Genomic DNA, 288,358 nt, shown 5'->3' with positions numbered 1-288,358 from the left:
TGGTGACAGGCTCTTTGCAAAATTATCATTACTTTTCCCCAGATCCACAAAACACATGTGAACTGGATAACCAAATTCCCATGACTTCCTCGGTACCGCTGTGAGAGTTAAGATCTGATGCATTGCATCTTGGGACAAATCTCGTCCACTCTTGGCACCCTGATGCCAGGGAGTTTTTTTAACCACTTCCTCTGGGAGGACATGAATTAAGAAGAAATGCTCCTTCCAGCAATGAACAAAACCCTAATATTTATTAACAGGTCTTCCCTTAACCAAAGATCAAAACCAAAAAATTCCCATAGTATCTCTAAATTCTTCCAATACTTGAGGTATTTTATCTGAAACCACACAGTCCTGCTGCTCCACAGTACTTGCCTGGTGTTTCAGAAGTCCCCAGAAACAAACAAGCCCTCAAGACCTCTTCCTACAACTTTACAGCTACCATCAACAGTAACGTTCACCTATGGTTACTGCCTTGACAGACACCAATGACCTTTAGGCCACAGCTTCTGGAAGCCACGTCTGCAATGGAGATTCTGAAAATGGTCCATTCCTATTCCATGTCCCCAACCAAAAATGAGTAAAACTTTCCTCAATGGTGTGTTGAAGGTTTCTCAAACATGTTCCTTGGCAGATGATCCCAATCGACCATCCCCACTCGTTTGGATTTGATTGAGGTCCATCCAGCAGCCTCTTTCACTTCTAGATGCAACTCATCACCATTTCATAACTCTGCCCCCTCTACAGCCGGCTGTCTGAGACATAATGCCACAGGTCCGATAAACGATTATAAAATTACGGACCATTGGCCCGAAGTGGCCTGGTACAAATTACACTTACTTGACCACAGTATTTGTTATGGATATCTCACGTTTGACACAGAAATTCAAAATGAACCTTGTTGACTTTCAAATCTCTCTATTTTAACTAACCTATCTTCTGTATTAAACATTAATTAGAAAAGAAAATTACACTACTTATTTTAAATAATTCAAACAACAGATAAATAGAGTTTCATTTTTTTTGTCTAAAAGAAACAAAAATCTGTTTTGAGATATGTCAAGGTTGGACCATTCTTTAAATTTACAGTTACATTTAATGCCTACAACTGACACCAAGTCAACACTTAGTTTTCACTTTATTCTGTAGTGGCTGAAATAATTCTAGTTTTAAATAGGTCACTAATGTTTTAAAATATTAATGCATTTGATTAGTCATAAATGGAGCCACTCTAACTTGGCCTGGAGATTCAAGGTATATCACATTTCTTTACCCAGAATGTCAGTAATTAACATTAAGATTAAGAAGATTAAGCTCTGTCAGCATGTTCAAGAAAATAATTGCATCTATTGACGTCAACAGATTGTTCATGTGTTTTTTTTTCTTAATGGAGCAGCCCAGGTCTGTTTGGTACTATATCGCAATCTCTTTTAACTGTTTAATTTAAACCCCACTGCTGTATTTGTAATCTGTGCCTTTGTTAATTCTTTCTCTGTTCGGGTCAGAATCAACATGTGGCAAATGAGCTATGCCGAATGCTGAAATTAGTACATCAGATCATAACAGCTTAAATCATATAATAGGCTACAAAGGCTTTTGCCTTTTAAATTGTTTGCTGTTTTTGTAACAAGAGTTTAAATGCATCATAGAAAGATTCAGAAAGATTTTAGCAATCTGCTCTTATCTTTGCTGATTGTCTCTTTAAAGCATAGCTAAAAATTTGCTGGCACACAAGCAACTTTTCCCAATTACTTTTAGCTGAATAATGCAGAATGCAATTGTACGGAAGCTAAAGTAATTTTCGATTATTCAATTTTCTCTTCTTAATGATGACAGGTAAACAAGCCAAAAACTCAATTTCCCATCCTGTGTCTGATTTTATGAAAGGATTGTAGCAGAAATGCATCCTTCTTGCATCCCTCACAATTATGATGATCTGTTTAGCAGCAGGAAGACTGCCCAATGACTTCTTTATAATAGGAACAAAGTAATTCTACTCTTCACTTCACTGCTAATGAGATAGTGGATAAAGACTGTCCTTAATATCTTAACTTTCCACATAGTTGTTGTAAATGACTGTTTTGGCATTCACATTCATGCATTTGGATGTATTATTCATCCTGGACCGTCTGGATAATATTTTATGTGAACAGCAAGCCACAGACTTGCTGTTCAGATCATTATTAATGTGGCTTCCACTGCCCGCTCTAATAATTTGTATGCAATATGCAATACAACAATTATCATAGCACATACTACCTCCACCATAACACAACGGCATACTGTTCCATATTTTTCAGCCATTGCTGAACTATATCTGATTGAAGCGTTTTCATAATAGTTGTCATCTATTGACAGGGATGTAACAGAAACCCTTATTTGCTTACATGTTTGATTTAAACAGTGTTGGCTTCATCAGCATAACACACTGGAACTCTTTAATCATATATCAGTTTAAAGTAAGATTTAGACAGGTATCTGGACATTTTGTCATATTAAAAACATTAAGAAAAGATTTAATATCAAATTAAAGCTGCAAGCAGCATTGAAGGCCCTCGCAGCCAAGCGCCCCTCGCCCTGTGTAGCGACCGCGGGAGGCTGGCACCGCCTCCTCCATGCCACTGAGGAGCCTGCCACTCCATTCCACATGTTCCCACTAGGTGGGGCTGCGAGCCACCTTTCATACATTCTTTGGTCATGTTAAATTCTGCTCTGGCAAGAAATGTTCCAATTTTGGCCGAAATACAAGCTGCACTTACTTGTTAGTTAGTGGGCGTGGCTAAAATAATGTTGTCAATTGATTATGTCAACATGTCCAGCATTGATCCATGATGATGTACATTAAATTTCAAGTGGATCTAATGATGTATGAGGGACATATAGCCTTTGAAGTGTCCTCGGGGGTGCTATTGATCCAAATTTCAATGTAATCCAATAGAGCTGTTTGGGGGCCGACAAAGATAAACCATAATCAGTTTGGAGTGAATTGGACCATGCATGTGTAATTTAGAGCCAAAAATATGGCCGTGGCGTGAAATTAGACTTCGCCACTCCGCCACGGCCACACCCTCCAGCCAAACCTGTTAGTACTGGAGACCAAGTTAGACCGTCGTGTTATCTGTCATTGGAGACAGTTTTATGTTGATTAGTTGAAGGAAATCAAATATGGCCCACACTAAGTGAAACATGACACTTCCTGTTCTGAGGGGGCGGGGCTTTGATGATGTCAGCATCTGATCAGTGAATATTGTTAAGGCCCAGAGGCAGATCAATCCCAGAAGGTTTCATGTCTCTGTGACTTTCTTTGTAGAAACCATAAGAGTTTTGTGTTTCATGGCGAGAAGTCAGATTTTGAGGCTTAGTCACGCCCACATACTTTCATGTAGCAAAAAGTTTTTGATAACTTTTGATCCCCAGTGCCTTAAGACTATACTCATTGATTTCAAAGTCTGTAAGTCAAAAGCTGTAGGAGGAGTTTGCTCAGATTCGACATGTATAAACGATAGAAAATGGCGGCTTTGATCCAAAATGGCCGACTTACTGTGGGGTTTGGACAATGGGTCCAAGAGACTTTTTTGTAGGTCCTGAGAAGTTACATAGGTGTACTGAATTTCATAAACCTCGGACAAAACATGCCTTGGGGCTGGTTGTTTTAGTGCTTCTAGAGGGTGCTGTGGAGCAATTAGGCCACGCCCACCAATTATTTCACTGGATATCTGTAGGGGGCTGGACCAATATCAATTGTATTGAGTAAGGTGGGGATTGGCTTAGAAATGTGGAAATCAGAGGCAAACGTAAGGCCATGGCGTGACGTCTGTCCTCGCCACGCCGCCATGGCCACACCCTCCCGCATAAAGTCTGTGTGTTCCAAACTTACTTTAGACCATCTTGTTATCTGTCACTGGGGACAGTTTCGTGTTGATTAGGTGAAGGAGGTAAAATTTGGACCTTTCACAGTAAAACATGACACTTCCTGTTCTCAGGGGGCGGAGCTTAGATGATGTCAGGATTTGACCATTGAATATTGTTCGGGACCACATGTGGATCAATACCAGAAGGTTTTGTGTCTCTGCGACTTTCCTTGTAAGAACTATAACAATTTCAAATTGTTTGGCGAGTCGTCAACGTTTGAGGACAGGCTCCGCCCCCTCACCATGCTCAAAAAATCACAATTTTGATAACTTTAGATTCCCCATCGCTTCTGAGCAAACTGACCAAATTTCAAGCCGATCGATCAAAATCTGTAGGAGGAGTTCGATCAAATACGAAGGCTATAAACGGCAAAAACTGTGGTCCAAATCCAAACTTCAATCCAAGATGGCCGACTTCCTGTTTGGTGTAGGATGTGGGTGCAAGAGAGTTTTAGGTAGTTCTCGGGGAGTTCTACAAGTTTACCAAATTTCATAACTCTACGATAAAGTAAGGTCAATGCGGAGGCTTTTTTGAAAATTTCAGGGGGGCGCTGTTGAGCCATTTTTATTTAGACTTTTGTGAAACCCTTAAAATACCTAAATTTTCACCACGACTGATGGCTCCGCCAAATTTGCTGACTTTTTGAATATGTTAAAGCCGCGAAAAAGGCAATTCATTTATTGCCTGAATAATGATAATAAACGGAGCAATTACAATAGGCCTTCGAAGTGCTTTGCTGCTTGAGCATAGTACGGTTTTAACAAGTTCACATGACACAATTGTGTCTTTTCTTTCAAGCCAGCATCAAGATTAAATATTTTTTTATCATAAGTCCTTTTAATAACTGTATATGGACCAGTGAATTTAACTTAATAGGGAGAGGAAACGATAAGATCCAGGACTAACACTTGACTACCAGGCAAAACCAAGTGCACCTCAGAGCGCCGATCAAATAGTACTTTCAATTTTGCCTGTGGTGCAGTGATTCTCTCTTTAACCAGCTCCCTTGCTACATACAGACATCTTCTAAACCCATTCACATAGTGAACCAAGTTTTTCAGTGAATCAGACTCTTTCATACTGTCTGCCATGATGACCAAAAGACCCTTTACTGTGTGTGCAAAAACCAGTTCATTTGGGCAAAACCCTGTGCTCTCCTGGGTGACCTCCCGGGCAGACAACACCAGCCAAGGCAACCTGACTCAACAAAGGTGATGAATATTGGTGCCTTGGTCCAACTGTATCACTTTATAAATGCCAAAACCGAAATGAAAAGGGTAAGTGTGCACACCACTGCCCTAGCAATTATTGTGCATAAGGGATAGGCAGCTGGATACCGTGTAACTTGACACATCACTGTATGCAGATAGAATGACCCAGCCGTTGATCGGGCCCACATAGTCAATTATTAAGTCAAACAGCTCAGAAGCTGGCACAATTGGACTCAATGGGAATGCATCAAAACTTCATTTGGCTTGGCAGTGACCTGACAAACATGACACTTCTTAATGTATGAAAAAAATGTCTCAGGAACTGATCATATGTCTTCCCACCACCAAGGTGCCCAGACTCATCATGTGTAACGTTCAACATAGCAGTGAGGTTTACTGGGCACAATGAATTGAAACACAGGATCACCAACAACGCCAGCATGTGGCAACCATTTTCTCACCAACAGCAAATCCTGAATGAAGCACACACACACACACACACACACACACACACACACACACACAATCCAAAACTTCACTCGCTGGGCACACCTGATCAAAAAGGTCCTTTTAAGACAGGTAAGCTTGCAGCTCCGCCGCCAGTTCACTACTAGACAGAGATATGGGAAAATAAGACAAAGGCAAGTGAAAATTTTTCACATATTTCTCCTCCTTCCCACCCTGAGTGTGCATGATGGCACAAGTTATTGCACACGCTGCAAATACATTTGGGAACTTCTTGCTATTTTCATCTGTCCCCGAAATTAGATGTGACACTGGCTTCACCTCAACTTACACAGTTAACTAGGTAGCATCCGTCCACAAACGCGCACCTGCTAAACAGTTACATGAAATCACAGAGATGCCTTCAACTGGCATTGCAGGGCACACTGCCAACGATGTGTCACCATCAAACAATTCCCATTTAAGAGACACTTCATGCAATGGGACAAAAAGCACATTCATCCTCTTACCCTGGACCGGAACACACATGCCTGTCTCGGACTCATCGGACAGTGGTAACACATCGGCTCAAATAAAGGAGTGAAACACCCATGTGTCTCTCATTATCCTGACCCGCGTCTTTTCGTCACTGCCCACTAATGACAAATAACCCTCATGGATGAAAGGCAGATAGGAATCACGTCCCAAAAGAATCAACACCTTTCACCTCTTGTTTTACAGCATTACACATTGGCGCAGCTAAACCAACTCCTTTTGAATTATCCTTAAAAGTTTTGGCCTTGAATTTGAGCAAATGACAGTCTCCATCCCAAACCCAAACCTGATAACTGTCACGTAAAGCTGGGCCCTAACATCAAACTGTCTCACCCCATGTGGCTGACTTTTAAAAGTTTTGTAAAATTAGTCTAAGAATGATGCATCAATGGAGATCAGGAAATATGCTTCATATGTTTTGGTTTTAAAATAACTAATACTATCCAAGAGTCAGAACCACAGCAAAAAAAAAAAAAAAAGGTATCAACTAGGGAAAGTCTGATTGAAACAGCTTATTTGCTTTTTCAGACGGCTTATCATTATTACTTAATACCATCACAGCAAGTATCAATGCTTGCACTATTGAATTGAACTTTTCTTGTAATCTTTCAGATTTTGTTTGCAGGTTTGTATTTATTGTTACTGCTAAATGCTAGTTCTGTGGGTGGAAATTTGCTTATCTTCGCTTGACTATTCTTTCAGTTTTATTCACAGATTTTATGATTTTTTTAAACAAACATTTTTCCTTTTTGAAGTGTGTTTAGGATCATTAAGCGGTTTTGGAAACAATCCTTTCTACATCTTCATCTTTTTTCACAGATGGCTTAATGTTTGATTCCACTATTTGCTGGTATCACACTGGAAACAGTTTTTTTCCCCAACCAGTGAAGCAGTTGTATGGGCAGTGTGGACAGCATGTCTGCATTCAGGAAGAACAAAACTGAGTATCATTGCTGCCAAAGTATCACTTTGTAAAGCTGTTTCAGATCACAATAATTGTCATACATAAATAGAAAAATAGCAGCAACTGTTATTGCTTACATGTTCTACATGTTTAACAATGTTGGCTTCATCTGCAGAAAATATTAAGACTCAATTCATTTATCTGTTGAAAATCTGTTCTTTCATCCATTTTTTGTACCCTTTAGCCTTGCAAGGTCTGGTGCCTATCTCATTGAGAAAGAGGCAGGGTACACCCTGGACATGTCGCCAGTTTCTTACAGGGCAACACAGAAGCACACAGGACCAACGACCATGCACACCCACACTCAAACTAAAGGACAAGTTGGAGAGACAAATTACCCTAATAATCATGTTTGGACTGTTGGAGGAAGCCAGAGTACCCAGAGCAAAACCATGCATGCACAGGGAGAACATGCAAAATCTATGCCGATACAACCCCAGGCCAGAATTCAGACCCAGGACCTTCACGCTGCAGGGCAACAGTGCTACCAAATGTGTTATATGCAGCTATACACATCAAAACTCTTTAATCCCTAATCAGTTTAAATTGAGAAACAGACATTTGGCCAAATGTTTGGATTACAACATATTTTGAAAAGACAAAATATTATTGAATTAATGAATGTCTAAGCAATTAAAGCAGACTCTGTGTTTGTCAGACCTAGTGAGATAACATACTATGGACTGGAGGGTGAATCCAGTTGCGTGTTCAGTGCCGATTGCGTGTTTGCAATTAGGAGAAACAAGACTGATGTTAACAAGGATGTTTTGCATCTTCTGAGCCCAGAGAAATTAATAGGGCCCTACTTTTGACTGTCAAAGGTACTCCAATGTAATTTCTTGAACAGGCATCTCAACCATAAAAAGGCATTCTATCGAGGGCATGAATGGATCATGATTGCTTGTGTGGTTCGTTGCTCAATGGAACAAATTGTTCATTAACTGTGGGACTAATACTTGAACAAATATCTCAGGAACACTGAGGCAGTGTTCCACATAAGGACAGATTTACACTAATAAAATAAGCCTCCAGTCATGTCCTATCAGAAAGCTCCAAATTGCAGCAGATGTGTTCACGTCTCAAAATGTACATTTCATCTTTCTCAAGAGACAGGTAGGGTCCCACCTCCCTCACACTTCCTCCACCAATCCGTATGTGGTTCCTGGAGGTAAAAGATGAGAAAAAAAAAGGCTCCTGGATATGCTTTGAATTTGCAGAACATTTTCTGGAACTGCAGTAGCACACTTTCAATGAATGAGGGAGAGAAAATAAAGAGAATGACAGCAGGGAAAATATTTGCTGTTGTGGATAGAGCGCCTCTCGGATCCCAAAAATGAAGGCCGGGCATATTTGCTCAGCTGTCCTTCTCCCAAGTGCTGTTTCTGTGCCCGCTGGAGTCTATTTGTTTGTCAAAGTCACTATGTCTACGATCCGTAAGTTGTTTGTGCCTTTGGTTGTGTGTTACTCTATATATGTGTGCGAGTGTATGCATGTAATATGTATGGGTGTGAGTGTATGTGGACTGCGATTGAGGGTGTATCCGGGGAAAAGCAAATCCATCTGTTTTCCTCGGATAAAGATGCCAGAAACAAGGAAGAAGGAGGGATTCTGCTCCAAGAGAGGCCAGGGAGCGAGGAAGAGCCAAACACATGCAGCCATAACTCCTAACTTGTCTTCTTGTTGCCTTTCCTGCTTCCAGATGTTCAATAACTCGTCTACATTTTTATGTGGAGTTCTGGCCTACAGTCTCAAGAGTAAATTTATGCACCCCATGCAAATGGGTTGTTTTTCTAACATATTTCAAACTTCTATTCCCTGTAGCAAGAAGGAAGTTAAATGACTGGAATGCACAGATGTGGTGACAAAAACATGGCCAGCAATAACAGGAGAAAAACACAGAGAACGTATGGTCTCACACTTCCAAAAAGAATAAATTAATGTTATTAAACAGTGTGAATTATTCAATGCACACTAATAAACATTAGAGTGCATTATCAGTGTGTATACTAATAAATATTTTAAAACATTTAGTATCATAGTGGTTGTGCTGTACTGTAATAGCAGCCAGCTGCAACTAAATTATGTGTGCTTCCCCTGCGAACATCTTAGTTTCTGTTTGAATTGATTTTTGTCATGTAAATATTGATTTGTGCAGGCTCCCAACTGGACAGCAGGGTTTTGTGCCTCTAAAATTTTCATGTGGTAACTTGATGACCTGTTATCCAAAGCATATGAAACAGTGACAGAATCAGCTGATATTTGATCATCACACATCTTGTAAATGATGCACACTGAGGGTTGTGCTGTAAATTATGCATTGGGTGAATTCGAAACAGAGAAGGAAACACCTTAAAACATAGACTTTATATATGAATAATAAAGCTGTTTATGTTGTCTGTTTTCTATATAAGATTTAACTGTGAGGAATGTGGTTTGCTTTTAATTTACTGGTTGATCTAAATTTTGACTTTCAGCTATGGCCAGGAGATATGGCACATGACAGAAAGAAATTATGTCCCAGATACTAGTGGCTGGAATGAACATCCTTCGTAGGGTGGCATGGATCAGCCTTAGACAGTCTTAAAGCTATAGCATTTTGGAGATCGCTCCAAAAGGTTGGAGATCTCTCCAAAAGGATATAGCTATATAGACAAGCAGCAAGAATATAGCTGCTGCTGCTCCTCTGCATTGAAAGGAGGCTTTTGAGGCTGTTCATATGTCATCATTCTTATGGCACATTCTATTGTGGCTTTTTCAGATTCCACATGGATGAAACGCTCACTGGACTCAAATCTCACTGGATGGACTATATATACTGACCTGGGAAGACTTGGAATCCTCCAAAATAGCCTTAGATGGCATCAGTGAATAGAGGGATATCTTGGTTTCCTTCCTGGACTTGTTACCCATCCATTTTTCTATACTCACTTCTTCTGTACAGGGTTGCGGAACTGGTGCAATCCTGCAGCAGTCTGCAGGTGAGAGGAGGGGTAGACCCTGGACAAGTCGACATTCCATCACCGGGCAACACAGAGACACACAGGACAAACAACCTGTGTGTTACCAGTGCTACCAACTGCGCCACCATGCAACCTGGACTTGTTACCCTTGTTGTGTAATCTCAGATAAGTGAAAGTGAACAAACGCATATATAGAATTTGTTTATTTTGTTCTGGAAGAAAAAGCATAGAACCCGATCACCTGTCACTGATGTAAAGGCTGGAATTAGGCATTTAATTAAAACGAAAACAAAAAGCACTCAAATGTTCTTGGTAGGGTTGCTGTGCAAAAGCAATATCTATATTGTCGAGTTCTGAGGTTTAGGTTGACCAAAGCGCAGACAAGAGCTAGGCAGCAGCATGTTGTAGAAAATCTTACAAAACTTACAAAAGTAGGCTCTGCAGGAACATGGAAAACTCTGAACATAGTCGAGAGTAGAGAACGGGGTGGTGAACGGAGTTGTGAACGGAAGGAACCAGCATCGAACACATAAACCAGACTATCTAATATACTGAGGGATAACAAAGGGCAGGTAATCAAAGAAACAGGGAACAGGTGTGACATCGAAGCAGGGAGGCAGAGGGAGCAGGTGGACCTAATATGAAACTAAAGCATGAGGAAAGGGACTACTTAACAAGACAGTGAGCAGACCTAAACGAAACTATAGACCAAGATAAATAAAGCATACGAATCAAAACATGAACTAAAGGAAACTGAGAAACTGGAGGGAACAACAACCTAAGATCTAAGGACTAAGCAAAATAGAAACCACAAGGAAACCCTGACTACAAAAGTAAACAAACCTGAACCAACACTGATAGAACAAAACGAGGATGAAGCAGAGGAAACGAGGACTAGTACAAAAGTAAACCAAGATGTAAACAATAACTAAAGCTGACCTAACAGGAGGGAGAACTAGAACTATAGAAACTAAACATAAGGAACTATGCAAGAAAGAATAGAATAAAGGGAACTAACAGAATAGAATAAACCACAGAAAGGGAACCAAGAAGAGGAGGAACAGAGAAAATAAACTAGTAAACAAGAAGAGTGCAACGAGAACAAATACCAAACCATAAATAAACACAGAGATGCTAAATGAGAAACTAAACTAGAGAATACAAGGAAGACAAGGGAACTAGAATATTAACAAAAATAATAATAATCATAAGAAAACCATAAAAAGTAATAGGAAAGCAACCACTAAAGGAACTAGGAGCAAACTAAACAAACATGATACAAAACCCAAAAATAGAAACATCTAGACCAAAAGTAAACCAACACAAAAAGCCACAAAGTCCAAAATGTCACACCCCAGCATATGTTATTGTTAAACAATAAAACAAATATTTTTACAAACTATTTTTACTAATTCTTTTTTTTTACACAACTAGTCTACTAACTATGGAGGACCAATCCTGACAAAATTTAAAATAAAAGCAGAAATATATATATTTTGTTTTTCCTTTTCCTTACAAATGCGTTTTCATCAAGAAATGTAAATGTTTTGTTTTTCCTTTTCCTTACACATGCGTTTTCATCAAGAAATGTATATATATATTTTGTTTTTCCTTTTCCTTAAACATGCGTTTTCATCAAGAAATGTAAATGTTTTCTTTTTCCCTTTCCTTACACATGCCTTTGTTCTTTTTACATTTCCTCGTCTCTCTTTTTCCTTTGCCGTATGCATTTCTGCTTCATTATGCAAATGAGGAGGGCTGCCTTCTTCTCTCCAGCTCCTCTCCTATTGGTCAATATACAGGGACCGTTTGTGCAGACACATGCACATTTGTGGCCTGCTGGAGGTCATCTTGCAGGGCTCTGGCAGTGCTCCTCCTGTTCCTCCTTGCACAAAGGCGGAGGTAGTGGTCCTGCTGCTGGGTTGTTGCCCTCCTACGGCCTCCTCCACGTCTCCTGGTGTACTGGCCTGTCTCCTGGTAGTGCCTCCAGGCTCTGGACACTACGCTGACAGACACAGCAAACCTTCTTGCCACAGCTCACATTGATGTGCCATCCTGGATGAGCTGCACTACCTGAGCCACTTGTGTGGGTTGTAGAGTCCATCTCATGCTACCACAAGTGTGAAAGCAGCACCAACATTCAAAAGTGACCAAAACATCAGCCAGAAAGCATAGGTACTGAGAAGTGGTCTGTGGTCCCCACCTGCAGAACCACTCCTTTATAGAGTGTCTTGCTAATCACCAAAGATTTCCCCCTGTTGTCTGTTCCATTTGCACAACAGCATGTGAAATTGAGTGTCAAGCAGTGTTGCTTCCTATGTGGACAGTTTGATTTCACAGAAGTTTGATTTACTTGGAGTTATATTGTGTTGTTTAAGGGTTCCCTTTATTTTTTTCAGCAGTGTATATACACACCACCAGAACATGACTACTGTATGCAGGCAAGTATAATATTATAGATGTGATTAATGTTTGAGGGGTATAACTAATTGTCATATTTTGTGAGCACCATCTTCTAATTCTGCATATTTCTGATTACATCTTAGTGATGTGGTCCAGCCAGCCCTTTAAACTTGATGACGTGGACAGCGGAAAGAGGAATCACAAACATCTGCAGACCACCTGTGTGATGCTTCGCTCACCATCCAGAAAGACAAACCACAGGTCTCAGTTGCAGCATCCCATCCAAGTCTCTGACCTTGCGAGAGATTTAGCCACACCGCCAGAGACTTTCTGTTCAGAAAGACATCTGCCTCTTTGTTCTGTTGAAGAGGTGTTCCTGGAACCGGTCACTCAGGTTGATCCTGCTGTCGCCATTGTAAATATTTGTACATAGTTTTATTTTATGCCTTGTAATCTTGATCTGTTTGAATGTTATTTTTTTCCACATTCTGTTTAAAATGCTATTTGTAATTTTCAAAATAAACTGTTTAGAAATTTAAATGAAGTTGATGTATTGTTAGGTCAAATGAAAATAAAATACATTGGTGACAAAAAGTTTTTTGAAATTTATTAGAACAGCTTAAAACTTTAAGAAACTATCTGAACAAAACATATTTATTTCTTATATAGCACCTTATTTCGGTACCATTCTTTCTAAGATGGAAAACAGTCTGTCCATTCTCTGTAGCCTCATGTCCTCCCTGATCAACTCCATCATCTCTGTCGCTTTCTTTTCTGACCCCTTCCTGCTGGCTCACTGTCTTCCTTCTCCATCTGGTTGCCCACCGCTCCGCTTGGCCCTGGAGTGTCCTCAGGGATGGAGGCAATTAGGACAGGAGGTGTTGTGGAAGACCTCTGTCCCAACACCTCATCCATAAGGACAAACCAGGGCCAAGTAGCAGCAGTGGGCTTTTCACTGACTGCCTCTCCTGACCCTGGATACTTGCAATCCTAAAGTTAGAAGGAAGAAAAAAAGAGTTGACTAAACAGAGAAACCAACAAGACTTTTAGAAATATTTTTTATTTGTGTGTGACATGAGAAGTTCTGAACATACTTTATGTTTCTTTTTCATATTGTCCCACTATGTTTTGGGCCTGCAAGGGGGTGACCTTCCCCTGTTGGACCATCTTCTCCAGAATTGTCCTAAACAAACAAAAGGAAAGAGGGAAAACCAAAAGAAGTATGTTAATCACTGGATGGATATTTATGAAAGTTAGAAAGATAGGAGTTTTTGAAACGGGACAGAAACTGACTGCAAAGAATGTTGTTATTGTACCTCCAAGCCACAGTGGCTGAGTTTTTAACTCCAGTAAAAAGGTGGTGGTTCTCACCCCTGAGCTTAATAAACTGGCCCGTCTGCTGCTTTGTACCTAAACAACAAAAACAAAAACAAAAAACCCATCTTGCTTAATATCAGTGTAAAAAAATTCTTTTTTTTTATTTTACATTTGTCTTAATTTGCAGAACATATTAAAATATTTCTATGCAAATGCCTAAAACAAGCTCTTTCAAACTTTTCACTTCTTTACTGAGATTTGCTTGCATTTGAAAGTGTATTTCTCTTCAGCTGTACCTGGAATCACGAAATATAATGCTAGCTGAATTATAAATACACTTTTAAAAACACATATAGCACATTTCTTCATCAAAAATGAATATTTAAAAGCGTATTTATTCTCAATCACACTCTCCAGCAATACGGTAGGAATACATCAAATCGTCCATTTATTCAGGTTAACTTTAATATCGCCTGTAATGTCAAATTGACTTACATGAACAAATGACACAATACATTAAAATAATACTAACATAAACTGTTAGAAATCACTTGTGTTTAACGTTCACTGTGATGACTGCCAGCGGGAGCTCAGTGCCGATAGTCCGGTCAGATCTCTACCGGGTCTAGCTCGCCCCACCGCCGGTAGGGCTGGCGAGGCAAGCCGGCAGTTACTACGGTGGGAGAGGAAAACTCCGAACACGTCGGAGCACGTTTGAAATTAAGCGATGTCTTGATAAATCAAGCATATTTTTCACGTCTACACAGTTATATTCCCGCACTAAAAACATTGTAAAAGTTCATTTGTGTCACAGAAAGTGTAATTTTTCACAGTTTACTCACAGCTTTTGCCAGTGTGGTCCGCCATGGCTGCCCCTGTTTGACCAAACAGTTTCGACCTGCAATGAATCATGGGAAAAGATGGACCGCGAAGGATACTCACAACTCATCCTTCAAATCGGGCAAAAGAAGGACACATTTGTCGGCAGCATCTGACAGACCTTACGTGCCGCGCTGTGATGTGATCAGCCCACAAGTACGAACTTGGAAGGATCCAGCCCCTGAATGGGCTATTTGCACGTAGGGACGTGACGTAATTTCCGCTAAAAAATCAGGATGGTTGTTAACATCCGGTAGTCGCTGAAAGCGCCCGCTGTGCTAGCTAGTCACCGCTCTTGCAAATCTTTTTGTTATTTATATGTGAGTCTCTTCTACTCATCACCTGTCCATTTACATTTCCTAAACATGACATGCAAACAGGCAAAATTGTCGTTTCAACAACGTACGGACAGCAGGTCCAACCACCACTGCTGTGTGCCATTCTGCACTGCATCAACGAAGACCAATTCTTACCTGAGCTTCCACACCTTTCCAAAGGACTCCGTATTGCAGAAGCAATGGGCTGTTAAGATCAGGAGAGATCATTTTATCGTCACCAATACTTCCCGAGTGTGCTCACGACATTTTGTTACTGCTGATCTGATTGAGCCTCCCACTCCTGCTGGACATCGACGACTGCAACCTGGAGATGTTCCTGTGCCTTTTCATTGGAATAACTATAATATTCCAGCACCACGACTTGGAGTATAGGAAAGAACAGAGCGTCCACCGAACACCGATCTAACAGTGATGTAGACTGACCCTGATGAAGATGACCCAGGGTCCTGTCATGAACATGATTACTGCGCCAGTACTGAGCCTGCTGCCCTTCATCTCTCCCTCAATGAAAACGAAGAGCTACAGGAGGAGATATCAAAGCTCCGAAAACAGATAGAGGACTTGACCGTCAGCAGCAAGTTCTGTTTGGAGAGGTTTTCTGCGTCTGATGAGGACATACGATTCTTTACCAGGTAATTAAAATATCCACAGTGTGAGTTAGAACCATAGATCAGCAGAGCTATTACATTAAGAGCAGTAAAAATAACATTATCTGGGTGGACTATACTGACTAAAGTTCTTAAATGTCCTAGAGTTGGATAATAGAGATGACAATTAAGATCAAATGACTACATATTTACAAATCGGTGAGTATTGCTGGGAATTATGTCAAGCTTGTTTTGGTTATCAGAGATGATCTGATGAAACCCCTTTCAAGTTTACTCTGTGGCATTGTACTTGATGCTCTCACAATGCGACACACATCGTTAACGGTAAACTTCGGTAACTCCAAGAGGCACCTTGTGAACTTCGTAGACTCAGCCATAACAATGGCACTTCCGCATACCGACCGGAAACATCGTACCATCCTCACGCTAAATGAGGAAGTGATGCATTGGGACACACTCTCGGCCCGCACATGGATCCTCCTTCTTCCTGTATATTGACCAATAGGAGAGGACCTGGAGAGAAGAAGGCAGCCCTCCTCATTTGCATAATGAAGCAGAAATGCATACGGTAAAGGAAAAAGAGAGACGAGGAATTGTAAAAAGAACAAAGGCATGTGTAAGGAAAAGGAAAAAGAAAACATTTACATTTCTTGATGAAAATGCATGTGTAAGGAAAAGGAAAAACAAAATATATGTATTTCTGCTTTTATTTTTAATTTTGTCAGGATCGGTCCTCCATAACTAACTAGTTGGAAACTTACATATAACTTATATATTTCCTATAGAACAACTCACATAAAATTCACATGTCAGTAACAAGTAATATACACAGAAAATAAATCAGAACCAATTAAACATAAATTAAATTAGATGATATAAAGTGGAGTAAAACAGGGAATAAGTATTGAACAGATGAAGGAAAAAAGGCACACAAGGACAAAAAAATAGCTAAAGTTCTACATGATGGCCCATAAAAAGGTTTCCAAGGGTAACAGCAATCAGCTCTCTTGAGACATTCACAATTATTTTGCTGAAAAACACACTGATGACATATTTCTAAACTTGAGAATGTTTCTTTGAGTACTCTGGGACTATGATCTAGAAGTTGAAAGCACATCAGTTCACAATAACCAGGTGATCCTTGCAAGATTTGCTGAAGAAGAGTCAAAAGGAATCTGAACATTTGTCCAGGAGCCAAGGACCACTTGCAGAAAGCTTCAGAAAGATCTGAAATTAGCAGGTACAGTTTTTCAATAAAATCAATAACATGTTGCACTCAATCACTATGACCTCTATGCACATTGATGAAGAGTACTCCACTGCTGAAGAAAAAGTCACTAAAATACTGGAATAATAAAGTGATCAGATGAGGCCAAAACTGAATTATTTGGACTTGGCCACACATGCAATGTTTGAAGGAGGAATGGCACTGCACATCACCCCCAAAGTACCATACCAACAATTAGGTTTGGAGGGGAGAACATTAAGATTTGGGGAAATTTTTCAGCATATGGTACTAGCAGGGTTTCTATATTGAAATGAGTAGGGGCTTTTTTAAAATTTTGTGGCACTAATGGCTTTTATTTTGCAAGTAGACTGATAGGAAATGGGATGGAGAGAGAGAAAGGAAGACATGCAGCTAAAGTCAACGGGCTGGGATTCAAACTCCTGATGACTTTAGCCTCTATACATGGGTTGCATGCTTTACCCCTGTGTCACCGCCACACCCTGAGTTGCAACCTTCTTGATAGAAATTTAAAGATGAATAAGGATGTTTTTTTTTGTAGCACTACTGACCTTTATTTTTTCCAGTATTTTTTGACAGTAGGCAGACAGGAAATGGGTGGAGAGAGGGGAAGACATGAGGCAAACATCGCCAGGGCTTGTACCCAGGACCGCTGCCTTGAGAACCAAAGCCTCAGGACATGGACCGTGCGCTTAAACCCCTACACCAATAGCGCTGTGCCCATAAGGATGTTTTTTTTAGCTGTACAATGACCCAGGAAGTAACATAAGCTGCTAGAATTGTCCACTGATTTTTCACAAATTGAATACAACTGAAAATCCAAGTAAAAAACAGAAGATTACAATGAATAGAAGAGACAACCAGAACATTCAAGATTTGGAGACAGTTTGTGTAGAAAAATGGGTCAGAATCACACCTGAACAATATCTGTCTCTAGTTTCTTAATTCAGCAGAAACTGTAAAGCAGTCATAGCCAAAACAGTCACTTAATAAAACTTAGTAAGTATGTTCAGTACCTAGTCCTCATGCCATTGAAGTTTGTTTCACATTATTTATTGACTAATCTATTAGTGTGAGTCTGGTGTGAGTTTATTTCAATAGGATCATTTAAAATATATTTGTTGAGAAGAACACTGACATCACAAAACTTATTTTACCTTCTGTATTTGCTGCCGTTATCTTTGTTAACTATGTTCACCCATTTCCTATTTATACACTCTTTGATAAACTTTTCAGCAGTCATCAAGGAATACAGGATTAGCAGTGTCAGCAGTTGTGCCACATTTTTTTTTTCCCAAAAATCAATAAGGTAGAGTTAAGGAAGATCCTTGTCACAACCATCATTCTTAAGCCCACTTGACCAATCAGATACAGCTAGTCTTTTTGTTCAAAGCTACTGAGCTCAGTGATTTAGAGCTTGCTTTGTTTCCACCCTGCAAATACTGTTACAGAAACCTGACATTTCTATATCTAATTAACATGAATAAATTTGAACGACCAATTATGTCGTGTAACAACAAAAATATTTCTTTTTATGCTTCTTTTGTGACTTGAACTATACAGATCTACTGCTGTAGCAAGGCATGTGCTTGCTAAAGAACTTTAGTGTGACACTTAAATCATTACATGCCATCAGTTGATTTAAGCTTCAACATATATTTGCTACTTTTGATGTACATAAGCTGCGATTTTATATAATTTTCAAATTCACCTTGGAATGTATCTTCAAATGCTATACTTGGCATTCAACTTCATGTCTTTATTTTATACCCTAATATCACTGTGATTGTCTGTTTTGTATATTAACAACAACTTGTATCTTTCTAAGAAGATTGTGTTAAACGACTTTGGTCCCAACACATTGTTGCTTCTTTGATGAGTTTTAAAACTGGTGTTGGGACCCAGCCACGAGTTACAACATTTAAGGCCAGTAAGAACTTTTCTGGAACTTTCAAAATAAGTCACATTAACCTTCTTCCAGCACAGCCAGGAACAGGTACAAGAAGAGAATAACAGCGGACCTCCCATGACGTCACTGTTTAAATAAAAACCCCGCGTTCCAACAAACAGACCTCTTCCACGCAGGTCCCCAGTGGAACTGGAAGGAGAGACACAGCGTGCTAATGTCTCTTTGCTGGCAAACAGACATAACTCTTCAAACTCGATCCAAGAGTGTCATATGATCATGCGATCATATGCACTAAGTTAAGTAGGAAGGAATTGCTGTTTGTGTATCCAGTATTCATTCATAAACGGGGGTAATTAAGGTACAAGCGTTGCTTGACTTTTCTTTCTGAAGTCTACAGAAGCAAACTGTGTTCCAGAGAGTTCCCAGCAGAGACCCTGTCTCTACAATGCCAAGTGGAGCAGTTTTCCCGGTCTGAAAGAAGGACAAAGGTACCGCAACACAGCATGCCACTCTGCGTGCAGTTCGGCCCAAAACGGCAGAACTAGTCGCCCACAGCTTCGGAGGTTAGTTGCAAGTTAACCCTTTGTTTACTGTGGATGCTTTCCTCAACTTTGTTACCCAGGACAACTTCTCCACAACACGGTTCACATAAGAGGTAGTGTTTGGGCAGAGAAGATTAATTTAGAGGTAAATAATCTAAACAGTGTCAGTTTAATGACATTTGTTTTTGTTTGTGTTGAGAAACTCAGCTACAGTAAGTGCTAGCAGATTAGCACTCAGCTAAGGATATGTTCTGTGTTTTTTTTTTTTTAAGTTAAGACAAACTTTATTTAAAGTGTGGTTTTAAACACAGAAGATCGGCCATAACATGCTTATGAATTTCAACCCTTTTATTAGTGGTAGTTTAAAGGTATGTGTTTGATTCTGATGATAAGCTACAATTTTCTTTTGTTAGTCCAGCCGCTAACAGCTAAGAACATGTGCTTGACTACTTTATGAGTCAGCTGAAGACCATTTAACCAGAAAGATTGTTAATTTCCAATCTAGGAAATAATATTTCCCTAAATATTATTTTACTAAATGTGATAACTAATTAAACACCATTAAGACTTCTTTGATTCACTTGTTTATATTGTACATTGCCCATTGGTCTTCCTTATTCTTTCATTCTGCTTGGTAGTTTAGTTGGGTTGTTTTAGCATGGTAAAGCGTTTGTTGATTGAAATATGTTTGACTTGAGTTGACTTATTTTTGTTTATAAATTATTGTATTTTAAGAAATTGTGTGAATTAATTTTGTGTGCCCCTCCTTGAACCGCCACCTTAACGTGGTGGAGGGGTTTGAGTGCTCGAATGATCCTAGAGACTATGTTGTCTGGGGCTTAAATGCCCCTGGTAGGGTCTCCCATGGCAAACAGGCTCTAGGTGACGGGTCAGACAAAGAGCAGTTCGAGAATCCCTCATGATGACTACAGAATCGAGGCACGTGACGTCGCCCGGTACGGCGGAGCCGGGGTCCCACCCCAGAGCCAGGCCTGGGGTCGGGACTCGTCAGAGAGCGCCTGGTGGCCGGGTTGCTCCTCACGGAACCCGGCCGGGCCAAGCCCGAACGAGAGACGCGAGACCATCCCCCAGTGGGCCCACCACCTGCAGGGGGAACCGTGAAGGACTGGTGCAAAGAGGATTGGGCGGCGGACGAAGGTGAAGACCTCGGCGGCCCGATCCCCGGATGCTTAGGCTGGCTCTAGGGACGTGGAATGTCACCTCGCTGGGGGGGAAGGAGCCTGAGCTGGTGCAGGAGGTCAAGAGATATCAACTAGAAATAGTCGGGCTCACCTCCACGCACAGCGTGGGCTCTGGAACCCATCTCCTTGAGAGGGGCTGGACTCTCTTCTACTCTGGAGTGGCCCGCGGGGAGAGGCGGCGGGCTGGTGTGGGCTTGCTTGTTGCCCCCCAGCTCAGCCGTCTCGTGTTGGGGTTTACCCCAGTGGATGAGAGGGTCGCATCTCTGCGCCTTGGGGTTGGGGAGAGGACTCTGACTATCATTTCGGCCTACGGGCCGAGTGGTAGTGCGGAGTACCCGGCAATCTTGGCGTCCCTGTCGGGGGTGCTGGATAGTGCCCCTCCTGGGGATTCCACTATTCTGCTGGGGGACTTCAACGCCCACGTGGGAAACGACAGTGACACCTGGAGACGCGTGATTGCGAGGAATGGCCTCCCCGATCTGAATCCGAGTGGTGTTTCGTTATTGGACTTCTGTGCTAGTCACGGATTGTCCATAATGAACACCATGTTCAAACATAAGGGTGACCATCAGTGCACTTGGCACCAGGATACCCTAGGCAGGAGGTCAATGATCGACTTTGTTGTCGTATCATCAGACCTTCGACCACATATTTTGGACACTCGGGTGAAGAGAGGGGCTGAGCTGTCCACTGATCACCACCTGGTGGTGAGTTGGATCCGCTGGAGGAGGAGAAAGCCGGACAGACTTGGCAGGACCAAGCGCATAGTGAGGGTCTGCTGGGAACGTCTGGCAGAGCCCTCGGCCAGGGATGTATTCAACTCTCATCTCCGGGAGAGCTTTGACCAGATTCCGAGGGATGTTGGAGACATAGAGTCCGAATGGACCATGTTCTCCACATCTATTGTCGATGCTGCTGCCCGTAGCTGCGGCCGTAAGGTCTGCGGTGCCTGTCGCGGCGGCAATCCCCGAACCCGGTGGTGGACACCGGCAGTAAGGGACGCTGTCAAGCTGAAGAAGGAGTCCTATCGGCTGTGGTTGGCTTGTGGGACTCCTGAGGCGGCTGACCGGTACCGACGGGCCAAGCATGCCGCGGCCCGGACGGTGGCAGAAGCAAAAACTAAGACCTGGGAGGAGTTTGGTGAGGCCATGGAGAAGGACTACCGGTTGGCCCCGAAGCGATTCTGGCAAACCGTCCAGCGCCTCAGGAGGGGGAAGCAGTGCTTCGCCAACACTGTTTACAGTGGGGGTGGGGAGCTGCTGACCTCAACTGGGGACATTATCAGCCGGTGGAAGGAGTACTTCGAGGATCTCCTCAATCCTGCCATCACACATTCCCTGGTGGAAACAGAGGCTGGGGACTCGTGGTTGGACTCTTTCATCACCCAGGCTGAAGTCACTGAGGTGGTTAAAAAGCTCCGCGGTGGCAAGGCTTCGGGGTTGGATGAGATCCGCCCTGAGTACCTCAAGTCTTTGGATGATGTGGGGCTGTCATGGTTGACACGCCTCTTCAACATTGCGTGGCGGACGGGGACAGTGCCTTTGGATTGGCAGACTGGGGTGGTGGTCCCCCTTCATAAGAAGGGTGACCGGAGGGTGTGTTCCAACTACAGGGGGATCACACTCCTCAGCCTCCCTGGTAAGGCCTACGCCAGGGTATTGGAGAGGAGAGTCCGGCCGATAGTCGAACCCCGGCTTCAGGAGGAGCAGTGTGGTTTTCCTCCCGGCCGTGAGACACTGGACCAGCTCTATACCCTCTACAGTATACTCGAGGGTTCATGGGAGTTTGCCCAACCGGTCCACATGTGTTTTGTGGACCTGGAGAAAGCGTTCGACTGTGTCCCTCGTGATGCCCTGTGGGGGGTGCTCCGGGAGTATGGACTTGGTGGCTCTTTACTAGGGGCCATCCGGTCTCTGTACAAGTGGAGCAGGAGTTTGGTTCGCATTGCCGACACTAAGTCGGACCTGTTCCCGTTGCACGTTGGACTCCGGCAGGGCTGCCCTTTGTCACCGGTCCTGTTCATAACTTTTATGGACAGGATTTCTAGGCGCAGCCAAGGGCCGGAGGGGGTCTGGTTTGGGGACCAGAGGATTTCGTCTCTTCTTTTTGCAGATGACGTGGTCCTGCTGGCCCCATCTAGCCAAGACCGACAGCATGCACTGGGGCGGTTCGCAGCCGAGTGTGAAGCGGCTGGGATGAAGATCAGCTCCTCCAAGTCCGAGGTCATGGTTCTCGACTGGAATAGGGTGGCTTGTCCTCTTCAAGTTGGAGGGGAGTTCCTGCCTCAAGTGGAGGAATTTAAGTATCTCGGGGTCTTCTTCACGAGTGAGGGAAGATTGGAGCGGGAAATCGACAGACGGATCGGTGCGGCTGCCACAGTAATGGGGGCGCTGTGCCGGTCCGTTGTGGTGAAGAGAGACCTGAGCCGAAAGGCGAAGCTCTCGATTTACCGGTCGGTCTACGTTCCTACCCTCTCCTATGGCAATGAACTTTGGGTCATGACCGAAAGAACGAGATCCCGGATACAAGCTGCTGAAATGAGCTTCTTCCGTAGGGTGGCCGGACACTCCCTTAGAGATCGGGTGAGGAGCTCGGCCATCCGGGAGGGGCTCGGAGTAGAGCCTCAGCTTCTCCACATCGAGAGGAGCCAGTTGAGGTGGCTCGGGCATCTATACCGGATGACTCCTGGACGCCTTCCTCGGGAGGTGTTCCAGGCACGTCCCACCGGGAGGAGGCCCAGGGGACGGCCCAGGACACGCTGGAGGGACTATGTTTCTCGGCTGGCCTGGGAACGTCTTGGGCTCCACCCGGAGGAGCTGGAAGAGGTGTCTGGGGAGAGGGACGTCTGGGCGTCTCTGCTGAGTCTGCTGCCCCCGCGACCTGGTCCCGGATAAAGCGGAAGATGGCGAGTACAAGTACGAGTAATTCTGTGTGTGTACAGAGCTTTGCTGTTCAATAATGCCAGAGCTTGGCTCATCCCTTTCAATTTTGTCCTAATACCATCGCCTTATTGGGCTGGTATTCACAGGACAACCCTTAACAGACCAAAATGTTATTTAATAAAATATTAAAGTATTATTCTTAAATAATATATTCATAGTCATAATCACAACACTGGCCATTTTTTTTTAAATGAACGTTTTAAACTTAAAAAAGGGATTGAAAGAATGTGGTAGAAGCATCCACCACACACTCCCCCTCCTCTGAAGGCTCACCGACACAGCGGGACAGGTAGTCAGCAGTAATATTCTGCTTGCCAGGGATGTAATGCACCTCAAACTTGTAGGGTTGCATTGCCAGGTACCAGCGAGTTATTCGACTATTGGTGTCCTTCATCCTCTCCAGCCATTTTAAGGCTTTGTGATCAGTTTCCAGTACAAAATGTCTTCCCAGAAGATAATATCGAAGTGAATCCAGAGCCCACTTTATAGCCAGGCATTCCTTCTCAATAGTGGAATAACGGGTTTCTCTGGGAAAAAGCTTTAAGCTGATGAAGGCGATTGGATGGCGGTCATTTGGGGGGCCCTGCAACAACACAGCACCAAGACCTTTATCTGAAGCATCAGTTTGTAAAACAAACTCCTGCTGGAAATCAGGGCAATGGAGCACAGGATCTCGGCTTAGGGCCTGCTGAATGTCTTTAAATGCCGACTTAGCTTCATCAGACCACCGTAGAACGTTTGGGCCACGAAGACTGGTCATGTCTGTAAGAAGAGAAGCTCTGGCAGAGTAATTGGGAATAAATCTGTGGTACCAGCCAGACATACCCGAGAAGGATTTAAGTTGTTTCCTTGTCTGTGGAAGGGGGCAGGACTGGATTGCTTCAATTTTTGGAATTTGTGGCTTCACCAGTCCTCCTCCAATAACAAAACCCAGGTACTCCGTCTCCCTCTTTGCAATGGCACACTTTGCTGGATTCACTGTCAATCCTGCTTTCTGTAGACACTCAAAGACAACTTTTAGGTGTTGCAAGTGTTCATCCCAACAGTTACTGTAAACAATGATGTCATCCAGATATGCAGAGGCAAAATGTGAGAGGCCATTGAGTACCTTATCCATTAGGCGCTGGAATGTGGCAGGAGCCCCATGTAGTCCAAACGGCATCACTATAAAGTGGTAAAGGCCCCATGGTGTTCTAAAAGCCGTCATCTCTCTAGACCTAGAGGTGAGTGGTACCTGCCAATAGCCTTTGGAAAAGTCGATTGTGGTGAGATATTTTGCTTTACCAAGTTTCTCAATCAAATCATCGATACAAGGAGTTGGATAGGAATCAAACTTTGAGACTGAATTGAGGTAGCGGAAGTCAATGCAAAACCTAATTGTTCCATCCTTTTTAGGGACGAGGACAATTGGATTGCACCACTCGCTCTGTGATGCCTCAACAATTCCAAGAGAAAGCATTATCTCAATTTCCTTTTTGAGTGGTTCCAGAAGTCTTTCAGGAATGCGATAGCTCATTTGTTTTGGAACTGCGTCTTCTTTTAAGGCAACATCATGCATTATCACATCAGTATAACCTGGATTCTTCTGGAACACATTTAATGGACAGACAGCCCTCACCTCCAACTGCTGTTCCCTGGACAGATGATCCAAACTGGGCTGGGAGAGTGATGAAACAGGAAAATATTGCTCCTCAGGTTCCTCATCCCCTGTACTCTGGATGTAAAAAGAGGCAGATTTATCTGGGTCCTGGGACATCCACTCTTTAAGCAGGTTCACATGGAGAATCCGAGTGGAGCGGCTTTGACCTGGAACAGAGACTTTATATGTTGTTGGTCCCAATTTCCCCATTACCTCATAAGGCCCTTGCCACTTAGCAAGCAACTTGCTATCCTCTGAAGGCAGCATAACAAGCACTTTTTGGCCCAGTTTGATCCCCCTCTCCCGGGCTGCAGTGTCATACCAAGTCTTCTGTTTACGCTGTGAGGTCTTCATGTGCTCCTGGGATAATGTTGTCATCTTCTCCAGCTTCTCCCTCATCTGGAGCACATAAGATACAACATTTAGAAAATCTTTGTTAGTTGGTTTCCTCTCCCACAGTTCCTTTAGAACCGTCAAGGGTCCCCTCACTTCATAACCAAATACTAATTCAAATGGGGAAAACCCAGTAGAAGCCTGAGGAACGTCTCTGTATGCCAACAGAATACAGGTCCTTCTCAAAATATTAGCATATTGTGATAAAGTTCATTATTTTCCATAATGTCATGATGAAAATTTAACATTCATATATTTTAGATTCATTGCACACTAACTGAAATATTTCAGGTCTTTTATTGTCTTAATACGGATGATTTTGGCATACAACTCATGAAAACCCAAAATTCCTATCTCACAAAATTAGCATATTTCATCCGACCAATAAAAGAAAAGTGTTTTTAATACAAAAAACGTCAACCTTCAAATAATCATGTACAGTTATGCACTCAATACTTGGTCGGGAATCCTTTTGCAGAAATGACTGCTTCAATGCGGCGTGGCATGGAGGCAATCAGCCTGTGGCACTGCTGAGGTCTTATGGAGGCCCAGGATGCTTCGATAGCGGCCTTTAGCTCATCCAGAGTGTTGGGTCTTGAGTCTCTCAACGTTCTCTTCACAATATCCCACAGATTCTCTATGGGGTTCAGGTCAGGAGAGTTGGCAGGCCAATTGAGCACAGTGATACCATGGTCAGTAAACCATTTACCAGTGGTTTTGGCACTGTGAGCAGGTGCCAGGTCGTGCTGAAAAATGAAATCTTCATCTCCATAAAGCTTTTCAGCAGATGGAAGCATGAAGTGCTCCAAAATCTCCTGATAGCTAGCTGCATTGACCCTGCCCTTGATAAAACACAGTGGACCAACACCAGCAGCTGACACGGCACCCCAGACCATCACTGACTGTGGGTACTTGACACTGGACTTCTGGCATTTTGGCATTTCCTTCTCCCCAGTCTTCCTCCAGACTCTGGCACCTTGATTTCCGAATGACATGCAGAATTTGCTTTCATCCGAAAAAAGTACTGTGGACCACTGAGCAACAGTCCAGTGCTACTTCTCTGTAGCCCAGGTCAGGCACTTCTGCCGCTGTTTCTGGTTCAAAAGTGGCTTGACCTGGGGAATGCGGCACCTGTAGCCCATTTCCTGCACACGCCTGTGCACGGTGGCTCTGGATGTTTCTACTCCAGACTCAGTCCACTGCTTCCGCAGGTCCCCCAAGGTCTGGAATCGGCCCTTCTCCACAATCTTCCTCAGGGTCCGGTCACCTCTTCTCGTTGTGCAGCGTTTTCTGCCACACTTTTTCCTTCCCACAGACTTCCCACTGAGGTGCCTTGATACAGCACTCTGGGAACAGCCTATTCGTTCAGAAATGTCTTTCTGTGTCTTACCCTCTTGCTTGAGGGTGTCAATAGTGGCCTTCTGGACAGCAGTCAGGTCAGCAGTCTTACCCATGATTGGGGTTTTGAGTGATGAACCAGGCTGGGAGTTTTAAAGGCCTCAGGAATCTTTTGCTGGTGTTTAGAGTTAACTCGTTGATTCAGATGATTAGGTTCATAGCTCGTTTAGAGACCCTTTTAATGATATGCTAATTTTGTGAGATAGGAATTTTGGGTTTTCATGAGCTGTATGCCAAAATCATCCGTATTAAGACAATAAAAGACCTGAAATATTTCAGTTAGTGTGCAATGAATCTAAAATATATGAATGTTAAATTTTCATCATGACATTATGGAAAATAATGAACTTTATCACAATATGCTAATATTTTGAGAAGGACCTGTATATGGAAGCCATTTGTTCCAGTCAGAGCCAGTTTCATTCACAAATTTCCTTAGCATTTGTTTAAGGGTTTGATTAAAACTTTCAGTGAGTCCATCAGTTTGTGGATGATAAGGTGTTGTTCTCAGTCCTTTAATCCCTAGCAACTGATACACATCTTTAAGCAATTTTGACGTAAAATTGGTGCCCTGGTCAGTGAGTACCAAACAGAATGCAACATTCTTTGCTTTGACAACTTTCAGGGGGAACACTTCTGGATATTTAGTTGTGTAATCCACAATCACCAGCATAAACCGATTTCCAGGTTAACTCCTTTCCACTGGTCCATGTCCATGCCCAGTCGTTGAAATGGTGTACCCAGAACTGGAAGAGGTTGGAGAGGAGCTTTATTGGGCAGCCTGGCCGATGTAACTTGACATTCTGGACAGCTCCTGCAAAACTGCACAACATCTCTACGCAAGCCAGGCCAATAGAAACAGCGCTTTATACGGGCTAAGGTCTTATGCTTCCCCAGGTGGCCAGCCCAGGGAACAGAATGGCCCAACTTCAAAACAGTTTCTCTCACTGCTCTAGGAACTACAAGCTGTTTAATTGGTCCATTTTGTCTGTAGAGAATGTCATTCTGAATGACAAAATCATTTTTGTTGACTTTTGCCTCTTTAAAATACTTCACAAGATTTGAATCCTGGTGCTGCAGCTCCAATATATTACCAGGAATTTTAAACTCTTGGAGTACCTCAGGCTGTGGGGTGTCAGGAGGAACTACCACCGTCCCTTGAAACTTTTCCTTCCTCCGCAGGCCTTTAGACTTCCTGACTTTTATTTTTTCTGTGGAAAATTCCACATTGTGAAATGGCAAGGTACTAAGATCTGAAACAATTTCCTCAGGCTGCTTTGCTTGAGCCTGAGGTAGAGCGACATTACACTGAGGAGGGTGTAACAGGTCGATAAGCACTGGTAGGTCACTGCCGAGGATTACTGGAAATGGCAAGTTATCTACTACCCCAACATTAAGCAGGTAAGTTTGTCCCTTTATGGTCACATTGACATCTGCTGTTGGATACTTCCTTTCATCACCATGGATACAGTAGATTGGGATGGTCTCACTGGTGCAAACAGACTGAGGTGGAACATACCTTTGCTGGACCAAGGTCTGTGTACTCCCTGTATCAATCAGTGCTTTCAGTGCCTGACCATTGAGCTTCACATACGTCTCCATTAATGGCTGCGTTGATCCAGCATTTTGAGTCTCTTCCCTTGGCACAAAACACATCTGGGACAATTTAACAGCATTTTGAGGGCACATTGGTTTGTTGTGACCCTCCTGTCCACATAAGTAACAGACAGGCTTCTTCCCCTGACATTTGGTGTCAAATCTTTTCACAGGGGGCTTACCCACAGCTGAAACCTGTTGGGCTGATGATTGCTTGCAGCCATCCTTTTTCCAGCTTTGGAAAGCCCAAGACAGGTTCCTCCTCCTAGCAGCCACAAACACGTCAGCCAGTTCAGCAGCCTTCTTTGCAGTCTTTGGATTACATTCCTTTATCCACACCTGTAGCTCTGATGACAACATTCTTAAGTACTGCTCAAGAATAATTATTTCATTGATTTGTTCCATTGTTTTACCATTAGGTTGCACCCATTTACTATAAAGCTCCTTCAGCCTTATGTAGAGCTCTTTTGGAGTTTCTTCAGGCTCTACCTGAAGCAAGCGAAATCTTTGCCTGTAGGTTTCCCTGTTAATCTCATACTTCTGCAAAATAGCTAGTTTAACTTGGTCATAGATCATAGACAAATCAACATCCATATGCACAAAGGCAATTCTAGCCTTGCCTGTTAGCAGAGGTATTAAGTGAAAAGCCCAGTCAGTTCTCGGCCACCTGCAGGCAGAAGCCATTCTTTCAAAAGTAATGAGAAAGTGTTCAATGTCATCCTCTTCACTAAGTTTTTGTAATTTAGGTGCCGGAGAATGTGCATAGAGAAGGTCACCTGATAGACTGTGTTGCGGGGGAAGCTGCTACTCCAGGATCTGGTGGTTGTGTAGGCCGCACTGGGGAAGTGGTCTGAGATTGAATCTCACTTCTAAACAAGCAACTGATTTTCCAGTTCCTCAAATTTCTGTTCTTGCTTAGCAGCTTCTCTGGTCCAGTAGTCCTCCTTGACCTTCTGTTGTCCTAGATGGGCTCTGAGAAGACTAGCCAAATCTGAAAGTGTTGGTTCACTCCCCTTCTCTTCCATGTCAAACATTCGACCAACAGCTCCACCTTCCTCAACAGCACCTCTTTCATCTGGATCAGAGCTGGGTCCTCTTGTTCGTCCTCTTCCCCTTCCAGGTATTTCTTCCTCTCAGAAAAAAAAGGCAAGAGAGAAGAAAAAAAAAATCAGAGGTAGTTATTGCAAAAATGGTCAAAACCAGAAAAAAATAAAATACACCAATGTCCTTAACTGACTGATCCCACTCCTGACACCAACTGTGGTGGACCAGACTTAAGCAAGGACAAAAGGTGTTAAAAAATTGGAAAAACTTCAATTTAATACTGTCAAAAATAGTTAACAAAAAGGTAAACTTCAATACAAAAATAACTCAGATAATAAATGACATGAGTTTGGGCCCAACTCAGCTGAGGTCAACTGAACAACAACAAAACTCAAACAAAACTGACCTCCAGACCAAAAAACAAAAACTACTTAAATAGGGGTGGAATAACCTAGACTCAAATTGGGAAGGCACAACATAAGAACAAATGAGAAAAATACATACAAACTAATTAACAAACATAAATGACACAAATTAATCTTTAACTTAACACAAATAAGTGAATACTAAAGTGACAAAATAACTAACAACTTTAACAAGTTAAGAAGTTAAGTCCCCCCCTCAGTCTTTTGGAATAATGGTATGTTCCTGGCTTCCACCTCCAGCTGGTCTGCATTTGCAGAACCTCAAAGAAAAAAAAACAAGTATAAGTAAACCATTCAGACAAATCTTAAAGTGTGCACCCATTAGAAAATATCTGTCTAAATAAAATAACTTAAACTTATGTATAGTGTCATCTGAAACTAATAAATGTAAAACAATGAAACAATACTAACACTTTGTGGTGGTGGTAGAAGCATCCACCACAAAGAATAAAAACATAAAGGGAAAGAGCGTGCCAGTTTGTTTACGTTTACATCGTGGTCGATTGATGCAGAAATAAATATACCCTCGACTAGAACGGAGTCTTTTGATGATGAACTGCACGGCTGTCATTCCTTTTTCCCACTGAAGACAACCAGGCTGAGGAAACATTTTATGTTTCACCAAAAGCATAAGTGATGAAGACATGGTGGTGGATTTAATCATCAGACTTCAGTGCAGTGGAGGGTTGAGTCATGTGCAGGATTATTGTTAATTTTTATCCACTCAGACTGTGATTAGCTTCCGTTCTTAAAAAAATCCCTGACAAATTTAGACTGCTATGAAAAAGCTTTGGCTTTGCTGATGATGAGGAGGAAGAGGCAAGCAACAGATAAAAACTGTTGAGATTGGTGATATTCTTGGAGTTTTTAAAGTTCTGTCTCTTTCAAGCATGAAGACAGCTTCTGTGTCTGCCTTATACTCCGGAGGGAGCGGTTTAAAGGCCTGTTTGCACTTTTGGGATTTGAGTTACATCAAAGACTATTGATCAGATCAACAGAAGAGACAATGGCTTGCAGGAAGTGGTGCACAGAAAAACAATTTTACGTTTATTGTCACAGGGCACGGTGCTCAATTGTTAATGTTAAATTGAAATCACTCCCATAAAAGTCTTAATTTCCAAAAAAGCAAAGGGCAGAGAATGGGGAAAGTCACAAAGACTGTAAAATGACCTCCAAATATTTGCCTTACATGAAAAGATAGTTGAACACATTTTACTTGGTTTAACCAGGTTATAGTATGTTTTGTAAAGGAATGTCAGTTTTGTAGTGGCTTTTATTTTGCTGCAAACTTCCATTTCCACAGTTTCTGAATAATTGCTTTGGATCATTTTTGCAGCATACTCTTACTATGACTCACATCTCCCATTTATTTGGAGATGTTTTGAGTACTGTTTTCATATCTAGATGTCTTTTAAAGTAATGTCATTATCATTTGTTACAGCAGGTCAAAACCAACCTGGCACTGCAGCATTTGAAAAAGTAATCACACCCCATGTTACATAATGCATCAACTGTGGTTTATCACATATGTTGGAAATCTGAATTTGAAAAAGTATTTTAAGAATGTGTGGTTCTTGTTATATCAGGTTTAAAAATGAAGAGAATGATATGAACAGTCAAACATGGTAGCTGTGGAGTGATGGTCTTGGCCCGCTTTTCCAATTTTGGACCTGAACGACTTGTAGTAAATGATGAAACCATCAATTGTGCCCTTTACAAGAACCTCCTGAATGATAATGTCTGGCCATCAGTTCATGACTATACACTTAAGTGCACTTGAGTTAGGCACAAGACAAAGACCAAAAGCACACCTGCAAGTCCACCTCTGAGCAGCTCAAAACAAATTAAAGCGAAATGAAACAAAATCAAGGTTTTGCAGTGGCCGCATCATAGTATGGACATCTGATTGACATTCCTTCATTTTAACCATTTCACCAAACATAGTTTTGCAATATTTTAAGTCATTACCAGAACTAAGATATTTTTCTGATCTGCAAACAATAGAAATTGTATGTTGCTGGATATTTTACAAATTGTCCCAATACAGAATCATGATGAACCTCATGTTATATGTATTTGAACTATGATACTTTGTTAATAAACTGCACAAGCTGGATGCAAAGGTGGGAGAATGGGAGTATGTGTATGTTTGTTTGACAGGTGAAAATAGCTTGATAGCTCTCTTTAATATAATGCTTAATTCCTCTAAAGCTCTAGATGGCCTCTGCTCTTTATCTTAGTATGAAGAGTCTTCTACAAAAGAAAAAAGAAGACAAACAGTGCCAGAGGAGACAATTACAGTACTATGTAGCATCACTAATTGTATACACGGACAGACTTTGTGCTTGCATCATTAACTTCATGCTCTTCTCAGTTCATTACACCTGAGGACAAGACACATTCAAATGACATGCACATAGCCATTATATAGCAGTTGTAAATACTTACCTCTGAAAAAAATGGATATGCCCCATTAAGCAATTTTGAACTTAGAGGGCAAAGGACGAATGGGCATTCATATCAATATTGCAATGACTCTGTATCTAGCATTGACATTCTGTGTGTTTCTTTATTGATATTCTGCTGTGTTCACAGTAATGATAATAGGAAAACGTACAGATGAATGGAAATATGTCTTTTTGTGCACTAAAGAAAGCATTATTGGATAATAATTTGGTTCTGACATGCTTTAAAAATTCTTTATCCCTGCTTTATTTAGATGGCACAATTTTCATTCAAGGAGAGAGTCTATGCCCCTATGGTGAATACTAGCTGCATGCAAAAACATTCATACACTCACTCACAAATAGGAATTTCTAATTTCTTCTCTGTGGAAAATATATTTTATTTACACAGTTAAAATAGCTTGTCAAATACGCACAACCAGGCCTCTTATCTAAAACTCAATGTGTTTGTAATACTGCCTGCTACTGTCATCAATCACGTGTAATACTCTCCCATTCGTCTGTTCGCATTCATTTGCTTACTGCCTATGCTATTACCGCTGCCACTATTTTATACATTCTCCGACAGCTCTTGTTTGCATTATAAGTCATCGATTAGTGCAAAGAGATATAATTATTGTGACAAAGAGCCTAATGCAGGCCATAGAGATGAGGAATGGGTTTTGACGGCTGGTGCTTGGAGCTGTCACACGAAGTGGCGAATTCTCATGGATGGTCCCTTACTGCAGCACTCTGTAAAGACCTGACTGATTATAGAACTCCACATTTCAAGCTTGTTTTACATATTTTAGCTTGTACATGTATGCAACTGATTTCATGATCTATTGTGGAATAACATTAGATATGGAAAGACAAATATATTTTAATTGAGAATGTTTCTGTATATTTAGCTTCATTTATCACAAAGCAACAATTTTGGCCTGAACAGCACTGTGAAAATCTGATAATATGGGGCAATGAAAGTAATGCTAAGTTATGGTTTGTATCACGTTTTACTTGCCACTTTGTAATTTTTGTAATGTTTTAAGACCATGTGGACTCATTCATATTAGGTGGCTCTGCTTTTTATTTTATTGTGAGCTGTCCAACAGGGAGGAAATTGTTTTTCTTCACACAACAAGAATGGAATATATCCCTACTTTTATACTCTGTTAGGATGTTTGCAATAAACTGAACAAAACTTTTCAGGTTGAGGATTACAGTATTGATAAGCTCAAAGTATTCCTACTTTATGTCAACACCGCTGAAAAAATACAAAACACACACACACACACACACACACACACACACACACACACACACACACACACACACACACACACACACACACACACAATGGGAAAGTAAATTTAATTGTATCTAAATTTTTCTACTTTTTTGCTTATTTCCTAGGTTCAGGGAAGTTTAAATCACTACTTCTTTGTGAAAATATATCTAAATAAATAAATTCCACTGTAGATACATTTTACAATCTTCATAATCAGTTTCACTACGTTTTAAGGTGTTTATGAAGGTCTTTACAAAATCTGGTACTCTCACCCAAATACATGCCCTACACACATAGGCTGTTGCCCTTTAGCTGAATGTATTAATCATCTCCTCACCCCAATATTGTAAAACAAATTAAACAAACCTTTCTCTCATCCATGTTGATGCAACAATCATTTCAACTGTTTCCTGCTTGTGCAGCTTGTGCAGTTATTCAGTTGGGCTCGACACCGTCTTCATGATTCTTCATCATGAAGGTACTTGCAAGAGTTTACTTAAAAAAGGAGTAGCTTCTTTAGTGGCTTCATCTAGGAGAGAAACACAGCTAAGCAATTAAGCTCTGAGCCAGTTTTCAAGTCTATAGGATGAAAGAGAGCACATGCATTTAGTCACTGTAAAAACTCAGCCAATAGCTTTGTCTAAGAGAGACAAAGGGTGAAGCACGAAAAGACAGGGCCAAGTGTACAATCTATAGAAAGAAAACATAAAAATGTTGGAAGCAGTAGCCTAGCTGATGCCCCCCTCCAGGACGGTGTCACAGCTAAAAAGAACACCAGCCCAGATGTACAGTAGCTTCTGTTAAGATAAAAAACAGAGAAAGAACATCATGGTTAAAAGTTGAAATAACAGCAAACAATGCAAAGTTTAGTGGGAGAATGTAGCAGTAAGGGAAGGTGGTCCTTATGTCTACCAGCAGCCTTGAACAGGACAACTAGCTCAGGATAACCTAAGATACTCTAACTATAAGTTTTATCAAAAAGGGAAGTTTTTAACCTAGTCTTAAAAGTAGAAAGGGTGTCTGCTTCATGGACTAAAACTGGGAGCTGGTTCCATAGGGGAAGAGCCTGTTGAATGAAAGATCTGCCTCCCATTCATACTTAATAATTCATGCTAATGGATTCAAGCCAAACCATATTAAACCAACACTAGAATTCCACAGTGACTCAAAATTATTGTTATGAGCACTTTGTGTGAGTCTGCACATCTGCATTCCCATTGTATGACTTAACTGTATGATTTGTAATGTTTAAATGTTGCAGTTCTTGATATGATTTGTTCACATCTTTTGTTGAATTGCTAAAAGTAAGGTTCAGAAATGTCACAAACTGTTTTAATGTTTTTCAAAAGCCTGTATGTGGTGCTATTTAACCAAATAAAATAGGTGATACTTTATCTTCATTTGCTCAAGTCTTGTTTCAGATCAAGTAAGAATCTTTCATTTCTAAGGAAAACATCATTTTCACTATTTTTAGTTTTTTGAAAGTTAAAAAAGAAAGACAAAAGCAGTAGTAAGAAATGTACAATTTAAGTTTCAAAAATAATGTTTGTTTTGCCTTGAGTAAAGGGAGGAATAGTCATCAAATAAATTAGCGGCGGTTTTGTCAGTGCCCCGCTGAAATTTAGGTCAACGCAGTACACATGCAGCTTAGGGCAAGTTGTCACACATTACATCTAAACATAGGCACATAGCCTGTGCTCAGAAACAGTGCCTTGCAAAAATATTCTCACATTTTGTCACGTTAAAACTGCCATCCTCAATCCTTTTTTTTTTAGATTTTATGTTAAAAGAAAATTACACAAAGTTTTCAAAAACGTTTTGTGAACAAAAATTGGTCAAATGTGGTGTGCATTTGTATTTTTTGTCCCTTTAAGTCAATACTTAAAGTTAAACAACCTTTTGCTGCAATTACAGCTGCAAGTCTTTTAGCGAATCTATCAACTCTGCAAATCCAGTGACTAAAATCTTTGTTCGTTCATTCGTCTTCTATACCGCTTATTTCATAGTGAGTCACTGGGGGGCTGGTGCCTATCTCCAGCAGTCTACGGGCGAGAGGCAGGGTACACCTTGGACAGGTCGCCAATCCATCGCAGATGTAAAATCTTTGTCTAGTCCTTTATTGAAATGGCAAATGTAGGAAAATAAGCAGCTTCAATCAGGTTTTCTTCCAGCTGTTGCCTTGTAATTAGCTCTTATCTTTCTCCACAACATGAGACTGCCACCATGTTTCACAGTGGAGATAATTTGTAATATTTAGTTTTCTGCCACACATGATTTTGCATGTAGACCGAAAAATGTAATATTTGGCCTCATCTGACTTAAGCCTTTGTTTTCGCTTCAGCCTAGAAGTATGTACAACCTTGTGTTGATTTATCACATGAAGTTTAATGCTGTAACAAGACAAGATGTGAAACAGTTCCTCAGCTATGCATACTTTAACAAGGCATAGTTTCTGTTAAACAACACAGTACAGTTTGAAACGAGATGATGAACAGGAGGCAAATGCAAGAGTCGTAAACTGAATTTTTAGGAAATCAAGACAACCATATTAGAGGAAGTTACAATTATACATGGTTAAAGCATAGAGACAATCTGACACAATAAAACCATTTCAATTCTCTTCGCAGCCCTGTCTCCTTTGCTGACGCTACTGCGTGGTTTCTGTTTGCAGGTTTGACAAAGGTGCCCATGACGTTTTCAATTCATAGCAGGCATTTATGCAACATCAAATCCCTATTAAATTGACAGATTGTTGATGGTTTTTCCTGTTTTTATTCTGAATCATATTTTTTTGGTCAAGTGTGGAAATGCCAAACAATTAACCTGAGAGGTTTTCAGACATTGATGTGTAAGCTGGCAGACTGGAATTAATTCTCTACAGCTTTTTTTTAAAGATCTAAGGATTTAATGAAAAGGAAAAAGGTTTCTAAGACTCATTTCTCCAATTTGCTGTGACATTTATACAATTGCCATGTATTGATCTGGAGTGACAACAGATCCTGGATTCTCCTAATGAAGTGGTTAGTTGGTTAAGTTCCATTAGCTAAAAAGGAGACTTACATCATTTACTAAGTCAGCTACCACTCAGATCATGTGTGAAGAAAACCTTTTGCCAGAGCTTGAACTGCTGAAGCAGTTTTAGAGAGGTTTGTTTTGCTAAATCTAGGACAGAGTTTATGCTTACCTCATCAAACAGACAACTTTTCAACATAATCTTTGAGAAATGTTTGATTTGACAACTGGTCCTTTCTCTCAAATGCACTAACCTGGGATAAGATTGCCTTGCCTCGCATGGATTAATTCTTGGACCAAATTCACATCTACCCCTCCCTCTAATGCATCATCCTGCAACTATCTCATTTTATCTCCCTTGCTTAGCTGTGTCCTCTCTAGTTTCATTTTGCCTTATCCTGCCAATACCACGTCCTTGTTCTCCCTCTGCACAGTCCCACCTTCTCTCTCTCTTTCTCTCTTCTCCCTGTTGATCTCTCCCTTCTCTTCCCCGCTTCCCTCTTGTCTCTGTTGTGGAGGTCAGCTATAATGCAGAACCAGAAAGCTTGCCTTTAATTACATTAATGAAATACCCTGTGAGGTAGAATGACCTCGGACCCAACGACCCTCTCATCAACAATCATTTTCCCCTGCCTGTTGTTCTGAAGGTTCAGGTCGGCTAAGGCTCCCTGCAGGCCCAGTCCAATTGGTGCCAGGTTACATTTCATGGCTGATTGTGAGGTGTGTATTTCTCTCTCTCTAGTATTGGTTCCAACCTCAATCTCCAGCGGTTCCTGACATGCTTACTTCGCTGGAGGTCATGTCAGAAACTTCTCACTCTCCCTATCGAGCCTGCTGCAGTCGGAGGATGCTGAGGAGAGCATGCTGGCAAAATGAGAACTCTCTCCAAACAGCCGTAATGAGGGACATGCCCTTCTGGATGAGCTCTTCAGAGGTGTAAACAGTCCCAATCACTCTGATTCAGTCTTTGTTCAGAGGCAGGCTTTTTTGGCTGCTGTGATGATCCCACTGCATCTAACTGAGCTCACCAAAACATGCATTTAGAAAGGAAATACAGGTCCTTCTCAAAATATTAGCATATTGTGATAAAGTTCATTATTTTCCATAATGTCATGATGAAAATTTAACATTCATATATTTTAGATTCATTGCACACTAACTGAAATATTTCAGGTCTTTTATTGTCTTAATACGGATGATTTTGGCATACAGCTCATGAAAACCCAAAATTCCTATCTCACAAAATTAGCATATCATTAAAAGGGGTCTCTAAACGAGCTATGAACCTAATCATCTGAATCTCTAAACACCTGCAAAAGATTCCTGAGGCCTTTAAAACTCCCAGCCTGGTTCATCACTCAAAACCCCAATCATGGGTAAGACTGCCGACCTGACTGCTGTCCAGAAGGCCACTATTGACACCCTCAAGCAAGAGGGTAAGACACAGAAAGAAATTTCTGAACGAATAGGCTGTTCCCAGAGTGCTGTATCAAGGCACCTCAGTGGGAAGTCTGTGGGAAGGAAAAAGTGTGGCAGAAAACGCTGCACAACGAGAAGAGGTGACCGGACCCTGAGGAAGATTGTGGAGAAGGGCCGATTCCAGACCTTGGGAAGCAGTGGACTGAGTCTGGAGTAGAAACATCCAGAGCCACCGTGCACAGGCGTGTGCAGGAAATGTGATACAGGTGCCGCATTCCCCAGACCTGGGCTACAGAGAAGCAGCACTGGACTGTTGCTCAGTGGTCCAAAGTACTTTTTTCGGATGAAAGCAAATTCTTCATGTCATTCAGAAATCAAGATGCCAGAGTCTGGAGGAAGACTGGGAAGAAGGAAATGCCAAAATGCCAGAAGTCCAGTGTCAAGTACCCACAGTCAGTGATGGTCCGGGGTGCCGTGTCAGCTGCTGGTGTTGGTCCACTGTGTTTTATCAAGGGCAGGGTCAATGCAGCTAGCTTTCAGGAGATTTTGGAGCACTTCATGCTTCCATCTGCTGAAAAGCTTTTTGGAGATGAAGATTTCATTTTTCAGCACGACCTGGCACCTGCTCACAGTGCCAAAACCACTGGTAAATGGTTTACTGACCATGGTATCACTGTGCTCAATTGGCCTGCCAACTCTCCTGACCTGAACCCCATAGAGAATCTGTGGGATATTGTGAAGAGAACGTTGAGAGACTCAAGACCCAACACTCTGGATGAGCTAAAGGCCGCTATCAAAGCATCCTGGGCCTCCATAAGACCTCAGCAGTGCCACAGGCTGATTGCCTCCATGCCACGCCGCATTGAAGCAGTCATTTCTGCAAAAGGATTCCCGACCAAGTATTGAGTGCATAACTGTACATGATTATTTGAAGGTTGACGTTTTTTGTATAAAAAACACTTTTCTTTTATTGGTCGGATGAAATATGCTAATTTTGTGAGATAGGAATTTTGGGTTTTCATGAGCTGTATGCCAAAATCATCCGTATTAAGACAATAAAAGACCTGAAATATTTCAGTTAGTGTCCAATGAATCTAAAATATATGAATGTTAAATTTTCATCATGACATTATGGAAAATAATGAACTTTATCACAATATGCTAATATTTTGAGAAGGACCTGTAGAAGATTTTGTTTTACTTGATTCTGGTGGAAGCTCTCTGTTCAGTGCTGGAGCCACACAAATTCCCTCTGGGCTAGAGTAAAATGTTCTCGCACACAAGATTTATGGCAGAAAAGAGGTGGCAAATGACAAGAAGCAGTTACTAACTATTAAAGCCTGCAACCAATGATGTCAATTCCCTATGCAGCCAACAGGTTTGAGCAATGTAATATTCATTGGATTCATGCAAATGAGAAATGCCTAAATCATGTGTCAGACATACCGCAGGGTCTGGGTACAAATTCTGTATCTTTAATAATCAGTCTTGTTTCCATTCGTCCTTATTTTGGTTTATTACTAGTGTAGGTCTTGGGTCCAGACAGCTGGCACCTCCTATTAAGAACAACATAAAAATACTCAGCTCAGGTAGAAACATGAAAATTACCAGCTGGACCTGTGAGTGGTTTGTGGAGCAGCTGGAATCTAAACTCCTACTGCCTGTCGTCATGATTTCCATAAATTATCAATGGTCTTGCAATGAAAAGTGAATTATTCTGTTCAAGATCATTACATCTTAATGTAGACCTATAAATTGGATTTACTCTGAGGAGGGGATTACTAATTTTGTACAAAGGGCTGTGGTCTTTTGGTCATCCATTTTATTTTCTAGGTTTTTCCTTATATTGTTTTGTCATGGAATGCATTATTTGCATTATGTAGAGCCTTGAAAAAGTACTTTTTAAAACTTTCACATTTTGTAAAGTTCCAATCACAAACTTCATTGTATTTTGTTGGGTATTTAAATGATAAAACAACACAAAGTAGTGCATAGCTGTGAAGTAAAAGGAAATATTAGACATGGTTTTCCAAATGTTTGCAAATAAAAATGTGATAAAGCTTGATGCACATCTGTATTCAGCCTCCTTTTGTCTTCTACCCATATAAACTCAGTATAAATCCAGTTGTTATGTGAGGTCTAATAGGTTTGTTAGAGCACATTAGTGAATGAACAGCATCATAAAGACCAAGGAGCACAGCACAGAGGTCATGATAAAGTTGTAGAGAGGTTTAAGCATGATCACTTTATAAAGTAGTGTCCTAAAACCATGAACATCTGACAGACCACTGTTAAACCTATCATCTGCAAACAGAAAGAGAATTGGATAACTACAAACCTATAAAGACATGGCTATTCACCTAAACTGACAGGTAATGCAAAGAGAGCATTAATCAGATAAAAGCAAAGATGCATGAAACTTTGGAGGAGCTGCAGACATCTACAGTTCAGTTAATGTTATTAGAGAACTCATAATTAGGCGGGTTGACAGGTTGAGTGCAGGAATAACAAAATGTATTGATGAAAACTACACTTTAAAAACAAAGTCAACAATACACAAACATGGAGGAGCCAAAGAGAAACACAAGTAAACCCAGGCTCGTACACAAGGAGTTAATTACTCAAACAAACAACAAACAATACGCCAGAGATAAATCTTTAGAGGGGATTGATTATTGTGACATGAACTAGGTGACAGACTAATTTGCAGACTGACAACAGCTTAGAGAAACTTTTGAGGATAGAGACACTAAGGGAATCTAATGAAAGGAAATGCATGAACCCCGAGAAGCACAGAAACCAGAAAATTGTGGAAAACAGAAAATCTAAACCAACATGACAATGATTCAAAATTCAAACCTAAAAGGAGACATTGAAACTCAGAAACAAGAGGGAAATTCATATCAGTACATGAAGGAAGACACACTATCAAATTTAAGCAGAAATAAGGACTCCAATGTCATTATTTGGACACTCATGCTCATTCGAAGCCTGATAATCAGCCTTTACCGCTAGAATCAAACAAAATGTTAGTTTTCTTGTCCTCTGTGTCTTCCCAGATCAGCTCTGGAGAACATCTTAATTGATCAAACTCCATATTCCTCAAAACCTTGTTCACCTGAAAATCTCTGGTCCGAACGCACCTTCTCTCTGTTCCCAGTGTCCTCCGAACCAGGTTCAAGCGCTCCATAACCTTCTGGAAAAGCATGAGCTCCAGGTTGTCAACCGTATTTTCCCTAGGAACAACACCATCAGCACCTTACTTCCATGCCTACTGGACGCCCTCAACCATCCGCCAAGCCGTTGTCACTTCTCGAATCCGTAAGCCAGTTCCACTTATTGCTGTCAAACATTTGCTCCTCTGTTTTTACCACTACACTAACTTGTCTCTCTCCTCCTTTCAGATAAAATGTGGTTCCCAAAAACAAAGTCACATTTTGACCTAAGTGCAAAACACAAACTCAGAGAATAAATAAATCACACGTACTTTACATAACAATGATAAAATCTGTCGACAGGACAACTACTAGTGATGCACGCCACAGACCTAGCCTTTATCTGAGATTTTTCTGCAGTCAAAAAAATTATTTTTGGTCAGACATGTGTCAAAAGACAAAATAATGTACAAGTTTTAAGAAAATTTATGTTTTTATTTACAATTTAATAAAAACAAAATGCCAGTTGATTAAAGGATTCCAATATATCTTAACAGATAACTAAAATGTCTTGGCATTACAGCTATAAAATCCATAGAATTGCTGACCAGCCCTTTTATGTATTTCCACTGGTATTTTGCCAATTTATCTTTGGTGATGAGCTTTGAGGTCACATAGAAGGCCTCCTTGCCATCACTCTAATCTTGAGCACATTTTCTCTATCAGATTTAAGTCAGGACTCTGTCTAAGACACTTCAAAATGTTTATATGACTTACAGATAGAAGAAAAATGCTGCTAAAATCGGATTACTTAAGACTAAATCTGCCATCAGTTTAAATCATTTTTGGCTCAACTGTATAATTTTCCTCCCACTTCACTATCACACAATACTTTGTGTATGTCTATCGCTTAAAATCCCAGTAAAATACATTAACATTTGTAGCTATACCATGACAAATCTGAAATATGTTCAGTGGTTATGAATATGTCTGCAGGGTGCAGTGTTACCTAAAGCCAAACTTAAAGATACACTTTGGCAGCTTGATGATTTCAAAGTTAATGATTTCAGTTAAAAATGTATCTCATGTTGTAGGCATCTGACATCTTTTTAGTTTCTGCAACAATTTAAATCTGAGTAAGGAAACCAAGAGGAAAACCTGTTGTTCATGATAATTTGAACAAATCTTTAACTTGCTTCAGACCTATGTTTCACCATGGGCCAAAATGTGAACATTTCATGTCCTTCTGGGTCAAATAGTAAATCTCTTTCTATAAAGTAGCAGAACGCCTTTTTGGATTATTTCACTTTGCAAACCCTATTACTGTAAACATGTTTTATTCCATAAATAACACCCTCTTTAAAACATATGATATTTTTTAACATTACGTCTTATGGTTTTTAATTGTTGGTGTCTTAGTTTCTGTGAAACTTTAACAGCTTTAGAAAGAAATAACTGCTTATTATTACAATTTGTAAATTATCTGATGAGCACTGTCCTCCTCACTTTGTTCTACTCTATATGCAGTTCATTGTCTGCTTGTTATTTGTTTGGAAGGTTTTCATTAGATTCCCAGACCGGCAATTAGTGTTCTTCTCCAAAGCAAAAGCAGAGCGGTGGCGCTCAGTGCTCCGTCTCTTTATTGCATGGCTAAATACCCTTCAGACTCACATGGTTATTAATAACATCACTGCTAAAATGCACAAAAAATCAGTGGAGCTAACTAGGTTACCACACTGTTTGCTTTGCCTCAAAACATCAGGTTGAACAAATTTACCTTTTCCCTCTTTCACTCCCTGCCTCCCCTCTCACACAGCATCTCTTTCCCATTTTGGAAGTGGGCACAAAGAGAGGCAGAGAGGAAAGTTAATTAGATAGATGTCCAAGGAGAGGGTTAGGGGTGGGGGGAGACTTGGTAATGGAAAGGGCTGTATTGAAACAGATGGCCCAGAATTTATTAACTTGCAGGAGTGCTCCAAGGAAGGCACTGCGACCAGACATTAGGCCAGTCACTGTCTGGGTGAGGGCTAGCAGGCGACTGCATACAGGTAGAAGCTGTCAGAGCCCAAAAATAGAACACAGATTTATCTCTGGATTGTTGCAAATGATCCATCAGAGCAGAACAATGAATCCGACAAGGCTCATTGCCTGGTGCTTTTACTTAATGCCTTTACAGTAAGCTACTGCATGTAAGATATTAAGACATTTTCTTTTTCTAAGTAAGCACCTGCTCTGCCATGCCATTATCCACTGTTTTTCTTCAGTATTAGATGTTGGATTACTTCAGAACACAAAGGAAGGGTCTATAAATGTGCTCTTGATTCATAATGTACTGTAATTAATAAAAGGTACCAAAACTCAAAGTGTATAGTTGCCCAGATGCACCTATTTGTGTTTAGTATGCATATTAATATGGTATTACATTTCATAAAGGAGCAGAAGAGTGAAAAAAAAATATTAACAAAAAACAGGTAGTTTAAATTTGACTGCACTGTAGATACAAGAACTTGCACAACCACATGCAAAACAACCAGTGAATGATGATATTGTGTCCATTCAAGAAGCAAAAAACAACCCAATGTAATTTTAGCTGAAGGTTAATTTTTTACCAGTTGTTCAATGAAACCCAATTAAACAAATTGCCCCTACTTTATTACTTTAGCTACAAACTTGAAAATTGGAAAAATAAAACAATTCTGCAATGTTATGTACACTGAAAATGATACAGTTTTTTAAAGGATATTGTAGATAAAACATTTAAAGTGTAATTTCATTTTTATTCTGTCTCCCTGAGTCAACAAATTGTCGAACCATGTTCGACTGCAAGTACAGCTGCACTTCTGGAGGCTGGAGACAAAAACATTATGCCTATTCTTCTTGCAAACTATTTGAACCTAATGGATAGCACATGAGAAAACGTTTTTTTCAGAGTCTCAGTTGGATTTATGTCTAGATTTTCAGACTCAGGGTACTACTTGGACAATAACACTTGAATATGCTTTGATTAAAACCATTCATTTGTAGGTCTGGCTTTATGTTTAGGGTTGTCACGCTTGAGGAGGAACTTCCATTCCAGCCTGCAGTCACTTGCAGCTTATAACAGGTGTTTGTTTCCGTGATAGCATGATATGTAGCTCTCTCCAACTTCCTATCAACTCTGATCATCATTCCTGTGCCTGCTCAAGAAAGCATTCCCACAGCTTCATGATGCAACCACCATGGATGTGTTCAGGTTGATGTATTGAGTTAGTATTATGTCACACATGATTTTGCATGTAAACATACAGTTCTGTTTTAGTCTCATCTCACCAGAGCACATTTCTCCACAGGCCGTGTTCCCAACATGGCTTTGGCAGATTTTATGTGGAAGTTTCTTACTACTCCTTATTTTTTCTTTCAGCAGATTCTTTATCTACTGTCATAATGAAGTGGTATAGAAAAAAATATATTATTAGTAAATGCTATACCTATTGTAGTTTTGCCTCATGTTAAGTTTAGAAGGTTAGTTAATGAAACACCCAATGAAGCATTGTCCCCTATTTGCTGTTTAAACAAATGATTTAAAAATGTTGTCTAACAAAAATGTAATGTTCCATATTGTTCATTGGACTTGGACAGTAGTAAAATACAGAGAACAAGGTTTCACAAAGAGTAAAATACAGAAAACGTTAATGAGTTGAAACATCTGTATTTGGACCCCTAGATGTACTTAATGTACAGCCTTGAGAGCTTGGGGGCACAAAACACATCCTTCTGATGCCAAAACAAACGTGAACAGCTTTATATAGGATTGAAACACACTGCTGGGAATGGAACGTTCTTAGAAAATGAGTAGAAAATAACAATGAAATATTGAGCCCCCGAGGTCCTCAGATATCTTACAAAAGAAGGGGATCTTTTTTATTTCACACTCAGGCTGAATCCTTCAGAGATGCACATTCCCAGAAATGGACTTCAATATATGGACCTCAGTGATAAAATGGATCAAACAAAGGAGCAAGGACAGTTAGAGGTGCAAAAAAGTGAACATATTCTAAAACGTCATCTGTTTATATAACTAACACCCAATTTCCTAAATAATGATTACAATTTTCAGATAAATGATATGTTTCTATAATTTATTTTCTCCAAATGCATCCAATCTCTTGTTTCAAATACAAAAACAAAACCACCAAGGATGTTAAGAATTTAAAGGAAGAGCAGGAGTTTTGATATGTTCAGCCAAGGCTCAAAAGACAGCAAATCTGAAATCAAACAACCTCCTCAACAACATCCTAAAGCTAATGAAAAAAATAGCCTGTTACTTTTGTTCAGACTCTCCAAAAAAACAGGATGCCAGGCAACATGTGCGACAGAACAGCTTGTGAACTTGTTGTGTAGGCTCTGCAAAGTAGCGCTGCGTGTGAGTCAGCGGCGTGAGCTTCTAAATGCCACACCGTTGATCCTGTGAGGCTGCTGCCAAAATAAAAATAGACTGTGATGAGAACTCTGTGGTGTCATAAAGACGCCCATTAACAATGTGTGTTTCTGATGCTGCCGCGGGGACCCTATCCCACCTCAAGCTGTCAAAAAGGCATGTAGCAGAAAAACACCCGAAACCCACCTTGCTGCATTTACGATGAACAAAATTCGATTTGTAAGCAGGGGCTGAAGCAAGTCTAGCTACACAGCCATGCTGTGTGTCACATTTGATGAAAACATGTGCAGACTGTTGCTTCAAGAACTGAAATAGTGCCTGCCTAGAAATGAATGCCGTCTTATCTCCAGTGCGATTTGTCTGTTGACCAGCACAACTTGACGGTCCAACATGTGCTCATCTAACTTATTTAAATATAGGGTGAACCTCGTCTTATGTGTCAGTGTACAAACATATTTGTGCACATAAAAGTGCACAATGGTGGGGAAGATCCAGAGATGTACTAGATGTATTGGGGCAAGAACAGGGTCAGAAAGTCAGCTGGTAATGGGGTGTGGACACGTACTGAGATCTATAAAGGTCACAGAGGTATGTAAAATACACACAGAAGATACAACATGACAGCAGGGGAACTCAAAAAGGCAAATAAAGAGGGGTAAAAGAGATGATTAATGACCACAAAGAGACTTTAAAAGACAAAATGACCACAAAAAAACAGAAAATGGCTGAAAGGGGACACCAAATAATCTCAAGTACATACAAAAGGACCATCGAGAGAGAGAGAGAAAGATGACAAAAATATATGAATAAATAAAATAAAACAATAGGTATGATTTGGCTATTAGCAACCATTATTAAAAATAATTAATAACAAAGTTATTAATAAAGTTAGAATATGATATTTTTAATCAGACTAACAAATCAGAGCATCACTGCTGGGGAACAGTCATTGGTTTAACTATTGGCGACTATAAAAATTTATTGTTAACACTTAATTAATAACAGATTTATTAATAAAATTAGAATATACAATTTTTGTCAGACTTAGAAATTGGACCACCACCTGTTTAGGAATCATTAGCCAAACAACTTTCGGTCTTTCAGGTATTGTCCTGTGTATACTGTCCTATGGTATTTTAGAACAATAGATGAAAGAGGGGATTTGAGCCCTGCACACATATACAGAACAAACACAAATGATTTTCCAAAGTATAAGAATTTATTAACAAAAAAACAAACAAAAAAATGTATTTCAGTCAACAACTTATTATCTAGGATAGTAACACTCAACTACAAATACTAAGCAAGGTAGCCTGCAAGCACTCAAATAGTTTAGCTTTTAGCACCACAAACAAAGCAAAACACAATGAATCAAAAAATACTCAGATTGTTTTGTCCTTAACTAATTTTCTCTTTATGTGAACCGTTCTGGAGGAAAGAAAGTCCAAAGGCTGAAGAGTTGCGTCGAAAGTGATGGGCAAAGAGGCCGCGGAAGGGAAAACTTCTGCTCAGACTATGGTTTCGATGCCACTTTCTTCAGCCAGTGGGGAAAATCACTTCATTGTCTCTTCTAGGGTAATCTCTGTCTTAGAGTCCTTTTCTACAGAAGCTCAGAAATTAAGAGTAAACCAACTGGTCTTATTTTGGCCTTCCAACAGGGCTGTGTTTTTTACAATGATGGGATTCCAGCTATGGCTCCTCCTTCCTGGGGCTGTCCTAAAAGTAGGTTAATACTGTACAGTCTGGGATTCCGAATTTTACCAGTCTGTTGTTCTCTTTGTACAGTTTAGTCCATATGTCATTCCATGGCTGGGAACATAAACAGCAAAAAGTGACACCATATTAAAACATGTAAATTAATCAATAAGAGACTAAAATCACAGACTCTTTGTTGCATCTTTGAGTCACATGGACTGTTTGAGTGACAAATTAGTGTTATTTGCTGATACATGGTCATGTTCATTAGCAGTGTGGGTAAAAAAGTGAGTCAAGCTCAAAATAATTATGATAGCATTTTCTTACACACAATTGCATTAGGTACTACATGTTTTACAAAAAATAATAACTATAGAAAATGAAGACAAATTGACATAATTTCTTTATAAAATTGATAGAAAAGATTTAGCTTTCCTATTAATGGCTGAATTAATAGTTAGTTGAATCAAAGCTGCTTCGGATAACTGCTTCACATTTGATGCAAAAAGTACAACGATTGGAATAAATTCCACAATTACTCTACATCTGTTGTTTCCTTCGAGTACTTTGATATATTTCAACTCATCCAGGATCCCTACAATGGAATATATAAACCAGACCCCACAGTAAGAGATATATCCCTATAGTTTCATCAATACATAAAATGTAAATGTGTTACTGTAACCTCATCAGCTTTTGTATTTTTTTATTTGGGCACTTCGTTGATCCACTGGAATTGTGGTTTCTTTTTTGTCTTAATATACTTCTGGTATTTATTTAGATTTTAAAGCATTTCAGATAATTTTAGGTTAGTAGCCAATCATTTTTCACACTTATTTATATGATTTCCCATTTCCATCAACTTTTATTTAAAGTACACTTTTCTTCTGAAAAATGCCTGGAAACCATTTTACTCAGACTTCCAAAAAGAAATGCAGTATAACCAATATGTACATTTGCAGTTTTCATAGTTAAATACAACCAACCTTGCAACCAGACTGCTGGTCACAAAGAACCAGCAGTCTGCATGTCTTGACCATTGGTTTTCTGTTACTCTATTACACATACTAGTAAATTTTTTGTCAAGTAGAAATATAAACCAGTGACTGTCCTGGTTAGTATTGTTGGGACCCACAGCCATGGATTACAACATGAAGTCCAGTACAGACTTTTCTGGAACTTTCAAAATAAATTGCATTAACCTACTTCCGGCACAGCCAGGGAAAGGGGTACTTCCCATGATGCCACTGTCTGTATAAAAGCACCCCCTTTCCAAGGAATTGATCTCTTCACACTGCTCCCTTGTGGGACTGGACAGGAGAGACACAGCGCGCTAATGTCTCTTTGCAGGCAAACAGACACCACTCTTCAAGCTGGATCCAAGGGTGTCATAACATCACGCGATCATATGCACTAAGTTAACCACGAATGAATTACTGTTCGTGTATCCGGTAGATTCATTCATGAATGGGGTAATTAAGGTACACGCGTTGCTTGACTTTCTCTCTGAGGTCTACAGATCAAACTTTGTTTCCAGAGAGTTTCCCAGCAGAGACGCTGTCTCTACGATGCAGAGTGAGGCAGTTTCCCGGTCTGAAAGGAGGACAACAGGGACCACATCACCGTGGTTACCGTAGCAACTGTGCAGTTGGCCGGCCGACAGAACGAGCCGCCCAGCCACAGCTACGAAGGTTAGCTGTAGCTAACCTTTAATTCACAGAGCTTCTTCAAACTTCATCGTCGCCTGGACACCTTTCCTTAGCACGGTTCAAACGAGGTTAGGTTTGGGCAGAGAGAAGTGATTTAGGATGAAATAATCTAAACGTTTTTCATTTTATGAAGTTTGGTTTTGTTTGTGAAACTCTGCTATCTTAGTGCTAGCAGGCTATCTGCAGCACACATGCTCAGTTTTGTATTCTGTGTTTGTGTTTTTTTAAAGTTAAGACAAACTTTATTTAAAGGGTTATTTTAAACACAGAAGATTGGCCATAACGCGAGGTCCGCACTTATGCAATTTAACCCTTTTATTAACGGTATTTTAAAGGTGGGTGTTTGATTCTGGTGCTAAGCTATCAGCTTCTTTTGTTGGCTTTAACTGCTAACAGCTAAGAACACGTGCTTGCCTGCTAAAGAATATTTACCCAGAAAGGTTGTTAGTTTTTAATCCAGTAAATAATAGTTCCCTAAACATTGTTTTACTAAACTTGATAACTAAGTAAACACTATTAAGCCCCACACAAGGTGTGCGTTTTGATTCTGATGATAAGCTATAAGCGTCTTTTGTTAGCTTTAACTGCCCACAGCTAAGAACACATGTGCTTACAGCTAATCTGCTAAGATCATTTACCCAAAAAGGTTCCTAGTTTTCAATCCTGTAAAATATTTCCCTAAACATTGTTTTGCTAAACTTCATAACTAAGTAAACACCACTAAGCCCCATTTCTGCAGAAAGATTTGGTTCTTTTTCAAAATATTTCCTTAAATATTTTACTATTTCCTAAATAATATTTCTATTTCTTTAAATATTATTTTTAATAGGGCAGCTAATGAGACACCATTGAGAAATGGTCATCCAGAAGGTTGGTTTTATTCAGCAGATCATTCTTTAAAACATTATTTTATTAAAATAATATTTTATCTGATCTTGCATTGTGAATGGTAGTGAATGGTAATGTTGCATCACTCTTTTGGTCATGATTTCTAATCATCTTTAATCAACTTGTTTATATTGTACATAGCCCATTAATTAGTCTTCCCTATTCTCTAATTCTGCTTGGTAGTTTAGTTGGATTGTTTTAGTATGATAAAGAGTTTGTTGATTGGAATATGCTTGACTTTGAGTTGACTTATTTTTGTTAATAAACTATTGTATTTTAAGAAATTGTGTGTGCAGAGTTCTGCTGTTCAACAATGTCAGAGCTTGGCTCATCCTTTTTGATTTTGTCCTGATACCATCGCCTTACTGGGCTGGTATTCACAGGACAACCCTTAACAAACCGAAATATTATTTGATAAAATATTAAAGTATTAATATTAAATATTAAATAATATATTCAGATTCATAGTCACAACGGTGTATTGCATAATTTTTTGTTAAAACATTTAATTGTTTTAGTCATAACAATAAAGTAAAAATACCAAATCATATGTATCTCACACTTGTTTTCATTTCTGTTGCCTGAAGTATGTGACAAATTTTCATTATGTTGGCTGTGGTTTATTACTGCTACAAATGTGTATACATCCTTTCTTTTATCATCTTTTGCATTGTGTTTTAGATTATGTCCAGTTGTCCTTGTGACATTTTGGTTCAGTATGCATTGAAAAGTTAGTGATCATGCACCAATGTCACTGAGACAAATCTTTGTACATTTAGTTGCAGTACAGATCTTCCACTGAACTGAGAAATGCTGCCACCAGGGGAGACTTTTTTTTTTTTTACTTTTTATTAATCAAATTAAGAGGACAAACTCTTACTGGTGTTTCACTAAGTTTTAGTCAAGCGTCACAGTAAGATTTTTTTTATTGTGTTATGAACAGGTGTTACTCTTCAAAATCTTTGTTTGCCTTAAGTTTATATATCCAAAACATCAGACAGTGCATGCTACTGTAAATTGAAATATTTACTCTGATGTTTTCAGACACTGCTGACATTTTGCTGATGGTACTGCTGGTAATGGCAGGCTCAAAGAGCTGTTTATATTAAAGACACTTTTGACTATAGCTCTCAAATCTCCTGTTTCTGCAAGCTGCTAAAATAACAATAACCTTTAAACTCTTTAGTCATTATGTTGGCTTTGCCCAGTGTATAAATGAGAGGCATGTTGAATCATTGAGTGCCTTTTCATACAAATGAAGGACATTTACTTTGTGGTTACATGTAAAACTGGTTATTTTGGTTCAGGCTTTTTTAGTTAAATGCATTGGGATAACCGTGTTCTCCACGTGCATGCAGATAGCCAATTATCATTGTTTTTCTTTAGCAATAATAGTACCTAAAAGGTTCAGCTCCTTTACTGACTTTAAAGTTAAAACAATAAACTATCTTAATGGAATAAAGATTATTGCAAATTTCCTGAATTTCTGAACAAAACATATAATGTTCTTGCATACTCTAAAATAAGATGAGCTCTGATAAGTTTACTGTCTAGCTGATACCTCAGAGAGATGGATAATCAGTTTTCTTGATCTGTATAGCTAAAATCTTTAAGAAAAAATATATACTAGTTTTGAAATAAACGCCAATAACTGTTGTGCAATTAGGATGCTTATATTATTTAATATTTAATTAAATTACCATTCGGTGTGTCAAGTATTGTCCGGGGAATGCCAGCCTAATAAGGCCGTGGTATTAGATGATCATTATCATGATCATGTGTAATAGATGAAAGAGTGAATCGAGCTCTGGCATTACTGAACAGCTAAACACACATATAGAATACATTCACACAATTTGTTAAAATTTAAGAAATTATTAACAAAAATAATTCCACTCCAATGGCAAATTGATAATAAACATAATTTACAGGAGTACTGAATAAAGAATAAAACATTACAGAGCTCACCTTTCTTTGTTTTTGTGAGAAATACAGTACTGTGTAATAGTCTTGAGCCATTCAGACAGATTTTTTCAAAACCGTTTGTGTTTTTTTAAGCTTTAAAAAGATTTTTCAAAGTTTTTACGTTGATGACAGGATTTTTTATGGCTTTATTTCCCTTATGTGTGAGACAGTATTCTATTAAAATGGCATAACACTGCTCCATGAATCAATAAAGCTCGAAAACACTTCTAAACTCAAAGAATTAATCTGTGGCTTATCAACATCTGAAAAAAAGAAAAAAAACAATGCATGATAGATGAAAAGTCCTGAATTTATTTTTAGTAGCAACTTGTTGCAATTAACAGTTTTTCCCCATTTGACGCTTTGCCTTCCTCCTCATTACTAAACACAGTATTAGGGCTTTTTTCACAGCCTCAGTGATATATTTTGCATTTGAACTGCACCCTGGTTAACTCACAGCAATCCTTGGTGTTCGACCAACTTGCTCATGTGCGCAATTTGGAGGAGTAGGTGCCTCTTTTTCCCTATTACACAGGGGACCCAGTGCATAGTGATATACATGGGAAAGGGACCTGAGCATTGCATAGTTAGTTTTTCTGCTTTTGGGCATCATAGTTTTTTGTCTTCAGTTACTTGGTGCAATTCTTTTTATTGGAGCCAAAGGACTGTAGAGCCCAATGCCTCCAGTGGGCTTGGTGCCAAAAGGCATAAGATTGTAGCCATGACACAAGGCCACTGTGGCCACTCATCCTTTAAATTCTCAGACCACCATGTCAGGCAGGTGCCAGACATCAACAAGCTGCCACTGCTGCTACCAGGTTCCACCAGGATCTCACCATGAGGGTTTTTTGCATGTTCAAAAAAATGGTGGAACTCTCACACTAAAAGGAGCTGTGAATATTTGGAAGCAAAATAGAAACAAATAATCTAGGGACTTTTTGCACAGTATTGTATGTAGCTGGAATAAGTCCTTGTTAAACTAACAGGACAGGAAATGTATGAGGGTAAAAATATAATCTGGCTGATTTTCAGATATTTTTGGTTAATAAATATGACAACAAGGAAATAAAAAAATAAAAAACAGCCTGAAATCTTTCAGTGAAACCACAACATGTTTTATCTGATTTCCGCAGCAATTAAGCATTAAGACCAGATCGATGCAGGAGGAGAGAGACAAAGATTCTCTGTCCCTCCCTCTCTGCGGTTTAAGCTAAACTCATCTCATTCACTGCTTTAAAATGTACACTTCCATGTTTTTTGCAAATACAACAGTGCTATTGTTCTTTAGCTTTTTAGACCTTTTGGTATAAGAGGCATATTTTCTATTTTGGGGTTCTATTCTGAGGTTCTATAACACATTAATACAAACAGTCTCACAGAGTTTTTTTAATCCAAACAATTTTCACTCCTTCTGCCTTATCTTGAATCACTGGTTTAAAACTGTTCTCCAGAGGAATTTCAACAGCAGCCTGGAGAGTTAAATATGTTGTCTGCATCTTGAGTTTCATTTTCATCAAATTCAGCCATCAATTGACCACATCATCCCCATTCTACAGTCAGCTTTTCTCTCTCAAACAATGAAGAAAAAGTTTTATTGTGCTAACACTGAAGCTGCTTAAGCAATGTTGTGCCAGTGAAACTGAACTTAAACATGTTTTTGGGTCTGAAAGCACTTTTCAACAATAAAACAGCATTAATTCAAATGAGTATCTCTAATTTTCAAATTTAGAAAAAAATTTACATTTTTGCATGTTCAAAAGTGAGTTTTACATGAATGCATATGAGTATATAAAGGAGTTGTACAGACTTGTTACAGATTTTGCTCTCAAGCGGCCGCAGGTATTTTTTAATCCATATCGGAGAAATCTGGGTTGACAGAAAAGGGCCATCAGTTTTGCAACAACATCCTGAGGGAAGGGGAGTGAGAGGGAAGGCTGAATGTGCCCAGATTTACCCCCTGAACACCAAACTCAAAATAATACACATGCACCACACCAGCATTATTGAGTTGCACAACCTGCTGCAAATCATGCAAAATTTAACAAAGATTGAACATGAGTTTCACATGTGCAAAAAATCATATGTGAATCTAATTAAGGTCTCTGAAATTTCAAATACAGTGCCTTGCGAAAGTACTCGGGCCCCCTTGAACTGGTCAACTTCTTGCCACATTATAAGGCTTCAAACATAAAGATATAAAATTCAAATTTTCTGTGAAGAATCAACAACAAGTGGGACACAATCATGAAGTGGAATTAAATTTATTGTATGTGTCAAACTTTTTTAACAAATAAGAAACTGAAAAGTGGGGCGTGCAATAGTATTCGGCCCCCTTGCGTTAATACTTTGTAGCACCACCCTTTGCTGCAATTACAGCTGCAAGCCGCTTGGGGTATGTCTCTATCAGTTTTGCACATCAAGAGACTGACATTCTTGCCCATTCTTCCTTGCAAAACAGCTCGAGCTCAGTGAGGTTGGATGGAGAGCGTTTGTGAACAGCAGTCTTCGGCTCTTTCCACAGATTCTCGATTGGATTCAGGTCTGGACTTTGACTTGGCCATTCCAACACCTGTATATGTGTATTTGTGAACCATTCCATTGTAGATTTGGCTTTATGTTTTGGATCATTGTCTTGTTGGAAGATAAATCTCCATCCCAGTCTCATGTCTCTTGCAGACTCCAACAGGTTTTCTTCCAGAATGGTCCTGTATTTGGCCCCATCCATCTTCCCATCAATTTTGACCATCTTCCCTGTCCCTGCTGACGAAAAGCAGGCCCAAAACATGATGCTGCCACCACCATGTTTCACAGTGGGGATGGTGTGTTCAGGGTGATGAGCTGTGTTGTTTTTACGCCAAACATATCGTTTTGCGTTGTGGCCAAACAGTTCGATTTTGGTTTCATCTGACCAGAGCACCTTCTTCCACATGTTTGGTCTGTCTCCCAGGTGGCTTGTGGCAAACTTTAAGCAAGACTTTTTATGGATATCTTTGAGAAAGGGTTTTATTCTTCCCACTCTACCCTAAAGGCCAGATTTGTGCAGTGTACAACTGATTATTGTCCTATGGACAGACTCTCCAACCTCAGCTGTAGATCTCTGCAGTTCATCCAGAGTCATCATAGGCCTCTAGGCTGCATCTCTGATCAGTCTTCTCCTTGTTCGTGATGAAAGTTTAGAGGGACGGCCGGGTCTTGGTAGATTTGCAGTGGTCTGATACTCCTTCCATTTCAATATGATTGCTTGCACAGTGCTCCTTGGGATGTTTAATGCTTGGGAAATCTTTTTGTATCCAAATCTGGCTTTAAACCTCTCCACAACAGTATCTCAGACCTGCCTGGTGTGTTCTTTGGTCTTCATGATGCTCTCTGCGCTTTGAACAGAAACCTGAGGCTATCGCAGAGCAGGTGCATTTATACGGAGACTTGATTACACGCAGGTGGATTCTATTTATCATCATCAGTCATTTTGGACAACATTAGATCATTCAGAGAACCTCAATGAACTTCTGGAGGGAGTTTGCTGCACTGAAAGTAAAGGGGCTGAATAATATTGCACGCCACACTTTTCAGTTTTATATTTGTTAAAAATGTTTGACACATCCAATACAATTCATTCCACTTCACGATTGTGTCCACTTGTTGATTTTTCACAAATAATTAGAATTTTATATCTTTATGTTTGAAGCCTGAAATGTGGCAAGAGGTTGACCAGTTCAAGGGGGCCGAATACTTTCGCAAGGCACTGTATTATGTTATGAATTACCATGTAGAACACGTGTGGTAAAAAACGTCCACGTATGAATTATTTCCCCACAAGCATTTCAGATGTAGAAATGTATTTTGTGTAGTAACATCTGAAACAAATTTTGGAAAACCTTCAAAGTGTGCAGTGATTTTCCACAAGTAAGACATGTTTTTCAGTTACATATTTAACAATACATTACCTGTGCTTTATTGTATAATCGCAAATACTTGTCATCACAAAACATATGAAAATATGTAAGGTTCATACATTTGTTAATATACTTACCAAACTTTTGAAAAGTTCTGGTAGTAAATGATATTCACAGCCCACACATATTGAATATAAGGTGAAAATATTTAGAGTCTACACACCATAAGCAAAATGCTACATTTACATGTGGTAAGTAAAACTGGTAGGGCAGTACTCAAGGGAGGCCCACACAGAGGATTGCTGGATTCATTAGCTTTCAGAAAGCAGATGATTCACTGTGGTCTCCATGACCTCTTATTTGTTTTTCTCTTATTTATTCCACACTTTGTATCAGTGGTAAACTTAAACATGCAGCAAGGCACATGCTTATTGTTCCACAGCACACCAACATCAGTGCACATGAAACACAAACCATAAAGAGAATAAAAAACAAACATGTAATTTACCTTTATAAAATAAAAATGAGTACAATTTAATTTAACCAAAACAATGTTGGTATATCACTCCTACATTTTCCTTGTAACACTAAAGCAAATAAACTGGTGAGATATCGTATTTTTAAGAGAAAATGATGGCTTCTGATTGAATGGTTCTTTATCTTCCTGAGCGTGTGCCTCTGCGTGTGAGTGTCTTGGGGGGAACAAATGTACTCCTCCCTTAGGCAAAGACTGCAGTTGAGGTTTGAGACAGCTCCAGTATTTCCATATACACTCACAGATTTACAAAAATACTGTCGCACCTCAAGCTGGCTGTGCCGTGAATATCAATGCCTGCTCTCCTTTTGGACTTATGCTCTGAAAAACAGACAGGGAAAAATGTTCATGCATGACAACATTAAACTTGGCTGTCTCCATCTCTCTAGTTTTATGTGATAATGAACAGACAGCATAAAGAAATTGTGCATGAAGCCTTGCTGTTATTGCACAATGCATGACTTATGTCACTAATTGTGTTTTTCCAGGAACTATATGTTTTGAAGCAGATTCAAGTGATGTGTCTGTGACATTCCAACAAGTCACCTTGACAGTGGTGTAAAAAATTTGGGCAATAAAATCAGAAATGACACTCACTCAGGTGTGGAAAATTAGAGTTCTTCTATGTAAATTCCCCAGGGTAAATAATTTTTGCAATAGCCTGGAAATGATTTTTGACACATTTAACATGTTCACACCTTACTTCAGTTTCAGTCTCAGTTTGGATTGTGATTCCTGATGTGAAAATGTAGTTTTGATCATGAAATAATAGAAAGATAATTAAAATTATACGTGTTTCCAGGATTGCGAGATTCCTGATGTATTTCTTCCTCATCTATGTAGCTCTTCTTTCCAAGGGTGCCTCCACTTGACAAAAGCCTCAAATAATTCTGGCTACCCTTCTGTGGTAAAGAAGTGCAATCAGAAGATGTGTCCTGTGCGACCTCATCTAGGTGCTGAGGCTGGCACAGACAAGAAGAAAACCTTGTCAACAATTAAGATATGCTTGGCTGTGTGTGCACAAATGAGTTGCATACACATGGGCATAACTGGAGAGATCATGCAGTTCCTGCATTTCTTTTTGCTGGCAGTCCGCAGTCTGCACAGCTGTGCAGGCAAGCTATTTTGCAGAGAAAAGAGAGAAGCAGAACAACAAAAATCACAAAGCTAATAAACTGGCACTTAAGGTAAATTAGCAATGTGTTTCTGGGAAACAGTGGCCCTGATTGTTTTGCCAAGGGAGACCTGTTGTATTAAGAAGAAAAGCTGCATAATGTTTTTAAGGAGTACAAAGATTTGAACAAACAGGAAATAAATAAATATTTAGAACAAAGAAAATGCAATACCAGATGTTAGTCTTGCTCCACGAAAACAATCATCCCCAAAAGACCAGTTTGCTCTGACAAACATCAGAAATGAGCCCACACTCAAAAGTCCCGTGCAGCACACAGCCTGTAATCCATCAAAACATACTTCCCTACTGCCAAGTGACCAAATGAGGTCTTCAGGAACATTTTAACACCTGTCACTGCAATGATTCCTCTCACAATCTCACATATGTAAGCAGTTGTTCTTGTTATTTGATTTTCTTCGGAAACATTCCCAGCAAGTTTTGTTTCCAGATTGATAGCGATAGATAGATAGATAGATAGATAGATAGATAGATAGATAGATAGATAGATAGATAGATAGATAGATAGATAGATAGATAGATAGATAGATAGATAGATAGATAGATAGATAGATAGATAGATAGATAGATAGATAGATAGATAGATAGATAGATAGATAGATAGATAGATAGATAGATAGATAGATAGATAGATAGATAGATAGATAGATAGATAGATAGATAGATAGATAGATAGATAGATAGATAGATAGATAGATAGATAGATAGATAGATAGATAGATAGAGAGAGAGAGAGAGAGAGAGGGAGGGAGGGAGAGAGGGGCAGTGGGGAGTCAGGCAGACAGACAGATCATTATTTTACCTCGTCTGGAGGCTAACTTATTGCTGTTATTACCAGAGGTGGTGGAACAAACTGATCATTACTATTTAATTACATCTTTTGTATACCTAATTAGTTACAACCTAACAGAGGTTATGCCTGTTTTGTGAATGCACTTCAGTGAGCAAACATATTTTCTAATTTTTTTATGTAATCAGAAAACCTTTTTCACTTACCAAATTCCACATACAGATCGAAGGTCAGGCCCAGGTATAGCCCAGCACTGCTGAGATGTGATAGACACTCTCGAGCTCTCCAAAGGGCAGATTTAAGTATTCTAGACACTGAGAGGAGGCCGTGTTTTCACATGGTTATAGCAAACTTGCCACATACAAATCAATAATGGACACATAAAAAGATCCATAGAAACAACAGTCATTTCAAGCATGTTTATTATCACTGAAAGAAACTAGACTAGTCTAGTATTGATGTTGAATTCCCATCTGCATTAATTAAGGCTTTCTATGCATGGTGGGGATTAGAAGATACCAGTAGGCCACACGCTCCCTTGCATGAAAAAAAAAAAAACGAACAAAAAAAAAACCAAATCCACTATAAAGAGTGGTAATGCATCATTGTTTGATTGCGTGTGAGAAACAGAACAAAAATGTGCACAGCAGACCGATGGAGGGTATGAAGAATCTGCAAGGCAAACGTGTACAGTTGAGATTGTAGCTCAAAGAATCTATTTCACGGTCTATGAAAAGCAGTATGGCTTCAGCACCATGGACAGTGACAAACGGCAGCTCCAGGGTTTAAGCAGAAATAATTTCAAACTGTTGTATTTTACTTTGATTTCGAAACTTTTCAAGTCATGCAGAAAGAGAAATGTGCATTGATAATCAGTTTCTTTATACTTAAAAATCCTTAAATAATAAAAAATTAACAGGCACAAATCTCAACCCTTTAAAGGATTTTCTACGGGGATGCTTGAATACATGGATTTGATTCTTATCTGTAGTTTTTTTTTATGGTAAACTTAGTTGAGAGTGAATCAATGCTAGATTTTTAAGCCTTAACCACTTATCAAGTAATTTAAAATAAGAAAAACTACTTTGAATTTACATCAACATTAACATTTACCTATAGGACAATGCACCATTTTAGTGTGGCACCAAAACTTTTGTTCTTATTTCCATAAGTTTTATGTGTGATCCTGTCATCATGTATTAACATTGGGATGGTGTGGTCAGGATATAAAGTACTCTGTGAGATGTTCAATGCTTGGGATATTGTTTTATAAACTAACCCTTCTTTAAACTTGTCTACAACTGTAACCTGCAACTCTAACCTGACCTATCTGATTTGGGCCTTGATAAAGCTGTTTATTTCTATTGTCACCTAACATTTCTATGTGGCCTTCGATTGACAGCTCTATTTATAGTGTGAATATAAATCACACAAGCTTTGTCTTCTAATTACATGACTTCTGAAGGCAAATATATGCAATTACTTGTTAATGTGAATGAGTGAATGAGGCTGTGACAAATGCAAGCAATATTATCCTTCCTTCCTACCTTCCTTCCTTCCTTTGAGCCACTTTATGTTGGTCTCCTACATAGAAATGTAAATACACCGATATGTGTGGTAATGACATCACAAAATGTGGAAAACTTTCACAAAAGGTGAGCTGCTTTTGCAATGCACTCAAAATATCTGAAGGATTTTACTTTGTACAAATGTTTACATTCCAACGCTGCCTTTTGGGAGCCATGCACATGCATCCTCCGCTTCCATTCGTCTGAGCCATGATGTGAATCAACGAGGGGGCGTGGTCTGTCCATAAAACTATGAACTGATGTTACGGGACAAAGTAGCACTCTGTGAGCGTGTGTTGGTTGGGAGAGAAAGGGGTTGGGACGAGGCGAAAATAGAAATTCGTTTAAAGCACAAGATCAAATAAATACGACTAACTCCAAGGCAGCTCATAGGCTGTAAAAAAAGAGGAGAAGAAGCGAGACGAACCGGAGGAGGAGTGGGAAGCGAGGAAGATATAAGGGAGGGGAGGGGGTGTGCACAATGACACTGTGCAGTTGACTACACTGAGAAAGAGAGAGAGACACACACAAACAGAGAGAGATAGAGAGAGAGAGAGAGAGAGAGAGAGAGAGTGTAGCCCGTCGGCCCATTGAGGAAAGATGGCTACAGTCACTGCAAACGGAGTGCAGCAAGAGAATGGATTCAGCACCACGAACAGCGCCGGCAGGATGAACGGGCTTACCATCGGCCAGAACACCATTCCAATGAAGGACCACGACGCCATCAAGCTTTTCATCGGTCAGATACCCAGAAACCTGGAGGAAAAAGACCTGAAACCCCTGTTTGAGGAATTCGGAAAGATATATGAACTCACTGTACTGAAAGACAGGTTTACGGGAATGCATAAAGGTTGGTTGCCTTGCTCTCCTTACTTTTGTGATTCTGTGGAGAGATATAGCACACATAAGAGACAGAAAGAGTACAGAGACGATATACAGCGGAGAAACAAATTAAAAATAGCTCCGGCTGAGCAGTGGGGCAGAGGACTGGGAAAGTGTGTGTTTATATATATATATATATATATATATATATATATATATATATATATATATATATATATATATGTATACTCTCCGCTCTCCGCGGACGGCACGTGGAGAGTTAATTTTTACGGCGTCAAGCGAGTCCACGTGAATACTACAGCTGAAAACGCCTTTGTGTGTGTTTACATTGACTCTCATGTGCTGCACCTCCTGGTGAGGCCAGTGAAGGGGGCGGGACAGTGGACGGGCAAGTCTACGGGATGCTTCTATTTTGTAGCTGCATTTCTTTATAACTTAAGAAAAAAGGTGCATTTAGAGCCGATTCTCACAGATAAATAAATGCCTTCACGGGAGCGGAAAATGCAAACCACTATCAGACAATCAGCCTCTGGGATAAAGCTGGTGCTGGCATGCAGCTCTGACCTTTTAGTTTGCTGATAGGCTGCCTTACTTTTCGGATGTCATTAACTGTGTGAAAATACTATTTACGTGGCAGCTGTGTTGTAATGGTGCTGCGTGGGCGGCTTTGCAGTCAGGAAGTACAAAGCGGGATTATAGTGGAGGTTGAGATCCAGCGTGCATCATCTTCTGGCTTGCTCTGTTCCAATCCCCCCACCCTTTAAACCAACCCCTTTATTTTCCAAAACTATCGGGCTCTGTGCTCGCTCAGTAATTAGTCAGACAGGACAGGGATCGATCAATGATCTAATGATATGCTGGTGATAAAAATAAATGGTAGCGGGTCGGGTGTTTGGATAAAAAAAACGTGGTAGTCGTAATAAAAAACCTAAACACTATAAAAAAAAAACAAGAAAGTGCTAAAGTTCGCTTGAGCAAATGTCTGTTCATACATCTTGAATCACTCAAATTTCTCGTACATTTTTATTTAGCTCCGCAAACTAAAAGCATTCGTTTTGAAAACATAACAATAATAATAATAATAAAATTGTTTAATAAAACTAGTTTATATTTTATTGCTAAGAACAATAAGAACAATAATTTAAAAGAGCCATCCACTTTAATATTTAACTATGTCCTGCTAGATAAAACTCTTATCTCTGTCACACACTTACGCACACAGTTAAATGACCACTTCAAAGATCTAAATACATCGAAAAATGTATAATGAAAAATAAATGATCAGATCACTCTTGTCAATGTTATTTCACAAGCTTGTAAATGTATGTATGATGTAAGGCAGTGGATACAGGTTATGATCACATTGCTTAACACTATTTAAATGCCTTATGGAGGGAATGAGCTTGGGGCTAAGCCCTGCTGCTCTGTGTGTGCATCCCTGAAGACATCCATGCACCACCTGTTCCTCCAGCCATCAGCTGCTGCTGCTTGACTTGCTCCTCTTCATTCCACTGTTCCTCTCTGACACCCTTGATGATCGATTAAAACAATCTTCCTGATGTTCATATTATTTGCGCTCATCCTCAACCATCCCTGAATGTCAACACTCCTGAGGATAGTCACTACAGGAAGGGTAATCCGGTTCCAAAGCCAGACTGTGTGCATGTTCAAATCATCCTCCACCAAGGCCACTCTGATGTATACGATATGTCTGCTCCATCCTGCGTGACATTAAAAGTTACTTGGGGAACATAGACAGATACTTTTTATAAGATGTCACCCATGCATTATATGAATGAGTTTTTGTTAGTGGCCATTCATCTAAACCATATACATGCCTCCTGATCTTTCAATGTATGATAAATCAGGAGAGAAGCACAGTGGTTCTTAACTTTTAAGCTTGATTCTTAATTAATCGAAAGAAAGAAAGAAAGAAAGAAAGAAAGAAAGAAAGAAAGAAAGAAAGAAAGAAAGAAAGAAAGAAATTAAATACATAGAGAAGGTTCAGACCATTGGAACATTTTATCAACTTTGGACAATGTAAAATGGAACCCTGAAAGAGTTGCAAATAATTCATGCTTTAGACACAAAGCATAGCACCCCGCACTTCTTTTGTTTTCTCCCATTTGGATTATGGCTTAACCAGCATTATGAGCTCCCCTGGGTTCTATTGTGTTTATTCAGCCACCAGAAATGTGCCTAAACATAACATAACATAACATAACATAACATAACATAACATAACATAACATAACATAACATAACATCCTATTTTTTATCTATACAGTAAATAAAAAGTCTAATTTTGTTTTAGAATGGCTCCATACACACACACACACACACACACACACACACACACACACACACACACACACACACACACACACACACACACACACACTCTTGTTTTGGTATATGTAGTGAGGACCATGTGTTGACTCCCATTGACTTCCATTGATTTTCAGTCATTTTCAACCCTTTCTATGCCCTAACCCTGACAATAACCCTAAACCTAACCATTACCAGTGCTTACCTAACCCTAACCTTAACCTAAACTCAATTCACATCTTAGTCCTAAACCTAACCGTTGGCAAAATAGGTCGTGAGGACCAGCAAAATGTCCTCACTTTGGTACAAACGGTCCTCAATTTGATGGTGAAATCGGGAAAATGGTTCTCACTGTGATGCCAAGACAGGAACACACACACACTCACATATATATATAAATATATAACTGAAATTGAATTGAATATATACATAAATATATGTAGAATAGAAATAAATCAAAATAAAACATCATCAACGACAAAGACCAAACAAACGATATGTCTTAAAAACAAACACAGCTATAATGAATTGTTTCAATTATTTTCAGTAGATTTATTTATTTTTTTTTCATTTCTACCTTTTATGCTGTCCAGTAATAATTTGTATTTAGGTACACATACATGCTTATTTTAAAGCTTCTGTTTTGCATTAAATTGCAATTGACTTGCAGAAAATAAACTCTTTGCAGATTATCATTGAAACCTCCCCACTTAAACCACTGTACTGCATGTTTAAAAGATTAGACATATGTCAGATCTAACTACACAGAATCCTCTGAAATAGTCTTAAATTTTCCCATATGAATTAGTGAAAGTTGTAACTTCAGTGTTATGGTGTCTATTGTAGTAGATATTGACATAATATGCTAAAGTCAGAGCAATAGAGTACTAAATTGGGTAAGTGATTTATTTTTGTGACATCTAAAATTCTAAACTTCATAGTGATTTTGCTTTCTGTATTTAGAAACCTACCTTGAAATTGCAATGTGTGGTTAAGAAAGCTTTGACTTCATTTCAAGTGAGTGATGGGTATGACTTCAGGTGTCAGTTAGTAAACCGTACCCAATAAGTGATTTGTGGCTCTACTCTTGTTCACAGCCTGTGTCCTGTGACACGAAACTGCACCATAATTTTGGATTTAAGGACAGATTGGAATATTCCATGTTTCCTTATAACTAATACATGTGGCTTGTACAAGCAACAATCTGAACAGATGTTCTGTGCTGTGCAAATTCTTACTCTGGCTCTGTAGGGAATCTCCGAGGACTCATGAGAATCTATGGGGAATTCAAGATTTTATCCTGGACATCTAAGCAGATATGCCTAACAGATTTATTTAAAAGATCATCCTCTTCTGCTGCAGTTGCTACACTGTTCCCTCTTAAGTTTATTTGATAGTTTGCGTGCCTTTGGGGAGCCTTATGCAGTGCGTGGGATGACTTGGCACTATCGGCGTGCATGGTGCTCATCAGTGCGTGGTGCAGCCAGGTCGAGCTGTTTAACATCTATCATTTTGCTGAGCCATACATTATCATAATACTTAGTGTCACTGCCAGAGTGCATGCATTGTTCCGACATGCTGAATGTTAGTAGGGGGCAAATCTTTTGCTTGAGTAGCATTATCTATCAATCCCTCTCTGATGCTGAGAGGTGGGGGGGGGGTGAGAGCTGTGCCACACAGCCAGGAGTAAGAGATACAAAGAGTTCTTAAATATCCTCATCCATTCTCCTCTCCTTGGTTGGTCTATGCAGTGTAATTGACTAAAAATACCCAGTTAAACTGCTGGAAAGCAGGCATTTTGGGGAACAAATTTACAAAATTAAACCACAGCAGAAATATGATTTGGAAACAAATATTTTAAAGTGTGTCTTCAGCTCTTGTGGTTTGCTTTGAATTTTAGGAATAAACTCTAATTCAATAAATACAGCTGAGTTACAGCACGATGCTTGAAGGGGGCATTATCTACAACAGACGAAGTGCTGGTAAATGACTGACAGACCGCGTAAGCTGAGTGACAGGTGCAGCTTAAATCTACAGATGACCTCTTTGATCATTAGAAAGGAGGCTGGGAGAGAAGCAGACAAATAACGACTGTGAACAGGCTGCTTCAAAAGTCGATAGAGGGAACAACGGAGAGATGGAGAGGTGCTTGGCTGGTTATAGTGAGGCCAAGTCAGATGCGGGTAGTGCTGGACGAACTCGGAAATTTTAGTCTGTTTGCCTGTGACATTCCACAACATCCACTTGTTTATTCTTTATCATTTTGTATGCCATTTCTTTATATTAATTTCTGTTCTTCTTCCACCTTGTGCAACATATTTGATCAGACATTGATAAAAACTAAGTTATGTATTATGTAGAAAGTCCCTGTTGGTGAATTGAAATTGTTACCAAATTTGTCAAGAAGTTATTTAAATTAGTACATGAAGGTTAAAATAAATGAATACATAAATTCAGTTTTAATTCCAGGACTCATGCAGTTGTTAATACAAGCTAATTTCTATTTCAAGACAAATAGTTGAAAAAAAGGCATTACAGGCAAAGATCGTTTTTAAAGTGATTACCCAAAATGTGTCTTGCAAGTGCAGAGACTAATTTCACCTCTCTTGCTTTTCCTTTGAATCAGTTCACAGGGTTTACTTTCCCAATTCCCCTACATACAATTGGTTGAACTTTTGTCCCTTGCTTAAATTATAGTGTGGTAAATTGTATTTGATTACCAAAGTATTATTTTCACCCCACTTAACCTGCTCATCACATGAAGTTAGAAGCCCGTCTGCCGAACCATCACTAGACTTTAGCCTTAATTTCAGAACCTCATCTATGAAATCCCCTTCTTGTATTTCTTTTCCCCAATTCATTCAGCAAACTTATTTATATGATCTTTGGTCAATGTTTGCCTAATTTGAGTTTTGCAAAGCATGGTTCAAACGTTTTTGATGGTGTCAACTTAAAGAAGAGCAATGTGGAGCACCAGTCTTTGTTTTATTACTTGAAGACTATGATATGATTTTGGTTTTAGTTTCTGTATTTTATTAATGCATAGGTACACTAGTATTTAAACATTTGAATTTACAAATATGATCCTGAGCCAGTTAGTCATCTTCTAATTTTAAATTGACAGGCTAACCTGCTTCCAGCTATCTTCACTCAAAAATCATTGTTTTAGTAATCATCTTCTCCATGCTTCTCATCTATTTAACATCTGGCTTTCAAAGTGACTGACTCCTTTAGACCTCAGATGTCCCCTGAACCATCACTCAGATAAATAAAAAAACATTTTCTAAAGTCCTGGAGTGATTCCAGTACAACGAGGAAGAAGAGGAAAGCATACAGTTGGTCACCAGCTCAACAAGTCACAAAGACTGTGAAGAAAAAAGGCATCTTTCTAAAAGGAATGTAATGCGTTTCACTGTGATGGAATTTCATTATCTCTGATTTTATTTGGTTTATGAAAAAATCGAAATCTGAAAAAGTCATGCTGATACCATTTAGTTGTAACAAAATTATAATATATACAGGTACATCTTAACAAATAAAAAAATGCAATTTTCTTCAGCAACGTAATTCAAAAAGGGAAAAATATTGATTTTGTACATTCAATACACAGAGAGTGATATATTTTAGGCATTTATTTTCAGGCATTTCTTTCTTTTAATGTTTCTGTTAACGTCTTACGGCTGATTAAACCCAAAAATCTTTCTCAAATAATAACAATTAATAATAACAATTAATAACAATTTCAGATTAGACCAAGAAATATTTCTTTAGGACAGAAATTTTGGCCTATGTTTATGCATTAAAAGCACTCAGTTCTTGGTCAGGGGTCTTTTGCATGATTTAATGTAACAAACAACTGCATGGAGGTGATTAGCCTGTAGCACTACTGATGTATTACGGAAGCCTAAAATTGTTTAATGGCATCGTTCTGCTCATTTGCTTTGTTAAATCTGGAATATTTACTCTTCCTCTAGACAAAACATTTTCTACGAGGTTCAGGTCATTCAAGCTTGCGGTACACACATCTCCCACACTTTCGTCTGCCACTCAACTTTCCAGTAGTATGCTCGTATCTAACAATCACTGCTAATTGATCTTTCATATGAATAGTTGCTAATAACATGACATCATTACTGAGATATATAATTTTGGTTTTTATTAGCAGTAAGCCATAAATGTCAAAATCAACATCCAACCTGCCCCGTTAACTAACACACCAAATTAAAATAACTTTATGAAAAAAGAGATCGATAAGCTTAACTGAATCAGTTTAGTAACAGTATTTATATTTAACTGAGTTTAAGGTTATATACTTTGTTTTCATTTAGTTATCATGAATGAATTATGTTGCAGTAGTTATGACTGTAACTCTCCCTTTTTTGTAAATCTACATGAGGTTTAGCTTTTCTTTTTTGCGGCTGAATGAATGAGTTAGTTATACCCAACACATATTTGTTATCTTTTGACAGACTCAATGACTCAAATTTAAAATGTTTTATTTTTCTTGAGCAAAACCATGACAGTAAAAATCTAACAAAAAAGAAACACAGCAGACTACAATGTTACACAATACAGACAAATAACCATTCAATGTGTGATCAATCAACATTTAGGGTGCTCAATTAGCAAAGCTACAGTATATTACGGTAAAACTCATTATTGATATCTCAGCAAATTATGGTTTAACAAAATAGATAAATGTTATTGGCTTATGCGCAATATAACCCAATAACATTTGTTGTTTACTAAGAAAATCTTAAAATTATTTAAAAGCAAAATGAGATGAGTGTCACCTTTAGCCTACAATTCCCATGAGTCTCTTTTGGGACTCGTCCCCTGGACTTTCTCAGTTCATGCTCAACAGTTTTGTAATGTCACACAAGGGATGAGGAGTGTTTCCTCAGGCTCCCAAACTTTTCTGCTCTGCTGTGTGCCGTGCTGGTTCGTCAGTGTCATTTAGGTGTTTTTTTCTCTTGAGCAACTGCCTAGTAGTGGAGGTGGGTGAAGGTTGTTGTGAAACGCAGCTCTCTTGGCCAGGTGCCAGACTCTGTTGCTGGCGTTTTGGGGATGATGCTTGCTAGGCATGCAGGGTATCATCAGAATGTGTGATGGTGTGGGCTTGCTTGTGTGTAGTCCCCATGGGAATCCTTGGCAGTAGGTGTGACATATAGTAATGGGAAATTATGCTGCACAGTGCAAAACCTCTTCTGAACAGGGTCACCCATTGTCAGCTCTGCCAAGCACGTAACAGAGCAACAACTCAACCTTTAATGAATGCTGTCACTTTTTTGTCAGAGACATATTTGCCATAAACTATGTATTTACATTCTGCCTCCTGAATTTTCTGACTTCAAAGAGCAGCCCCTGGAGATGTGTGGGGGTACAGTTTCAGCTCATCATCGTGCATACTGATTTGTGGCTCAATAACTGTGACAGTAATCATTTGTCAAAAAGCAGTTGGTGTAATTTCTTTCACAAATAGGAAAGAAAAAATTCTACCAGTCGGGCCTGACTAAGCATTTTCATCACTTCTTTGGTTTAAATTAAACAAACTTCAGGGTTTTATAGCTGTAAGTCAGACTTTACAGTTAGTTTTGCTTGGTCTCTTTTACATGAGATTGATACAAGCACTTTAACATTTATCAGAATATATGCATGCATTAACAAGATCTAATCTGAACTGTTGCTACAATAAAAAAATAAAAAAATCTTATTTCATAAGCTGCATGTTATTTTCTCTGAGGATGTGAGCTATTAACTTCAGAAAGCCACATTCTTCTTGATGGGTTTTATGAATTTCAGTGGCTTGTAAAACTGCAGTGGGGCTTGTATTTTGGCCATGTATGGAAAGGAATGGCATCAATGCAATTATAACTCTCTTTCCCCTTTTGACAGGTTACACTGTTTTAAATATGCTCAACCTTTCAAGCAACTGTGAAGGGCTGTATGGCTCACTTCACTTCTCAAAATCTGAGCTTGTTCTGGATCAACTAAATTAAAATTAAATATTTGCAGTGCATTTTTTTGTAAATAGTGAAATGGATTTAGGTAAATATGTACTATGCTTTTTTTTTCAGGTATATCTACCTCTGCTTGATGGTCCTAAATAGGCATGGGCTGGATTGAGATTCTTCTAGCATGATAATATTGACTAAAAATATCACATTTTCATAGAATCTACAGGGTCACCTCCAGAAAGTTTTGTATGGGTTGGCCAAATAGGGACACTAATAACCTTGTGGTGTTTTATTAGGTATACTGTTACAATTGAACTTTAATATTTAGGTCTAAAGAAACTGTTCATCTTTAGGATCGTTTTAAGCAACCTAGTGCTCAGCAGATTCCGGTTTTTAAGTGTCCCTGAGCAGAATATTATACTTTTTCCTTGTATGCTCTTCATGATGTAATACAAAAATAGCAAGTGTGACCAAAAAGATGTCTAAGAAGCCAAATTTGTTTATCTTGTAAACGAGGGATGGGTGTAGAAACCTTTCCTCATCCAACTGATTGGCAGTTCACAGCAACAGGTCGGGGAGGAACAACACTGTGTTTCATGTAGCTCAAAAAAGCCTGTGCTGTGCTTTGATCAAAGTTAACATTTCTGGAACTTGAATTGGGTGCACTGTGATCAAGGTTTGCACAGCCAGTAGAGACAGGGTAAGTATCACATATCTCATGAAAACAGCTTCTACTAAAGCCCTTCACTGATCTTTGGTTCATAGTGTCTCATAACAATTTTCCATCCCTGTTGCTTCTCTTTCTCTCTGTCCCACTATAGCAGGGGCAGTTCTGCTGTTAATTTTAGCTTTAGAAAAATACATAATTAAATAATAATAATAATAATCATAATCATCTTTATTGGTCATTGCACACGTACATTACAACGAAATTTGTCCTCTGCATTTAACCCATCCCTTATAGGGAGCAGTGGGCTGCCATTGTGCGGCGCCCGGGGAGCATTCTGGGGCTAAGGGTCTTGCTCAGGGACCCAGAGTGGCAATCTGTGGGATTGGAACCTGGACCATAACCATGTTCTGTTATTCTGTTATTTTGAAACCTTACTCTCTGCTACGTACAGCTGGAAAAAAACCCGATGACTCCAAGTTTTTTTCTGACATTCTTTTAAAAGGACTTTAACTGGAATGGTGAAAGTGCTTTTTAAACTGGAACATCTTAATTCTTTGGTATAGTTGATAAAGGTACCTGGTCAATGCCTTGTACTAAATAATAAAATCCTGTCAATATTATATTGATAATCTTTTGAATGTCAGCTTTTTGCATTCTTCTTTAAATGTGCTCCGGAAGGAAAAATACACATATTGTCCTCTTTCTGATCAAATAAAACTTCTCTCTTTCCATTCTTCTACAGGATGTGCCTTTCTAACATACTGTGCCAGAGAGTCAGCACTGAAGGCCCAGAGCGCCCTCCATGAACAGAAGACGCTGCCAGGGGTAAGTACCCCCAATCTGCCCTCTGTCATGGGCTAAAACTGACAGACTACTTGTAGTGCCTACATTCACCTAGAGATCATTTCACTCTCAGCCACATAAATGGCTCACAAGTCCACAGTAGATATTTAGATTCACATTCAAGCTCAGGCGCACAGATATAAAAACAGATGGACAGACTCAATCATTTTTGTTTTCACTGCCGCTGATTCTTGCACATTCAAGCACAGATTACCTCTCACACACTATTACAGACACACACACAGTCAAACTAAAATACCGTGAGTGGCCTTGCAGTGTCTTATTACACTAATCACCACGCCAGAGATATTTGATAAGCGCTCCTTCATAACAGCCTGTGCTGCCCTTCCCCTGTCCTCTCGCAATATGGCCGCTGCTGAGACTAATTGCCTTGAGGAATCCCGTTCTTATTATCACATATAATCAAACAGTAAGTATAAACAATCATTTTTACCATGCATATTGCCATCTGGTGTTTTTGTTTTATTACCTATCCTTGTTTTTCTTTCCTTTTTTTTCATCCACTTGCCTGTGGCAACAGGTAACTTTTTCAATTAAAGTAATGGCTTCTTAAAATGACACAGGTAAAACATACCCTGTAGTAGGTTCTTAAGCCCACCCAGGAGGGGGTCCTCGATCTGGGATGAACATGAGCCTCTGCTGTCTATCGGTCCTCATTGTGTTGGAAGGAGATTCATTTCTCACATGGGGGGGAATTATCGGGGTGTGATTAAATTACTGTCTGAAGTACCCTAAGGAGGAGAACATTCTCTTGTGCTTGGACTTCTCATCAGGAACCTCTGCCCCTCTCCTTTCCTTTTACCACCAGGACAACTTCCCAGGTTGGGGCTTTAGTTACAGCCTGAGGACACCCTTATGCATCTCCAAGGAGTGGAGCAGCAGAGAGGCAGAGTGAGACATGAGACAGGTAGTTAAAGAGGATGTAGTTATACATATAGGTTGGTTTATAGATGTAAGCAGAGGTAGTTGGTACATTTGTGGAGCTTCATAATGTTCAGAACTGTTGGCTAGATCAGTTATTTTCACTTTGCTGCATTGTAGACACTTCACTGAATGTTAGGCACACTGGTACACTGAAGAGAAAGTATCCCCAGGAGACACGGCTTCCTGGCTCCTTACTGCCTCCCGCAGATTCATAATGAGATGATTGCCATGATGGTCCTTGCTGTGCCTGTCTTTATTGCACTCATGGAGGGACATTCTTGTTTGTCTTCTATCTGGAAAGAGGTTAATGGCATGTTCTGTGGGGTTTGAGTAAACATTTCCCCTGTACAGCTCACAGCGAGGGGTCAGTCCTGCAATCTCTGGCTGAGCACAGCCCGCATACAGACGACTAATAAAGATGTTGTGTCTATGTGTGAGGGTGTGAGTCTGAAATCATGGAGAGAATGAGACAGAGGAAGGGAAGGAGAGGAGAGGAAAGTAGGGGGAGCTGAAGAAAGGCAGAGAAAGACAAAGACTGAGAGAGGTGACACTTCTGGACAAGTCTCATTGTCACTGTCATGGCCTAATGGTTTGAGCTGCTCAGTTGCATAATACTGCCATTTTGGTGACTTGTCCCCCCAGTGTTGCAGACATGATTGTGTAGTCCACTTGTGGCTGTGTGATTGTCAGGCAACCAAATGCAAATTTTGTTTCAATAAGACGTGTGGCATTTAAATAAAAGCTTGGCTCTCTCTCTCAAGAGGACAGATGATTCAAAACTAACACAAACATTGCCAAAAATATATATTTTTCCAGAAGTTAATTGTATTTGCAGTTGGAGTATCGTTGTGTAGCTAAATGTTTCAGTATTATAAAGTAAGCTATGTCAGAGTAATTTTGTTGCATCTTTTCTCTATTTGTAGGAGAAATTACAGCCAGCGATAGCCTGTTGAAATAGAAATTACAATCACTGAATATTCACCTTTAAGGCTTGAATTATTGTTCTAGCTAGATCGCTGCAAACCCTATGGAGTAATCAAGATAAATAGCCACTGCAGTTTGATAATTTATTTACCCAAAATAAGAGAGTCTCATTTCTGTAACTCAAAACTACAAAATTATTTGGAAAATCCAAAAATTGGAAAATCCAAGCTGCAACTCAAAGCTGCAAACATTAATTGTACAGTGCAGAGATAATTCTTCAAGTAATTCTTAGTTAAAACCCATAGGTCAAGGACAAAACTGTTTCTTTGATAACCTTTAAGTAAAGCAAATAAACTGGACATTAGCTTCATCATCAACACCAGTTGCACATAGGTCCTCAATATTTCTTCATTGAACAGTTGTTTCTATTATGTTTTGGTTGCTGTATACATTTTGTTTTATCATGATTTCAAAAACATGCATATGTGGTTAGGCCTCCAAAGTTCTAGCTTGTTGTAGGGTTTCTATTATAACTTGTGTGACAGCTTTCTTTCAAGTCCAATTAACGGCAACTTAAAACCTAGTAGTGGAGAAAGTGTGGCCAAATTAATAACCCAGTGAATTCCTATATAGAGACTATGAAATTGAGGGCTAAAAGCAACTAAGACCGATTGCTGCTTGTTGTATAACATTGCGACTGAAGTTATTACAATTAGAGTATTTTATACTGTACAATAATCCATTAAAGCACACATAAATATCGTATTTATGTTTTCTGCTGTGTTTTGCTGGTTAGAAACACAGGCTAATCAAAAAAAAAAAAAAAGAAAAAACAAAGTTGAGATATTTAGCGTTTTTCATTAGTAGTGGGACCAACTATTTCCCAAAATTGAAAAAGTGTTTTGTGTTATGTAGCACCGAAATGCAGAGCATTGCGGTGGAGTCTTTTTTCATACATAATAATGAAGGGGGTGTTTAATCTGAGCAACAGTTGTGTATCCAGTACATATAGGGTATTCTAGTACATGAAAATGCTTTGATCTAAACTATGTTATTGTTGCTCTGACTGTCTGTTTTGGGTCATTGTCCTAATAGAACGTAATCCTCTTCCCCAATGTCACATCTCTTTCGGCCCCTAGCTTTCTTCCAGTATTGCCATGTATTTAGTTCCACCCATCTTCCCATTAACTTTGACCAGTTTCTCTGTCCCTACTCAAGAAAGGCATGCTTACATAACACACAACACACCATGTGTTACTGCTACTACCATGTTTCAACTCTGGGATGAGCAGTTTTAGTTGTTTAACACATAGCATTTAGCATGTAGTCAAAAAGGTCAAAGTTTTTATTCCAATCTGACTAAATTGCATGGCTATTAAAGTAGTTGGCCTGTCAACAGATTCTCCCACCTTAGCTGTGGATCTTTGCAGTTCTCCAGATTTGGGCCTCAGAAGCCAAGTTTTTTTTGAGTCAAAATGATAGAAATCGAGATTATTGCTTGGCCTTACCAGATGGTGGTCTTTATAATTGTTATTCACATTTCCTTTATTTCCTACATTTTCAAACATTGTTTGGTACTTCGTTTGCTTACAGGGAATTTTAGGTCAGATAAGTGCATCTTTTAATGCATTTCATTAAGTTCTTATTGATATGTTGGGTATTTGCATACACATTTAGAGATCAATTGATTAAATCATTACCACTTATTTTTTACGAGACAATTGTGCAAACATGCAAGTTGTTGATCAAAGAAAAAAAATCTGATGACCAGCTGCTTTTCTTTGATAGCCCGTAAACTTTATTGCAGCTCTATTTTCTTGTTTGCAATGCCATCTGGCAATAAAGAGTGCAAGAAAGTAAAATAATAATATTTGCAAATGCAGCTGCATGATGTTATTTACAACCATTTGCCAAATAGCCTCCCAACATGGCACTATTGGAGCTACAGATCTTCAAATGAATTCTTATCTCTCCTTTCAGGGATTCGCTGCTTACTCCCTCACAGACCAATTAGTTCTTTGTGTTTGCATGTAACCGGCATGCTAATTGGGTGCTACAGTGGCCCAAAAGCCGATTAAACATTTTTAGAAAAAAAAGCAAATATATTAATAAATAAAACATTCTTTGTCTCTCATTCACTTCAGTGCCTTTCTAACCTTCCTCCAAGCTCTTCCTTTGCCTCACAATATCCCCATGTAGTGCTCATCTTGTATTCTTGCATTTACATAAAGGTGTCTGTTGATGGATCCACATTTTTGGTTTCTGAGAACAAGGATTGACAATGCTTCACCCCAGTATTGATGAAGAGGCACTCAGAAGATAAGCAATGTAGAAACTTATTAAATCTATTTTTCTGAAGTGCTTCTCTTCAGTGTTAAAAGGATAACCTTGACAGCTTGAATTTTGACCAAACTGGTTGACAAAATGCTTTGCTTTCAAACATTTGTTTCTGTCTAAGCTTTAAAAGTGCAAACAAATGACTTCAGTGTGTGCTGCCCCAAAAGTGGGACGGAGGAAGATTGCGCAATACCAGTATTATGTATCACTAAGCACCGGCAATGGGGGCCATGGATCAGTGCATTCATGCTGCTGATGCTCTCTCCCTTCATCACACCGCAAACGGAGACACTGTGTTTGCCTCAATGCGCGTTGAAAATAAGAGACCAGCATTTTTACTCGTATTACTTCAAATCTAGAATGGCTCAGTCAGGGAGGTGTGTGACTATAGCAAAGAAGACAACAACAAATAACCCCCCCCAAAAAACAGAATTTAAACTTTTGAGCTTTTACAAATAGAGTACAACTTTATTTTAGTTCATACAATGCAAAACCTTACTCTGCTGCAAAGAGATTTCTTGTTAAAACAATGCAAGTTAGAACTATACAAAACACTTTACTTGGAAGCAGGTTTATATTATAGAACAAGATCTCAGAATTTCTAACTTACAATGAGCAATGTTAAAACAATTATACAAAAATAAAGTATAGCACAGCAGCAAACTTACAAATGGGAGGAAGAAGGCGCTCTGGCGAAAGGAGATCAAAATATAATTTTTTGCTCTACATGCAAATTCCTATGTGTGGGAGAAAGCTAACATTGCACATTACCCTGAGCACTTCTCCATTGTAAAACATAGCGGTAGCAGCATAATGGTGTGAGGATACTTTGCTTTAGCAAGGACAGGGAGGCTGGTCAGAGTTGAAAAATGGGTGGAGCTAAATACAGGGCAATCCTACAAAAAAAAAAAAAACATGATTAAAGCTGCAAAAGGATTTTGTTAGAACTGCCTTTTCAAAGTTCCGACTTATATACAATTTAGAATATGTAACAACACTTCACAGACGCTCTCCAACCAATCTGACCGAGCTTAAGCTATTTTGCAAAAAATAATTGGATGAACTTCAGTCTCTATGTAAAGGTGGTGGAGACATACCCTGAAAGACCTGGAGATGCAAGGAGTAGTTTTGCAAGGCACTGTAATCAACATGACAATGACTGTTAATCCCTGACATCCAAACTTTTTAAACGTTTCTGCCGGATGAAAATTTGTTTCTCTTTTTTGCAAAATTACATGTTATCAGAGGGCACAGAAAGTCCCTATTGAACAGGTCTATGAGTAGACCTGTTCAAAAGGGTAGAGCATTTACCCATTTTTCAAGGAGAGAAATAATCCTTGATGCGGGTTTGTAAAACCCTGAGTCCTGAGTCATAGCCATTACAAAGAGAAAAGTGAAAAAAGGTCTGTGCACTGGATGCGCCACTACTTCCAAGGCTGCCCTGCTTTCCTCATCATCAATTACGTCTATATCATTTTCTTTCTGCTGCTCGCTTTAAAAAAGAAATTAAAAAGGGCCATTGTTTTTCTTATCCCCTGTGGGCTGAAAGCTTTCATTATGCTACCGGACCGTGCTTGGCCATTCTGCCGATTAAGGAGTGAATAGAATTGTGATCGAGGGATGCGCTCAACATTGTCTTCCATTGTTTTACTGGTAGCTCTTAATTTCATACAAAAATTTATTTTGCTTCATCTGATTGCATTTTTCAACCTCCCAGAAAGCAAAGTGTTAGTCCTTACAGGCAAGGCGGATGTTTTACCAGTGAATGTAGAGAGAGCACAAATGTTGCTGATTGTTTTAACCAGCCCATAAATATGGCAGGCCATACTCGCTGGACAGATGAGAAAGAGAAATAGTGATTTTTAAAGACTGTGGGGACCTAGACGTTTATTGCTCAGAGGCTAGTAACAACCAGACCTATTTTGTGATCCTGAATGCCTATCAAAAAAAAAAAAAAAAAAAAATATATATATATATATATATATATCTAAGAGCAATCGTATACAGACAGATAACTTAGAGTAGAGCAGTGATGAAAACAACAGATATAATGGCAGAAATCTACTCCTTAATATGTTTTAGTGCCTTATAATGGTATTCAAACTCTTTTAATTGAATAGTTTATGTTCTGTCTTGTAACGCCCCAAAACCTATTTGTTATGTTTTTTTCTGATAGACCAACACAAAGTAGTGCATAATTTAATTCAATTTTAGGTCTGGATTTGATTGGGCAACATGAATCTAAACCATTTGATTGCAGTGTTCCGTGTTGTAGTCCTGCTGGAAGCTAAAACTCTTCTCCAGTCTTTTGCAGCTTCTAACAGGTTTTCCTCCTGGATTGCCTTGTATTTAGCTCCATCCATCTTCCCAATCAACTCTGACCAGCTTTCCTGTCCTCACTAAAGAAAATTCTTCCCCACAGCATGACACTGCCATCACAACATTTCACGTTAGTGATAGTGTGCTCAGGGTGATATACAATGTTAGTTTCCCACTACACATAGTATTTAGCATGTAGGCCAAAATGTTAAATTTTGTTCTCATTTGACGAGAGCACCTTCTTCCTAATGTTAGTTGTGTCTACATGGATTGTTGCAAACTGCGAACGAGACTACTTATAGCTTTCTTTAACAATCACTTTTTAACCAGTGTTTCATGAAGGAAAGACTAGTAGATAGCACAACTAATTGTTGTCATATCAACAGATTTTTCCACCTGATCTATGAATATCTGCAGCTCCTCCTGATTTACTGAAGTCTATTGGTTGCCCCTGGATTAATGCTCATCTTGCCCAAGAGGTCAGTTTGGTTCACGTTTTGTTGGTTTGCTGTTGAGCCACAGTCTTTCCATTTCCTGGTTATGGATTGAACAGTGCTCCCTGAAATGTTCAAAGCTTAGGATATTATTTTATAAACTAAATCTGCTTTAAACCTCCCGACAGCTTTATTGCTGAAGTGTCTGCTGTGTTCCTTGTTCTTCGTGATGCTGTTTATTCACTAATGTTCTCTAACAAACCTCTGAGGCCTTCACAGGACAGCTGTATTAACACCGAAATCAAATCACACACATGTTGACTCTATTTACCACTTGGGTGACTTCTGATAGGAATTGGTTTTATAGGATTTTATGTTGGGGCATCTGTGCAGAGAGATGAAATACATATTCATGCCACACTTTTCAGATATTAAGTTGTAGTAAATTTTGGAAAGCATTTGTCTTTTTCGTTCTTGTGCTGTTCTGTTGTAAATAAATCCCTAAAAACTATAAAAATTTGTGCTTGCAAGAAGACAAAATGTGAGAATGCAAGGGATGAAGACTTTTGTAAGAAAAAAGGAGCTTTCTTAATGAGTGGATTCTCACAAAAAATGTGTTGAAGGTTGAGCAGTTCTTTCCACACCCCCCCACCTCTGTTTCAACATGTTCACTATCTCTCCCGGTGGCTGACAGGTGGAGTCGGACTCTGCCGTGCATACTCTGCACTAATTTATCCACTTCTTTGGCTGTAATGAGGCAGAACTGGTAAATGTGGGGACAGCATTGTTAACATTGCTGCTTCACTGGGAAAGAGAAGAAGGATGATAAATATTGGAGAAGGATGGAAATAAGGCCCTGGTGCTGTCACATCTTCAGAGATGATGCTCTGAGACTTTTACTTAGGCTGAACTGCTGTCTCATAGTGAAGCTGCTTGCTGGAAAAAAACAAAAACAAAAAACATTTCCTCAAGCAATTAGGTATCAAAGTTTTTCGCTGCATCAAAACTGGATTGTTTCGCTGCAAAAGTAAGAAAGAAAAAAAATATATAATAATAATATTTGTTTTTTTGAAGCTCATAAAAATAGTCAAAATAGTATAGATAGACTTAATTAACTGGAATTCCCCTCAGAATAAGATGACCAGGGGCATAGAGAAGTTTTGAGTTAGTCAAAATATCTCAGTCTAGTTTCACAGCATCAGAAACAAGTGTTGACACGGCTCTGCAGTGACAGCTCAACTGTAACTCGGCCGTTTTTCATTTTCACTTTTCTTTCAAATTCCTCTTCTTTTCCAATTTATTTCTTTCCCTTCCCTTTCCAGAGGAGGAAACAGAAAACCTGATGATGCATCCAGAGATAGTGAGACAGTGAGGGCAGAAGCATTCCTGCATAATTACCACTCAAGCATTAACCAGACAAACTTTTCGTTCAGTGTATCCAAAGGATTAACTGCACCAATGTTGTCTTATCTCCCCCCGTTTCAGTTAAGAAAGAAAATAACCTTGTGCTTGTTTACATGCTGATAAAGACAGGAGGGAATGGAGAAAACAGAAAGTCAAATAGCAATCAGAAGAGATTTTTTTTAGCTGAAGTATTTTTGGTTGCTGGCTCTCAGTGGATACAGAGAATTGGAGCCAGACCGTGTCATGGTAAAAACAACCCCACTTATGTAGCAACTAACAAGCAATGGGTGGGCTGGCAGAACGTGGAAGGTGTGTGTGTTTGCACGTGTTTCTGAATGTGGTGTGTGATAAAAAAATGTTTGGTGTGTGGGTGGTTCTATTAGTTAGTCTGCCTGTTTCATCGCTCTCAGAATAGCTCCTGCTCCTGGACTCCTGTGAGTCAGTACATATACAGTACGATGCATCTGTGTGTGATGTGAATAGAAGAGCTTTTTAGCTCACATCTTGCAGGAACCAGTTTGAATTTCAAAACATAAAATAAAGGTATTTGGGCAAAAGCACTCTTGGATCTTCAAGAAGAAACTTTTCTCCTTACTTGCTTTGTTTCTCTTCTCTACTCGTCACTGCAAAGAAGCACTATCCTAAACAAGATGCACCAATGTGGCTTGTCTCTCTAACCTCAAAGCCACACAACTCATGAGTTGTCTTTTTTAACTCCAGGGAATAACTCTGTCTTATCTTTTGGGACCAGAAAGACATGGCTTGTAGCATTTCATGCAACTTTGCTGTAAAGCAATACATAGTACCAACAATGTCTTAGCTAGTGAGACTCAATGCAACTTGTGATAAAGCATTGTGAGCTAGTACAAGCTCTCATAGACGTTCTTATAGAGGATCCAGTGGTGGTTCAGAGGCATTGCCTAATTTTGGAGTAATTTACTGGGATTTGACAGCTAGAGCTCTGAGTCAGAGAAATTGGTCCTGAGCAGCATCCTTGCTTTGCTGGTGTGAAACAGCTGCTTACTTTAAAGGCAGTGTTGTAGAGCTTGGAGAGAGACAGGGATTCAGCTGGGCTCAGTATTATAAAGTATGATGATATAAATGTTATTGATTATTTCACTCCAAGATAAAAAAAAAAAAAAAAACTAAATACATTTTTTGTTAATAAAACTTTGTCATAAAAAAATTACCAAGCTGCATAGTTGTTTTCTTTAAAGACCAATGATACTAACTAAGGTACTCATCAAAACTCAGCATTTTAGATAAGCTGAGGCTTTTCATGAGTTTTTTGGGCTTAATTATAAAAAGGAAGTGCAATAATCCAGCCTAACTGGCTCAAGCTCTGAACCTTGCCATACTAAATCACTAACTCTGGTGTGTGAGGATTAGCGTCAACATATTGGAATCTATGAGAAAGATATGATCTAAACCAGCCTGGTGCTATTTCTTTATCAAGCCTGTGTAGAAGAATATTGTGAGTGACTGTTGTAAATGCAGCACTGAAATCTTCCAGGACAATATAGACACAAGTCCTTTATCTGAGGCTATGAGAATATCAAAAGGACTTTTACCAGTGCTGTTTCTGAGCTATAATGACCTCTGAATCCTGACTAAATCTCTTCAAACAGGTTGTTACAGTGAAATCTCTTTAACTGATTAGCAACAATTTCTTTTTCTTTAAGGTCATTATTAGGTCAGACTTTTAGATACGGAAACATGTTGGAAACTATGTCACACCTTACCCTTTTGATTTATGGGCCAAGGAGAGTTAAAAAAGTTTAAAAAAGAGAAATGTTTGATTTGAGTAAAATCATCCTGACCAGATTCTACAGCATCATGTAGAACATCCTGACTAATTAATTCGCTGTGTACTGAGGAAGCACTACCGAGGAGTGCAAGACTCTGTTGGAAGCTATCAGGGTTTTTGAAGCACCCCTACCATCACAGTGGGACATCCATCTATACAAAATACACAGTACATCCAGCCTCATCATCCATAATCACTCCAAGTACAGGAGCCTGAAGTGCAAAACATCTAAACTGAGGAACAACTTCATCATTCAAACATATTAAGATAATCATACTCAGATTCAGCTTTATTGGCCAAGATTGTGTGCACAAACAAGGAATTTAAATTCGGTTTCAAGTGTGCACAACATACTGACATTAAGTATATAAAACTTGAAATAAAGGATAAAAAGAGCAGTATGTGCATGTATGTGTATGTATAAATTTTTTTTAAATAAAGAAAAGACAAAATAAAGGAAGGTTGTGGGAGTGCACATCTTATTTTGCAAAGTGTCTTACTACTCAGTCTGTAAGGGGTTCATTGTCTTCATCGGTGAGACAGCCTGGGGAAAGAATCTGTCTTTGTGGCGGCTGGTTTTTCAAATAACACTCTGGAGCGTTGCAAAGTGTGCGGGGTCTGCAGAGATGTTAGCTGCCCTTTTCTTGACCCTAGACCTGTACAGATCCTGGATGGAGGGAAGGTCAGCCCTGATGATCCTTTTTGCAGACCTAGTTGTTCATTGCAGTTTGGACGTGTGGATGACCTTAACCACACAGTGATGGATGTGCACAAAACAGTGTAGTCCATGACTGTGTAGGAGATGACCAATAATTCCTGTGATGGGTTATACATCTTGAGTTGCCGCAGGAAGTACAGTCTCTGCAGGGCCTTCTTTGACACTCAAAGAGTGTCAATGTGTGTGGACCTATTCAGGTTTCGAGATAGAGTGGTTCTTAGAAACCGGGAGAGATCCGCAGGAGACATGGGGTTGTTGAGGATGGTGAGGGAATGTGTGGTGTGGACCAATCAATTCACTTCCTTGTGGAAAATTGTGCCTATCAAAAAAATCAAAAAATTGCCAAAGTATTTAAAATGACAAAACACAAAATGTGTGGGAAAGGTATTTTGTACTGAATTATTTGTATTTAGTTATTTGGAGTGAGAATTATCTGGGCAATGTGAGGGAAATAGAAGAAAACCTTGACCCTCCTCAGGAGTGGGAGTTGGCAACCATGGTTTGAAGGCTAATGAAGGGACCCAATGACAGAAACATATTTGTATACATTCTACTCATTCTGTGCACTAAGACTGGTAGAACACAATTTGTTCTCACATGCAAGCTGTTGTAATCAATAATCTGGAAAAGGTTATCAAATGAAGGTAAAATTGGTTTTGAATGAAAAACAGCAACTTTTTTTCATTTCTAGCTTTCTTAGTATCTATTTTGTCTTCCTTGGTATTCGTGTCACATCTCTTCTATATATGCTACAATTGTGTTTTGTTTCGTTTTTGTTTGTTTTTTTACCTCTGAATGCTTACATGTAGATACAACGATTCACAAAAATATATAAAACATATCACAGAAACCAGATGAGTAATAGTCTGAATGTAGATATTATCATTTTTACCTGTAGGCTTCTCTTCCTTTATACTATACTGCCCTACATGTCTAGAGACTTTGTAGAAAAACAAATAAATAAATGCATACATACATACATACATACATACATACATACATACATACATACATACATAAAGTTAGTAAGAAATTGCTTTAACATATACTGTTATTGAATGAGCTTGTTTGTAGTTTTATTTTGCCATCTCATGCCAAGGTTTACTACATGCAGAATTATTAAAATAAATTAATAAATAGAATATTGAATCTTTGTTACATGTTTTCCACTTCTAATGGCAGGAAGTAATGATTGTACCCTTTGGCTGTTTGGTTATATTGATCATTATTCAGGCAGAAAACCTTTACCCAGTTATATAACAGCTGAATGACAATTTGCAAAACTCAGTAAACTATATAAGCAAAGGTCAAATGTCTGTGGTCTAAGAGATTGTTTTTGATTAATAAAATAATTTGAAAATAGTTAGAGTAATTATTAATTTAACAAATTATGATTTCTTAAGGTGTAAAAAACTGATATTTTGTTCTTTAGCTTTTTTCTATTGATTCTTGCAAACATCTCGCTCTGGTCTTTTAAGTGTTTAATTGTCTGGATGAATTCCATTCATTCATGTGGCCCGAGCAAATATAAAGTGAAGAAATGCTGTTCGCTGAGTTGTTTGTGTAATAATAGTCACACAGGAGAGAGTAAGCAAAGGAAGATTCAGAGAACTGAAACGTAAAATGAGGGTGCACTGGCCCTCACTAGTTTTCATTCAGTCAGGGCTGCCACAGCAGATGAAGACTTTGACAGAGCTGCGTCTGCAATAGCACCGAGCCAACACCTTACCTTTTGCTTATTAATGCAACACTTCTGTAGCTGTCATCCTATCTCAAATGCTCACTCAACAGTTACACAAGCAACACATACTAAAGCATTCCACACCACTCATTCACTTTTACACAATGCAATTATTTGCCAAAATCTCATCCAAAAACACACATACTCACACTCACCTGTGCAGAGTCACACACGCTCACTCATTGTCAGATCAATATTGCATTACTGCATTTTCTCCTCTAAACTGGTGTAGTGATGGGTGTAGGCTGCGGTTAGAAACCATCTCTTGGACATGTGGAGTGGTCAGGCACATGGGGCAGATCTAAGGGGGTTTCACAGCTCTGACAGGCAGTTTCACCTCTCGGCTTCTTCGCTCTTGCTCCCTGGTCTCATCTGTGGCTCTGTCTACAGCTAGTGATCATTAATAGAAATGTTATACGTGCTTGAGCATGCTGCACATGTTCTGCACCCCTGCTCATCTTTGCATGTGTAGATTTTGTTATGGCAATTATATCAAAACATGTACCCAGCGTATTTTTAATTAAATTATTAGCAAAAGATAATATTGTAAGACACACACACACACACACACACACACAGGAGATCATACTTAAAATCAAAATGACTCTGTGTTTTTTTTAATGTAGCTTATATTTGTGTTTAACCCATCTGGGATTTTGTGCAGCGTGAAGCAGAGCAAGCAAAGACCTTGGTGTCGACTGAAGCTCCAGCTTTTCCATCTAAACTGTATCATTAAAACAGGCAGAGAGGTGAGGTAGACAGCCCCTCCACACCTCATAAAGTTGAGTGCCATACCAGGCGAAGTGCCACGCACCAATGCGTTTATGGCTGAGCTCAACGTACTTTTTTACACACCTTGTCCTCTCTCTCTCCTTCTCTCGAATCACTTTCATCGCTGTCTGTTTATGTAATATTACTCACATTCTGCAATTCCTATTTTTTCTAGTTTGCACAGTATTAAGTATTGACCGATACTTCAACTCCCTCCTTTAGCTCCCTCTGCTTTTTTCCCCTCTGTCAAAATTTTCCAACTAGTAGCTGGAGCGTAACATTGAAAGGGTATAATCAATGGAAAAGCACCACTTAGGGAACCCATTTGATGCATACTGTAGGGCAGAGTTGATTCAAGGGTGTAGATTGAGTCAAGCCTCATTTCATATCCTCCCCAATTAGTCATCCAGCTTGTGCCCTCTCTAACCTCCTATTCTCAAGAAGCACCAGGCTCCCATTTCACTAACTACGAATGACTTCATCTTAAAAAAAAAAAAAAAAAAAAAAATCTATGGCTTTTTTGTAAGATTAATGTACAATACATTTTTTCCTTTCCTTGATTTCCTCTCATCCTGCTTCTTACCGGTTCTGGGATAACCCTAAAACATTCTTCCATAACCTTGCCTTATTTTTGGTTTTCCATTCACTCCCGCAAACAGTTTAACTTTCCCTCCCGTCTGCCCATTTTCTTCTCTCATAAATCTCTGCTTAAATCCCACTTAAACCAGCATCAGCAGCTGTCCTTAAAACTCCATTATCTACAATTACTTCAGCATTAGGGAGTCAGGGCACACCTGCCCCTACGAAAAAGTGGCCTAACCTGAAAATATTAAATCTATATTGAAAAGGGACTTAGGTTATTTTATGTATTTTTCCTCTCTTTTTTTAAATAGTGGTGAATTGGTCATCACTGTGAGGCTTGCAACCCATAGCCTGGATGAACAACTTTCCTTTGTGGGTTACTCTGTATAGGCAGGGTTTGATGGGTGGTTTCCCCTGAAAAATCACAGGACTGAGGTCAGCAGCTCTGTCTGATTGAAGGAGAAAATCTTAAATCCGATGCAGCATGCATTTTAATTTGTATGTCTGTGTACATGAGAACAATGCCTTGCAAAGTATTTACAGACCCTCTTGTTTTTCACATTTTTCACAAACATCAGTCTATTCCATTAGGGTTTTATGAGGTAGAACCACACAGATTAGTGCATAATTGGGAAGAAAGGATACATGCTTTAACATAAAAATTTGAAGTGAGCTGTGCTTTTATACTCATCCTCTGTTAATCTAATATCCCTGCACACAATCCAGTCTAACCAATTGCCTTCACCTACTTAGTAAATACAATGCACCTGCATGAAAAGTAATCTTAGTATAACTAATGCTGTTGTATAAATGGTTTAGAGGTTTGTTAGTGAGCATGAAGACCAAGAATCTCACCTGAAAGGTCAGACCTAATTTTTGAAGAACAGTTAGCAGAATGCAGAGCTTGGAACACCTCCTAGAGCACTGTTCAATCAATCACCTTAGATGGAATGAGTAAAACATAATGAATAGTCTAGAACTGACAAGACAATGTTACTGCTTGTTTGAGTTACTAAATCATTTATTCTCCTTTTAAGGCCTGAAAAAGTGTTTTTTTATTTGAATTGAGTTTTAAACTTGAAGGCCTGGTAATGACAATATTATTCAGATGAGGTGCCAAGTGGCCCATGATAACTCTGGGGGAGCTGCAAATTTCCACTGTTCAGTTGGGAGTTTTGTTGACTGGACAACAATTAGTCACACAGTTTACAAACCTATACCTGTTGAAGAATGCCAGAAAGCAAACCATTTCTGGAACACAGCCTTGTATAGTCCGGTTTTCAATTTACCATAGGCCATGTAGGGGACTCAGAAATGTGAGGGAGTTTTGGTAAGATGAGAACAAAAATGCTTTTCAAGTAGAACACTTTGTGTGAGAGAGCTGATCTGAAAATAGATGGAGCTAAATGTAGGTTATACAGGCAGAAAAATAACTGTTAGAAGTTGCAAAAGCCTTGAGACTTGGAAATATAAGATCAGAAAATATTTATGTGTTCAGTCAAAGTTCAAAGTCATCGTCCAGACTTAAATCCAACTGAGAATTGGTATAAGTTACATGTTGCTGACCACAGATGTTCTCCATCCAAGCTGACTGAGCATGAGCTATTTATCAAAGAAGAATGGGGAAAAATCTCCGCAATCTGCCAAAAGACTTGCAGTTGCATCAAACGGTGGTTCTGCAACGTATCGTCTTAGGGGGACTGAATACAATTCAACTACCTTTATTCGAGATCAAGGGGTATGGATACTTTTTGAAGGCACTGCGTGACTCCATGCTTCAGCATAAATTTTATTTTGGCTCAATAATAAAATATTCGACTCTACCTGTTTTGTACTTCATGTGTTTGCAGAGGAGAAAGTGCAAATACGATTAAGAACAAAAACTGGACTAAATTAGCCTTTTGTTGCCTTTTTTTTAAATCATGGAGGTTCCATTGTGATTAATAATCTTTTTTCACCCTTACAATAAAGAAATAAATGAATTATTATGTGTATGTTTGAAAAATAACTTAAATGTAAACGGAGTGCAAAAAGTCTGTACAAGTACAAGATATTTTGTGTTTTAATGTATATCTCTAGACTGTAACACTGCTGCACTTTGGCTTTCGTCCCCTGAGGGACGTTTAAATAAAAAAATATAGTTCCCTTTTGGTTTGCTATGAGCAAGTACAACAATAAATCTGCTAATTAGCTGGTACACACACAAAGTTTAAGTGTTAAAATCTGGAAATAAGACGCATGTACAGAACAGATGCTAGCAGAATAAGCCAATTGAGGACAAGCTTGAACAGAGGACCTTCTGCATGATTGATTAATGTTTATAATGAATGTTTGTGAATGTATTTGTATGTATATGTGTTAGGTTTATATGTTCCATGCTGCAGGAGGGAGCTGGACATGTAAGAGAAGCTAAGTAAGGGGCAGAGGAGGACTGGGGCGAACTCAGCTGTAGATAGCCAGATCTGCTCTGATTGACAGTGATGGCAGATAAGGTGTGCGCAGAGAAGGAACAGAGAGCAGAGCTGCAGACAAAGATAAGGGCCAAGATTAGCACCCTGTAACGTCACACAGATAGGCAGAGTCCAGTGGAGAGGGAAAGATTGAGATGTTGATGCTGAAAGGTACTGGCTACCATGAATATAACAGGTAAGCAAGAGTAAAGTGTCTCAGTGAAGACTCAGTCAATTTGTGTTTGTTTGTGTGTGTGTGTGTGTGTGTGTGTGTGTGTGTGTGTGTGTGTGTGTGTGAGTGTCTATATTCAATTGTTCATCAGACCGTGTGCCAGGTAGCATGCACACACCCTGTTGATGGAGGAGGGCAACTAATCAGCTCATAATCTAAGTGGCTGCTGTTTCCTGGGCAACAGTGGTGTTGGTTCATGCGTGGCAAAGAGATACACTTGCTCCATTATTTCTGTCTCTTTTATATGTTTCTTTTCCTGTCTCTATTTCTGAGCTATCCCTTTTTTTCCTTTCCTGTCAACACAGCCCAATTTTCCTCTCTAATTTTGACATCTGGTTCTCTTTTAATGTTTCTTTTTGCTTATTTACTTTCTTCCTTATGCTCTCCTGTAAGAGTATGAAGTCCCTCTTCTTTTGCATCCCTTCCTAATTTTCTTCTCCCTTGTCTCAAACCCATCAAAATAGCCCGACAGGTCTTTCCCCCTTTCTAAGTTTTCCCCTTTTACTGTAAGAAAATTGACAGTTATAATTCTCTTTAACTTTTTTCCCTTTCTTTGTACAATTCTCTTTTATATTACCTCACCCTGTCTCTCCGAATTGTCTTCCTCCCATGTAAACACAGACCTCATATTTCTCTTCCTATGGCAATTTCCACTTTTTAATTTCCTTTTGTTCAACCGTCTATTTTTTTGTTTTTATTTTCTCTCCACCCCTTTTCTGGCAAACAGTCTTTGTTTTTACATCTCCCCCTTCCTCTCTGCATACCATGGAGTCTGTGGCTGGCGTATTTGCACAGTGATGTTGAAGGTCTTGATGATCACTCTCTAGGAGATGATTATTTGGTCAGGGCCCAGGGCCTCCTCTCTTGCCCTGCACGGCTGGAGCCCGGTGCCAACTATGTGTTTTTGTGTGTGCGTGTGTATCAAAATTTAGTCTTTGCAGATATTAGATTTTCTTTTTTTGGTCATTTTGTGCATCTGAGTGTTTTTTTTTACTCGTTTATTTAGACTGCTAATAAATATGCATGTTGTACGGCTCACTTTATGTAAAAAGTGAAAAATCTCATGCCAAGCAAAGCTTTAGTGAAAGCATGCATATTTATCTATTAAATATGTTTTATTTCATAGTCTTATGGAATAAATAATTGATAATCCTTGAGTATTCTGTTTTTTTGCTTGAAATATTTGCTTTCATAACAAATTCCAGTTTTGTGTGTGTGTGTGTAATGTATATTTGCTGCCTCTTTTTCTCTTTGAATTGTTCCCTGTGTTTCTGAACCTTAACCTCATGTTTCTAATGGTTAGAATGTCTCAAATGTTTTTGCGGAGTAGTGTGAGGTTAAGGAATATGTCCTTATAGACTTTTTAGGGGAACACTTGGCAACAGAGATATAAGCTGTCATAAGTCATTTCTGTTCTTGCTCAACAGGCATAAAAACAATGTGAGCTACAGAAATGATAATTCATTACACCACACATGGGCATGATACGCCAAATATGTTTACGTAAAAAAAAGTGACATTATTGAGAAATTAGTATGCCTTTTAAAGGAGTGTCCCATTTTTCAGTGCAACATATTAACGAGTCCTGAATTAGGTGCCAAGGAAAAGGGTGAGGTGGGAGAGCAATTTTATGGGATAACCCTTGAAAATGGGTTTCAGCTGTATTCTGTGACTGACACTTATTTATCCAAAGATCCAAAGTCCATCTATTCGATTTTATTTGTCTCTGCAATTGTCATTTGTTTCCATCCATCTTTCTCATTTTCTTGACCTCCTCTTTTCTTTATCTCATCTTTGTCTCTTTCCAAACTACTAGGCCCCACCCTCAGTGCAAACACAGATGCCCAGAACCTCTGGTATTTTCATTGCTGCTATATTTTTACCAGAGCCAGCTGTCTGATTACTCTGGTGTAAATGTGAAAAAGGCGTCGGCTGTGGCGTTTCACCCAAATTACCCTCTCTCTCGCTTTTTCTCTTGCTCACTGCTGCTCGTTGCTTTTTCACCTAGGAGCACAACCAGAGGCTGAGCTTTGCCTCTATGCCATTGAGAGACAATCGATTGCTTTCATAAAATAAAATGGTGGACATGAAAGGAGCTTGATAAATGGCAAGCTATTTGGCCCTAATTGCAACCCTTTAAAATGTCTTGGTGATGATTTGAACAGGCTTCGACTGAAGTTAGTGTGATCAAAGGAGAGAAAAAAAAAGATTAAAACACACTGGCTGGCTGAGTCTTAACTGCCGTCTCCAACTCATGACCCCATGTGGCCTCCAGCTTTGAGGAACGACCGATATTCTGCGCTTTACTACCAAATAAATCAAAGACTTTGCAGAACGATGTCTTATCATGCCTTATGCTAGTTACTGGATCGTATTGCAGTTAATCATCATCCTTCAACTACAGCCTCATTATAGCTTTCGAATTTCTGATGAACACAGAAGGACGGAAGTCGAAGAAAATGTGAAGGGCTAGGCTCTGGGTGTTTATGATCAGCATGCACACTCTTGACATTAAATGTTGAAAAGAAAACCTGTAACTGTTATGCATGGAGTGTGGGCTGCAAACACACATGAGAACAAATGGTAATAAAGATTGATGACTATCAAACAAAAGTAAAAATCACTGCTAGAATAACACATCAGTGTGTGTGTGTGTGTGTGTTGTGTTTGTGGTGATGGAGATAAATGGGGTTCGATCAGAGGGAGCCATTAGAACAATGGAATGGAGCAAAGAAGGGAGAGAATGGAAGAGACTGTGCTGGTCAGCCCGGCATCCCCTGAGCCAAGTCTGAGACGATGTTTAATCAGGCCTGTGAACCTATGAGACTGAGGTCACCCCGGCACACTCATTAGACTTGATGGGAGCACTGTACCACGACAGATGAGTGCAATCTTTACTCCGTTCATCCATCTCTAAAAACACACACACATATAATCACCTTGCCCACCCCCTCTGCCCCAAACATCTCATTTCTCCACTTTGTTTTTGTGCACATATCATGCACTCAGTGACAACGAATGTCTATATTTGTATTTCTTAAATGATTTACCAGATCCAATATTTATACTTTTAACAGTTAGGCTAGACACAGAAGCCTGCAGTAAAGATAAGCCTGACCACAATGGCAAAACGCTTGGAGGAACACACAAGTACAAGGTTCCTAATGCATAGTCATATTAATAACAGTCACATGTGTTAAAGCTTAATTTGTCATGCACCATCTTATATACATATACCGCCTTGCAAATGTATCCATATCACCAGAATCATTTTATATTTTCTGACAATAAAACCACAAGTTGAAGTGTATATTGTTTGGATTATATGCGATAGATCAATCAGATGGGACATAATTGTCAAGTGTAGATGGAAGGTTTTCTTTTTTTAACCCGAAAGGTTTGGCATGCATTTCTATTCGGCCTTGTTTACTCTGAGGCTGCTAAATAAAATTCAGGGCAACTACATGGCTTTTGAAGTCATTTAATTGGTAAATGCAGTCCACCTATCTGTATTTTAACCTCAGTATAAATACAGCTGCTCTATGAAGGCGTCAAAGGTTTGTTTAAAGAACATTAAGGAACAAAACAGTAAGTTAGGAATTAAGTTGTGAAGAATTTAAAGCAGGGTTAGGTAAAAAATAAATATCTCCAGCCTTGAATGTTTTGCAGGGCATTGTTAAATACTTTATCTCAAAATGGAAAGAGTATGGCACAACTGCAAACCTAACAACATAACATGATTTGGTGTTTTCTGTTTAAACAGAAAAAAGAAAACCATTATTGAAAGAAGGTCACAAGACACAGAAAAATGTGGAAGAAGGTGTTTAGATGAGACCAAATTGAAACTTTTGTGCCTAAATGAAAATGGCTAAGTGTGAAGACAAGCAAACAAGGCAAATCATCATGAACACACAATCTCCACAGTGAAACTGTGATGGCCGCATCACGCCGTGGGGATGCTTAAATTGGCATGAGTTGATGGGGAAAGGGAATAAAACCTTTTAGTGGCCGCAAAAGACTTGATACTGGGGCAGAGGTTTACCTACCAGCAGGACAGATTATTCAAAGTCAAGATCTAAATCTAGTTGAGAGGTTTTCTGCTAGAACAGGGGCCGGGAACCTTTTTGACACAGAGAGCCATGAAAGCAAAATATTTGGAAATTTATTTCAGTAGGAGCCATATAATATATTTTAAGACTGAATTCAACTAAATGTGAGTATAATAAGCCTCTGAATTTATTCTTTTAAAACAGGGGAAGGGAACCTTTTTGACTCAAAGAGTTATTTAAAATTTAAACAATGTTGTTATAATAATATTAATGCGACTTCTGGTGCCGCATGGATTTGCTGATGGCTTTGTAGTCTGGTTGGTACTTGGTGAGGTTGTGCTTCATGCAAGCGTTGAGGCTTTCATCCGTTAAACGTGATCGTAGGTTGGACTTGATGTTTTTAAGATGTGAGAATGACTGCTCACATGCATACGTAGATCCAAACATGGTCAACACAGCAATACTCACATGCTGCAGTGTGTGGTATGTGACAGGAAGCGCGTTCCAAGTTTTGATAATTAGCTGGTCTACGGGTTGAAGATTTTTCATTTCTGTCCACATGTGCTTGCTCGCCAACTCCGCTTTCTGTTGTGCAATTCTTTCCAAATCTTCATTCAGTGACTTGGACTTATTCACCCACATGTCTGAGGCCTTCAGGTCAGCCCCTTCAGCTTCAAAATCTCTGACGGAGACACCAGGAATGTAACTCAGGTCGGCTGTGTTTAGGGAACACTCGTTTGGATGGGTGGTGAACTTAAAAAGACAAGTGTGCTCACGGAATTCTCCAAAGCGTGCTTTGAACGACTGTAGCAGACTGGATGTGAAGCCTTTTAGCTGGTGGAGATCACAGTTTTGAGTGGGCTCACTTGCTGTGCATGCATCTTTAAATTGTCACTTTAAAATCTACTAAACGACCTGTTTCAAGATCCAAGATAAAGAGCTCCAGGTTGTTTTCAAAAGCAAACACAGCTTGTTGAAGGGATAACACTGTATTTCCAATACCTTGCATTTTAACTTTGAGGTGATTCAGATGTTCAGTCATATCCATGAGATAGTAAAACTTGAGGAGCCACTCAGTTTTGGCTAGCTCAGGATGCTCGATGCCTTTCATCTCATGGAAAGTCCGGATTTTGTTCAGGCAACCCGCAAAACGGCTAAGCACCTTCCCTCTTGATAACCAACGCACATTGCTGTGCAAAAGTAGACCGTGATAGTTACTTCCAACTTCATCCAGCAGTGTTTTAAAGTGGCGATCATTTAAGGCTCGGGCAACAATAAAGTTGATCACACGAATGACCAGCGTCATCACTTCACCAAGCTGCCCGTCACACATCTGAACACAGAGTGCCTCCTGGTGTAGAATGCAGTGGAAACTTAGGATGGGTCTATTTTCATGTTCACGGAGAAGTGCCACAAATCCTTTGTTTTTCCCCACCATACATGGAGCACCATCAGTACACACTGAGAAACGTTTATCCATAGGTATTTTTGTCTTGAGCAAACTCCATGAAATACTTGAATAAATCCTCACCCCTTGTGGACCCTTTTATTGGCAGAAAAGCAAGACTTTTTTCGCAGTTATTGCCGAAAGAGGCATGTCTTGTATCTGTTTGATTATCTTGTCTTTGTTCCATAGCCATACGTTGAGCCATACGTTCCCGACCCCTGTGCTAGAAGGAAATCTTGTAGGAACTTGAAGGAGTATTAGTGAACAGAAATGTTCACTAATGCTCTGACTGAGCTTGAGCTATTTTACAAAAGAAACATTGGGTAAACATTTCAGTCTATAGATGTGCAAAGCTGGTTGAGACATACCTCCATAAGACTTGCAAATAAAATAACAGTAAAAAGTGGTTGCAAAGTGCTGCATGCAGCCCACATTTATTTGATTGTTGTTCGGGAACATAATTCAAAGCTTGAATCAGTTTTCTGTGCAATTAGGCACTATTTTGTGTTGTTGTTTCATATATGATTTCAATACAACAAAGGTGAAGTTTCTATTTTTAATGTGTCAAAGGTGAACAAGTTAAAGAGGTATGAAAATTTTAGCAAGACACAGCATATAAAAGTTAAAATATCTGCCATCTGAAATTGACAATAAACGATCTTAGACTGAACAGGTTGAGGTCAAAGGAGTTGACAAAGGGGTTAAATAGGTTTATTCTCCAAAGCTAACCACACAGCTTTGTTTGCTTCTTCTACTACAGCAAAGACAGGAGATTTATTACAATACAAATGACAGTTCAGAGTATATGCCAAGGAGTTAATTATGTGCCAACCCATCAGAGGAGTTACATGACAACATAGGTTTGGCAGTGGCATTTTCACAGGAAGAAAAGAATGAGAGACAAAAACAGAGAGAATAAAATGTTTGCATCAGTGGGGAATATTCCACTAACATTCACAAACAACCGGAGCTTATCTGGACACACATATACCCAAACAAAAACACACGAAACGGTTGGTCTGCAGTTTTCATATTGCATCCATTGTTACAAAGAAGGACAATAAGTACGATGCTGTGCTTTATTGCCTCTGTTCCTTTCTTTCCCTTCAGAACCCCAGCTGTTGGAAATATCCAAACTGTTTATATGACTGCCCTTTATTTGCCGAATGTCTGTTATTTAAACTGGCAAGGGGGAGAACTGTTGATATGAGACAATATTCACACTGCGTGTACTCAGCATACAATATGTAGAAACCTGGGTAAACATCCCAGAGCAAACAAGAGTTTTATTTTTGCTGTGCAAAAGGAAACTAACCTGAGCAAAAGGAAAGAAGGGATAAAGCATTCTTTGAATTTTTTATACAATACGAGCCAAGACATGGCAAAGAAATATCCTATAAATCCTGATTGTGACAACCATGTAAATATTTATGTTCACAAGTCAGACTGAGACTAGCAGCAGAGGACATTGTGAGTGGGGGACTGGGAATGTAGCCTACTCTGCTCAGCACGTTAGCTCAATATTCATCTTCTTCGCTTACTCTGTTTCTCCTGGTATCATTTGTGCTGCAGACCACACATGTATATTCATTACTGACCTCCGACTGTCTCAACGGCGGAAGCCATGAGCCCTGTAGGCTGGTGAGACGACACCATGAGGCTTGTTATAGGCGCACAGCGGTTGCTCCACAAGACATTTTGTGTGCTGGAAAAAATGAGAGGTAATGAATGTAGATGTGAGTCGGAGCTGTCCAGAGGAGACATTTGAATTAATATGCCTTTGTGGCATTTCTTCAGCGCAACTAACTGGTGATGTAGGTGAATAGAGGATTGTTGTGGCAACATGGGGAAAAGCATAACTTCCTTGGGACTGTTGGAGCTTACTACCCAAACATCTGCAGGAGAGCGCAAAAGAGGGTTTTTTTAGGCGTGGAGAACTGCCTATTTTTTTCACTTAGTTTCGTTACCTTGACAGAAGTCTTTCATCTGTTTAAGCAGAAGAAACAGCAGCTAATAAAATGGCTAAGCACTTGAATGATATACATATTTGAAATCAATTAGCTGCATTTAAATATAGCAATAAAATCATTTCTTTCCCCAGATTAATTATATAACACATTTTTAAAGGCTTACTTAAACAATAAAAAATCTCTTCTACTTTAGTCAAGACTACAAATTCGGGTACATTTTCTACCTTACTGAATATTGGACTTGTATTCAACAATTACATTAAGGGTCATGTGTAGACCTCTCTAACAAGCAGCCTAAACACTTCAATGTGCCAATCCATTTTATCACAGCTATACCATGAAAGACTATTTTTGTATGATTTCAAAATCTTACTTTTACTTCTGGAAGCTGTTTTCACAGTAAACTACTTAATAGGCAGGAAGTTCCTTGTTTTTTGTTTTGAGGAAACAGGAGTAAATTTATTTCCAATAAGCTACTTTTTAAACATGATCAAGTACTATGTCCTTTACCTGTGTCTATACAAGAGCATTAATACCTAAACCTTTCATAGTTATAAGTCACTGCTGAAGGAACATTTATCTTGGAGGCTATTGTTCACCAGTGATAAACATCATTAGGAATAGCTATATCAAAAACACTCCCTACATTAATTATTTGTTAAATTGGTTGCCACATGGCAGAAATAATAAATGTATTGTAGACAGTCCCATGAGTTCTCTAACAGATTAATTCGAGTTTTATACAGCTACTCTTTCCTGTAGCAGCTAGTTGTTAAGTGCTGAGGACAACTTCTACATAAACAGAAACAAGTGGTGATTCAGTTTTAGAACGGCCTATTTTTTATAACAGCATTTTATTAATGTTGGTAATGTTGAACAAAGAGATCAACTGTCTGTACTGCTCTTTGTTCAAAGTCATTGCTGAGTTTAGAGGTAAAATCACACAGCTGAAACACATGGTGAGACATACATCTATCCTTAGGTTCATTGCCTCTGGGATGTGTTTAAAATTAATGTTAACTTTTATTAATTCCTACAGCTCTATTTTTGGTCTCTTTAGAAAAAAAATAATTTGGTATCACTGTCAGCAGGAATTTGGGAGTGGGAATGTGCAAGCATTTGTGTGAAAGAAAACGTGAATATGTGTTTGTGTGGGAGATGAGGGGACTGTTTGGGCCACTGGGAGACAGGGGGTCTAACGAGGATATATGACTGTTTCAGCATCCATCTGCAGACATTTTTCTACTGTCATTCACTCCTGCTGTCTGCCCACACACCTCATCCCAAATGGTCATATAAACGCACACACCTATGTACACACACTCCCACAACAGGCCTCTTTTTGCCATTATGTCCAATAGTGTGGCATTCTCCCCGATCTAAATAAAATCAGATGTGTGCTTGGAATTCAGAGCTTTAGGGGCTTGAGCCTTGTCTTAATCCTGCAAGAGAGATAAAAACTATTTTAGGCTGCCTTGGTTATGGATCTGACTTACATCTGTTATTTTCTCTCGCTGTGTGTGTGTGTTTTTCACAATTCTTGGTACCCCTAAAACCTAAAATGTGTTTTAATTAAAGTATCTGAAGCATTTTTGATTTATGCAATTTAATGTATTACTTTTTTGTTTGGGACACATGCCAGAAAAAAACATACCTCCCATCTATCTTAGTCACCTGGCCTTAATCCTATAGAAAATCTTTGAGGTGAGCTAAAGAGAAGAGAGCATAAGTGAAAACCCAACACTCTGGGAGTTCTGGTGGAATTTTACAAAAAGCAATAGACAAAGATCCCTTTTTCTTTATGCTCCAGCCTTGTTAAATGTTACAGGAGAAGACTCAGTCCTGTGCTACTGGCAAAAGGGTGTTGTACAAAGCTTTGTCAGAAAGGGTACAAATAATTGTGCCAATAGGGATTTTATCAAAATTAATCATTTCTTCACATATGTTTTTTTTTTCACTGAATAAATTAAATTAAAGGTTAGATTTTTCTAACATTTGCAGTGTGACATTATGCTACAGTGTTAAAACAATAATTTATTGTGAGGCTCTCTGCACATCTTTATCTCGATCAGTTCATAATAGAAACTCAGAATAAAGTTCCCACCAAGGTGTGGGCTGAAGAAGTATGTGGGTAGCAGTTGGGTTTTGATAATCAGACATGGAATGTGGGTAGCAGGTGTGAGGGGTGTGATATGAGTATATTCTGTCCTTACTTTGGTTGAAGGTCTCCTGGTTGCCCTCATAGCGTAAACCTCCAGGTGTGATGCTGTAATGGGGTGCTGGGGTTGCTCTAGTGATTGTGATTAAACTTTTAAATACCCATCTTTAAAGGTTGTTAAGGAATTAGGCTGGGTTGTCAAAACTTCTTTGCCATTGTAAAAAAATCAGTCTATGGTGAGTTGGGATCCTATCTGATGTGAGTGCAGACACATAAATACAGGAAAATGCAGAACATTCAATCAAGGTTGTTTGTTGAATGTGTTTCAATGCATTGTCTAAAAATGTTGGAATAAAGCTTTTTTTGGTCATTTAGAGCTACAACTTTATACAGTTTTCAATGTACTATAAGGGGATGTAAATAATCAAAGCATGTCTGTTTTCAAGATGTTAGGATGCTCTAAATTTGTAATCTGCCCTCCACATACGATCTTGGCATAATAAAAAAGTCTCTGGTCCTGCTCCTTCAAGATGAAATTGTTTTTTTTTATTAACACATTTTACGAAAATCTTGTTTAACATGCCTAGCAACAGAATGTTCATTTTGTATGAGTACTGCTTAGTTTGTCTTGCATTGATGATGTGTGTTTTCCAGATTTCTCTGTGTATTTCTCTGAGGTCTGACTGTAAGGACATTCAACATGTAGAGTCGAGGGCAAGGAATTTGATTAGTCAGAGTGGTAAGTTGGTGCTTAATGTTAAGTTGAAGTCTACAGATAACAATCTCATGTTTGTGTTCTTGCATAGCAGTATAAAATGTGTAATGGCTTCATCCTCATTCATGATGCCATTAATGGACTGATTCATGTTGATATACAAGTTGGAGAGGCTTCAGTGTATATGTGATGTTAAGTTTAATGTGGCCCATTGTCACAGGGCGAGTTAGTTCAATTAAAGAGCAATTTAGTCTGGTCAGTCTGCTTTTCTTGGGTAGAAGAGCAGTGATACTAGAACAGAGGATATACAAAAAAAAAAAAAAACACATTAGCTAGCTAGGAAGAACAAACCTCAAATTATGGATGTTATCTGGGACAGTTTTGTTTCATGTGGTCATTCTACCCATATCTCAGTTCATCTCCACAAATGGCACAGAGGGGTGTTCGTTCTAGAGACCTCTGCCTGTCCCATGGTCAGTGTTGAATTTATTGTATGCGTCAATGTCTATAAATGTGCAAATATGTGACAAACTAGTGTGTTTATGTTCCAAAGATGGCCTTGACCCGTAAGGTCAAACTGATCTAAAACGTACTTCAGGATGTTCAAAAAATTGATATGTATATATATTTGTTTAATTGGTATAAAGTAAAGATGAATCTAAAACAAAATGTTTTCACTCAGCACAAATTGTGACGCAATCTACTGGCATACCTACACAACTTTTTACTATTAATCATTTTACAATCTACCCAGTTGGATTGGATTTTACTATAAGTGGATTGATTTAGTGTATATTCAGACTTGAATCTGAACCAGCCTGTGTTGCAATCAGATCTACTTGAATGAATTGGGGCCTACAATTGAAGATAAAGTGGACCTGTTTACCTTTCTGTAAAATACGCTGACATGACTTTTGCTGGAAACTAAAAACAATAAGTGCAATCATTTTGTCAAAGAAAATAAAACAAGGGTCAGTAAACTGTCTTACATTTATTGTACATTTGGTTAAAATAGTTTCTGACACAAAGCTTCCTGTTCTTGAATTGGGGCAGATGTATCATAATAGTTTCTCAGAGCAGAGCAGCCTGAATTGGAAGCATTTAGATCTTATTTTCCAAACAACTTATTAATACAAATTTTAAATACGCATCCAGTTGTTTGTCATTTTAAGCTACCAGCAGCATTTGGCAAATTATCTTCTTATCGCATTTTGCTCTAAAAGTAGCTTTTAAAAAACTAGGACATATTCCAAAGCATTTGAGTCAAACAGGTCAGTGTTTGAACAACTTTTAGGATGTTTAGACTGAATTAGTTGATTTGAACTAATTTAATCAAATGGGTGGATGTTTCTAAATGTGGAGTAGACTGATTTGGAAAAGTGAAACAAAGGACATTGAATCTCAAGATAAGTGTTACAGTAGAGTAAAGCTCATTTCCTGATTTAGTTGCTCAAGATAAGCTGTTTTCATGCACTTTCATTTTCCCTTCCTGGCACCACTGCAAACACGAATTGACAGACTATTACCATGTAAATAGAAATTACACAGACGGCAAACTGGGTGATGTGCTTGCTCTCTGCAGCTTTATAGATTTGGTTTGCATATCCCAACTATAATTTTAGAGCAAAGTTCATGAATATTTGTTTTTCTTAGCTGAAATAGAATAAGAATTGCATACATGTATCTAAAGCATATATGTTACATATTCAGGAGATTATTATAAAAGCAACCTTTGGATAGTTTTTGGTGTGTGATTCACTGAAGGCATATAAGGATCATTTTAATCACCCACTTTTTCAGCATGCATATAGACCTTGTTAACATTAACAACTAGGGTTCACAGAATATGCTTTTCTAATATATACAGCACATCATTGAATACACAACACTCCACATATGCGATGAATTCTACTTTGAAGGTGTCTTCAAAAAAGTATTCATTGTCTATGTGCACCCAAAATGCCACTTAGAAATAAAGAGGATTATAGAAAAGCCTTGTAGTTGTTTACCTGTTCCTTTGTTATAGCAGAAAATATCAGCAAATTAAATTTCACAGTCTGCGCTTAAACCCCGACTAATCCAAATATTGAGCTGGCGAGTGCTTTTTAATTAAAGTACAGTGATCACAGTACAGAACTCCTCCAATTCAGGCAAAGTTAAAAATCTTACCAAGAGATGGCAACATCCACATCAAAAAGTGTCCTCCAAGTCAATAAACAGCAAGACGGGCTGATTTGCATGTACTGTGCAAACACAGTTGTTGTTTTTGCTGTCTGTAGAGAGCAACGCCACTTAAATGAAGTCAATTCAATTCAGTTTTATTTATATAGCGCCAATTCACAGCACATGTTGTCTCAAAGCACTTCACAACAGTCAGGTACATACATTCCAATTAATACTAACAGTTGAACAGTGCAGTCCGAGTTAGTTATTTATTCAAATTGGAAAACCCAGCAGATTGCATCCAGTCAGTGACTTGCAGCATTCACTCCTCCAGAATGAGCATGTAGAGACAGTGGACAGTCACTGGCGTTGACTTTGCAGCAATCCATCATACTGAGCATGCATGTAGCGACTGTGGAGAGGAAAAACTCCCTTTCAACAGGAAGAAACCTCCAGCAGAACCAGGCTCAGTGTGAGCGACCATCTGCCACGACCAACTGGGGGTTCGAGAGAACAGAGCAGAGACACAAAGAGAACAAAGAAGCACTGATCCATGAGCACGTTCTATGGAAAGGAAAAGTAAATTTTAATGGATGTAGCTCCTTTAGTCGTTTCACCTAGAAAGAAAGAACAGATAAAGTCTGAGCCAGTTTTCAAGGTTAGAGTCTGAAAGAGAGCACACAGAGTTAGTTACAGTTAAGCTCAGTCAATCGCCATGTCTAGGAGACAGAAAGGCTTAAACACTGAAAGACAGGGCCATGTGGATCATCGGTAGAGGGTGAGCATTAAGTTGTTGCCAGCAGAAGCCCGGACGATTCCCCTCTCCAGAAAGGTGTCACAGGTAGACACAGAGCCAGGCCAGGTGTAGCTTCTAGGAAGAGAAAAGAGAGAACAAAGTTAAAAGCTGAAATAACAGCAAATAATGCAATATTGGAGAGTAGTGTGAGAATGTAGCGAAGAGGGTGAAAGTGGTCATTATGTCCTCCAGCAGCCTAAGCCTATAGCAGTATAACTACACAGATAGTTTCAGTTCAGATTATTTAGTTAAACGGCGCTTATTTACAACAATGTCGTCTCAAGGCACCTCACAAAGAGTCCCACTGATGGTCATTGTTATACTAAAAACCACAAGGATTGGGATACCTCTCTCTGTCAGTCCGATTATAACCATTGGAAAAGAGAAGGGGTCATACAGGTAGCAGAAATTGAGGGTGTGTTTGCACCTCAACCATAACTGTGCCGGTTTAGGCTAAACCTGACTCCCCCTTACTCCAACCAACAGGGAGGGAGTAAGGGGGCCACTCTAACTATAAGCTTTATCAAAAAGGAAAGTGTTAAGCCTAGCCTTAAAAGTAGACAGGGTATCTGCCTTACGGACCAAAACCGGGAGCTGGTTCCACAGGAGAGGAGCCTGATAACTAAAGGATCTGCCTCCCATTCTACTTCTAGAGACTCTAGGAACCACCAGTAAACCTGCAGTCTGAGAACAAAGTGCTCTGTTAGGAACATATGGAACAATCAGATCTCTGATGTATGATGGAGTTAGATCATTAAGGGCTTTATTAGTACGTTTTACTCCTCTCATTAGTAATAATAATGCAAGTTACACTATTTCATTAGCCAATCTAATTCTATATGGTTCAGAAGGAAAAATGACACCACTGAAGACTAAGATGCTAGACCAAAACTTTTAATTCAGTTACAGTATACTGTCTGTTATAAATGTTTGGATTTTTGATAGAAATTTTAAAAGCCAACCTGAACCAAACTGAAGATGTTTAAATTAAAAACTTATAGCATATTCCACCGTTACTTGTACCCCTGGGCATATACAAACAAACAAACAAACAAATGTTGTAACAAGAATCCTAAGAAGTTTTTAACATCCTTACCATCCTCCTCACTGTCTATGGGAAGCTTTTAAGTGATTGCTCTCACTGTTTATATGGGAAGTCTGGGTGAGCAGCTACTTTCTGATTGCCATTTAGAGACTAATTAAGGTCCACACAACAGTCTTACTTGAAAGGAATGTACTCACTTTTTTCCTCATTTTCAACAGTGGTGAAGAAAAATGGGCCTCAAACATATATCCGGAGAAACAGGAAGTCATGGATTACTAATTAAAGCTCCTAGACACTTGGTAAAGTTCAACTAATAAGAAAATACTTAGTGAAATGTATTTTATTGGTAAATGTAGGAATTCCAATAATTGAGACACGCGTACTTTCTTAAAAACAATACTTGTTGAAAATTGAATTTTTTTCCACTATATAAATGTATTCAAAGCATGATTTTATTTTTACTTCCAGTATGAGATTACACAACTGAAATAAAAAATGTTTCCATTAAAGGTGTTTTACACATCTTTAGGTGGTGCTAGTTCTTCACTGTATATAGTTCACTGTAAAAAAAACCTCAATTTGGTTAGCTTTTAAAATGATTGTCTTATCTAGACGAAAACTGAGCAGCAAGCATTTCTTTTTATTTTGAATAAAAAATAAACATTATGGAATATGCAGTAACATTGATATAACTCCATTATCACATCCTGCTTTGCTTGCTCCCATTGTGGTAGTAAAAGTGGATTTGTTTCCAGCTGTATCCCTTTGCCCCAAGCTGGGTGATGTCATTGTCACTGCTGTGCTGTGGGCACTCAAGTGTGGTAGGTCAGCATGTTGCCTCAGCCTACTCCACCACTCTCCTCTTGTCTCATCTTTCCCTCTTCTCCAAATTTCTCTCTGATTGCTCCATTTTAACTGGATTCAATATGGAAGAACAAAATAGCTGACGTCTTTCCTGTGGTCTTTACAGATGCCAAGTTGAATCAATAAAAATCTACATACATGAAGCACCCAGGAAAATAGTGCAATATTCGCCACACGGTGTTAATGCATTCACAATGATATACCCCTGCACAGCACACACATACACACTGACAAACTGGTCTCTAAGTCTCTATGCTTCTTGTGCCCCTGATGGGAGACAGTGCCTTGCTGGTAGTGGTGATAAAGCATTTCCAGGCTGTTCAGCCCAGCCCTAACCTCCTGCCTGTGTCTCTTCCGGCGCCACAGACCCAAACTCCCGCTGGCAAAACCTATTGATCCTCACAGCCACGAAGCTACACCCAAGACAAAGCTTCTATCATCCCTGTTCTCTCTCTGAGACAGAGCTGATTATATTGCCATGCTTTTTTTGGTTTGTCACCAATGTGGATCCAAACAATAATGGCTCTGGATGCCTTGTGTTGAAGATTGATTTGGCACTTTTTGTTTTGAATAAAAATGTTTTCTTTTATTGATGCACATATAAAATGAGTTAAATAGTTTTTGACAGAGGCCCGTGGGTATCTCTGCACCTGCCTAGTCTGAATGCAGTTTAAGGACTTTGTTAAAATGGCACTTAAAGAGCTGGGAGCTCATCTGGCCGGACCCATTTCAGTTGGAGTGGCCGCTGATGACTCCCAATTCTCTTAACCAATTATCTGAGCACTCATCTATACGCAGCGGTGCCACTCCCCTCACTTGACCAATCAGAAATGTGAGAGCCTGAGGTTAGTTGCTATGACAAATTAGTGCAGCATTTTAATAGAAAATGAAAAGTAGTTCAGAAAGTGAACAAACTTTATAGCTAAAATTGGAACAGGGTATGAAAGAAACAGTGCCTTACGAAAGTACAAAAGTAGTCCTGAACCTCTTTACATTCGGTCACATTACAGGGACTGGGCATTTTATTTGCCAAACCAACACAAGCTGGTACATATTTGTGAAATAAATGTAAAGGGATAGATGTAATACAGTTTTTTTTTACAAGATAAAAATTTTGAAAGTGCATCTCATCCAACAGCCCTAAATAAAATCCAGTGTAACCAAATGCAGTCGGAAATCTCCAAATGAGTGAAGTCCAGGTGTGTAATATTAATTAATTATAAATGCAACTGTTCTGCGATTGCCTTAGAGTTGTGTTACAGAACATTAGTCAACAACAGCATCATGAAGACCAAGGAACTCAGCCGACAGGTAAAGAAGAACGTTTTTGATATATTTAAGGCAGGGTTAGCAATATCCCAAACTTTGACTATCTCATTAAGGACTGTTTGATCAGTCATCTGAAAATGGAAAGACGGTGGCTCAATTGCAAACCTACCAAAACACATCTGTCCACCTAAATACACAGGCCAGGCAAGATGAGTGTTAATCACAGAAACTGCGAAGAAACCAATGGTATCCAGAGATTCATAGCTCAGAATTTTTCAACAGCACAGCTATTAGTCATGGACTCTAAAAATCTGGCTGTTATGGAAGATTGGCAAAAAGAAAGTAATTCCTAAAAAAAAGACATAAGAAGTCCCATTTTCAGAAACACTGCAAATATATGCACTGCTCAAAAAAAGGTAAAAACTAATCTAGAGACAAAAACACTACATGTGGAGGAAAAAATGGACGTTATCCCTAATGCACCATCCCCAACTTGAAACACGGTGGTGAGATGCTGTGCGGATGCTTTTCTTCAGAGGGGTGAGTGAACCTGGGCAGAGTTGATGGGTGGATGGATGGAGATAAATACAAGACAATTCTGGGAGAAAATGTACAAATTTAATTTAAGTAAAATAGGTACTGTGTAGATTTATTTCCAGGTAACTGTAGAAAATACCTATAATATTACTTAAGTATTGTTAACCATAATTAGCTATATATTATGCCTAAGAAAGCTTCAGTGAACTTGCTAATGAAAATGCAAACTGAATAACAAGCGAAAGTGAAACTGTTGGATAACACAGATTTTGTATGCAGCTCAAGTAGCTTTTCCCAAAGCATTTCTCTAATTTGCAATTTGTAATCTGTGTAGCAACATCCAAATCCACACTATTAATTTGATAGATGCATTTTGTCAGTTGGAAATATAACTGAATTGGATAATAACCAGGACTGAATCGGAATCTATGCAATTCAATTGGAATCTGCGGATATCAATACATTCTATTGAACTGATTCAGATCCATACTTCTGGAAAAGAATTGGACCTGTCTGTCTGGTGCCTTCATATGACATCTTTTGTGAATTAGCACTACATAAACTCAATTCAGGAATTTCATTACATATTGTATGTAAAAAAAAAATATAAGATGGTTATTAATGCTGTCTTCTCAGGATCAGCCTTCCAAATGCTGTTAAGAAATTTTAATCATCTTCCAGAACTAAATCTCGCTTTTTGAGAAGTTCTACAAGTTTTCACTGAGATACAAGTGTGACAAGTAAAGGCGCCTTGTGAATATTTGATCATTTTTGTGACATTTGCTGGCTTTTCAAGCAGAAGGGTGTTTGGACAAGTATGGGGGACACAGTTATGGATCACAAGTTTTGTTTAATTACAACAGGCTTTAATAGGAGGAGACCAGACTTTAGTTCAGTTTTTTTCTTAAAAATATGAGTCTTTGTCTATTCTGGAGTTTGGAAGCTGCTGTTTTTCATGTTTCACATGGAGGCTGATTCTCCTAGTAGCATTTTAAGTCAGAATGGGTCATTGGAGTCTATTGTTTAGTGTGTTCTGTTTACTTGACCACTTAGATCCTGATGAAACCGCTTGTGTAGACCTTTTCCTGTTCCACTTCATTAATAAAGCATCCAATTTGAAACTAGCAGTGGGGTTTAAAATTGTATTTTTAGCAATATATAACTTGTAAAGATCAAATGAGCTGATCCTTAATGATAGCAGCTCATAATAATGACCCCTCTTGCACCCCTTTGGTCCTCGAGTCAAAGAGGTTCCCTGTGTGTGCAAGTGGTTTTACCCTGTGCCCATCCATCTGCTTTTTAAAGATCGGCCCTTAGATCAGATTGGCCTCATCTTGACCTATTTAAGGCATTTCTGATGTCTTACTTTAAAAAAAGGAGAAAACGACAAGAGTTTATAGCATCTTGTCTTAGTTCAATATAAATCTGCTATATCACCCTTTATTCACTTACATGATTAGCAAGCAGGCCTCCTTAGGCACATTCTGGTTACGTGTAGCACTCCTATATTTAGTGCACCATCATGCAAATGTTGAAACACTGAGATGTTATTTCCATGTTAAATCTGGAGCATCCATTTTATCTGAGGCCTGGATTTAAAACTTTATCCGCTGGCAAGAGGGTTCCGTGAGTAGCAATAATTGAGGGAATATTGCCTGTCTTGAAGAGCGAGCCATGCTTTTACATGAGAGACCTGAAAGTCATTTCATTTTCCTGCCTATTACTTTTTTCTTCTGTGTCTTCTTTTCCTTTTTTTCCCCAACCATTTTTTGAATCAAAGCGATGTTGAGCTACTGCTTTAAGACTGGCAGATTGAGATGTACAGTTGAGGGGCAATGGGAGGAATGGGGGAGTTACAGCGAGGAGAGATGAGTAGGACTGATGTGACTGAAGGAATTGCTTCCAAAAAAGTGTGAGGGAAAAGAAGGGGAAGAGGACATTGATGGGAGTCAGCAAGTGTCAGCATCTGAAAGGTCAAGGGTGTTATATACAATATATTGGACTTGTTTAAGTTCTTTTGTCCATGTACGAGGTTTTGTGTGACTCTTTCCTCACCAACTGCCTCACACCTTCCTCATCTGCTTTTAACCCTTCATATTAAACTTTCCATCCTCTTCCATTCCCCTGCCTCACTGATTATGCTGACAGTAATTTGACAGGCACGGGGTTGACAGACTTGAAGGCAGCAGGGTAAGCGACTGTCAGGCATAGTGTTGTTGGGCAGCTGCTGACTGGCTGAGGAGCTGCCAGTGAGATTGGGAAGCTGCGAGTGGTCAGGGGATTGATGGGGAGTCGAGAAGGAGCTGTCGCCACGGTGATGCGATGGAGTGAGATAGACGGCCCTTGAGAAAGCCAGAGATGGTTGGCGGGTAATGTAACCTCGGCTCACCCCAAGACATCCAAGCACAACCAAATTGGTCTTGTCTGTCCCTGGGAGGGAAAAAAGCCTGATTGGAACAAGAATGTGTCACCTCTTTGATTACCATTCAGCAATCTCACACAGACAGGACTGAGACAGCTCTTGTAGAGTTGTCTTAATGTAAATATTGTTTCCCTTAGGTCAACAGGAATATGTGTCCCCAAGAGTGAAGTTTTGACCATCTACAGTGCACTGTTGGTGTAGTCTCTTCAACTTTATTATATTTTGCCACATTACAACCACAAACCCCAGTGGATTTTAATGGGATTTTGTGTGACAGACCAACACATGATACAAGTACATATTTGTGAAGTGGAAGGAAGGGGATACATGCTTTCAATTTTTTTCTTACAAATAAAAATTTTAAAAACATGCATTTTCATTCAGCCCTCTTTACTTTGATACTCCTAAGTAAAATTCATTAAGACCAACTGCCTTTAGAAGACACTTCTTTAGTAAATAGAGTCCATCTCTGTGTAATTTAAACTCAGTGTTTAGATAGCTGTTCTGCGAAGGCTTCAGAGGTTAATTTGTGAATATTAGTACACAAACATCATCTTGACAACCAAAGAACACACCAAACAGGTCAGAGAAAAGGTTGTGGAGCATTTTAAAACAGGGTTAGGTCACAAAACAACATATAACTCAAGGGCATCATCAACATGTGAAAGTAGGAAAGAAGTGATACAATCAAATTAAGTAATGTTGGCACAAATTATACCTGGGACTGCATTTACTAGACTTACTAGACGTACGTCTAGTAAATGCAGTCCCAGGTATAATTTTTAAGACAAGTCATAGACTGTTTTACTTTTTGTTTCTTAAAGTACCTATATAAATAGGAATAATGACTGATTTCAAACACCCCGTCGGTCATGGCAGATGGCCGCTCACACTGAGCCTGGTTCTGCTGTAAGGGGGGAGTCAGGTTTAGCCTAAACTAGCTCAGTTATGGTTGAGGTGCAAACACATCCTCCATTTTTGCTACCTGTGCAACCCCTTCTCTTTTCCAATGGTTATAATCAGTCTGACAGAGAGAGGTACCCCCAATCCTTGTGGTTTTTTGTATAACAATGGCCACCAGTGGGCTCTAGATGGACAAATTTGTCAGTTTATTATTTTACTTAGTACCCCTACACATAGCCCATTCTAAAATGGCCAAACTCTAAAACTAAGTAGTTTATTCTAACCTCTCCAACAACCCTGCACCATTCCAAACCCTTTGTGAAGCGCCTTGAGATGACATGTGTTGTGAATTGGCGCTATATAAATAAAACTGAATTGAATTTATAATTATAAATGTGCAACTATAAAGTCTTGTGTTGTTCACAATGTTCACAAAACAAGATTAGGTACCATATGCTTAGCACTTTAAAGGAGAAACTCAAACTATGTAATTGAGCAGTAAAATCAGAAAGTAGGCCATGCTATTAGTTTCAGTTTCAATCTTTCTACAATCTGAATCTTTATCTGCGCAAACTGTGCATTTTCATTGCGTGGTATGAGATAAGGAAATGTTATTACTGGGTAATTGCTGTGATATGCAGTATACACGGCATGTGAGAACTGCAGAGCTCATGCAGTTGAATTTTTTGACATATCCAAAATGCTCATAGCACCTGGCTTAGGTGGTCCTTAAAATATGCATGTTAACATGTTATATGCAAAGGAAGAAGATGCTGGAGTGTTTTTGCCTAAGGCAGGAAAAACATACATTTTCCTATCCTACTAAAATGCAAGACCTATCCTACTAAAATGCAAGACTGCATAAATGCAAATTCCCCATCACACTATTGTGATGGGGAATTTAGCAATGACATATATTATATATATTTAATGTAAACTCTTCCATATTCAGTAAAAAATGCATACATGTGTCCAAGGAGAGAGTTCCTTCTATGAACTGATCAAGTCTATCAGCCTATAATAATAAACTAGCTCTCATGAACTGCCAAGCAATTCCCATTAACTGCCCAAGCATATGACAAGACAATATCATAAAATATAGAATGCAAAAGCAAATACCTTTGACAAAGTGTGAGTTAATAACACCATCTACTACCCCTAAAAAATATTTTTTTGTACAAGTAAAATAAAATAATAGAAAAAGAGAGTTGTTTTTACTTAGTTGAAAGCCAAAAAGCAGAGATGGAATTCTTTACCAGTTGAAGCCAGAATTGGGAAGCCTCCCGGAAGCATTGTGCATATTTATGTAACCTGTTTAGAGATGACCAAGTCAGCTCATACATAACAACAAAAGCAAAGACACAAACATACAAACATCAAACACAGTGGATCTCCAGGGTCTAAATATTACTCATCACATTCATGTAGTCCTTTGCCTCTAGTATACACACTCAGCAGATGCCAACCTGGCTTGATTTCGGAGACTGAACTCACTTATACAAATGCACACACTAAATGCACACTAAACACAAACTAACAGTCTTGGCATCAAATGCAAAACAGTTATAAACAGCAATATGTAGGATTAAAACAATGGCCCTCCAGGTTTGAAAGGATATGTGTACTCATGCTATTTCCTTTTCTTTTGTAAGAATAAAAAGAATCAACAATGTTTTCATTGCCTGGTTTATACTGTTGTTGGCTGGATGACAGCTTTTGTTAAGGTTTTGTATTAATGAAAACTGGAAGGGTCTTATTCAGGTCACAACATTCATGAAAACAACCCAAAATGTAACATGAAAGGATAATAAAAAAAAGAAAAAAATGGTTATGTTTTTTTTTATCTATCATCAGCAATAACCTAGTACGTCTGTACCTGTGGACACATCAGAGGGGTTTATGGGATCTTTATTCCTGATTGCACCCTTGTGAGCTGACATCGGCATAAATCTCCATGGTGCTTTAAGCAGCAGCATATGCAGCTATGAATTGCTTAGTGAGGTTGTTACACTGGAAAGAGAGAGGGGAAAAAAATCTTCCCTACATAAGTTGAGACTATGTGCTCCTCCAGAGAATTCCCTCCAGCCTCCACACTGCACAAAATGTCTATATGAAATATTACTGAAATGCACTTGAGCATTAAATCTTATTGTTGTAAACAAATTGAATTGTTGGCTGACAACATTTAAACTTTAAACAAAACAATGCTCCAAGGCTTTTTACTTTGTTAAAAAACTGATAGACACATCATGATTAGACTGATTATTAAATTCACTTTGAGGCAATTTTACTTTCTTCTGCCAATGGAGACACAAAGTTTGGAAACTCTCTACAGAATGACTTTCTTATTTACAGACACAATTTTAGTATGAGAGTTTTGAAATTGCACCTTATATAAACTTTTATGAACAAGACATTTATGCTGAAACATTTCTGGTGGTTATTTTATAATCATTTTATCTGTAGATGCCTATATACTGATTATGCAACCTGCCTAATACTTAGTAGGTTCCCCATCAGTCTTGATATGGGGTAAAAACCTCAGTATCTGGGAAATATTCTATTTTTTTTTTGGTGTGAGCCCAAGTAATTGAGATAAGAGTAAATATGACAAGTTATTTACATATTTAAACTGAACTCGTGGATAGACACGCATTTTATCTAAAGTGTTGTTAATGGAGCTTTACAGGCATTGCATTGACCACAAGATCATTTCGGGATATCATCAGATAAGAAGTTCAGTTGGTCTCCATAAAAAAAATGTCAGTAGGGCAAGAATTGGAATATTCAAGATGAACTACACCTAGAAATAACACAGCACTGAGAGACAAATGACAAACCAAGTCAAGGCAACAATAATAAAAGCGCTGGAATAATACATTGTGAAAGGTCTTGGTTATATATTTTGCAGGTATAGAGGTAGGTATCCTGTCTGATAGCTCAGTTTGAAAAGCATTGGACTGGAAATAAAGGGTTACAGGTTTTAGGCGGGCTTTTGATCTAAATTAGCACTTACAGGGGTTGGACAATGAAACTGAAACACCTGTCACTTTAGTGTGGAAGGTTTCATGGCTAAATTGGACCAGCCTGGTAGCCAGTCTTCATTGATTGCACATTGCACCAGTAAGAGCAGAGTGTGAAGGTTCAATTAGCAGGGTAAGAGCACAGTTTTGCTCAAAATATTGAAATGTACACAACATTATGGGTGACATACCAGAGTTCAAAAGAGGACAAATTGTTGGCGCACGTCTTGCTGGCGCATCTGTGACCAAGACAGCAAGTCTGTGATGTATCAAGAGCCACGGTATCCAGGGTAATGTCAGCATACCACCAAGTTTCTGTTTCATTGTCCAACCCCTGTATTTTGTTTCTTAAACCATTCCAGACCATTTTTGTTTTGTGATTGAACACATTATTCTGCCAGAAGAGGCCACAGCAAATTTCCACATTGCCTGCTCTGTTACGCAGCCCTATTCACAACAAATTGCAATGCATTTTACATTTTAACATTTTTAACTAAAACAATTTCTCCAACCTTGGCCCCAAACATGGATCCATGAACCTGGGCTGCTTAAGGTCCTGTCATTCGTTACTGAGAGCACATCAATGGACACCCACCTTAGTAAACTGGAAACACCTCACAATAGCTGCACATATGCTATGATCCACTCCATCTAGACATCAAAATTTGGCCCTTGCCAAACACAATCAAATCTTTAAGCTCACACATTTTTTACTTCAATCATTTTCAGCAAATTTAAAGTTGAAATTTTGTCTTCAATCAGTATATGGAATAGTTGGCAAACATTTATTCTTCACAGTTTACACATTGACATTTGTCTTCTTCTGATGTTACTTTGGTTTGTCTCAAATTTTAACCACTGCACCAATGCTAAACAGAGGTGAAACCTATTTATATTCCATCGCTTGACACAGAAAGAACAAGTAAGGGTAGCTTCTTTTATCATGGGTACTGGAGTCCCGTGTTAACATTCTCCTCAGTGCTCAGCTGAGTTCCACACAGCTCCCTGCCTTACCTCACCACATCTTACTGCCTGGCTAACAAAAGCATCTTCAAAAATAGGTCTGCCAGAAGGCAGCAGGAGACCAAATCTGGGTGAAATGCACTCAGAGGTAGAAAGGGACAATGGATGTGGGGGAGTCTGGAACTGGGACAATACAACTAATCAGTTTTCAGGCTAAATTGTTTCAGTGATTTGGATGCAAAATGGTCCTCCTGCATTTTTTTGAGAAAATAGAGACCTGATCATGCTGGAAATGGTAAAGCTATTTGTTGATTATTTAATTAAATCTTTCCTGTCCATTATAGCTTATCTACCAGACACTCTCTCCTCACAATGGTGTTTCTTTAACGAGGACTTTACTTTAATGGACCCTTAACGAGGAGTGAGCCTCCCTGCCTGGCCTGGCATCTGTGCTGTGCCTGGCTGGGTAGATTACGGCACGCTTCCACTAAAGTGCCCATCACCATCCCTCGCAGCCTGTTACTCCTTTCCTAATCCAGCCTGCCGAGATGCTGCATTTTGTCAAATCTCAGGCCATATGCTCACTCAAAGATCAATTGGTATGGAAGGGTGAGGAGGCAAAGCTTGAGTCTGTAGCATTCTAACTCAGGATGCAAGTTTTTCCAAAGAGAGTGAGCTTGTCTTCTGTCCCCTCATTGTGAATCACTTTCCGAGAATGAAGAAGGCCAGCAACAGTAATTCATGGCACCAGATGGAGACGTTGCCTCTTCTTGTTGTATGAACAGAACTGGTAAGCTAAACGTGGCATAGCACAGTTCCGGTATATGGGGATATCTGACATTATGTATCATCCATGCAGGTAGACCAAGGTGGGCTGTGAGATGTAGGGTAGTTCCTGGGAAGCATAAATGTGGCCTACATAACATGCTACAGAGTGTGATCCTGAAGAGGTCAGTGGGAGAGACAGTCAAGCTGAGACAAAACCACTAAGGCATGACCTTTACATAGCATGTGCAGATGGTATACTAGTGAGGAGTATGGAGATTAGGGCTCCAACAGTATATAGACAGAAGAGAAAAATATGTTAAATAGATGAATATTTTAAGAAAATTGCATCATAGTTAGTGAAACTTTATGTATCCATCATAGTCCTAGTTTAGACATCTAACCTTTTTTATTTTTATTTGAACTAAAACGTGTTTTTATCAATTTTTTTTTACTTGGATGCATTCATATAACTTAAAGCTTTTTGACATAAAACAAAAATAATGAAATGGTTATTTTACTCTGGAAATTAATTAAAAGATTCAGATGAATTTCTTTCACTGACAGAACTGTTGCTTTATTTTATTTTTGCACAAGTTCTTTAAACTTTAGATTAGGAAAAGACCCTGTTTGGATCTAGTATTAAGATGTGTCCTCACTTATTTAGGAAAAAATAAATGAATTAATAAGCACCAGATTTTAGCCTGGTGTTCCATTTTAGCCTGAGGGTTCATGTCTGAGATGCTCACTTTAGAATCATACAAACAAGTATTCAAGTCACAAAGTAGGCTGTCACAGGACATCATCAGGTCCTATTGTGTCTTCGAAAACAGCTACAATACCATAAATCACTTGAACTATTATCTCATCAACACAGTTGAGATTTAACTGTGACATATTTCGAGGAGTTATTTTGGCTTAAAATAATAATGGGCCTAATTGTGCTTCTTAACATGATATGACAGTATAAAGCAGAATCAATAATGAACTAACGATTTTGACCCAGATAATAGCACTGCATTGTTTTGTCATCCCGACCTGTGATAATGGGAGCTCAATGGTAAAACTTAATGGTAACTTATCGCTTTACTCCTGATTTCCACAGTTTATATATGCACCAATAATTACCATGCATAAGGACAAAGCACTACCTGATTAAAGCTCCTTTTTTTCAGACAAGCAGTTAGCTGACATATTACTGAAAACAATAATACTTGGAATTAATTTTGTTTCATTTGTTTTATTAAGATTTAAGCAGCTTGGGTTTTATTGTATATATACATGATGGTTCTATATTTAAAACCAACATTACCACCTCACATCATGAGAGGCTTAGACCTGGGTCTAGGTAAAGGCCTTGAGACTATCTTACAAGAATAAACCACTTTTACTCTTGGAAAATAACCATAAAATATATTAAACTGGTTTGTGACAATGTCCAGTAAACAATAAAAGCTCATCTCGTGTCTTAATTCCTGATTTTGAGTTTATAGCAGCACAGATACTAGGTTTTGCATAACACCATACAGAAAGATTACTGACGTACTATTAAAACCACACAATATTAGCTGCTTGCGATGTTTACGTCAAAGTACAGGTGACATACCAAAGACACTTGTAAGTTGAGAGGCACAGAATGGACTCTGGAGGGATGTGGACATACACTTTATCCAGTTCAGATGCCATGAATAAGGCATGAATAAGTAACTTCAATTAATTTATATGAATTTATTTGAAAGAAATTGTTGAAAAAAGCTCCAATGCTGCTGTGCCTAATTTCTCAAACTAGAAAGCAAAATCTTACACTTGGCTCCCTCAGACCTTTTAAGGTCATTACCATCCAGTTTGTTTTCTGCATCAATGCTATATACAAGGGTGACTGGGTTTGAGTAGCTACCTAACACAGCTCATTAGCTCTTTGTGGTTCAGTATTTGTCTCCAACTAGACATAACACTGTGAGTGTGAGGTCAGTATGGAAATTGCAGGCAGTGTCAACCTTCATTACTTCATACCTTTCCTTCACAAGCACATCTTGTTATCTGGCAAGCAACTGTTTTTCAGCAGAAATTCCAGCTTTTTTGTATCTTTCTTTATGTCTCTCCTCCATCTTGTCAGTCCCTTTTAGTCATTTTGTGTCTTTTCTCCTCCATTGTTATCACACTGTGTTCATGAAGACATATTGAGATGAAGAAGTCCTCAGATGATTGCAGTACTTTGTGTTGGATGAGAGGATTCAAAAGTATGTGTGCGTAGGGGGAAGGGAAGGATATGCAGAGCGTTTTAAAGATTGAAAGGTCAGGTTGGTAAATTGCCTCTCTGTACATGAGTCTTACCAATCCTTTGACTATAATGTGTAGGATTAATCCATTCTCTTGTCCTTTGTGCTCGCTGTGATGAAGAGACCGTGTAATATGTGACGAGCGGATTTTTCAAACATCCTGCCTTACCCTTACTTCTGTTTTCCTTTTTCTCTTAAGTACTGCTTGGAAAAGTAGGCCTTCGTAAAATGAACCTAGAGAAAAATTGCTTAGATTTTTTTTTATCAGTCTTTATTTATCTTGCTGTTTGAAAGCTTTAATGCATGGATGCAATTCATATCTTAATATCATACAAGCACATAGAGGAATGTTGATGTATTCATGAATGTTTTTCTTTCTCTCCTTCTAAAACTTTTCTGCAAATAGCCATACCGCTATCTCTGGTGGTCTTCATTTTCATATAATTGAATCGAGGCTCTTCCAACTGCGAGGCAGGATTTGGTTAAGCTGAAAGTCCTCCTTGACTGCTGATACCTCTGTGCAGACTCGGTTACAGCTGTTACCACTGCAGCAGCCTGCCAGGACCTGTCTCCGCGGATACCTCCCCTAATTACTGTGTTTATTGGAAATTAAAGATATACCAGCTAATGAAACGCGGCAAACATTACCGCCGATGCAATGTCATTAATTCTAGCCCGGATCCCATCTCCCATGTGAAGCAGAGGCAGAAAGAGGTGCAGCATATTAGCATAAATATGAATTTTAGTCAGCTGGATGGTACTTAAATGAACAAAGAAAATAATGGAAAAAAGTTTGTTTTCAATCCTCACTTGAGAAATAATAACAGCTCAAATGAATAGATGATGGCAGACTGGGCACAGTAAAGGCAGTGGACACAGAAAATCCTGGGAGGAAATCATCATATCTGGCTTCAATGTCTCGAGGATGGCCAATACATAGTCCGCAAGAAGAGAAATTTGTTATTTTACTCATGATAGAAAAAACAACAGTTTTTTCTGGGCTTGGACATTTCATACTTCCCAATAACTCGTCAAAGACTCTAGGGAAGTCCTCATGAGTCCCTCCCACTGCAGCATTTGTTAATAATAGTTGTTGACTACCATGCAAGAGAAAAGGTTCTGCCCAGATGATTTGTCAAAAACAAGTTGCAGGAACTCCCAAGCCAGGGCCGCACAAGCATAATAAAATTACTTTGTTCTTGCAGCTATGGGAGAGAGTACAAATGTATCTGTTCTTGTGGAGTATGAAGCCTTTAGGTGTGGCTATTTGATGTATTCCCTGTTACCCCTATGCTCTAAAGCAGGGATTCCAAACCATTTCAGTCTGTGACCCCCTCAATAACAGTGCCATAGACTGGCGACCCCTACGGGTGACCTGGGGACCCCCAAAAACTACATTTAATTATTTCACTCTATACTACGTAAAATAATTAAATGTATTTTTAAATTAATTAATTTAAATAAATGGATGCATTTAATTATTTTGATTTAATAATTTAAAACTTGTATTTAATTTTTTTATGGTGATTATTTAATTGTGCATTGCATAATTAAAAATTCAATGGTATATGTAATTATTAAATGATGTATTAAATAAATAAATGGTACATAACATTTTTAATGGTGCATTTATTTATTTCATTGTACACGTATTTATTTAATGGGATATTCACATTTATTTCATGACATATTTATCTAATTTTGTCCCTTTTGGCCCTCCATACACCTCAGAGATCATATCAGGATTATTCTGAAAATCACCTGGAGACCCCCCACTTAGTGTCTTATGCCCACCTGGGGGGTCCTGACCCCTGCTCTAAAGTGCATTTTTGCAGTCCCCACACCTCAACCCAGATTAACAGACTAGGATTTACAAATTAAATGCCTATATCATAAACACCTTTATGTCTCTGGACATTACAAGTGGTGGCATAGAGCGGCTGTCTAGTTTAGGATCAATGAAGTGTTCACCCTGGAACTTGTCAAACACTGTAATTACTTATTATTATCTTTGCAGCCTATACATATGCCTTTTAAAATTAATGTATATGTTCTTGTCACGTGTAAACAATCTAACGTTTAAACTTGATAAAAACGTCAAATAATTGCCATTGGTTGCAAGTGTTTTTTTTTTTTTTTTTTTTACTTCTTAGGTTTTTTTCCTCCTATGAAGTGTTTACATTTGAACAGGAGAGCTTTGACTACTGTTCATAGTCTTAACAATTTTTCTGTTTTCCTATCTTGGATCATTTTCTGTTTTCCTGTCTTGGAAACTCTACATCTACAATTCTCAAACTCTAATCTGAATCTGCACCAAAAGGAAAGTCAATCCAGACCCAGTCTACACCTTATTTTTATGTGAGCGCTCAACTGATCCTCTACCGACAGCAATGTTGAAGTGACCTGAGCACAGTGCAGTATGCTGCTATAACACTGGTCAATAATGATTACAATGTTCAAAGCAAAACTCTTCGTTTATAAGGGAGAAGCATAACTCTTTCTGTAAATTGTGTCCATTAATTGGAATCACACATAAAACCTCCAATGAGCTCGATTATCAATAAGTCATACTGTATCAAAACAGACAGGAAGCAAGCCAATTTCAGCCTAGCACCTAGGCAAACATCTCCCTGTGCAAAGATCCTCACAGAAGAAGATGTCTGTTTATTAAAACTTTTGAAACTGGATATAAGTCAAGTCAGTCCTTTAGAAATAAAGGACAAACCTACATGTGTTTTTGGTGGAGTGTTGTTAGAATATTACAGCAAATTTCAATCTTGTGTTGGATTAGAGAACACTGTCAAGAAGCACCTGGTTGAATTAGATTATCAGTTGCTTTTAAAATTACATAAAAAATGAACATGTTTATCTTGAATTTGGTGGATTTAATTATAATGTTATTGCAGACCATCTAATACTGATGAAACATTGGGTGAACCTAAAGTTCATGTCTGAATAGTTTTTTTTCTTTACTAAAGTAACTCTTTCTTAAATTGTAAATAAAATGTGCAACTGTTTAATCAAAAATGCTTAAGATATTTTAAAAAAACACATTAAATGCATCTAAAACAAGGTAATTGTTTTAGGTAATTTTTTTGAGTTGGATAAATTTTGTCATTTTTTAGATTAAGTTGTTTATAAAACATTTAATTCTGACAAAATGAGAAAAAGCAATTTGATTTAAAAATTAAAACTGGGAAAATGTTTAGGAAACGTATTAAAAGCAGACATTGTCAAATACTACACTATGGTTGCTTGTATTATATTTTTATCTCTGGGCATCTGGAACTTTTTTAACAGAAGAAACAGCACAAAGTTATTTTAATTTTTATTTATTTGATTTATTCTTGCATGGTGAGGAAAGCATTTTGTTTAGACATGAAAAGTAATTAAGTTGATCAAATTAGATTTTCTTTATAAAATTTCAGGGCTCATTATGTAAAAAAAAAAAAAAATTAAAACAGGTTAGGTTAAACCAAAAACAATTTAAAGTATAATATCTGCTTCCTTTTACTTGTAACTTCTAAGCAAGTTTAATAAAAAAGGAATTTGCTCATTACCAGTTGTCAGCTTGTATGAGCTTTATTTTGTGGTCAGAGGCAGTCATCAGCGGCAGATACATGCAGAGTGATGACATAAAATAGGGAAAAACTTTACTCTTTACTCTTCCCAGGGTAAAATTATTTTTGTCTTCCAACACTGTGATTTTAACAGTGCCAGACAGAACCTACAGCAACAATTAACAAGTAATCGTAGGATTTCCAGCAAACTGCCCTTTGACTTCGGACAAAGCCTTCAATTCTATGTTTGTTGCTGACTGCTTTCATATTTAAGACTTTGAAACGTCAGACTCTTCATTTCACTCTAGGCTCTATTCCTTTTTTGTGATTGCTAATAAGTAAGGAAGTAAAGTTTCCCCTGATGGCACTGATATACAGGGATATAAAATGCATACATTTACAACTTGGTGGAATTTGAAGCAGTACACTAACAAGGTGCTCCACTTTCTCTTTTTTTAGTTTAACTGTTTTTATAAAAGAGAAAGGAAAAACACTCTCCTTGCTCTCATTTTCACTCTCTGCTCTTCCTTTTCTCCGTAGGGTGTCTAATTTTTTTCCTTTCTTCACCTCGAGTGTTTTCAATTGCATTTAAAAAGAAGAAACCACCTTTTTTCTAACAAAGGAGCCTCAAAAAAGAGAGAACAGTTGAGAGCACAAGAGGGTTTCCACTTTTCTTTGGTTTATTTTTATATTTCTTTTTCTCATGCTTCCCCGGAGACCATGGCTGTTGGAGTATCAGTCAACGTGGACACAGAAACTCTGGGGACTGCCATTCTCTTCCTGCCTCCAGGGAAAACTTGTTCGGAACAATTTTATTGCACTAGCCCCACAGAGGATTCTTCATCTTCCTCTTTCTCTTCCGCTGCGCTCATTTTTATTTTGAAAACATGTAGATGGTCCTGTAAGACGGAGAGATCAGAGGACTTGAGAAACAAAGACAGGAAATCTTTGTCTTCTGTAAAGATGTCAACTCCTCGTAGATAGTGCATGGATGCGCATGAGAAGGAGTTTAATGCTGTGCTTTTGTTGTCTGTTTGTTGCTTCACAACTAATTATGGTCTCTGTAAAAAGTTAGAGCCTCTCTGCATCTTTAAACATTAAGCACTGCCATCCAACTCGTGTAGCGCTGGAAGCTCCCTGCTGTGGCTTGCCAGTTTTGTTCTAAACATATTTCCTTGTGTGCAAATGTCCTACTCACACCTTGGAGCTGTGCTGTAATATGATTAACGCGAAAGTCATCCCAGCAGTTGTCCATGCTCCAGAGCACTGCATCTGCCCTTTGGACCGTCTACAGCTGCAGTGATGAAACCAAACACATTTATCAAGAGCCCTGATATTAAACTGCACCATTTTCATCATCCCAGCACCAGACACCACACCCTGAAAAAATAAAAATAATAACGTTGGAATCCAATTTGATAAGGCAATAATTGGATTTACAAACAACTGAGAGGAGATGTGATCGCAGATTATTTATCTAATGAAGTCTTGTGATATTGGCCATATGCAGATTGTTAACTACGGGAAGTGTTTTTAATAAATCCCCTGGCACATTTGCAGGGAGGTGTGGAATGGAATACATTATAAAAGTCTTGTATTTGTGAAATCCTTTGGCAGTGAATACTGTTAGAGATGCTTGACAAAATTATTTACTGATTGATGTCATGAAGGAGGGATGGTTTAAGCCAGGCACATTTATTTGTAAAACCCAGGTGTATTTAAAGCCTCCAGTCAGTTGACTGGTGAATGAAAGGTGTCAATAAATAAGCAGGCAATGCTGGATATCATGACAGCTCTCTTGGGTACAGACGAGGAGCAGCATATAGAAATGGTCTTCTCTTTCCATCCATCTTTGCCATTTCGTTGTAGTTTAATCCCTCCATCCCATCTGGGAGGATCTAAAATTGCATGGCTCCTTCATTCTTATAACTTAACTCCCAATGAAACTTGTCCCCAGCGACTCTTGGCTCCTCACAGGCTTTGATTAAAGCCATTCTGCCTTGGGACAGCAGGCGTCCATAAGGTGACGGCTCATTCGGAGGAGGCACATAATGGCACGAAGACTGTGGACTGTATGGAGCCCTTGGAGAAGTTTGCATTAATCGCCCTGATGGCAGCTAACATAGACACCTCCTGCAATTTGTCTTTTGTGAGTGGCCTTGGGGGACTTCTCACAAGGCCTCGATTGCACGCTGTCTTGAAGCTCGAAGCTCGTCAAAGAGCTCTAAAGTGAAATTTTAATGAGCTACAGTATGCATTACCCCCCAGTGTGATTTTTTCTGTTCGAATTTAAAACAGTGGATGCCTGTGGATGGTGTCACTGAAATTATCAGCAGCACAGGGTGCTCATATGTTTAAGACAGTATGTGATCTCTGAGTAACAGCAAGAGTGAAACAGAAATGTCTTGTTTCTCTTCTTCTGTCCCACAACTCTCTTCTAATCTCCCAGCAGGCTGAAAATGATGGACAGACAGACACATTCTTCCATTCATTTTCCTGGATGTGGTAACCTTTCTGCCATCCTCTCAGGCTGCATATTGGTAGGGTGACCTATTTTTAAGAACACATTCCTTTCCCACCTCCATGACAGATGTGGCTCAGCTCAGAGGGACCATAGAAGAAAAGTCTCCTGTTTACCAAGCTGCTGTCCTCTTCACATATTTAGCAGATGTCACAACAGCATGGACTCTGTCTCACACAAACACACATGCACCTAGAAAAACACAAAAAAAAATCTCCCATGCAATGCTTGTTGCACTCAACAGCAACTGTTCAAATTTATGTTGTACATTGCAGATAATTGAGAGGAATGTCAGCCGTGCTTCAGGTGTGTCTTACCATTCAAATTTAGTCCTGTCATCCAGTTCCTTAGTCCATAGACCAAGGCAGGCACAGAGACAGGCAGATGGATGAGTCTCACTTTGTTAACAGTCCCTGGCTACAGCACAGCCCCTGTCGCCTGCTTTTGGAGGGTGATTTTTCAGCCTCCAGGTGTTTACCTGCAGGATACGCATCCCTCCTGAGAAACACATCACTGTCACGCAGTGGCTGTGGGCAGGCACATCGCTCAGTGCTGAGTGAGCGAGCGAGCGAGACAGCGAGGGTGGGGCTGGCGGTGGCAAACAAACAGAGAATTGAGGGCAGTGCTACTTTGTGTGCAGCTCTGTTGGAGCTCAGACTCATTAGGTATGAAGCCATCTCGGAGCAGGCATCTGTATCCTGTGAGAGATCCCACCAGAGACTGCACTGAGAGAGCCATCAGATCTTCTATAGCAGGCCCCTTTGAACACAAACTACCAGCCCCCCTTTCCTTCCTTCATTCCAGTTCCCATCTAAACACTGTCTGGACAGAAATTTAATAAGAATTCTGTCCTGCTTAACACTGCTGCAGCTGTTTGGAGACAGGAATGTTTTGTTCACTTACTTCACCTCCGATGTGCAGGCTGTGGGGTGAAAGTTGCAAATGGAACGGGGAATAATAGATGAGTATCTGCTTGCATCTGATGAAAGGTCTAAGTGATACAAATGTGTCCCATTTCAGTGATCTATCCAGCCGTGTGTCATCAATGTGATTTGTGGGAAAGGTCGTGCAAGAAATGACTTTGGCTTAGGAGGCAAATCCTTGGTTTATGTTTGTTGTGCCTGGTGCAACAGCCCACAGAGCAATCGGCTGCCTGAGACCAGCGTCTGGTGCAGGTGGTGCTTTTTGGACGATAGAGCTGATATATCATTTGCCAAGGTCGTACTCAATTAGGCTATTTGTTGAGCATAGCTGCATGAGGTTGGTTTAATCAACCGAAGAATGGCAACAGCAATGACAAAAGAGGAAATAAATTAGGCATGGCTAGGCCACACTTTCTAACAGCATGCTGGAGGAATGCTCCATTTAGTTGACCATCTTTTTTCCCCAGCAACCTCTGGTCCACATGCTGGCACAAATCCACGAATGGAACAGACACAAACCTGACTTTTTCTGTGACTTTCCAATGCAATTGAAACAACCTTTCTGATTTATGACAGAACACACACAAAAGGTCAATTATGCCAGATGGGCACACTTAGTAAATAATATTTAAAAAGTTGAAACAATTAGGAGCAAGTATAATTGTACCGTGTGACATACGTCACACAAAGTGGCATTGACATGACAAAGAAACAACATTTGTTTACCTTGATTATGCCAAGACCTTGAAGGGTGCTAAAGCATCTGTGTAATTGGGTACAACCCTGGAGGAGAGGAGTCAGACTGTGTTAATAGTGGAGCAATCAGTGGCCATTCAGGTTAATGGGCTTTCAGCAAGTCAGCCCTGGCTAATGTGTGATTTGGAGGGTCAGCCTGTTGCTCAGCGGCAAACACCGGTCACATTCACCCTTGCCACATGCTGCCAATGCCAGGCTTAGTTTTCCCACCACACCCTCAAGCTTCTTGACTGCTTATGACTGTAAATATTTGATTAAATAAATGAAGGCTGATTAGCTCTCAATAGGTACTGCCCTCAGGTGACTTGGGTTTCAGCTTTATGCTAAGGGACTGTTTTAAGACTAGCATCTACCCTGTCTTCTCTTGTCCCTGTAAACCAATTTAAGGCGTGTGTGGGTGGTTTGGAGGCTGATGCCCGGTGATTCATTTATTTTAGACAACTGTACAGATAATTTGTCAGTGAAACCCTCAGTATTGTCATTGTGAATCCTCACTTTTACTTGTTCCTCTTTCGCTTCTTTCCTGTCTCTTTCTTCCTGGCTCACTTTCTATGAGACCTCTTAAGCTGTGACATTTCCGTTTCCCTGGAGACAGAGCATGCCAGACGGTTGCCACAGCAACACCCTGCTCTTTAAGGCATGCACAGCATTAGTCCACCCCCTCCTCTACCCCATTTCAGGGATGGGGGGTAAAAAAAAAGAGCAGGGGACAAAGGTTTGGGGCTCCAGAGACAAAGCACACCTGCTGACTTCCTGCTAATTAGCTGTTTCTCTTTCTCAATACAGCTCTCTGTTTCTCTTTAACTTTTTACCCCCTCTTTGGATTGCCCCTCTTTCTCTACCTGTTTTACTCCCCATATATTCTATGAATATACAGCCCCTACTTAGTTTTGGTCTCTTTCTTCAGAGAAACTTCTTTTATACACTCACCGGACACTTTATTATGTACTCCTTGCTAGCATTTGGTTGGACCAACCTTTGTCCCCTGATCTGCCTGAATCCTCTGTGGTATATATCCAACATGGCATTGGTAATATTGCCTCAGAATTTCTGGTCCATGTTGACACAATAGCTTCATGATATATGAAAATATTCCCCAACAATCATCCATGACTGTTCTTAAGCCAGTTTCTGACCCTACCTTCTTAATGTCTGGCTAAAATTCAGATTCACTGGACCAGGCAATGTTTTTCCAATTTGTATAGCTTGTGGGAATTACATTCTCAGTTTCCTGTTCTTAACACATCAGTGACAGAAGGTATTTTCTAATGGACTGCGTGCTGTTACAGTGGTTAGCACTGTACTCTTGCAGCAAGAAGGCCCTGGATGGAGTTTGCATGATCCTTCCGGGTGCTACAGTCTCTTCCCGTTGTCCTTGACTGTTGACCGTTACTTGGTTATTCTAAACAAGTTAGTGTGTGTGTGTGTGTATGTGTGTGTGCATGTGTGTATGCTTGTTCATCCTGTGCCCTGTGATGAGGTGGCAACCCTTCCAAGGGTGTACCCTGCCTTGGTACCTGCACGGATAATTGGGTATAGACATTAGATGGATGCTGTAGCCCTTCCGCTTCAAGATACTATGTTATACATTCATAGATACACTGACTCCATAGAGGTAACAAGTGGTTATTTCCCCATCTTCCTCTGGCCTCTGACATTAATAAGGCCATCTCTAGATGCCTAAATGCACTGAGATGTGGCCGTGTGATTGGCTGGTTCAGTTTTACAAGGAAGTGTACATAATAAAGTTTCAATTGAGTGTGTGTCTCTGCAGAATTAGTTCTGACCTTTGAGTTTACTGTAATTATCACTAGTTGTGTGTCACATTGGTGTAACCCTCCCCTGTCCTTCCTTGTCCTTGATCCAAAGGACTGTCCTAACATTTGAAAGCATTATGGACTCAGAGTGTTTTGTGTGGTTTTTTTTGTACTCGATTTGGGAAAGCTTTACATGTGGCCAGTCCAGCTTGTCACCCGATTGGCTGGTGACATTTGAACGATATGAAAATTACCTTGTGTGAATCACACTGGGGCTTAGCTATTCCTGATAAATTAAGTCCATGAACAAACTGTCTGTGTTTTGCTGGTGATAAAGTCATAGCAATTGACTTATGAGCATCATGAATGACAATTTTGGAATCTGTTTTCTGCTACACTGTAAATGCTGAGCAGTCCCTTTGTCTATTTGCCAGGAAGGTGACAGGTAAATAGATGGTTCAATCACTGAGAGGGGACTAAGGAGATAATGCAATAACAGTAGAACCTAAAGGATACCCCAAACAATACACCTGCATGTCATGTACCAGCTCTGAGATATTGCTTTTCATAACATTTGTAACTACTGTCACTTTTCTGTATATCACTTGCATTGCCTAAGGTATAACCATCTACAGTAAACAGAATTTATTAGCTTTGAGTCATTTGCTCCCATTACAACAATTTTCTCAAAGTGCCAGATACATTTAAAACAAAAAGAGTGTGGACATAAAAGGCCTTATGACTTCATATTGTTAGCTTCTACTCGGGCTCAGTCCACCTTGCCCGTTTAGCTCCAACAGCTGGAGCTCACAATCCCACTATTGATCCATTGACTAGCTGTGCTTCATCTGTCCAGCCCATCCACCTCAGAGCACTTCAATTATCAAAGCCATAACAGCCACACTGCTGAAAGTGGCAGCTTGTCGGACACTGTAATATGTCAGGGAATGGAATTCTGACCACAGCATCATAGTGCCAAATGCTCCCTCATAAGTCACCTTGATCATGAAGGGCTGTCAGGTGCTGACAGGTCTGGGAAAGAGACCAGCTAGCCTTGAATATCACTGTAACCCCTCTCAGCTTAGGTGTACAATCTACACTACCACCTTAAACTAGTATTGAAAATTTGTTAATCTGCCAATCAACGATAAGAGCCAATGAAGGTAAAACTAGATCTGATAACAGGTCGATTGATTAATCAGAAGTAAAGATTTTACTTTTCTTTTTCTCTGTTGTCATGTGCACAAGAAAAACAATATCTTCCTGTATCAGGAAGCCCTGGCACATGCGCAGCAATACTGCAATTAGTAGAAATTAATGCGCAAGTGCACAGCACAACAGATGCCAAGATGAAAAAATTAACAATAACAATGGTGAATTGCAGAGTACTGTTTGTGCGGCGAACTCTTTTGAATATAACAACAGTTCTCCAACAAAGTGTTCATTTTCGACCCTATTTTTAAGCAGCAAGTGTTTGTAGGCATGCCCATGTTCTTGAGCTTCAAAGAACATACAGCCTCCTAATGGTGTGGCACGGACATTCCACTGTTTTTAACGTTTCTAATAGTGTGGTGTATATTGACATCACTATTAAAACATTGTCATGTAGATGTATGCAGAAATGGAAAAACAACCCTGTTTTCAATGGATATTTTCAATGTCTTGTGCATTGGGAGAGGTGTGGAACTCATATAAATATTAAATAAAGTATGCATTTTTCTTATTATGTGGTCCTTTTTTGTAAAATGCATGTGTAGTATGTGTAAAATGGACATTGTAAGTCAAGCTTGATTTATCATTTAGAATGTGTACAATCGCTTCACAAAAAAAAAGAAAAGAAAAAAAAAAGAGACAAATGTTTTGAAAAATCCAACAGCTCTTTTGGTACTACTACATACTGTATGTTTGGAATTAATTACTTCACTAGATGTTTGTGTAAAACCTTTGCAAATTAAAATATTTGCTTTTATAGGTTCATGCTGAAATGTTATTTATGAAGTAAAAATAAAATGTAAAAAATTTGTAACTTACCAAGGATCTCAAATTAAAAGATTACCAATAGATGCTTCCAAACAGATTCTAATAACACCACTAATGCCTTGGTATTAGGACTGCCAAACATAACAGTTTAAAAAAGTATCAGTCTATGTTCTACATTAAGCATTTATTTTGATTCCTTGCTTGTTCACATAAGGGTGCACATAAGAGCTATACTCGGGACCGTTACTACTACATCTATTCAAAGTCGTTTAATATCACTGAAGCAAACACATACGCATGCACCATAAGATACACTTTACTGCAAAATGTGCTGCATGTATCAGAGAAAGTGTTTATTGCATCCAGACTTTTTATTTTTATTTTGCAAAATGACAAGGACGTGGTTTTGGAGGCAGTCCGTCTGGCCTGAAGGTGCTGGCTGCCTGGGGACAGGATATTGATCTGAGATCTTGTCTGAGCTGGGTAAAACAGTCCGGCTGCGTCGCCGCCTACACCAACACACTGACGTTGTCTAAAATGATCAGATTCCTCGAGATTAAATATGTTTTGTGTGTGCAGGAGGGAACGATGTGGGCATAAAGGAAAATGTGCGTGAGATGAATGTGTGAGAAAATGTCAGAATGTGTTTCTGTGCACATGTGTACATGCAAATACATGCATGTGTGTCTGTCTGTGTGTGTTTACACCAAACCCCTTTCAAAGCGACTCCTGCTGACAGCCTCAGGTCTGGAGGTTTGTGACTCAGAGCTGCAGTAATAGACTGAGGTGGGTTGGAAGTGAGCCCAAATGGACTGAATTCAATGCAGAAATTAGTCATTACATCTTTCTTTGAACACAGACTGTAATGAACTATTACTTATGCAGATACAAAAATTGTAATACAACTGATAAATTTCACAACCCAATGTTTTTCTTAATTATTTCAGGTTTCAACAGCCCATTAAAACTGGTTGGATTTTCTGGATATGTGAGAAAAGTGCAAAATGAAGAAGGATTTTTCTCATTTCCCATCTGGGGTGTCAGATAACATTGAGATGGATATCTTTCTTTTCCTTTTGCCATGATGCAAATTCAAACTCAGTTGCTCTCAAACAACATCTAATATAGAAAAAAACTGACTGGGATTTTGACGTTTTTATTATTTGCGGCAGATAAGGTATAATATACAGTAAATTTGAGCAATTTTCAAATTGGCCTTCTAAGCATCTGGAAAGCAAGGTAGTCACAATTATATCCCATTGCATGTATACTTTTCTTAGTGTTAACATCAAACTTTTCAGTATAAAAATTGTGAACCCTTGTCACATTGGGATTGAACTATTTTAGAGGTGTAGCACTTCAATCCAACACTAAACTATTATCCTAATCTTATTTCATATATAGTTTTATCTATTTGTATATATTTTATTTTATTTTAGAATTTTTTTTCCTAAGCTCGAGAATATTTTGCATGTTGATGTATCTAAAAATGCATTTGGGTCTAAATTCTAAAGTGTTACGTGCATTGAGTTAAACAAAATATATTAAATAAAGTATCCATTTTTCTTATTATGTGGTCCTTTTTTGTAAAATGCATGTATAGTATATTCTAAAAAGGCTGTAAAATGGACATTTTGCTCCTTCATAAGAACCAAGTAAGGTGCTTTTTGTCAGTAGGTCACAATCTCAATATTATTTTGTTTTAGGCTTAAAGTTCAAGGCTCTGTACTCACTCTCATTTTCCAGGAAATTGCAATTATTTGGCATGATGAGTTGAGTGAATCTTTATTGTTGCAGACAGAGAGTTTGCATGGCGTAATTTGAGATTAAGTAATGGTAATATCATATAATTTGCATACATTTTATTACATTTAATTTATGATGCTTCACATGAATTATTTGCATGATCTGTAACAAATGTAAACAAATGGTTACAGTGTCACAGTGCAAATATGGAAGAAATTGGAAAAATCTACTTTTGCACTTCAAAGAGAATAATATAATCATATAGTAGTTGCATTTCATCTTTCACAGATAGGGAGGATGACCTGAAATAATAGTCTAATATACCAGCATATTTAGCTATTTTGTCAACTCAATTACTACAAATAGATCGATGAGGAAAATATAGTTTAATTCTCTATGACCTGGAATTTTCTATGCTTTACACTCTGCTCAAATTACATTAATGGTGAATTTACAGTGTTTTAGTGGCATGTTTTTGCAGTATGTTGAGAATTTGGTCATGGACGGAGAGACTATGGTCTGATAAGGTACTACTGATCATAAAAGGACATAACTACAATATTCATTATTTCTTAAACTTAAAACAAAACCTGATCTGCTCTCAGTATTGCAGTTGATCTTGTTCAGAAGCTGAGTTTTCTTTTCTGCTGAACCACAGTGCTCAGATGTGTTTTTTTCTTTCTTGAAAAAGCAAATTGAACAACAGAGATTAACTACTGATTGCATAAACTATTACATTTTCCTTTGAGTGCATATTCAAGAGACAATTCTAAGAGCCACAAGCTTTGTCCAAATATAGAAAAATACATCTTACTGCATAGTAATAGCCACCAAAACAAACAGTTTTACTTTTGTGCTGCAATCACAAACAATTCTACAGCAACAAACTCAGTAATTAGGTGGATACTGTATATTCCGTACCTGGCTTGCAAACTTGGGGTCATAATTTTTTATTTATTGTAACATCCATGCTAAGATGAAGAGATCACGTTGCATATGTTACAGTATCACATGCAAGGAAGATGTGCTTGAGCATTTTTCACTGAAGCCTATGTCTACGTACAGGTATAACAGACACAAATTTGAAAGAATTGATTTATGTTTTCCTTTGTTATTCTTTGCCTACAACTTTAGTTTCCAGTCTTTGCAACACCCTGTTGATCAATCTTATCATCAATCAAACTTTTTTTTTTGTATTTTCATTGTTGTCATCCAACTTGTTGTGAAAATGGAATGAACTCCACAACATGTTGCATCTGTAAGACTTAATTTTGTTGGTGGACATTCTGAGTAACCATATATAAGTAATTGTATCTGGTGTCATATAATACATTTACAAAGGGTTATAAATGTTTAGCAGCTGCTTCTCAGTATCCTGCAAGAAAAATTTTCAACTGTAATTATTTCTAACAACGAATCCTTTTCAATGAAATTACAAGAAGTGAATGCATTTACACCAAAATAAAAAACATAAAAAAACACAATAATGTGGAGAAAATATTGAGGAATATTTCTAATAAACAAGCTGAAGTAATAATGCTCTAGATAGATGCTTTGCAAAGTATTGTTGAAACTGTGTTAAAATGCCCAAAATAACAGTATTATCTAACTATTTTCCTAGGTTTTTCCATTTATATTGGATTTTATTAAAAAGGCAGTTTTTAGTCTTTTTATTGTAAATTCACCTCAGTAAAATTAGACTTGGTTGTAGCACACAGTTTAGTACTGTTCCTCAGGGCTGTAATGTTGCCATTTTCAGTTTGACTCTTGTAAAGATCTCTTTGTGTTTTAGTTAAACCCTCAGGGTACTTTGGCTTCCAGCAGGTTGAAGATGAGGAGGTGTATGTATGTTGCAAAATCTACCTGTGGTTTAATGAGCATTTGATACTCTCACATAATGCAAAATAGTATGCATTAATTTTATTTACTTCTCAAAAGCATACCTTAAAATATGGTTTCTTTCCTTGTTCCTGAAGGATGCCTGAGGGCTTCTTGTCATGGCACTGCCAAGCCCTATGCCCTGTTTCTGTCCATACTGTGTCCTGCTCAGGTGTTGCAACAGATTGTCCATGCTGTTTCACAGGGTGGAAGGTTCCACACTGCTCCTCTTCTCTAAAGTAATGCAGGGATTAGGATCTTTCCAGCCTTTTATCCAGAGCTAACACCTTTACCGTGACACCAGCTACACAAAACAAATGCTGGCTGAGCCGTGTAGCACGCACGCACACAGCATGTTCCACAACATGGGCACTCTGACTGCGCCTGGGTGTCAGCACTACCCAACTCAATTACTTTAGTCTGCAGCGCACCACTAATCTCCTCCCCACTCCTCCTCTACCCTGCCACCATTATTCCTCTACATCAACAGATTTGCATGTACTTCCATGCCACTATTTAGTTTGCAAGGTATTTTTAGAAGCTCACGCCTAATTAGGGGGAGCTGGGGTAGAACACAAGCATAAACGGCAACATTAGTGCTGCCTCTAATGAGAGAAGATATTGTGGGTAAAGCTCAGTAATTTCATCCTGTACTTTATTATTATTCTTTCATTATCATCTCAGTGGATGGCTGACCCCTCTACCTCTCCTACTCCTGCTTTCCCTCTTCTCTCTTCCTGCTCTTTGGAGTTTGAGGTCCCTTTCCTCCCTGATTTTGTGGGTGCTTGGGTATATGTAATTGTGTAAACATAAGGGCCGCTGACAAAGCCCTCTGGAAAAGTTCAAACAATAAATCGCTGGGAACTATATAAGAAAACCACAGAATTTCTACACAGAGATTTTTTATATCACTACATGAATAATAACACCCCCCTTTCCATTATTAGCCTCACTGTATTTCGTGGAATCAGTGCCAAAAGTAAGACGATTGTGCACCCAGCAGTGGCTACTTCCTTGTTGCAGGAGGCTATATCAATTCCGAAGCCAGCTACTAATCTGATTAATAAAAGGCCGGCAAATGAGAAGGAGAGTACTCACTTGCGCCAGCATTGGAGAGGCTGGCGATAGCATTGTGGCAGCTTGCGATAGCATGGGAGAAGCTGGTGATAGCGTTGGAGAGGCTGGCGATAGCATTGGAAAAGCTCGCGATAGCATTGTGGCAGCTGCCAAGTCAAGTCGAGTTTATTTATATAGTGCTTTTCAGCAACAAGGCACTCAAGGCGCTGTACATAAGGAAAACATTACAATGACACAGAAAATCAAACAACAGAGGTAATTTAAAAAAAATAAATGAATAAAGAGAATAGAATGATGGATAAGAAAATTAAAGCAAAATTGGACTGAAAACTAATAATGTTTAGATAACACATTCAAAGGCCACTCTAAACAAATACGTTTTTTAACTTGATTTAAAGCAACTTAGGCCGATAGCATTGCAGAAGCTGCTCATAGCATTGGAGAGGTTAGAGATAGCATTGGAGAGGTTAGCGATAGCATTGGAAAGGCTAGTGACTAGCAGGCCTAGGCTGGTCACGAAGCAAAATTTGGCTTCCTATTGCTATGCTGTTAATATTTATAGTCATATATATAGTCATTTTCTTACTTAGACACTTCAAACCTACACTAATAGCAGAATCTTATAAACATAATTTGGGATAAGTGAAAGCTTTATTTAATTTGTGAAAGTTCCATAAAGGGTGATTTTTTTTTTTTTTTGCATTTCGAGCACATTAGAAGTGGTCCTGCTCCAAAAATACAGTTCTTGCCTTAAACGCCCCTGTGCGTACATAGTGTGACCCCTCCGAGGACAGTGGCAGGTGGGGAGTTTGACTGGCGTGGCACACCTGTTGATATACAGTATATAGTCATTTTCTACTGCTTCTTCCATAGTGGGTCATGGGGAAGCTGATGTGTATCTCCAGCAGTCTATGGACAGGAGGCAGGGTACACCCTGGACCAGTCGCCAATATATATGTAATGTGAAAAGCAAAAGGTATTCATCACGTGTAAAGGTTTTACTGTTCAACAGTGCGAAAATGAGAAACTATCCAGTAAATGGCAGTTGTATGGAGGTCAGAGAAGAATGGGCAGACTGGTTTGGGATGATTGAAATATAACATTTCCTCAAAATAACCACTAGTAAGAACCAAGGTATGCAGAATGCAATCTCTGAAGAAACATCCCATCTTGAAGCAAATAGGTTATGCTAGCAGAAGACCACACCTGCTGTCTGTTACAAGCAGGAAACAGAGGCTACAATTTGCACAGGCTCACCAAAATTGGTCAATAACAGATTGAGAAAAAGTTTCCTGGTAGGTATAAAGAGCATGAATGTGGTTATTAGGTTTGCCTTAAATGAATGGTTAAGGCTGATGTTGTGTGATGTTGTTGGAATAATGTTTTGGCTACTTTTGTGGTAATAGTGTTGTTGGTCACCATTGTCGAGCACAGTCTACCCATTTCAGATGGTTACTTCCAGCAGTATAATGTATTATGCCACAAAGTTAAAATCATTTCAAACTTTTTTAAAATCATGAGTTCACTGTACTGCAACATCCTCCAACGTTACCAGATCTCAGCTTGCTTGTTGCACTTACATTGCCATTAAACATTACCTTAAAAAGAGCAACGGGTGGCACTCCTATAGTTTCCAAGCCATGCTTGTCTTTGTTTTTAATAACTGGAAATATTTTCAAACATTTAAAGTTGTCCTTCTTGTAAGTGAGAAACAAATCATTTTTCAGCTAGATGAACAGCACTGTGCAACCGCAGGTGGGTGAGTGGCTGCACTGTGTTACTCTATGATTTTTACAGTTAGAGTCACTCAGGAACGTTCTGTGGATTTCCATTAAAAGAAATTTAAACTCTAAGGAAAGTATGACATTAAAAATACACCAGTTTTTAAAACGTAACTTTGGTATACCTTGGTACTGGTTTTTGGCCCATAAAGTGTCTATTAAAGTGAACTGATTCCGACTGCACTGTTTGTTGGGTTTTAAAAGCTCATGCCTTTATATAAAAGTTTGAATACCTTAAAACCAAAGTAAAGCAGCCCTTTAGTCTAGATAATCATTTGAGTATGGAAAATTCACGGCCTGTGTGTTTTCACTGGCTACTTAGTTTGGACCCCTTGAGCTGCAGGGGTGTGGGGTGTCATGCCTATCTCCCAACTGTCCTTCTGTAGAACCCCCCCCTTTTTGCTACTCTGCCTAATCAGGCTGCTCAGTATGCAGAACAACCTCCCTTATGGCACAGTGCTCAGTCCCCAGTTGCTGACCTGCCCTAAAGCTACAGAGCTGATCTGGGTTGAGCTTTGCCCAGTCAGCCGGTACCAGATGTCAGAGGGGGTGGATGGCAAATATAGCTTTGCAAAGACAGAAGCAACTCTGAAATAGGTAGTTTTGGCATAAACATTTTTAATGTTAGCCCCTCAGGAAGCCTACGACTTTTTTATTTATTTAGCAGGAAATTGTTAACAAAATGCATGCATTTTGAAGATATTTTTACTCTGCAAAAATCTGACAATTATGTCTTGTTTGGGCATATATTGAACATGCACTGTCCCCCATTCTCACACGTGATGAAGGTATGGCTGATGTAATCTAGAGCAATATACACTCATAACCACGAAGGATGTTTAGGCACGCACCATGTGTCAGGCAGTTTCACCAGAAAGTCACGTAAGAAAAAAAAAATCTCCTCTCTGGGAATTCAAAAGTAGAATTCCTTGTCAGCCTCTCAACATGTCACACTTTAAAAGAAGTCTGGGTATTGATGTCTGGGAAGTAAGTCTGTCAGCCTTGCAGTGTGCCTTGCCATGGCTACCGGCTCAGCCAGAACCCAGGGAGGAGGCTAAACCCCCCGAGGCTGATTAGAGGCATTTCACTGGGAGGCTCCCAGGTCACTCTTTAAGCTCCTTTCTCACCCTCTAAGTCTGCCATGTCAGAAAACCAAGACTAGGAGAGATGACTTTTAAAGAAATTACAGCTGTTAACCTTTCAGTTACTTTACTTTTCACCATTTCACTACATGCCATTATTATGTATGACAAAGTTCCAGATTAAATACTACCAATAGTCTAAGCTTTAGACTGTACATATATTCACGCGTACACGTGTGTGTGTGTGTGTGTGTGTTGGTAATCTTTCACCCGCTGGTCCTCATTGTCACTACGGTGCTTTGATTGATCATATGGTCTGATTCTGTCAAACATTGGTACCACCCTACTAACAGCTGCAAGAGAGAGAGACCCAGAAGAAGAAAAAAAGAGATCATTTGTTGATTTTATGGTTTTAGTTGTATATCTTCAGTTATCTTTTAATTATGATTATCTTTTACACTTTGCAAGGAACAAATGTGTTTACTCCAAAAAACATTTTCCAAAATAAGTTATATTTTTCAATACATTGAATCAAGATATATAGCAAAGTGGGGGGAAACATTATTATTATACCAGTGGAGAGAGTGAGGCATTGGCTACAATCCAGAAAGGGACTTTGTGTCTTTAACTAACTCCATCTTAATTTTTGCACCTTAGGTTTAAAGCTGCAGAAGATTTAGTTATTTTAATGTAATAATATTCCTGATGTAATAGTTTGAATTACTATGTAGGGCTGGAGCAGATAACAGCATCTGGTCAGCCTGAAAAGAATGCTAATGCCCAAATGAAATTTGTCTTTGCTCAGAAAGTGAATACAAAACGGCTCCCAAAGCAACAAGAAAGAAAACTGAAACCAGCAGCATTCCATATCTCATTTTGTTTGCCTTTGGAATTTAATAATTTTTTGTTAAACCACGTTTGTCTTTGAAAGGTTTTCTTTCTTTATGCATTTTACACCAGAGAGACTAAGTTCTGAAAGGGAAGTATATAGTTAAGTCATGTAAAATTCAATGAAACATTAGTTTTATGTATCATTTGTAGCTGTGCATTGTGTTAAAAATATCAATAACAATATAGTGATAATCCTTACATCTACTTAAAAATCAACAAATAGTATGTAACTTGAAGGCCTCCATGCTCTGACTGAGGTCAGATGATGCAAGTGTTATGCAAGATACAATAGTCTAATAGTACCCACTGCAAACCCATAAGATTGCAAACAAAATTTAAACCACATGGAATTTTCCACAGTCAAATAACAAATGAAAAACAATTTGCATCAAATGAAAAAAATAGAGACACATTTTGGCAAAGATGTAATCATTAGATCATTATCTTTATTCCAGTTACAAGTTAAATTATTTTTTGTTTGGTTTTCAATTTTATGACAAAGATAAATTTGATATTGATGATGAAAGAATTGCACACTACAAGTTAGATTAATATGTCTCTTGAATAATAGAGAAATTACCATTTAAAAATAGTAATGCCACTGTTGCAATGTTAATATGAACATGTTGAAAACCACATGGTTAGATATTAATGTCTTTAAAGCAGTTTTTTTATTGCTACAGCAAACATAAGAGTAAAAACCTTCCACATAACTTCTCTTTAATTTTTGTCCTGATGCAAAGTCAATCAGTGATCTCAAAGTCGTGTTACCACAGTCTGTCTCTCATTAGGTCAATCCAGGGAGAGGAGTCTACTGAGGGCAGGTTGACCTTTACCTTATTGAGTTAAACATGCTGAGATTACAGAACTGCCTCACCTCCTAGGCCCGTTACCACCTTGTTCTCCATCAGTAACCTCTGGCTGGGACTAAATGTATATAGTACATGCACACAAACAAAGATCTACACTCACAAAGGCAAAATAATGTTTAATAAACAACCAGTGAAGACCTATTTAACCAGAGAGAGTATAACATGTAGAATCAAATATTGAAAAATGCATTCTTTGGTTTTGCAGAGTATGTGCAAGATTATAGTACACACACAAACTACCCTGGTACATGTAGGCAACCAGCTTTCTTATGGTATGCCTAAAATGCCAAGACAAAGCATGTGGAAAAAAAAAAAATTATAATACACACATGCTGTGTTTAATGTGTCCATGCAGATGCACCTGATAGCACCATTCGTATAAGTCTGTACTTATAGTTTAGCAGAGCTGACATCCGGGACGACCATGCTCCCTCCTTCTTTCGCCTTGTCACATTTGTCTGTTCCTATCTGCCTCACAGCCTCCTCTGCCTCCCCCACACTCTGCCTGGGGAGTGATTAAATCTGTGTACGCCTGTCTACAAGCCAAAGAGATTGGCATGCATACATACACAAATGCATACACAAACTCCAAAACAGTTACCTTAACAGTGACACAGTACAGACCCAAAGATACAGATGCTTATATTTAACTACATTCCATAATCCCTAATGTCCCCTAGTCTATAGCAAATGTAAAATGTCTATTCATGTTCTGCCAAACATAGACGGCTTGTTGCAGCTCAGGTGCTTGTCTATGGTAAAGCTGAATGAGAGGACTGAAAAGACATGTATGCTTTGTTTTACTGTTCACATTTACCTTCCCAGACAGCTTTGCACTGTTAGATAGGAAACCTTCAAAGGCTATCTGTTCATATTCTAATGCTTTGAACGTCTATACTATGGTCATACAGCACAAGGTTATTCCTCCACTTTGTAAGCTTGGCTGCAAGTCCGTTGATAACCCACTATAAGCGAGTGGTGAAGCACCCCAATGGGTGAATATATGTGCACGTGCAAACACGCGGGGTAGTCCGTCCTTATGATGAGTGACTCCCAGGCTGATTAAAGAGAACTCTTTTTTCCCATAATGAACACAGGAGATCCATCAGCCATTGCCTTTGAGGAACACCAGTCGCATCAAGAGCTAAAGTGCCTGTGATCTCTTAGATTTCTACCAGCGTTGATTAACTTGGCAGCATATTAAGTAGAAAGGTATTGAGCTGAACCAAGCAGCAAAACACACATCACAGAGTTTGTCTTTTAGGTGCTGCTATCGGGTAAGATTTGCATATCTGAGTAAAGTTTAAGTGCTTATTTTGGAAATTGAAGTAAATATGATTAAGGTTTTTCAGGTCGATCGCTAAGGTCAGAGTATTATCAGGATTATGCCTGCTCAGCTCTAATCATGCAGAAGTAATGTGTTCCTACATTAACAAATAACTCAAATTTGTCTATGGTTTTCCTTTTTTATGATTCAAAACAACAAGTTACTACTATGTATGAGTTATTATCTTATAAGTAAATGTAGTGGCTTACAAAAGTAACCATTCCATTACAAATTGTTTTCTCATTTTCTCATGTTACAACCACAATCTTCATTTTATTTTATTGGTACCATTTTACAATCAGGCTCCCCTTATAGATCGCTAATAAATAGTTTACAGATATGTTTATTAATTCATCTGTAAATACATATAAATCATTAATAAGTGTTTATAATCTAGTGATTAAGTAGAATATATTATATGGTACAAAGTCTGTTTACAAATTGTGATAACTTAGTCTCAAATGTTTAAAATAGCAACTCTACATTAAATATATAGGTGAACAAATTTGACTCAACATTTGGCAAGAAATCGGTCAGTTTTGCCTCTCTCTCCCCCCCCCCCAATTACTGCATAATATATTATTATTAATGATTTGTAATGTGTTTACAGATGAATTAATAACAGATCTGTAAACGATTTATTAGCGATCTATAAGGGGAGCCTTATTGTAAAGTGATACCATTTTATTTTGATTTTATGTGTTAGACCAACATAAAATAACTACTGCTAGCTGTAAATGAAAGGAAAAGGTTATATGAATTTCTGTAATGTTCTAAAACTAAAACCTAAAAATTGTGTAATATGTATTTAGCCCCACTCTACTGCGTTACATCTAAATAAAAATCCTTGTAACCTAATGCCTACAAAAGTCAGCTAATTATCAACTGTAGTCTTCCTGTTTGTAATCAGACTTCAATTTAAATGGAACATCTCAGAAAGCATAGTTTAAGCCATTCAATGGAAAATGAAAAGAGTATGGCACAAATGCAAATCTACCAACACATGCCTAACCACCTAAGTTGACTGATGGGCATGGACAGCATTAAACAGAGAAGCAGCCAAGATACCTATTCTTACTCTTAAGGAGTTTCAGAGAGCCATAGCTCATGTGGGGTAATTAATTGACAGGGCAAGTATTAGTTATTCCCTCCACAAATCTTGGTTTTTAGTTAAGAATGACAAGAAGAAAGAAGTCTAATTTATACAAAAGCACATGTGAATAATTTTTTCTAGTGATATGAGACCAAAACTGAGACACCTGGCCTACATGCAAAACACTATTAGTGACAGGAAATAACAACGCACATCACACTGAACACACCATCCCCTCAGTGAAACATGACGGTGGCAGCATTGTGCTGTGGGGATGTTTTTCTTTAGTAGTGACAGGCAGGCTGTTCAGAATGCATGGGCAGATGTATGGAGGCTAAAACCGGGCAATCCTGGAAAATCTGAGAATGCAATCTGAGAAAGTTTAACTGCAAACAAATGACAATATAATGTATTAAAGATGATCCAGGGTCTTTAACCTTAGGCCAAGAGCCTGTCTCTACAAAGGTTTCAGCTAACACTGCCATGTCAGGTCTGACCACCAATTTCTCTTGTCCAATATTTTGTAAATGTGCACAAATGTTATCGTGTAACTTAGTCTTCACTAAGTCTTCAGATAGTAATTTCAGGCTCATGTTACAAACCTTTTAATTTTCCTTTTTGTTTTCAGCATTGGTTTTCCTAAAGCTCAATTTAATTCCCTTTATCTATGCTGATAAAGGCCAGACAGCTAAGACATGTTCTAGATATATCTGATGGTCCCCAGACTTCCAAAGGGCCAATGTTATATGCTTAAAAAAATGCAGGGATGGCAAATTGGGATTCGGTGTAAATGTACAAAGGTAAACTTCAATAAGGCAGCGTGGGGACTAGTCCTGCTCTTTTATCATTTATTGGCCAGTGCTCTCACAGCCTGCTGGGAGATGGCCCACTTATTCTACCATACACACCCTGCCACGTAGGTGAACCCTCCTAATATGGGATGGGGGCCTGCCTCTCCTGCAGGCTGGTGCCTGATCTGATATCAGACCAGTGGGACGGATGGCTCGTATTTTCAATCCAACTTCATTTCTCTGAAGGTCCTCATCTTGCCTGTCCTGAACCCAGGGACACGTTGATGGAGGAAAGTTCCTCAAATCTGATTCAGAATTAATGGAAAAGGATGAGGAGATAATCAGTCTCTGTGCAGGCTCATATTTCATCTCCAAACGGAAGTGTGGCAAGCTGTCCTATTTTGGAGTTGTAAGAGAATTTTTGAGACGTAATAGGCATTCCGATGTCTCCTAGTCAATTTCATCCGTCTTCTCCTCTAGTCGGTCATGGGTTGTCGCTCCACTTCTATCCCAAGTAATTTGTTTCCTCATATTTACAACATCAGACATGGCTTTTGATTATGCATTTGGTGTTGGTAAATTAACTTATCATTTCAGCTATAGATGGCATTGAACTGAGCTCTTTGCGTATAGTGAAAACAGGGCTCTAGTCAAGTTACAGGGGTTGGACAACGAAACTGAAACACCTGGTTTTACACCACAATAATTTATTAGTATGGTGTAGGGCCTCCTTTTGCGGCCAATACAGTGTCAATTCGTCTTGGGAATGACATATACAAGTCCTGCACAGTGGTCAGAGGGATTTTAAGCCATTCTTCTTGCAGGATAGTGGCCAGCTCACTACGTGATACTGGTGGAGGAAAACGTTTCCTGACTCGCTCCCCCAAAACACCCCAAAGTGGCTCAATAATATTTAGATCTGGTGACTGTGCAGGCCATGGGAGATGTTCAACTTCACTTTCATGTTCATCAAACCAATTTTTCACCATTCTTGCTGTGTGTATTGGTGCATTGTCATCCTGATACACGGCACCATCTTGAGGATACAATGTTTGAACCATTGGATGCACATGGTCCTCAAGAATGGTTCGGTAGTTCTTGGCAGTGACGCGCCCATCTAGCACAAGTATTGGGCCAAGGGAATGCCATGATATGGCAGCCCAAACCATCACTGATCCACCCCCATGCTTTACTCTGGGCATGCAACATTCTGGGTGGTACGCTTCTTTGGGGCTTCCCCACACCGTAACTCTCTCGGATGTGGGGAAAACAGTAAAGGTGGACTCATCAGAGAACAATACATGTTTCACATTGTCCACAGCCCAAGATTTTTGCTCCATGCACCATTGAAACCGACGTTTGGCATTGGCATGAGTGACCAAGGGTTTGGCTATAGCAGCCCAGCCATGTATATTGACCCTGTGGAGCTCTCGACGGACAGTTCTGGTGGAAACAGGAGAGTTGAGGTGCATATTTAATTCTGCCGTGATTTGGGCACCAGTGGTTTTATGTTTTTTGGATACAATCCGGGTTAGCACCCGAACATCCCTTTCAGACAGCTTCCTCTTGCGTCCACAGTTAATCCTGTTGGATGTGGTTCGTCCTTCTTGGTGGTATGCTGACATTACCCTGGATACCGTGGCTCTTGATACATCACAAAGACTTGCTGTCTTGGTCACAGATGCGCCAGCAAGACCTGCACCAACAATTTGTCCTCTTTTGAACTCTGGTTTTGTCACCCATAATGTTGTGTGCAATATTTTGAGCAAAACTGTGCTCTTACCCTGCTAATTGAACCTTGACACTCTGCTCTTACTGGTGCAATGTGCAATCAATGAACACTGGCTACCAGGCTGGTCCAATTTAGCCATGAAACCTCCCACACTAAAATGACAGGTGTTTCAGTTTCATTGTCCAACCCCTGTACTGATCTTTTATCACAGTGAATGACCTAATCTGAACACTGGGACAGGGAGTGTATATTGTTTTTACATGTTGAATAGTGTAAATCCAAATTCCATTTTTCACTCTTGTCTTGATGTGTCTGAATTTGCCTTTGTTAGATGGTTTTCTACTGACACATTCACCCTGTATTAAAATCTTAATTAACATGAGAGTCAGCCTATCTTGCATTAGTTGAAAAGCCAAAACAGGGGACTGAGAAAATGAGCAGACTGCTTTATGTGGGATCATGCTGATTGGACCCAGAGGTACAACAAAGAGCACTATAGTGTGCTTGTGCTGCTGTGTGTGCATTGTATCTTCTGTCAGTGCTCTTTGTTTGAGTCTCTCCATCTTTATGATAAGCCTTCATAATGAACATGTAAATGCCTTGCAAAGCTTTGCATGAATATATAGGAGCTTGACCTCATACTAAGAGGCCGACATGGCCACAAAGTTAACATTTCCTCCAGTTTTATTTTGAAGGATGAATAGAGAAGATGAATGCTTTCCAACAACTGCTTCAAAATCAAAGACACCCAAGAGTCGTTGGGGTTGAATTGTCTGGGTCACCTTCACGACAGAAATGACAAGTCTGATCAAAGACTGACCATTCGCCGCCGGGAAGCCTCAGTCTGTGCCTGCCCGATTTTTTGACCTTGGCCTTGAATCATGAGAATTTGTGTGCCAAACAAAGGCCATCACTGCCTCCAATAGTGCTTCTTGTATTTTTCATTCATCCCTTGTTTTATCTTGGCATTCTAACTGTATTATCTCCCAGTCTTCCTAGCGAGCTTTGATGCAGTTTTGAAGTCACAACTGATTTGCTGTTCATATCAATGCAAACCAAGATTGATAGCGATTTGGATGAAGAACCAAAAGCTTGTGGCTATTTTAACTTTCTTACTGTAAATCTTTACAGAACCGTATAAAACAGGTTGTTTTATGGGCATGCTGTAGACATTTGCAACACCAATGCCACATTTACAGTTCTCACACCAGATGCCTTTATCTCTACAGTTTTGTTTCCGCATCAGTTTGGACTACAATTTGAACTCCAGATGGAGCATAAATACTTCAATAATCTGAGTACAAAGCAAGTGTGTTTCCCATTCTACTTTGACAGTTGTGCCAAGAGATTAGATCGCCTTTCTAGTTTTCCTGTTGGGGGCTTCAACTTGACCTACCAAGCAGATGTATTTCACTATGTAACGCATTTGTTTCTTTTGTGATAACAATAATTGCACTTACATAGTTGTTTAGGTGAAATTAACTCTTTGATGCATGAATTAGGATAACCACACTGAGGGTTTTTTTTTTCCCTGAGTGCTTTTATTTATCTTTAGGAAAACAATTGTATTAATTTTTGAACAGCAGTTAAGAAGTTCTTTACATTTCACAGTTCTTCACATGTTCACTCAGGTGGAAAGCATGTGTATAAACCTTAGTATATATATATATACAGGGTTTGGACAATGAAACTGAAACACCTGGTTTTAGACCACAATAATTTATTAGTATGGTGTAGGGCCTCCTTTTGCGGCCAATACAGCGTTAATTCATCTTGGGAATGACATATACAAGTCCTGCACAGTGGTCAGAGGGATTTTAAGCCATTCTTCTTGCAGGATAGTGGCCAGGTCACTATGTGATACGGGTGGAGGAAAACATTTCCTGACTTGCTCCTCCAAAACACCCCAAAGTGTCTCAATAATATTTAGATCTGGTGACTGTGCAGGCCATGGGAGATGTTCAACTTCACTTTCATGTTTATCAAACCAATCTTTCACCAGTCTTCCTGTGTGTATTGGTGCATTGTCATCCTGATACACGGCACCACCTTCAGAATACAATGTTTGAACCATTGGATGCACATGGTCCTCAAGAATGGTTTGGTAGTCCATGGCAGTGACGTGCCCATCTAGCACAAGTATTGGGCCAAGGGAATGCCATGATATGGCAGCCCAAACCATCACTGATCCACCCCCATGCTTCACTCTGGGCATACAACAGTCTGGGTGGTACGCTTCTTTGGGGCTTCTCCACACCATAACTCTCTCGGATGTGGGGAAAACAGTAAAGGTGGACTCATCAGAGAACAATACATGTTTCACATTGTTCACAGCTCAAGATTTGCGCTCCTTGCACCATTGAAACTGACGTTTGGCATTGGCATGAGTAACCAAAGGTTTGGCTATAGCAGCCCGGCCGTGTATATTGACCCTGTGGAGCTCCCGACGGACAGTTCTGGTGGAAACAGGAAAGTTGAGGTGCACATTTAATTCTGCCGTAATTTGGGCACCAGTGGTTTTATGTTTTTTGGATACAATCTGGGTTAGCACCCGAACATCCCTTTCAGACAGCTTCCTCTTGCGTCCACAGTTAATCCTGTTGGATGTGGTTCGTCCTTCTTGGTGGTATGCTGACATTACCCTGGATACTGTGGCTCTTGATACATCACAAAGACTTGCTGTCTTGGTCACAGATGTGCCAGCAAGACTTGCACCAACAATTTGTCCTCTTTTGAACTCTGGTTTGTCACCCATAATGTTGTGTGAAATCTCACACTATCGAATGACAAGGTGGCAAGGTGCTCTGTTTTATTTTTAAATGATTGCGGCTATGTGTATATGAAAAGGTTTTCTTTGGCACAGTAGTTGGTAGTGTAATAATTGGTGCAATAGAGTCCTATGAAGTCCCTTACATGCAAGTTGTATCAAAAACCACACACATACAAGAAAATTGCTTTTGAATAGCTGTCTTTTGTAGTGACTACTATGCATCAAAGAGTAAACTATGTGGCCAGAATGATAATCTGAAAAGCCATACCAGTATAGCCTTTTTTTCTCATCTCCCCTTTGTATTGCCAAGAGCGACACAGTTTTTTGCCCTTTATTTTAATATAAGAGAATGTCTTGTTAAAGATTTTTGCATCAATGCACCGCCGAGGTCAACTTGGACGATTTGAGAAACAAAGCTTCAGTACGTTGTGGGATTTTTGGGTCCACTAGCACACAGAAAAGATTTATTGTCTGCTCTTTGCTTGTGCCACCGCTCCTCGTTACCTGCCAACTCTGACCACATCCTGCCGACACCACAGAGATGCATATTCCCAAAAGATGACTTGTGTGTGAATAGGTTTTAGTCAGTGTGGAGTGCCACATTGCCCAGAATGGTGCCCTGTCCTGCCTTGACATGGAATGCTGCTGGGAGTATTGGGTATGAGGGGCAGAGAGGTAAACAGAGAGACATCTGCTCTGGTCACCCATCCTGCAATACCTTATTATACCAGGAGCCTTTGCTACCCTGTAGTTTCCCTCTTACCATTTCCCTGTATGAGTAAGTATGTGTGTTGAAAGGAGTAGAGATGGGAGGTGGAGTAGACAGAAAACACAGGAGTAAGGGGTTGTTTGCCATATGGCTTCCTTGAACTAAGAGAGAGCAGAAAAACACATAAACTACTATGAAAAGGGACAGTCTTTTATTCTTTCTTTCTTCTCAGAAAAACTGCCATTATTTCGTGATGATCTGACTTGATTCCATCACACTTTAATTTGTTTTCTCTAAATAAGCAGACATTTTTCTGCTATACTGTCATATGGAACAATGTGAGCTACTGCGATTTGGACGATTAAATTTAAAATGGTAAACAGCTTAAATAAAATCAGAGAAAAAATTATCTTGCTACACTGGGCTCCAGTCAAATTAAATCATTAATGTGATTTTTTTTTTTTTCACATTGTAGACCGAAGAAGGAGCAGTTAAGAGACACAAAAACACATTTTTTTATTGTAGTTCCTTTCCTCTATTAAACAACATGCATTGACACTTTCCAAAATCCTTGTCTCATTCATTATATGGTTCTATCCAGGAAATAGTAAATACAGGAAGCCTCTCAAACTCCTTAAATGCCACAGTTCCTTTCTTGATTAAGGTGCTAAAGTGAATGTTTGGCCAGATAGTGGTCTTTGCATCATTTACAGTTTCACTTGTGATATTTCAGGGCAGAGCATTACATTCGTCACTTACATTGTAATTTGACATTTTAGTTTAGTTTGTGTTGTGCAACATTTAGAGCAAAATAGTGGAGAGGCAAACACTAAGTATACTTTTACTGCATGTAGCATAATGTATCTAAAGTTTGTTTGGGTGATAAATAGCATAATTGTGCTCTTACAGTGTTGTTAGAAATTGATTTAAATAACTAGAAATGTGGGGAGCATCTCAACAATAGAATATTGAGACCAGATTCTAATTTTGGAACTTAAAATGTCAGCATCCACAACTTGATAATGTCAGTCGTGTTATTGAAAGATTGTTGCTAATAAACTGAATATCATTCAAAATCATCAAACCATTTCTTGTCCATCTCTTGTCCAGTCATTCCCCTCCCCAAGGACATTCCCCAGTGTATACTGCAGAAGAGCTACATAGTCCCTCCAGTGGTTCCTCTATCTGCCCTGGGGTCTTTTAATTGGACACACCTCAACAACTTCCCAAAGGATGTGTCCAGGAGGTATTCCTGTCAGATACCTCAACAGATTTTCTCAACTCCTTTAATGCGAAGGAACACTGGCTCTACTTTGAGTTCGTTCTCATTGAAGACGCTCCTCGTCCTGTATGGGAGACTAAGTCCTGCTATCCTGCGAAGAAAGCTCTTTTCAGCCACTTCTATTCAGGATCTTTTTCTTTTGAAAAGATCCATAACTCATCACCATAGGTGAGTGTTGAACACAGGTTGAAAGGTAACAGAGCTTTGTCTTCTGACTCCAACATCCACCTTTCTGCAGATGAGTCTCCAATCACTCTATCCATCTCCTGCTCCATCCTAACATCACTCATAAACAAGACCCCAAGATCATTTGCTTCCTCTGCATGACTCAAGTCCCTATGGGGGAGCAATCCACCTTTTTTTTTTGGAGAACCATGTCCTCAGACGTAAAGGAGCTGACCCCCACCCTGGCTGCCCTGAACTTAGGTGGTAAATCGTTCCAATCCACGCTGAAGGTCATGGCCTGAAAACACCATCATAACCAAATAATTAAACTTAAGATCTGGCCCTGATACTCCCAAGCCAGACACCTCCTCTATCAAATGCTGTTGCACATTTTTGATTGAGTTAATGCACTGCAAAGTTGTTGGTGGCATTAAGCTTAATAAAAATCTGTAGATAATAGAAAGAATCAAAGAAATGTTCAAAGTGAAATTTTAAGCGTATTGTGAATCCACTCACTTAACCAGACAGATTTGCAAGTGCGACAGCAGACAGAGCTCATATTCAAGCCTCAAACATCACGAAATGTGACATATGGTGCCACAGTGCAACTGATAATACTTTGACTGTGGAGAGATCAAAGTGAAGGACAAACACACAAGGGATATTTCATCCTTTTCTTGTTTTTTAAAGCAGTGAGGTGAGAGGAGATGCAAGGAGATTCAGTGGGGAGAAAGTTACAAACAAGGAGACAAGGAGAAAAAGATCCATTCAAAGATGGAGAAACAAATGATGCTGCTCGTGCACTGGGATTGCCACACCCACCGAGCAGCCGGGGGCTCTGGAGTGAAGGAGGGTTTTCATGTGTTTTATCTCTTCCGCCATCTTTTGCTTCTTTCTCTTTTTGAGGTTACACAGAGCATGTCTCTTTTTTCCCCTTTCCCCCTTCTTCAGTGAGGCACAGATCTTAATCGCCTTTGACCGTAATCTTCCAGAGTGAAACGCTTTTGTTCAATAGACAAAAAGGAGCTTATAGATGCTGCACCCTGCAAGGCTATATCACCATAGGATTATCCTCGGGCAACACGGGAGAGGTGTACTGTGTGTGTATATGTGTGAGTGTCAAATGTAGACCATGAAATAGCACCCTATTTAAGTTGCTATGATCTTTTGCTGGAATATAAAAGTATGTTTGATGGTCAAATTAAAAAGTAAGTTTGTAGTGGTAGACAACACTTAGTTTTACAAACCACAAAATATGAAAAATTGTAATTTTACATAAAGATTTTGCTGGCTTATCATGATGCAGTACATGTGGTAAGCAGTGCTGCATTGTGCATTATTGTGTCTGCCTTGAAAAGCTAAAAATATATCTTGTTTGAAGGTCTCTAAACTCTGATGAGTTGACATATGATAGTTTAAAACAATTGAAAAGCCGGGTCTTTTATTTAAATGTGACAATTTTGTATTTTTATCCTTTCTTCTGCATATGAATTGTTATTATGTGGAAAAAAAAAAAAAACATCCATCTGCTGCATGGAGCAAACAAAAACTGACACCATGTGTTATTTGCAAAGATAACTGCAATCACAGAGAGATCATTTTCATGGCCACAGCCAATCCCACTTAAAGTCACCCTTTTTCTCCATCTGTGAGTCTTCCCAACGCTTTGTTTTTTCCTCACTTTTTTCCTCTATTACTTCACTTTGGACATGCCTTGGTTCTTATTTCTGCCTCTCTCTGCCGCCTCATTTTATCCTGGTTGCATTTGTCACTTTCTCCTTCTCTGTCGCGGTCTTTCCTTGTTCTTTTGTTTCACTGTCACTTTCACTCCAAGCAACATGTTTTGTATTTTTTTCAGTTCCCTATTCTTTTTACATCACATATGCACTTGCACACACAAACATAGATAACATGTTCTTTTTAAAGTGAGATGACTTTATTTGTAAAATAAACCACAAAATAGTAAAATCCCCACTGTATTTAAAATGCACTACTTATTTTATTTTAAAAACAATACAGTCTCAAAGCCTAGAGATAACACAGCAAACTTAAGATATTTACACTGTTCAGGCACATAATTATGACCACAAACAGGTGAAGTGTGAACATTTCAATAATCTTTTTTTATCATGGCACCTGTTGTTGGGTCAGATGTATTGGACAACAAGATAACATTTTGTCCTCAAAGTTGAACTGTTAGAAGCAGGAAAAATTGGCAAGAATATATATTTGAGGAAGTTTAACAAGGGCCACACAGTTCTGGCTTGTTGTTAGGATCAGAGAATCTCCAAAACTGCAGTTCTTGTGGGGTGTTTCCAGTATGCAGTGGTCAAAATCTATCAAAAACAGTTCATGTTTTAGCAGGATAGTGCACTCTCCCTTAAGGCCAAAATGTTTTAAAAATAATTTAAGGAGGACAACAATTCTGGGGTGTTGAGTTGGCCCCAGATTCCTTAGATGTCAATCCAATCTAGCATCTGTGGAATGTGGTTGAAAAGAAAGGGTGATTTATGGAAGGCCCACATCACAACTCATATGACTTAAAGGATCTGCTGCTAACAACTTGCTGCTGGTTACCACTGCAGATCTTCAGAGCTGTAGTCTAGTAGAGTCAATGCATCAATACACTAATAGGCGAGCAACCATAATATTAGATGCTCAGTGTTGACAAGGTATACATTGGCAAATGTGTAAAGATATGTAGGTCTGTAAAGGTGGACTGTCACATTGTTAGAACAATTTGAGAACTCCTTATCCCATTGCACATGATGTGCCTTCAACTAAACACGCATGCTCAGCCTGAAACACTTGGTCCACTGCATTTGGATCAGTATCAGAGATGAGTAAGGCAGAGTGAAAATAATTTACATACTACCATTCAGAAATGACATTCCTATGTAAGATCCACTGGGAATATTCCTGACCATGGATCAAGATTTGCTTAAATGTGAGCTAATTGATGTCTGACACATGTTTTTAACCATTGCTTTGCCCATTGCCTTTGGACTTTGTAATGTAACAGGGGCAAATTATTTTCTCTTCTCCTTTCAGCTCAAATGTGCATCATCCATCTGTGTTACTTCGTTGTTGCACACTTGCGTTGTCCTTGTCCCTGAACACTGTGGATTGACAAATTAGATAGAATCTCATCAGGCGTAAATAATGACAGCTATCTGTAAATAGTGCTGGAGCAGGAGAGCAACAGATGCTGCTCCTGGTGAAGAAGAAAAAGCCTGCTCTCCTCCACTGAGCCTGCTCTTCGCATGCTGCCACTCACGTATTTGACTCCCATTAACACTGATCTATATTAATTCCTTGGAAAAAAGAGGCTGAATAAGAAAGTTGATTAAGGAAATGAAAATCTATTCTGCTGCGCCAAAGCTCAATGTGCTCCAGTCTGTTTCACACTGTGGGATTTTTAAACCTTAATGGCTATCCAGTTAGTCACAGATCAACGAAGCAAAGCTGGGATACAAAGTTTATTTATCCATCTACTAATTGTTTTTTTAAACATTTCCCCTTTCCTGCTTAATATGGTTGTAGACAGAGATGCAGAAAGAGCTTCACTTAAGTCTTATTGCCACTGCTGAAAATAAAAATGTCAAATTTCTCATGTAAGTTTCTAAAAGCAACAGACTCATTGCCAATACACGAAGTGTACAAAAACCCAGTGAGTTACCGTAGTTTGATAAAATGTACCTGGCATTCATCAATATTTGGAATGAAACGAACGCCCTCTCATGTCCGCCGAGGCTTGTATCCAGTCATTGATTTCTGGCCAGGCATTTGCTCACCCCAGCCAAGGCCCAAATGTAATTTAAGTGTAGTGTGGCTACGTGTTTGTAGCATAGAACCTTACATGGTGTGGTCAACAGCCTCAGGCAATGAGTGAGCTCTAAAGTGGCAAATAGCAGAGAGACGTATTTCCTCTTCCAGCTCACCTTGCGCCACCTCGTCAAATTAAACGATAGAGACTGGAGGGCTTTCTGCAGGCCTTCTGCAAGCTCTCACCCTTCCATCTCTAAGAGGATGAGGCAGGCCGATGACAAACACTCACCGCTCAGCACACACATTACAGAGGGTAAAAAAAAAAATAATAATAAAACACTTCAATTATTCCATATAAAATGGCATCAGCTCTCGACCCTGTACTCCAGGAAATTAATTTCAAAATGGGCCTCAGTTACGGCAGCAAAACAAAGCCGCTTGATGATTAGGGAGGATTTTAATAATGCTGGACTTTCTACATTGGTGTGCAGAAGAAGGGACATATATGTAATAATTTGCAACTCTTTAAAGTATTAAAAAAATAACTAAATGTGACAAACAAAAGATTGTAAATCCCTTGTTTGATGTTTGGACCCGATATTTACATATTGGCAGAACCCAGCCCCACCTGCCCCCATCACCCTCTGTGACTCCACAATTGACACTGTGGAATCTTTCCGCTTCCTGGGAACCATCATCTCCCAGGATCTCAAGTGGGAGCCAAACATCAGCTCCCTCATCAAGAAAGCCCAGCAGAGGATGTTCTTCCTGCGGCAGCTGAAGAAATTCAACCTGCCAAAGACTATGATGGTGCACTTCTACACAGCCATCATTGAGTCCATCCTCACCTCCTCCATCACCATCTGGTACGCCGTTGCTACAGCCAAGGATAAGGGCAGGCTGCAGCATGTCATTCGGTCTGCTGAGAAGGTGATTGGCTGCAGTCTACTGTCACTCCAGGAACTGTACACCTCCAGGACCCTGAAGCGGGCAGGGAAGATTCTGGCTGATCCCTCCCACCCCGGTCACAGACTCTTTGAGACTCTCCCCTCTGGCAGGAGGCTGCGGTCCATCCGGACCAAAACCTCATGCCACAAGAACAGTTTTTTCCCATCTGCCACCAGCCTGGTTAACAAAGCCCGGAAACCACCCTGACACTCTCCCTTTCCCCCACACCCCCCCTTTTTTTGCTGACAGGACACCTGTAACCTGTAACTCTATGCGTTACATTAACGCTCAGCATGGACTCCTGCTTTATTTGCACTGCCATACTTGCACAATGATCACCTGCACTGTTGTATTGCTCTTGCATCTTATACTGCTCTATATTTACTCTCACTCACTTAAAACTGTGCACATATATTTATATTATATTGTAGATATGTTTATACTGTTTAATTTGTACTGTATTGCACCGACTACGCCAAAACAAATTCCTTGTATGTCCAAAAACGTACTTGGCAATAAAGCTTTTCTGATTCTGATTCTGATACACTATGTAAAAATAACTTTTTTTTTTTTTACTATTATGTCACAAAGAAAATCACACAGCTTTTCCTGTTAAATCGGTTATGATTACCATTGTATTTCTATTTGCCAAATGGGTATGATAGTTTATTGATATTTTTTTTACTTTCTTCAAATTCAGAAGTTTAATATTTTCTTAAAATTATCCTTTAAACGGCAAGACTTTGGTCAGATGTTTCTGGTATTATTTTACAAGCTTCTAACAACAGTTTGCTAGAATTGATGGAATCGAATCAGGGTTGTAAGCCGCCTTGCTCTCACTTACAATTTACAGCTCTGCCCACAAATCTTCAATGGGACGGACATCAGGGTTGCATGATGGCCACTCTAAAACAATTATTTTCTTGCCCTTAAGCAACTTTTATTGTGCTTGGTAATGTTTTAAGATGTTGCTTAAGTTTTTCCACATAATGTATTTAAAACTTCAATTATGTCTCTGTGTGCATTTGCAAACTGTGATCTGTCTTTTTTATTGTTTTTAGAGTAATGGCTTCTTCTTTTCAGAGTGGTAATAATGACAAACTCTAACAAGCTTTTGCCAGCATTTTCCAAAGGTCTTGGACTTTAGTTCTGGGGTAGATTTGCTCATTCTGTGAACACATAATGGTATGCTGGCTGGACATTCCAATGGTGATTTTTTTTACTCTGATAGATTTTTTTGAATAGATGAACATGGCACTTTCAGACATCTGAAAATCGGATTATGTATTTTTATGTAGTTTATGTAAATATCAGGTTTCATCCATGTAATACAGCCACTGAACTCATTGTTATGTTAATCTGTTAACATTTTGTTGTTGTGTATGAGTACAAGACAAGATGCTGTTGAGGGAGATGGCCACTTAAACAGCCAAAATGTCACAACAGCTTGCAAAGCTTTCAGCGGCAGACATTAATACTAAATGTATGCTGACATAAGCTGCAAAGCAAAAAATGTTGTGTCAGAAAGCAACACAGAGACACAGACATGTTTAAAAATTACACTCTTTGTTCAAGTGCTTCGACATACACACAAAGAATGTCACCTGCTTCTGCATCCAGTGCTTCAGCTGGGAGAATAATGGCTCCAGGAGGTTGATGGACTGTCAGGAGTCACACAAGCTTGTTTCCTCTGTTCTCTCTTCTTTCCCTCTCGCCTGGCGACACAGACAGACGCCACGGAAGCAACTTGTGTTCGCCATGCAGGGAGATAAACTGCATATTGCATTCTGTTTCAAGTGTTACAAATCTCTTGCAATAATATAATAAAAGATGTATTATTCATTGCTTCTGTAGTGATTGAACTCAGGGATGAAATATGCATAGAGCGCACATGCTATTTCAAAAAGCCAACTTTTGACGGCAGGCGATGAGCGAACATCACCTCATGTCTCTGTTGTCATCAAATGCTGAAGAGGGGGAGATGAGTTGTGTGAGGACAGTACAGGGCAGTTTGGGGGCCACTTCATGGGCCGGTAAATGAGTGAAATGTTTCGAGAGAAATATGAGAGTGAGATGCAGGTGAAAATAAGCATAAATTTTCAATCTTCTGTATGATGAGAATCCATTTGTGGTCCCCAGGTGTGACAAACAAAAGGCTGGATGTGTTGTTCCAAATCCACATAACTGGTTTTGCTTTATTTCCTGTTGTGATGGGGTGTGCAGGGAGTGTGGGATTAGGGTGCTGGGGGTGCCAACTGAGTCATTTTGTCGCCTGTGCTCTGCAGAGGGTATAATTGCAGACCTTAAAACATACCAATTCTGCTTTGGAATGTGGGAAACGCTTGGGGGGTTGGTTAGAAATTATCAGTCACATTGGTTTAAAAACATTTGTGTGCACCATATTAGGCAGAGATGTTTGTGACATCGTAGTATGGTTGCTATCATACGCAAATAGTACATTAAAGAAGAGGGGAACAAAATCCATTGTTGCATTCCAGGAAACCTCATCATTACAGCATATATTTACGAGATGGCAAAAAATACGCTATAATTTTTGCGAACATTCTATTTAATGTTGGTGATTCTCAAGTCTTTTTGTATTGGCCTGGGGGCCTGTTTGACTGAGTAATAGACAGTAATGGCTTCATCCTTGTCTGCCTAAATTTGTTTTCCATCTTTGTGACTTGCAAATACAAAAATAAAAAAAAAGGCAAGACAATGATAAATATCAACTATCCAATTACTCTCGCTTTGTATTCAGAAATTTACAATATCAAGATGTACCCCTGCTCTGCTTTGACAACACTTTTCCACATAAACAAATGTCATTTACATTTCCTCTGGCTAGCAGCTAGGCACAGGTTTTCCCATTCATTTAGACAGTTTCCCCCTAAAGTAATGGATTGCCCTGACCTGGAGCTTCTCTGTTAGCATATTAGAAACTGTGGAGAGTATTGCATTGGTGCCTCTGCTGTTCTGTCATTCACAAACAGCCCGTACAATCAACACAAACAAGCTCTGAATCCTACCCCACATACAGACACATGCAGGAAGCCAGGCAAGATGAAGTTGGGGCATTGATTTTATAATGATGTCCTGGCTGCTTCCAGCCATAAAGGAATTGGAGCTGGCTGAGTCGAGCTCTTGGTGTGTGGAGAGTTTTTTGGATTGGAGCCTCCTTGATTGGTGATAACGTCTAGTCCGGTGGAGAGGATGTGCTACAGATTTATGCAAGCGGTTGATCCAGAGCATGTAGACAACAGTGAGGCAGCCGTGCCCAACTTTCCAGAGGCACCCGGTGCCAAACGTCCCTTCCTTAGCGCACACAGACCTGCAACTGCCAATCAAAGCAGCCTCAGGCTCTGCCACTGCCTTGTGCGCATAAATTTGCATGTATTTGCATAGGAATCCACTCGTTTAGCAGACCCACTTGGCTCTCCCCCAAATGGCATTTTCTAACTCCCCTTCCGTCTACCACTTTTCCTCTTCTTATCCTTTTACAAGCACCAATAAGAGACAGAAAATAATCTGTTAACCCTTTTCATACCCAACCCCTCTTGACACAAATTACATGTGCCTATGCATGTTTGTTTTAGATTGCAAATTAGAACATTTAACCAACAAACGATTTAGAGAATAAGCAAATAAACATGGACAGACTCATTTCAGTATTGCTTTGTGCTAACCATTGTAAAACCAGCTCCTCAAAGTGTGAGCTAACACTGTGCATCGTGGTAAGTACCTGCAACTTCAAAATGGCCTGCACTTGAAAGTTGCATCACAGCTGGTGGGACACATAACATTCACCAGCATGGCTACATTATTTGGCAACAACTTTAAAGCCCTTTTTATATGGTTCAGACCACAGGGAGAAGTAGTGCATGTGTATCCTTCTAAATTACAGCTCAGAAGACAAAATAGAATATTCTGGTCAGAAGTGGTTCTAAGGGAGGTCAGGGAGACTGTGAAGAGAATGGGATTACATTATTTTTTTCACAATCCATCAGTCATAGCATCATATAGAAGACCTTACAGGGATTAACAAGCTTTCAAAAGAAAGGGTTACCAATTGCCCTTTGCATGAGTTTTTGGAGTCAACACATGAGCAAGATGATGTTGTAAATTCCTGTCAAGCTCTTCATTTCAGGCATCTTTAACAGCAATCATCTGGTATATTTTGGAGGATGATCTGTAAATCCGCCTACAGTTGCTAAGTTCTTTGCTTTGAGGTGTCCCGTAGGTGATTAGTTACTGTGGATGTATCAAAACATGGTGCTGCGTTCAAGCTAGCATTAGGTGCTTGCTGAGAGCATTCAGAACGGTAAAAAAAAGTTATTCTCACTAACATGATTGCAATAATGTTTTGTGCTTATTTGGGTATGATGGCAATCAACTCGTCTTAAACGTGGCTCACATAAAAATGTCACAGAACCTTGGGTTTTCAACCTGTGTAATACTATGGGCTAAATTAGCTCCGATTGGTCAAATTGCTTTGAGGGTATCAGTAAACAGATTTTTTAAACTCTTACCAGAGATTCTCAATGGGATTTAGATCTGGATTTTGACTATGCTTTGAGTTGAGCCATTGCATTGTAACTATGGTTCTATGTTTAGGGTCCTTGTCATGATGAAAGGTAAATCTATGCCCAGGGCTAGCTTCTAATGGTGAGTTCAGACCGAATGCGATTTGAGCGTCAAAATGGCGTCCATCGCCTCAAGTTGGACACTTGTGCACATTGGAGTCAGATGCTCTAGACGCATGTCAAAAATGCTCTAGAGCCGCGTCTGAGTAAAGTGTGGACAGACGCACGTTGGCAGGAACTAACCTTGGTTATTTTCCTTTGCCGCTCTCTTGTGTACAATGGCAGATGCAATCGAGACAGTGGCTTGGCTTTCATTGCTGAATAATGACAGGACTGGCACAAACCGTGACAATAATGCCCCTTTTCCACTGGGTCGTTTTAGGAGCTGCTGCTCCGCTCTATTCAGGTGGAGGGTGGCAGGAGAAGCAGCGAAGAGAGATACTGCTGTTTGGACTGATGAAGCTCCATAGTTTGCCTGAAGAAGTTCCAATTTTATGAGGAAGTTATTGTCTCAGCCATGACAGTAATAATGACACGGACTTTAAAGCGCATAACTGCGGACTTTGGACCACGGTAAAGTAAGTTGGATATTCGTGCTCCGCGGATACAACGGGACTTCCTCCCGTTTGATCCGAGGCAAACAGTCTGATTACGGGCAGCTGCCCTCTGCCTGCTCCCTCGTCCTGCAGATGCTAGTTTGCGGTTAAGGACCATCAATAAATGTCAGAACCAAACACGCTGTTTCATGGTCATGGTGGTATTGTTTTGTGTATTTTTAGGGAAATGTTTGTGTGTCTGAACAACTGATTTTATGTGTTGTGAGCTGGCTTAGGATGTTAATAAATACAGCACTCTGCCTGCGTGTAATTCAGAAAGCTGATGTGTCCTTTTTCAGCCTTCAGGCGTGGTTTATGATTAGTAAATAGTAAAATGGTTATTCCGTCCCATGATAAAATATGTCACTATTTTACAAAGCTGAGCGTCTGCCACTTTGGACGTGTGAAACGTGTGAAATCTCAAAACGCACAGCACCCGACGTGCAAAACACTTCACAAAGCGCTGTGCCAGAAGCATGAAACGCGCTACAGGACCTCTCGACGCCTTGAGACGTGCATCCACCATAGACTTTGCATGAAAACCAGACTTCACTGACGCTCAAATCGCGTTCGGTCTGAACGCACCATAACATGTTTGTTAGAGGCTGTGTAATGCTGCCACCACCATGTCTTGCCATGTGGAAATCCCACCTCCATGTTATTTAGAAACATGGTGGTGCACTCTGCACATAGACCAAAATGTTCAATTTTGTATCTGACTGGAGCTCCTTCTTATACATGTTTGAGCTGTTCTTTATATGGCTCATGCCAAATTGCAATGACTTATAATCATTTGTACTGCATTTTACAGTTTTTATTCTTAAAGTGCAGCATTATAAAACAACTAGAAAAAAAGCAAGAACTAAATGCAGAAAAAATAAAAAATACATTTAAACACTATAAAACATTTTAAAGAAAAACAACTTGAGTCTTTTCTTAAAACTGTTTGTAGTCTGTGGTTCCTTCAGATGGTCAGATAGGGTGTTCCACAGATGAGGAGTAGCATATCAGAAGGCCCTATTGCCCTTGGGGAGCAGTTTTTTGCGGGGAGAATAGAGCCGGTGGGGATTAGTAGAGCAGAGGGACCATGTTGATGTCTGAGATGTTTTTTTGCCTTTCTTTCAAGAATAGCTTTCTTTTGCCCACTCTTCCATAAAGGCCAGATTTATGGAGGGTACAATTAATGCTTCTCCTGTAAACTTACTTACCCATCTCGGCTGTGGATCTTCGCAGCTCCCCCAGAGTTACCATGGGCCTCTTGCCTGCTTCTTTTAATAATATTATCCATGCCCAATCCGTCAGTTTAGGTGGATGACCATGTCTCCGTAGGTTTCCAGTTGTTCCTTTGGTGGGTGTGTCTCATGAAGTCCCAACAAAATACAAAACATTTCCTGCTTGCAATGTGACAAAATATGGATTAATTCAAAAAGTATGAACACTTTTGCAAGACACTGTATACATGATTAAATGAGACAAGCATGTAGTAACATACAACAGGCTTTTAAATTCATTGTTTGTCCCTTGAGGATTACTGGCAGATTACAGCTCAGTTTGTGTGAGTGTGATTGTATGTGTGTGTGAGTGTGTGTGTGTGTGTGTGGGTGTGTGTGTGTATGTAATTTTACATCCAAACAGCTCAAACAGGAGATTGTGCAGTCGCTCAGGGAACTGTTCTCTCTCCTTATGTTCCCCTGCTTGTCCAGGCAAACAACTGAGCTCCTTATCGCCATCTCTAACCTGTGCTTCCTTCCCTGCAACATATCTGACTCAAACACACACACGCGCAACCACCCACCCATCCACACATGCACGCACACACACACACACACACACACACACACACACACACACACACACACACACACACACACACACACACACACACACACACACACACACACACACATACACACAAAGAAGTGCATATACCCGAGGGGCTAAGGCTGCCCTGTCTCATCCCATTTCGTCAGTTCCTTTGATCCCTCACCCTCCCAAAAATACACTTTACTCCCTCCTTTCCTGTCACCGTTAACTTCCTACCATGCTATTTAAGCTTCCTTGTCTGCCTGGAGCGTCCAGAGCTTTGACGCTAGCTACTGCTGTCTCCTAATAGCAGAACAGGCTGGGGGGTGCCAGGCAACAGGAATACCACAGAAGACCCTGGGGTACACCACAAGATAAGAATGGCTCATTACTGTCATAGAAGGGTTAATGTTCGCAAACAGCTTCGAAGTGCCCTCCCAGAGTGTTGCTACTTGTTATGAAAGCTAATGATGTCAGCGGAGGCCCCGCTTGTTGATTAGTCTAAATGTAGGACTAACAGATGCATGTGAGTGTGATTAATGAAGTAAGGTGAGTATTCCAAAGACAAGAGTAGCCACGGCGGTCCAGGGTCGTCCCAGGTGGTCCCAGGTGAAGCGTGTCTCCAGACAACATTGCAAGGCATCTTATCAGGTGGTCACACTCTCCTCCTTGCCATCCTGATACCATGACCTGCCATGCCACAAACCCACTTCAGCACCCAGACAGGCCAGCCTTTGTGGCCAGGCCTAATTAGCTGTCACAGCAGGTGGAGCAGGGGCCAGGGACACTCTGTGGTCTGCTCTCTGACAGCACGGGTCCCCACAGATCTACCACAGACACTGGAGCACACATGCACATGTGTGCTCCAGTGTCTGTTTATGACTGTGGGGGCATGCTTTTAAATAGTGACAGGATTGTGAAGGGTATGTCTGAATGCAGTGTAGAAATAGTCCCTCATTGACAAGCAGAAAGGAGATTACTTCATTGAAAATATGAATAGAAAAGAATAAACAGTGTAGGTGTGAGTCTGTAAGTCTCTGTTCAGAAAACTTTAATTACCTTTCAGTTAACTTTTGCCTGTGAGAGCTTTGACAGAAATGATGAGGCACTGGACTACCACAACGAATAAACTAACATAAGAAACTGCTATAGGTCACATAAATTAAAACACAGAGGGTTCCTGAAAGCAAATAAGTCATGATGCATACAAAAATCAAAACAAACCTACAAAGCCATCCTCCCTGTCAGAGTTATGGTTCGAAGCAGATGTTTGTTTGATTTAAGGAGCACTTGAATTCAATGTAATGTCTGTAACAGACACCACATTCCATGAAGACAGAGAAGTAAATAAGCAATTTTAGGTGCAAAAATGTTTTCTCTTTGTAGATCTGTGACCATAAACAATCAATCAGGCTTTCTCTTAATAGTGGGCCATTTGCACACATTCCCTGCATCATCGGACCCCTGTCACCTCCCTTCCAGCACAATACATTTCTTGGTTCATGCTACTCTCTAACCCCCCACAGTGTTTGTCCCTCTTTTGTCGCTTTGTGCATGGGCATGGAGGGGTGATACGGTGCATTCTGATGCTCCCCTCTTCATGCTGTTTGAGCTATTACTGATATCTACCCTGAACACACAATGCAAGCATGCAAACACACGCTAAAAGACATACACTTTAGTGCAACACACTCCCCTGGTAATCTATTACCATTTTTATGTGGCTCAAATATTCAGGCTGTGTTAACCAGTGCATCATTATGAGGCTTATAACTGTAAAAGCCAAAGGATTTATAGGCTTTAATAAATTATGTAATACAATAGTACCAATTTTATGAGTTGCAACTTTGCAAATATATTTTAAACAATAGCAATAAAAGAGAAATAACCCGGAAAGAGTCTACTGGAAGATGTGAGAAGGTGATTCCTCCCAGTACTGTTAAAGGCTGCTTTTAACTCAACATCAGTGCCATACTGTTCACTTTGTACTTTATTTTTACATTTATCTCACACACATTGTTTAACCTGATAGGGTTACATTGAATCATGTTTTATTTTCTCTGCCTTGATTATAATTTTATACCTGTTCATGTGTTTTAATGTGTCTGAAATCATTTCCTCTTTGCATACCAACCTGCGGTAATGGCAGTTGTTAGACCCAAACCCATAAAGAAACCCACACAGTGATGTATAGTGCATTTTTAATCGAATATGTTTTCACACTTGGTCAACATAAATCAGCTTTCATCTTATGTGAGTTGGTCTATTTGATCCCATTTGGCAGATGGATCCAATTGTCCACACTGACATTGGGTTGTGACACAAAGCAATCTGACAACAGGCTCATTGATGGTGATGAGTTCTGTTTCATTGCACTGAGATCCAGTCCAATTTCAAAAGCAAATTCAACCATTCATCTTCCAAATAATTGTGGCACTTTATCAATTGCTCCCAGTCTTGTATCTATCACTTCAATTGATGTGATCATTTTCCCAAACAGCTTTCTTTGCTAACAGCGTCTTGGAACACAATCGCGGAGCCTTTGTGTGTGTGCTGGTATAGGTCTAAAGGCATTCCGACGCTACAAGTATATGTGCTTTTGTGTGCCTAAAGGCTTTGGTCCTATCTAGGCAACAATTGTATGTACATTTTCTTATTTGTGTTAGTTTAATTGCAGTTGTGTGTGCAATAAGAGTCTGCTGACATTAGAATAATTCATCTTCTATTTTAATATTATTAGCATTTTCTTTGTTTGTTGTGCTTGGTTTATTCATGAGCCCCTTTCTGCCAATATAAAAGGGACTGTACACACTGACTAAGTTTGAGTATGCATTTAAGGAGATTTATGAATCTGTAATGTGTGCATCATACAATTTGGAGTCCAATGTTTTATGTATTCCGAGTGTGCAGCCGAGTGTGAAGCGGCTGGGATGAAGATTAGCTCCTCCAAGTCTGAGGCCATGGTTCTCGACCGGAAAAGGGTGGCTTTTCCTCTTCAGGTTCGAGGGGAGTTCCTGCCTCAAGTGGAGGAGTTTAAGTATCTCAGGGTCTTGTTTACGAGTGAGGGAGGAATGGAGTGGGAGATCGACAGATGGATTGGTACGGTTGCCGCAGTAATGGGGGCTGTGCCGGTCCGTTGAGGTGAAGAGAGCTGAGCCGAAGCTCTCGATTTATCAGTCAGTCTACGTTCCTACCCTCATCTATGGCTATGAACGTTTTGTTATGACCGAAAGAACCAGATCCCGGATACAAGCGGCTGAAATGAGCTTCCTCCGTAGGGTGGTCGGGCACTCCCTTGGAGATAGGGTGAGGACCTCGGCCATCTGGGAGGGGCTCGGAGTAGAGCCGCTGCTCTTCCACATTGAGAGGAGCCAATTGAGGTGGCTCGGGCAGCTATACCGAATGCCTCCTGGACACCTTCCTCGGGCGGTGTTCCAGGCACGTCCCACCAGGGGGAGACCCGGGGGACGGCCCAGGACACGCTGGAGGGATTATGTCTCTCGGCTGGCCTGGGAACGCCTTGGGCTCCCCCCGGAGGAACTGGAGGTGGTGTCTAGGGAGGGGAAGTCTGCGTATCTTTGCTGAGTCTGCTCCCCCCGTGACCCGGTCCCGGATAAAGTGGAAGACGACGAATACGAGTAATATTTGAATTACACAGCAACTAGTTGTATTTGACACAGTATAAAGCATAATCTTTTCAATTCAAATAAAATAAATAGACATACAAATAGACAAACGTGTACCTAAACTATCACTCTTACTTATTTTTGTTCTGAACCTGTACTCATGTGTACTCAAAACATCTTGTGCATCTTTCTCGCAACTGGCAAACAAACTTTAGGGGCATTAGTGTCGCTCACTCTGCTGGAGTGTGTGCAGATCTTGGGTCAATTGTTTTAGGCATCCTTTCATAAGATTTAAGCAATAGCTTGATGGAATGTAGGCCCAATCTTCCTGATAAGAGTGGTGTTACTGAGTCAGGTTTATAGACCCCCTTTGTTGCACTTTTTCAGCTGAGGTCCACGCATGTTTGATTGAATTAAGATCATGGTTTCGCATTGGCCACTCCAAAACATATAATTTTCTCTCTTTAGGCCACCTCTGTGGTGATATGCTTGTTGTCAATGTCCATTTGGAAGAACCTTTTGTGCCAAACTTCAACTTCATAGGCAATATCTTGTGATGTTGCTTCTATATGTTAGCACCTTGGGCTGCATGGTGGCGCAGTTAGTGGCACTGTTGCTTTGCAGCAAGAAGGTTTGACTCCCGGCCGGATGTCTTTCAGCTTGGAGTTTGCATGTGTGGGTTTTCTTCCTCCCACAGTCCAAAAACATGACTGTTAGGTTGATTGGTCTCTCTAAATTGTGTATGAGTGTGGTCATGGTTGTATGTCCTGTGTGTCTTTGTGTTACCCTGCCATGGACTGGCAACCTGTCCAAGGTGTACCCCGGCCCTTGATGAAGTATAAAATACAGGTTTTTGCAGTTAACTAACAGGATTCAGTTAATCGAGGCAGAAAATCAGTCCTTTAAACCAAAAGAGATTGCACATATTAAAATCTAAATCTGAAAGACAAACCCTAAAACCAGAAACCAAAATATTCAAAAACCCATGATGTGACATTCCATCTGTTTAAATATTAAAGCAAATGAAACAAAGACTAAGCTCACAGCGTTGTAGGACTCCTTTCATACCTTGACCTAGTGTGCCACTGAGTGCCTGTGAGCTCTGGACAGTTTTTGCAGCTCACTGTTTTAGCAGGGCATTAGTTTTTTTTTTTTCTATTGTTCTGTGATTTCTCACAGCTGACTCTTCTCATCAGCACAGTATTGTGTATGAGCCGCAGCGTAGACCCGACCGGCAGGTACATGAGTGGAGAAAAGTGGGATAAACATTCATAAATCTGACAGATGAATTGTGTGTCATTACCTTCCCACTTATTATTATTATCTTGCTTTTCTTTGCACTGTGTGCCACTTTAACTGTTTCCCCATGCTGGGTTGGAAACATTTGTACTGTGGCCTTGCAGAAAGACCGGTGTTCCAGGGGAACTACCGAGTTATTATTGCCTTTTCTGTTATGTTTTTTTGTTTGTCTGCTTGAGTCCTAGCAGTGGACGTTTTGTGCATGCACCGAAAGCAGTGTGTGTCCTATTATAAGATTAAACGTAGTTGATTTTTCACAGGTTTTATTCACTGTAAATAAAAATATTTGTGGGACGTGTGGGGGCAACCTTGGGGTTCTAGCAGGGTAACAGGGGAGAGAAACAGTGTGGGGTTGGTGGGTGGGTGGAAGAGGGCGTGGGGGGTGGGTGCTGGGGGCGGGGGGGCACCCTTGCTGTTGTGGCGGTGTTTGTGTGGGACCATGTTAAATAGTATAAATGATACTTAACACATAAAATCTAATAAAAATTTATTTTTGCAATAGAAATGAGCCCTTGGGGAAAGAAAAACTGAAATAAGATAACGGTTGCCTCAGATAAAAGCCTCTGGGAAATGCACTGACATAAACGGGTCAAAGTATCTGGACAGGTAATCCTTTTCATTGTTTCCAAATTTGTATTACTGATCATTTAACACACTTCTGTATCTGGTCAAAATTGTCCTTTCCTCACCCACAAACACACGACATAGAGCAAAATCAGGTATTTAGTTTGTGTTCTTTTAATAGACATATAAGTACAAGTCCTGACCTGATGAGATGTTCTTCAAAAGTTTAACATCTGACAGCAGAAATCATGTTGGAATGACATTTCTAAATCAATGAAGAATGATGCAGATTGTAACATATTGTTAAAAACTGTGATTTGATTTTTCCCCTAACTGATGCCTTAAGAGATAAGAAAACACTGACTGAAGTTAAAAATTATTAGTCTATACTAATACACTGAATTTATTAGAGATTATTTCAAAACATATCTGACAACCTCTAAAGAAGAGAGGCTAAATAATTTTGCCATGTTGTAAACTCAGCAGATCTGCAGGTCATTGTTTCTTCTGTTGTTCCTGTCCTGTACCAAAATTATCACCCATGTTTTTGCTCCTTTTGCATGACACAAACAGGTTTTTGTCAATGCACAGCTACACTTTCTGTAATTTACATAAATATACACAAATATGGTTAGAGTTTGGTGTAAATGAATTCATATGGCCTTATTTAAACTATGTCAATACAGAGAGAATTGATATTTTAGAAACAGCTCTGCATTGTGCTTTTAATATGATGAGTTAACTAGACCACACATTGAAAATGTAAATGTTCTTATATTGAGCTCATAAATATTATTTTTGGGGATTTACAGTTCAACAAACAAATATAAGGTATTTTTAATTCCAAAGACGTATTTCAATTAGTAGGTTATCAGAATTGACTCATCAGTGAACTCAGATATAATTTATTTGGCAAGATATTAGGCTTGACATTATAATCATGAAAATATAATTTTTCAAATCTGAAAAAAAATATTTCTCTGTTTAGGCAAAACGATATTTTGCAGTCTAGGCCTTATTTCTCAGTCATTGTTTGTTGTTTCTTTACTCTCATCAGATCTTTTCTATATTTCAAATTCACACACACACATACACATACATACACATACACACTCACACACTGAATGCCCTGACATAGTGTCCCTGCGGCCCATGAAAGAGAAAGAGAGAAGCTCTCGCCTCACAAGAACAGACCTCATAAAACTCCCTGTCAGTTTGACTAATTTGTTAGTCTTGTCTCACTGTTTCGAATCGTCACCCCCTCCTTCTCTTAACCCACCTCTACACTGATTCACCTCGTCTTTTTTCCCCACCCCCTTCACTTTCACAGAAAGAAGAAGGAGGGAAATACGAGGGAAAAAATGGGGGGCAATAAATGTAATATAGTGCACTGGCCATTGGTTGCAGTGATCTACGCAGCCGTCCATCCAGAGTCAGAGGAAGAACAGAGGCTTTATGGAGCAGAAGATAAAACACGATGGCTCGATTTCTCATCAGCTGTCTTTGTAAGGCCTGTGCTGTCTCCCCACTGCAGAAGGCCTGTTGGGTACAGATTGGGTAGAAATAAATATAGAATCAGAGAATAAGACTGTTATTGATGCAGCTTGGGCTACAGTCCCCAAGATGTGATTGGGGTGGACCAGGCTAAGCAGAGTGTGGTGTTAAAAATTGATTTAGATGTTCGGCTGAGCCCTTCTGAGGGCCACAGAGTCAATATGAGATACATAGAGATAAATTTAATTAAAAAATGCTCCATGGGGGGATCAATTGCCAGGTAATTATGGAAAACGGGACAGAGATTAGACCAAACACAAACAGAGAAGCATCACAACGGGGACTACTCCGTCAGCTGGACATTAGCAACTTTTTATATATATATTTATTCATTTATGTTTTTTTTTCTTCTTTTTTTAAGTGTTTGCTACCACTCATCCCTTTCCAAACCAGCAATGAAAATGTAATCTTTAACTAGGGGCTCTTGCTTGTAGAGCTAAAAATAGGCTCCATCTCACTGTCAGCAACCCTCGGCTGAACTGTCAGCACCCCTTCTCACTCTTCCTCACAGTGAGGAAGACACAGCCCTCCTTCATGTGTTTTCGGGGGAAACAAGCAGCATATGATCACTCCAGCTCAAAGCCATCCCACCAACATGCACAGCGGGTCCAACTTCTCCTGTCTCCCTAGTCTCTTGGGGAGGCCATTGTGAATTCACACACCAATTTGAGGGAAATACGGATTCCCACCGTGCTACCCTGTTTCCCCTTCCACACAGAAGTGATGGGCAGGATGTCCTGACGTGTGAGCAATGGGTGATGGGAACAGTAATTTGGGCTGCTAAAGTGTGTGTGGATCTGAGAGCTAGTTTTCCAGTGAAATGGTGAGTCAGTGGTGAGAGACTTTTATTTGGTTCCTCTGAATCAAGAAAAAGAAAAAAAAAACATAAAGAATTGTTATATAAATAAAACAACTACATGCTAAACATTACTTTTTAGCAAAGAGCAATGTTTAGCATGTACATATGAACACAGGTTTTTCTCTGTTGTTGGAGTTTCAAAGGCACTTTATTGCAGAAAAAGAGGACATGTTATTGGCTTGACAGTTTATCCAGACAGCCTCAAAGTCAAGCCCCTCTTTAAATTGCTGCTGGCCTGTCTCTTTTCTTAAAATGATTGAATAAATAAGTTAGAACACCTTTGCTGTAACTGCAGCCTCCACAGCTGGCTTCTTGTTTGTGAGTAAGGCTGGTGCCGACCCCCATGCAATCAACAGCAGAAATGGAGTGCCGACATGACATAATGTATAGGTTTTATCATATGGCAAGTGTTTGGTTCATAGTGTTACATTTAATCTCTTACTGCCATTTAGTTTTATTATATATATATATATATATATATATATATATATATATATATATATATATATATATATATATATATATATATATATATATATGTCATCTTAGTTGTTGCTGATTTGACCCACATGCAGAAAACACTCAGAAGAATGAAGAAGTTTAAAGCTTTTATTTTGCCACAGGAGTGGAGAGAGAATGGACCGGGACAGGAACTTCTCAGCTGCATGGAGAGGGAAACAGATAAGTGGTGAATTGTTTCAGTGAGGATGATTTGATATTCTTTTCTTGTCTTACAGATTTCAGTAGTGGAAGGTCTTCCGGGAGGAATATCGTTCCGGGTCGGGTAAGCTCTTTGTAAGCATGGGTAAACGTAGAATCTGCTGACCTTCTTTTCTGGAATCAGAACTTAGATCAGGTGCTTTCCTTTTGGACAGAGTCCGGAGGTGCCACTCATGGGAGGGTGGACAGGGTTCGCTCGGTAGAAGCTGGTGGTAGGAAATTCAGAGTCTGCCAGCTGGAACTTGACTTGGGGATCCCAACTTGAAGTATTGGCAGTGAAGGCATGGTCAGGTAAGTTCTTCAAAGGAGCTTGAGCTTGGAACCTGGAAATAAGTGAGGACAAAAAACATTAGGGACTTGGTTCGTCAAGAACTTGGAGTAAACCAATAATTTGGCCGGTGGAATGTTACCACAAAGGCAAATCAGTCAGGCGTCGAAGTGCTGGCAGCATGCCCCTTTTAAACATCCCAGCTGATGACGGTGATGAATAACACCTGTCACCTAACTCTGCAGAGCTATAGCGGCATCTAGGGGTGAAGCACTGTTAATAGCAGGCAAAAAAAAAGTCAACAACTCCCAGACCCTGACATCATCCCCCCTCAACGGCCGCCGCCTGGTGGCCTCGAAGAAGGCCCAAGAGAAGAATGATAATCCCTGACCAGAGAAGGGTCACGGATGAACGACCTGGGCATCCAATCGACAAGGTATTGCCAGCCCCTACCCTGCCGACGGTAGTCCACGATCTGTCAGACCAAATTAACAGGGTGCCCCTAAAAGTCCCAGGTGGTTGGTGGGGGCTCGGCTGGAGGGCAAAGCATGCTGGTGGACACTGGTTTAAGCTGGGAGACATGGAAGGTGGGATGTATGCGAAGACTGGGCAGGAGACAGAGGCAAACAGTAGTGGGACTAATAACTGAGTCTACAGGTGTTGGACAATGAAACTGAAACACCTGTCATTTTAGTATAGGAGGTTTCATGGCTAAATTGCCTGGTAGCCAGTCTTCATTGATTGTACACTGCACCAGTAAGAGCAGAGTGTGAAGGTTCAATTAACAGGGTAAGAGCACAGTTTTGCTCAAAATATTGAAATGCACACAACATTATGGGTGACATACCAGAGTTCAAAAGAGGACAAATTGTTGGTGCACGTCTTGCTGGCACATCTGTGACCAAGACAGCAAGTCTTTGTGATGTATCAAGAGCCACGGTATCCAGGGTAATGTCAGCATACCACCAAGTAGGACGAACCACATCCAACAGGATTAAATGTGGACGCAAGAGGAAGCTGTCTGAAAGGGATGTTCGGGTGCTAAGCCGGAATGTATCCAAAAAACATTAAACCACGGCTGCGAGTCAGGAAACGTTTTCCTCCACCAGTATCACGTAGTGACCTGGCCACTATCCTGCAAGAAGAATGGCTTAAAATCCCTCTGACCACTGTGCGGGACTTATATATGTCATTCCCAAGACGAATTAACGCTGTATTGGCCGCAAAAGGTGGCCCTACACCATATGAATAAATTATTGTGGTCTAAAACCAGGTGTTTCAGTTTCATTGTCCAACCCCGTATCTCATAGGGGCCAATGAACCTGGGAGAGAGTTTCCTGTAGAGGCACTTGAGCGGGATGTCCCGAGAGGAGAGCCAGACTTTTTGGCTGGTTTGGTACTGGGGCGCTGGCGTGCGCCTTCTATCAGCAAAACATTTGTTCTGAGAGGCAGTTCTCTTAAGGGCTTGGACAGTTGAGTCCCAAATTCACTTACAGCGACAAATGTGATGTCGAAATGAAGGGACCGCTATTTCTTTCTGATCAGCGGGGAACAGTGGCGGCTGATAGCCTAGCAAGATTTCAAACGGGGAATGACAAGTTGCAGATGAGATGTGAGAGTTATGGGAATATTCCACACAAGGTAAAAAAATACTCCAGTGAATGGGATTGGTGAATGTCAAACATCTAAGAATGTTCTCGAGCTCCTGATTCATGCACTCAGTTTGGCCATTGGACTGTGGGTGGTATCCTGATGTCAGGGAAATTTTAGCTTCTAAGGCTGCACAAAATTGTCTCCATACTTGTGAGGTAAATTGGGGACCTCAATCAGATAGTATCTCTCGAGGGATTCCATGAAGCCGAAACACGTGCTTGACTATTAAGTTGACAGTTTGGAAGGCCGACGGCAATTTCTTAAGAGGGATGAGGTGACGAGCCTTGGAAAAGCGGTCAATAATAGTAGAGATGGTGGTCATACCATGAGAGGTAGGCAGAACTGTAACAAAAATCGAGAGCGATGTGGGACCAGGGGCACGCAGGAATACCGAGAGGCTGAAGTAGACCTGCTGGTGGTTGGTTAGAAGGTTTGTTTTGTGCGCATATAGTACAAGCCTTGACATATTCACAAACATCTTTGTGCAACGACGGCCACCAGAATCTCCTAGAAATTAAGGGCACTCTCCTAGTGGTTCCTGGATGGGCTGTAAACTTGGTGGAATGGAATCAGTGGATAAGTCGTGCACGACCAGAGGTGGGGACATAGGTGCGGTTAGATGGCCTGGTCTTTGGGTCAGGTTCATTACGCAGGGCTTGTTGTACTATACTCTCAATCTCCCAGGTTAGAGTGCCCACAATACAACTGGGAGGTAAGATGGGAGCTGGTTGTTTATCTGAGTCGTCAGTGGAGAACTGGTGGGACAGGGCGTCATGTTTCTGATTCTTGGAGCCAGGTATGTAAGAAATGAAGAGGTGAAACCGAGTTTAAAAAAAGTGACCAACGAGATTAACGGGAATTTAACCGCTTAGCAGACTGAAGGTAGGATACATTTTTGTGGTCTGTCCATATCAGGACTGGATACTCGGCGCACTCAAGCCAATGTCGCCACTCCTCCAGCGCCAGTTTTATATATATATATATATATGTAATATATGTCCTCTTCTTATGTCTTGTCTGCGCCCAATTTCTGCTGTTGATTAAACAATCCTTGGCATGTGTGGAATATGCATAAACAGGCATTATTGGGATACAAGGGCCCCCTTGGCTGCAATAAAAGTGGGAGTGGTTTGAGGCAATTTTAGGGAAACAGTGTACAAGCACTTAAAGTGAGGGGAAATGCAAATATTATGAATAACAGGTACCGTCAAATGTAGTACATGTGTAATGGCCTGAAAGGTGCCAATCTGCAGAAGCACACACAGCAGTTACCAAGCTTTTTTCTTTGAAGGGACATTTTAATTCTCTTTTCAGCAAAAATATTCTCCTCAACGTTTCTCTGTGCTCAGCTTTCTTTCACTCCCATTTATTGAGACCTGGAAGAGGTGCACTCAGTTTAAGCTAGTCAAGTAGAAAACGCAAATTTCAACTTCAAAATTCTACAAAGGATTTAAAGAAACCCATAAACACAGTGATTTGGCTTTTTTTTTTTTTTTTTTTTTGACTGGCTATGTTTGGTAACACATATTAGAAGCAAATTTTCCTAATAATTAAAAATATATTTTAAGATCTTTGAGGGGGTAAGGTGCTTAATTTGAGGGGGTGATGCCCCTAAACCTCCACTTGTGATGCTGACCCCAGTCCAACACAGCTTGTCCCTTCAATCCTATCTGAAAACAAAGAGAGACAGCCAGAAGGTGTCTAAATCCTGAATTGAAGAGCCTAAGGGCTCTTTTTGGTTCCACTGGAAAACTTTATCTGCATTATATTATAATAGCAGAATGATAATGGGAACTATCCCACAATAGATGGTTAATCAAGAGAATGGGGCTACCTGAACTCTTGAAAGGATCATACAGGGGTTGGACAATGAAACTGAAACACCTGTCATTTTAGTGTGGGAAGTTTCATGGCTAAATTGGACCAGCCTGGTAGCCAGTCTTCATTGATTGCACATTGCACCAGTAAGAGAGAGTGTGAAGGTTCAATTAGCACTGTAAGAGCACAGTTTTGCTCAAAATATTGAAATGCACACAACATTATGGGTGACATACCAGAGTTCAAGAGGACAAATTGTTGGTGCACGTCTTGCTGGCACATCTGTAACCAAGACAGCAAGTCTTTGTGATGCATCAAGAGCCACGGTACCCAGGGTAATGTCAGCATACCACCAAGAAGGACGAACCACATCCAACAGGATTAACTGTGGATGCAAGAGGAAGCTGTCTGAAAGGGATGTTTGGGTGCTAACCCGGATTGTATCCAAAAAACATAAAACCACGGCTGCCCAAATCACGGCACCTCAACTCTCCTGTTTCCACCAGAACTGTCCATCGGGAGCTCCACAAGGTCAATATACATGGCCGGGCTGCTACAGCCAAACCTTTGGTCACTCATTCCAATGCCAAACGTCGGTTTCAATGGAGTGCAAATCTTGGGCTGTGGACAAAGTGAAACATGTATTGTTCTCTGATGAGTCCACCTTTACTCTTTTCTCCACATGTGGGAGAGTTACGGTGTGGAGAAGCCCCAAAGAAGCGTACCACCCAGACTGTTGCATGCCCAGAGTGAAGCATGGGGGTGGATCAGTGATGGTTTGGGCTGCTATATCATGGCATTCCCTTGGCCCAGTACTTGTGCTAGATGGGCGTGTCATTGCCAAGGACTACCGAACCATTCTTGAGGACCATGTGCATCCAGTGGTTCAAACATTGTATCCTGAAGGCAGTGCCGTGTATCAGGATGACAATGCACCAATACACACAGCAAGACTGGTGAAAGATTGGTTTGATGAACATGAAAGTGAATTTGAACATCTCCCATGGCCTGCACAGTCACCAGATCTAAATATTATTGAGCCATTTTGGGGTGTTTTGGAGGAGCGAGTCAGGAAACGTTTTCCTCTACCAGTATGACGTAGTGACCTGGCCACAATCCTGCAAGAAGAATGGCTTAAAATCCCTCTGACCACTGTGCAGGACTTGTACATGTCATTCCCAAGACGAATTGACGCTGCATTGGCCCAAAAGGGGGCCCTACACCATACTAATAAATTATTGTGGTGTAAAACCAGGTGTTTCAGTTTGATTGTCCAACCCCTGTAGATAAATTAGCAAGAAAAATTTTACTTTTAACAGTTAACTTTTTATTCAGAAATGTTTTATGTTTTGAGGGTCAATACAAAGTAGACTTTTTCGGATATCATGGTACCAACATTTTCTATTTTTAATTTTTCTAATTTTAAACTGAATCATAGCTTGACTTCAGGCCGGATGATGCAAGGCAGAAATGTCCATATATTGATTAAGCTTTTTTCAAACTAATAAAGCTTTGTTTGAAATGCTGAAATATTTCCACAGTTCTTCAACAGAAGCCATTAAAATGAGAGTTTGGATCAAACTTTCACCTAAAGTAGGATTTAAAAAGAGCAATACTAAACCACTTTGGACACAACCAAACTTGTTTGGAAACTAGAATGAAAATGTAGCAATTGTAAAATATCTACTTGTTTGGATCCATTACTACTTGGATCCATATCAGAAATGTGCACATTGTGCAGAAATGTAAAATGTTGTCATAAAATAACAGCAATATACGTCTGATCTACTTCTTATGCAATATGTTATATTTGGATAACTGTCTTTTTTGTTTGTTTTGACACATCCTTTATCTGTTGCTGTGACTGATATGTCTGCTTAAAACTTTGGACACAAGTAATTTGTCTCACTTTAAAGATAATGATTCATCACCCCATCTTCCTAAGAATACCACAATTAACCTATAATATTGTCAAGCGCAAATAAGATGTAAAATAACAGCTGTGCGTGAATACAATTTTGACTTGGAGAACATGAAAATAATGCAAGACAGCCTGTGCTGAGTATTTTATTGTATTGTATTGTGTTGGATTCCATATGGAACAATAAGCCATTTATTGCAGCCTCAAAAAAACATGTTTTGGGATTATGTTTCTTTTTATGGATTTGATGATGATTTTGTTTGTTTAAATAGCATCAATTCACATATTTATATCCAACTATATTCTTTTTGTCTCCAATGATATCTAGTTATGACTAATTCATTCTAGGTTCATTTAATTAATTTAATCTCATTCATTATTTTAAAATGTAAGGATTATAATTATTAATTTATTATTATTTATCAAAAATTATGATAAAAAATCATAATTCAGAAAAACAAATTCTTAACCGAAAATCATTATTTATGAATAGAAATCAGAGATGTCCTCTGGTGTTGTGATTATGGGCTCAAAGCCCTTAATAATTACAACTAATTATTTATTATTAATAATTGATAATTATTAACCAAAACCACTAAATGTCACTGTTTATTCAACCGCTTCACTGAAGGTGGGGGAACTTTGACCTTATTTTGACAGATAAATCACTCTTGCACACAATAAACACAAACGCCTCTCTTAGATACAGGGGTTGGACAATGAAACTGAAACACCTGTCATTTTAGTGTGGGAGGTTTTATGGCTAAATTGGACCAGCCTGGTAGCCAGTTTTCATTGCACATTGCACCAGTAAGAACAGAGTGTGAAGGTTCAATTAGCAGGGTAAGAGCACAGTTTTGCTCAAAATATTGCACACAATATTATGGGTGACATACCAGAGTTCAAAAGAGGACAAATTGTTGGTGCACATCTTGCTGGCGCATCTGTGACCAAGACAGCAAGTCTTTGTGATGTATCAAGAGCCACGGTATCCAGGGAAATGTCAGCATACCACCAAGAAGGACGAACCACATCCAACAGGATTAACTGTAGACGCAAGAGGAAGCTGTCTGAAAGGGATGTTCGGGTGCTAACCCGGATTGTATTCAAAAAACATAAAACCACGACTGCCCAAATCACGGCAGAATTAAATGTGCACCTCAACTCTCTTGTTTCCACCAGAACTGTCCGTCAGGAGCTCCACAGGGTCAATATACACAGCCGGGCTGCTTTAGCCAAACCTTTGGTCACACATTCCAATACCAAACGTCGGTTTCAATGGTGCAAGGAGCGCAAATCTTGGGCTGTGGACAGAGTGAAACATGTATTGTTCTCTGATGAGTCCACCTTTACTGTTTTCCCCACATCTGGGAGAGTTACGGTGTGGAGAAGCCCCAAAGAAGCGTACCACCCAGACTGTTGCATGCCCAGAGTGAAGCATGGGGGTGGATCAGTGATGGCTTTGGCTGCCATATCATGGCATTCCCTTGGCCCAATACTTGTGCTAAATGGGCGCATCACTGCCAAGGACTACCGAACCATTAAAATCCCTGTGACCACTGGGCAAGACTTGTATATGTCATTCCCAAGACAATTTGATGCTGTATTGGCCCTGTAAAGGAGGCCCTACACCATACTAATAAATTATTGTGGTCAAGAACCAGGTGTTTCAGTTTCATTGTCCAACCCTTGTATGTGAAAATGTATTGAAGCCATATAGCCCTGATGTAATTACTACTTTGATCCAAAAACCTTCACCTAACTAACAAGCACTATTCTACACAAATGGGATAAAAATGAACACCTAACAATAATAAAAGAAAATAATAATAAAAGAAAATATATGCACATTGAGTGTCTATGGAGATCAAACCAGCAGTTTTATGGACAAAATGTGCAATTTGGGTTCACTTGGAAAGAGAAGCCTTCCTGGTGTGCTGATGTCTCAATTTCCGGTGATCAGCTGGTAGAAAGGTGGGGCCACACCCTTAGCCACTAGCAGCAGATTGCCCTAAATCTCGAACAAAGGGTCACTAACCTCTGAGGTGGGAACTCAGTGGAAAAACTCCAGTAAAAAATCTGGGACAAAGGAGTGGTCAGGCGAGGCCCAGACCACAGCTGCTTTGAATGGAAAAACTTGAAAAGTCAAATTTCTAACTCCTGGTTGATTTGGGATCAGCTGGACAAAACACACGCACCTTGCTGATTGCATCTGCGCTCCGCGATTCAGCCAAACAGCAAATCAAAACAGTTCAGCATAAAACACTTCAATCAGTTTTGCATCCAACAAGTTGATACTTTGGATTTATTAATGTTGATTCTAAATCATCTTAACTATGGCTCATCCTGCCCAGACCTCTAAATGCACCTATCCGATTTAATATAAAAAAGAACGAAATTATTGATCATTTCTATTCTCCACCAGTTAAGGATGGGTCAGGTCTGAAGAAAAGGTGGGGCGGGATCACACATCTGTGATCAACTCATAAAAAACAAAACAGTCATCCGTCCAAAACGGGGAAAATATGATGAACCATTTAGTCGACTGAATCACAAGGGGTCTCCTTGGAAATAAAACTGTGGGTTTCCACCTGCGCTGGAGTGTCACCGGGGTCTTCGATTGGTATATGAATCTTCTGACCTTCTTGTATCAGACAGATTTCCAGCTTTCGAGCTCTTCCAGTAATGGCCGTGTGGAGGGAAAGTCCGCCTGCGAGCTTTTATCTCTCCAGATATGCGCCTCTCTGGGTGACTACAGAGCTGCAACGTCTGTCGAGCTGCGCATATCGAACTGCGCAGCCCAGCCGGTCTGTGCCCTAAAATGGATGACCCCAACAACAATCTGTTCAAACAGTCTGATTAAAATTAAAATTAAATTACAAACATTGCAATTCCGATTTTGTAAATGTAATAGTGGTAGAGCATACAGTATGTGAACTATATGCACTATATATACATGGCATATTTGTGACACTGATACCGTGCAACTTTTCGAAATGTCCAAAAAATATGTTGCAGCCTGTCTTAGTTAATTAAACTGTCTATGCTACATTGTCATGGGAATGTGATTGCAGAATGTTAATTCGATTTTCAAATGTCGTTGAAACGGACATTCAGACTTGATAGAGTTTACTATGAGAAAAATATATTTATGTAAGAAGAGGAACGTTGAATTGTATGCTGAATTTAACAGGGAGTCATTGGAAAGTCTGTTTGCATTTCAGAAGTCTAGTCACACTGAATGTTCTTTCTTAAGTGTTTAATCATGTGTTTTCCTATGAAAATTCCACAGCACAAGATCTCAGGATTACATGTTAATTTTTTTATAGCGTAGATCTGCATATTCTTTTCCAGTTGAACAATTGATTATGAGTATATTTTCTCAGTTTTTTAGTTGAGAAAATATAATTCTTGTCACCAAGAAGGAGCAATACATTTAAGAATTGCAGTCAATTGAGCCATTAAGTGGACAGAAAGTACTCACAGTTTTTTGTAACAGCTTTTTCTGTAATTGGAATTGTTCCACTTGCTTGCTTTATGAGCTGCGATATTCACAGATCACACTCAAACAAAGTTAAAGCCAATAGTGTCGTCGTCTGGCTTTCATTTTGCTACTCTGTTATCAATCATACTGGCTACACCAACACACAAAGAGAATTAGTCAAAGACAAATACACTAGCATAATGTCTGAAACCTGAAAACTGTCTTTTACAGGGAACTGTAAGCAAGTTCTTCTCTTCCACACTAGTGGTTCATTCTCCCTCCGTGACAGCAGCTAACTTTTTTTCATCATAGTAGAATGAAAGATATAGATTTGCCCTTGGAGATTAGATGAAAGAAAAAATTTTCCTTTATGTATAGACATAAAGGAAACAGAGCATGAAGAGGGGGAAATATAGAGAGCGGAATATGGGGAAAAGAAAAAAAGGAAAAACCGGAAAAAGAGAGATGGCCTCTGTAAGTGCAGCAGCACAGAGGCACAGACTTGCAAGTTCCCCTGCAAGACAGCATGAACTGCCTATTTGTCAGCATTGATCAACCCATTAAGGGGCTGTAGTTGGAAGCATATTGGTTTTAGGGGCCAAAGGAGCAGTGAGAGACAAAGATAAAGCAAAAAATATGGTGTGCAGGTGGATGTTGGGGTTGGGATGGTTGAACTTTCGGCCACCGCACATCTACAAGATAAGAAGTCTGTTGTCCTTATCCTCAACATTTGTGTGGTTAATGTGCACCGTTGTAGGGTGGTAGTTGTAATTTACTCAAAGCATCTCTGGAGACCTTGCTGTATGTTGTCTCCGCTCCTTGTCAATGCAATACTAATAAGAAGCTAGCTGATGCCTCATAAATAGAATGTCACTTGTCATTTTCCTCAGTGTGTGTGTTTGTGAGTGTGGGCTTGTGTGCGTGCACAATGGGTGGGTGGTAGGTCTTGGCCCAAGGGGAAAGCAGGCAGCCTCTTCGCCCGGCCTCTGATGAATTCATATAATTAACTCTGCCTTGATCTGTTGGCTAATCCTGCACTCAGTAATAAGGGATTAAAATGTCACCTAAGCCACCTGCTGTTATTGAGCCCCAAGACTTTTGTGCCTCTGTGTGTTTCGCAGTGTACGTCAGAGAAAAAAAAGGAAAAAAGAAACATGATAAAAGTAAAGTGAACTTAAAAATGTCTGTACAGCAAGCCTTCTTATTAGAAACATTCCAGCTGTCTGCTCCATTAAATGCTTGTAAGGACACTACAAACCAGCTGAGAGAGGCATTTATACTCTAGCCATATGCATGCAAGCACTATTTACAGGTGTACAGTTTGGTATAATGCTCAGTGCCATCATTTGGCAGGAAGCTGAAGCTTAAGTTGTAGACTTGCTGTGAAAACATGTCATTAGACTCTCGAAAAAGGGACATGAAAGTAGGACAAACTGGATGGTGGGAGTTAAGAAATATTTTTTCCTCCTTATCACCTTCTTGGACCAAGTAAAGAAAAAAAATAGAGCGAGGTAGAGAATAGCCAATTGGTTGGCAAACAGCCTGCAATAGCCAATGACCTGGTTGTCATGTCTGCCTGCTGGCTACCTCCGCTTTGTTGCTTAGCAACACCAAGTGTACTTTTGAGTTAGTAAATGACTCTTGTTGCTGCAGTGGCTCAGGGGCTACTAATAAAGACTTCTGACCAGACCAGTCACTGCCGTTTGAGACCTAGGAGCTGAATGATCACCGGACAGGGATTTTGGGAACATCATAAATCTCTGATGATATTCCATTTTTGCCCCCACCTCAAGCTGCTATAAGTACACACATACAAATAAAAATGTAAACACAGCATCTTGAAACCCCCATTCCACACAACGCTCATTCTGTTTATATCAGACTACTATTAACTCCTCCTGTAAACATATTCAATGCAGTACTGATGACTGGTGTCCAAACATTGACAACTGTAAATTGTTACCCATTTCGGCTTTCAGAAAATAGGAGTAATGAAAGCCCCATTAGCCCTCCAATGAAACAATAAATGCCCAATTATAGTATTTTATTTTTAGCCATTTTTCCAATAGTTACAGAGAGCCAGTTTTCAGCCAAGTAAGTGGTGTAAGTGAAGCATTTAAATAATTCTCTAAGATAATAAAGGTTAATGTTATTACGGTACCGTTACTTTTTTCCTTTCAAATGTAATTATTTTACTCTTAAAGATTTTGTATTCAAAGTGAACAAAATCAACAACTTCTATTGGTTCTGCATGTCAACCAATACTAAAGCTGCTTTTAAACTGTTTCCTTTCTTCCATGTATGTTTCCAAATGTTAAAAGGAGATTTTATGTGGGTCTAAACAAGTTACTGAACAAATTTTGTGTAATATCAATATACAGTACCTTACTTTATGTTAATGTTTTGTTTATGTTTGTTATGTTTTTGATTATTGATGCTAATGATTTAGAGATAAAAACTCAATGCATATCCCATAGTCTGTGAGTACCTCAGGGGTTTCAAACTCAATCATCAAAGGGGCCAAAGCCTAAAACATAGACTAGCAATGTTTTGAAAAAAAACATAAGAATGCCTTTCTCATTTAATGGTTTTCCTTATGTTTATGACTATTTACATTGTACGTAGAATCTCAATGAAGGTATCAAAGCTGTGAATGAACACATATGCAATTATGTAGCAAACAAAAAATAGAAGAATGTTAAATATGTATTATTTTAGATTCCTTAAAGTAGCTACCCTTTGCTGTGATGACTGAAATACTAACGTTTGGCCATCTCTCAAGGAACCTCTGGGAAGATCTTTCAAGACTCTTTGGAAAACAATTTCAGGTGACCACCTCATGAAGCACAGGGAGAGACTGCCAAGAGAGCAAAGCAGTAATCAAGGCAAAGAGTGGCTATTTTGGAGAATCTAAAACTTAAAAAGTCATTTCACACTTTCTCTTACTACATAATTCCATGTGTTTTCATTCATAGCTTTGTTGCCTTTGATTATGATATATATATATATATATATATATATATATATATATCACGCTGAAGGCATCAAAACTATGAATTAACACATGTGGAATTATATACTGAACAAAGAAGTGTGAAACAACTGAAAATATGCCTTATATTCTAGGTTCTTCAAAGTAGCCACCTTTTGCTTTGATTACTGCTCCGCACATTTGCATTCTGTTGATGGGCTTCAAGAGGTAGTCACCTGAAATGGTTTTCCAACAGTCTTGAAGGAGTTCCCAGAGATTCTTAGCACTTGTTGGCCCTTTTGCCTTCACTCTGTGGTCCAGCTCACCCCAAACCATCTCGATTGGGTTCAGGTCCGGTGACTGTGAAGGCCAGGTCATCTGGCGCAGCACCCCATCACTCTCCTTCTTGGTCAAATAGCCCTTACACAGCCTGGAGGTGTGTTTTTGGGGTCATTGTCCTGTTGAAAAATAAATGATGGTCCAACTAAACGCAAACCGGATGGAATAGCATGCCGCTGCAAGATGCTGTGGTAGCCATGCTGGTTCAGTATGCCTTCAATTTTGAATAAATCCCCAACAGTGTCACCAGCAAAGCACCCCCACACCATCACACCTCCTCCTCCATGCTTCATGGTGGGAACCAGGCATGTAGAGTCCATCCGTTCACCTCTTCTGCACCGCACAAAGACACGGTGGTTGGAACCAAAGATCTCAAACTTGGATTCATCAGACCAAAGCACAGATTTCCACTGGTCTATTGTCCATTCCATGTGTTCTTTAGCCCAAACAAGTCTCTTCTGCTTGTTGCCTGTCGTCAGCAGTGGTTTCCTAGCAGCTATTTTACCATGAAGCCCTGATTCACACAGTCTCCTCTTAACAGTTGTTCTAGAGATGTGTCTGCTGCTAGAACTCTGTGTGGCATTGACCTGTTCTCTAATCTGAGCTGCTATTAACCTGCGATTTCTGAGGCTGGTGACTTGGATGAACTTATCGTCCGCAGCAGAGGTGACTCTTGGTCTTCCTTTCCTGGGGCGGTCCTCATGTGAGCCAGTTTCTTTGTAGCGCTTGATGGTTTTTGCAACTGCACTTGGGGACACTTTCAAAGTTTTCCCAATTGTTCGGACTGACTGACCGTCATTTCTTAAGGTAATGATGGCCACTTGTTTTTCTCTACTTAGCTGCTTTTTTCTTGCCATAATACAAATTCTAACAGTCTATTCAGTAAGACTATCAGCTGTGTACTGTATAAACCTCCGGCACAACACAACTGATGGCCCCAACCCCAATTATAAGGCTTGAAATCCCACTTGTTAAACCTGACAGAGCACACCTGTGAAGTGAAAACCATTTCAGGTGACTACCTCTTGAAGCTCATCAACAGAATACCAAGAGTGTGCAGAGCAGTAATCAAAGCAAAAGGTGGCTACTTTGAAGAACCTAGAATATAAGACATATTTTCAGTTCAAACAGTTTTCTTTATTTTCATGACTAGTAGCTTCACACTGAAGGCATCAAAACTATGAATTAACACATGTGGAATTATATACTGAACAAAAAAGTGTGAAACAACTGAAAATATGCCTTATATTCTAGGTTTTTCAAAGTAGCCACCTTTTGATTCAATTACTGCTCCGCACACTCTTGGCATTCTGTTCGTGAGTTTCAAGAGGTAGTCACCTGAAATGGTTTTCCAACAGTCTTGAAGGAGTTCCCAGAGATGCTTAGCACTTGTTGGCCCTTTTGCCTTCACTCTGCAGTCCAGCTCACCTCAAACTGTGGAGGCCAGGTCATCTGGCGCAGCACCCCATCAATCTCTTTCTTGGTCAAATAGCCCTTACACAGCCTGGAGGTGTGTTTGGAGTCACTGTCCTGTTGAAAAATAAATGATGGTCCAACTAAACTCAAACCGGATGGAATAGCATGCCGCTGCAAGATGCTGTGGTAGCCATGCTGGTTCAGTATACCTTGAACTTATAAACTTATCATCCGCAGCAGAAGTGACTCTTGTTCTTCCTTTCCTTGGGCGATCTTCATGTGAGCCAGTTTCTTTGTAGTGCTTGATGGTTTTTGCGACTGAACTTGGGGACACTTTCAAAGTTTTCCCAATTGTTCGGACTGACTGACTTTAGTTTCTTAAAGTAATGATGGCCACTTGTTTTACTTTACTTAGCTGCTTTTTTCTTGCCATAATACAAATTCTAACAGTCTATTCAGTAGGATTATCAGCTGTGTACTGTAACCACCTCTGGCACAACACAGCTGATGGTCCCAACCCCATTTATAAGGCTTAAAAACCCACTTATTAAACCTGACAGGGCACACCTGTGAAGTGAAAACCATTTCAGGTGAGTACCTCTTGAAGCTCATCAACAGAATGCCAAGAGAGTGCGTAGCAGTAATCAAAGCAAATGGTGGCTACTTTGAAGAACCTAGAATATATAATTGAATATTTCAGTTGTTTCACACCTTTTGGTTTAATATATAATTCCACATGTGTTAATTAATAGTTTTGATGCTTTCAGTGTGAAGCTACAATATTCATAGTCATATATATATATGTTCAGAAACAGACATTTTTGTGCAGCTAAAGGGAGAATGAAAACAGAAGCGTTATGTCAGTGTTTTTAAAAAGCACTAGGGTACAAAACATGGTCAACACTAAACTTAACTACTCAGCTGTGCTGATTTTTATTGCTGTAGGTCCCTGGATTTTAAAGTTTGTTGACATCTCCCCTTTAAGTTGTGTTCCAGCTGCTTTTGAACATGCTGTGGTCCAATCTCTTCTTAAGAAGAACAATTTGGATCCTACTGTTCTCTGAAACTTTGTGCCGATTTAAAATGTGCCTTTCTTTTAAAATTTCTAAAGAAGGAGCTTTTTAATCAGCTACAAGAGCACCGGCAGCTTCGTGATATTCATAAGAAGTTTCACTCCGGCTTTAAGTCTTGTCACAGCACTGGAACTGTACTTCTCAGGGTGTGCAATGATCTACTTTTAACTGCTGATTCTGGTGATTCGGCAGTTTTGGAAGTGTTTCTGTCCTCCTTAGCTTCTCTTTATTATTGTGTACCTCAAGGCTCCATATTAGGTTCTTTTTTTTTTCTTTGTACCTGATACCTCTGGGGTCCATTTCCACAAATGTAATGTGTCATTCCTTTTTATGCAGATGACATTCAGGTTAATCTTCCATTAAAATCCAGCAGATCCCAGTCAGTTGCCAGGCTGCTCAAATGTTTAGCAGACCATGTATGGAGCTGAACTTTCTTTATTTAAATGACAAAAAGACATAGGTAATATTATTTTGTGAATCTGACCTGCTGACAGGATGCAGCAGTGCTGTTGGGTCACTGGACTCGTCTGGCTATGTGTCTGTTAGAAACCTTTAGGTGATTCTTGACTCAGATGTTTAATTCAATACAAAGGTCAGTGTAGTTTTCCAATCTAGCTTTAGTCATCTAACATTATCTTCCACACAATGCCCTTGAGATGGTTGTTCATGGTTTTATTAGACCTTTGCCGTCTTCAGCTGGTTCAAAATTCAGCTCCAATCTAGCTTTTGTCATCTAACATTATCTTCCACATGATGCCCTTGAGACAGTTGTTCATGGTTTTTTTTTAGACCTTTGCCGTGTCAGTTGGTTCAAAATTCAGCTGCCCATCTGCTAATGGGACAAGTCCACATGTACATATCACTCTGATTTTGTATTACTTCCACTGGCTGTCCGTTTCTTTTAGAATCATTTCTAAGATTTTGCTTTTAGTTTTTAAATGTCTAAATCATCTAGCACCTCTTTACCTTAAAGAGCTGTTACATCCACACATCCCCAGTAGATCTCTAAGATCTCAAGACCAGAAGCTCTTAGTTTTTCCCAGGACCTGGCTCGTGACTAGGGGAGACAGATCTGCAGCTCCTAGCTCTTGAACAGTTTCCCTCTTTCTGTGAAGTCTGCTGGAAATTTAAATGATTTTAAATCCCTTTTAAAAACTCATCATTTTAAACTGGCTTTTAATTCCAGAGAACCCAACCAAAAGGCCAGTCCTTGTTTCTTCTAGGCCCTTTATTGCTGATTGTATTGGTTATTGTCAACCTTGTGTTTTATTGCTTATTGCTTTACTATCTTATTTATCTTGTCCACTAATTGTAGCATCTTATCTGCCCAAACTCTATACATCACATAAAATACAAGTTGAGGCATCACTGTTGATCAGAGGGAACAGCTGCAAACAACTGTGCTTAATGCAATCAGGTACAACTGGGGCACTAGGTTGTCTAAATATAAAAACAACTATTTGAACAACAAGCTATTCAAACATGTTTTATTCTCAAATATGGGGACATTTAAAAATGTCATTATCATTATATTGCTGTACAATCTATCTATCCAAGCACTGACTATAACTGCTTATAGACATAGACTATTTTCTTTGAAATCCAAAAAAATCTTCAGTCAGTTGATTGGGGTGTATTGAAGTAAGAATTTCAAACCCAAAGGTGTAGCAATTTTTGTGTACTGTTACATCTCTGAGTTGTGGAAAAGTAAATACTAGGTGCGCATCAGTAAGTTAGCTTGTGTGTGCTGACTTCTTCATCATCAAGAACAGCTTTTCACACAGGTATTTAGCTACCAAACATGCAAAGCATTCCTGTAGGGTGGGGCAGAATAGGGGCATCTTCTCAGAGATGCAGGGTGAAAGCTGTGCGGGACTGAGTAATCCTATATCTTCAGTGTGCTGTGATACTACAGTTCAATATGTTTGGAGTTGCTCCTCATGTCAAAAGTGAATGAATTATATAATGCAGTTTATCAGCAAAATCTGCTCTTGGAAACACATTCAGGCTTACTTGGTTTGTCAGTTATTTGCAAAGCAGAAAGTGTAGCAAGGTTTCTTGCTGCATCTGATTCTTCTACGAGCACAGTTTGTGTGCATGCATGCCTAGAGCTGTGAGTAGCTATTGTGGTGACTTATGGAATGTGTAGTGTGATTAACATGAGAGCTATATAACCAACTGCAGAGGCATTATTATTAGAAATATAATTGTATCGTTGGTGACATTCAGCCCACGGGCCTTGGGCATCGACATGTCTGCCCAAAGTGGATACTGGCTAACTTATTCAGAAAGGAAATATGAATCATAATGTTGCTATAAGTAAACCTTCATCGGTGCAGAAAGAGTATCTGCCTAGCATAACATGAGGTTAAGTTATACTATCACTGGGCCATTGCTGTGAGATGTGCACAGCACTAGAACATAATATGTGTGGAATATATGGTGTATTTGACAAAAGCCTCAAAGCATAGCAGAATGGCTTGCCCTTTGGAGTAAACCATCAGGAATTTTAACTCATGACTTCTCAATTAATGGTCCTGTACTTCTCAACTCAGCTGATAACTATACATTTGTGAACTACTTAGCAGATAATAGTACTATATAATAAATTGTGTTTTTTCTGTACAAAGTTTTTTGCACTAACCTTTGATGATGTGTTTGTTTTCTTGATAGTTTTTGTTCCAGTGTCAGAAGAGTACAATATGTGACCATATGTAAAGCCTTGCCTATACATGTTTGGCACTCTGAGGTCAATATTTAGCCATGGTTTCAGTTCATGTCAACTGGTGTCAGATGCCATGTTGCCTGAGGGCACGATATCCACTATGTTGCCCTGTAGTTGACTGATCTGTGTGGGGAATGTTTTCTGCCAGTCACATGCAGAAAACCTGGTCAAAATGTTGAGTTAGAAAGACAGAAAAATAATGTCAAATTTGATGTGTGAAGGCAAACTCATTATGCTGCATCATAAGGAGTGACTCTAAAATTTCAAACAGTTTTTGTCTTGAAACTAATAAAGAAAGAACCCTGATTGGTTCTTTATTTTTTGCGGCACTAGAGGCCTTTATTTTTTAATCGTAGGCAGACAGGAAATAGGGGGAAGACATTCAGCAAAGGTCTCCAGGTCCGGGATGCGAACCCGGGACGGCCACTGTAGCCTCTATACATGGGTCGCGAGCTTAACCCCTACACCACCAGTGCTGCACCCTGGTTAATTTTACTTCTACAAACAATTTTTTTCAAAGACTCTTTTACCCTCCCCACTGTTAGCCTTTCAGTAAGTGTTTTATAGCTGTGTTGCACGTAGGCTCTCAGTAGCCTCCAGGAGAAGGTGCCTATACCAAGAGGCCTGTACCAAGTGGAATAGACTGGCCATGTTGTTACCTTAATGACTGTGAGTTGCAAAATGGCCTCTGTGAACAGAAACAAGACAGAATAAGTGCAAAAGAAATTGTTGAGGGTCAGGGATGAACAGAATATAGTTGATAACTGTAAGTCTGGAACCACTAGGGGATGGGAGGAGCAACGACCTGTCAGAAAAGACCCCTCCCAGTGGGGTTGGCGGTGCTGATGTAATGGCATTAATCTGCAAGTGACATCAGACACCCAATGTGGCTCTGTCATTGAAAGTGCTAATTCTGCTGAACTGTGAGGGGAATTCAGGCTCTCAAGAGACTTTGTCCAGGATTAATTAAAGACACTGGCATTGGGCATTGCACATATTTATATGTTTACTTCATTGTCATTATTTAATTCTTGTGCTTAGCACACGGTGCAGAACAGACTCGGGATAGTGACACCACAAACACTGCCACATTTGATGTTTCTTTCACTTTTTTATAGAGTAAAGTTACCTCCTGTTGTGCTTGGCTAAACTGGAATTTCCTTTCTCTTCCTTTTTGCTTCTCCAGATGAACCGCCCCATTCAGGTGAAGCCAGCCGACAGCGAAGGACGGGGAGGTAATTAACCTTCGTCTAGTCTCTGGTGAACAACCCCTAAAAAACACACAGAAAAACACACAAATACTCCAGAACTCTGAAAAAGCACTCATGCAATCCTTAATATTCTGCTCTCACCTGAGACACACACTGTGAGTTAGTAGAGTTGCCCATAATATAGGTCACTTGCTTCTATTGACTTTCCATCTGCGCCAGTAGAGGAGCTGTCTCAAGTTCACAGCTGCAGAAAGTATATCGGAGACAAGACAGAGAGGCACACAAAGTGAAATTGAAAAATAATATAAGAATGCAAGAACAAAAAAATAATAATGGACCTCCATAATGCACTGTCCAAAATCATAGCCAGGTCCAGAGAGTTATAGACACTCCAACCATCCATTCACACTAAAAAGTATTACACATACTTGTAGAAGCTGCTCAGAGACACTATTGAGAGTTCTGTGTACAGGTCCTTCTCAAAATATTAGCATATTGTGATAAAGTTCATTATTTTCCATAATGTCATGATGAAAATTTAACATTCATATATTTTAGATTCATTGCACACTAACTGAAATATTTCAGGTCTTTTATTGTCTTAATACGGATGATTGTGGCATACAGCTCATGAAAACCCAAAATTCCTATCTCACAAAATTAGCATATCATTAAAAGGGTCTCTAAACGAGCTATGAACCTAATCATCTGAATCAACGAGTTAACTCTAAACACCTGCAAAAGATTCCTGAGGCCTTTAAAACTCCCAGCCTGGTTCATCACTCAAAACCCCAATCATGGGTAAGACTGCCGACCTGACTGCTGTCCAGAAAGCCACTATTGACACCCTCAAGCAAGAGGGTAAGACACAGAAAGAAATTTCTGAACGAATAGGCTGTTCCCAGAGTGCTGTATCAAGGCACCTCAGTGGGAAGTCTGTGGGAAGGAAAAAGTGTGGCAGAAAACGCTACACAACGAGAAGAGGTGACCGGACCCTGAGGAAGATTGTGGAGACGGGCCAATTCCAGACCTTGGGGGACCTGTGGAAGCAGTGGACTGAGTCTGGAGTAGAAACATCCAGAGCCACCGTGCACAGGCGTGTGCAGGAAATGGGCTACAGGTGCCGCATTTCCCAGGTCAAGCCACTTTTGAACCAGAAACAGCGGCAGAAGCGCCTGACCTGGGCTACAGAGAAGCAGCACTGGACTGTTGCTCAGTGGTTCAAAGTACTTTTTTCGGATGAAAGCAAATTCTGCATGTCATTCAGAAATCAAGGTGCCAGAGTCTGGAGGAAAACTGGGGAGAAGGAAATGCCAAAATGCCAGAAGTCCAGTGTCAAGTACCCACAGTCAGTGATGGTCTGGAGTGCCGTGTCAGCTGCTGGTGTTGGTCCACTGTGTTTTATCAAGGGCAGGGTCAATGCAGCTAGCTATCAGGAGATTTTGGAGCACTTCATGCTTCCATTTGCTGAAAAGCTTTATGAAGATGAAAATTCAATTTTTCAGCACAACCTGGCACCTGCTCACAGTGCCAAAACCACTGGTAAATGGTTTACTGACCGTGGTATCACTGTGCTCAATTGGCCTGCCAACTCTCCTGACCTGAACCCCATAGAGAATCTGTGGGATATTGTGAAGAGAACGATAAGAGACTCAAGACCCAACACTCTGGATGAGCTAAAGGCCGCTATCGAAGCATCCTGGGCCTCCATAAGACCTCAGCAGTGCCACAGGCTGATTGCCTCCATGCCACGCCGCATTGAAGCGGTCATTTCTGCCAAAGGATTCCCGACCAAGTATTGAGTGCATAACTGTACATGATTATTTGAAGGTTGACGTTTTTTGTATTAAAAACACTTTTCTTTTATTGGTCGGATGAAATATGCTAATTTTGTGAGATATATGTGGCTGTATGCCACAATCATCCGTATTAAGACAATAAAAGACCTGTAATATTTCAGTTAGTGTGCAATGAATCTAAAATATATGAATGTTAAATTTTCATCATTACATTATGGAAAATAATGAACTTTATCACAATATGCTAATATTTTGAGAAGGACCCTGTAGATTTAATAGCGCAACTTAGCAACCATCAGTACTCAGTGTACCTACACGTATTTCAATGTGTGTGAAAAATAATTATATGTGGTCTAACGAGCAAATGGAAACAGAATTCCAGACCATAATTGTAAATGTGAAAGTTCTAGGTTTCAAAAAAATTAGATGGAACAAAATATATTGTTTTTCCATGTGTAAAATATGGGTGTTCTAATTAAAACATAAAAATTGTCATTTTCACTTCAAGCTAGTCTTAAATGTTACTTACAGTTATGGAAAACACAGACAGAAAAATTACAGTGCCTTGTGTCATGATTTTGAGGATTTGGGGTTTTTTTTATTTTCTTTTTGTGTATTTATTTGGACGTTTTCCCTCCCAATTATATATATTGCCTTTTTTTAGTTATTTTCCCACTGATGACGATTGCTTATGTTTTCCAGGTGAAGTTTTAGTCTATTCCTTTAGGTTTAGTTTTCTGCTTGTTCTGGTTATAGTGCATTTTAGTTCTGTTACTTTAAAATTCATCCTTTGGTTTCATTGTCATTGTTTCTCTGTTTAGTTCCAGTCAAGTTTGATTTCTTTCTCTGCCACTGCCTTTGCAATGAGCCTCATTCAGTCCACCTGTTTCATGCCCCTCAGTCTCACTGTTTTCACCCATGCCATGCTCCATTTATACTATTCTGCTTTGTCTACTCCTTGCTGGAGAATACTGTTTGCCATGCCAAGCCTGTCCATGACTGTTTTGCTCCTGCCTATTCAGCCCTTGTCCATGCCTGTTTCCCGCCATGCCATGTCATGTTTGTAGGTTTTTTTTGGCTTTTAATTTTTTTAAATCACTTTCTCAACTCCCCATGCTCCTCCTGCCAGCCTGTCTGCATATGAGTCCAACTCCAAGAACCACACCCTCTGACAGCCTTGCAAAAGTTTCTTATATCCCAAAAAGCTTTTCATATTTTTTTAAAACTATAACTCTGAACTTTAATGTGTTTTCTTAAGATTTTATGTGCTTGGAGGGATAGCATCTGTAAAAATAACGTTTTGAGCCTTGCCAAAAATTCTCATTTATAAGTCTCAACTATGGGCCACCCTAAGACATTAAAGTACTTTTATCAAAAACATTCAGTTTTAGCTCTGGCTGCATTTTTAGGAGTTTGTCTGGCTATATTTTCAACCACTACTCAAGTCACATTTTTTTTACAGCCTCAAACATTTCTTTATTGCACATCTGCTCTGTACCAAGTTCCATCTTAACATTAACTCGGACCAGTTGTCCTGTCTTTGGTGAACAAACGCAACACACCACATGATCTTGCCACCACCATTTTACACTGTGATGACATGTGTGCATGCCCACACACACATGTCACACACAAAGTTCAATTTTGGCTTATCTGACCAGAGCACCGTCTCTTACATATTTGCACTGTTCCCTACATGGATTGATTCAGAGTGGATGGGGAGCAAGTGAAATATCAACTTTCAAGAATTGTCAAGAATGTTTGAGTGGTTTTAAGTTTGTACTTTGACTAGGTCATTATAACACATGAATATTCTTTGATCAAAACTCCATCATTGTAGTTTTGGTTGTTCATAGGATTGCACTGTTTTTAGCATCTGACATCTCTGTTCTGAAAGACTTTCTATTCCCTTGTAGATAAAAGCATCACAACAGCATGATGTTGCTAGTACCATGTTTCACCATGAGGGTAATTAAAGTGATGTGCAGTGAAAAATAAATTTGGGCTCATCTCAATAGAGCACCATCTTTATATATAAAAAAATAGCTAAATTATAATTTGTTTTACGATTTGTCTCATATGGTTAGTTCATTACAATAATCAACAAGTTATATTTTCTTTACTATGTCTACAGTCTCCATTTTGGTTGTTATGTTACCTGCTGTATAATTTAGGTCAAGTCTGTGGAGAAAAAAACACACAATTAAATGATGGCTAAAGGTAATCACATGATAACCGGAAGCTATCAGTTTCATATTGTTTGCAATAAAACAGATGCGACTTTTTGATGAATACATTAAACTAAACTGTGTCGAGCCTCTGTTTCATGTAAGCTTAAATCTTGTTGCTAAATTATGCATTTGACCCTGTACTTAATCTGTTGCATGGCCTTCTTCCTATATTCATAGTCTGACTGACACTGTGATTGACTAGGTCATTCTGAAGCCATTTGTGACTAACATAACTGTGGTTAATGTAGATTAAACCAGTTAAACATTTACATAGATTGAATGGGATCTTATTGAACCGTTCTGTGTCAGCCCTTTGCTTTAATTTTAGAATGGTCATATCAGTCTCAGCCACTTTGTTGATTGATGTGGTCAAGTGTAAATTAGATGATCCATTTCCATTGCCACACACAGTCCAATGTAGATCTTATTTTTGTCATGGCGACACTTTAATTAACGGCCATCTAAAAACAGGCAAAGTCTGACCGACAAGGCCTGGGAGAGCCAATCAGCATTCTCACCAAGATAAATTGGATCTCTGGGCTTAAGAGGGGAGGATGGATTGGGTCCCAGTATCAATTACTGCCCCTTTTTTGAGAAAAGAGAAAGGAGATGAACAGGCAGCGTGAATGAAAAACAGAGGGTACTTTCATTGGTGCAGCTCCTGCTAGTCTGTCAGATGAACCTTCTATATAGGAGGACAGCATAGGACAGAGCGCAGAATGAAATAGGACTGAACAGACAGGCCCCAACAGAGATATTGAGCGTTAATGGCAACAGGAAGTCAGCAGACAAGGCAGAGGAGGTAAACCACAGTCACAGCTGACAATGAAATGAGATTTACTATGAAGGCTTGTGGTTAAAAGAAAATAGACAGCCCAGTGAGGTTTGACTAAAGGAGAAAAAGTAGATCGGGATTAATCTTTGGAAAACTGGCGACCAGTCAGGTACACCAATCCCAGTGGAGACACAAGGCTGTCAAACCTATGGCTGAACCAGGACATTTGCACCTCTAGAAGGGAGTCACATTTATCACTACAAAGACATCAGCAATTATCTGTCATGGAGAGCTGTGCAGGGTCTCGATTACGTGCCTGTGGAGGTATTAGGGCCCATTACTCCATTTCGACGCTCCAGTAGCCCCTCTTTTGTTCACTCTGCCCCTGCGAGACACAGTTTCTCTAGGGATATTGGAGTGTCAGGATAAGAAGTAAAACCGGTGCTCATAAAATGGTGGGGAGGATGGAGAGGGGAGCTGGCAGCTTACAATCCTGCTATTCGGCTGCCATTGTGGATCACAGGGCTGATTCTCCGGCTGTCTATTTCAATGACTCACGTCTTGCTTCATTTTTCCCCTTGGATTTACAAGACAGAATGGAGCACAGGAGAGAAGCCATGCAGCTCTTAAATCTATTTTTGTCCCTTGAGTCAATTGACCTCTTCCCTACAACTATAATTTCTACCAGTTTTTGTGTTGTATATCATTTTTATCTGGAATTTCACCTCTGAAATATTTAGAGAGCGATAATAGTAGTGATAAAAGTAGTGCTTTGACTGGTGGTCTAAGGGCACAGGAGAACATGCCTCTTGAAACCATTTTTTACTACACAGAACAGTTGGAAATTATCAAAAGATTACATTTATTTCATTAGCTTCTGCTATTTTCCTTTCTTGCTGTCTCTCATACTTCATTTTTACAGCACTACAAACAGGGAAGGTAAACCAAGCGATACAGAAATGAGTCCGGATTCAACACAAGGGCCAAGGAGCAATGCAAAATAGTGAATGATGAAAGACAGAATGAGAAGGCAAGAGACGACAGGATGAGAAAGTTAACGGAGGGTGATGGAGGCAGCTGAGTGAATCTCAGCAGTAAATCATCTCAGAGCCGGCCCATCCCTATCTCTACCTCGCCAGGAATCTGTTTTCCCTCTGACCTTGTCTGCCTCTGTGTCTGAGAAAAAAAGATGGGGCCAGATTATCTATGATTGGAGATGGCCATTATCTTAACACAATCTTGGAGCCAGGTCCCACTCCTCAAACCATTGTCTTGTGACTGGACCAAACTGATGAGAAAGATGATGGGTCATCCAGCAACACTCTTCCCTTTTATTAACTTTGATAAGATGTTTTGAACACTGCTCTGAAATGCAATCCCTATCCGTACTGATGTTTTTCACAATAAGAAACCCAAAAACACACCTGAAGCATAGAAACTAAAACTACCATCACCAGAAGTAAACAGGAAAAACACCTAACTAAATGAAAGTAAACAAACACCAAACCAAAAACTTCTAGTTAAAGTAAACAAAAACCCAAAACAAAATGTCACATCCTGACAAATTCAGTGTCAGTTGGAGACCTGCATGGAAGATATTTACTGCAGTTTATTCATAATTTGAATGTATGGTTACTTGTTAGTTGGATGAAAGTTAAATATTAGTTGGAGGCAGAATGCAGGTTCATAGATATTTGATTGCGTTTTTTGGTTTTATGTGATGTGCTACTGTGTCCACCTGCCATGTTGCCCCTCATCTGCATCAATTCTTTCAGAGCCCAGAAGAGACATGTACAAATATACTGTTTCGAAACTTTGAGTAGTATCTTTGCTCCAATGTTGTTACTTCATAGAAAATATTTGGTACATGCTAAATACTATGGCTGACACATTTGAGTATAGGCTGTATATTTAACCATTTTGTTGGAATAAAATTTGTTTCTTTTACACGTTTTTTTTTTTTAAATTTCAGTTTCTGTTTGCTTTTCCATACACAAGCTGCAGGTTTGGCTTTAGACAGAGAACCTGTGCTTTAAGGACTAAAGGCACTTGGTTAGGACCAGGAAACAATACAGTGTGCCTTAATGAAATCCTCATCTTTGCATTTCTGATTTTTTTATTTTTATTTTTTACTTCTGGCAAATAAGTTGCCAGTTTGTTCCCATGGAGTCATTCTAGAGGCAAAACATTTACCATGTCATTTAAAGTTTTTTCCAATTATACCAATTTTGTCACGCAGTGAAAGCTGCACTGAATGGTTTTGAATCAGATTTGCTTAGGTGTTTTTGTGCCCAGATAAACAACTCTGCTAATGGATAATTAGCATTTATTAATTTAATTATTTATTTTGTTTATTTCTTTATCATGACTTTTATGTATTATGTGCAGTGTGGGCTAGACCGGGCAGAAGTCAAAGTTGATTCATGATAATAAGATTATACTATGTTCCATAAAGGTATTGCACTTAAGCAGAAATAAAATATTTTTAGGTTTGCTTTTTGCTTTTGCCAGCACATTATCTCAAATGTAGGCCCTAACAAACAGTGCAGAAAAGAAAACAATGTAAATGCCAGCAGCTAAATTTTCCAATAGGACTAAGTCTAAAACATTGAAACAATATGACTCTCTTGTCTGAGTGGAATAAGATGCTGAGTTACTTTTCTAAATGTACATTTGAGACAAAAAAACCTGCTCAGTGTCCAAATTGGCTTCACTGATACAGACTTCATGTTCAGTGTAGAAAAAAAACAAAACATTAAAACCTTTTCTTTTGTAGTTAATTACCATTATCTTTTAAGATGTTAAGTAGATTTCGAATGCACATCAATGCAAGTAATTATTCTTTATCTGAGGTGCCTTAATATGCCTGTTTTTATTCTTCCCTGGTTCATCTTATTACAAGTTTGCGTTGGCACATTTGACAAGCTCTCTCTGATGATTTTGTGGCTGTCAAAATAAAACATTTACAGTAAATTTGTTATTGTAACACTGTTAGTTGATATTGCCCTGTTTCTCTTGTTAAAACACTGATTTATTAAGCTTTGACCACATTCTGTCTTAGGGATGAATTAGGTTCCACTCACTTTCTTTTGTCTCAACTAATTCTTAACATTATCATTCATAGAGACACCCACACAGTTGTGGCACAAGCTTTAAAGCCACAAGTCTGCTTTGTAATACAACATTCGGAATGCCTAACAGCTTGTAATATCTTTAACATCTGTATTGGTTTATAATGCAAAGCAAAAAAAATGTATTAGGTAATAAAGCCGCATTTGCCGCTACCAAATACAGCTGATGCATTAAAACTCAAAAACATGGCAAACTGTGAGTTTACGGAGTTTACCGAGAGAAAAAAGTTAAGTTTGAAAGATACAACTGCAAACTATGAAATTAAGGCATAACTTCAAGATTGTCTGCCCAGACTGCAGGAAAACTTTGAAAAGATGTTTGCATAGGATAGCAAAGCATTCCGATTCAGATTCAGAGTGGATGAAAGTGTTTATCACTTTGGAGAAGAAGCTTATCATTTTGTATGAATACCTTGTGAAATGTTTGACTTTCCTTATAATGTACACTGGCTCTCAAAATGTACACACTCCTATAAACAGGATTTTGTGATTAAAACTATACAGTGATTAAAACTTTTTCTTTTTTACTCTGACAAATATCATCTGCAGTTCACTGACAAAGAAATATATGCAACAGCCTGATACAATAACCTGGTTGCATAGGTGTGCTAATTGTTCGGTTGTTAAATCACTTGTTGATTTACTTTGAGTGTTTTTTTCGAGTTGTTTTTTTTTTTTTTTCAAAGGAGTCTATAAGCATACCACAATTGGAAAATGTTTTCCATATCCATTTGAATTTGAGGGCATCTCTTGGCTGCAGACTTTTATTAGGAGACTTGACAGGTTTTCTGTGAGGACTCAGTTGTTTTCACTGGTCTTTGGAGCTTGTCATAAATGTACATACCTTAACAAAAACATAAATTCTATCTAAAAAAAGCTACTCCATAGCATAATGCTACCAACTCCATGTTTCACTGTGAGTGCGATGTTATTTGGTCATCGCAATTGTTGTTTTTTTGTGTAAGAATCCTTAGACAGAATCTTATTAGCCAGGCCTGGATATTTTCCTTAAAAGAAAAAGCTTTTGCCTCACAATTTACTTCTTATTCCAGATATATGGCGTATACAAGACATTGTTATAAAATCTAGAACACAATCAGTACTCCAGAAACTCCTACAGCTCTCTTGGTGTTGCTGTAGGCCTTTTGGCAGGTTTCCTGACCACCTTCCATTTTCTCTTTTCATCAGTTTTGGTGAAACATCTGTTGTCTCATATTTTTTCCAATTCCTAAAATTCTTCACCACATTGTGGCATATTAATAATACTAGATTTATTTTCTACTCTTTTCCTGGCTGATACCTTTGTACAGTGAGAGAGTTTTGATTTTTGTTAACTTCTCTGCAAACATTGGTTTTAGCTAAATGACGCTAATGAGCAGAAAATACTACTTTAACAGCAAAACTTTAACTCTGGTAAAATTGATTATAATTGATGGCAGGTGTGAACTAAAGATGAATAAATGCTGCAATGTAATAACTGGGTGCTTAAACCAAGTAGCACTTTAAGGGTGTCTGCACTTATGCAACCAATTATTGAATCTTTTTTCATTTTAAAATGGGGCATTAAAATCTCTGAGCCACATACAGTACAATACAGGAGACGTCACACTGCAATACACTGTTTCAGAACAGATCACTGCACATTAAACAATGGTAATTTCTTCTGTTGCATTAAGGTAGAAAACAAAACAAAACTGAGGTGTTGCATGCTACATATGTGTTGAACTCTATAAAATGGAATGTTATATACTAATTGTCATATGCCTTGCAGGATTCCAATTTTTGTCTATTTTGGTGCCATGAAACTACCTTGATTTTTAAAATCTTGCCTGTGTACAGAATACCCTGGCTTTAATTGCAAGATATGAATGACCAGAGGCAGCTCAAAAAGGGGCTCATGTTTAAAGATTTAATATGAAACAATTTTGTTAGGGAGGCCAGTAAGCAAGATCTTATTCCGCTTAGAACAAATGTCTCACTAGGGAGATTTTGAGAACATTGCATCTCTAAATAACTTTGGAGAAAATATTTACTTTTATCAATAAACAACAATAAGCAAGAACTATGTCCTAGATCAGGGGTCTGCAACCTGGGACTTTGTGGTTGCACACACAAGATTAATACTTCTCTCACTGAAATTAAGTGCTGTTGTTTGTGTGTATCTAGATGTATTTCTTTTGTTTGTTTGTGTGTGTTTGACTTGTGGCAAGCCTCCCAGGCAGCAGCGTACCAGCACTGAACTTTTCTAATGAGCAAATCAAAAGTATAATATCTTTGTTGTACTGCCTGGCACATTACTTCACATTCGAAAAGCAACCAGCAGTCTAGAATGCATTTTTTTAATCATTGGATGCATCTGTCCATGCTTTCTGAACTTTCGCTGAAACAAAGCATCCCGAATATACTGCCTTTAGCCAATAACTGATAGAGCCATTGAAAACAGGAAATCAATATTTACTGTGACACTGGAGCGGCCAAATTACTCTTTAAAGAGAATATTCCAATTATTGGCAAACAACAGTGGACACGTTTTAAAAATATACTTCACAGCAACTGATTCTTTGCCTGAAGAGACAGAAAATGGTAGTTTAACAATGGATATTAAAAAGGAAGTTATAAAGAGAGCAAAAGAGAAACAAAAGGAAAAGAAAGCGAAATAAAATAAACAATTTATATGCATATACTGTAGCCTACAACACAAGTAGCATTTATTCCATTGAGAGAAGCATCAATCTTGACAGCATATGGCGTCTCTGCAAAATCCATTAATTTTTAATATACCGGGCGCTGAAATGAAAAGGCTTCCTGAGACAAGCAATTGTCAGATGTCAGTAGTGTTTTGATAAGTTTTTTGATCTCCCTTTTTATTTGCATTCATAAAATGGTGCTGTCCACATGACACCTCAGTTTGGACATGGCTGAAGAATGACATGGAACCATTTTCCACACAATTGCTCCCACCCTCAGTCTGGAGAATAGAAAGTGTCAGTGGGGGGTGGCAGAAGTAGCTGTATGGATGACAATGCACGTGAATGTGTATTGGCTGGTGCCTGAAATAAAAATCAACTGTTTCATCAACATTCTCAAGGCACTGTGGCACACTTCATCATTTTTATGGATAATATAAAAGTATTTGTTGACAGGAAACTTGATGTATGGGTATAATATCAATTTCATATTACTTTGAAAAGACATAATATAATACACCCATCTAAACATTGATCCTGTAATGGAGTTTGAGTTTAAGAGACTGCAGCCAGGCTATAACCACGTGTTCAGACAATATTGTTTTAAAGAAGTGTTATTGTTTGAAGAGCCGATTACAAAGGTCTCTTCAGTGTGTAGGACAGAAGTGTTGTAGATCTCCCATGTTCTCCAGCTCTGTGTTTAAGCTCTGTTTGAGTGATAAAATGAACCCTCCTCAATATAAGCCAAGCACAATGAGGTCAAACAGTCGACTCAGTGAATATCGTCTTGCTTCTGTGTATGCAGTGAGCTTCATAGGAAGGTCCTCACCCCTCTTAATGCAAATACATGACCCTACTTGAGAAAAAATGCTTTATTTCCCCACTTTTGATAGATAACTTATTGGCCCTGTTTGAATTCATGGAATCCTCTTTTTTTTGCTGACGGCGTAATGCAGAATATTTTTTCATATTTATAAAATCACAATTTAAAGCTTATGATTGGTCGTTGGAGACCAGTGGGAACCTGGAAAATACTATAAGAGCTTCTTAGGAGGCAGGTGCAAAGTGGACTAATTAATAGCAATCTATATACTGGCCAGGGCATGCAGGGGGCCAACTGAGACTCTCTCAGGTCCGGCAATGAAAAGATAGCAGCTCCAAATTCATTTTCTCACTGTAGCTCTCCCAAAGGAAAGCGGCGAAATACACTCACACTTCCTTTAATGCATTCACTGGGGTGTGATTTATTTCTGCATTTGCCAGCGCATTGGAAAGTTCATTACCTCGCTCATGGCTTGTTAATTAGCCTTGTAAAGCTACCATTAGATCCTCTCAGGCCAGGACTGAGATGAGACTTTTGTCCTAAAACATTAACATTGTGCAGAAGGCGTGTAAAGGTGCACTATGCTCGTTTAGGTTGTAATGTGTACATCTTATTGAAAACATCAACAGTGGAGAGCATTCACCTTTAAAACCAGGGACATTGTTCTGGGTTAATTTTGGCTCCCACCTGTTTATTTTTTATCAGAATGCTTTGCCACTAATGCATAAAAATACAGTTAGATATCAGTTTTCTTGACAGTGTTTGACGAATCCTATTCAAAATGACACTGTTGAGTTATCCTTGGGGTTCCTTAAACACAAAGGCTTCATCACCTGTATTAACCTAAGCTTGTGGGTTGGTGAAATTGTTCTGTGGGAGACAAAACTGGGAAAATTCCCTGACAGTGCTGCAACAATCGAAGCCTATGGGGGAGTTCATTTGTGCTGCCAAGTGGTAGGCATAAGTTTTTATTAGATCATTATAGAAATGGAAAATGAGACAATTTCAGCAAAAACAGGAACCCCTGGTGCTTTATTTTTAGAACAGCTGCGTCTAATGGGGCCTGGCAGGTACAGGAGGCGTCACATCTGTTGAGGCCCAGGTGATGCTCCAGCCCTCTGCTCCTCCCCACTCCTTGCCCGCTCCCCACCAGTCAAATGACTCACGATGAAGATCAACAGTGTCATTTCTAATAAACTCTTCTTCCTCTTCCTGCCACTTTCACTCAATCCTGTTGATAGGTTCTTGCTGGTAGCCATTTCGTTTCACAACACAGTGAAATAGGAGATGCATAATGTAAAAGATGTAAAGAAGATGAATGATCTGTCTAATGCCAAGGCACTGGGAGGATTAATTGGAAAATTGCAGCTCCCTGACTGGTTGAGAATTTTGTGTTATATAGTCCATAGGTCTAAGTATGAGTACCACCCTCTGGAGCTGAGGAAAGCCAGTGCCCTTGGCAATTTTTGAAAAACAATGGAATTGTTTTTCAGATGTTTACAGATTTTGCTCTATGTAAGCATTTGTTAAAAATGCAAACTATGAAGTAAAATTTCACTCTGTAATGCAGAAGTCGTTCTCCTTTAAAGTTGAAATATGTGTTTTATATTTAATACAAGAGCAAACAATTGCTTTTTTCAGGATATATGACCACTTTATCATAACATGTAAAGTAAATCAAAGTCATCATGTATTCTTCATATTTCTACCTTAGCTTAAAGTGCTTGTGACACGGTTTTCCCATAAATGCAGAAATGGAAAGAAAACATCATAATATTGAAGGAAATGGGCAGTAACTGACAGGATAAGAGGATTAAAGACATGATAAAAGACAACTGTGACACAAAATAAGTATATTTCAATGTTAAATTATGGAAGTTCAAAGTCACCCGGAAATGACGTCAAAGGGGAAGTCTCCGGTCATTCATTATGTGAGCATCCATAATGAACAGTTCAGGTGTTAATATGGTAAAATGGTGCATTGCTGGTATATGCAGCAAAACTACGACAGCAGCCGTTAGTCTGCACTACGTGGATCAGAGCTGGAAAACTGAGGAGGGACCAATGGGCTGGTCCAACTAACCTCAGCCAATTGTGATTTGAGTACTTTCGGCAAACTGGTTTGAACAGAAACCTCTGAATTCGCAAGAAAAATTATGTCAGAGATCAGGATATCTTCCTGACGAAGAAGAATGTTGAAGCAGACGCTATAGCCACAATGCCTAGTCCATCTGATGTAAAAAGATCGCCAATAAAAAGGTTGTTGCATGCTGTTGCTAAACAGATCAAGCCTCAGCAGGTAAGAACACTTCCTTGTCACAAAAGTATATTCAAATATTGGCAGTTATTGTTAATAATTCAAAATCCCAAATTATTCGGTTTATTATTAATATTAATAATCCAAATTATTATTATTATTATTAAAATACGATAAATTACACACGCATACAATATATTTACAGTGCCTTGCGAAAGTACTTGGCCCCCTTGAACTTTTCAACCTCTAGCCACATTTCAGGCTTCAAACATAAAGATATAAAATTCAAATTTTTGTGGAGAATCAACACGTGGGACACAATCGTGAAGTGGAATGAAATTTATTGGATGCGTCAAACTTTTTTAACAAATAAAAAACTGAAAAGTGGGGCGTGCAATATTATGTGGCCCCCTTGCATTAATACTTTGTAGTGCCACCCTTTGCTGCAATTACAGCTGCAAGTCTCTTGGGGTTTGTCTCTATCCGTTTTGCACATCGAGAGACTGAAATTCTTGCCCATTCTTCCTTGCAAAACAGCTCGATTTCATTGAGGTTGTATGGAGAGCGTTCATGAACAGCAGTCTTCAGCTCTTTCCACAGATTCTTGATTGGATTCAGGTCTGGACTTTGACTTGGCCATTCCAACACCTGTATATGTTTATTTGTGAACCATTCCATTGTAGATTTGGCTTTATGTTTTGGATCATTGTCTTGTTGGCAGATAAATCTCCGTCCCAGTCTCAGGTCTCTTGCAGACTCCAACAGGTTTTCTTCCAGAATGGTCCTGTATTTGGCCCCATCCATCTTCCCATCAATTTTGACCATCTTCCCTGTCCCTGCTGATGAAAAGCAGGCCCAGACCATGATGGTGCCACCACCATGTTTGACAGTGGGGATGGTGTGTTCAGGGTGATGAGCTGTGTTGCTTTTATGCCAAACATACCGTTTTGCATTGTGGCCAAACAGTTTGATTTTGGTTTCATCTTACCAGAGCACCTTCTCCCACATGTTTGGTGTATCTCCCGGGTGGCTTGTGGCAAACTTTAAACGAGAGTTTCTATGGATATCTTTGAGAAATGGCTTTCTTCTTGCCACTCTTCCATAAAGGCCAGATTTGTGCCATGTACGACTGATTGTTGTCCTATGGACAGACTCTCCCACCTCAGCTGTAGATCTCTGCAGTTCATCCAGAGTGATCATGGGCCTCTTGGCTGCATCTCTGATCAGTCTTCTCCTTGTTCGAGATGAGAGTTTAGAGGGCCGGCCGGGTCTTGGTAGATTTGCAGTGGTCTGATACTCCTTCCATTTCAATATGATTGCTTGCACAGTGCTCCTTGTGATGTTTAAAGTTTGGGAAATCTTTTTGTATCCAAATCTGGCTTTGAACGTCTCCACCACAGTATCTCGGACCTGCCTGATGTGTTCCTTCTTCTTCATGATGCTCTCTGCGCTTTGAACAGAACCCTGAGACTATCACAGAGCAGGTGCATTTATACGGAGACTTGATTACACACAGGTGGATTCTATTTATCATCATCAGTCATTTGGGACAACATTGGATCATTCAGAGATCCTCACTAAACTTCTGGAGTGCGTTTGCTGCACTGAAAATAAAGGGGCCGAATAATATTGCACCCCGCATTTTTCAGTTTTTTATTTGTTAAAAATGTTTGACACATCCAATAAATTTCATTCCACTTCATGATTGTGTCCCACTTGTTGTTGATTCTTCACAAAAACTTAGAATTTTATATCTTTATGTTTGAAGCCTGAAATGTGGCAAAAGGTTGAAAAGTTCAAGGGGCCCGAATACTTTTGCAAGGCACTGTAAATAAATGTTTCTCTAAAGATTCTAAGATAAAGTTTAAAAAAATTACATACCAGGTAATGTCTTCAGATCTTGAATCATCCCTTGCATCTGCTGCTCATGGTCCATGCTACTTACTTCGTCTCCGATTGTTTCACTCAGTGCTGTATTTACTTTAGCCCTGGATTTACACTGTATCTGCTCCGGTCTGGTCCACTGCGAAGCCTGGAGGTGCTCCAAGAACCATACGCAAAACCATACCCAGATTGTGCTAGTGATTAATGCGGTAGCAAGTCAAAAACAACTCATTCTGTGGAAGTTAAACCAGTTAAACTGCTTAATTTTTTATTTTATGCATCCAGATATTTTCATGCGCTTTGTTCTACAATGGATGAATTCACTGTGTGCAGCGAAGCTATATTTGTTGCTTAATCTGGTGCATTTAATGTTTAATTGGTCGGTTTATAATACCTTTAGTTAACCCAGTAACTGATGTAATTGATCTATATAAACATATATAGTCATAATAAATATACCATTTTCTTCCACAATTGTGCACTACTTTGTGTTCACTAGTCAACAAAATATGAAAACGTTCAAGAATACTTTTGCAGGGTACAATACATATGTATTATTAGGAAAGCCATACACACATCTGTTAGTATTACTTTTACATCATACCCTCCAAAACAAGGAAGACTATGAAAACACCTCTGGATATTGTTCATTTTTCATCTTGTACACGAAGTTTGCTGTTGTTTATTATAATGCTTACTATTTGGGTGATAAAAATGTACATGTTGTTGTTGGATGTTTCCTCGCCGAAAATCAAAGAGCTTATCTACTCCTGCAAAATATAACCCTTCTCTCTTTCGGGAGAAATCCGCAGCAATCCCGACTTTATCAAACGTCACTAGAGAAGACTTGAATAGATTAGTAGATGCAGGAATAAATCACCCTTATGCATAGATGGAGTGAGGGGTGGAGATGCTACACAACAGTGAGATCAACAACAGTAACAACAACAGCAGCAGCAGCAACACGGCACACTGCTGATATCAAAGCCTCTGCAGAATGGTGCCATCAGCTCTAGCTTTTCTTTCTTCTCTTCTTCCCATCCACCCTCCTTCCCCTTCTCCTTCCTCTCTCCCAATCCAGAAGACAGGAAGCTGTTTGTGGGAATGCTCGGCAAGCAACAGAGTGAGGACGATGTGCGGCGGCTGTTCGAGACCTTCGGCCAGATCGAGGAGTGCACCGTCCTTCGAGGGCCTGATGGGGCCAGTAAGGGTCAGAGCCCACACAACTCCCCGGATTTGCTCCCCCGCTTGTCTTTCTTAATCTCTGTCTATTTTTTTTTTTGTTCTTTGCATTTCCAGAGCTATTGTCTTCCTGCATTCATCATCATTGTTTGTGATGCTCTCTGAATAACTCATCCTCCCCTTCAGCTACTTAGTTTTTTTTGTACAGCCTATTTTGAGTCACACTTGCATTGCTCTCCTATCTTGTTGTCACCATGCTCTGACACTTTCTTTCCTTTGTATTGTTTTTCTCCATTTCTCTCCCCCCATCCCTTACTAATTTCTCTCTTTTGGTATTTCATTCCCCATCTTTCCTGCTTGTTGTCTCTTGATCACAGTGGCTCATCTCATCCTGGGCTTACACTATCTGTGCCACCTCTTTTCCTGTTCTTCCTGTTATCTGAAAAGTGGAGAGGTGTAATCATGTTTGTTTCCCACACTACCATCATCCTTCCCCAGAGACCATTATTGGACAATATTGTCCTACTGTAAATAAAGCAGGCCGTCTCTGAGCTCTGCAGATTTGTCCTCTTGTCTTATTCTTATATTTTATTTAGTAAGGAGAGTATAGTCAAATTAAAGGTATTTTCCAAATGTGGGATTAATCTGAGAATGTGAAATTTCATGGCTCTTTTTTCTAGTATCAGCTATGATGCCATTCACCAGTTAGCGCATATTTATTTGTAACCTTGTTTCTACAAATTTATTTACATAATTAATTATTTTCTGTTTTCTTTGCACATATAAACGTTTATTATCATTTAGCAGAATTGCTCTCATTCACATTTGTATTACTTTTACTAATTTTAGCTGAAAACATATCATTAATACTTTTGCAATTTTGTCTATTTCTAAATAATAATGATGTTGGTGTTCCTGTTTAATAATGAAGACCTTATTTTGTTTATGTACATCAGCTGACAAAATCTTCACTTGTGTAAACTAAAGAAAAACATCTGTGCTGTTATGTTGGCTATATTTACCTACATAATGGTATGAGAGAAAATATAAAAGTGACGCAATACATTAAGCTGCTGTTTCATTCCTCTCCTTTTCTCTCCCAGCTAACCTACTTTGACCAAAAAACAACTTAACTGGGGTGCATAAACCAATTGTATAAATGTAATCTATTAGGTTAGATCACTAGGGCAAATGCCTTCAGTTTATACTGTTAAATTTAACCCAAAGACAAAGGCATTACAGTTAAGTTTAAGAAAGGAAGAAGCAAATATTATCAATATTGGGTCCCCACAAAAACTGCCTGTGTGGGCTTTGATTGAGAGCACACAGAAACACCAAGCTGTCATCTCGGAGGAAACATTTTCAACAGAATTTGTGAAACGTTTGCCAGTGAAAACCCAGTGTACATCTTTCATTCACTCCTAAATAGACTATTAATAAATGACACCAAGGTGAGTTGTTCTCATTCAGATAAAAGTTTTCAAAAGCATTACCGTGAAATTGATCTGAACGTCCACCTATTTTTTTCTATTCATGTAGGTACAGCCTCTGAACAAGGTAGTGGACAGGAAGGCAGCGGAGAGCAGCTGATAATTTGTGATGTTGCAAATCCTAGATAAAGAATTATTATACTTAACCACACACCTGTATCGGTGTTTACATCTGTTCATTTTACTGTTAATCCCAGGTCTGTTGCTCTCTTTAGCCCCTACAGCCTACTGTCATTTTTGCTCTGTGGCTTGTTTCCATTTTTGCTGTCTCTCTGCTGCTTTTTTCATCCCCTTTCTCTTTGTCTGTTTAGATGCCTCAAGCTGATTGACAGCATATAAACTAAAATAAATCCCATGCGGCTATGTCAGACAGGAACTAGCTTTCCCCTGTTTTCCTCCTTGTTTGTGCTTTCACTCATTTTCATCTTCCTGCACCCCACACATCCACTCTTCCTTTTTCCTATTTTCTAACGTGCAGTGTTTTCCCTGGTTTGGTGTTTGTAAACGTTATCACTGACTTGGTCACTCCTGTTTTTGAAAATTTATTGCAATGAAACTAAATTATTTATTATCGATACCACAACCGTACAAAGATTGCATGCATAAGTATCTGGTTCTATCACTTCCCGTGAAACAGTCCCACGCAATCATTACCGGATGTTACGGCAAATTATTTTGCCAGACACCTCACTCAGGATGAGGCTCCCATAATTTGAATGAGACAGACCTTGAAATTGACAGTGCTATCTTTTCCATGGTTGAGGCTTTGTCCCCTGTTGATGTAAATTTATGCTACTCAGAGGCTTTTCAGCACCCCTCTTCACCCAATAAAAAGGCCTAGAAGTTTAACATCCATCTCTCTATGGCGCTGCTCCTCAAAGTACTTTCAAAGTGCAACACTTGCTGCCAGAGTTGAACAGAGCGCCGAATTGTCAGGAATAATAGAGAGATGGCTTTTAGGTCTATAATTAAGTTGTGTTATAAATGTCACCCATCCAGAGGGATGGAATTCATGCATACATATTATTACCCTGGGAATTCAAAAGGCACCACAGATCCTCAGCTTGAAAGCAATACAATTTGACTTTTTTCGATTTTCTTTCCAAACACGTTCTGAACCACCAAATACAAAAACTTAAATGTGCACAGTAATTCATGATGATATAGCACTTCTAGTTCTTTTGAAATACTGTACTCTTTGTCCCCTAACATTGTTTATTTATTTATTTTGCAGCAGAAAATGCATTGTTGTAACCCTGGTTTTTTATGGGAAATTGGAGGACATTATATATTAAAAATTATATTCCATTTATAGCTTGAGCCAAGCACTGAAGTTCTGTTTGGGCTCAGTTGCTGGCATCACTTAAACATTGGTACAATATATAGTAGCCTTGTAAAAAAAAAAACAACAGCCAAGTTACTTTTCCTTTAAAGGATCAAATGCTTTTTTAGCTAAATCCTATCCCCATGTTTTATCTCTCCTGCAAAGGTTAAAGTGTTTGTTGGAGAAGGTCTTCAAAGAGAGCGTTAAAGTCAAATGGTACACAGTAGCCTGATGCATTTCAGTTGGACAAATGAAGACCTTTCCTGCTTCTACCCGGAGGGGTGTTCGAGTGAAGTAAAAAGGATGCTGGAGTGCTGTGACACAATCAAAGGCTTCTTTGACTCCTCTGTTTGCCTCTGTAGATCTCTACAGCTTTGGGGGCATTTCATAAGCATAGAAAACACATGGCCTTTACCTCTCACCATGTTTCTACATGCAATAATATAAAAAAATACCACTTGAATTTCATTTATTAATGTTTTTACTAAGTGTTGTGGAAAGGTAGAAATTATCTTCCAATACATGCATGTCTTTTATTCCAATCGCTCTTGTGTTTTTACACAAAACGTTTTTAAAGTAAAATATATATAAAATATATATATCTGATAAACTCAGATTAAACCTTTTGAATCCGCCTACCAGTAAATTAAAGTAATATACGTTAGAGCTCCTTCAGTTATACAGAATAAGTATTTGAATATGTACAGTATAATGACTTTTAACAAAGATGGATATTTCAAATTAAAACAAATGACTGAACCGAGGGAAAGCCTTTGGTTCTAAGTCACTGGGTCCAATTAAATTAATGAAAAGTTGGCAGAAATAATCAATGAATTTGTTAATGAGATAACTCTGAACACATGAGCTACCTGAAGGCAGATATGAGAATAGGACATAGCAGAATACACAGTAGAGTCTATGACAACCATAAAGCTTAGGAAAATAGCTTTTGCGTAATTTAACAACTTCTGGAAATGAACAGATTTCATTTTCCCTGGAATTTAGGTCACTAGTTTTCTCTTTTTGGTAGCTTTAAATTATATTAGAGCATGCTCTCAGATACAGGTTCATCTCAATACATTATATAAAAAACTACTAATTATTCAGTAATTTGCTTTAGTAATTTGCTTTAAAAAGTGAAATGCATATATTATAAAGGAGCATTACTCACAGTGATATGTTTCAAGCATTTATTTCTGTTAATTCTAATGATTGTAGCTTATAGCCAATGAAAACCCAAAATTCAGTTTCTCAGAAAAGTAGAAGGGGACAAATAACCATTTATACAGAAATTATATGTTATGTCCCTGGTATGCCTTACAACAAGACTGCTGACTTAACAGTTGTCCAGCAGACAGTCATTGACATCTCTGGGAATGGTAAACCACATAAACTATACTACTAAAGAGTCTGGCTGTTCAATGGAAAGTTGGGTGGAAAACAAAAATGTGCTTTAACATGATTTTAAGCAAAGCCCATTCAAGAAATTTTGGGAGATTCACAAGGCCTGGACTGCAGGTGGAGTCAGTGGTTTAAGAGTCACACACAGGTGTATCAAGAACATGTGCTGCAGCTGTTGAATTACATGTGTTAAGCTACCAATGAACTAGAAATATCATAAGAGCTACAAAGAAAAAGGAAAAACTGAAACAGTTTTTTTTTTCAGCTAAAAGTATATTTTGCATTTAATTTTCTAATCAAGGTCCAATAACCTGGAGGAAGAGTGGAGAGGTACATAATCCAGGAAATTTGAGAACACCTCATTCTTCTCTCTGCAGGCAAGCTTTATAGAGATGGAAATTAAATTTTTCAGCAGGACTTGACATCTGCCAAAAAGCTGCCAAAGGTATCAATATCTGATATATTGACCGTAGCAAATGAGATGAAGACCCCTGTTAAGGCAACCTGGGCTTCTTTAACACATCAGCAGTGCCACAGGCTAATTGCACTGATGCTGTAATTCAAGCACAAGTAGCCATAGCCATCATGATTAACAGATATAACCCTACACATATGTCACTTTTTTTTATGATTTCCATTTTTTTTATTGAATTACTGAAACGTTTATTACGATATTCTATTTTATTGAGATGCATCCATACATTCTGAAATATTCTATCATCTGACATCAACTGCAGAATAATTCAAAGCCTCTTCCCTTGTAGTCTGTTTTAATTTATTTTTTCTGCTGCAACTAAACAATACATTTTAAATGATTTGAATTCTGAAAAACTCACCTTTACCCTGTGAAGATGCATGTAAGTAGGTTAGAAAGGCACTTCAGAATAGTATTCCTTTGCATAATCTGTTTTATCAGTGACTTTGCACAAATACTGAAGTATCGAAGCTATAAATAATAACAACAAAATAAGACAAAATAAGTAAATGGTCTGGCTTTATTCTCTAAAGCCGAAACGATAAAATAAAAATTTGGCAGGAAGCAGGATGTCCCACGTAACTAATGCCTTCTTTACAATCATACTGATTAAACACTTAACACAAATGGAAGAATATGTTAACAAACTTACAAACTTACTTGCATGGTATCACAGTTGGTAGCACTGTTGCCTTGCAGCAAGAAGGTCCTGGGTTCAACTCCCAGCCAGGGGTCTTTCTGCATGGAGTTTGCATGTGTGGGTTCTCACCTGGTACTCTGGCTTCCTCCCACAGTCCAAAGATATGTCTCTGAGGCTAATTAGTCTCTCTAAATTCCCCTTAGGTGTGTGAACAAGTGTGTGCATGGTTGTTTGTGTGTTGCCCTGCGATGGATTGGTGACCTGTGCAGGGTGTACCCTGCCTCCCGCCCATAGACTGCTGGATATAGGCACCGGCTTCCCCTTGACCCACTATGGAAGAAGGAGTATAGAAAATGACTGACTTACTTACATGAAATATGGTAATGAATAGTATTTTCTTTATGTAAATCAAAGCATCTTGCTGATGTGCCCCTCTCTTTCTCTGTGCATACAGGCTGTGCCTTTGTGAAGTTCTCCAGCCACGCCGAAGCGCAAGCCGCCATCAACAGCTTGCATGGTGGACAAACTATGCCTGTAAGTATCATCAATCTGTTCCAGCTCTGCATTACTTTTAATGCATTGTCACTAAACTGTCTGTGCTAATTGTTTTCCCTGTGGTTTTGAGGATAACCTTTCCTAAACATAAAAAATACAAAAATAGATTTACGATGGACAAATCATCCTCTACATTTTATATTCCACATGAACACTACCCCAGCGGGTTGAATGCATCTTTTCAAAGTGCAATGGTCTTGTCCTTCTATACATTAGAAAATTCAGACATTGTGGCATAAACATTTGAAAGTACAACAAATACCTACTGCATACACATATTTGTCACCATAGTTACTCAAACCACATCATGGGCCAAGATTCAAACACATTTTACCAATTTGTTATTGCCAGAGTCAACATCTGGTACTTTAAAATACACAGCAGGAGGCTCTATATCTTTTTTTTCACACAGTGACTGTATCCTTCTCCTGTGGTCCAAGCTATTTCGCAGCAGAAAATAATATTTACATCAAAATCTTGCAGTGAGATAAAGACTCCATGCTACAAAAGAATGTCTGAATGTGTTTTGGTTAACACTGAGCATATCATAATTCAAATTTGAAAGGATTCCTAGCAAAGTTAAGACATGGGGGGACTTTGTAGAATATTAGCAGGAAAAAAAATAATTTTGGCAGACCATTAGCTCTTATAGCACAGCTGCTTTATTTGTGGGAAAAGATGAGTAGTAAGTGTTTTGTAATTGTAGCTAGATTGTTAATAATCTCACGACTGCACCTATTATTGATGAATTTAGACATTTAGGAAGGGATTTTAGGTGGAGCTTTGTTCAGAGAATCTAACTGAGCAATCAATGTCTTACCTGCAGTAAATAGCTTTCCTAAGTATCTGCTTGTAAGTAAACAGAATCTAATTTTGATGTAGAATTATGTCATATTACTTTTTAAAAACTATAATAATCAAATGACACACAGTAAAATTATTGCGATTTAAAGTAAAATAATAGTAAAATAAAATGTACCAATTTAAATTTAATCAAGCCTGGGACATTTTAATTTTAGTAATCAATTATAGAACAATTATGCTTTAAAAGGCATTTAATAAAACTGTGAAACCTAACACAGATGCCATCTGAAGTAGTGAATGTCAGGATTTTCACGTGCAAGTGAGAAAGATATCACCCTTTGCCATGATGCTTGTAAACCAGAAAAATACTTGATTTGCTTTATTGCCTCTGGGTTAAATCTGCTACATCAAGTTTAGGGGGGGGGTTTAAGGTTATTGTACTTTTATAGTTTTGGGGTGAGTTTATTATGTGTGTAATTCTCCAATAATTAAATCCTTATCGTGAAAAAGAAAGCTTCCACAGAGTGTGGCTGCAACTTACATATATGAAATACACAGTAACTAATCACTTTATGTTTAGCATGTTATCAGACAGCCCTAAATCTAGAAATAAAACAAGAACTTTTTTGACACTTTATTGAAAAGAAAAAACTGAAACTAGAGTTTGGGGCTTTAGATTAAGCTACTTCATTGTACATTAATGGAGGTGATAAATTACGCTTTATTCATAATTTTTTATTGCAGCCTCACATTGTTTACTTATTGGATTTCATCAGTCTGTTATTTGTCTGACCCGCAGCTATTTTAGAAGAGTAGTTTTGATCGGTAGTATACTGGAGTCCTGTGGTTATCTTAACTCTACATCTGACATCATTCTACACATTATGCTGATGAGCTGGACCAACAAACTGTCTCAATCTTACACAATATCTAAATTTGTCATTACATTGTATGGCTTCAAATCTTTTTGATTGATATTGAATACATTATTATCACTCGTTGGGAGGTAATTAACCTAACAACATATGTGCTGTTTCTTCATTAATAATAACGTACACAACCTCTCTACCCATTAAAAAAAACTGAAAAAAAAAACATCTGACTAGTTTATAAATAGGTTTCTAATGCATATTCTGAGAATAATTTGAACCACTCAACATACTGAAATAAATATGGGATTAAATACAGCTGATAATGGTAGACCTGATAAAGAGCTTCACCAAAGTCAAAACGTCCTTCAGGTACTTGGTAGAAATGTCTTGGCAGCATCTCATCAAAGCCAAATTACTACCGGTGACAGTATGGCCCCTATCATGGGACCATTTTTTGTTAAAGAATATTAAACATTTAAAACACTTAAAAGTACTGAGGCTTCATTACAGAGACTTCGGGGAGAGTTAACAAGAGAGTCAATAATATTAAAAAGCACCCTAGAGTTGGAATGGATCTCCAAAATGGGGTCAGATTAATAAGAATCTTTTGCTTCCTCAACTGCTTCTTGATATTATACCATTAAGTCTCTGATGATGAGGGAGATTTGCACTTTATCAGCCCTCCAATAACTTGATTTTTCAACATTGATTCATCAATGCCATCAATATCAGGTGTCAGCTACAGATAACTTTGGTCTGTATTTGGATAAACTCCCCTATAATAACCTACTGACAAAACTGACTTTTGCATTCATGAATATATCCTTAAGAAAGGGAATTTTAGCGCAACTTTGCATACAAATGTCGAAACTGCTGTGACCGAAAATTATTTATACTATGGAACCTGTTCTCATTTTGACACATTAAAACAACTAACTGCACTCCTATATTGAGTTTTTGCGTTACACAAAGTTGTGAATATTGTAATATGAAAGGAATATATTACATTGTTTTTAATTTGAAAAATGTAATCTAAAAAGTGTAAAAGTTATGGGTGGATCTATTTAATCCCCTTTGCTCTTATAGCCCTAAACAAAAAACAGTTCAAGTTGCCTTCAAAATCATCTAATTATGAAGTAGGGTACATTGATGTGCAATTTCATTTTAGCACAGATGTCAAAAGGTACAGGATACCACAAGAGCAAACTCGCAAAAATATGGCCAATGATCTGTACTGTACAGGCCGAACTCAGGTGGGCATTTCTATCAACAGAAAAACTATTAGTTTTATGGTCCACAAATCTGGTGTGACAAGTAGGATGCTGTTGTTGAAATAAGAATTAGAAGTTCTGTTTGCAGATATCCAAAGTATGTGTAAGACAGTACTCTGGTAACATAAGACCGCATTTACAGATTTTGACCTACATAAAACAGGTTGTTGCAACACTGCGCTTTGAGGATGCTTTTTCTCAGCGGGGCAGGGATCCTGGTCAGAGTTGATGGGAAGATGGATCGAGCTAAAAACAGGACAATCTGGGTAGAAAACCCAACAGAGGCTGCAAAAGATTTAAAAGTGGAGCAGAGGTTCACCTTCCAGCAGGACAATGACCTTTAAACATTTCACCAAAGGTAAAATAAATGGTTTATAGAGACATACCCTAAAAGACCAACTGTAATTGCAGTGTTAGCTGGTTCTAATAAGTATAAAATCAGGTGGGCTGACTATAAAAGTACAGCTCCAGATTCTTGTTTGGGGAACAGGAATGATTCTTATTTTCCTTCCTCCTCACAATTATGAACAAATTTGTGTTGGTCTATCACATAAAATCCCAACATAATAGAATGAGGTTTGTAGCTGCATCATAACAAAATGTAAATTACATTTTAATACAGTTAAAAAACAAACACCTTAACAATGATATGCAAGGGGTGCTGATTAGTTTTTCTCTATTCTTTGTCCAAAGCAATCCCATTTTTTTAAAAGAAATCCTAATTTATGGGCATCTCTATGTCAGTGATGGGTGTATGTGAAGTACCATTGCATACAGCTGGACACACAAAGGGGCACCCTCTTTTTCTGGCAGGCATTTGCTGCTCCACACACTTCACTGATGTTACTGTAATAAATATTTACGGCTGCTTCCTGGCATCCAGATAGGGTCCTTGGAGCCAGATGTGCTGTAGTTTTCACGTCTTTTATGCTGCCTCACTTTGCATTACAGTAAAGCAGAGAGGAAGAAATTTAATTGGTAGAGTCAGTGTTGTAAGAAGTGGACTATTAGCCATGAAGAACTTCTATTGAGTAAGAAATCATGTAAAGACGGGCGTCTTTCCATTTCAATTTAGGCAAAGTCTAAATACCATTTTCTCATTAAAGAAACTTGTTGTCTTAATCCCTAGAAGGCAATTAGAGTTGCATTTGGCAGATTTACATTACTGATTTCTAGGAAGCCATGATTTTCTGCCTTGCACAAGGATCTTTGCTAATGGTTGTGGCTTACATCCACTTTGTGTATCTTGACTTGCATTGTAACTAAGACAATACAAGTCAATGTATTTTAGAGCACTGGGTCACCTCAGCTCAGCCGAGGATAACATGTTCAAGTTAACACATGGAGCCTCCAAATCCAGTCTAGAGACCTAGAATAGATCTAAAGACCTAGATTGGATCAGGAGACAGCCAAAAGTGTATAAATAATCTACAGTAAATTATCCATAGCTCTCCCCATCTATCCTTGCACCTGTTATCTTCATCTCCCAAAATCCAACTTCCTCTCAGATTAATGGGCAAGGTGGTCATTAGTCTCCAGCGAAAGCTTTGGACACAATGGGGGATGCAGTTAATTTGGATAATATCGCTGCCACATGTCCTCAACAACAGACTAACAGGAGGTAGGATTCAGAGAGTGGGCTGCTATGCACACTGCCTGGTGCCAGCTGTGAATGAACCTTGAACAAAGAGTTGTCTCTCACTCTCTATCTCGTTCCCTCTTAATGTTATCTCAGCAACATCTGTGTTACCTGGCTCACACACATGCTATAAATAATACTGCAAGTGAAACACAGTGGCCCTCTGTGAAAAGCTTTAATGAAGCTTAAGGGGGCTGGATGTCACCAACAGTCCACTTGCTGATAGATTGGGTCATAGCTTTAATTGAAGTTTATTGTGGATTTCAGGTGCTTTGAAAAGTAACCTAAAGGGTGATTGAGCACAGAGCAGAAACTCTCACCAGTTCAGCTGTTAAATTGCTGTAAGACTACAAAGACACAGGTGGCAGAACTTCAAAATGGCAAACCCAGGGGCAGGCACGCAGCAACCAGCAAATTGCACACATTGTCATGTTTGGTGTTGCTGTGTGGCTGACAGGGCTTGACCGGTTTGTTGGTGTTGGTAGCAACATTGGTCTGCTTGTGTGTGATTGAGTTGTGGTGTAACGAAGAACATATTCAGATATATTTGGTCTGATTCAGTGTGCTGCACAGAGGTAGCCATAGATGTAGAAAGTACATTCAGACCAAGTCAGCTTCTCCTTCTGCTAATGAGAGATTTCTTCCGATGAGGCTTTTAGAGATGCAGCAAGGTCCAGAGAGTTGAATATGAGACTCTAGGGGGGAGTTTATCTAATTACCAAACAAACTTGTTATGGTGTGTTCACTTTTGGGTTTTTTAAACTCTGAGTTGATGTATTTTGTTTTTTCAGATCTGTGAACAGCAGAGACAAGTACTGAGGTTTTATTTGTTACTTGAATGTAGATTTTACATGTTGAATGTTGCTGAAAGAAAGTAAATGGCTGATCTTTTATGCCTTTGTATTTATTTCTCCTTTATTGACCCAGCTTGTTCTTTGTGTTGTTGTAAGCCTTTGTGAAAGATAGAAAAAAAGTGTCAGTTTACCTGTTTTTAGACACTTCACCACAGTGTCTTTCTATCACAGTAATGCAGAGATAAAAGCATTATCCCATTTCACCGCTGCAGTTGGGTTCTAATCCCTCAATTACCATTGTGCATTTTCCCCTTCTACGCATTTTGTGCCCTACACAAAATCCAATAAAAGAGATTTTCAAAAGTCAAGTGTGTTCTTCAAAAAATTAAATTAGTTTTTGAATCTGTGACAAATTCCTTAGTTGTACCTGTCAAAAGTGATGGCTCCCTGTTGACCCTTATCAAATTTGGAGAATTTATTTTCTCTCCAGGTATGGGAGTCATGCTGCGGGAGGTTATTATTCTGTTTGTTTGTCATCTTGTGATTTTCTGCAGCCAGTGAGAAGCAGCTGCTTTGCATCCAGTGCTTTTTTGTTGGTTCCATTATTACCTGGCCACAAACTTGTTTTTCTCTAAGTGGTTAGGGACATTCCATTCTTTACAGGGTTCTGCAACCTGTGACTGTGGAGGTCTGTGGCTCTTTGGGTTCTTCACCATTGTAAATTACTTAGGCTAGAAATGATATTAAACATGCCAGTGCTTTTTTATATGAATGCAATAAAAAGCATAATTGTAACAGCTTTTCTGTGTGTTTTGATAAAATATCTGTATAACACAGAATGACAATAATGGAACAAGGAATATATTTTTTGTTCAGCCATTTTGGTTTGTTATTCAGCAGGGAACTATGTATTTGTTTTCCATTAAAGTTGAATTCTATATGAGTTCAATATGTGTATCATTATCATGTAACTAATATCATACAAAAATAGACAGTGTTTCTCTTGGATCGTGAGCAGATTATTATGAAACATTATTGGGTAAATAAAACATGAATTCAATAATCCAAAGTCTTAACAGCAGTTCAATATTGTACCAGCTTGAATGTCAGGTCATTAACAACGCTGTGAAAAAGTATTTACCCCCTTACACCTTGATCTTCCTTTAACAGATGATAAAACAAATTTTAACATCAGACAATGACATATTTAGGTTTGATGTAGAAAAATAAACTGCCCCGTAAATAAAATTACTGCTTTTGTAAACCAAGCTGTGGCAACAGCTGTCATCAGGTGCATGCCAGTCTTATATGTTGCTGTGTGGCTTAGTCTTCTTTGTAGAATTGTTGCAATTCAGTCACAATGGAGGTGTTTTTGAGCATGAATGGCCGATTGGGTGATATGTCTGATTGAAGTCTGGAGCTTGACAAGGTTACTCTAAAATCTTAATTTTTATTGTTTTCAGCTATTCAGAGATGAACTTGGTTTTGTGCTTTGGATCACTGTTTTGCTGAATGACTCAAGTTTCTTTGAGCTTAAGGTTACAAACTGATGTTAGGACATTCCCCTTCAGGTTTCTTAGTAGAGAGCAGAATTCATTGTTTTATCCATTACTGCAAGTTGTCCAGGTGCTGGAGCAGAAAAGCAGGCCCAGACCATCACACTCCCTCCACAATGTTTGACTGACAGTATAATGGTGTCCTTGATGAGTTGTTGAAGTGCTACTAGAGTAATTTTTGAAGGCCAAGCATTTCATGGTAAATTCAGCATTGTTCCAATTACCGTTTTCTTCATTTATGGGTAATGGCTCTCACTCTGTTTCTCAAGACTCCCAAAGCCTTAGAAATGGCTTTGTAATCCTTCTGAGCTGATTGGTTTCAACAACTTTCTAATCTGTTCTTCACTTTTTTTTAGATTGGGGAAACATGTAATGCTTTTGGAGGTCTTTTAGTCTATTTCATGTTGCCAAGGTACGATTTAAGTGCTTTCTTGATTTTACAATTTGGTCTGTTATGAGGGCGTGATGTGCAGGGGTTGGACAATGGAATTGAAACACCTGGTTTTAGACCACAATAATTTATTAGTATGGTGTAGGGCCTCCTTTTGCGGCCAATACAGCGTTAATTCATCTTGGGAATGACATATACAAGTGCTGCACAGTGGTCTGAGGGATTTTAAGCCATTCTTCTTGCAGGATAGTGGCCAGGTCACTATGTGATACTGGTGGAGGAAAACGTTTCCTGACTCGCTCCTCCAAAACACCCCAAAGTGGCTCAATAATATTTAGATCTGGTGACTGTGCAGGCCATGGGAGATGTTCAACTTCACTTTCATGTTCATCAAACCAATCTTTCACCAGTCTTGTTGTGTGTATTGGTGCATTGTCATCCTGATACACGGCACCACCTTGAGGATACAATGTTTGAACCATTGAATGCACATGGTCCTCAAGAATGGTTCGGTAGTCCTTGGATGTGACGCGCACATCTAGCACAAGTATTGGGCCAAGGGAATGCCATGATATGGCAGCCCAAACCATCACTGATCCACCCCCATGCTTCACTCTGGGCATGCAACAGTCTGGGTGGTACGCTTCTTTGAGGCTTCTCCACACCGTAACTCTCCCGGATGTGGGGAAACCAGTAAAGGTGGACTCATCAGAGAACAATACATGTTTCACATTGTCCACAGCCCAAGATTTGGTGGTATGCTGACATTACCCTGGATACCGTGGCTCTTGATACATCACAAAGACTTGCAGTCTTGGTCACAGATGCGCCAGCAAGACGTGCACCAACAATTTGTCCTCTTTTGAACTCTGGTATGTCACCCATAATGTTGTGTGCATTTCAATATTTTGAGCAAAACTGTGCTCTTACCCTGCTAATTGAACCTTCATACTCTGCTCTTACTGGTGCAATGTGCAATCAATGAAGACTGGCTACCAGGCTGGTCCAATTTAGCCATGAAACCTCCCACAATAAAATAACAGGTGTTTCAGTTGCATTGTCCAACCCCTGTAGATGATGAAATTGAATTAAAAAAAATGTGGTCAATAATGTCACATTATTTTTGTCTGATACAATTTTTTTGGATGATTTGTCATCTTTAAATGTGGCAATAAAAAGCAAAAATGCCAAAAAAGTGGACAAAAGCAAAAAAAAACAAAACAAAATGGGTAAATACTTTTTCACAGCAGTGTGGGTTTTATGGCTCTAAAAATAGTTTATTTTGTAGGAAGCACAGAAAAGAATGGCTATTTGGAAAGTTTGCTTACATTAGAGAGAAAATATTTTGAATAATGTCAGTCTAATTACACCTTCAGTCTAGTTTGTAGTCCAGTAGTCTAGTTTAGAGTTTTTGCCAAAACATTGCACACTGGGTCTATTTCAGTGCTGGTGTCTGAAACAGAGCTCTCTGCTGGAAGGAAGCAGATCCAGCCAGACTGGCTTCTTCTGGAGTCACGGTGCAGCGACTATAGACAGCCCCAGGCTTTCACTGTCACAATACTCATGATGCATTCCTCATGAGGTATTAAAAGAATATAAGAATACACAGATACAGATACACAAGGCAGAAAATGAGGGAATCTAAATGCCAGGCCCCGTATTGGGGGCTGGGTTGAGCAACAACGCTGTAGGAAGATGTTTTCTCACTGCCAACCTCATTAAATCTAACCGTCCAGTCCCCTAAACTATACCACAAAGTTGATAAAACATAGAAAAAAAAGGTCATGAGGTGGAATGAAATGAAATCAGAACGGGAAAACCAGTGCCGTTTACTCTGCCAAGTATTGATTCAACTAATTAAAATGGCACCAAGGGAGAAACAGCAGATGGGTCTCCTTTGGCCTGAGGTGGGGTGCTGGCTGGCTCTGATAGGTTACCATCTGAGATGTGCTGTCCCAGGGGTCCTTACTGATGCTTTTTATCATTTCAGACTCTTCTTCATAGTTATCTACAGCCAAATTCCCTATACTGTTAAACTGTTTATGACACTCATTTTGGTTAACTTGCAAATACTATTTACAAGAGTTGGTTTTTTCAATAGCATATGCACATTTATCAGTTTTATGCAGAATTTCTTAGATTATAATAGCTGGAAAGGCAATGCAGGGAGGTAAATGGTGCAAATAAATGATCACTTTTAACAGATAATTGTGAAAAGTCAATAATTGAGGGGGTTTTTGGTTGGCAGGTTGACCAAAAGGCACAAAATGACAGTAATTTTAAAATGACATGTGAATAATATATAAAAAAAGAAAAGACTGACAATACATTATCCTTCACTTCAAAATAGGAAGACTTTACCAAATTCACTTAGAAACTGTGCATTGTATTTGTAACATTTGACTTGTCACAATTTTTTATTTCAAGAATTGCCTATTGCTAATCCTTTCTAATAACCATAAACTTTACACAGTTAGTTTGTCTTTGCACTTTAGTTCTTATATTCTGCACAATAAACAGGTATACTCCACAGAAGTGGACCTCTGTCCATCTTTGTGTACTCTGCAGTTGTTTTAATTTCCACACATCACAAAATATGGAATATTTTAACCAAAGCCAGAACTTGTACTGACCCTGTGTGAATCTATGAATCTGAGTTGTGATAATGGAGTCCTCTCCTCTTGCAGTGTCTTTGCTTTTACTAATCATATCCTGATTGCCCCCCCCCCCATCCCCCAGCGGTTTTTGTCCCTATGTTCTGGTGGCACTCCATGCTCTTTCCAAACAAATTAAATAGAGGCCTTGTCTTCTTGACAGTGTCTATGGCTGCTTTTTGTGCCTGGTAGCCTCATCATCCTCTCTTGTTCCTTCTATATCTATCTTTCACTCACACATAAATCCTCTTCCTCCTCCTTTGTCCAAATGAGGAACTGATTCTGGTCTGTGTCTTTCAAATGATTTAATTGGATGCAAACTCAGGAGCACCGGCATCAATATGGAACTATATCTGCCCTAAGGAAGAGCCATTAGTCAATACTTCGCCCTCTACATGCTGAAGGCTTTTGTCAGACCTAATTACCCGGCACTATATTCAGTGAAGCTTTACCAGTGGGGGACTGGCACTCCTGTGGGATCTGGTTAGGATCACAGTTCACTCCTAGTGTATACAGCAGAGTTGGAAAGTTCACAAAAGCGAAGAGCATTCACTGTTCTCTTCTATTGGAAGATGACAGCTAAGTCACTGCACTCATGCAAGGTGCACGTTCATTTCCATTTGAGCCTTTAGTTTAGAGATATTAGACATTAAAGCTGGACTGTGACACAAACTGAAAAGCAGATAATGAATCCCGATACCAATAGATACATATCCCACCTGTCAACAAGTGAAAAGCAAGATGTTTACCTTAAAAAAAGTTCCTTACAATGCAATACCCCCCCCCCCTCCTTTCCTTTAAATCACCTATATTTGGTCAGATCAATAGTGTTGAATATATTTATAAATTCACTAACTTACATCTGTATAACTGACATTGGCCTTCTGAAAAATCCCAAAGGTAACATTTATAATATTTAATTGCATTTATTAGACCTAAAGAAGGCCTACCTTGTAAAATTCTTAATACCCTTTGGAATTGTTATTTTTTTATTTATTATTATTTTATGTGATAGACCAACACAAACAACTTTAGATTGAAGAGTAAATAATACAGTTTTCACATTTTTTACAGACCAAAATCTGAAGTGTTGTGTGTATGTGTTTATCTTTAACCTGGTACACTCAAAAAGTCAATCCCAGAAGTAACCTAATTAGTACATTTGGTGGTGTGCATTTGTATTGATCCACCTCTGAGACTAAAGTGTGCAGAACAACTTTTTTTGTTGTACTGCAGCAAGTATTGCAGGGTATGTTTCTACCAGCTTTGCACATATAGAAAATAATTCAATTCAATTTATTTATATAGCTCCAATTCACAACACATGTCGTCTCAAGCCACTTCACAAAAGTCAGGTACATACATTCCAATTAGTCCTAATAACATTTTGTCCATTCTTCTTTGAAAAATATCTTATGGTAAGGATAGATGGAGTCCAAGAATATTCATTTTCAGGTCTTGAAACAGATACTCAATTGGACTAAGCTCTGAACGTTGACTGGGACTTTCTGTCATATTAATATACTTCAACACTGACAATGGTCCTTGTCCCTGCTGAAAAAAAACATTGTCACGGCATGTGGCTGCCATCACTATGTTTTGTGGTTGGAATTGTGTTTTAACTATGCAGTCTTAACTTTATGCCACACATAATATTTTACGTGTCAGCTAAGTAGTTCAGGTTTGGTCTAATGTGACCCGAGCACCTTCTTCAAAATGTTTGCTTTGTCCCCCACATGGCTTGTGGCAAATTGCAAACAGGGTTTCTAATTGCTTCATTCAACAATGTATTTACTCTTGTCACTCTTTCATAAAGGCCAGATTTGTTCAATAGTGCATTACTAATGGTAGTCCTGATACATTCTCCCATCAAAACTGTGAATATCTGGAGTTCTGCCGTGGGTTTCTTGGCTGCTTCTGTGATTAATGTTCTGCTTGCCCAGCAAGTCAGGTTAGGTTTTAGTTGCTAGGTTGTCTGTTAGTAGGTGCCATACTTTTTTTATTTTTACATGATGGACGTGCTCTCAGAGATACTTGGGTATTTGTTTTATGGTGTAAATCTGCTTTCAATATTTGAGAACTTTATCCTTGACCTGTCTGATGTAATCCTTGGTCTTCTTGATGTTATTTGTTCCCTAATGTTCTGAGGCCTTCATATCACAAAACTAAACACAGGTGAACTTTGTTTGCTAATTCAATCACTTCTTGTGGCAGTTAGTTGGATTTTAGACTGAAACGCAACTATGACAACTTTTTAATAGGACAATTTTAAAAGCCTCAGTTGCATATTTCATTAACCTTGTAAACTATATGTGTCCCCACAGGGTGCCTCGTCCAGCCTGGTGGTCAAATTTGCGGACACTGATAAGGAGAGGACCCTGCGCAGGATGCACCAGATGGCTGGGCAGCTCGGCATCTTCAGTCCCATGACCATCCAGTTTGGGGCCTATGGCGCCTACTCTCATGCTGTAAGTCTCAGCCCAGCAGGAGAGGAGACGGTGAGCCTTAAAGAATAAAGAAAAAAAAATTGTGATATGAGGTTTGAAATCACTTTCTCTCCCACTAGGCACGTGACATTCCCTATGACAAGTTTCATAAGATGTTCAAACTGTTAATTTGCTAAGATTTAAAGATTTCTGTGGCCTCATAGTGGAAAACTAACTTATTTAATTTTTCATTGATGTATTTACTCACTTTGGCTTTTACTTCATGTGTTTGTTATATTTTCTCTTTGATTTGAAATATGTGTGTCATGACTGCAAATCTATGCTGCATATAATGTTCACTTTGAATTAATCTTTTATTCCTGTGTTTACTGACCTGAATGATAATTTAAACTGCTAACTCCAGCCTGCCTCTTTTAGATACACTTTTCTGCACAAGAAGAGGTGCATTTTATTACTGAGAAGAGACCCGTTCACCCCTTACGCCCTTTTCTGTCAGCCCAGCCCACCCCTATTTCATATTCACACATGAAAGTCACAGCCTGAGTTAGGAGTCTGTGAGATTTTACACTCACACAGTAGCTAACAACTCATACTGACAGGTGAGAATCGCCCACTCGCAAACTATCTCTCGAACTCCGCCACTGCAGCCCCCTTGTTGTTTTCTTCCATATATACAGTCATATAGATATACATAGAATTCAGCATCCTTATCGTTTGGTGTAGTTTTTATCTTCTTTCCATGTAATGAGCCTTATTGTAGTCAGCAAGCAAGACTCCAAGGCAACACAGATCATCCCATTCAAGAACAAGGCATGGGCCAAACAAACAGAGATGTAAGAGTAAACATGCTCTGATCCTGCGGCTGTTTCACCCTCCTTTCCTTTTCTGTCCTTCCCTCCATCCCTCCTGCCATTCGCCTCTCCCCCCACTGCTCTTTAATCATACAGCAGATGATGCAACAGCAAGCAGCCCTGATGGCAGCAACACAAGGGTCCTACCTGAACCCAATGGCAGCCATCGCTGCTGCGCAAATGCAGCAAATGGCAGCTTTCAACGGCTTGGTGGCTACTCCCATGACACCGTCCTCAGGTACTCACCAACAGTCTGCATTAACTGGCACAAGTCATACTCAGTCAAGGGAGTCTCGTCATTTCTCACAGCTGCTGAGAAACTTTTATTTGGAAAATTTGCAGAAGTCATAAAGGTATATTTCTACAATGATTTTTGCTATTGTTTCCTCTTTTAATTCAATTAATTTTAATTCAGTTATTTTCATCTTAATTGATTTACCTAGCACCACGTTACAAGATATGTCAAGTCATGACACGTTATAGAACAAATAGGGCCCAACTCATAGCTAGATATATTAGGTTAGGTCAAATCAATACATTACAATTAAACAGACACATTAAACACACACATTAAAATTTACATATTGTGGAATTCTATCCAAGTTTGAACACAATTCACTTAAATTCCACCTTAAATCGAAATTTGGGTGAAAAAAAAAAAAAAAAACAATTGCCCATCTAAGCAGGCCCGGCTAATTGGGCTAATTGCAACAAGCCTGTGAGTTTGGAGTAATCACTCGTCTTGAACAAGCATGTAGTGACAGTGGAAAGGAGTCACTCACTTTTAACTGAAATTAACCTTAAGTAAACTAGAATCAGTATGAGCATCTACATCTGACGCCAGGTATTAAAATAACCTTTTAAAAACAAATTATAGTTTTTCTCACTGTCTGAAAAATTTGATTAGACTAAACCTTTTCTGTTTCAGCTTAGTTAGAATTACCAAACTGTCTATTTGCTAAATGCCAAACTAATGATAGATATTCTTTAGATTGGAGTCTGATGTAATGTCAGACACTGAGAAATCAAAGGTTATGTTTATCTTTTTATATAGGGTATTTAAATATCTGGTTAAAGCTGTTTCTGCAACAAATGACTACATGTTCTAAGGGTGAAAAACAGCTAAGCAAAGAGGAGCTGAGCCAGTAATACTATCAAAGAAATTAAAAATAAAGCATTGTTCCTCTTGGATCTCACATCTGTCTTTGACACTGTTGATCTCAGTTTTATTCACATTTAATCAGTTGATCACATTGACAGGTTCTGAGATGTAGTAGCTGTATCAGTTCTGGCACAACACTTAGTGTTTTTGCAAAGCAGATGATGTCAAATAATGTGGGGTTTCCTTGTGGGGTACCACAGGGCTCAATCTTGGGGCCTATTTTCTTTCTTTTGTATATTTTTTCCCTGGGCCAAATAATCAAGCGGTTTTCTGATGTTATCTTATCATTTATATGCTGATGATTTTCAACTCAGCTGTTCTTTTAAACCAACTGAATAACAAAAGTATGTCCTCCTTGAAAACCATTTTTTAAAAGTGGCTCATAACAGTGGCTCTGTGACAACTACTTGCATGTCAACTCTTATAAAACTGAAACCCTAATTGTGAGTACATTTTAGTACCACAGGGGATAAATCCTTTAGAGTTGTGTCCCCAAGATTGTAGAATCTTTTGCCTCCATCTTAGTGCTGTTTTGATTCTGTTGATTATTTTAAGAAGCAGCTGAAGTCGCAGTCTGTTTTAACTAGTTATAGGCTGTATGCTATTTTATATATATGCCATTTTATCCAAGCTTCATTAACATCTTGTTTTATTGTAAAGCACTTTGTGTTTTTGACCTGTGAAAGGGGCTATATAAATAAACTTTACTTACTTACTTTTGGATCTAAGCTCTGTTTTCACTGTAAAACCATTCCCTGCAAGTATTAATTTAAAGGAAGTAGAAACTTGTGCTGAGAGTGGCTTGTTGATAGAAGATGCAGCACTAACCCATCCACCACTGACAGCCACATTATAGTTTCTACCTCCTTTTCCTTCACACATTATCTCTTCGTTCTTGCTCTGCTTGTCACGTTTTCAGTGACAAGCAGAGCCTCTGTGTCTCTGATGTGTGTTTTCTGGGAACACAGCCAATCCAATAACTTGGGATGCAGAGTCCTTGGCTTACACAATATAATAGCAAAGATTTGTGTGAGATAATCCCGGACCTCAGTCTGAACTATCTTTTTGGCCCTTGTCATGAGGCGCTTTGATGGCTTGACACTAAGTAGGCAGGATGCCTGAAGGCAAGGCTGTTGCAAATGTATTATATAAAGTGGTTTGATGCTGTACCTGGCATTTGTAATCCACAAGGCCTACATATTCTTGCTAATACCTATCAAATCCTACATGACTTAAATGCCCTTCACATAGATAAGAGAAAAAAATTAAATTCCGTCAGCACAAAAGGCCACTGGCAAGGTGACAGACTCTGAGCATCACAAGATTCTTAGAAGAAAAAAAGCACAAACTCCTACATATTAGTAAATGCCTTAGTAGAGTATTATGGAAAAGTTTATTTATTTTGGTATTTGGTATTTAAAAAGTGAAACTGTATACATGTATGGAATAAGTACAGGTCCTTCTCAAAATATTAGCATATTGTGATAAAGTTCATTATTTTCCATAATGTAATGATGAAAATTTAACATTCATATATTTTAGATTCATTGCACACTAACTGAAATATTTCAGGTCTTTTATTGTCTTAATACGGATGATTTTGGCATACAGCTCATGAAAACCCAAAATTTCTATCTCACAAAATTAGCATATTTCATCCGACCAATAAAAGAAAAGTGATTTTAATACAAAAAACGTCAACCTTCAAATAATCATGTACAGTTATGCACTCAATACTTGGTCAGGAATCCTTTGGCAGAAATGACTGCTTCAATGCGGCGTGGCATGGAGGCAATCAGCCTGTGGCACTGCTGAGGTCTCATGGAGGCCCAGGATGCTTCAATAACGGCCTTTAGCTCATCCAGAGTGTTGGGTCTTGAGTCTCTCAACGTTCTCTTCACAATATCCCACAGATTCTCTATGGGGTTCAGGTCAGGAGAGTTGGCAGGCCAATTGAGCACAGTGATACCATGGTCAGTAAACCATTTACCAGTGGTTTTGGCACTGTGAGCAGGTGCCAGGTCGTGCTGAAAAATGAAATCTTCATCTCCATAAAGCTTTTCAGCAGATGGAAGCATGAAGTGCTCCAAAATCTCCTGATAGCTAGCTGCATTGACCCTGCCCTTGATAAAACACAGTGGACCAACACCGGCACCCCAGACCATCACTGACTGTGGGTACTTGACACTGGACTTCTGGCATTTTGGCATTTCCTTCTCCCCAGTCTTCCTCCAGACTCTGGTAACTTGATTTCCGAATGAGATGCAGAATTTGCTTTCATCCGAAAAAAGTACTTTGGACCAGTGAACAACAGTCCAGTGCTGCTTCTCTGTAGCCCAGGTCAGGCGCTTCTGCTGCTGTTTCTGGTTCAAAAGTGGCTTGACCTGGGGAATGCGGCACCTGTAGCCCATTTCCTGCACATGCCTGTGCACGGTGGCTCTAGATGTTTCTACTCCAGACTCAGTCCACTGCTTCCGCAGGTCCCCCAAGGTCTGGAATCGGCCCTTCTCCACAATCTTCCTCAGGGTCCAGTCACCTCTTCTCGTTGCGCAGCGTTTTCTGCCACACTTTTTCCTTCCCACAGACTTCCCACTGAGGTGCCTTGATACAGCACTCTGGGAACAACCTATTCGTTCAGAAATTTCTTTCTGTGTCTTACCCTCTTGGTTGAGGGTGTCAATAGTGGCCTTCTGGACAGCAGTCAGGTCGGCAGTCTTACCCATGATTGGGGTTTTGAGTGATGAACCAGGCTGGGAGTTTTAAAGGCCTCAGGAATCTTTTGCAGGTGTTTAGAGTTAACTCGTTGATTCAGATGATTAGGTTCATAGCTCGTTTAGAGACCCTTTTAATGATATGCTAATTTTGTGAGATAGGAATTTTGGGTTTTCATGAGCTGTATGCCAAAATCATCTGTATTAAGACAATAAAAGACCTGAAATATTTCAGTTAGTGTGCAATGAATCTAAAATATATGAATGTTAAATTTTCATCATGACATTATGGAAAATAATGAACTTTATCACAATATGCTAATATTTTGAGAAGGACCTGTATATTGCATAGATTTAATGCATACATATTGTTTAAATCATTTATTTTTAAAGGTTATAGTTAACAGCAAATGAAAACCCAAAATAAAATTTCAAATTTTATTTTGGGGGGGAGGGGGTTGCCTGAGATTGTGCGGGAGGTAGAGATCTTGGCTAGAAATTGTCGGGCTCACCTCAACGCATAACGTGGGCTCTGGAACCCAGCTCCTTGAGGGAGACTGGATTCTCTTCTACTCTGGCGTGGCCCGCAAGGAGAAGCAGCAGGCTAGGGTAGGTTTGATTGATCCCCCCAGCTCAGCCATGGACCCTTCGGGTCGGGGAGAGGTCTCTGACCGTTGTTTCAGTCTGCGGGCCTAGCAGTGGTGTGGAATACCTGACCTTCTTGGCATCCCTGTCCAGGGTGTTGGATAGTGCTCCTCTCAGGGACTCCGTCCTTCTGCTGGGGGCTTAAACGCCCACGTGGGAAATGACCTGGAGGGGTGTGATTGGGAGGAATGGCCTCCCTGATCTCCGTTTCATGATTTGACTTCTATACCAGTCACAGATTGTCCATAATGAACACCATGTTCAAGCATAAGGGTTTTAATCAGTGCACTTGGGACTAGGACACCCTAGGGAAGAGGTCGATGATAGACTTTGTAGTCGTGTCTTCTGGCCTTTGGCCGTATGTCTTGGTGAAGAGAGGGGCTGAGCTGTCCACTGATCACCACCTGGTGGTGAATTGGACGGCTGACGGGTACCGTGAGGACAAGCCTGCCACGAGCTGGTCTGTTGCAGAGGCAAAAAGTTGTTTTGTTTTTGTATGTTTGATTGTACTGTTGGCCTGCCTGTACACTGGCAAAGTAAACAGGGTTTACTCTCATGTATTCAATTAAAATGTTATGATTTTAAAACAAAACTAAAGAGTTAAAGAAAAGATTGATTTGAGATGGTACAAATAAAACATTATTAAATAAAACATATTTTGTGGTCTATTGTTTCAATTAACAATATTATGAATTAGGAAAGCAAATCAGCACGTTTCCTCGTCCAACCTTAATTGGTGTGATTAACTTATTATGTAGTTATTCCCCTAGCTTTGGCTCATCGGGCAATTATTTGTTAAAAAAAAATACAATACATCTTTACTGGGAGTTTAAACTGTACACTTTGAGACAGGTAGGAACTTGAGAAAAATGAATATTTCACCCTACAGGCTCCTGCGGTGGACTTTCCATAATAATCTTAACATCTTTCAGGCACCAGCACACCCCCAGGCATTTCTGCTGCAGCCGTGCCAAGCCTAGCCACACCTCTTGGAGTCAATGGATTCAGTGCCCTGCCGCCTCAAAGCAACGGCCAGCCTACATCGGAGCCTATCTACACAAATGGTATCCACCCTTATCCAGGTGAGATATGCCACATTTATATAAATTAAACGAGAGACACATTTGTAGCTACTAATGCTTGAGTCTGTTGCTTCATCCCCCACAATGTTACCGGCTACAGCTGACTCTTAAATACTTTAATATAATTGCATTATGCTGTATCTGAAGAAAAGAATAATCTAATTGTCACAAAACAAGATCAACATGTAATAAGTGACAAACTGAATCAATTCATTTTGACTAAGTGCTAATCAAAGTCTTTTTTAAATTTCACTTCATTTAAATTTTTTTCTTATTTGAACAAAATCATTTAAGCCTCTGTCAACAGTGTCTTCTGGATATTTCTGAGAAGCCTGCCCCAGTATCATGATGAATCCATCAGTTCATTCATCAGTCAATTTTAGCTAATTTAATGTGTCTCAGCCTGTCCTCAGCTTCTTAATGTTGTGTGGGACAGATTCCTGAAGAACTGACAGACATTCACTCCCCATCTTTGCATTATGCAAAGGCAGCTGCAATTGTAATGAACTACAAAGTGGTTTGTTTGGCACATTGTTAATATTTGATGCAAACATCTGGGGCAAGCAGGCATTTTGAAGAACTCAAATATATGACAACCCAAATTGCTCTCACTTCCTGGGTGATTCCACCTCCTGACGGATCTCCGGTTAAGCTAGTATCTGGCCCAAAGTTTAATGTGATCTCTATAACTTGCAGTCTTCCTCTTTTGCTTCTATTTCCTTCAAAGTCATCCTTCATTCTCTGTCTTGATTTTCATCTGCAGCACAGAGTCCAACGCTGACTGACCCTCTCCAACAGGCATATGCAGGCGTCCAGCACTACGCAGGTGATCCAACTGTTCTACCTTCTTAACTTTCTTACTTTCTCCATCTGTCTAGTTGCCTCTCTTCACTCCATTTTTGGTTGGTCATTCCAGTAGTTACTGTGACAGGTAGAGATGACCAGATGATCGCCTAATTTCCTCTTTAAATTGGCTGCTTTAGTTTAAGACTGTGAAAAGGTTTTTTAGTAGACTTGAATTTGTGTCTGACATCATCTTGCATTAACATGGTGTAAGTCTCTCTTTCTTTCTTTCTTTGTATCTCTGCTCAGTTGAACTGCATCCCACTCTCCCTTTTGCCATTTTTTCTGTGTGGTGATCCACCAGACAAATGAGCTCTGACTCCCAGTCATAATGCAATTTATTTATGCAATGTCTTGAGGACCCGAGTGAACAATGGAATAATGATTTGAGTTTTGTTGTGTCAAATATGAAAATGGAGATGTGAAAAATTCCACTCTGGTTCTCCCTTTGCAACAGCAGCCTACCCTGCCGCCTATGCGCCAATCAGCCAAGCGTTCCCCCAGCAACCGACCATCATTCCCCAGCAACAGAGGGAAGGTAAGAGTGAGCAAGTGCGCCCACCCAAGATAAAAGGTGATAATTGCCATGTTCCATTCTAATGTAGCTTCACTGCTTTGAATTAGTGAGGAAGGGGAAAAAGCTGGCTGGGGAAAATGTGAGAAAAAGGCTCCCCATTTAAAAAGAAGAACATTAGCACTGAGATGGAAAGTTACTCTGTCATTATTCAAAAACTGCACTAATTCAAACTCACAGTGTTGGACTGCTTAATCAGTCCATTACAATGTGTTTAAGTGGTTATAAATATTCATCAGCTTAATTAGCTGCATGCATAGTCATTTATTACTATTCCTAGTGTAATGTACACTCTTATGCCACTGCATAAGATGTAATAAAGCATAGGATATACTTTGATGGTAAATCACTCTTTCTGACGCCATTCATCCGTCTTAATTAATCAACTGTGTGATTAAATAAGACAGCATAGAGTGGGATGAATATTCGTTGTGAAGAGAAATTGAGTATTTTCAGGTCTGCTTGAAGAAAAAGTTGTTAGTAGTGAAAATGTGTCCAAGGTTTACAGTTTTTCATGACGTACATCACTGTGCTTGCTACAGTAATTTCATGTGGAAAATAATTCACATTCTTGAGGAAGATCTAATGTCTCTGTTAAACTGTAACAGGGTTTTATACTTTAGCAAGAAAGATAGAAGTCATACTAGGCTTCACACAGACACAGCCACACTCATGGCCACACAGAGTGAGCTATTCTTGGCCTAGCCAGTGGCCTGTCTGAGTTCTATCCTCCGCTGGGTTTTGGCTGCTGTCCCAGTCAGTCTTAGTCCACTGCCACATCTTCTGCCCTGGCATTTAACTAGACACATCTGAACCTACACAGAAACAATCAAATCTCAGCTTCAGTCTTACACTGAAAACAGTTTAAGCAACATGTCAGTCTGTGTTTGTGCATGAGTCAGCAAAGAAAATCCATCCAAATCCCAAGCTGCGACTTTAACCACAGAAACCACCACTATAAATACTGATATACATATCTTTTGCAGAATATCCTAATTAACCTTATTATTATTAAACCAGGAAAATCCCATTGCAATACAACATCTCTTCTTCAACAAGTAGTCCTGGTCAAGATAGGAGTACAGTGTATGAATGAACTAAACCAATTTCAAGTGAAAGCATTGTCAGAAATATTCAAAGAAGAAGAAAATAGGAAGTAAACACTTACAGCAGCACTTACATGAGGTGACATTTTTATTATCAAAACAAAACATGTTGTGTTTTATAGGCTAATATGAAAAACGTAAACCTTAAAGTAAAGAACTTACTACTGTAACTGTCAAGAAAGTAAATCTGTCAAGTTCTCTCTCTCTCATTTGCACGTGGGTGTGTGTGTGTGTGTGTGTCCTTTATCTTGCTGAGGCATAGCGGCACTACAGCCAGCTACGACTGCAGCCCTCTTATCAGCCTTCTCACTAGAGCCAGTCTCATCTCTTCATGGTATCACCCTGAGCAATGAGACAGGGGAGAAACTTAGACAAGCAGCCAGCTCCAAGCTTACTGTCCCTGAGTCCATCAAATTGCCCCCCCCCTCTCTACGTCGAGGGCTGGCTTTCGTGATCTTTCTCTGCCTCTCTCTGTTTCCCTCCACTTCATTTCTGCCTTTATCCAGATTGGCCAGTACAAATGTGGCAGCTGGGTAGATGAGTGTGGAGGGATGGGGAGAGATTGGAAGACAGTCCTACTGTCACACAGTAATTGGAGCAAAAACTTGGCTTATGTCTTAATGTGTGCTCTGTCTCCTCTCTGTGTTTCTCCGTGTCTCAGTGCTTCAGTCTTCCAATAACTGTCTCAGCTTTTCTCTTTCAATCAACCCCTGGTGTTTTTGCTTTTTCTGTTATTATTCTTATTTTTCTTTGTGCGCTGCCTTGCAGTGCCTCTTAGAAGTCCACACAGTGCCGTTAAAAATAATTTTTTTAATGTTTGTGTTTGAAAAATGTTACAACAGTAATTAATTCAATATTCCTTCCAACATTAATGTGACATACATCCTAAATTATTCAACTGAAAATAAATTAAATAATAAGCAAAGGGTTAGGGTTAGCAAAAGCAATAAAAAGCTGTAATAACTTGGTTGAGTAATACAATGGTACCAGTCAGTGGAACAGTACAAATTTCTGCATTATTCTTACATTTTCTACATTTTCAGTTCAAAAGTTTATTTATACAGAGCCGGTTAACAACATATCTCGTCTCAAGGCAATTTACAAAAAAAAGTGAATTCAATTCAATCATACAGATAGGTTCCAAGTCAATAACATACGATCCAAAATTATCCTAGTTATCAAACAGTGTAGTCAAGTTCAGTTTACTTAATTTGGTTAAAACGTTTTCTATCTAAGGAAACAAATTTTTGGAATGGCCTAACTAGTGCCCAGAACTTACAAAAAATCTGTAAGGGTCACATTACAACCTGAATGATTTAGAGAACTTTTGCAAGGTAGACATTGCATGGTGACAGATGTAAATGTGGTAACTGAATAAATAATAATTTATTCAACAGATAATAATTAAAGCAGGAAGGCAGGTAGGTAGGTATAAATGTATTAGTCTTACTGTGAGCACACCCATGCAGTCAGGTTATTGCGGCTTTTGTATTTTTTATATTTCCCTCTGTCAGATTTTTTTATTTTTCAGTTGAATTGTACATGGTACAGTTAACCCAAACATTATTTATACCATTGGAAGATTTAGATTCAAAGATATATATATTAAACTAAGACGTTTGCTTCTGGTCAAAAGTTAGATAAGCATATCTCAAAATATATAAAACAAAAAGGAGTTGGACAGCGGCACCCAAAGGGAAAAGGCCTCTTTAGCATCATTCTAATCTTTAGCTCCCACCACAGATCCAAGTCGGCCACATCAGCATTAGCATTACTTGCAATCAGAAGTAAACCTGTTGGTAAAAATTAAAAAATTACTTTAAATCTAAATCTATCAGAGGTATGAATAATTGTTTTGCTTGAACTTTTGTCACATTAAAAGTGGACTATGTTTGATTATATTTATCTTGGTCTAAATTATTCAAATGGAATACACACACTCATGATTAGAAGATGAATCTTTGTATGTGAAAGTCTTGTACACAAAAAATTGTTAATAAATCATTACATCTTTGTCTGAATCATTTTGTAGACATATTTTCCCTGTCGTGGTATTCCATCTCTCACTGGGCATATCCTGTTTATGCTCCAAAATAACCCTCCTGCTGTAATTCTCTCATCACCAGGGCCAGAAGGTTGCAACCTGTTTATTTATCACCTGCCCCAGGAGTTTGGAGATGCTGAGCTCATGCAAATGTTCCTTCCTTTCGGCAACGTCATTTCTGCCAAAGTCTTTGTGGATCGAGCCACCAATCAGAGCAAATGTTTTGGTGAGTCACAGTGTCCAGATGAAAATAACAAACCAGAGTTGTTGTATTTGAAATGAAATCCCACAGTGACTGCATTTGGTGATCCAGAAATCAAATTCAACCTTGATACTGTCAATATCAAAGTTCAATTAACATTTTAAAAGCAGTGGTACAAATGGATACAAGTGCAGAGAGAGGAGGGAAATTAAAAGCAATGTTTACAGAGGGAAACCAAGCGGCAATCTCCGACATTGATGAATAAACACCAATAGCCAAAACTGAGGTTCCTTCAGAAGAAAAATGGCCTGCTCAAAATGTTTGTCTATCCCTGCAGTTGCTCAACAACAGATTTTGGGTGCAACTGTGACGTGCATTAAGTTCATAAGAAAGTCAGCTTTAAGCAGCAATCAAACTGCCTATTGTAAATTCAGTACCTTAATATGAGAAACAGCTACAAGGCCAATGGTGAGGAGCACCAGAAATCCACACCTAGGCTGTGAGAATATGATGTTAGGAATGCCATTTATTGACAAGCCAAGTAGCTGACACAGCAAACGTGTAAAACGGTGCTCAGGTCAGATTAGCCCAAAGCTGAACACACTATACCTATTGCAGCATGGGGGGAAACATATAAGTCTTTAGGTGGGGATGCTTGTCTTCACCAGACACAAGGGACCTGCTCAGAGTCTATGGCATGATGGATGGAGCTAAATAGAGAACAATTCTGGAAGAAAACTGTTAGTCTGAAAAAGACTTGAGACTGGGTCAAACTTTTGCCTTTCACTAGAGCAAAAACTCTCCACATACAGCAGGAACTACAATGGATGGGCTAAGGTCAAAGTATAATCATGTGTAACAACATGCAAGTCAAACTTCAAACATCAATTCCAAAGAGAATTGGTGGCAAGACCTAATAGAATAAATGCTCACAGGCACCATCTATCCACACTCACCTAACTTGAGATATTTTGCAAAGAAGAATAGACCAGAATTTCAGTCCTAGATGTACAAAGCTGTTAGAGACATACCTCAGCTCCAGTGAAATAAAATTGTTTTCATATTGCAATTACAAATTAAAGTCTGTGAAGATTGGCAGACATCTGCATTCAACCCTTCTCATGGATTGTTGTCATGGTTGTTATACTATTTCTAAGAAAAAGCCAGAACCAATTTCCTTTTTATAACATTGCCCCTTTAAATAACAAAAAAGACGTTTCAAAGACTCCCCACCAGCCTCTAACATGGGGACCCAACAGCATCCCATCCCCATTCTCATTTCTATTTTCTTCTTCCACCCACTAGACCAGTTCGTCAGGGTGCAGGTGGCACAGGTGGGATCCATGGGCTTAATAATAGACTGGTGTGGAACTTGCTGTTGATTTAGTTGGACAGCAGCACCCAGGAGACAACCAGAGAGAGAGAGAGAGAGAGACTCTCCCTTCATTGGCTTTTTTCTATCAGTTTCTCTTCATCATGGCAAATCTTAAACTGTCTCTCTTCTTTCTCACCTTTCTCATCTGTCCGTCTCAGGACAGGCTCTCTCTCATTCACTGCGTGTGTTCTCCACTGAACATATGCCTCTCACTTACACTATCTGTCAGTCAACAAGGAGGGGGCAAACAGGAGGTGACCTCACCATTACCACTTCAGAGAGTAATTAAGATGTAAGCTAAAATAACACTTATTTAAACTGGTTTCCGAGAATGGGTGTTTACAAAGAAACTAAACAATCTGAAGATGATTTTACAAAACAAATTAACTGAAAGACCAGTGAAGACATATACTATGTTCCCAAGACATGAGGAGCATCAGCGTCAGTTTAGACATCTGTTTAGATGAGTGCATCTATACGTTGCGACAAACAACATAACACTATGCTGTGTTTGGCTGCAATTTACTAGAAATAAATTAAGAAATAAAAGGAAGAACAAAATAAATTACAACTGATACAGGTTACAGAAATGTTTTAGGCTGAAAGGGACATTTCTGAAAACAACTCAGGTGATGCAATTTTATTTTATTTCTCATTACAATAAACTGAAAATGTTTTTGCAGCATTCAGGAGAGAAATACATATACCCTATTAAATGTAGGGTTGTAGCTGTCATATGTAAACTGAAACTAGAAGGATATAATCCTCTCTGTTTAATCATTCAGTACTGACTGTAATACTGTGTTTCGTAGAATAAGTTGGAATTAGCATGAAAAGTATTTTCAAAGGGTTGTAAAAAATACATAGACCTGAACTGGGAAGCAATTTTATGTTTAGACAGAGCAAAATTACTGTTCACAAACAATATATCTAAATGTCTATTTTATTTTCTACTGTTTATTTTATTGTTGTTTTTCACTTATTAGCCGAGGTTAAACCTTAACGTTAAAGTAATTTGCCAGCAAATTTAAATCAACAGTGCCAGTCTATGTAGATTTACCGCATATATTAACCATGCACATTTCCAGGTTTCAGTAATTTAGATTGGATTTTAATTTTTTTTATGGTTAGAAGAATTGTTTGAAGCTAAAAAAAAAAAAGCAAGCTAGTGATTCTCTCTTTCTAGGAAAGACTCAACAAGCCACTGGTGGGGATTGGGCAAAAATGATAAATGATGAGAAAATGAAGTAAACAAAGAAAGATCATCAGTTCGGGGACAATGTTTTTGTTGTTAACATATATTTTAAACCTCAGAGATCTCAAAGAGATGATGACGCAAAAGTCCATTTTGTCAATAATCACAATGTTTAATGGAATTTATCAGAATATTATGTGACAGTTAAGCACGAAGTAGCACTTAACTGTGGAAGTGGATAGAAATGAAGACTTGGTTTTCAATTCTTCTCAGAAACGTATGGTGGGCATATTTATTCATCTCACTTGAGTCAATTTTTCACTAGCTTCCTGATCCCATTCATTCATTCATCTTCTATACCGCTTATTCCACAGTGGGTCACGGGGGAGCTGGTGCCTATCTCCAGCAGTCTTCGGGCGAGAGGTGGGGTACACCCTGGACAGGTCGCCAATCCATCGCAGAGACACCAATCCATCTTCCATCAAAAGCATCCCGCATCATGCTGCCACCACCATGTGTCACTGTGAGATGGTGTTGTCAGGGTTATTTACAGTGCCAGTTTTCCTCCACACTGCATTTTATATAGGCATGTAAAAATAATTAGGACACTCTACAACAAAGCGTTTTTCTAACATATTCAGACATATGGTTATTTAATGCCAACTTTATTTTACTGAGAAATGCAAGTAATATAAATAAACAATAAAACCTGAAAAAATACACTTTAAATATTTCCATAAAAATAATAACAAATAATAATAAAAAATGCCATTTCTAGTCAGAAATAAATTTGGACATGCCCCCATTTACTTCCTCCTAAAATGGCTAATATTACACACAGGTGAGGCACATCATGAGCACATGATTAAAACATTTTTAATCCACATTTTGAAGGAGGTTAGCCCTGCTCAAACCTCAAGCTTTTTATTTCATGAAAGTGAACACTATGTTATGCAGTCTGAGTCTGAAAATATATTCAAACAGCTCTCAAAAAAAATGATAAATTAGCCAAGCAAGTGGAAGATACTTAAAGCAACTACCAACATACCCAGGTCTGGCCATCTAAAAAAATCACCTTAATGCAGGCTGTAAGATGCTAAAAGAAGTCTCTGAAAACCCTAAAATGTATTCATGGGACATACAGCGGGACCTTGCTTTTGTTTATGTGAATGTGCATGCCTGTATAATCAGAAAGAAACTGCAAAGGTTTAAATTCATTGAGATGTGTGCAAGGAGGAAAGACAGACGACATCTCTGAAATTAACCAAATACAGAATTGCAGACAAAGAACCTCATTGCAACTTCTAAACAAATGAAAAATGCCTTGGTTTGGTAATGTTTGACTGCAGTATAGGACATGGCCAACTCTCTATCATAGAATTCACCATGTATTCTACCTTTTTGTCAGAAAAAATTTCAATAAAGTACCTTTATTTATTCCTTATATTCCAAGGGTTACCTAACATTTACATAGCAATTGCTTGTATTAATTGTACGAGTTGGGATAGATTTTTCACATGGCATCTTTGCATTCACAAAATATATGGAAATGGAAGGAAATAAAAAATAAAGAAAGTAATATATCCACTGTTATATGCCCATATTTTAAGATTTGCTTGCTACTATATTGCATTATTCTACCTTTTGACCTTCAGACTTCTATCATTATTTTGGCACAAGGATGTAAATGTGAAGTCTGCACATTCATTAAATTTGTGGATTGTGTGTGTGTGCGTGTGCGTGTGTGTGTGTGTGTAGGACTGGGATCGCTACCAACTGACACACCCTTCCCTGCTCAGTTTGTTTAAAGGGTTTGTAAAAGCATCAGCCTTATCTCACCTACACTGACAAAAGCCTGCCCTCTCCCCCCAAATTAAATTGGACCTATAGCGGTGTGATCAAATCACCTGGCAGGCGGAAAATTCTGGCCGTCAATCACAGAGGTGTTTGATAAGAGCAGGCAAGGAGTCCCGTTGGGGGCAGCTGTTGGTTCACTCTGCCTCAGCACCTAAGTGATAACTGCGAGCAGCAGGCACCTCCATCCTACACACATTGCTCTGAGCATCTCATCCTAACCCCAGTGCCCTCTGCTCTTTACTTAGATAGATGCTCAGTAACACACATAAAGTGAAAACACAAATTCACAGAGGGGTGCTTTTGTTGTATAGCTCAAACAGATAGGGTATTGATGATTCTATTGTCTACAAATGCACAACCTAATGTGAAACATTTTTGTTGGCTCTAATAATTTAAATGTTTTTTTTTTCGTTTTTCCAAGTTGAACTCCAAGTAATAAATCCCTCTTCTTCATCTGCTTTTTAAAATCTATGCTATTAGCTTTTGAGGTATTTTATGCAATCATTTTTAATTCAAAGACTTTCAATTAATCTACTAAAAAGCGAAAACAAAGACCTTTTGTTCTGTCATTTTTGAAAGTTCAAAAGGGGTGTTTTTGCTCGTCTTTCATCTAACCTATCTTTCCCTCTTCCCTTTCCTTCCATCTCAATCCCCCTCCTTTGCGTTTGATCTCCTTCCCGTTTTTTGGCCTTGTCCCAGGCTTTGTGAGTTTCGATAACCCATCCAGTGCTCAGGCCGCTATCCAGGCCATGAATGGCTTCCAGATAGGCATGAAGAGGCTGAAGGTGCAGCTAAAGCGGCCGAAGGATGCCAACCGACCTTACTGACTCGTCTGCTGTCCATAAACAGGTACAGCACAACTTGTGACATAGTATACTATGGTCCAGGGAAAACCTTACACTACACTCAGAAATGTTTGTGGTACATTAATTTGTTGATATACAACAGTAACTGTTGTGAATGTATATTTCTGTCTTAAATAACTAACAACCCCCCCAATTGCAAAAGATTTTTTTATTTACATTTTTATTTTAAAGATAATTTTTCTTTAGTAAAATTTAGTAATAAGATTTTTTGCTAATTATTAAAAAGAGAAATTAATCATTTACCTAATTACTTATATTAACAAGTATAGCAACTTTTCCAGGGGAGGCCGAATGCAGTAGTTTGAGCTTGCCAAAAATTATACTTAAATAGTCTTTCAGCATTCAAGTTAATAAAAATTGTATTACCTAAAATGTATTAAATTGTCATTTATATAATCAGCTACATTTCAAGCCCACTAATTATTTTCACAGTTTGCATCAAATAGAATCAGCTACAGTAAAACCTAGCTATTTAATTAAGAACTAACTTAGTACATATATGTTCTGAAATATATTGTTTGAAATAAGTTGGTTTCTTTTTACCAAGCTGCCAAATATTTTTCAATTCTACAGGCTCCTATTTATCCAAACTCATTTGAGAGATTGTTGTCAGGTTGCTTTGCTTTACAAAAACGTGTTTCCTGTGTGGTTTGTCAAATCTAACTTGTACCTGTATGGAGCTCTAGAGCAACACTGCTGTGCACTGTCTGATACAGGGGTTGGACAATAAAACTGAAACACCTGGTTTTAGACCACAATACTTTATTAGTATGGTGTAGGGCCTCCTTTTACGGCCAATACAGCGTCAATTCGTCTTGGGAAGGACATATACAAGTCCTGCCCAGTGGTCAGAAGGATTTTAAGCCATTCTTCTTGCAGGATAGTGGCCAGGTCACTACGTGAAGGAAAACGTTTCCAGACTCGCTCCTCCAAAACACCCCAAAGTGGCTCAATAATATTTAGATCTGGTGACTGTGCAGGCCATGGGAGATGTTCAACTTCACTTTCATGTTCATCAAACCAATCTTTCACCAGTCTTGCTGTGTGTATTGGTGTATTGTCATCCTGATACACGGCACCGCCTTCAGGATACAATGTTTGAACCATTGGAAGCACATGGTCCTCAAGAATGGTTCGGCAGTCCTTTGCAGTGACGCCCCCATCTAGCACAAGTATTGGGCCAAGGGAATGCCATGATATGGCAGCCAAAGCCATCACTGATCCACCTCCATGCTTCACTCTGGGCATGCAACAGTCTGGGTGGTACGCTTCTTTGGGGCTTCTCCACACCGTAACTCTCCCGCATGTGGGGAAAACAGTAAAGGTGGACTCATCAGAGAACAATACATGTTTCACATTGTCCACAGCCCAAGATTTGCGCTCCTTGCACCATTGAAACCGACGTTTGGCTTTGGCATGAGTGACCAAAGGTTTGGCTATAGCAGCCCGGCCGTGTATATTGACCCTGTGGAGCTCCCGACGGACAGTTCTGGTGGAAACAGGAGAGTTGAGGTGCACATTTAATTCTGCCGTGATTTGGGCAGCCGTGGTTTTATGTTTTTTGGATACAATCCGGGTTAGCACCCGAACATCCCTTTCAGACAGCTTCCTCTTGCGTCCACAGTTAATCTTGTTGGAAGGGGTTCGTCCTTCTTGGTGGTATGATGACATTACCCTGGATACCGTGGCTCTTGATACATCACAAAGACTTGCTGTCTTGGTCACAGATGCGCCAGCAAGACGTGCACCAACAATTTGTCCTCTTTTGAACTCTGGTATGTCACCCATAATGTTGTGTGCATTTCAATATTTTGAGCAAAACTGTGCTCTTACCCTGCTAATTGAACCTTCACACCTTGCTCTTACTGGTGCAATGAGCAATCAATAAAGACTGGCTACCAGGCTGGTCCAATATAGCCAAGAAACCTCCCACACTAAAATGACAGGTGTTTCAGTTTCATTGTCCAACCCCTGTAGGTGCAATGCTGACAATAGATCCAGAGTGTTTAGCTACAGGTTGTGAAGTCAAATGGCAAAATTGTTTTCTCTTAAAAAATGCTTGGCATTACATTTGTGTCAAGGAGGAAACTCCAGACATCCCTCTCCCCAGGGACATCCTCCAGTTCATTCTAAGGGATTCCAAGGCATTCCCAGGCCAGACAGGATATATAGTCCCTTCAGCGAGTTCTGGGTCTTCCCCAGGGTCTCATCCCAGTGGGACATGCCCAAGCGGCCACATTACTGCAGACAAAGTCCCAATCTGTCTGTCCATCTCCTGTTCCATCTTACCATCGCTTAAACCTTAAACTCTTACACTCCTCTGTTTGAGGCAGAGATTGTCCCCCAACCCAGGGAAGGAAGTTCACTTTTTCCCAGTCAGGAATCATGGCCTCAGACTAAGAGGTGCTGACTCATCCCAGCCACTTCACACTCAGCAGCGGACTGCTGCACGCTGGAAGTCATGGCTTGAAGGAGCCAACAAACCACATCATCTGCAAAAAGCAAAGATGAGATTTTGAGGTTCCCAAACCAAACACCCTCCTCCCAACCACTATGCCTTAAGATCCTTGCCATATACACCACAAACATCGGTTACAGTTGGCAGCCCTGGCCGGAGTCAAATGATCACTTGGAAGAAGGTAGTTTCTACTGAAAAAGCAGACACATCTCCTGCTAGGACATACATACATTGGATAGCCCTTAAAAGCCACACAGATACCCCATACTCCCACAGCACCCCTTACAAAATACCTTGGGGGACAAGTTCATATGCCTTCTCAACATCCACAAAAACATATGTAGACTGGAGAAGCATACTCCCATACTCCCCCTAAGCAATTCTGTGAGGGTAAATATCTGGTCCACTGTTCCACAGCCAGGACAAAAGCCACATTGCACCTCCTGGATACGAGGTTAAACTATAAGTCAGAGCCTTCTCTTCAGCACCCTAAAGTAATCTTTCCCAGTGAGACTGAGAAGTGTGGTCCCTCAATAATTGGAACAGATCCTTTGCTCCCCTTTCTTAAAAATTGCAACCACCACCCCAGCCTGCCATGCCAACGGTGTTGTCCCAGTCCTTCATGCAACATTGACAGTCCCACACCTTCAGAATCTTAAGCCGAAACCCATTCACACCTGGCACCATGTCGCCAGAGAGCTTTTTAACTATTATTTTCAGCCTAGCCACAGTGAGGGAATCGCATTCTCCCGAGTCTTCAGGCTCTACCTCCTCAATGGAGGACATGGTGACCGGACTAAGGAAATCCTCCTTCCACCGCCCGACAATGTCCACAGTCCAGGTTTGCAGTTCCCATCTGAAAGCACACAGAGCTTGGGATGGTCTGCATTTCCCTTTTCTGACTTGTTGAACAGCATCCAGAACTTCCTTGAGGCCAACTAAAAGTATCTTTCCATAGCCTCTCCGAATTCCTCTCATGCTGGAGTTTTTGCTTCTACACCAGTGGTTGTAGAAGCAAAAACTGGTTGCCACTGTGACAGGTACCAATAACTTTCAGGCCACAGCTCCTGGAAGCCGCTTTCACAATGGAAGCCCTGCACATTTCCATGTCCCCAACCTCACTTGGGACATAAGAGAAATTCTCCCAGAGGTGTGAATTTAAGAACTTAAACTTAAATTCTTGTTCGAAAACAAAAGCTTTCTCAAGCACAAGTCTTTTGGCATTTGTTACCTTGATGCAAAATTTATTTTTAATCTTATAACTACCTATATAAATATACTGTCACATTACGGTTTTGGGGTGGACCGAAGCGCAGACAAGGGCTTGGCAGCAGCATTTCAGAGCAGTCTTCAGCTTTATTCAACATATCAAACGTAACAAAAACACTGCAGGTCTAAACAGAGTCAGATCCAAGACTTACATGAACCTTGCAGGTACTCAAGGCAAAGACGAGGAGGGAGTTGAGAACGAAGTGTGAACGAAGGAACCAGCAAAGGACAATGAAACAACACCAACTAATATACTGAGGGAGAACAAAGGCAGGTAATTAAAGGAACTAAGAACAGGTGAGACAAGGAAGCAGGGAGACAGAAAGAACAGGTGAAACAAATACAAAGACTGAGCAAGGATGAAGTGACTAAAAAAACAATAAAGAGAAACACAGACCAAGCAAACCTATAGACAAGACAAATAATCAAATGAAGCATAAGAAACTAGAATGACCATGAACTGTCAGAAAACAGAAAGCAATAAACATGAATACAAAACCTCAAACAAGAAACATCTAACAAAACAAAACACAAAACCACAAACTAAGTCCAAAATGTCACATCCTGACATGTACTCTATGTGTATCAGCCTTGCTATTCTTTGCTAGACACCACACACAACATATAAAAACAACTAAATTAACAATCTTTAGTTAAATTCTAATCCAAATGTTTTTGTAGGATTTGTTAAGCAAAAAAGCAGTTAACTGGACCATTATCAAACATTACATTTACTTATTAGTATAGCTGAATAAAATGTAAATAATTCTTAGTTTACATTTAATAATTCTAATGGTACACCCTTTACATTTTCCTTTATAGTGTGTTAAATCCAGCAATGGATATATAAAAATCTTTGATTTGGTAAAGTAATGTAACAACAAAAAAGTCAGAGTATATTTATTTTTTCTTAGTCTTTGTAAATTTACAGAATATAATGTTATCGACTTAAAAATATCTGTGTTCTTTTCTTTTTGCTTGCATTGGAACACAGGGAATATCTGCATTTCTATAATGTTTAGGCAAACTAATGGATGTAGATGTTAAAAATGTTGATTTTATTCCTTGTGTTTAATATTAAAAATGCATATTTATTATTGGTTAATGAGGTGCTGGTTAATGTCTTCTGCTCTTATAAATTGCATAAGATTTGAATAAACTCTAATATAATTCCTAGTAAGTGATGCCTGCAGCAGTGCACATCTATGCAGTCTGATAAATGATCAATTAAATAAGAAACAAACAGCCTCAACAGCCACTGTAGTAACTGTATCAATTTATTACTAATGGTGTAACTATTGTGACCATCATGGCTAAAGTAGTTGATTCTTTTTACATTTAATTACATTTCTGCAGGTCAGCAATGCCCCACATGAGGTTCTGGCCTAATCTTTGTAAGCCACTGCTATAAATCCTAAAAAGCATCTAATCACAAGGGTCCGTCTAAAATTCTTATATTGGAAAATTTGTTTTATTGGTAGGGAGTTATTGTAGGTCGTAGGCAAGTAATTGTTCCCTTGAAATACTCCAATGTAAGTATTCCAAGAGGATTTTAATCACCTCTTTTATTTGATTTGTTTTGTGTTAATTTAGCTTTATGCCAGTTACATTTTTAATTTACGCACAGTGCATTTGTTGAATACTTAACTATGTTTGAACAAATTTCTGGAATTCCTGTAAAGTACAACAGCATCTAAGGAATACTACTGAACACAGTGCAGTTATCTTTTCTGGGTGATCTACTGGTTTACTTCCCAACAAATATCTTGATTAATTCACATTTTGACCCTAGAACATATGAGCTTTCACATATACCAATCTAGATGTGGTTTGCTCTTAGCAACAGCATCCCTGAAAAGACTAATTTCACAGTGTCACAACTGATTCAAATAATCATCGCCCATCTGTTTACATACTGCAGCTGCCAAGCACGAACATAATATAGACGCATGCTCTCAAAGCCCAACTGGCAGGACTACTTTTCATTACAATAACATAAGCCTAGATTCAATTCCTCCATAAATAAATGCATAATACCACTTACGTGTTTTAGATGTGCCGCTTTTAAAGCCACAGGATGGCATGTGCAGTCCAAATGATAGATGCACCTTCTATCAGTTCCCTGACAGCATTTGAATGGAGCTATGGCTTGCTAATTGCAGAGAAGCTTTCAAAGCTGACACACAAAGAGGAAAAAAGATGGTAGGGTGAATTTAATTTATCACAGTCACAGGGACAAATGGTAAATATCCTGCAACTCTGCCAGATGACAGAGCAGTCATTAGAATATGCTTTAAAAGTCACAAAGTAAATCCATTACCCACATTAACATTCTGTAACTTAATCAGGAGGTGTGTGTGTGTGTGTGTGTGTGTGTGTGTGTGTGTGTGTGTGTGTGTGTGTGTGTGTGTGTGTGTGTGTGTGTGCCTGTGTGTTTATGAGATACAATTATTGAAAGCTACTCAGTTTCAAAACAGTCAAACTCATCAAATAGATTAACAACGAACAGATTTCAAGAGTTCATTTCTGTTAAGTTTAAAAGATTGTGGCTTACAGCTACTGAAAATCCTAAACCCTGTTTCTTAAAGGTAGAAAAGTACATAAGACCAATAACATTTTGAAAACAGAAATGTTATGTTATGGCCCACATAATTATGCTGTGCAGTTGTCCAGCTGTTTACAGAGTGTTGTATCCAACCATATCAGTGGAAAGCTTTGTGGAAGAAAAAAGGGCAATTGGAAAAGGTGAACATACAGCAGGGAGTATTGAGAGGATTGTGAATTAAATTAAATTGAAGGGTTTGTGGGAGATTCACAAGATGTGAACTGCAGCTGGTGTCAATGCTTTAAGAGTTCCTACACATGGATGTGTCCAAAACGTGTTGTTTTCCTTGGGTTAAGCTACTCCGAAACTAGATATGTCAAAATAATCTTACCTGGGCTAAGGAGAAAAAAGATGGGAGTGATGCTCCAGTGTTCCAAAGTCTTTTTTTTCAGTGATGATTTTGTGAGCCAGCTGCTGCTGGTGATGGTCAACTAAGTTTTATCCATTCCGAAGTCTACACAGCAATATGCCAAGAAATGTTAGGGCACTTCTGGCTTTCATCTAATGAAAGCAGTATCAGAGATGTTGATTTCAGGATATGGTTGCCGACACTGACAAAACTACCAATGCCTGGTCTAATGACCTACCTGACCTGAATTCTATAGTTTCTCTATAAGGTTTAGGTCAAGAGGAAGTTTAAAAACACTAGTCCAAACAATGCAGATGAGCTGAAGGCTGCTGTTAGAGGAACCTAGGCTTCCTTTACACCTAAGCAGAACCACAGACATACTTTTCAGTTGCCCCACTTTCTCTGTTAAAAATTATGCTTATCAGTCTTATATAATATAATGGTTTTTTTTTTAGAAAAACTCAATTTTGGGTTTAGATTAACAGTTGTAATCATTAAAATGAACAAAAATAAAATTCTTAAATCACTCTGTGTGGAATGGATTGATGCAATACAAGCTTCACTTCACTATAGAGATGCAACTCCACAAACAAATGTTGGCTAAACAAGGACTAAGTGATTTTTTGTTTTATTTTTTAATCTATAATTTCATAATCTCAAGTTCTAGAGATACATACTGCAATGCACAAAGTTCAGCTGTTTAATTTTTCTACATTTTCATAACTACATTAGTTATGATGGCAAACTTTGATGAAACTTCATAGATGATTTTCCTCTCTTCTTCTTTATAAGTAAAAAGTTCAATATGTAGATAAGTACAGAGGCTGCTGTTTTCTCTGATTCTGACAATGTTGCTTTAAAGTTGAATTAAAAACACGATCAGACAGTATTCTTCTCTTCAGTCTCAGGAGCCTCACTACTCTAAAATTCCATTCTGTGTCTTAAAGATAAACTTAGTGCAAAAAAGCACTAAGGCACTCACTGTACAGCCACCCTCACAGCAAACAATGCAAGGCAAATCCAATTACTGAAAACAGGACAAGTTTCTGAAATATGCATTTCTGCCGTAAGGGTTATCTTTGTGAATATAAACATAAATTCAACCTTTTAACCTGCAAATGTTGTCACCCTGGGAATGTTTTACCACCACACAGAAGCACAAATAAAGACCTTTTTGACATTCTGTACTGTACTGAATAAAATTTGTTTTGTTACTTATGTTTTATTGTCTTTCATTTTCCAGTTTAATAGTAATAACCATAATGAACTTATTTGATTTGACAGGCAGAATAAGTGAGATTGTGAAGCAAAAAAATAGAAGGGGTTTTCTAAAATCTGACTCAAGGAAAAGAAAATCCCACTGTTTCTTTCTTTTTTTTCACCCCCACCAACCTGGCAACCTGACATGGCCAATCACAGTGTGAGGTGGCCTTTCTCCACTATAACCACACACCCCACCGACACCTGTCATGGGGCCAAGTTCCCACAGCTGTAAGTTGAACCCATGGTGTCATTTTCTTTTGGATGACCTCATGTGGTGGGACTGTGACTGCGTTGCATGACGTGGCGTTGGTTGATATCTCTTGACTCTATCTCTTTATATTCTGCCCTCCTTTCATATATATATTATATATATACACTCTATATTGTATATTGGCAGTTTGTGGAGTGCAGTAGTTGATGGATTTCTTGGCTGGTACCTGTAAAATGACATGCTGACTGGTTGGTTTGTTGATTATAACTGGTAGTGGCCTTCAATTCTTTGTGCCATTGTACCGTGTATCTTGTCCTCTTGTGGGGTTTGTGTGTATGGATGTACTGTTATTTATATTTCTCTATCTTTTTGCGTTCACATCCAGAGTGTCCTACTTGCACAAAACTGATTTCAACTTTGAAAAAATTACCTTTTTCTCCATCCAATAAACAGCTCATGTGAAATAGCCAGGATGACCCTATTTTAAAGTCACCAATTACATTCCCTTTGTGCATTCATAATTACTGACACTCCACCTCTCTGAAGGATTCTATCTACACAGGAAATTCATCTGCAACACCATTTTGTTTGCCTAACATCAGAATCACTTCTTATTTATTTATGTAAAATGATGCAAAGCAGTTAAAAAAATGAAAGAGCTGGAGCAGACCCCTAAACTCACATTAACAAAGTCTGTAAGGATAGTGTAAACATTGACTGGTTGGGACTTTGACTGGCCCATTGGTACACACTGTTATGCTCTGATCTGAACCATTCAATCGTAATTCCATGGAGCACGGGCAAGACAACAAACTAAAATACACAGTGGGATGAACAGAAAAAATAAGTAAGAACCTAAACAAAAAGGAATGAACTTATATGGCATGACCCTAATAACAATAATGAACACAGAGAAATCACCTGAATGCGGCAAGACCTTACAAACCAAGAAACAACAAAGAAATGATTAGAAAACTTCACTAATGAAAACCAAAACCTAAACAACCAATGATATTACATATCTTTACCGTCCACTTCACAATTATGCACTTTATTAGTGTTGGTCTATCATCTAAAACCCCAATAAAATATTTTCAGGTTTGTGGTAATAACAAGACAAAATACTAAAATTTCATTTGTATAAAATGTGTTGCACTGTATTTCTGTTTTTAGTTGGAGGATGTCAACAGATAAACTGGTTCCTATTGTTTGCTGTTCAAATGTCACACAACTTGATTTGTGAAAATTGGCAGCAAACAGATTCACAAGGAAAAGGGTCCTTTCTTTTCAAGTCAGTTTGTTTATACCCCCAAGGCCATCCTGAAAAGAGTCATCACATTTCCTTTGCCCTGTTCCGTTAGAAGAGCTGCAGGCGACTCACCCTCCCGTAGTTTTTCTATTCATTGAACTCTGTGGGGGGCTAGGGTCTATCTAGACAAACAGCAAGAAAAAAAGTTTTTTCTGGCCTTAACTCTAATTCTCAAGTACTAGATGTCTTTCATGGAGCATTCTAAGAAGGTAGCAACATGTTGGTTATAACTCTAGCTTCTGAGGAAATAAAGAATAATTATTTATATGACACACTTGGTGTTTGAAATAATATTCAAGGAAGCTCTTGTGGAAAAATAGATGAATTAGAAAAAATACTCTCTGTTCCTTTTGTGCTGCATATACAGGGAGAAATGCCCATAAAGCATTCAAAAAATGGATCTGTAATTGGGACGGTTTGTGGCATATGTCACTAATGGTTAGGCCGGCTTTGTTATTTGTAAAAAATATGTTTGAATCTAGGCCCTGTGTCTGAAAAAAGCAAATCTATTATGAAACGGTAACAAGCTCATTTACAGAAATGGAAAGGTAGAACAAAGAGAGCACCCAGGCGTGTGTTCCCGTCACAAAGTCAGACCCTTTCATGTTCATTCCCAAAAAGTGATTTGCTGTGATTTTCTCCCTTTCTTCAATCTGCATCATAGTTCACAACATATTAGACCTGATGGGCTGTAAACATATTCTTTTATTTTCAAAGCTCGACATCTCCAACACATTCAGTATCAGTGTAGTATCTCAAGCCAACACAAAGGTAGGGAAGATGCTAGAACGATTTTGTTGGGTTTTCAAGTTAGAGGCTATTCGTTGACATGTGCACGTTTCTTTTCTAACCATCGAGTTTCTGTCACTCTAATTATTACACAGTTTTACCTCTCTTTAACACTTGCTTTCTTCTTTTTATCTCTCATGTTCTTTTGTAGTTTTTTTGTACCGAATTAACAAAGAGATGAATGATGGCAACATCTCAAGCAGCTTTTCTTTTCCAAGCAGTAAAAACGCAGTCAGTTTAAATTAGACCTTCCTTGGATTAGTGCTGTCACAGTGTAGATGTCTGTTCCATATGGTTTCAACACAAATCTCCAACCCCACCTCTGCCCCACTTATTTCTGGCTGTGATTGACACACTATGTTTTTTTTTTTTTTCTTCTACTTCTTCCCGTCTGTTCCTTACGATGTTGGCTGTGCCTGTCAGTCTGTGTGATAACCAGGAGCCAGCAACCCTGAGCATGTTTGCTGTAGTCTTCCTGATTCCACTCACCTTATTCTCCCCTGTCTCTTTCTCTTTTCCTCTCTCTGTGTCACAGGATGAAGGGCCACAACACCTTATTTCCACAAGTGCAGTAAAAGTACAAAGACTCCTCGTTCTGCTACATATCATGAAGAAAGGGTGGTCCCTTGATCCTCCTGGAAAACCGCTGAAAGATTGGGTGACTGAAAGAAGGATCCCAGAGTTGTTTTTTATTATCATTTTAGTTTTTTCTTTCTTCGCAAATGCCTCTTTTTTCCCTATTTTGCTTTGGCATCTGTGGAAGAAGATTTTTTGAAGAGACCAACTTTTTGCTGCTGTTTTTTAGACATGACGAAAATAAAACTTTATAGACTCATTATGCTCAAAGCATGCATACTGACACAAGATACAGATAAACTCACTTAAAAAAAATATTTTAAAAAAGATTAAAAAAATAAACCGAACATACAAGAAATTAAACAAGCTGCACTTAGCGAATGAAACACTAAGAAAAAATACTCTGTACATGTATAAATACGTGCAAATGCCAACAAAAAACTGAAGCAAAATCATCCGTGTGCACACACACACAGTAATATACACAAACACACATACACCAGCCTGCTGCCATTTTGGTTTTTGTGCCTACACAGGTGTTGTGCTCTGTGACAGGGCAAGCTCTGCATCAAAGTGGAAAACAAGAAGAGGAGAGGAGTGGGGAAATCCAGGAGTATTTACATGCATCATTCCTTAGGAAATAGGGACCAAAGGACTAAATGCTTTTTAAAAGATTATAAATATATAAATATATAAATATATATTTAAAAACCCATACCTTGTAGCTGCAAATATTTACTCATAGTCAAAAAAAGAATCATTAAATCAATATCCAGTGGCTTATTGTAAGAACGAATAAAAGGAAATGGAAATAATGTATTAAAAAAATGATGATATGGAGTCATAGTATAGGGGCTGACCTTTTGCTCTGGATGCTGATTTAACAGCTGGTTGTAGAATAGTGATGTAGACTAGAAAAAAAAAAAACTACATTTGCAAAATTGTGCTGTTGTTAAAAAATTTAATTTGTCACTAAAAGGTGAAAAAGGGAGTAACGTAAACATTTACCCATGCCTTTGGGTGGCGTGTATTGTTGTTTTTTTTGTTTTTTTCCTTTGATGTAAAGGTAACAGCCACTGGATAGCCCACTCACCATGATGTACAAGGCACTTCTCTCTTTGACAGCTGAAGAGACTGGTCAACAGACAAAAAAAGGAAAACGAGAGACAAAGAAGACTCAACTCCCTGATGTCTGTGCTGGACAGCGTGCAGATGTTTAAGGCTTCTCACTAGCCTTTGTGTTCAATCGACAATCCACTGTAAAGACCAAGTCAAATGGACATGAGGTGTATTTTTTTCTCCTTTCTTTCTTTTCATGCCCCTTGACCTTTTGTATTGAATCATAGTGTGTATTTTGAAGCCACACGTTGTTGGAATGAGATGGATAAAAAGGAGACGGATGACCATGAAGAGAACAGCGAAAAAGCATGAGAGAAGGAGTAAGGCAACAGCTACTGAAACTGCCAGCATAATGAACTGTGTTTAGTAATGAACTCACCTTGTGGTTCTCTCTTCAAGTTAATGCCAGAAAAAAAACAGGGATGTCTGAATGACAAGCCAAGGCTGCTTGTGTCCACCGTAGGCGCTACTGTTTAGACTGAGAAAAATCTTCTTATCTTTTAGCAGATAAAAATAAACACAAATTCAACTTTATTCATTCGTGGAAAAGGAGTGAGGGCTTTTAGAACTCATTTAGGTCTGCTAAACCTAAATTATACAAATTCTACTCTAAACATGGTCCCTGACTAGTTTTGTTTGCCCTGATAATACATGGGGCTTATGAGAAAAAGCCACAGCTTAAGCAGGCTAAATCTTTGAATTGTAGTAGCCCCTCATCAACCTCACTCAGCTTATATATAGCTTTTCAGAGTAAAGCACACCCGTGCTGTCACATTTTGATTTATAGTCCTGTTGCCTTTTTTTTTTTTTTTGATCGTTTTAAAGCTGTACATGTGGACTCCTCTGTAAAGCCCAATCAATATGTTTGGAGTCAGGAAGGAGTGCTTGTTGTTTTCAGTCACTAGAAGCACTTCCTAATTTGCTCTGCAGAACACCAGTTCTCATCCTTGCACCAGCCCTTCTGAGCACTGACAGCTGGCATTAAGAGGCAGGGCAAGGCAAGGAGTCAAGCAGGAAGAGAGGAAATCAGCAGCTTATCACATTTACATCCTTCTTAAATAATGCTTCAAGGTTGTTGGAGCATAATGTTACTGACAAAATTAGAAATGGTATTCAAGCCTTTGGTGACAAATATTATGTATTTGTGATATATACTTCTACTGAACCAGTATTTAGGAGTTTGATAGGACCAATGTCAAGTTCTTTAGGCCACAATCCAAATATATTATCTTTACTACTCAGACTCTCCTTCTTAACTTTTTTCCTCTCTTGAAGTTCAGTTACAGATCAGACTTTGACATAACAAAGTGGAGGGGTTAACCAATCAAATTTGCCAGCATATTCAATTTTTATAATGTTCCATCTTTGTCATTTAAATGGTTTAAAAGTCTTGATCCAAGCTTTGATATCAGCTCATCTTAATGACTTGTCAATGTTTGGCCATCAGCCATGTCCTTTGAAACCACAGTAAAACTGTTCACCATCACTCCCCTTGGAACAGAAATTTTTAACCTGGCTAATGCCTGCCCTCTCTACCCTTCAATTATCTCTGGCACTATATTATACATGATTTTCACCTTTCTGTAATCACACTGTAATCATAAGCCTCTATACATTAGCAGCAACCAAGTGAAAAATCACAGGGATAATCACTTGGACCGAATGAAAGGAGAGATGGTTCCTAACATGCACATGGATGACAGAAGGAAGATTAGGGAGAATTATGCGTGTGTATACTCTTTGGCAAGGCAGCTGACAGCTGACCTGGCACCATTAGCACAGCCAAATTTACTCAAAAAGTGGAGGGATGTAAAACAAAACATTCCATACTGGTGATATAATTGCAGGGCAGATTAATAGTACTGAAAACTAAAATAGAAGGACAATGTAAAATAAAAAATTAGCCTTTTCTTTCAACAAAGGTTCCAGAAACAGTTGCTTCTAAAATGGGTCAAAACCAACAATTTTGTAGGAAATGCCTAGTCTTGCTGCAGCAGCAGCTGTGGGGCCTGTGCTTTTCTAATACTTTGTTATGTGCAACAAAATTGCTTCTCAGTGGTCAGCAACAGAGGTCAACCGATTTTAAAAAAACAACTTGCGTTTTTTCCTTGTATTTCTGCTAAGAGTCCTCTAAAGCACAGTTTTGCTCAACTATAACATAATATGCAGAAGCACAGCTTTTCAGAATGTCTAACAAATTAGTCATTTTATTTTTCAGTGGAATTATTACATACAATTTCACCACGTTTGTTTGCCCCATATAAACCTTCGGTATGTATGTTGAAGAATGCCTGAAGCAGGTTGAAAAGCCTGCGTCCCCTTAACAGTTTGTGTTTATTATCTATTTGAAGCATTAGCATCATTTGGCAGAATAATCTTCAATGAGTAATCAAATGTCCCATGCTTGTCTTGGCAATTCCCTAAAACACAATCAGCAACATAAATCTCGCATGCATGCTCCACTAAACTTCACCATCTTAAATAAAATTCTGTAGTGTTCCCTCCCCTAATAGCAGGTTGACTCCCCAGAGATCCAAGATCCAGCCCAGCTTAGCCTCCTGCTGTCTAGCTTGGCTGATAGTGCAACGTTCATGTAGCATGTACCTGCTATGCCAGAGCTAAATTAGGAAATGTGAAACCAGCATTTGAACACTTTTAACAAGGGTGCTCTGATTTTCTTTACACCCTGAGAAGGATGATGCTGAAGTATCATGCATTAAAAGCAGAGACAGTGGCGTATTTACACTGAAACTAACAAAATGAGACAGAAAGTTTGTTCTTAGAAATTTTGCATTGCTTTTTCAAATTTTAAAAGTCCACTTTGCTTTTAACTTCAGATCTATCTAGATTCCAGTCTGTGAGCCATAAAAAATGGCAACCATGCAAGCACTTACCAAGTTACATACAATAAAACATGAGTAAATGTCACTTGACACTTGAAATAATACAGAGCTGAATAAAGGTTTTCATACAACTTGAACTTTTTCAAATGTTGTCATGTTACAACTGCAAACTTTAATGTATTTTAATCATATTGTTTGATACACAATGAAAAGTAGTGCATCAGATGTATGTCTCTAACAGCTTTGCACATCTGGAGACTGAAATTTTGACCCCTCTTTTGCAAAATAGTTCAAGCTCTGTCAACCTGTATCGAGAGTGTCTGTGAATATAGATTTTTAAATCTAACCACTAATTCTCAACTGGATTTGCATCTGGACCTTAACTAGGCCACTCTAATTCATGGTTATGCTTTGATTTAAACCATTGCATTGCAGCTCTGGCTATCCCCTTAGATTCATTCTACTCTAGGAAGTTGAACCTTTGCCTGAGTATATTGTAGTCTCCAACAGGTTTTGTCTAGGATTGCCTTTAGTTCCATCTATTTTCTATCAATTCCAACAATCTACCCATCCCCGCTGAAGTACAGAGTTCCCACAGCATAATGCTGCCATCACCATGTTTAACAGTTGGGGAATGGTGAGTTCAGGGTGTTAGTTTTCCAACATGCAGACTTTTGCATGTAGGCCAAAAATTTTATTTTTTTCTAATCTGACCAGCGCATCTTCTTACAGATGTTTTCTGTGTACTCTGTAGTAAACTGTAGTAAACTTAAGGTTGAAATTCTAATGGCTTCTTCTTTTAATGATTTAATAATGTTGCCATTCTTTCATAAAATCGAGATTTGTGAAGTGTCCTGGCAGCAGATGTTACCTGTGGATCTCTGGAGCTCCATCAGAGTTACCATTGGCTGCTTTAATTATTAATGCTCCCAAGCCTGTCAGTTTAGGAAAACGTGCATTTCTGCTATATTTTTTGTTTTCCATTTTCTAGATGGCTTTTGACATCCTAACCCTGCTTTAAACTTCCCTACAACTTTATTCCTGACCTGTCTGTTGGCTTCCTTGGTCTTCTAGATACTGTTTATTCAGTGATGTTCTCTGACAAACCTCTGAGGCCTTCACAGAACAGCTGTGCTTATAGTGTGAGTAAATTACACAGAGTTCACTAATTATGTAATTTTTGAAGGCAATTGGTTGCACTCAATTTTCATTCCAGTTTATATTTTTGTGTGGCTGAATAAGTTCGTACAGTACACTTTTCACATTTTATGTGAAAAGAAATCACAAAAAAAATCCAATAAACTATATTGAAGTGTCTAGTTATTAGGTGATAAAATGTAGAAAGGCTCAAGGTCTATACTTTTTGCAAGGCACTGTAGTATGTCATCATTCTATCTGTGAAATGAAAGATTTTTTTAGAGCTGATTTGTTGTTTTTTAATGAGAACTTAAAATAAGTTTCTAAAGTATGAGTGAGGTATCAGCCAGGATATAAGAAGGACGCATGCATATTATTACTTACACAGCTTGTTGTTTAGTGTAGCACATATCCTAAGAGGAATAGAGTGGAGTATGAATATCCGACCCACTGGGTGCATAACACCCTGAAATAGCAGTGATTGTCAAGGAAAGGAAGCAAAATGTAATTGACTGAAAGTAGAGAGATAATTAAAGGAAACCGTTGGACAGGAGGGAAGAAATTAATGCCTCTCATTTAATAGCTGCTTTGGGAGCGAGCGGTTCCATCGTCTCATTTTGGCGCTGAAAAGGGTTTTGCTCTGGAAATGAAATTTTGGATAGGAAAAGATGCTGGGTGGAGATAGTGGAAACAGGCGCTGGGTGGTGTTGGTGATGGTGGGGGGTGCTGTGCGCTAAACTGAAACTCCACAAAATCACTCCCAATGCTCAGGGCATCAGTCATAATGATGTCATGATTAGTGGAGAGGTTCAGAGCCTTGCCTTACCCCTATCTTTCTTGAAGAGGTCAAGCAGACGAATTTGGAGACAGTGGGAGCTGTGTGACTGAGAGGACGCAGAGGGACTGATAAACCAACAAAATCTCAATTTGGACCCAAATAACCACACTTCAATTCCAAAAGTAACAAAAAAGATGCTAATATATGCCAGAGTGCACATTGAATGACTGAAAGTGTGTGTGGTGACATTTAACAACACTGAGAAACAGAGGTCAAGTCTCTTTTTTTCTGTATTCCTTAATGTAAATAGCTTTTAAAACACTAATAAGGGCAAGGCTCTATAGCAACTTGTGTTGAGAAGCTCAACTCTGTGGGACAATGATGTCACTATAAAATGTATCCACAGCAGTGCAGGGATTTAGGAGAGTTTAAGTCCTCTTAAGCCCCTTAGGTTTGGGCTGTGAACATGCATCCCACAACTGTAAGCATCAGACCAAGGCTTAGAAATTGTTTGACTTAGTGTCAGGCCTAAGCCTTGGCCCCAAAGTGATCCATTAATTAAGATTCCGTGTGCACCATCATGTCATGATTTTTCTGACAAAAGAAAGATTGCCAGCGCAGTAATTGGATTAGTCCAATTGGAGCTGATGAACAGATATGGTAGTGACAGTAGAGTTCATCTGTCTGCATGCTCCATGCTTCACAGTGAATAGCAAATAAGGAGAAGCAAGCATCAGCTACTTCTAGACTTTTAGAAATTAATCACAAGGAAAAGTTTTGGCTTTTGCAGCAGTTACAGAGACTTTCCCTTTTCAAGACGTATATCCAGGTAACAGTTTGCTTAGCATGTACATAAACCATTTTGGATTCAAGCATTTAATACACAAGGTTTAAAACTATACATACATGGTTAGGCTGACACTGGAGGAAGGGACAAACAACAGAGTAATCCCAGCAGAGCCTCCTGTTTGCTTGATCCAGTCTGCCACTGCTCTCCTAACCAGACAGCTGCATTATACCTGTACATACAATATAGCTTATTTTTAAATTCTGTTTATCATTCTTTATAGGCCGTACATTAGATCACATTCAAACATAAAAAGAAAAACAGTAAAACAAAATAAAAAAAAATCTAATATATTTCAGTGAAACTCAGAAAATGAACTTATTGAATAATTTATCAAAAAGAGAAGATGAAGTGATTTTATTTCTTGTAAAGTGAAACACTGTTGTTTAAAAAGGGGGATTTTATACTCATGTCAGTAAATGTTTTTTGTTTTTTTTCTCTTTTGTGTTATTATCAGCTGAAGCTGGGCAAACCCATAGTCACAAGGTTTAATAGGATATCCTTTGATAAGTTTTCTTTATTTTTTTGGCCACACAATCCCTGTGTGAAATCCCCTGCGGATGGACGAGTTCAAAGAGATTTTCCTCTCTGAAAGCTGTTAAATCAATACAAGAATTATCAAACTGCACTGTAAAAGGATGATTGATGATCCCGGTCTGTGGATTCAGAAAAAAAAAAGTCTATTGCCCAACTGAGTCCTAATGGTTTCGGGTTGTTTTAAAAAAGGGAAAACAATCTTATTTGAGGCCCTTTGGTGTTCAAGGCAAGGCAAAGAAAATTGGACCACAAACAAAACAAACGGAAAAAGAAAAATAAAGACAAAAAATATCACATTTTGCCATTCAATTGGTTTTGGGACCTATCCTATCATATCTTAATGTCTTTTAACCACTGTTGGTGTCCTGTAACACTGCATGTTTTATGTAATTTTCTTTTCAGGGTTATTCATCATCATTGACATACAGTATCTCTGAGTTTCATATTCTCTGCTCCTTCCTAAGGGATGTTTCGACCACAGCTTCTTATGTAATGTGACTCAATCCCATAAAGACACTGTGCCAACAGTAGATCATGTGACATTGCTTTGCTCCAGTTGAGTCGGTTTGTAAAAGGGAGTTGGGAATTCTGCCTTAAACCCAGCACTACCTGTGAAGAGTGGTCAGACACTTTATTCTGAGGATGCCAAAAGCTGTTTAAAGCAAACATTTAGCCAGATTCAGTTTTAGCCTCAAGCCCATTATGACACAAATATGGATGTGGTCATCCACCTCCATTTCCATTGGTTGCAAGGACCAAAATGTAAACAAACTCAGCTAGCTGAGCAGTTTGCTTCAATCAAGCGTTCATTGAGAACCTTTAAAGTTTTGATTATTAGTCATTTGTATTGTTCGTATTATAGATCACTGCATTCCCAGCTTCGCTATGTAATTTCAGTTTTCAGTTGATGTGCAAAATTTACTTATCATGATTTTTAAGTATTTAAAAATATAATCATGTATTTTTCTTTGACTTGAAAGACTTTTGGTTAATGTTTTCCTTTTCTGTTTGAAACAGAAATGTAATTTAAATACCGCTGGCTGGGGCTTCTTTCCCTGGTTTGGGATGATATCTCCCATAGTGATCCTGAACTCTGTAGTTCTCTAGTTATTATATTCTGCTTAGACTAAAATAAAGCACAGTCCTGTAGAAGACGAAACCTCCTTTGTCTCTGTTATTTATTCAGATAGCCTGATAAAGTAAAATGTTAAGGTATGGATTTATCATGTCCTTTGCAGAGGTTTGAAGGAGTGTGTGTCCTAATGTAACATGGATTGCAGAGGGCATGTCATTGTATTAATTGAGCTAACAGCTCTAACCATATCCGAATACCAAATTAGATAAGACAGTTAGTAGAGAGTAGTTTAAAAAGGGTGAATAATGCATAATAAATGAAAGGGAGATTGAAAGAGGGAGGGGAATAAATTGTGAATTGATTAAAGGGAAATGGATATTCAGCTCTTGTCTTCAGGTTATTTTACAGTAGCAACAATATCAGATACTTTGAGTGCTGCTAGTTATCATTTGTAACTTGGTAGGAGGAAAACAGTTAATCAAAGGTCTTCCTCCAATGGAATAGACTGTACCAACAAATGTCAAACAGAAGTGAAAAGTAAGTTTTCTCCTTGTTTTCTGGTTTCCTCCCACAGATAATGCCGATTGCTGAGATAGGTCACTGCTCCCTGATGATTCAGATAAAATACATTCTGGAAAAAGTATTTGTTTCCCTACTTTTTCTTCTGTTTTTTTCTCTTTTTCACACTTAAATGTTTTGTGAAGCAAATTATAATATCAGACAAGGATGAGGAAGTTCATAAAGCCTTCTTCAACTCGACCTCTACATGAAAAAGTAATTGCCCCCTCAACCTAATAATAGATTGTTTTACCCTTGAAGACAACTGCCATCAAGTATGCAATAACTGACAATGGGTCGGTGGAGGAATTTTGGTTGTTTGTTTTCATTCAGGAAACATCAGAGGCTTTTTGAGCATAAATCGTGTGTTTTGGACCATACCACAGAATGTAAATTGGTTTTATGTACAGGCAATGACTATGCCACTCAAAAATCTTCATTCTTTTTTAGAGTCATTTAAAGGTGGACTTCCTGGTATGCTTATGATCATTGTCTCTGGTATGATTATGATCATTGTCTTTCTGCATAACCCAAATGCAAGTGCATTTGGGTTATGCAGAAAGACAATGATAGTTTCAGGTCAAAAACTGATGGTCGTACACTCTCTTTCAGGATTTTCTGGTAGAGAGCAGAATTCATAGGTTCGTCTATTAAAGCACATCAACCAGATTCTGAAGCACCAAATGAGCTGCAGATAATCACACTGCCATCACCTCTTTTGAATGTCAGTATGACATTTCTCTGAAATTGGTTTTAGAACAGATGTAAAGGGTCACACATCTTCCAATTTGTTTTACTTTTGTCTCATTACTCCACAGAATGATTTCACAAAACTCTTGAGGATCATTAAAATGCCATTTTTACCAAGTGTCTTCCTTATTGTTAAGTCATAAACATTGATCTTAAGTAAGGCAAGAGAGACCTGCAGGGCTTTATATGCTGTTCTCAGTTCCTTAGTGACCTCCTTTTATACATAGGGCCAGGCTGGTTTGGATAGTAGCTGTTTTTCCTCAATGCATCAAATCATATTTGGAACAATGCATTTTTTACTCTAGTAATTTTTGCAGAATACAACATTGATTTATTCTTAACATTTTAGAAAAATTGCAAAAAGAGTTGAAACCTCTACTTGTACAGCAGGTACAGAACGAGAGTGAGAATTAAGACTAAGCACTAAAGGAAAATGAGGGAACACGTTTCTCTTTTTCAGCCCTAGTTTTCAGCAATAGTGTGTTTTCACTGTCCACAACACAGGGGTCTGCCCAGTCCCCATTGACTGGACAAAAAGATAAGCGATATAACATTCTTTCATAAGAGAAAACCTAACTGAAAAGATTTGTTTTTGAGCACTTGTGCTACCCATTGAGAGAACTGCACCCTGGATGGTCAGCCATATTACCCACACCAAAAACTGCCCCCACCAGCAGAAGGAAAACTCTGTAATAATATCTATTCCAAGAATAGAGTATAATACACCAGGAAACTTCAATGACCAAGCCATCCCAAGACACTGAACATCATTCCTTGTTTATGGGTCTCTTTTGTGCATCAGCGTAGGACTGGTGGTGTGGAAACAGATTTATGGTTGCTAAATTTGCAGGTGATAAAAAGGTAATGAGTGGTCAGTTGGGGCACTAACTCTTACCCATTCACATGCTGACTCCTGAGCAGTCCTTGGAGACCGTCTCTCATTGTGCTGCAAGACACTCAGTGATTCCACATGACAAACTGGATTGTTCCTCGAGCGAGTCCAGCTGAATTATTTTGCTCCTTTCGATTGCATCTCCTACCCCTGAGATTTTCCTATACGGTTGCCTTTGAGCCATAAGCCTCGACAGCTACCGTTGTCGATACTCAATCTGTTCTGTAACCCCTAAAGCTGATGAAATGTGCTAACAGACGTTTGTTTGTTTGTCTCTGGTAGGGGGGCCAGGGAAAAGAAAATGGAACAACAAGACTCTTTTGACAGTTCCATTTTTTGCAATGTTTTGGTGTAAGGGATAATCATGAAGTATGGATTGGATAGAGGAAAGTTATTACATTTTGTTGTCTTTATCCTTGTTTGAGCTGTATAAAAAAAGGTCAGATTGTTCAAAACACAGTTCTGTGCCATTTTGAGGTTTATCCCCAATTCTCAGTGTCCAGTAGAAAAGCTGTTGTTCACACTTCTCTTGATCCTGTACCATTCAAAATCATCACTGTACATTTGATGTACAATTATCTGTTTAGTGAAGTGTTGTTAGTTTGTGTTTAGTTTATCGGTAATGCTGATTAAGATTGAATTCACAAAGCTCTATAAAAGCTTAGCTTCAGTATGTCTTGTCACTTTGAGCGTTTTTTTTTTCTGACTTTAGTATCACATTATTCAAATCCACAAATGCACATTTGAACTAAGAAATAAAAAGAATAGAATTAAAATAGAATAGACATATCATTCTATTGTCTCTTAGTGGGGAAATTCAGTTGTACCAACTGCAGTGACAGGCTAAATGGAAGCATGCAGATTCACACAACGATAAAATTATATTTAAAACAAAATAGATAACACAAAAAAAATAAGAAAACTATATAATAAGGATAAATTTAGAACATGAGAAAAATACTGTAAGGTTATTATAAATAGCATACTCAGATTAAAAGAAATGTGCAATTTAGTAGGGCTATTTAAAGAATTTCCAAAATGTTCTTGTTTTTGCATAAAATAAGCAATAGACTATTTACAAAAAATGAAAACGAAACTGTACACATCACCACAGGGTTCTAAACTCTGATTGTGTTTAAGATTTTTGAGAGTATGATTTTAATGTCTTACAACTGGTAGCAGAGGACTTGAAATAATGTTTTTTGTGCACCAGATGCGGTAGTCTGTCACTGAAGGAGCTCTCCAGTTCTGCAACAGTGTCGCCACCCAATGGCTCCACCATTGTTGTCATTTTTGCCAGAGCTCTTCTGTCTCCGACCTCCTGCACTGGGTCAAATTGGCATCATAGGACACAGTTTGCCTTTCTGATGTAGTTAACTAACCGCTTTCTTTCAGCTGTAGATAAGCTGCTGCTCCAGCAAACTATACCATATAAGATGGCCACCACAGAGTCAAAAAAGTCTTCATGAGCAACCCCTGTATTCCAAAAGATCTCAGTCTCCTTAGAAGTTAAGTCTGTTCTGACCCAAGTATTTTTTATGAGTCCACTATCTCAATGTCAGTTCCCTGGATGTGTCAGTTTGAGACTGCCCCAGCAGAAATCTACCACCAGCTCCTTGGTTTTCCTGTGTTGATCAGGAGATGGTTCATCTGGCATCAGTCCTCAAAGTCCCAAGTCAACTGTCTGTACTACTCATCTGTGATAAGGCAGACTATGGTAGGTTCATATAACTTTTATAGATGGCAACCTGGAGAGTTACTGGAGAAGTCTGCACTGTAGAAGGTGAATAGGAAGGTGCCAGCACAGTTCCCTGTGGGACCCCTGCAAAGCAGACCAGCCTGTTAGAGACACAGTGCTGTGTCCCCACGTACTACAAGAGGACAGTGAGGTAATCCAGGAACTAGAGAGACAGGTTGTGAGCCACTCCTCACAGCTCCAGCTTGTCCCTCAAAAGTCTCAGCTGGATAGTATTAAAAAGACTAAGGGACAGAGTTTTCTGAAGCAGGGTGAGTTGGTGATGGCTGAGAGCTGAGAGGTGTGAAATTATTGGAAGAAAGTTGTTGAAGATAGGTTGAGACTAGACTGGGGCAGGGGTTATTGTCTGGTCAAACCTGTTGATAAACTAGTTCAGATCATTCACACAACCTCGCAGTCTGGTTCGTGACCTGAAGCTGTCTTCAGGCTCTTCCAAATCCCACTGATTTTGTTGCGCAGTAGCTGGTCCTCTGTCTTCTTTCAATGGATGGTTTTTCTATCAAGTAATCTTTCTTCTCAGTTTCTTCTGCACAGCTCTGAGCTCCTCCTTGTTTCCTGATCCAAACATTCTTTTCTTCCCCTCAAAGGGAGGCTTTATTACAGGGTTGATCCATGGCTTGTTATTGGAGAAACATTGTATCTTCATGTGGGGCATAATGTTGTCCACGCATAAATTAATGTAGTCTGTGATGCAGTCTATACTGCTATCAAGGTCCTCTCCATGGAGAGCACAGAGCTCTTCCCACACAGTGGAGCTAAAACAGTCCCGCGAACGTCTTTAGTCTCCTCAGACCATCTCCTCACTGTGAATGTCAGAGCTGCTTCTCTGTGTACAAAGAGTTTATACACAGGCTCAAGATGAACCAGGTTGTGATCTGAGCCCAAGCAAAGTGAGCGATGAAGGCTGTATGTCTCCATGGTGTTGCCATAAAATAAGTCCAGCATCAGGTAACATACTGGGTGAAGGTGGAGAAAGTGGAGGACAGAGAGACAGGGAGTATGTTTAAATGTTTAGAATTGTAACCTTTTTTGCCCTGGAAACAAATGATTATTTCATTTGGCTCATGTCAAAAAAATTGTTCAAGAAGCAAAACCTTACCTGGCATACTGTATATTCATTCTAACTGTCTCTACAATACAATGGAAAACTTTGATACAACACAGATGTGTGCCATGAGCTATTTTTTTTTTAAATGGTACAGACACAGTCAGATGCAACTAGAAACTAATCTTTTTTTACTTTAAGCAAAAGAAAACATAAAATAAACTTGTGAATAATTATAAAATTGACCTTTCCTAAATATCCTGTCAGTTTGAGAAAACAACAGCACCCAACTTTTAGTCTCATTACCAATTTTTGTTTCTCATTACTGTTTGCAATATTCAGCTACTTTCATTAACCAAGCAGTCTATCAAAAATCTGTCAATCTCATAATCTATTAAAATCACTCTGAAGGGTGACCATTCAAGTTAGCGATCTGTATAACATGTCAGAGAAGACAGGAAATTTCTTTATATTTTCCAGGAGTCATTCATTTAGAATCAACACTGAGGTTTACATTTCAACTAAAGATTTTAAAAGTAATCAAAAACAGTTGAAATCAATAATAACTTTTATTTTTAAACAAGACTGAGAACAGTGGTGTCCATACCTTTTGTCACACACCAAACTCTTTGCGTTAAATGCATTTAAAGGTCAGAAAAAAAAAAATCTTTAAAATTAAAAAATGCTAATCAAATGTCATAAGTGTTTTTTAAACCAGCTGAACAATAAACTAAATGTGAATCATTGCAGATCTGAAACATACAAAGGATTTCACGTTTACCTTTTTATAAGAAGGGCAAACTATTTCATTTTGTGGATTGGGCGTTTTCATCTATCACTGTCCATTTAAAAAGAGTTCAATTTGCCAGTGAAAATCTTGCCACACAAATTATTACAAATTGTCCATCTGCAGGTGACCTGTCCAGGGTGTACCCTGCCTCTCGCCCATAGACTGCTGGAGATAGGCCACGGGGAAGCTAGTCTTCCCCGCGACCCACTATGGAATAAGCGGTAGAAAATGACTGACTTACTGACTGTCCATCTGCATTAAAGACCTGTTCCTCCAGAGCAACTTTGAAGCGTTCCTGAGTTGGTTTGGCTGCAAATGATCTTCAGGCTGCACTTCTTTTTTGTTCTATAGCAAAATCTTTAGTCAGAGAAATCTCTTTAAGTTGCAAAGATGTCTCATATGTGACAGGTCAAATCTGAGTTGTTCCTATATGCTGTCATTACCACTTATTCTCCGCCATGCTTCCAATAAGTTCCCACACCCCCTATCAACTCAAACAGTAAGAGTAGATTTTAGCAAAATGATAAACACTACTGATGTAGTCATATGTTTTTTGTGGGAAAGGATGGTCTGACATTTTTATGAAGCTGTTTTATAGGTATCATAAAGGTAAACATATATATCTGTGATCTAATGCTGTCTGACACTTCGCCTCAGAAGTCTGAACTTGAATAAAGACATGACATCACTTCTGAGTTCATTACATTCTGGTGGCAATTAAGAAGCCAGTGGGATGTTCACAAATAGGTTATACAGCACTACGTGCAACTGATTTGAGATAAAGTGCACTCAAAAGTGCAAATTAAAATTTTATCCCTACAACTTTGACTGGCTTATAGGCACAGCAGCCATATTAGGTATTGCACTTAGGGTGGTTTGGGGACTTATGACTCTCCAAGTTTGCAAATAGTCTTCTTGATGTGTCTACTTGGAATGTGGAAGTTTTGATTTCTGAACAATTGAACACCATTATTTTGAACAGGGAGAGTACACTAAAAAAACTGCTCACTGGATTTAAAATTAAACCATTTGATCACAGTTTCTATGATGATAGGAAAATATAAATGGCTGTAGACGATCACCTTATATGCTTTTTTAAATTTAAGTCATTTGCCCCATTCTAACTTATCTAAAAGTAATTGTGAATAATGGCCTTTCGGCTTCTTTACTCGTCCAACAAAAATATTTACCATATTCCTTCCCACTTACCATGCATTTAGAATTTGACTTTTAGTATCCATTAATCTGTCAGTGCACCCATTAGGGACACTCAAGCATATGCTAGCATCTGCACACTCCAACAGGCAGGTTCTTTAACAGGAAACATTTTCCTGACTAAAAGCCCAACTTACGCCACTCAAATCTGAGAGTGCAATGAACACATTTTCAAATTGTATATTTAAATTTTGTCTTCAACTTCTTTACTTCTATTTAAAGGTATTATGAAACCTTTTTTAGTAAATTTGCCTGATCAGGGTTATATTGGGCATGATCAAGCATGGCAAATTTCCTTTCCAGACACCTTAACATGCAAATTCTGAAATAACAAACGATTATAACTAAATAAAAGTGTGAAGAAGACCGGGGTAAGAAAAGCTCCACAATCCCTTTGATCCTATTATTTATTACAAAAGCTTAATCAATATCTAATCAAGGGGAATACAGACAGCCCTGCTTTACAGAGCTCTTTGTTGTCAGAGGTGACGTTGCCATGGTGACCGGACAGGTGTCGAGAGCTTAGACTGCAGCTGTATTGATGAAAATTAAGAAGCATTGATAGGGCTTCAAGATGCCATGATTGAAAAGGGTGATAATTAAAGTGAGGGATGCAGAAGTAGATGTAGAAGCAGGAAACAAAGGAGATTTAGGCAAGAGGTAATGCAGACAGATGGAACTTGAACATGTTGTTTATCTCTCTGACCCCGTTCACCGACATAACTGGAGGAAGAGCATTTTCCTTCATTTTGACAAACCAGAACACTCGAATGCTGTTAAACCAGGTATATTTCCCAAGTCACAGTTCAATAAATAAATAATGTTCAAGGTTTTTAAAACAAGGCAAGACTGGAAGGTATGGAAATGAATACCATCTTTCTTTCTGTGCTGCCCAACCCCAGTTATGAGCACTATATAAAGCTTGGTTAACACTGTCACTGTGTAGTGCTTGTCAATCAAGATGGGCATAAATTTAAATAAAATAAAAATAAAAAATCTAAATCTGAGATTATTTTACTACTTTGTTAAGAAAAGGGATACCCCCCTCACATTTCAGTACAGTCAAATATGACAATATGGACTCATTCAACTCATCTCTTTAAAAATTAGAATTCCCAAAACCCTATTTTGATATATAACTGTCACTTCTTTCTCACTTGACATCCCACTGTACTCCTGTCATGAGTCATAGAGCCACCAGAGGTGAAATTTACATATGTTTCATAAACAATATAAAATAAATAAGCATGTGAGAGAGTATGTGAGAGAAATTTATTGTCCGATGCACAGTTTTTTTGTTTCTTTTGTTTTAAAGTTTAATGTAAGACAACATCTTTTAAATGTTAGCTTTGTTGAACTTCAACTTGTCATTGTAAAAGCGACACGCTACAAGGTACATGATTGACCTTGTTTGTCAAAACACTATTTCCCACACAAAGTCTTAGAAACAATTTTTTTCTCTTTTCATCTAGTGGCTTCTCTTAAAAGATATTTTCATTGGCATGATTTAAATTTAAAGTCTAGGCCACTTAAGATAATTCGAGATGTAGAAAGTGCAGGGATATGAGTCATGTACTGTTTTAAAATAGCTCTACTACTAGATCAGGACAATACATTTAACTGAAGCAAAGTGAAAAAAAAACAAAAAACAACTAAATCCAAATATGGAATCTTAGTCTATTGAAACATTGAAAAAAAGGTGGCAAGACCTTCACAAAAGGCTAAGCATCCTATTTGGGTGAGATGTACAAAGCTGGTAGAGACATGCCCAAAGACTTGCAGCTGTAATTGCAACAAAAAGTGGCTCTATAAAGAACTGACTCAGGGAGGGATTTTTTTTCCTCTTCACAAGTATGTGTTGGTCTATAAAAGGAAATTCCCAAAAATATATTGATGTTTGCGGTTGTAAAGAGAGAAAATGTAGTTTAAGAATACCTTTGCAGGATACTGGATAAGCACATGCTGTGGCACCAAATGGACCTGTATCAAGAAAAACTTCGATGCAGTCAAATTTTGTGGTATGTCATCGAACCATAACCTAAATATTTATTTATTTAAGTTTAGAATAAAACACTTTTTTTCTTTTTTTTTCTGATTAAGCAAGAATTTTTAATTTAGCAGTATTATTTGAACAATATTGGCATGCTGAATAAAAAGACAGAAAGATGTATGTCTTGTCATATAGTTAGTATATTAAATTCAGTTAATTTCAGTTTATTTATATAGTGCCAATTCACAACACATATCACTGGCTAGACAACGCCAGTTGAATATATAAAACTGTAAAAACATTGACAAGCACCGATCCATTTCTACCAGATGAGCAGATTTATCTAAACCTTTAATTCCTACTCTTTAAATTACATACAGGTTTTTGAGCTGAGCTTGTGATGACTGTAGAGTTTTTAGTAACACCCCTTTAAATCCTCCAATGTTAAATACTTCACAAGTCTAATTCTGCTAACCTTGTGAAGTAACCTTGAGCTGAATGGAATTACTGAATGCTTGCCATGATTACATTATCAAAAAACAAGTAACGTCTAAATTCACATAGAAGGGACTTTCAGGAAAATAAAGCTGTTACAACATAAGATTAATTGTTAAGTCAAAACAGCAATGAAACACCTAAGTCATTGCTGTGAACCTGGGCAAAATAAAGGTGGTATCACTGAAGGGCACAGACTTAAGCTTCTGAAAAAAAAGATGTGTCTGCAACATGTGCTGGTCACCCATTGACTCATCTGAGCAGCAGGTGTCCAGCAGGTTCTGTCCATTTTGGCCATATGCCCTGCTCAGTCCCATCGAGAGCGGTCTGTCAACACCTGGTTAACGCTTGAGATAATAGGTCTTTAAAATTTCCCTTCAATCAATAAGTCCAATCGAATAATCAAGGCCGAGATTCAATGAACCGAAAGCAGCATGGTGCCTGGTGGCAGCCAACAGGCTATAATCAGTATTGGATGGAGCTTTGCTGTCATCCATGGATATATACAGAATCACACTCTTTGGCTTGGTAATACCAAACTGAAATTGTGGTCTCTTCTTGATTTGAAATGCAAAGTCCCTCCTTGGTGAATTTTAGAACATTGTGTTAGAAAGGTAAAAAAAACCAAAAAACAGGTCATCCATTACTAAGAAATATAAATATCAACTTCTTGTTGAAAATATTTTTTATGAGTTGTAAAGAAGTCCAACTTTCTACAAATTCTCCATTATTATTATTATTATACATCTAATATACATACAAGAGACTAATGTTTATTCTTTTAAGATTGTTAAATTACAAAATTAAATGTTTCTGTAAATGTCTAAAACATAGCAATATTTCACAGCAAGGAAAAATAGGCAGAGTTTGTAATAATTACATGTAAGCCTACACACATGCTTGCAAACCATCATATTGTGTTTGTGCATACACTAATGTTTCCCTGCATTCAATTAGTAGTCAAACTGTCTGACATCTCAGCTCAAGTGAAGTTACATATTTGTTCTTTCTATGTGACTGCACAATCTATTCTTGAATTAATGCACTTTTAATTATTTTATTCTATTTCATTGCCTTATATGAAATTACATCTATCCAGATAAGTATCTCCCCCAATAATTGTACGGCTGCTTGGTCCTGCAGGACCAGGCGTGCACAATGCCAGCGTGGTTCATAAAAAGACATATCACTGCAGGGAAGTGTGTCTAATTCTGCTCTGAGAGTAGCTCTCGTAAAGAGACACTGTGGCTAGCCTACTAATAGAGCTGTGAGGGGAGAATGATGCAACTCAGAGGCAATGCTTTAATTTGCCCTTGGTTTTGCACAGGCATCTAGGAACAGCCACTCAGTTCCAAAGCTGATTGGCCCGTCTACCTTTAGTCATGGGCCAACCACTCGCCTCCTAGGTGTGAGGTAGCTTGATTTAGAAAGTGTTCAATTTTGTTATGTTGTGCTCATTTTTTTGGGCCTGGGTAGGTCAAACCAAGTAGATGCAATCTCTATAGCTGCAGGTGTAATCCTGGAGGGGATTTTTGTTACCTCTTACAATACTTGCCGCATAATGGCTCTTTGCCTTTTATATTAGTTATAAATGTTTAACATTCATTCTTGTCAAGAGATGTTTACAGTTCAACCGAATGGGTCCAGAATGCTATTTGTATCTTAGCAACCTGTGCAGCAACAGGAGGAGATCAGAGAAACTACTTATTAACCTGTTGCTATGACTACAGCTGTAGGCAATAACACAGAGGACTTTATTAACCCTTTGAAACAACACCACCACCCCATATCAACAGAGAGACAGATGATGTTCAGAATATTTGTTAAATGAAAGAGTCACATGCTTTTTTATATTATTTCTTCAGTTACCCAAGGCTTTTTGCATGTTCCCTTCTTTGTGGCACATCCTCAGCCAAGGAAGTCAAATAATTTGGCTGTCATCTTCAAGAAAACAGAACGAAGACAAAGACAATTACTTTTCCTTCACAAAGCATTGAGAATACTTTATTGCATTAGCATAGATTGAGTGGATGCAATGGGACACATATTGCAAGGCCAATCGATCAGGTGTGCACATGTGAAAGGATGCAGATGTTCCCATTTTTCTGTACGCCTCCAAACAGGAGCACTGAGGGGTGACAAATGCTTTCAAGGCACAGGTCGGAGCTCGAGTGTGAGTAGATTTGAAGTGGTATTATTCCAGGCCAAATCAATGCATTTTTCTTTTTTTTACCGGCTGCAATTACGCCCCTCACGTCAATTCATCAAGAGATTTGCATGAGGTAATTGTTGCCGCCACATCTACTGATGCATTTTTATTACGTTTCAATTAGGAATTGAATCCAATTAGGGGAGTCATTCCAATCAACAAATAGGAGTATCTCCTAAAGTGTGAAGAGGCTGCTCTGCTGAAGGACAGACACCGTGTCAGAGGTGCAGAGGTTTAATTAGTGACTATTTGCATTGTCTTTTATGTTGAATTGTTAATTTGAATAATTAAAAAAAACTGTTTCAAAATGTAAAGTACAATTTGTTCATTTATTTTTTTATTATTTCTTGTATTTAGTTTGGATCTTGGTAAGCTGCATTAAGACTTCAAAGCAGTCACACAAGACAACACACAACAGAGATTTTGATTCAAAAGAACAATATAAGCACTTCTTTCTGGGTTCATTTTTATTTTCTTTGGTTTCTTTTAAGCATCATTGTTCAAGTGAAAATAAAGTTGTTTTTTTTTTTCTGTGAATAGCAATAATCCCTTTTGGGATCACAAAATATATGAAACTTGACAGCAAAACTCAGAGGTATACTAACCACTATTTATCTGCTTTTGATGTTTTTCTTTAATGCAAAACTGTCTGCAACTGGTATAGGGCAGCTTCTCTGTGTATTCAAAGCAGGTTGACAATTTTCATTTTAAAGTCTCAGACTACGACTCCAATAGTCTTTTTTTAGAATCATATGAAAACCTGTCCTGAGAAAGACAAAGAGGAGAGCAGCAGCTGCAGAGGAATGGTGTGTTTGATCAGACCAGAGCAGAGCTTAAAGATCCAAGAGTTTGTATGCACACCGCTACTGCCCCCTAGGGGGGGAGGGCAGAGTTAAAAATGTTCTGAGAGTGGCAGATGGCTCTTGCAGCTTCAGCACCAAAGAGGACTGTTTCCATCTACCAACAAGAAAACTCATGAAGAACAAGCACTCCTGTGGGTTTCCATCATCACCACTCTAATCAGATTTGTGTTGGAGGGAAAAAATAAATAGTGCATGTATAACTCAGTATGTTACAAGGCCAAATGCCGTGTAAAACAGAACTGTTGCTGTCTTCTGCAACAATATTGTTACAGTTTAAAACATAACTAACAGCTATAAAACTGATATTTTTTCTGTAAACACTGAAACATTGCAATGGTATTTTATTTTTCACATATGCCCAAATACAATTTCATTAAACTCGAAGGTTTTCCTTCTAAAATATATGTATTCTTATGTTCCCCACTTCCAAAGGGAAAAAAAAATATCTAAAAAAAGGAAAGCCATCAGTTCACGTTTTCAAATTGTGATAGCAGGCTTTAAAAAAAAAGAGTAGAAATTTCTCTCACTCACACACAGCACAGAAACACATGCAGGAGCACAGAAACTAACAGCCATTGCAGAAAATAGAGGTGTGTAGATTGGCCACTTAGCCTGTTGCATTATCCCTTCTGCATTTACTTTCCATTTCTGCTCTTATTTTCTTCCTTTCTTCTGTGCCCTCTTTGTGCCTTTGCTCACAGTCTCTGTCAGGTGCACACCTCTACTTCCTGTTCCCATTGTCCTGTCTCTTGTCATCCTTTCACCCGTCCCTCATCCCTCCGCCATCATCAAGGACCCACTGGCCTCCTACGTACCGCCAGTGGAGAGAAGGGTCCGTATCTCAGCAACGAACCTAGCAACCACTCTTCGTAACTATGGATTATAACCTGTTGCCAAGGGAGACAGAGATGGAGGATTGATTTTTTTTTTCTTATTCTGTGATAAAATTCAAAGTGAATTAGATTCATGAATAAACAATGTGTCAAGACACCAACTACTATGAGTAATACTAACAACTTAGTTTAAAGCATCAAATCCACCATCTGTAAATCTTTACTGTGATTTTTGATAAGGATCAGCAACATAGTATTCATTTAATTGTATGTATGTTATGGTTTATGATCATTTTAAGTTTTGATTTCAAATCTACAACACCAGCATTCTGATGTATCAACACTGTAAATTTTAAACTGTAATAATTCTATTAGATATATCAAATATAACTTAAATACACCTTTGTTGATAATGTGTGTTTCTTATTTTTGTGATAATGTGATTTAAACGCCTACAGTGTCTTGAAAAAGTATTCATACTAATTTTTCATATTTTGTCATGTTTTGTTATGTATGTTGTTTTCTCCAAACTTCAATGTTCATGAGAATTTTATGGGACTGATAAATATAACATTTGGAAGTGGAAATAAAATTATACATGTTTGTCAATGGTTATACAAATACAAATCTAAGTTGTTGAACCACCTTCTTGAGCAGATAAGGCTGCAAGTCTTTCGGGGAATATTTTCTCCCAGCTTTTCAGTCTAACAGCGGAAGGAAATCTCTGCATCAAGCTTTTCCAAGCTTTCTTCCAGGATTATCCTGTATGTAGCTCCATCCATCTTCAGCCTTGACCAGTTTCCTTGTTCCTGATAGGATCCTCAAAATCAAGATGCTACCACTATTGCATTTCACACAGTGTGAAATGTTAAATGTCCTCCACACATGTAGGTCAAAATATTTTACTTTGGTCTTATCTGACCAGAGCACATTTTTCCTCATGTTTGCTGTGCCCACTACTGGGCTTGTGAAAAACTAAAAATGGGACATCTTTTGCATTTCTTTCAACAATGCCTTTCTTCAGAGAGACTTGAGAAGGCCACAGGCCTCTTGGTTGCTTCCCTGAATACGGCTCTCCTTGCCTAGTTGGCCAGTTTATGTGGAAGACCAAGTCTTGGTAGGTTGCAGTTGTACCAGACTGTTTTCATTCTTGCATGATGAAGTGAACAGTGCTCTAGATGTTAAATACTTCGGGTATTGTTTAATCCCTATCCTGCCATGTTGCTGTTTGTTCACTGCTGTTTTCTAACAAACGTTCGAGGCCTTCACAAAAAATCCCTATAAAATACCCCTGAAATGTGTGGTTGTAATGTAACAAAATGTGAAATAGTTCAAGTGGTACGATACAGACTCCGTATGCATGAATGCGAAAAGTGTAACTAACCCCAATACTTGAATAATTTCAATTGCCTTTCTTTATTTCTATGTATATGCATGTGTGTGTGTGCGTGTGTGCATGCGTGCGCTTGTCATAGCGAGAATAAGGGAGAGCATGTGAGCTCTTATAAATGTGTGCATCAGCACTATTTTGTGAACACTGCTGCGCTAATGGTGCAGACCCCTGTCAGATTCAGGACCCCATCACAAGCATCCAGCCAACTAGGTTCAACCTATCTGCCCATTAGCACAGAGGCTGCGGGATGCAAGCTATTCGCACCGGGAGAGAGCGAGTAAGCCTGACACAGAGTAGGCCTCTTTCCTACAGCACACTCACAGCCCACACTTTCCAAGGACATTACAGCTCCATTCCACCAGCTCTCTGATGGCAGGCTATCATTAGTGCACTTGCGAGAGACTAGAGAGGTGATAGCAGGGGAATTGTGGGCTTTCGCATCCACAAGCTGGTCCACAGGATGCCAAGGAGAGTGTGGTAATTTAGCTCAGAGGTGATGGAAAATAGCGGGTTAGTTTAATGACAAGTTTGTGTAGTCACGTAAAAGCCCTCATCTAAGAGCGGGCACCATGACAAAGGGGAACAAGAGTGCTCTTTTCTTGTTTGGATTTTTGTTGTTGTTGTTTTCTGATCCATTGATATTCCACTTTATGTGAGTGTGAAAATATCTGGACAACTGAAAATACTGATAAAGGTCCTTCAAAGGAATCTTGGTTTTCAATGTGCAAATGTATGCTATTATAAGATTTAAGGCAAACATGGTTGTGCTGTAACACTGTTCCACCATTTAGTTTTGATGTTGAAACAGAATCCACATGCTAAAGTAAGGAAAAGGAAAACCCTACTTGAAACCAACTGACTACAAAAATGTATTGTCTATAACAGGCAAAGCAATAGTTGGCCATAGTCACTAAAACAAAATGAAATGAGGAGCATTTAATAAAAAGAACTCCTTCCCAACTGTTAAGAGTGGCAGAACTAATCTGTAAGTGCATCTTAAACAATTGTGTTTGCATGGCAGTCTGTGAGGAAGTGTGGCTGAGAATCCTAACTTCATTTGTCAGATGTGATACAATATCTACCAAAGAAGGTGGGGGTTTAATATTAAAAAATAACTCACTGGCATGCCTACCTACAATACCACAGAACACACACACACACACACACACAAAAACACACACACTACCTTGACATTTTTCAACTTTAGTTTGTATTTAGTGTTTATTTGTTATGAGCGTTCTACAAAAGGTCTAGAATGAAGACAAACAAAAAAACGGAAAGAAAACATTTCCATTTTTTTTATGTGAATGCTAAACCAACTTTGCCCAATATGTAATTATTTTTAAATTGTTTTTAAAACAAGTACTCAGATCCCTTGCATCCTTTCACAAAGTCATACATAACTTTAATATGGAAGGAACAGGATATATGCTTTTGAAAGGTTTTTACAACTAAAATTCTTAAAATTGTGTTGGGCATATAATTTCAGCCCATTTTAATCAGATACTCTTAAACAAAATCCAGTGCATCCAAGTGCCTTCCATTGTTGTTTAACTAGTAAATAGTTAAATGGCACTAGAACAGGAAATAAATCCTAGTTCAAATACAGATGTTCTGAATAGAAACAGCAACATAAAGTCCAAGGAACACACCTACCTGTTATGATTCTGGCACGTCTGCTCTACCCTGTCTCCCTGGCTGCAATCAGCAGATTAGATGCACCTGGTGGCTGCTGCAGTGTAGTGCAATCTGTGGAATGCCAAGCACCTGTGTCTTCCCTGATATATACTGACTCTGACAAGCAGACGGTACCAGATTTTTGAAAGCCATCGTGTGAGTAGATATCCAGCGTTCCTTCCTGTCTGATCATTGTTCTTGACCTTGCCTTGCCTTTTGGATTTATGCCTCTGCCTGCTCCCAGTAGGACTATTTGGATTTTGGTTGTCGACCTTGTTTCCTGCATCTGGTTTATGCCTCTGCTTGCCCCTTGCCTGACGCCTCTTGTTCCGATCGTTGACCCTGTTTCTGTCCTTGGATTATTGAGCCAGCCTAGCCCTCGGATTATTCAGCCTGGAGTCACTTCTTACCCTGTGCTGTGGAGATCACCATCTGCCGCCCATTGAGGTTTCCCCTCTGGGTTTCAAGTTTCACTCAAGACAAAAGCAGGTTAGTGACTTTTCTGATCCCTGCAAAATCTGGAGAAGACTACAAGTCACTAATCCCTCTTTCTGCCTCAGTGATTCCTGGAAGCTCTGAGGAGTGTTACCTGTGTGATGTTTTCCTGTGGCTGAATAAACCTTTTAAACTTTCAGTACTGTCTCTGGCTGAATCTTGGGTACTCCTTTTTCTGATTCATAGCACTACCAGTTGTGTCATGGAAAAATCTAGAGCAGGGTTACGCTTGGACATCACACTGAACAGGGTTCAGTCCATAATCCAAACTGAAAGGAGTGAAGCATAATTCAAAACCCACTAGGATATGGCTGTCCACCTAAATTGACAGGCCAAGCAATCAGAGAAGCCGCCAAGTGGCTCATGGTAAATGGCAGAGCTGCTGAGATTCACAGATCAGGTCAGATGATCTATTGACAGGGTACAGTAAGTTTGAGTATTGCACTTCACAAATCTGGCCTTTAAGTATGAGTGGCAAGAGGGCAGAAAGCTCAGTTTAGTTTAGATCTTTTTAATCCCAAAGGGTAATTCACTTTTTAGGTGTGTAAGTAGGCAGTGTGTGCTATAGCACACAATATAGGGTGAATTATAATTCACCCAACATACGTGAACAATGATGGCTTTATTGTTTTCGTTTTCTTGTACTCTTTCCTGGGGACTTTAACTTTCTTATTTGTGCAGCGAGAACATGTGTTTTATATATAAGCAAATACTGTATTTAGATTAATTTAAATTATTTAACTTTATTAAGCTAATTGAGGAAATATTTAAAAAGTAACCTAATGGAACTTGTTTAGCTCATCTTGCTGACAAGTGCTCCCTAGTTTAAATATTTCGGCGTAGAAATGTATAATGCAGAAAGGGCATTAGAAAGTTCTCAGTTGCAACCTATTAGTTATATTCCATTTTAAATAGAATCAGGAAAACGTGTAGAGTTACACATCAGGCAAGTAGGTTTTGTTTTCTTTGGAAAAGAATGAAGATTTAATTTACTTTATTTATATAAATTTATTTAATTTAATTACCACACATTGGCCTTTAGCTTTTCTGAGAATGACTAAAACTTGCAAAAGCTTTATGAATTTTGTTAAAGTTTTAAGTCATATAGGTAAAAAGAAAAACCTTTTAGACTATTTTGCTTTTTTTACTTTTCAAGACAATATTTTTAAAAATAGCTCTTTGTCTTAGTGGTCTTATAGAAAACAACAAAACAGACAAACAATAAAATGCCCCACTCAGCCTCAGTGATTTACTGCCACCTTGTGTTTGCTAAGGCTGCAGTATGAAATAGATAAAACACAAATGGAACGTTTCTGACATTTTTGAAAATATTAGAATTAGAAATTTAAAACAGATGTTCTAGTATTTTAAAAGGAAGGACAAATATCTTGGGCTTTCCACAACTGTGTAACACTAGTGCTGAAGACTATAGTTTCGAATATTTTTTTTCCACTGTTTAAGGAATCTTTCCTTTATTGTTTTTGTTGTAATGTCTGTTTTAATCTCCTCATTTAATCTGGTGCTATCATAGCCAGCAGGGTTTAGAGGCCATTTCTGTGAAAAAACAATGATAAAAGGATTTCCATTCCATGATGTGACACACTTTTTTTTCCACTTGAGGGCAGTAGGAGTCCTTACCAGATGAAAGGTGGGCAGAACTCCACATTCTTCTGGAAACAAAGGATTAGTTGGTGGTCCAGCACAATCAGACTGTTGTATGTAAATCATGTAAATCCACTGTGAAAGAGGAGGGTTATGCCATTCTGATTTTGTGCCCAGCCAACCCACTGAAAATGGACCGCAGGCCAGAGGACTCTATGTTTGAATGGCTATGCAGGAAAAGACCATTGTAAAAAGTCAACTAACACTAATTCCGTGTTGCTGCAAATATGTGGTTTCTGGGATAACGTCGACCATGGTATTTGTGCTAAAATTATAACTGCATTTCTGAACAGAGATAAAACAAAATTCAAAATTCAGAGATAATACAAATTCAAGCTTAGATATAATGCAATCTTTTACTTAATTTATGTTGTGTAGTTAGTAAAAGATGTGATGCAGGCATATAAACAACTGTATAAACAATATGGCCTTGTCTTCAATGTAATGTCTCAGTAACAATATTAAATTATAATCAAGGTGACACATCGCCATTCCAGTGTGGCCATCATTCACTTGGAGACAAAATAGGCTTAGCAGTGAGGGAGAGAGAGTAAGTAAAATAAACTGGCACATGCAAATGTAGACTAAATAGGATGTGGGGGGTGCAAACCTTCTCAAGTAGCTAATTGATCAATTAAGTAAGCACAGGATGCTCCTGCAGGGGTTGAAAGGTGGTGCAGGAGAATGGCTGCAAGATAAGGTGCTAATGACTGATCTTTCACTAAAATATCAAGACTAGTCTGGAGATGATAATCCAAGAAAGACATCCCAAAGAGATAGGCCAACTTTGTTCTCAGATGTACTGGACTATAGGACAAAAGCATCCAACGAATCCCATTAATCATAAAATATCTATGAAGTATCCAGATCCATCCAAGATGGTATAGATCTATGTTATTTTATGCTTTTCTTTGTCACCCTCACTTTGTCTGGTAACATTTTTAAAATGCCAGTCCTTCAACACACTGTAGACTGAAGGCCTGCATATTCCATATGAATGTTTCATCACAGTTAAGCTTTTACCATTTGAAGTGTTAACCTTTCAGCTTACAATGCTTTAGATGTCCCTGCATTGATGATAGAGTTAGAAAAACGTGATGGAAAGTAGGTTTTTTCTCCCCATTCTGAAAACATATCTCAAAATGTGCAACAATATCAGGTTGTGTTATCTTTTTTTTTTTTTTTATAATTCTCCATACATTCTCAATTCATGGCAGAGCAGGTCTGCAGTCAACCTAATTCAGTATCTGTACTAGGGTTGCAAAATATTTCACAAATTTGTTGTTTTTACAATATCACTGTAGGCAATATCAATTCAGTTTCAGTTTATTTATATAGCGCCAATTCACAACATGTTGTCTCAAGGCACTTCACAAAAGTCTGGTACATACATTCCAATTAATCCTAACCATTGAACAGTGCAGTCAGATTCAGTTATTTATTCAAATTTGATAAAAAGTTTTTCTATCTAAGGAGAACCAGCAGATTGCATCGAGTCAGAGACTTGCAGCAGTCACTCCTCCTGGATGAGCATGTAGAGACAGTGGACAGTCACTGGCATTGACTTTGCAGCAATCCCTCATACTGAGCATGCATGTAGTCAATACGCATATCACGAGGAACTGCTTGCACTACAATAAATGTTAGAACATTTTGAAATTATGTCCACAGGCTCCCTCTGCCTGTAATATATTTGCTACTAGGGCTGCACAATATCAAGGATATGCGTTAATATTGCTGAATGTTACGTTTATAATTATAATTGACCTACATTTTTGATACTCTCTTCTTTCTTTCTTTTTTTTTTTCATAATGTCCCATTGCTGAGCTTTTGCTTATTGGCTGCAAAAAATATACATCATGTGTGAGCATCTAGAAACAGGAAAGTCTATCCAACCAGTGAAAAATATTACTGGCCGCCAGAATTTGCTTGCATGACATCCAAGCAGTCTGTTGTGATATTTATTTAATTTATTTATTTAGCCCACTTTAGTGAATACATTGCAAGAGTTATTTTTGCTGCAATTACAGGTGTGTTTTTTGAGGTCTGTCTCTATCAGCTTTGAATATCTGGAGGCTGAAATGTGTGCCAATTCTTTGCAATCAGCAAATGTTTAGCCAGATGGGATGAGGAGAATCTCTGAACATCAAGTTTTGCTACAGATTCTGAATTTGATTTAGGTTTAGATTTTGATTGGTCCCTTCAAAAATAACAATATGCTTTGATGTGACCCATGCCATTGTAGTTCTGGATGTGTGTTTAATGTTGTTGTTCTGCTGGAAAGGTGAACCTTCACCACAATCTCACTTGTTTTGCAGTGTCCAGCAGGGTCTTCTTCCAGTATTTTCTTTCTTTCTTTCTTTCTTTCTTTCTTTCTTTCTTTCTTTCTTTCTTTCTTTCTTTCTTTCTTTCTTTCTTTCTTTCTTTCTTTCTTTCTTTCTTTCTTTCTTTCTTTCTTTCTTTCTTTCTTTCTTTCTTTCTTTCTTTCTTTCTTTCTTTCTTTCTTTCTTTCTTTCTTTCTTTCTTTCTTTCTTTCTTTCTTTCTTTCTTTCTTTTATTTCTTTCTTTCTTTCTTTCTTCCTTTCTTTCTTTCTTTCTTTCTTTCTTTCTTTCTTTCTTTCTTTCTTTCTTTCTTTCTTTCTTTCTTTCTTTCTTTCTTTCTTTCTTTCTTTCTTTCTTTCTTTCTTTCTTTCTTTCTTTCTTTCTTTCTTGGCAGGTGCTGGAAGCGGCCGTAAGCGAAAACCCCCTGTGAGTTCCCGGTAAGAAGGAGTGTGTTGTGGTCGGGTGGTTGGCGGAGGGGTGGGGTCTTTGGTCTCAATGAAGTCCTGGAACTCCTCCATGGTAAGGTCTAAAATGGATGACATCATCTCTGGAGTGTGATGTTGTGTTGTGAGGGGTTCCAGTACGGGTTCATCCAGATGTAGTAGAGGTACCTCTCCCTGATGTGGAGGTGATCCCTCGTCGTCCGAGCTCGTGTCTGAGTGTGTGGACTGCTTAGCTGGGCGGTGGCAGAGGCAAAACCTCGGACCTGGGAGGAGTTCGGTGAGGACATGGCGAAGGACTACCGGTTGGCCCCGAAGCGATTCTGGCAAACCGTCTGGCGCCTTAGGAGGGGGAAGCAGTGCTTCGCCAACACTGTTTACAGTGGGGGTGGGGAGCTGCTGACCTCGACTAGGGACATTATCGGGCGGTGGAAGGAGTACTTCGAGGATCTCCTCAATCCTGCCATCACGCATTCCCTGGTGGAAACAGAGGCAGGGGACTCGGGCTTGGACTCTTTCATCACCCAGGCTGAAGTCACTGAGGTGGTTAAAAAGCTCCGCGGCGGCAGGGCTTCGGGGTCGGATGAGATCCGCCCTGAGTACCTCAAGTCTTTGGATGTTGTGGGGCTGTCATGGTTGACATGCCTCTTCAACATTGCGTGGCGGACGGGGACAGTGCCTCTGGATTGTCAGACTGGGGTGGTTCTTATGTCCCCCTACATAAGAAGGGTGACCGGACGGCGTGTTCCAACTACAGGGGGATCACACTCCTCAGCCTCCCTGGTAAGGCCTACGCCAGGGTATCGGAGAGGAGAGTCCGGCTGATAGTCGAACCCCGGCTTCAGGAGGAGCAGTGTGGTTTTCATCCTGGCTGTGGAACACTGGACCAGCTCTATACCTTCTACAGGGTACACGAGGGTTCATGGGAGTTTGCCCAACCGGTCCACATGTGTTTTGTGGACCCGGAGAAGGTATTCGACTGTGTCCCTCGTGATGCCCTGTGGGGGGTGCTCCAGGAGTATGGAATCGGGGGCCCTTTACTAGGGGCCATCCGGTCTCTGTACAAGCGGAGCAGGAATTTTGTAGCTGTTTGTCCCGTCTGTAGCTGCTGTCCCGTCTGCCCTGGCCGGGACAGCTATAAAGGGGGGGTTGGCGGACCACACTCTCACTTGCAAAGCCCCCAGATTTAGCCTACCTGCTACAATCATTCTTAACCAGCATGTTTTGAGCTTGTCTGCCTTGGTAGATTCCAGCTGTGAACAAAATTTGATAGATTTTGAGCTGGTAAACAAGGCCGGAATCGACGTGGAAACACTCTTCACATGTTCTGTTTTAGCCTTAGTTGGTCAGAAGTTACAACAGATAACTCAACGCACCAAGCCCTTAGAACTCGTGTTGTCAGGTAGCCTCAGGGAAAATATTTATTTTTTCGTATTTCCTGTGTCTCAGAGCTCCATAGTTTTAGGCTTCCCTTGGTTACTCAAACATGATCCTCATTTAGATTGGTCCAAGCGTCGCATTGAATCATGGTCTCTAAGCTGTCATTCTACTTGTCTCCAGTCAGCTTTTTCTCCAAGTTTCTCTGAGACTAATGGTGAGGAGAATGAGGCTCTAAACTTGTCTCACGTCCCCTCTGAGTACCATGACCTAAGAGAGGTTTTTAGTAAAAACAAGGCCCTCTTATTACCTCCACACAGACCCTATGACTGCTCTATTGACCTACTTCCGGGTGCCCCTCTACCTTCAAACAGACTCTATAACATCACCCGACCAGAACAAAAATATATGGAGAATTATATAAATGAATCACTTCCTGCAGGTATCATTCGGCCCTCTTCTTCACCCCTTGGGGCGGGGTTATTCTTTGTGGGTAAAAAGGATGGATCGTTACGTCCTTGCATAGACTTTAGGGGTTTAAACCAGATTACTGTTAAGAACAAGTATCTTCTTCCACTTATCACTTCAACTTTTGAACCAGTTCATGATGCTACAGTTTTTTGTAAGCTAGATTTAAGAAATGCCTTCCACCTCGTTAGAATCCGCCAGGGAGACGAGTGGAAGACGGCCTTCAAGACATTTCGAGTACCTGGTTATGCCTTTTGGTTTGTGCAGTGCCCCTGCTGTTTTCCAGGTTCTGGTAAATGATGTTTTCAGAGCCTTTCTAAACTTTTTTGTGTTTGCATACTTGGATGACATTCTAATCTATTCTACAGACATTGAGGAGGATCGCCGGCATGTCCGCCAAGTCCTTCAGCACCTTCTGAAGAATCGTTTATTTGTCAAGGCCGAGAAGTGTGAGTTCCACCAGTCTTCAGTTGCGTTTTTGGGCTACATCTTAGAGGGTGGACAAGTACGCTCGGATCCTGAAAAAATAAAAGCAGTTTTGGAATGGCCTGTACCACACTCCCGCAAAGCATTGCAGTGGTTCTTGGGGTTTGCAGACGTTTCATCAAGGACTATAGTCTGACAGCCGCCCCCCTTACTGCAATGACCTCCCCAAAGATTACATTCTCCTGAACGCCGGAAGCTGACAGAGCTTTCCGGGCTTTAAAGAAGAAGTTTTCTCAAGCTCCTATCTTACTGCACCCAGATTCCTCTAAACAGTTTATCTTGGAGGTTGATACTTCAGACATTGGGGTCGGGGCGGTGCTGTTTCAAAATGCAGAGGATGGAAGACTACACCCTTGTGCTTTTTTTTCCCACAGACTAAGTAACACAAAGATAAATTATGATGTGGGTGACAGAACTATTGGCTATCAAATTAGCCTTAGAAGAATGGCGTCACTGGCTTGAGGATGCGGAGCATCCCATTCAGGTTTGGAGAGATCATAAGAACCTGGCCTTCCTTCAGTCAGCCAAAAGACTAAATCCGCATCAGTCCTGTTGGTCCTTGTTCTTTTCTCGCTTTGATCTGTGCATCTCTTTCAGACCTTCTCCTAAGAACACAAAACCTGATGCTCTCTCCAGACAGTTCACTGTAAATGATTCAGAGAAGGAACCAGCTCCCATCTTGCCTCCCAGTTGGACGTCGGGGCACTCAGGTGGGAGATGGAGGACATTATAGCCAATGCTCAACAACACAAACCCGATCCAGGCACGGGACCACCCAACCGTACCTATGTACCTTCTAGTGTTTGCTCTAAACTCATCCATTGGCTTCATACAGCAAGGTTTTAAGCACATCCTGGAGTAAGCAGAACTACAGCACTGGTACTGAGAAGATTCTGGTGGCCATCTGTACACAAAGATGTGAGAGAATTTGTTCAAGCCTGCACCTCATGTGCCAGAAACAAGACTAACAATCAACCACCCTCGGGTCTCCTCCAGCCTCTCAGCATTCCTAACCAGCCATGGTCCCACAATGCTCTAGATTGTGTGACCGGCCTTCCCCTCTCGCAAGGTATGACCACTATACTCACAATTGTAGATCGCTTTTCTAAAGCATGCCATCTCGTTCCTCTTAGAAAACTCCCGACGGCACTTCAGATGGCCAGGCTCCTCACTAAGCATGTGTTTCGACTGCATGGGATACAGTGGAAACAGTTCTGTATAGCTTTATAAGCCAAAGTTTCTTTGACCTCAGGGTGTTATCCCCAATCTAACGGTCAAACAGAAAGGATGAACCAGCATTTGTAGTCCATTCTACGCTGTCTCACGCCCACTAATCCCACAAATTGGTGTTCCTACTTACCATGGATTGAGTATGCTTTAAACTCGTATCACTTCAGCTACAGGACGCTCTCCCTTCGAATCATCCATTCAGCCACCTCTGTTTTCAGCTGATGAGAAAGAGATAACGGTTTCCACAGTCCATCAACATGTCCGCCGCTGCAAGTCCATCTGGAACTCCACCATCCATGCCCTCCATCGAACCGCAGAACAAAATAAGCGTTTCGCTGACTGAAGACACAGATCTTCTCTGGAGTATCGTCCTGGACAAAAAATCTGGTTGTCAGCACAAGACGTGCTTCTCAAGTCCATGTCCCGGAAGCTTTCGCCTCGTTTTATTGGCCCTTATGAGACTGTAATCAGCCCCTCTGCGGTTCGTCTTTGTCTCCCTGCAAACCTTCCCATCCATCCCACGTTTCACGTTTCCCAGATAAAACCTGTTGTCTCTAGCGCCTCTTCACTCGTCTCCAGAGTGTTTGCCTTCAGTGGTACAAGCTCAAGCCACGATTAATCCTTGCTTTGTTCTATGCTCATAGAAACCTTCGTATGTGCTCCTTCGCAGGCTGTTTACTTGAACCTTTGGATAACCCTTGCTGATGCCTGACTTCACTCTCAGCATCGTTTTGCTTATTTGGATTACCGACTTCTGGAGAAAGGATTCCTGTTGGCGTGGGCTAAGATCCAGGATTCCTGTTGTCGTGGGCTAAGATCCAGGATTCCTGTTGTGGGCTAAGATCCCGGATTCCTATTTTCTTCATCCGGACAAAGACCAGCTGGAAGCTTCCTACTTCACCATCATCCGGACCAAGGCATAAGCATAACCTGTTCACCCTCCAACGCAAGTACTACTTTCCTGAACTCCTCACCGTCTTTCACAAATCTCTCAAGCAGTTCCAGAGAAACCCCGGCGGTTAGGTTACTCCAACATAGTAAGCCTTTACTTAGATTACAGTAACCACATTAAGTGTATTGCTTTGATTTATTTGCCCCAGGTTTATTACAGCATTTTGATTCACCTGCTTCTTCCTTCTTTCCGTACAGTTGGCGATCTACCTGTTCCAGAACAGTTCTCATTTTTCCTTGTTTAAGAAAATAAACCTCCTTCATACTCTTGTCTCTTCTGAGTGTTTTTCTGCATGTGGGTCAGAACTATCACGAGAAAAATGACAGTGTCACACTGTTCAGCAAGGGATCTTGTCAGATTAATTTGACATTTTTGTACAGAAAAATTACATAATAGACCTAAATATAAAGTGTAACGCTCCAGTTTATTTTCCATTCTGAAGATTACGAATCTTTGACTTTTTAGTACTTCGATAATATCTTGCTTAATAATGGTGACCCGTAAAGGTGTATATGCCGATGCTTCAGAGAAAGGTAATCTATTGATGTGACACACTCTGATGTTCTAAATGTGTAAAGTAAGTGGCGCTGAACGAGACTGGTTCCGAAGCTGACAACCGGGTGGACAGGTCCCCACCCTCATTCCCTCTGTCTTTCATTTGAATAATGCATGCTAATTACGTACTTGCCGAGAGAAGAAGTGTCACCCCACAGGCCTCAATAGGCATTTAAATGATTGTACCAGCACACGTACTAACACACACATACAACCAGATTCATGCTCACATGATAACTGTCACACTCAAGAAAACGCTGTCAGTACAGCAGTTCTACTTACATCTGAAAAAGTAGAACATTTACAATAGAAAGTTCAAAGAACCTTGTTGATAGACTTAAGGGAATTCCTTTGTCAAAAGGACCTGTCAATGCAGTGTGTATATGCTAATGATAGACCACATCCTCCATTGTATTGGAGGAGCTGAGCATGGCACTTGAGCATGGTACATCATTCAACAGTTGTTTCCAGTTTAAGAGGCGGTCATATATGGAAGCAAATGTGAAAATTGTTGCTACAATAAATTATTCAGTTTAGCATTGTTTTTTAAAGACTAAGATCTCATACCAGTTTTTATGACTATGGAAGCAAATGTGTCCCAATATTCAAATTAAAACGTATTAATAAAATGCTTTTTCATTTTCAAAATGAAGCTGCATTTTTTGACTCATAAATAAAATAAAAAATAAATCATTCAAACTGCATTTTCATTTTGTTCTCCGTGACAGCTCAATTTGAAAATTAATTAAAATGATAAATAAAATAATGTTTAACATTTCATTTTCAAAAGATGTCACTGCAAAAAGTGACCAAAATTTATTTTGAAATGTCAAACTGGGAAATTAAAATGTATTAACAGAAATGCTTTTTCATTTTAAAGTCATAGATGCATTTTTTGACTCATAAATAAAATTGCTAATAGATCTTTCAAACTGAGTTTTCATTTTCTTCTTCAGAACTGCTCATCGTGTAACACAACTAAAGAAATAACTAAGAGCAAAATGCTTTTTCGTTTTCATGCCCATGCCCTCAAAAAAGTGTTTCATAAATCACTTTGACTTTGCAATTCCTAGCAGTGCAGGAGAGTGACGTCAGTGGCAACTATTCGTCTCCTGCCCCAGATGGCACAACTTCATTTTAGTGATTAAGGAGCTTAATGGGATACTTCCAAATTTATTTTACAACATTAATTTGCTGATATAAAAATTGAGAAAGCTTGTAAATAGTTACATTTAGCTACACTGCCATTTCACAACAAGCAATATTTCAAGGCACTTGAAGAGGACCAAGCATGTGAGGTCCAATTCTTATTTATAATTATAAATTTAAATCGGATCACACAAACACAATAATATAATTTGCTAAAAAGTTATCAAAGAAATCCCAGCCATTTGTATAGAGTCATTAAATTTTCTAGGAACCCTCTACCTGAGCAGGCATGTAGTGACAGTGGAGGGTTGGTTAAATTTGTACCAGTCCTTTATCCTAAGCAACTGTTGTGGCAGGTTGACAGGAACACCTCTTGGGCTTGGCGGTGTGCTGCTCTGCTGGCTGTTGTGTCTGGAGGGGGGATCGTGGCGGCGGGCTAGAAGGTGGCATGGGGGCTACAGCGTGTGGGGTGAGGGGCGGTTGTGTCCTCTTCTTGGATGTGGGGTCACCGGCATCTGGATTGGCTGAGTGGCAGTGGTAGAGCAGAGCTGGATAATGTTTCTACCTGGGCTATCGTTGTAGTGGCAGTGATGTGTTGTGTCTGTGTAGTTGTGGGGGACTCTGGACCCGAGTGCTTGCCGCTGGCCAGGGACCTCTTGCCTGGTGAGTTTGTCCCATCTTGGTGTGGGTTCGGGGGTTCCGTTTTGGGCTCAGTGCTCGATGGTGTCTGCCCTGTTGCGCCTGTGGGCGGGGGCTGGGGTAGCGTTGTGCGAGGCCCTTGCCTTGCCGTCGCGACGCATTGTGTGGTGGGGACGGGACCGTGCTTGGAGTGGGGCTTGCGTTGTATGGGTGTTGTTTCATCAGCTTTTCGGGAATGACACTCACCTGTGGGGATGTGTCCATGTGCTGTGGGGAGGGGATTCATGCCGTTTGGGTTTGGGGGCATGTGTTTGATATCTGTGTCCTGGTTGCGGGAGGCCCTGTGGGGAAATTTATGTAGGGGTTTATTGGGGGTGGGGGGCTCATAGGGTTGGATCGGAATTCATTGAGGCGTTGGGACTATTTTATTCTGTGGCGGCTCTGGGTGGCGGGCTAGTGTGGACCATGTAGACCCCTCTTTTGTACATGGCCCTCTATTCGGATGAGGATGGGGGCCGTTGGGGACTAGGGGTCGCTCAGGTTCAGGCACGAGCCTGGGCTAGCCCGGACCAGATTCAGGCGCTGTGGCGGTCTGCCTGTCTATTTCCTATTTCCTCCCCGCCACACTACCTGCCGGTGGTTGGTGTCTCTGCCCGCCAGTGTACTTGTGGTTCTCGGTATCTGGGGCTGGGTGCTTTGGTGTGTGCTGGCTCACTCCAGGTGGCTGCTTGTCGGGGCCTGGACCCCTGGGTTCTGTCGGGCCTCTGCTTGGGGAGTGATATGTCCCGGGGTGTGGGGTCTCTGGGTCCATGGTTGGATCTGCTCGGGCATAGACGGCTGCCGGCGGGGCCTATGGGCTCGCTGCTGCAGCTCCCTGAGCCTTCTGCACTGTGCATGCTGGGTGGTTCCCATGGAACTCTCCCCTGCTCTCCTCTGCGGGGGTAGTGGTAGTCTCGGCGGTGGTTCTCCTGGGGTTCCTGTGCTCTGGGGGGCCTTTGGATGTCTGTGGCTCAGATCTCTTCCGTATCTGTCCCGGGGGGCAGGTCTGTGGCTCTTCACACTCACTATTGCATATTTTTATAGAGAAATCTTATATACATAAGTGCACTCACCCTCAGACCCACAGGTGTTTAGATTCAAGTGTTAACAGTTACACAGATGTTCTATATTGAGCCACATTTACCACTAAATAAATTTACCACTAAATAAATTTGTCACTAGGGTGGCAAATGTCATTCCAGGCGGGCTGTGTGCACCATCCCCTCGCCCCACCGGTGGCACAACTGCCTGACTTTTGAGATCATCATATGGTAATAAACTTGTTTTTCCCTTCATATAAACATTCCAATTCCTTTGGTAATCCACTGTGGGAACCCTCCAGACATCCAAAATGAGTCTCTGAGTAACCTTCAGCATACAGAACCATTATTGTCTAGAAACCCTTACATCTTTTTGAGAAATTTAAGGACTCTCTAGGCAAGCTGGATCTTCAAAAGTTCCACAACTAATCTCTGACCTGTTCTATTGTGGTTGTTCTGGTGCTAAAAACTAACAGATCAAGGTTGGTTTTCCTCCACTATTAGGCCATGCCCACACAGAGCCGAACACATTGTCCACACAAAGATCTGACCGCAAAGACGAAATCACCCAAAGCTGGAGGAACCTTAAAAGGCATTGTAATACTTATGCCACGCCTGTGAGTGCCGTTGTTAAGATGCCACAGAAGTAAAAAATTTCACATTGCACAAGTGTGTGAAAGTGCTGTAGGAAGAAGAAGAACATGGTGACAACAACAAACGCAGGACTGGGAATAGAGGCAAAGATGCAGTTTTCCAACTACAGTTCATGCTCATGATCGCCGTAGAGGAGCAAAATATGTTGGTGTAAAATCCACAATAAATTGAATGGCTTCTGCAACACAATCTCAACTTCACAGTCTGCCATGATTGTTGTTGTTGGGTGACTAGCTCATGTGTGTTAAGGGAGAGACAAGGCAAAACTCATCAGTTTGCTCCCAGTTAAGCGGTTAGAGTTGCCAAACGAAGCCACCACGGGGGAATGGCTTTAAACTTCTCCGCTCTGGGAGCAAATTTCAAATGTAGTTGGTTTCACTGCTACTTCATGTGGACAGGACCCCCTGTCTGACCAAGAAGCTTGGCAGATACAACCAAACCCAGCTTTGTGTGGACAGGGCCTTAAGATTGATGCCCGTATTAGAACAAGGTCATGACTCCTTTCTTTAGGCTTTAGAGAGACTGACAAATTCTGGATAAAATTCTTTCATTTTGGCTTGGGAAAACTTCACAAGCTCCTGGCAAATCTTGGACTCGTTGCTTTAAATGGTAATTCAAACATAAGACTGTATTCACAATGTCTGTGTAACCTTAATTGAGAAGTAGAATTACTGTGTTTGTTTTTTACATCACACTTTATGTATCAAAGCAGTTATTGAGAAGAATAGTCCTATGAAAGTTCTGAAAATGGAAAACAAAAACTGAGCATGAAGGCCTTTTTTAAACAGCAAGATAAAGAACAATTAACAACTAAAAATTGTGTGTTAACAGTCATAGACATACTTACTCTCACAATCCAGTTCAGATACTTAACCATGAGCATATTCACAAATTTTCATGCACACTTTAGATCTCTCGCACACATGCCCTTGAAATACTTTTTTGTTTAAAATAAGCCAAGCATGGGATGAATGCTTATTTATACTCTCACAGAATCTCCCCATTAGCTTTATCATGGGACGACAGAGGTTTTCATTGCATTAATTTAGGGCTTATTGACAAAAAAATCCCTCAAGTTGGCTAAACCTGCATTTTCAGCGATGATTCCTGTCTGCACACCCAACCCAGAGGTGAAACTGTCCAGGTGTTTCTCAAGCTCTTATTCACTGTGTGTGTTTCCATACACATGTGATCATCCATAAATCATCTAACATACCTACTAGCCATTGCATCTTCAATTTTCAGTCCCTCAACAAAAATTATGGCAATCCAAGGATAATTTGACCACTCTGCCTTGTCTGACTAAGTCAATTGGTATGCAAGGGATAGTGTGTCCTCAACAATAATTCGGGGATAAAATCAATGATGCTGCCAGCGCATGGCCCGTGAGTTTTACTGGCTCCATGAGTGACTTTGGGAGATGTGTGTGGCTCTCTCACACAGAGCTTTGACAGATCTTCAACAGCTGTGTTGGTGGAGGGCCATGTGAGAGTGGGGATGAGGATGTTGACAAGGCTGTCCATTATAGCCACGGGTGACACATGAGCAGCAGTAAAACTGGTCTATCCCATTCCCATAATCACTGTCACCAGTGTGCAACAGCAGAGGGTTCGGCCCCACATTAATGGATTTCTACTTGAAGGATTCTGCTTGATCACATCTCAGTTGAATCTCCATTAAGATGTCAACGCAGTGGTTAATGTATTTGAGATTTTCCCCCTCGTCTTGCTAAACTGTTATTTATGACACTTATTAGGAAGCATAACCCGGCCATCAATTAATGTCCTGCAGGCATGCTAAGCAATTGGGCCCATTGGCATTAGACCAAATGTACTGGAACGTCCATTAATTTTGCAATCTACACACAAGAGCTCACATTCAAATGAGCAAACTAATGCAATTCTTAAGAGGAAGTTTCACATACTTACACATTTGCAATTTTCTCAGACTGCACTCTAAGAAATAGTGTAATGTATCATAAAATGGACGCAATTTTTGCTTATACTGCCTCACATAAGTGAGACACAATTTAATGTGTTTTCTCTCATAGAAAAATGTTGATCTACCATGTCATTTAATTGCAGACCTCAAATGGAAGTTGCCTGTGCTTTTAAAGACTGATTTCAGCTATTCTGATTTGTTACTTGGAAGTTATTGCTTCCCAAAACCCTTAAGCTATTGATAAAGCAGTTATATTTGATAAATTCAGCTTCAAAACTGGTGAGATGACACCTCTTTTTATCATTAGTAGTTGAACAGAAGAGAAAACCACAGCAACAGACTTTCATTTATTTAATGATGACTGTGTAAATAAATTGTATATTATTGCTCCCAGTTGTTGGACCATTTGTTTGCTGAATATTGGACCATTTGTACGTTGCTGGACGCCACCATGCTGTTCAGCATCATCGGCCATTTTGTACCCCAGGATAGTTTGCTACTACAAATCCACGCGGGCACCGCAGCTGATAGGAAGGGGCGACGCAGCTCTGATGTCACAGTGGGCTATATAACATACTCTGAGACCGCCCCCATTGCTTTTCAGCTTGGAACCGAGATGCGGTTACCTCGCAACTGGAGCGTCAATCTGGAGAAGAAACTCACACATGGACTTTCATTCATTCTCCCATTGGCCAGAAAACTAAGCGAATTAAGCTTGCAAGAATAAGAAGGCTTGTAAGTTTCAACTTTACCGATCGAAGACGTGGATTTAACAAGTAACCAAAAAAACCACGCAGGTTTCCAGGAGAAGACATTTTAATCCTTGTTTTTGTTTCGGTCGACTGTTGACGGTCCGTCATATCGTTCCTTTTCGCCAAGGAGGCCAGAGGACGAAACTGAGCGCTTTCCTGAGTTATCCACAGACGTGTGGAAACTTTTTTCCCCTCCTTCTCTCCTTCTGCTCAGAGGAGACAACAGCCAACTAATCCCGTTTTATTTTCTTTTTCTTTTTTAGAAATAGCTTGGGCAGGATAGAGTAGGATTTTAGGGTGATTTAGGATCGCCACTTGTAGTCTAATGTGTTCAAAGTGTATTTGCATGCCAACTGTTATTGAATTTTGGTTATTGCTGAACTCTGAAGCCGCCGAGCTTCGCAAGTTGTGTTTTACTGTGTGAACACCCAAACACAGGTGCGCTGTAAAGCTGAGCTGCTATAATAA

At 39.3% G+C, this 288,358-nt stretch overlaps 1 protein-coding gene across 4 annotated transcripts; it reads left to right on the top strand.

The window, feature by feature from the left end:
* Nucleotides 1-60,270: 60,270 nt before the first annotated feature.
* Nucleotides 60,271-255,310, top strand: celf6 (CUGBP Elav-like family member 6). 4 transcript variants are annotated; one of them, XM_047362348.1, is made up of 13 exons: nt 60,271-60,747; nt 70,438-70,520; nt 184,438-184,486; nt 201,131-201,259; nt 207,016-207,095; nt 219,422-219,565; nt 220,492-220,633; nt 225,846-225,995; nt 226,759-226,821; nt 227,296-227,376; nt 230,645-230,788; nt 235,891-236,040; nt 246,846-255,310. In XM_047362348.1, exons 1-12 carry the CDS (start codon nt 60,498-60,500, stop codon nt 236,016-236,018), a joined length of 1,443 nt encoding a protein of 480 aa, XP_047218304.1. In that variant the 5' UTR covers nt 60,271-60,497; the 3' UTR covers nt 236,019-236,040; nt 246,846-255,310. The 4 variants fall into 4 exon arrangements, with proteins under 4 accessions (XP_047218304.1, XP_047218302.1, XP_047218303.1 ...); XM_047362346.1 differs by having other exon boundaries at nt 219,422-219,595; nt 220,495-220,633; XM_047362347.1 differs by having other exon boundaries at nt 219,422-219,595; nt 227,299-227,376.
* Nucleotides 255,311-288,358: the final 33,048 nt, after the last annotated feature.

Source organism: Girardinichthys multiradiatus, chromosome 4 (assembly GCF_021462225.1).
Source record: "Girardinichthys multiradiatus isolate DD_20200921_A chromosome 4, DD_fGirMul_XY1, whole genome shotgun sequence".
Classification (NCBI taxonomy): Eukaryota; Metazoa; Chordata; class Actinopteri; order Cyprinodontiformes; family Goodeidae; genus Girardinichthys; species Girardinichthys multiradiatus.
Note: the sequence above shows the minus strand (reverse complement) of the source record. Positions and strands in the feature narration are given on the sequence as shown.

Coding starts and splice junctions, on each gene's coding strand:
- celf6 (XM_047362345.1), top strand. CDS start 60,498: ATGGCTACAGTCACTGCAAACGGAGTGCAGCAAGAGAATGGATTCAGC. Junction 201,260..207,015: donor GCCTGATGGGGCCAGTAAGG/GTCAGAGCCCAC, acceptor CTGTGCATACAG/GCTGTGCCTTTGTGAAGTTC. Junction 219,596..220,491: donor GCCCAGCAGGAGAGGAGACG/GTGAGCCTTAAA, acceptor TTAATCATACAG/CAGATGATGCAACAGCAAGC.